The sequence below is a fragment of the Manis javanica genome, chromosome 11, assembly GCF_040802235.1.
Source record: "Manis javanica isolate MJ-LG chromosome 11, MJ_LKY, whole genome shotgun sequence".
Lineage (NCBI taxonomy): Eukaryota > Metazoa > Chordata > Mammalia > Pholidota > Manidae > Manis > Manis javanica.
This window is the reverse complement of record NC_133166.1, coordinates 107,522,272-107,810,629: the sequence shown is the minus strand read 5'-3', so window position 1 is coordinate 107,810,629 and position 288,358 is coordinate 107,522,272. Positions and strand designations below refer to the sequence as shown.

Below are 288,358 nucleotides of genomic sequence, written 5' to 3'. Positions count from 1 at the left end.
GGCTGAAGGGCATTTGTATCAGTCATGCCTGTTAAAAGCTATGAAGCCTTAATTCACAGAGCAGACGGCCTTTTTCTCCTCTGCCTTGCAGGCTGGGACACCTGGATTTAAGCAAGGCTAGTGTGAAAGGACGAACAGAGCCTGTTGGAGTTTCAGTCAGATAGCCAACTTCTCCAACCTGGATTTTGCCACGACAAGGAGGCGGACACCCAGGAAAGGGGTTCCCCGGCGGAGCTCCAGAGTCCAAAGGTGGTCGGTGGCAGCCGTCTGGCAGGAAGACCGCGCAGGCACGCGAGGGCCTCTCCCTTCTCCCCCTGCTCTGTTCCACTCATCCTTCCTTCGGGCACTGCCTCCTGCACATCCGTGTGGACTGGGTGCCTGTCCGGAACAGTGAGCAGAACAGAGGTGCCCTCGTGGGGCTTGCACCCCGGTCGGGACGGTGTATTAAGGGACCACGGCCAGATAAACACAGAGCTGTGGCCGTGGCAGGTGCTGTGAGGAGGACGGTGCAGCGCCGGGCAGGTGCTGCACAGGTGGGGAGGGCTGCCAGCGGGCCTGCCCACGGGGTGCCCCGTCCGCCAGGAGTGGCCCTGGCATAGGGGAGGCACGTGCCCCCCAGTCCCTGTGGAGGCGCCCCTGCCGCTCTCAGGGAATCGGCTCGCTTTCTGCCTCATGTTTGACCCCTAATCTCTGTCTATTTTGAAACAAATGTGATGAAAAAAACAAATTCCCTGCTGGAAACCCTCCCTTTCCGAGACAGTGTGATTACAAGGTAGCCGTTATCTGGTCAGTGTGATCAGTGGTGAAAAACAGACATTTTACAGAAGTTACAAATAATTCTAAATTAGGACCAAATAAGGGCTTAGGAAACCTAATTTATTCAGCTAATCTCAACTATTGTCTATACTTTGGGTTAAGTAGACGCAATTCCAATAGGCTGTGTTTTTAGGATGTGTATTAATCTTTCCTTAGTACTCAGAAAAGGTAGAAGAGAAGATTTCCTGACGTCACCCTGGTAAGACTGGCTTCTTCACGGCCCACGTGAGCGCGCTTCGCCTGGCGGTGGTCGGGGCGCTCTGTGTGGGAGACGGAGGTCCCGGGGGACCTGCGCGCACACGGCTCAGCCTCGGGTCGCTCTCCGGGGGTGTGTAAATGACCGTTTGCAAGATCTATTCATTTATGTAACAAATTATTGGCCATCTTGTTTGTGCCAAGCATAGTCCTCTATTCTGGAGACACAGCAGTGAACAAAAGACAAGACCTCTGCCATCATGTAGTTTATATTTGAGTTAGACCATAAACAAGGTCAATAAATAATAAGATGTACAATGTGTTCAATGTTGAGAGTTGGGAAACAACACCCCATGAATATTTTTCCCATTTCTGAACAGTCAGGGCATTCTCTGCAAAGATTCCTGGCAGCCTGGGTTGAAGCAGGATGGAACAGCTCCTCTAGAGAGAGATGCTTCTCTCCCCAGAGCTGCCGACTTACATCGTAGGGGCCATGAAACCAGCCTGGACCCGCTTGCTTACACTGAAGGGCAGTGGAAACTCAAGGATTCTCCCTCTTGCTGCCCAGAGAGGGTTTGTTTAGATTCCAGTACTTGTTTTAAGTTAACAAGTCTATGGTAATTTGTCATGGAGGCTCTGAAGCAGGCGGGTCACAGGTCTGAGGAGGTGGCACAGAGACCTGGAGGTGGCACGGACTCCCACCAGCCGGCAAGTGCCGTGTCTCTTTGACACCAGAGCACATTTGTCCCAATCCTGGCCTCATGCCAGCAGTTTCAGGGCTCCTGTCTCCTCTCTCCTTTGTCTCCAGATGTGTGGTGCTGTGAGCAAATACCATTTTCTAAATTTTTCAGAAGTGGAGATAATGCACTCAAATTTTAACTGCCGGCAGAAGGTAAGCTGTCATTGAAGGTGGGCAATAACTAAGACATTGTACTTCCCAGTGTCGAGTGTGACCGATATAATTACTACTCCTAAGGGGTGACACGTGAAATAGCATCAAGCATGGAATGAAATAATTGGTGAAATTTCTTTCATTTATATCAGAAAATTAATTGAAGGATTGCAATAAAGCATCAGGTCTGATATTGGGAGAACGGGGCAGGATATGCCAGGAGCATACAGTAGGGGGTGGAGAGGGAGCCAGGGACTCAGCGTGTGGGTGGGACAGCAGAAGCCCCTGGGCTGGGAAGGGGTGACTCCACAGCAGGAAGGAAACTTCGGGAGAGGATGATGTCAGAGCTGCTTATTTCACACAGCTGTGATCTGAGTACGTTCTGGGTCATTACTACCACACCAGGATCAGTAAAGGTAGTCTCTGTTTTTCTGGGGGCCTGTTGAATAAGGAACTTCTGGACTTGCCTGGATTCTCAGCCATATTATTAGTAATTGATAGTATTACTAGCAAGACTGTCAGCCGTGAATGCTAAGGACTGGGGATTGGAAACGTGCTTCCCTGGGAGACTTGGAGAGAAAATTTCTGTGAATCCAGGCTCGTGACTGAGGGGAGCCCGTGCAGTTCTAAGACATTGGGAACAATTACACTTGGGGGTGACTATTGCGTCCTTTCTGCCCTTATAATCTGGTCTGACAATCAGGTTGAAATTACTTCATTTATGTATAAATTATCCCGCACGGTCTCTGATCCCTCTAAGCATGTCTTCAAACCTCCCCCCACCCACACTGCTCACCCCCACTAAAGGTGAGGCCTGCGGCCGAGACCTTTCACACGTGGTGGGAACAAGGCCTTACGATCAGTCAGCAGCCTTGAGTCCCTCGTCTGTGAAGCTGGTAGGTACTCTGCTAAGCTGCCTTGGCACAGCTTGTATGCGGCCCTCCCAGGGCCCCGGCCACACCACGAGGGCGTGCGTGGAGTGCTGCGTGGTCCACGGCCACCCGGCGAAGCCTGAGCTCTCAGGACTCCAGCCTGGTGCCCACAGCTCTGATGAACGTGGGCTTTGGAGTGCTTCTGGAAATGCAGTTTCTCTGGGCTGAGGGTGGAGTGCTCCAGACAGCTTAGGGGGGGCACTTTTCCAGGGAAGAAAAAGGGGAGACACCTGGGATTCACCAAAAATCACTCCTTATGCTTCTGTAACATAAAGAGATGATTTTTGAAATAAAAGTGTGATAAACGTCTACCCTGGGGCTGATGATAATGTCAGGTTCCTTGAAGGAGCACCTTGCCTGCTGCCGCTCACCACCTTCCCCGCCTTTACGAGGTTCTGCTCGCCTCGGGTTCCCGCTTTAACAGCGCAGGGGGTGCACCTGGCCCTCGGTCACAGCCCTGTCAGGGTGGGAGCTCGTGAGCAGGAAGCCTCCCCTTCTCTGCATTAGTCCAAGCCCCCCACTTAGCAGCTCACTTGTCCTTACAGAAGCCCGAGGGGCCACAGGTGGCCGCCGTGCCGATGAGGGGCCGGGGCATGGGGAGGCTGGGCGGCTTGCCCGAGGCCGTGCGGCCTGGTGGCCGGGAGTCCGGTGCATGGATGAGCTCTCGTGCTGAGTGTTTCGGTTTCTTTTAGGCCTGGCCTTTATCCAACACTCTTACCATAGTTCCTTAAGCAGGAGTGCACGTTAGGCATTGTGGTAAAAAGCAAACTGTTAGGAATTTCAAAGTTGGGGTGTAAATAATACAGCTGAATTTTGAAGGCAAATAAGTTTATGCATGCTATTTTCTTTCCGAAGTTAAAATGTTAACACCAAATAATTCTCTCCTATTTAGAATTTAATGCTATAGTAGTTTGATTCATTCTGCTTGTGAAATAAATATGTAGAACCAGGGGAATTCAATTTCTTATTTTATTTATGTCTTTTCAAACATCCTATAATGCATGATTAGAAGCAATTTATATTTTTAAGGAGAATCTGCTTGTCTTAACATTAGGTGGAGGGGAACTGTTTGTTTTATATATATGCGATATTCAATAGTTTTTACCTGGTATTCTGGTACTCACAATCAATTATTCCCTTATTAGGATTTTATTTAAAAATGAGGCAGAGAAGAGAAAGCTATATCGCATCTATTTCCCAAGTGGCAGCAAGAAATGACGGCTGTGCTCTGTTCTGCATCATCAGATTTCTCGCCGCCCCCGACCTTCAGTGGCATAAACAGGTGACGTTGCTTCGCACTGTTACTTGGATTCTGTATCATCTCTATATTCAGAGTCTCTTTATCAGAGGTGGGTTCTGGGCGTCTTGCTCTCCCACTGCTCCATTTCCTCTCCTTACTCTGTCTCCTCATTTCACAAGTCCCTCGGTGGTGGCAGGAAATGATTCACAAGGGAGAGAAGCTCTTCTGTTCATTGAGCAAACGCAAAAAAAAAAAAAAGAAAAAGTTTTCTTGATGCCTCAGACAACAAAATTTCATTCAGCCTTCGGTAAATAAAAATTGAATCTCATAACCTAATGTTATGTTTTAAATTTAGAGCTTTGAATCTTCACACTAAAGGACTCAGTTCCCTAATTTTTAAGGGCTACAAAATCGGGTGAAAATAAGTGTTTCTTAATAAACATGTCCACACGTGGGGACTGGAAGCTTCTCTTGGGTTGAGTGTGCTGTGCTCACACTTACGGCATTTTTAAAAAGCATTGTGAACAGACAACACGACGTGCATACAGCCACTCGAGAGCTTTTCTAAAGAAAGAAAGAAAAGGGTGTGTTCTTCTGAAGGCCGGCAAACAGCGTTAAATTGGATTGTGCTCCAGCTGAGGCCTGAATAATGAAATGGAAATAAACGGCCACCACCGGAGTGAGGTGCCCCTAGAAATGTCACCACATTTTGTTAGAACACAGGGAAGACGGCGGGTTGGATGGGTGACTCGCCCACCTCTGCAGGCACTCGAACTGCCCAGGGCCCCTTGCGTGGTTTGTCAGCCTTTTCTGCTCAGTATCCCATCTGGCAACTAAGCCCAAGGAAGGAAGTCTCAGAGGTTGGCTGTGAAAGTCCCAGGAGCCTGGAGAGCCCGAGCCGAGGCCCCGCCGCGGAGCCCGAGATGGGCCGCACACTCCAGGTCCGGCTGGGCCCCGAGCACCCTGGGGACCACTCATCCGGGGTCTCTCTCTCAACCCCAAATTTTGAAAAAGAAAACAATGACGTATTAAACGCTAGCGCCTGTGAAGAAGCTCAGTGGGTCCGGTCTGGCCCTGTGACTCCCGCCTGTGCGTGGAGTCCCCCAGCCTCTGTGCTCCTGCCCGGGCACCCTCACTGCCTGCCTCTCCCGCCCCCTCACGTGCTGCCTGGCTTCTTCTGCAAACAGTGCCTCCCAGCCATCTTGGGATCTTTCCAAAATGAAAGCTGACATAAAAATGAGTCAATAAGAACAAATCCTGCCACACAAATCATGATTCCCCTTTCTGACAGGGTCTAAGTTACACTTAAGAATAGGAAAATACTTTAGATGTTATGTTTTTATGTTTAGATAATATGTTTAGATATTTTGGGGAATAAGTTGGAGAAATACGGACTAAAAGAAAGTGTAGTCATTTAAGCTCACAATTTGTTGAACCCTGTCCCAGGAGGATTGTTGATGAACAGATCTATTCAAACTGGGCAGTCTCTCCTAACATCAATAATTAGTCCTCATTTAGTTTTGGTCAATATTTTTAGTAATGACTTGAATAAAGATAGAATACTTCTTACAATATATAAAGCACCTGCTGTGTGTTCCAAGCACTTGACTTCTATTAACTCAATTAATTGTCATTCAATACTGAGGGTTAGATATTCTTAATGGACATTATTATTCTGTCCATTCATAGGTAAATTTTATCCATTTATAGACGCTTTTAACTTCTTAGTCGTGCATCCTTTAGAAGTCCCCATTCTGTAAGGAGGAAGCCTGCTGGGTTGTCGGTGTACAGGGGGCTTGGCAGGGGGCCCTCCTCCCTGACTAGTAGCTAAAATTCAGCTCCTCTGGCTGGCTGTGCACGGGAACACTTTCTCTTTGCTTATTGCACATGTGTCTCTAGAAAGCATATGCGTGATTGACATGTCGAATGCTGGTTTCCCAAAACACCAGCAAAACCATCTGTGATACCACAAAGCTGCATTTATTTTCATCAGTAAGAAAGAACCCTGTTAGATACTAGAACATCAGGACTGTCTCAGAGAAGGGATGGGAAATCGGGGCATTTATCCAGATGTTGAAGTCTGGTTTGAGGCAGGTCTTTCTGCACAGAGGCTTAGGAGTATGGAGGGACCATGACATGATGGCTTATGATTGGTGTGTGTGGCTGGACAAGAATTTTGAGTAAGGGTTAAAGGGTTTAGGATGTAAACTGTCATTTTATGCCTTCTCTGGAAAAGTTGACGAATCCTCAGGGAGCTTGTGGAATGCGCAACGAAGTGGTCTGCAACTTCTCTCTGTGAGCAAGAGACTCCTGGAGTGTTAAAGTGGTGCTGGTGTCGGCAGAGGGACAGTCAGGCCTCGCTGTGTAGACAGCACGTGTGCAGACGGCCTTTGTTCTTTCGATCAGCTTCTTGTGACATATTAAGTGAAGGAATGAAGACATTAAAAAACTCTTAGGCTTGCATGAAAGCTATAAAATGAAATTTAACCAGTCAACTGCAAAGTCCAGTAAGCCACACAAGTAAGTGTGGAATGAGGCTGATCTGACCCCATACTGGCTCCTTTGCTGGTGTTTGGAAGGGAGAATCCACACGAACACCTTGGCTGGAACTTGCATCAGCAGCGTGGGGCAGCGTCCTAGAGCCTGCTGGGTTTGGGGTGCGCTGCTGAGGCGCCTACAGAACACAGTCATAGTGCAGTGCTCGGCCCTGAGCTCAGCTCGTGGTCATGCATCCGCCCATCGGTCCAGCCAGCCATCCAATAACTAATCAAACTGATTGATCACGTGAGCAAACTGTGTCCTGGGAAGCTAGTTCTCTGGAACTAGATGGGAGGGAAGGGAGACGGAACTAGTCTAGGACCCTTGAATCTTCATTCTAGTTGCCAAAAGGCACGTGAGGCTAGAGGCCACAGGCATGTCTTTCTCCCTGGGGGAGAGACAATGTAAAATGGTACTTAGAGTGGGCTGGAAGGTAATGTGGTGGTAAGGAGACATTTAAAAGAAAGAAAGAAACAAGTAGGGTCTCTTTTTATGTTTGAGCATCATTGGTGATCATTTAACCACCGACAGGAGATTTGGGTCCTGCCTTCAGTCAGGCTGTGAACTCCCTGGGGACAAGGGCTGTGTCTCATTTAAGTTGTCGTGAGATCATAACTTGTACAGTTTTAACACACGTCAGGTGTTCAATAAATAGTCTTTGGTTGACTGGAACTGGGATGTACCTTGGGTTTATTGTGGTAAGCTGAGCATGATCCTTCTGGTGATAAGTATTTTTCTGAGGCAGAGAGGTTTGTGCACAGCGCAGTCATGCAGCGCGATGGAACAGGGAGCGGTGGTGCTTGGGCCGGGCAGCAGGTGTCTCTGCTCAGGGTGGGGAGGGCTCAGCACGGCAAGGGAAGTCCATGGGGTCAGCACACACTACCCGAAAACACGGCCTCTCGGCATAGTGAATATCATAAGATGAAGGAATGTGAAAAACTGGCAGCTGCAGGCAGGTCACTCTGACCTCATCCCCTCCCATGTGAGAGGCATCCTCCCTGAGGCAGGCGGAGGGGAGACATTCGTTATCACCAGAGATGGAGAATCTGAGACCAAGAAATCCCAGCAAACAAACCCCGTCCAGCTCATGCTTAACTTCCTGGTCGCATCTTCACCATTGGTCGCCCCCGCCCAGGACCCTGCGTCTCCCCAGCGCCTCACACGCATGTTGTTTCTCTGTCTGAAGCACAGAGCTTCCTCGGGTCTTCATTCCCCCAAGGAGGCTCCCACATGCATGGGAAATCTAATAAGATTTATGTGCTTTTCTCCTGTTGATCTGTCCTTGTCAGTTTAATTTTCAGACCCAGCCAGGGACCCTAAGAGGGTCAAGGAAAACTTCTCCTCCCCTATAAGGTTTCCAGACCACGAAGCCGAGGAACAAAATGGGAAAAGTGGGAGCCTCAGAACTGGGCAGCACGGCCGGCCTCACAGTGCCTCAGCCGGACACAGGCTGGTGGAGCCACGCGGCCGGGGGGCCCAGGCACCTAGACGGGGAGCTGTGGATGCCATAGGAAGGAGCTTGGACTCAATCCACGCTTGTTCTGGGGCACTTTTTAAGCAAAGGAGTTAAAATTTTATTTTAAAAAATGGTAAAACCATGACTTTTACAGGTAAAAAATGAGCACATTTTAAGAATTCATTTAACTCATGAGGGAACCAGGCAGGTGTCGAAACTGATTCATAACAGAAATCAAGAGGCACAAATTCATGTGGAGCAAAGGAATGTTGAAATGAATGTGTAACAGAGAAAAAACTGGTTTTTCCACAGCAGGAGAAGGGAAATCAAGAAGCCACTACTGGACAGGCCAGAATTTGCATATCAGTTATCTATAAATTGCTATTACTTAAAAGTCATTCAAAGAAAATGAAAAAATAGAATTAGGTTATCTAGAGGGGTGTCTCTAGGTAATTTGTAGTTTTTCAATGGAATAAGAATCGTTTTTTTGACAGTGACTTCTCCAGTTTGTGTTTCTACGTGGGCTGCTACATAAATTGTGATGCTAAGATCCAGTGAAGGAAAAAATATTTAGAGTAGGTGTGAAGGGAATAATAATAGGCTTAGTTTTAGGGTGCATGGAATTTGATGTGACTTTGAAACATCCGGTTGGAGATGCTCTCCTTTCATTTGGCAAGAAACAGATCTGCACTAGGATCTACATTTGGGGATCATGTGAATCGGTGATCAAAGACTTGTATCAACAGGGACTTCCAGAAATAGTAAGAAGAGATGTCTGAGACAATGCTTCTGTTGAATGTCAACATTTAAATAATGGCCAGAGGAAGAGGACCACCGCACAGGCTGAGACGGAGCTCACAGAGGCGAGCGGAGGAGAAGGAGGCGCTATGTCATGGTCGCTGCTTCAGTCATCTATGGCTGGGTGAAAGTCACCCCAAAATTAGCAGCTTAAAACAATAAACATCTGCCACGGTTTCTGGTAATTGGGAGCCCAGAGGCCATTTATCTGGGTGGTTTCGGCTCATGGTCTCCCACAGGTGGAGTCGTTCCGGCACACAGACCTCAGTTCCTCGCTGGCCCCCGCGTGCGCCTCTGCAGGCGTGGTCTGAATGACCTCACGGTGCGGCAGCTGGGTTCCCCTGGAGTGTGTGTGATCACAGAGAGATGCAGAGACAGAGACAGAACCCCGAAGTGAGACAGCCCAGCTCTGAAGCTGGAGTCTTTTAAAACCTAAACTCTGTAGTAGTTTATCATTTGCTTCTGTCATAGGCTCTGTGTCATACAAAACTCCCCAGTGTATGTAGGTGAGCTTGCCGAAGAGCGTGAACACCACCAGGACCTGCGCCCCGGGGTGCCCTGGGGGCTGGCCACTGAAGCCGTGGAAGGTGTGTTGCAAGAAGGAAGCACTCAGTGAGTATTTAAAAGAATGATCCCATCATACTCTGCATTTTAAGAACGAAAAGCTGCTCAGCGTCACTAATCGTCAGGGAGACGCTAATCCGAAGCACAGTGGGCGATCACTCATACCTGCAGGTATCGAGACAAGAAATAACAATGACTGATGTACATCCTCACACTGTTGGTGGGAATGTAAATGACTGGAGCCATTATTGGAAGCAGTGTGGAGGTTTCTCAAAAAACTAAAAACAGAGATATTATATAACCTAGTAATTCCACTTCTGGGAACTTGCCCAAAGAAAACAAAATCACTGATTCAAAAATGCACACATATGCACCCCCATGTTCACTGTAGCATTGTTTACAATAGCCAAGATATGGACGCAACCTAGGTGTCTGACTGATAGGTGAATATAGAAGATGTTGTACATATTTGCAATGGAATATTACTCACACATGAAAAAGAAAGCGATCTTGCCACTTGTGACATGAGTAGACCTAGAGAGCATTAAGCTAAGCAAAATAAGTCAGAGAGAGAAAGACAATTACCATGTGATTTCATTTATATGAAGAATCTAAAAAACAAATGAACGAACTAACAAAACAGAAATAGCCCCATGAATACAGAGAACAGATTGGTAGTTGCCACAGAGAAGGGGGCTTGAGGATGGGTAAAATAGGTGAAGGGCAAAAAAACAAGTGAGAAGGTTTGATATCTTGATCTGGGAGAGGTTACATGAGTGTATACGTGTCAAAATTCACTGAGCTGTACACTAAGATATGTGCCTTTTATTGTATGTACGTCAATAAAAAAGAAGAATGACAGTCACAAGTTAGAGCACAACTGGATGGTGGAGATGCTATAAATCTGGTTCTACAAAGAGCAAATCAAGGATATATGGATGTTTCAGGTGGAAAATAGATTTAAGAAGTGCATGCTAGCTATATTCAAATACCTGCAGGACTCTTTTGTAAGAAAATTTTGCTTTTAAAGCTATGTTTTTTAAGTTCTTCAAGTTTCAAGGAATAGAGATATACTCAGGCAATGAAAATGGCTGATGAGACATGAGATTCATGAGATTAGGAAACAGTCCTAAAAACCACAGATTTCTAAGCCTCCCAGGTAATTAAAGGAACATTCTGGCTACAGTCATAATTGCACAGTCAAGTTTCATGGAGGACTGGAACTTTGTTCTATATACACCATCACGTCATGACATAATCTGGCCATTTCTAAGCATCAAGAGATGATTAATACTAATCATTATGTTGGTTTAGAAAATCTTAGTCTGTACCCTACCACCTCTATCCCCCGACTGAATCCTCTCCTATTTTTGTTTAGTCATTGTATCCACCACCTCAGAACTTTTGCTTATTCTTGACCTGTCCTGTTAGGTTTTTCCCTGTGGCCTCCTGTCAGTGTATCTATGTGGCTCTGCCCACCACACCCTCCGGATGTCTCTCCCTCTCTCAACTGTTTCCTCCCCTGTGTGGCTCTCTATCCTCTTGTCCTACTTTATTCCTCTTTCTAGCAGTCATTTCCACCTGACATGGCACTTATCCATCCATCCATCCATCCATCCATCCATCCACCCTCCCGTCCGTCCATCCATCCATCCATCCACCCTCCCATCCATCCATCCATCCATCCATCCATCCATCCATCCATCCATCCATCCATCCATCCATCCATCCATCCATCCATCCATCCACCCTCCCATCCATCCATCCATCCATCCATCCATCCATCCATCCATCCATCCATCCATCCATCCATCCATCCACCCATCCATCCATCCATCCATCCACCCACCCACCCATCCACCCATCCATCCATCCATCCATCCATCCATCCATCCATCCATCCATCCATCCATCCATCCATCCATCCACCCATCCACCCACCCACCCATCCATCCATCCATCCATCCATCCATCCATCCATCCATCCATCCATCCATCCATCCATCCATCCACTCTTATCTATCTGTTTGTTTAATTCTACTCTCTTTTGGAATGTAACCCCATGAGATCAGGTTTTGAGTTTTATTTACAGCTGAATCCTGGCACATGAGTTATGCAATAACTATTCGTGAAATTAAATAATGTCACTGAGATGTTATGAGCATTGTGCCAACCTGCTTATCTGTAGGTAGCTTCCATGGGGAAGTCAGGCTCCCCTACCTGTTCTCGTGCCACAGGTTGTCTGAACTTTATCATGGGAGTTACGGTAATTACAGAATGTGACCCTTTTTAATGGAAACACATTATTTGCTTTCAGAAGAGTTTACTATTTAAAGAAAAAATTATTAGAACTAAAAGTTAGAAATGTAGAATACTGATACATCTTTAATCATGAAACTTCAATAATTTTAACTTGTAGTGAAGGATAAAATACCTATTATTTTATGTGTACTAAGTCAAAGAAGGTAATAACTTGTTTAATTTAGTGTTTATAGAACTTCAGTTTGAATAAATTGCTTTCTTGAAATTCACACTAAAAAACAGCCAGTAAATAATGACTGTGTCATGAAACAATAGCTGAATATTGTCTGTCACATTCATACTAAACTCCACTTCTCTTAGGAAACTTCTGTGACTATTCTAGGACAGTGCAAGGTATTGCTTTTCTAATTCTATATTTTTTCCAGTTTTATTGAGAAATAATTGACATACATTACTGTGTAAGTTTAAGGCATGCAGTGCAACGGTTTGATTTGCTTATATTGTGACATGAGTACAGAAGGCTCAGCTGACATGCATCTTCTCAGATGGAAACAATAAGAAAAGAAGCAAGGAAAATAATTTCTCCTTGTGATGAGCACCCTTAGGATTTATTCTCTCAATAGCTTCCTTAGATACCATACAGCACCGTTAGCTGGAATCACACTGCACGTTACACCCCTAGTGCTTATTTACCTTACAACTGGAAGTTTGTACCGTCTGACCACTTCCCTCCGATTCTGCCTCCCCCACCCCTGGTAATCACGTCTGATCTTTTTTCTGTTTATTTATTTTTTAGTTCCACATATAAGTGAGACAGTACAATATTTCTCTTTCTCTAGCTGACTTATTTCATTAGCATAGTACCTCCAAAGTCTATCCATGTTTTCCAAATGGTATGATTAACGGTTTTTTACAGCTGAGTCATATTACATTGTATATATACCTCAACTTCATCCCTTCACCCATTGATGGACACTTGGGTTGTTTCTGTATCTCAGCTATTGTCAGTAGTGCTGCTATGAACATGGGGGGCAGTTATCTTTTCAAGTTAGTGTTTTTGTTACCTTGTATAAATTCTCAGAAGTGGAATTGCTGGATCATATGTCAGTTCTATTTTTAATTTTGTGAGGTTCCTCCATACAGTAGTTAGTGGGTCAGAAGCATCCTTAAATACCATACATGCAGCATGATGTATTATCGACACCATAGGGTGTCAGGGAACTCAACTCAGTTCTGACGCTCTCTGCCTGGAAACAGCACCAGATCCCCAGGTTAGGGGCTCCGTCCTACAGGACGGCCCCCACACCCCACCCCAGTGCTGCTCATGAACCCCAGGCAGTTAGTTCCCTGTGCTTCTGATGCCCTGGCTACAGAATAGAGGCTCCCACGACCTCCCCTTAGGTTCAATTAATTTGCTAGGGTGGCTCACAGGACTTGGAAAAGCATTTAGGTTTACCAGTTTAATAAAGGATGCCATAAAGGATACAAGTTCACAGCCAGATGAAGAGAGACACAGGGCAGGGCCCCAAATAAAGGAGCTTCTGCCCTTGTGGAGCTGGGGGACCAGCTCCGTGGCACATGGGGGGTGCTCTGGTTCACCAAGGATAGGAGCTCTCTCCCCAACAGAGAAGCAGGATCCCAGAGAGCAGGGAGTGGTAAACTCTTCCCAGGGGTTTTTGTGAAGCCTTCAGTGCATGGTCATAATGGACTGAATCATTGGCCACTGGCTGATTCAGCAGCCAGCCCTGCCCTTGGGTGGGGTCCAAAGTCTCTCATTAGCACGACAAGACACCTACTTCACCTTAAAGACTCTGCAGTGTTTCCAGGAACTGGCTGAAGACCAAATATACCTGGGAAATACATATTTGGTCATCTGACTGACCAAATATATATTTCTTATAACTCATTATATCACAATCTTCCTTGCTTTCTTTCACCAGTGTCCTACAATTATCAGCATAGAGATCTTTCACCAACTTAGTTAAATTTATTCCTGAGTAATTTATTGTTTTGATGCTATTGTAAATGGGTTTGATTGTTTCTTTTTCAGAAATTTTATTTTTAGTGTATAAAAATGCTACTGATTTTTGTATGTCAAATTTGTATCCTGCAACTTTACTTAATTCACCCATTAGATCTAGCAGTGTATTGGTTGAGTCTGTAGGATTTTCTGTATATAAAGTCATGTCATCTGCAAATAGAGACATTTTTACTTCTTCCATTCTAATTATGATGCCTTTTTTCCTTGCCTGATTGCTGTAGTAGGATTTCCAGGATTGCATTGTAAAGGGGCGGTGAGAGTGGGCGACCTTTTGTTCCTGATCTCAGAGAAAAAGCTTTTATCCTCTCACCACTGAATATGAGTTAGCTGTGAGCTTGTCACCTATGTCCTTTATTATGTTGATATGTTTCTTCTATACTTAATTTTTAAGTTTTTATCATGAATGGATATAAATTTTGTCAATTGTATTTTCTGCATCTACTGATGAGACCATATAATTCTTTTCTTTCATTCTATTAATGTGATGTATTATATTGATTGATTTGCATATATTGGGCCACCCTGTATCCCAGGGATGAATACTGCTTGATCACAGCAAATATACTTTAAATGTGCAGCTGAATTTGGTTTGCTGGTATTTTATTGACAATTTTTGCTTATATATTCATCAGGGATATTGGACTGTTTTATTCTTTTCTAGTAGTCTTTTCAGATTTTGGTATCAGGATATGGCATTAGGATGCTGGCTTTGTAAAATGAGTCTGGGAGATTTTTGAAAGAGTTTGAGAAGGACTGGTGTTAATTCTTCTTTAAATGTTTGGTAAAATTCACCGGTGAAGCCATCTGGTCCTGGTTTTTCCTCCACTGGGTGATTTTTCATTACTGATTCAAAATCCTTATAGTTACTTATCCATTCAGGTTTTCTATTTCTTTCTGATTCCATTTTGGTTAGTTGTATGCTCCTAAGAATTTTCCATTTCTCCTAGGCTGCCCGGATTGTTGGTGTATAGTGGTCATAGTGGTGTCTTATGATTCTTTGAGTTTCTGTGGTATCAGTTGTAATGTTCCCTTTTTCACTTATAATTTTGTTGATTTGGGTACCTTCTCTTTTTCCCTTGATCAGCTGGCTAAAGCTTGTCCATTTTGTTTATCTTTTCAAAGAACCAACTCTTCATCTGGATAATCTTTCCTATTGTTTTTCTGTTCTCTATTTCATTTATTTCTGATCAAACCTTTATTGTTTCCTTTCTTCTGCTAACTTCAGGCTCAGTTTGTCTTCTTTTTCTACTTCCTTAAGGCACAGAGTTAGGTTGTTTATTGGGATCTTTCTTGCTTCTTAACGTAAGTATTTATTTCATGAGTTGTCTATTAGGACTGCTTTTGCTGCATCCCATAAGTTCTGGTAAGTTGTATTTCCATTTTCATTTGTCTCAATAAGTTTTTTAAGATTTCACCTTTAATTTCTTCCTTGATCTATTGGTTGTTCAGGAAAATATTGTGAAATTTCCATGTGTTTGTGAATGTTTCAGTTTTCCTCTTGTTATTGATTTCTAGTTTCATGCCATTTTGATCAGAAAAGATACTTGCTATGATATCATTCTTGTTGAATTTGCTAAGAGTTGTTTGTGGCTTAGCATATGGTCTATCCTAGAATAAGTTCCATGTGTGCCTGAAAGTTCTTCTGCTGCTGGAGAGAATGCTCTGTTTATGTCTGTTAAATACGTTTGGCCTGTGGCATTGTTGAAATCCACTGTTTCCTTTTTGATTCTCTGGATGATCTATCCATTGTCATGACTGGGGTAGTAGAGTCCACAACTATTATTATGTTACTGTTTATTTCTCCTTTGGCTCTGTTAGTTTTTCTGTTATATATTTAGATGCTCAAATGTTGGGCACATCAGTATTTACAATTGTCATATCTTTGATGTATCAACCCATTTATCATTATATACTGACCTTTTTGTTTCTTTTTATAATTTTAATTTAAAGTTTATTTTCTTTGATGTAAGTATAGCTACCTCTGCTTATTTTTAGTTACTATTTGCATGAAATGTCTTTTTCCATCCTTTCACTCCCAGTCTATGTATGTTTTTAAGGCTAAAGTGAGTATTTTATAGGTAGCATGGTGTTAGAGTTTTTTTAATCCATTCAACCATTGTAGTCTTTTGATTAGAGAATTTAATCTGTTTACATTTAAAATCATTATTGATAGATAAGGGCTTAGTATTGCCATTTTGTTAGTTGCTTTCTGGTTGTTTTATAGCTCCATTTTTCCTTATTTCTTACCTGCTGTCTTTTTTTTTTTTTGGTATCAGTATGCTTGACTTCTTTATTGGGTTCTTTTGCATAATTACTATAAGATTTTCCCTTATGGTTACCATGAGACATACATAGAATATATAAACTTAAAACACTCTATTTTAAACTGATTACCACTTAACTTCAGTAGAATCTGTATACTTTACACCTTTATTTCTTCTCCTCGCATTCTGTGTTATTGCTGTTACAATTTACATGTTTTTTACATTGTGTGATTAATAACAGTTGATTGCATTTGTTATTTTTTTTATAAGTTCATATTTTTAAACTTTTAAACTACAGTTGTAAGTGAGCTATGCACCACAATGACCATATTTTAGAATCTAGCTATGGTTATATATTTACTGTTAGCAGTGAAATTTGTACTACCTTTTTTGTGTTTTTGTGATGTAAATTTTTACTTTTTTACTTTTGTTCAAAGAATTACCTTTAGCATTTCCTCTAAGGCAGGTCTGGTGGTAATGAACTCGTCCAGCTTTGTTTGCTGAAGAAAGCTTCTCTCCCTCCTTTGTTTCTGAAGGACAGCTTTGCTAGGTAGAGAATTCTTGGTTGAATTATTTTCTTTTGATATTTTAAATATAGCACACCATTCTCTCCTGGCCTAAAAAGTTTCTGTTGAGAAATCTGCTGATATAGGATCTCTCTTATATGTAACTTCTCTCTTTTCTCTTGCTGCTCTTAAAATTCTTTCTTTGCCTTTGATTTTTGACAATTTTATTATAATGTGTTTTAGTATATATATATATATATATATATATATATATATATATATAGCTCTATTTTGGTTCAACTGATTTAGAGTCCTTTGGGACTCATGGATCCAGATGTCCATTTCTTTCCCAGGTTCAGGAAATTTTCACTCATTATTGCTTTAAATACATTTTCTGTCTCTTTCTTTTTCTCTTCCTTTTCTGAAATTCCCATAATGCACATATAGTTTCTTCTCATTGTGTTTCATTATTCCCATAGGCTTTCTCCACTCTTTTTTGTTCTTTTTATCTTTTTGCTCCTCTGACTGGGTAGTTTCCAATTTTGTTTTCTACATGGTTCAGTTCACTTTTTGAAATTCTCAATGGAATTCTTCAGTTCAGTTATCATATTTTTCAACTTTAGTATTTGTTTGTTTGGGTTTTTTTTTTGACGGTTGCTATTTCCTTGTCAGACTTCCCATTTTGTTTATGCATTGTTTTCCTAATTTTGTTTGGTTGTCTTTATGTGTTTTCTTGTAAGTCACTGAACTCCTTTAAGAGGATTATTAAGAATTCTTTGTCTGACAGGTCATAGATCTTCATTCCTTTAGAGCCATTCATTGGTGCTTTATTAGTTTCCCTTGGTGGTACCATATTGACCTGGTTCTTTGTGTTGAAATCTGCATTCATACGATGTGTCTCCTCTTCCAAACTTTACAAGTCTGCTCTGGCCTAGGTAGTTCTTACACTGGTCAACTCAGTTTGAGTTTTGGGTGTGTCTGCTGGTGAAGTCTTTGGGCAGGTGGGGACTGCTGTTGGTCTATTTCTGAGAAGACAGCTGTTCAAACTCAGGACCAGGGTGGGTGGTGTGCTACTGGCTGAGACAGCTGAATAGGACTGCTGGCTGGCTCGCCCTACCCAGTGAGGCTGCAGTGAGCTTGTGGCTGCCTAAACTCTCGTCAGGCTTACAAGATATTTGGGTTGGGACACTGTATTTAGAAGTAGATGGGCCATGAGTTATCTTCCCTGCCCCGAAAGGAGATCAGGCCAGGTACCAGGCCTGGACAGTCCATTGCTGGGGACCCTGAATCAGACATGGATGTGCACCGAGGCCGCTGGCCGTGCTCTGCAGATGGAAGAGCGCAGACTGTGCTCTGTTCAGGCGCCACAGGCTATAGGGTCGATGAACAGGCTTCAGAGCTTCCCGCGTGCTCTGGTTTGGTTCCTTGGTGGAGAGGCTGAAGGCCGTATTCCGTGATCAGCAGAGCTGTAAATAAGATTCCCTGCCTGGGTGCAGGGGGAGAAGCTGCTCCATAACTGGTGAAGCTTTTGTTTTATTGACTCAAGCTGACAGGCCACCCAAGTTCCCTGGCCAAACATCCCATTGACTTTACTGCAGATGATTGGCTGTCTGCCCTTCTCTCAGCTACAGCCCTGCTGGGTCATTCAGGTTTCTGGGGCTGTTGCCACACACCTTCTGGTCAGATGGGGCTGGAAGCCACCCTCTACACTGGGTGGGGCTGTGTTTCAGCCCCCTGCCTTGGCCGGATGGGGAAGGGATGCCTCAGGCTGCTCTCAAGTTCCCACACAGGCTGTCCAGTTGGGGGAGGGTGCCAGGAGCTGACATCAGGCTTGGCTGTGAATTACGCCCCCCTGCCTGGGAGTGGTGTGGGAGGCTTCCCTGCCCAGTACTGTCTCTGCCCTGGGAGCCATCAGCTCTGCTTGCCCACATCTCAGCTTGACAGCCGCTGGGCGGCACAGCTTCCAGTCAGGTGGGACGGGAGGTACTTCTCCATGGCAGGCTGGGGCTCGGCACCTTGCCTGTGTGTGAGCAAAGCAGGCCCAGGTAGGCCTGGCAAAACTCCTGTTTGATGATCCAGATTAGGCAGGTCTGTGTCCCCCCGAGTTGCCCGGTCAAGCGTGCCCCTGACTTGGCCCTGCAGACCAGTGGAGCTGCTGCTCGGGTTGTCACTCAGCCGCTGCCGGTGGGAATGCCACCTGCCAGGGTCCATGTGCTGACGGTTCAAGCCCCGCCCACAGTCAGATTCCCAGTAGCTGAGCCCCACAGGTTTCCCTGCCGTCCCTGTGGTGGGAGGTCAGCACAGGGGCTCCCACAAGCGGACCCCAGTGCTGGGAGGATGGTTGTCCCCTTGGGCCCTCTGGACTGCTCAGCAGAGACCTCTCCACATGGGGCATTTGGTCAGCATGCTTCTCAGACCCTCTAAGGCAGCCTGTCTTGGTCTCTGGGGTGCAGGGCAGCTTCAGCCTCACCCTCATGTCCTGGGACTCTCTTGGTGCCGTCTTGCTCTTGAATGGTTGCTTGTTGTCCTTCTTGTGGTGGGTGTGGAGTCAGGAAAGACCCATGTCACCATCTTGGTCACTCTCTAAACCTATATTTCTAGAGTCCAAATTTGTCGAGATAAAATACCATTAACTTAGATGTATTAATTTTAAAAAATCAAAAATCTCATCTTCCTGGATAAGCCTAATGGGATTTATTTTTTCTGGTGTTATTTTTTTCCAAGTCAAGGACCATGATTTATACTGTTCTGGCTGTTAAACCTCAGTGTCTAGAGCATAACTGATGCCTAAAATGGAATAATAATGATAATAGCAACTACCGGTACTGACACTGTTTAAAAGGCTATGAATTTATTGGCCTCTAATGGAAATCCCATGAATTTTAATCTCATTTTAGAAATGAGGAAATTGGGCCAGAGACGTTAGGGAAAAGGCTTCTAAGAGCCCAAGTGGGACCTGGAACTATCATCAAGCTTGTGGATTGATACCCAGGATTGGGTGATGCTTATTCTTCGGGAGGGAATACTCCTATCCCCTCTCCTAGCGGATGGGAGGAGCTGTTCTGACTTAATTTTGATAATACAGTTGCTGTTGGTGTTTTTTTCTAAAACACATACACATTTTAGAATATTTCTTGGTTGTTTTGGAGAGAAAAATATTGTATTTCAGAATGGACCCCATTAGCTGAGCACATTGTAACAGTTTGTTCTTGAGTAACATTTTTATTCTTCAGGTAATTTCTACTTTAAGTACCTTGCCTTTTTCTTGAAATAGGTTGAAATGGTTTATGGATTAAGTCACAGTTTGGGATGAATAGTTTTACTAAGAAATAGGACAGAGTTCACCAAGAATGTGCCTCACCTAAAAGCTTTTAAGAACCATGGTGGAGAGTCTAAGTTTTTAGCCACTAAGGCAAAAGGGGAAATCTACTGAGTCACTTGATTTTCATTTTTGAGCAACAAAAGAAACAACAAGGAATGTTTGTAAAAGTGGTTAATTTCCGCCTGTGGCTTAAATATCTCCCTTATAAGATAAAGACATTAGACAAAGTAATCTCTTAGTTTCCCTCTTGCTCCGTGATTTTATGATCTTCAACTACGATATTACAAAAAAAAAATGAAAAGGCATTTCTTACTGTAACCCTCTCTAAGGCACAGAACAGGGAAGAGTGAAGATCTTTGAAGGAATAATATAAGCCTGCCCACATACTCTGAATTCTGATGGTCTCTAAATGCACAGTGAAACAATCACAAATAAATGGGGGCTTTAATAAATTCAACCAAGGTTTTCATTACAACCGCTGACATTTAAAAATAATCAGCAGGTTGATAATTTTTTTTTGAGTTAAAGATCAGCTGCAAATACTGTGTGTGCATGTAGCTTGAATCAGCTATTATTTCAGAAGGCAAGCTTCTATGCTGCATATTTAGTTTCGTCTCTATCTTTGTTAATCTGGACTTTTGTTTTTTTATAGCAGTAAAATAAAACGTGACCGTGAGGAACAAAACATTTTCCTTCACTTCCCCTTCAGCAACGTTTCCGCAAACACTTACTCGATGTTTGCTGACCCTGTGGAGGAGACGTCTCCCGGACCTGCACCGAGGCTCCGACCCTGACCTCTTTGTGGCCCCAAACAGCTCTTACAGCAACTTGCAGGGCTTCTCCGCTTGGCTGTGCTGTTTCATCTCAAATTCTACATGCCCCCAATTAGGCTTTTCCTAATTCTTCTTCTGAAATGTGCCCCCATATTCTTGTTTCCTGTCATAGTCAATCCATTACTTTGTCTGACATATACTGATTTAGCTCCTTCCACAGGACAGGTGGTTGGTGAGGTGCTGGGGACTGAATAGAGAACAAGGGTGCAAAGCTCCTGCTGGTATGAAACCTTCAGACGAGGAATGAACAAGAAAATGTAAAGCATGCATAAGGGTTTGACATGTGACATGTGCCCTGGGAAGGACGCTTTAGGGATACCAGGGAATAACTGGGACCTGAGAGGTGCTCAAGGCCTCCCATTCCCCAAGTAACTCAGGGTAGCAGCTATGGAGTCCACCTCACTTTTCCATTTACTTATGCATTCCCTCTTTCACTAGTTAGTATTCATTTCAAATCTATTTATGGAACGCCCACTAAATACTAAGGATGGTGAAAATGCTCAAGATGCACAGATGGATGAAATGCATCCTTCACTTTCCTTGGATGTTACAGTTTAGTGAGAAGGCAGATCAATAAGCAAATAAAGTCCATGAAGTGTCATAGCTTATTGATAGGTATTTATATGGGGCTCAGCAGGGGTGAGCGGCATGAAGGGGCTTGCTATAGAATCAGCTGAAGGACGGAAAATGTATTTCATGCCTTTTAATATCTGCAGCACAGGATCTTGAACTAGGCACTCATAGGAATGTGATTAATGGGTGTATGAATTCATTGCACCGCTATGTATGCTGAAGTTGAGGCCAGAGAAGACCCAATTGGTCTGCTATATTTAGCCATGATTCTGTTTTCCCAGATATGGTGTATTTCTCTCAGTATCAATCTCTAAGTATTTCATTATTCATAATCCCATATCTCCCATTCTTGAACTCTTCCTTCTCTGGAGATTTCTTTCATTTTCCTACCAGTTCCCTCATGAAAAGTGTTTACAGATATGCCTCTGAAGCAGTGTCTAAACACAGCCCCCTGCAGTGTTATACGGCGCATGTCTGATCCAGAATCCCAGTTTCCTGAAGAATGTCCTGGTGTTTCCTCCGATCTTCAACAAAGAGCCAACTAGCTCTGGGGAAAGTCTTAAGATTTTAATCCCAGGACATACGAAAGCTTCGGTGGTACAGGAAGTAAAACACTGCATCACGTCTCCACGCACCGACTCAGGCAAAGATCGCAAAACAAAAATCCAAATGAAGTTAACTCGTCTGTTTCATTTCTCCGTCATCCCTTCAGCACACACATGATCTACGTTGCCCCTCGCAACAGCCAGATGTTCTGTTTCCAAGACGAAGAATCTGAGCCTCAAAGAAATGGGGTGATTCCCTCAAATGACAGCGTGGGCAATGGGGACACTGGCCGATGAGGGACTTGCAAAGATGATTCTTGCTTTCGCCTCCACATGTGACATTTTGCAGAAAGTGAAAACCCTGTCATAGCGTCCTTCCAGCCCTGTAAATGCTGATCCTGTTTGTTCCTGTTAGCACATCCGCCACTGTTCTCACTTTTGCTCCTCGTTACTGAGGGCGCTGGAAGCACTTCTGTCTTGCCCAGCTTTGCTCTAAGAGCTGCCGGGTACCTTTCATTCGTAAGAGCTGTTCACGGCAGGGAAGGTGAACTTGTCTTTCAAATATCTCTTCAAACAGTTAAATAATCCTTTTTGATGTGTTTAGTTCAGTTTTCTTTTTAGCTCTCTCTTTCATTTTGCAGGTTAATTATTTCTTGTTGAAACAAATGCTCGTCACCTAAATCTTGTGCTGGTGACATGATTCTAAACAGAAACCGTCTCCTCAAATGTACTCATTCACTAGAAAACTATTGCTGATGATATTCCTATGTTTATTTCTTTATATTTCAATTTTTATAATGATGGGGAATTCAGTAAAATTAGATTATATAAAGATATGAATGCTTAAGGCAGTGCTTTCTATAATCCATGTTATTTTCTATAACCATCTATACATTTTCAGAATGTCGTCTCCCTGATAAAATATATCTGATATGGAAGTTGATAGTCTTCTTTTTAAATCTACTCTTTAAAAATTCAAACATCTGCCTGATTTATCATATTCATTGTAGACCCTGTAAATTTGATGGCAAGGGGAATCCAAGAACTTTCCAGAAATCTTAACACTTCCATCGCTAAGAATATTTTTTAATGGGGTTTGTGAGCAAGAAAAAGAAATTTGGTAGACAGCAAGTTTATAGGCAGTTGATAACTGTGACTAGAAATATTGATTTTTTTAAATATAGCAAATTGTAAAGCTCTATTAAAAATGACAGCTAGTCAGCCTGTCACTCTTGAGAACTGGAACTAAGTTGCTTGTTAAACATGACTCCTGAGGGGCAAAAAGATAACTTTTGCAGAACTGGACCTGAAAAGCAGTGTAGGATCCACTTTTTCTTTTCATCTCTTCCTTAAACCCGAGATAACGAAGTTTGCGGCCGGTCAGGGTTGTAATGCTCTCCCGACAGCTGTTAGACAGAGTGCAGCAGAAAGAAGGAAGAAGATACCAAATTGGAAATAATGATAGAGGAAAAGCCACAGCCAGAGAATCCCGGAATGGGAAGCAGAAGCCTGATTGCAAGGCCTACAGCCACCGGCTCACACAGAAGCACCCCAGGTCCGAAGTCCTCTGGATAAACCTTCGGTGATAATGACACAGTCCAGAACAGGGATATTTTATATTTACGGTTTATTCTTCATTACTGCCAGAGGCCTCAAATCCCGCAGAGTCAAAATCCCCGTTCACTGCTGCCTGCCGGGCATTTGACAAGGGCTCTTGTAACGGGACACAGATAAGCATGCACGTGAGTAAGAAGTGCAGGGGCCAGCCAGGCGCCACAGGCCACCGGGCCGCCAAGGGGAGGGCGCGAGGGACACAGGGAAGGCATGCAGTGACCCTCGGTGCCTCGAGGCATGGCTTCAAAGGTGTCAACACCAATTAAATTGTAAAAGCTCTGTCAGCCTCTGAGGAGTCATCCAGACAGCAAGGAGACGGTACACAACAAAGGCCGGGACGTGATTCCGCATGGCCCACCCTGGACCCAGTGCACACGGGCAGGCCTGGCAACGTGCGACCCACGTGCGCATCCTTGAATGTGAGAAACCCCTGCCTCTGCAGCTCCAGGTTTATGCTGGGGATCCTGAAAGCCTCTTTTAGCAGGCAGATATGGTGGCTCCCACGGGAGAATCGCCCGAGCCTGGCTGTAACTGAACAGGCACCGTCGGGTATGCCCACAGAGGAGCTGAAGTGAACTACCTGGGTCCTGGGCTGGAGCTAAGCAGCAGCAGGTAAGCATTCCAGAAGCAGCGTTCCGGGGGGCTTTCTCTGCCTGGGAAAGGCTGCACGGAATGTACCCTATGGGCACAGGGCATTCAGAGGGCAGTGATCCTGCAGGGGGCTTGTGTCACATAGCAACGGCAGGAGGCGGGTCACTCAGCACTCCCTGGGCCTCGGAGTGTGCTCATGCGGCTTCAGAGGAGGCACTGGTTCTCGGCAGACACCCGCATCTCAGTTCATGAAATGATGTCTGTCTGTTTGTCTGTCTGTCTGTCTCTTTCTCTCTCTTTCTCTCTTTTCCTCTTTCTTGCCGGTGGGTAACTACAGTAGGTATGACTGATTTGCTGGGTGGTTTCAAAGGGACAGCAGAGTCGGGGAAGAGGAGAAATGGTTCTGCATCTGGGGGAAAGGCAGGGAGGGTGTCAAGGTGTTTGTCACACATTTCATTGTGATTTTCTTGGTCAACAGAACTTTTTCACCCACCAGATCAAGAAAAATGCCTGGGGTTTGAGCTGGATTCACACTGAAAAGCAGATTCTCATGACGTTAAAGTTCCACGCATGGTCATTCTTTAAAAAACAACTCAAAAAGAGTACTTGTCTTTTTCTTTTTTTGAGAAGAAATACCACTTAATACAAGAATTTAGAATATAATACATTTTTTTCTGAATCTATCTGAATGCTCTGAACAGAATTAAAATTATTCTTTTATGTTGAAGGAAGCATAACCTGACATAATAATGTAGCATATTATTATGAGCTTGAACCTATAATTAGTTAGATTGCCTATCGTTCAGTTTCTTTTACAATGTAATAGCTCTTTAGAAAATAAATTCAATAGCCACAGGAGAGGGAAAATTGGGGAACACATTTATTCAGATTTTAGTATTGATCCTGGTTAGTCAAGATGGGCTAAGACAGGCTACAGTACCGAAGGAGGAAATCTGAGGGGCTTCAAATGGAAACAGTGTTTCACTTATAAAAATCTTCTCTGGGTCTCAAAGCCCCCCCAGAGCGGTGTTTCCCCTGCCCGTGGCCTCCCGTGGCCCCCTCACCAGCGTGGCTGTCATGGCCGTTACTGGCAGGTCCTGCGCTGAATGGGGGGACGCAGTTCTCTCGTGAACCCCAGGGGAGGGGTCGGCGCTAGGAAGCAGCATTCACCCCATCTATAGCCCGCTCTTGTGATAACCAAGTATTTGCTCTTCTCCCTCCAGCCCACATTCAGCTCCTCCACAGAGACCATGAAACACTTCATCCACACCAAGTCCAGGATCTTAGATAAAACTGTGGCTTCTCTTGGGGTGGTGACATAGAAACCTGAAAGTCATTTTCTCCATAGACTCTGCAAGGGTAAGAAAGATGCTGAAATTCAGCCTGGAGCTGGAGCTGAAATTCAGCCCTCTGCTAAGCCCTCTGTCTGCCCTGAGAGAAGATGGCCCGTTTCCTGCCCTGGGGGACCCCTGGCTCCACACAGGCAGGCCCCATTCCGCCTTCATCGTCCCTGCACATCTGCAGGGAGTGCTGGGGAAAGTCCTTCTCGAGGGACAGGCAACCTTCCTAGCCTGTCACCTGCTGAGATGGCTCGGGCACCTGGTGTGACTTCAGCCACCGACAGCCCCAGTCCCTCTGAGGATGGTCCCCGGCTTGCATGGACAGTGAGGCTCTCTCAAAGGTTTTATAGCTTCTTATCTATTTGATTCTGCACAGCTCCATGTATCAGCTCTATGCCCACAGAGTTCTCTGAGATCTGCCTCCTGGACTATTTCTGTGTCATTTCTCTCCGCCTCCCTCTCCCCACATCCACGGTCGCTCTTCCATCACGTCTGTTGTGCTTGACGGGGAGGGTCACCCACTCAGTCTCTTTGCCTTGGCTGATTTTGGCCAGTTGCAGGGACGCTGGGGTGACCTCATTTGGATCATATCTTCATTCTGAGATACCTTAATCCATTCTCAGACCTTCACATGGTGTGGTAGCCATACGCCTGGCCTGATTTGTGCCTAAATACTTGGATTTCATTTTTCTGTTTTGCACAAAGCAGTCTGAGCGGTTGCTTTTTCCAATCCTAATAATCCCCAAATTTCTGTCTTCAGTTTATTTTTATTCCTGATTGCTGACTCGTGTATTCTTTTCTGAGATGATCTCTTTTTCTTTTTTATGATACATTGACAATCGCTGCTGACAGCAATCTGCAGACACTTGAATTCTCTATTTAATCTTTCTTGTAGAACAACAGGTTTATTTTGCTTAATATCTGTCTTATAAATGATCAGAGGTGATAATATTGCCAGATGATTTGCTACTGCACCCGATGATTGGCGTCTTCTCACCTCTGCAGGAGGTGGCCATCCACAGCCACTGTCCCGTGTAAGATCAACATCAAGCCTATGCCACAAATTTTAGAGATTTTGTCATGGTGGCATCTAATTCTAGGATAAATAACTTGTCAGCATGGCTTTGTTTAGGTTGTACCAACCAATAACCCTGACTTCCAGTAGTTTACAACACAAAGATTCATTCCTCTCTCATGCCAAGTGCACTGTGAGCTCCGATGATGCTCAGGGCATCTGAGCAGTTCTTCCTATGGCGGCTCAGCATGTACATCCTCAGCAGTGTGTCTCCCAGCAGCCGTGGCAGGGCAGAAGGAGGGCACAGACATGAGCACCAGTGATTGAAATGCTCCTTCCTGGAAGTTGTGGATATAATTTCTGCCACTTCATAACTTCTGAGAGGCAGGGATATATATTCTTCTTTTGTGTCGGCAAGAAGAACTGAGATCAGGAACAGAGGGTGTATCTACGGAACATCCTGACTCTGTGCCTTGATGAATGGGAACCCCATTTTAAGTAACAGTTCCTGAGCCCCTATTCCTATGAGCATTTTTATTCCTACTCTTTTAGAATCATTACAATAGTCCTATGACAATCAGCGCATATTTATTAACTTGTAAAATTACCTAAATGTTTCAGTATAATTTTTGTGAGTGGTGTGTATCTTCTACTTTTTCAGATTCCAACTTACTTTACAAATGGGTGCTATAAAATCTTACTCAAACTTTTCCAGTAACAATGATCAGGTATGGTACAGGAACGCTCACTACCTGTCCTTTCTTAATTTAGTGATATTCTGCAATTGTGACATTATTTGGAAAAAGGTCTTTGCAGATATAAGATTCAGAGAGGAGGACAGCATCCCAGATGAACATGGGTCCTGGCTCCAATGGCCAGTAGTGAGAGAAGAGTAGGGGGGAAGATACCCAGAGCACCTTGATTTTGGACGTCGGAAGATGAACGGATGTGTCTTATGGCATCAGGTTTGCGGTGATTTGTTACTTCAGCCCTAGGAAATTAATGCAGTGGCCACCTGAGCTTTAGGCTTTTAAGAATAAAGGATGGAATGGTGTGCTTGAATATTACAGTTACTGACCTAAAGGCACAGTGGAGAATGAAGTGGACATGACACAGTATAGTGGGTCCTAGGTTTCAATGCAGATGATCTCAGTTCCAGGTTTAACATTTGAAGTGGTTAGTTATTTAACCATAAAAACGAATGTTTCTTCATCCATAAAAGGAATACTGTAATAAACCCTCCCCTGCCAACCTGGGGGATTGCTACAAGGTTATATTTCTACTTCTCACGGGGCTCTCCCAAGTCCTCTGCTCTAGTAGATTTGAAATCAACTCTTGTTGGGGGCAAAAGTTTTTTGTTTTCTGCTTTTTGTTATTTTTTTTCTTCTTACTCCCAGAACCCCCCCACTCCCCCATCAGACAGAAAGGCAACAAAAAATGCCTGAGGTAAAATATAACAACACTTTCTTTACAAATCCATTCTTGTGTTCTGCATAGGTTTTACTTAATTCAAAAACACAGGTATTATAATAGAAATGTAATAGCTCTACTGTATATATAAAGCCATCTTCCTGTTGTGGTTGTGGGTTCTGTTTAAAAGGAAGCTGACACCATACAACGATGCAGTTTCTCATTTGAAACCAGTATTTCCTATACTGAGAACTGCCAGGGCATAAAATAATGTGTAATGGTTGGAAGCACACTGTTTCCATAGTAAAAAAGAGCACAGCTCTTAAAATGTTAAAAAGTTAGCACTTTAAAATTCACTTTAAATTTTTCAAAATGAAATTTCACATCAATACCTGTCAAAGAACAGGATAATACAACGTAACATTCTCAGTGGAAGAAAAGTCTGAGAGTTAAATGGACTCATTGCCTATCATTCTGTCTCCACTGGCTCACTTCCTGTTTCTTCCTCCTCCCTGACCAAAGATGCCCTTTTTTATTTGACCTCATCTATGTGCATTTTAATATGCACAGCAACACAGCCAGACAAGAACCAAGTTAATTTAACACAAAAGTAGTGAAATTGCCGTAACTGGATTTCTTAGAAACAAAATGTGAATGTGAAATGCCATCTCCTGGAGCACCAGATATTTGCATCAAGACTGTGTGAACCACTGATTGGTTTATATTTTTATTTTCTAGCTCAAATCTGATGTAAATAAATAAAGTGTAGACTAGTCTTGCAGGTTATTAAATAAACACAACTAATCCACGAAAAAATTGATGTGGCTTACAAAATTTTATTGGTTAACCTCCTCAGAAATCTACCAAGATGTACTCAACTTCCTTATGACCATCCACGCAGTTATACCTAGAAGATATAAGCATCTGTTAGTAAAAGTCCACATTGTCCACTGAGTTAATAATCAGGGTTATCTTACCTTCCATTTCTGTTTCCAGTGCTTATGTTCAAAGGGCCTTTTCAGTTTTGAGTGACAGAAAACCAACTCAGATACCTGTTAACAGAAAAGGTCATTTGTCATGTCCTGTAACTGAAAAATGCAAACATAGGTTCAGGTATGGTTTGATCCAGGAGCTCAGGCTACATAACTCTCTCTTTCTCTTTGTCTTTACTCTTCAGTTCCCTCCTTGTCACTGCTCTTGCCATTTGTTAACATTCTCTCTACTTCTCTTTGGCTTCCTTCACGGGAAGTGTATTGACCGCATGAGGTTTAGAAGGCCTGGGTTTATATCATCTTAAGGTTGGCAATCTGATTAGAAAGTTCTGTTAACTTTTCAGACAGTTAACAGAAATCTTAGGGTTGATTTTGATTCATAGTGCCTGGGTCACATGCTTATCCATGAAGTGACCACTGTGGCCAGGTGATACAATATTCTCATTAGCAAGGCCTGGGTTATAGGCCCCTCTTAGAGCCAGGGGACTAGGTTCAAATTCTCCCTGAGTCACAAGGACCAAGAATAGAAGAGAGTAGTTTCCTGATGACAAATCTGGATGCAATCATTAAAAAGGAAAGGTTAGGGAAGGCAGGTGGCCGCAGGGTGCACTAGGGAACTGTGGTAGACAGCAGTAGAACCGTTATGGCTGTAGAGCTGTACACCCTTATTTATGGTAAGAATGCTTGATTCACTGGTCCCACCGCCCTGAATAGTGGTGGAAACTGCACAATTGCTCAGTGTACGTGCTGCGCTCGAGTGGGCATAAGTTTTGTTTACAGAAGTTCAGTTTCAAGTAAGAAGATGGTAAGAAAATAAAACAGAAGAAAGACTCTTCAAATTGGGATTTTACTGGATAAAAGAAATAGTGCTGTTGGTAGATAGGGTCAAGGTTGAAACAGAATGATTTTCGAGTGACTCTGAGCACCTACCTAATCATTGACTTCTTTTTTCCCCCACTTCCAAATCCTTGAGAATTTTGTGTAGACAGCATTTCTCCACAAACACCTAATAAAAAAGGGAATAGGAAGGAGAGGAAGAGAAGTTTAAATAGACTTTTGAGCTGCCGCCTGGTTTTTATCAAACTCACACTCTGATATTCATTAGCCTGCCTTGATGTCTATTAGTTCCCGTGAACATAAGATAGTGCTTATTTTAATGACTGCTGAAGACAGGCTTGTTTTTGAAGCCAGGAATAATTTTGAACCATTTAAACTTAATCTGTGTCGTCTCTGAAACAGTTAAAGGACTTGCTCAGTTCAGTTTCCCATTGGCTGTTTGTTTGAACTTGAGGATCATGAAAAGACCTAGAAATAACACATTGAAGCAAAGTTTTTAGATCTCTTCCATGCATGCAAAAGAACAATTTTAATTCTTCAGCATACATTTTCAGTATGTAATTACTGATTTCACAAACTATATTGAACGAAAATGTATGTGGTAAACATCCTTGGTATAGCTAATATTTGAGTGAGATAATATAACAATTATTTTGTGAAGGTATGCCTAAATGCTTCACAAAGGGATTCAGTCTTTCTGTGGGCAAAATGTATTTGCTTATATAAACAAGTTAAACACTAAAACATAAGATTTTAAAAAGAATTCCAGAACCTACTGTTGTAATGGGACATTAAATAATCAGAATATATTTGTTGAACTAATACATTTTTTGTAGAATTCGATTGAGTAGGATTGGAGTTGAGGCCTGGTCAGCGGTGGGAAGGAGAGAGGGAGAGGGCCCGTCGGGGGGGCGCCTGCGGGGCCAGTTGGAGGGCCGGCTGGGCAAGAAGGCGGGCGCAGGGGAGGCAGCGGGTGTTCCAGCAGGAGTGCCACAGACAAGGGCGGCCGAACCACCAGGGCCCGGGATGCCTGAGCCCTGGGAGGAGGGGCTGTAGAGCTGGGCCGGGAGCAGGCAGCCGCGGAGGGCACTGCCCCCGCAGGCCGGGCGGACCGGGCAGGGTGCCTGAAGGCCCTACAGTTCTCGCTTTACATCATTTTTTCTTCCTGCAGAGATTAATAACAAGAGGGGTGTGTTCACTGTCCACCTCTGGATTCCGTGGTCGTGTCTCCTCACTCCTACAGGCCTCCGGTTCGGACAAAGTGAAGTCCAGCCCTTCTGCCCGCTGACGCCTCTGTCCTGCACACCGTCTGATGTTGGCTCCTCAGACCGCGCTTATTGCGCTGTGCCTGGAACCCCCTCCCTCCACGCTAGCGATCAGACCCGCAGCCGGTTGTAAAGGCGACTCACACATCCACCCCTTCCACAAAGGCTTCGCTGATCCCAACTGCCTCTGTATCTTGCTCTCAGGGAAAACATACCCTTTTTCACTCATGGTTTTAAAAAACACTTCCCTTTTTCTGTCTTTCTCATAGCTTTTCTCACTTCTATCTTGAATTTTGATTATATATATGTGTGTGTATATAGATTTGTAGACATCCATGATATATAATGTGTATGGGTGTAGACATGCATGTATGTATGTATTTAAATCTCATTACTGACTTTTAAGAACTAGACAATAGGGATTGTCTATATATTTTATTAATTTCTTCTTCTAGTGCCTTCTAGCACAGTGGTCTGGACTCAGAGAGAGTATACTGTATTGTTGAAAGTATAGACATATACTATCTGCAAACAGGTATTTTCAGGGAGTTAATCCATTTAAAAGAACCATTTTAGGCTTTTCAGAATGGCAGTCAATTAGTGAGGCAATTTTATATTTGCTGCTGAGTAGTGATCAGAACAGAACAGTAGACCTCTATAAACTACTTCCCAAACTGCATACCCTTAAGAGTTTACTTTAAAGAAAGGTCTTGCATTTAAGTAAGAATTTGTTTGGCCACATGTGGTGGAAAAAAGTCTATAATAGATCTAACTTATTTTCAGTAACTGTTACCTCACCTTTAAAAAGCTTGGTGAATCTAATGTGATTATTTCTGGATGAATTCATAAAATTAAGTCTACTCAAATGTGGATACATCTCAAATTTTATTATACATCACCCACATAGTCTTGGATTACTAAAGTTCATCATATTTCATTTTTCAGACCTATAGTCATATTTCAGTCTTTCTGCTGGTGCCAGAAGAGAAAGAGCTTTGGCAGTAATGGTCAGTGGAAAAATCCATTCTTGGATATGTGAGGACACAGGACACGTGTGACTTTAACAGACAGGTTTAGTGGGCAGTTCCGCAGCAGAGAGATTAAGAAGCTGAACTCAGTAGTTGCACAGACACTGACGTTATTCAACTTCTGGTAAAAAGCATTGCATGGGTTTAAAATCTGGTCCACTTTCCAGCATGCTACAGTAATTCCAGCAGTGCATTTCAGCTTGTAGAATCATAACCATATTCTGTGAGGACTTGGAAAAATTTATCAGAAGAAAAACATGATCTAATATGTTTAGGTATTTTCACATTACAGAACAATGTTATAAAGTCTATTACTTGCAATCTGAAAGGGAGTGAACCATTTACCAGATTGCTTTTAAAGTATACTGTTACTTGAACTGATTTTTGAAAAGAAATGTTATTGGGCAACTTTTGGAGGAGAATTATCCGCGGCTGTATTATCTTTAGGAGTTGTTACTGGTCCTGCTGGCTAGTGGCACCAGCACCTGTGAGTTTTCCAGAACATTCCACAGCCTGCCCCCTTTCCTTTGTCTTCCTTCCTGCTTCCCAGTTTCCCTTCAGCCTCTCATGCTGTTCTGGTTCCCGTCCGACTCCCTTCTGAATCAATGAGCCTGGACTACTACTAAATATTCTGCCAGAGATACAGAAAAGAGAAGCTGTTGTTTTGACAGTTCCATCTTTGTTTTTCTATCCTTCCCTTTCTCTTTCTCTGTTGCCATCTCTTCTTTTTTTCTTTATTTTTAGGGGAATCTGGTAATTTTCTTCATAGCTATGATTTCTTCAGGCTTTGGGGTAATTTATTGTGTTAAAAACACTCATTTTTTAAATCATAAAGAGCTGGGTTTAATCCTAGTTAAAATAACATAATCGGCATTTGTTTTGAAACCATTATTTATAGTGTGTGTGTATATATGTATGTGTCTGAACATTTTAATTTCCATAGAGCTTTGGGCTCAGTTTCCACCCCATGTTGGAATCCCCTTGCGCAAGGCTCCCCCTTTCCCTGGCAGCCGGCCACTCCGAGCATCTGAGCGTCTCCGCGTGAGGGTTTCTCCTTCTCCTTGTCTTCCTCTTACACGGCGGCTCTCTTTGCATTTGCATTTGACAACTGCCTCCCCACCACCCTTTCTCTACTCTTCCCCTTTGCAGCCATTTGGAAAAGGCAAATTTTTGTTTTTTAATAGGAAAGCACTTCATATGTTATAAATATGTTTATCATCAAATACTCTAGGAGAATGCACAAAGCCATTAAAAATGACTACTTTGATAAAGTGGGACTGCGGATGGAAGATGAGGGAGAGAATTCTAGAAATTAAAACTCGCTGGATTTAAAGCATGTATATTCACATATTAATTTAATTCAGCAATTGTAATAATAATTATTGTTTAAAAAACTTTATGAATCTCTTTTCAAAAAATGTAGTCATGGACTTTTCAGCTTTTTCTCATATAATAATTATTTTTAGACGCTGCTTTTTCCTTTTTCTTTTCTTTGTTTATGCTTCTTTCTCTGGAAAGGTACCTGACTGTGGCCGCCAGAATGGAATGAAGTGGTGAGTTTATTTTATGGAGATTTAGTTGTGAGTGTATTTATAGATCTCTATGCATTTATTCCATATGTGCAGATTAGACGGCATGCGTCGCGCAGTGGGGCCTCTCCAACCTCAATAGACGCACAAGAGAAAGGATGCCAACCACTAAAAATTGAACAAGAGAGAATGTTAGTAGAAAAAGTTGTCTTAGGCAACAACATAATAATAATTTTCTACACAGAATGGACATAGGATCTTGACTTTTATATTGTGGGTTTTCTGACCTAATCGTCTTGACTGAATGGAGAAAAAAATCTAGCATATTATTCTTCTAAAAATAACAGGACAAAAAAAATAAAACACGCTTTTTAGGATTCTTAGTATTTTTTTAATACACCAACCAGATTCTTATTGGTTTGTAATAAAAAAAAATTGGTTTGTATTTTTCTTGAGAAACATCTTGCTTATTTAAAATTTTAAATTTCACTAATTAAAAAAGACGTTCCCTTCAGTGATGTTGAAACATCTAAAATAGTAGCACTAAGAGGGTCAAGAAAGTGTTTTCTCCATCCCCCCAAGACCAGTGTTTCAGGGTGAGATACTGCAGGTGCTGTCTGAGACTGTCACGGTTTCACAAAGGTAAGGAACAATGTCGCCATGTCACCTCAGGTTAAGAATTCAACATCTTCCCAGGTTCAAGACGGAAGCGAGAAGGTCTTGGAAGTGGTCCGAGGGTGTTGCCAGGCAGGGTGCTGTAAGGCAGGGCCCTGTGCTGTTGCCCACTCAGTGAGTCAGCCCCCGGCAAGGCCACACGGAGTCTCACGCCAGGTCCGGTGGCCTGGAGCCAGCCTGGGGGGCTGGTTGAGGAAGGGGTGCTGGACCTTGAGTCTCGGTCCAGTTCTAGCCTGAACCCAATTGGCTGTGTGTCAGTCAGCCTCTCTGTGCCTTTCTTCATCTGTAAAAGGAGGAGATTCAAGTATATCAATAGGAGGCCTTATGCTTCTGACCTTTGGTGACTCTGGGGACTTCCTGGGAAACCTGAAAGACAACATCCCAGGAGAACCAGCAAGAAGTCCCGTGGTGGGGCACAAACACACCTCTGGGTTATCGTGTTTTCTTAAAAATGCTAGTAATTGTTGTTACTAGCTTTCTTCTCTGTTGCATAGAAGGGAAGAGATAGTCGTGAAGCAAGAAGATATAAAGTGATTGCATTAGAGACCGGCTATGCCGGCAGATCAGAACACGACCCTCCTGCCCCCCTTTACTGGTATAGATGGTGATATAAAGGGGTTCTCTACTTGCAGAAATTTTTTTCACTTCAGTATCTGTGGAAAAATATAGGCAGAGAGCTAAAAATGAGTCTGTGAGTATTCATGATTGAAAATAGATGAAAATGGTTCTAAATATCGAATAATTCAATGTTTGTATTTTGAAAAGTTGGAAATTGTCATGAAATTCATCAGCATTCCAAATCCATCCAGTATTATTGGGCATTGATTCTTAGTGGACTTGCTTTAAAACATGCAGTGTTTTCTGTTCAATTCAGTATTTCTACAGACTTGATTTTACCATTAGAATTACATGCATTACACTGTGCGTGGAAGGGCTGAATCTGGAACCAACAGTTACTTCCCGCCGCTGTCGTTCAAGCACAGTGTACTTTAACACAAAATGGTTCGAAATAGAGTTGTTCTTAATATATACTCAATGAGAAAGGGTCTTACCCTTGTCAACAGAATTCTGTTGGTTAAAGAAGAATTTCAATTTTGAGATTGTTGGGACATCATCTTTGTTTTTTCAAATTACAGTCTGTAACAATCAGCAAGTTAAATTTATTGAGGCCAGATTTACGAAACTTGAGAGGGCAATCTATTTTCTGGAAAATTCTTATGGAGAATTTGCAAGCTGAGAAATGCTTATCAAGAAAGAGCATTCAAATAAATAGAGAATTCAGAGTGATTTGATGGACAATGGCCAGCACCCACCTACTGTGGGGACAGTCTTTTGGAATTAAAATGTGTTCCCTCTTTCAACCCATACCTTAGAAGGAAAAGCCTAATCTTCAGAATATGAACCAAATACGAATACGACTACAGAATAATACAGCTCATTTTATCACTCTTTAGTGAATTCTTCTCATGGAAGAGATTATTCTGAAATAATAGTTAAAGAATTTAGTGTGGCTTGGTTTGCACCCTTCCCCACTGGAAACAGGCCGGCAGGCTCATGGGGCCAGGTGCTCCCCTAAGACCAAGAGCTTCCTGGTTTTATGCTGGCCAGAAATAACAGCACGGAGTGTTTTTATAATATTCCTGCTTTTGGGTAAAAACAGGAAAGGGAGAGGCTTGTGAAAATTAAATATTTTATATGAACAGAAACAAAAGAAAATAGACAAGTTTCCTTTCAGTTTGGGGAAATTAAATGGACTCTACTTATCCAAATTATTTACTTACCTGTTTTTAAATAGGAAAACTATCCTCGTGTGCTCTTAAAATATAAAATTTCTGCTCATTTTTCTCTCTGAATCTAGGATCCCACGCTGAGGTGACAACACTTGATGCACCACTCTGCCCTACTTAGAATATTCACTTTGTGAGAGAGACACCGTTGCCTGCTGACATCAATTCTCAAGTTCAGATCTAGTGTCTGTGTACTCAGGGGATTTTTCCAATATTTCTAAGGATTGAAATAGGTTAACTTTTAATTTTTTTAGTATATCTTTCATCATCAGCAATCAAGATTTATCAGATAAGTATTATTCAGCATTAAGTGCATATTTTTTCCTAAAGCCCTAATTCTAATATCTTCTAAATGACAAAATAACCTCCTATTGTTAATAAATACAGCATTATTTCTCACATTCTGAACACGAGAGCGTTATCATCTCAGTGGACTCTCAGATGGCCCTTTTCCTTTCCGTGTTTTCCTCTGGGGTGCCCTTTCGTGGGGAGGACAGTCCACACCTCTCCTGCATCTGACTATCGTGGTGTTTTCGTCTATTCCTTTTGAAATGGCACCAGATTTTCTTCTGACACAGCTCTCATTCCCCCCTGCATGCCCACCCTGGGCTAACCGCACACACCAGTAAATGCTATGCTTTTTCTTTAAGGCTTTTCTAATTTTTAATTAAAAAGAAAAGCTGGACTCTCGCTGATCACCTACAGGAGTGTGGCTCTCCATGGTTACCTGTCACTCAGAGCGCTCCAGCTCCGAGGAATGCCAATTAGCCGGGCGAACGCACAGTGACTGAACTGGAGAGACGCCTGCGGAGGGGGCAGGTCCGCCTTCATTCAGCGCAGTCCTGCCACCTGAATGGAGGCGGCATCCTGACAACGTCGGGGAATAAAGGGAGACGCAGAGGGGAAGGAAAAACAAGATTCCATATGCCATTTTTTACTCTCCATTCTAAAGTGATTATCAAGATGTAACCTGGATACCGCATCACTACTTTAAAAAAGGGGCTTTCGTAGTCATTAGAGACAGAGCGGAAGCCTCTGCCTGACAGCGACCGCTATGGTGGCTAATCTGTCTGAACTGTATAAAAGTAAACCAGCCGGGACACCAGTGCAGAGGATCGTAATGAGGGTAATAGGTGTATGTTTGGGGAAAATAGTCTTCCGCTTAAATAAGGTTGTATTGAAACCAGACAACTGACCCCCATAGAAATGTTTCCCGGTAGTTTTTTGGAAGATCAGAGGGAAAGTTCTTCATATTGTAAATTCCACCAAACACACACAAATAATACTTGACATTTAGATAGTTTTTTGTGGATAAAATCTTAGACCATCAATTGTAGTGAAATTAAAAAATGAAAATAATTGTGTCCCAAACAGCTTTCATCTTCTCTTCGACTCAATTCTAAATATTAATGCGGGAAATAAATAGTTGTGAAAAGATAATATATTTGACATAACAGGGCAGGAAACCCACGCCTATCGAAGTGTGAAGGTTCTTAGTGCGAGCGTTCTAACCTCAGGTTTTTTCCTTGCACCCCAGGTAGTGTTCTGCATAGTCATGGATCATAGTGTTTTGGGGCCCTGGGGCCGTCAGAGAGAACGATGTGCAGCCTGGAGGTAAGGCTGGGAGACGCTGTGCCCGCCCCAACCACACGGTGGAGGGCGGGCAGAGCAAAGAAGGGGGGGCCACGCCGCTGACCCTGAGCCCGTCATTTGGGTCAGAGAATTCACGGATCGGCACCCTCACTGGCTCTAGGGTGGGGCGGCGGGCGGGGTGCGCCCCACAGGCCAGGGGGCTTGGGCCTCATCCTTTGGTGCGATTCTGCGTCCTCACTGCAGCGCTTGGATCTACTCCCAGACACCTACACGTGTTTGCAGAATGAATAAATTCATTCTTAGATTATTTTTGCACAGTTTGAATATCTCAAACTGCACTCAGATACTTACAGTGCCGGCCCACCCAGTGAGATGAGGCTGCAGCTTTTTCCTTTTTGTTCGTGTGCATGTGACTCAGTCTGGATGTTAAACTGGGTGTGGGGACTTTGACAAAGGTCTGTTATTCGAATAACTGGGAGCCACTCTTATCCTAACTTACTTAGTCATGTGTTATAGGCTGGTTACTTTTTCCTTCATAGAAGTACTAACAGCATACTTAAGCTACACACGCACGTGCACGCGCGCACACACACACACACACACACACACACACACACACAGTCAGAGAGAAAGGGTCACATGTGAAAATGGGAGAAACAAATGGAAACAAAATTCCAGCCCTGTTAAGTGCGGCAGCTACCGTATCCGTGGGACATAGGTGGTGTAATTCTTACAACAAATGCATACGTTTGATTTTTTTTCTGGATGGTTTATAGAAACGTATTCGACTTGGAGTCCGCTCTGTCCCCTGGCTGTCCACCCAGCTGCCTTTCCGTGGGAGAGCTGGATGACTGCTGCTGCCACAAACACCCTTGAAATCTTCAGGGTGACATGGCTGCTTCTGCCTAAAACTCCTCTCTCCACGCCTCGTGGTCAGCGCAACTCCTGAAACCTTTACATGAAAAAGTCTGCAAAATCTGTACCCCAAGCAAGCCATCCGCAGCTTTACAACATGTACTGGTAGCAAACAAAGTAAGTCGGTCTAGACATGTGAGATCCAAGTCCCCCACCCCTGCAACTTGCAGCTGATTGTATCTAGCGCCTGTTTGCCCACAGCCACAGTGTGCAGCACGCCTGTCAGGACCCTGGAAGCTGGTCTCATCTCTCTGGCACTATGTCTGATACTTTATACACATTTCACAGATGAGGAAGCCAAGTTTCAGAACGTGTTAAGTGATTTTCTCAAGGTCACATAGTAAATGAAAGAGCTGGGACTTAAATGCATACGGCTCCACTCCAGACCTCTGCTCTTTCCCAACACTGAGCTTCATCACAATTCCTAGCTACCATCTCCTAGCCTGCTCAACGCACAAACCCACACGGCACAAAATCACTTCTCTTTGGTGTTCTGATAGTGTTCTGTTAATTTGTATCACAGTGTGGGCAACATTACCTATAAGTGTGATTCTTCTAACCCTTGGCCATCTACTGTGCCTGGGACAGTCAGGGAAGACTTCCCGAGACGGAGACCGCACAGCTGACCCTTGGGGAAAGGACTTTGGGTAGCAGAAACAGGGGCACATTCCCCATGAAAAAGATAAGCTTTATGTGTTTGGAGAATACGTGGAGGCCCCAGGCACCTGAAGCAAACTGAATGGGGTGAAGGGCAGGAAAAGATAAGGTCAGAGAGACGGGAGCCCTTGCGGGATCTTGTGGGCCAAGTGAGGAGTTCGTTTTATTCCAATAGCAGAGATACAAGCAGGGATGGGCAATGATGCCGTTCATGCTTTAGAAAGACCGCTGAAAGGGCGACAGTAAACAGGCTCTGTTTCGGACAAGGGACCCGAAAGTCAGCAGTGGGGAGGGTGGGAGGCGTCAGGTTAGGACACGTGTCAGAGGTGGTGCTGAGCTGACCTGTGGATGAGCAGCCGCGGCGTGAGAGCAAGAGGGGAGGGACACCGCTGTCTAATGGTTTCGCCCTGAGTGTGGGTGGGGGGATCCGTACCAGCGATAACTGAGGTAGGGTCAGTTTGAGGGACATTATTAAAGTGGTGCTTTTTGCATAACATATTCTCAGTACACATTTCTTTTTTAAAGAATTAAGGAGGGCTGGAGATTTAGGCTGTTTGATTTGTAGACATTCAGTGAATATTTCCCTGTGACAGGAAAACAATGATATGACCTAATGTGAAATATGGCTACTGTTTTAAGCTGATACAAAGTAAAACAAACCAGACCCAACAAAAACCAGTCATAATTAATGGTAAGGTATGTATCATTGTGCCGCTTGGCGAGCAACATCTATTCAGAAAATAAACGATAAGCAGTTGTGACATTTCTTCTCAAGATCATTTGGACAGGCTTCAGGAAATAAACAGAGAAAGAGCGAATCAGCAGCCCAGGCTTCCCCACCGCCCGCCCCACCTGGGGAGTAAGGAGTCGCCCCTTGTCAGGTCTGTATTGTTCAGGGGAGTGGAGACCAACCCTTCTCCACGCCCTTAACCTTTCTCTTCCACTCAAAGAAAAAATACATACAAAGTTTGGCTTTTGGTCAAAAAAAGAACTGACTACAGAATAAGAGCCTGAAAGACAATCACTATTAAAAATGCTCTGATTTTCCTCATCCTATATACAGTTGGTGTGTGAGAGCATTTGTGTGTTTGTAAAAAGAAATTCTTTGCCTCCAACAATGGCTTCTATTATTTTTATTAGGCACAGCAGGATTTTTAACCTCTTTATTGACCATGAGCATTAATAACCAAAAGTACCATAACTTTAAGTTTGTTCTGAAATTGGCGGAATGCCTTTGGCTGAATTTACTTACTGAGGATATTTTCATCAGCACCGGAGTTGTCCTCCTGGTATTTTGCCAGAGAATTGCACAGCTGGGTCCCCAGTCGGCCCCCTCATCTGGCGATTCTTTCCTTCGTCTTGCCTTGAAAACTTAGATATTTAACCTCACTTGTATTCATCTTTCCTTCTTTGCTTTGCTTGTAAGTATTCTTTAGACGTGTCTCTACCTTTCTTCAAGGCCCCTCCGAGCGCGTCCAGGTGTGTGTTTGGTGCCAAGGCGGGGGATGAAGGAAGAGATTTCTCTGGCAGAAGTGGGTCTGAATAAATGCCACTGGAACACGCTCGGTTTCCCTCCTTCTGAGCCGAGAGGCGGAGACCCAGAGCCGGGTGCAGCCACAGACGGCTTCTAGTTTCCCGGGGGCGAGGTGGCCGGAGCATCGGGTGGGAGGGAGCAGCAGATGGTTCTACGTTCAAGGTGATACAGTGGGTAGGTCCGTCATTTATTTTTAATTTATTAACATGTTGAATGTGCCTAATCTCTTCCCTTTCATATCTCTAACTGCCATGAATGATTTTTCTGATCTTCCCTATTATAAAGGCAATTGGGATCCAGTGAAGTGAGTGGTGCTTGGATGGCCGGGGAGGTTGAGAAGCGCAAGTGACCCCAAGAAGTCACCCCGGAGCTGCTGAGAGCAAAGGACGAACAATCCTGGTTTCTGAGCTCAGCGACGTTCAGTCTAAGCGCTTACAATCTCCATGCATCCCATTCTCACTTGCGCTTGAAATCAAGGTGAGGTAAGATCGCCACTTACCTTCGGTGCTTCGCACGGCAGTAAGGCTGAGTGGCGGGCACGGGGCCTGTCCCGCGACGCCCTCTGGGTGACGGTAAGGATTGCATTTCCAGCTTCCCTGGGGATCAGTGACGAGGCACTGGTCAGCGAGATGGGAACACATGGAACGGGTAAACCTCCAGGTGATGCTTTAAGGAGATGAGGCGCACTGTTCCCCGCTCCACACCTTCCTGCCGGAGGGACGGGGCCTGGCGGTGAGTCGTCCCGGGCCACACGGCCGGAGCCGGCTCCCTGGGGACGGCAGGTATCATGAGGGAAAAGGGCCTGGGCTTCTCACGACTGTGGAACAAAGACTCGCTTGAGGGACAAATAACCCATTCACATTGCACATTATAGAATTAGCAAGGTTTTGACGTCAGTGTATTAAAATAAAAAAGTATTCTAGGGGAGAGCACTCCCATCAGAATCACATATTCCAGCATTAGACGTCGGAAGTGTTTTTGAAACAGTGTTTTATAAAATTCCTCACCTTTTGGAATATGAAATGTAGTGGATATTCGATATTGTCGATGAATATTTCCCGGGCCTTCTTGAATCTCCTAATTGAGAGATGTAGTTTCTACGTAAAGTGTAGAAACTAGAGTAGCTAACACCATGCAGCCTCTTTAGACCTGTAATGAGAATGAGCAGATGTGCGTGTGGGGATGCAGAGAACAAGAGAGCCGGGAGGCGCTGCGGCTGCTGCCAGGGCCCCTGCTAGTTAAGCACCTCATTCCCACGAGCCGTACTCAGAGCACCGGACTCATCAAATCTGCGCAGTCAGACAGTCACGAGCTGCCTCCCGACCATGACGTCAGAGGCTCCCTGAGAGCTGAAGCCTGAATCTTAGATGTGTGAGCGCCAAGGGTGGGCTCCACGGCCTTCAGTGTTTTGTTCTGCTTGATGCTCCGGGGAGTGTTTCACGGCAGGTGCTACCTAAGGACCCTCCAGTGATTAAGCCAGGCACCCCTCAGAACCACTCTGGGCCAGAAACAGCTCTGCCGATATGATGAAACAACCATGGTCCTAGCTGGGTGCGGGTACTGAGCAGAGCCGACAGCGACTTGGGTGATTTCCCAGGCTGCTCACGGCCCAAGTACTGCTTGAGGAGCATTAAATGCTAACGACTTAATTACACAAAACTGAAAAGCTCTAGGTAAGCAGTGTGCTTCCACACACAACATCTCAGGAAGCTCTGGCAATGTCCTGCCTGGTTTCAGCTACTAATCGGAATCCTCAGGTACTAACCAGAAAATCACCATCGGTAAGGGTTGTGGTGGGGATCCTGCAGCAACCGTGACTGCAGGGACTTAGACTGAGGGCGGTTATATGCCCACCCAAGGGCCCCAAGCAGAGCTGGGGGGGAAAGAAGCCTTTCTGGGGACCGGCAGGGGCTCCCTGCTGTTGCCATCATTCACCGAGTGCTTGTCAAGGTTCAAAAATGTGCCGAGTAAGCACTTTATATGGGTTACTAAGAGCGACTGGGTAGTTCCTCTTACTGGTTCAGAAAGGAAACCGAGATGTGGAGAATCGAAATACGTTGTGTTAGATCATCTAATCAATACCCCATAACACCAGGATACAAGCCCAGGTTGTTTGATTCCAAGGTTTATGCATTATTATACGAAGTATCAGTCTGTTTGTTAACAGACCCAATACCCATATTCCATTTATTATAAGAAACTGAGTCAGTGTGACATACATATCTAAGACCGAGCAGACCGACATCTTGCTCTGCAAAGATCCCTTCCAAAGAAGCAGTTGACTCTGTTCAACATAGACGGCCTCTCTCGGAACCTCCTTTCTGAAAGGCCATGCTCTTGTTATGAGGGTTTCTGGCAAAATGCACTTGGTCTTCCAGACGTGTTCCTCGGGGTTCCTGTGTGCTTTTCTGGTTCCATGGGGATCCTTGCCCACTGATTTCACTCCGTGAAGCAGCAGGAGACCCTCTGGGGCCTTCACAGCTTTGTTATGTCACTGAGTGACTGCAGGTGTCTAAAACGAAGAAAATGGAACCGGTTTCATCTTGTCTCCTAATTGGACCAACATACAACTCTCGGGAGTTATATCCATGTTCAAGAAATAGTTAGAACTTGGAATTGAAATCTTATCTCTGGAGGTTGGATTGATGCAGCTTATTTTTAGCATAGGATTTATTTGTGGGGTAGAAAAGTTTAGAAAAGACACAGAGTTGGAGAAAGAGAAGAGGAATCCTCACCAGGCAGGGTGTATGACACATATAAATGGTTTTGAGAAACCAGGTGGAAAGGGCTTGACAGTTTGAATTTCTGTGATGAACTGCCTTCAACGGCAAGTCATTTAAATCACAGTCAAAATGGTATTCATATATTATATTGTTGTCTCTCTCAGCCGTTTCTAACAAATCCAAATTTGTCTGTGTACTGGATCCTAACACTTTGTGTCTAAAAAGTGATGGTGTGGAAAATTTTAGAATTGATTGCACAGAAAAGTTGTAAACGGAATTGAGATAATAGGTATAAAATGAATTGAGCTTCACCAGAAGAAAATCTTATAAAATTAAATGTAAGTCATACCTAATTATTAAAAAGATTTCATTTGTTTTATAACATTTAAAATGTAAAGTTTTTCATCTCCAACACAGGGTCATTTTAAGCACCATTAAGTACTTGATGATTTCTGAACAACATAAGAATTTGGACATTTTTGAGCTTATTATAATGATTGGGGTCTGCGTTATTCACATCTGTTGCTGCTGTGGGGAGCACGGTCCCCGCGCACAGGTAGAGCGGCCGTCCCCGCTCCCCGAAGCCAGCGTTTGCTCCCTACCGAAGCCGGCGATCACGTACTAGGGAGCAATACTCTCCTTCCCACTTGCTCATGCTCTCGGCGAGCTTTCAAATGCAGCAAGAACGAAACGCAAAGCAAAAGTCTCTACTGAAAACGAACCGGCGAACAAAAATGCTCGAGCGCCGTGCAGGGGGACCGAGGCGCGTTACCATCGCTCGTTAACTGGTAAGATGTTCGGTGTCACTCGGAGGGCTGCTGGGTGGGATCATGTGCACTTAGTGCAGAGAAACTGATGCGCAAAATTCAGATTATTTTTCTTTAGTCTCTCCCTGAGTTAGTACAACAAAAACCAGATCACCGTTTTCCAGCCCAACCTCTGGGAGGCCCGTCCTCGCCCTGCCAGGCGGCCTCCATCGGAGTGAGAGCACCCCGCGGCGCGGGCATCCCCTCGGTGACTCAGGCGCCGGGCGGCTGCGACCCCGGGAGGCTCAGCGGCGCCTAGACCTGCATTCGGCTGAGAGCCCGCGTGGGCGACGGGGATCTGGGGCTTCTTGCCTCTTGGCCATCACTAGGTTCATGAGCACACATTCCCCCAGTACTTAGCCATCTCTAGCCTGACCCTTGTTAATTTCGTTTTAAAAAAAACCTTCCGTGCAGGTCTGTAGGGAAATTCTCCATAATCACACTGTGTTGCAAACCTGGCCTCGCTAAATGCATTATGGTATGTGGTATAATGAAGAATAATGTTCAGCTAATCAAGTTCCTCCCTGTATAATGCACATATTAACTCACAGATTGAAAGACATTATTCTGGTTTAAAAAACAGGAGACAGTCTCAGAAAACATTTGTTGACACTAAGAGTCACAGTTTCTCCAACATCTGTATCTAACGAATGACGTCTACTAGCTCAGCCGCTTGGGGATCTGGAGGAACAGCTTCCGTAATTCCAAATATTGCTTATGATTTTTATGCCAGCACCCAGCACAATATTGTTAAGACTATATTTAGCATTTAGCTCTGGATTATTAGCTTACAACTTTTATTTACATGGGGTATATATGTATATATATGCACACATACACATGAAAAAATATAGAAATACATAGAAATAGAACCCAATTTTTTTGTTACTTATTTTTAAAAATTGTATGCACTTAGATTGTACATGTTATGGTTTAGAAGTCCAAATGTTAATCAGTAATGATGCCTTTCAAAGGAAAAATAAATCTTATTCGGGATTGAATGTGTGTTATTCTAACACTGATAAAAATTTCATCTTAAAGTAATTATCATTCTGAGAATCCTTTAAGATTCTTCATATTTCAAATCACAATGTGACTACAGTTTTCTCTAGGTGCAAAATTAATGTAGATGTGGAAATGAATTCAGTTGTAACTATGATGATGAATGTCAAGGGTGGATTCCCACTGGAAAAGAGTGAGGTTAGAAACACACCCACACACCCAGCCGTGGTGCTGTGAAGCCGGAGGCCTCGACCCCTTGCCTCCCGACCCTGGCAGAACTGGGGTCCTGGAGCCAGCAGGGCGGCTGCACGAGACGTCACGGCCGGACGGTGGGCCCCACTGAGGGTGAGCAGAGGACCCCACCGCCTGACAGTGACGGGGGGCTGCTGCCTCAGCCACGGTGGCGCAGAGGCTGAGCGACCTGGCAGGTTTGTGTCCCAAAGGACGTTATGGATGTCACTGTCATTTAAACCACGCGTTTGTATGTAGCAACGGCAGTGGGAAAGAACAGCAAACAGAAAGGTAAGTGATGAGACGTCTTCTACAGGGTGGAGAAAAAGACAAATGTTGGTGAATTCTATAGGCTTTATTTTCTGGAAGTTAAGGAGAGGCTTCCTTCCAAAGTCATTCCGTCTCCACTCTGAATCCTCCTTTGTTCTATGCGTTTCAATACATCTTGGACATGCATCACACATGCAGTTAATGATATATGTATGGCTTTGTTACAACTCTTGGAAATGATTATATTTATGACTGGACTTTTGTGTTGTTACTTAACTTTTCATCATCTGTGCTGACCTAGCCCCTCGGATTGGTTGCAGAGTTTTCTACTTAGAGGCTCTGTCCTAAAATTTCCTTTCCTGAAGCGCCTTCCAAGTGAAGAGAAATTTGGAAGAGCAATTCAGGTAAGTATCTTTTCATTTAGGAGATGATGTTTTATAATGGCTGAAGAGTTTGATTTAATTAAAATATATTCATAAAGTTGTAGGTATGATACTGAAACTAGCATGTTTCACAGGTGTTTGAGATTAGATATGTAGGGAACACACGCATGACAGGGTGTTTGAGATCTTCACGTATTAGGAAAACAATTTTTAATTAAAACTAAAATCCTATTTAAGCATATTGGGAAGTATTGGGAAACAGGACTAATATAATATGCCTAAAGAATGGAAACAGAAGAAGAGGATTTGATCCACCAAATACTGAATATACCTTACAGAATTATTTTAGTTTCTTTATGGAATCTTTGGTAGAACCGTATAGATTACTTATTGTTTCATTTGCATAACTGCATCTCAATGTCAGTGGATTTGCGACAGATTCATAAGACTATCACACATTGTTGAAAAATATGTAAGGAATTACACATCATAAGGAAATAATCATGATAGTAATGTTTATAGTGGAATATTAGACATGCTCTCAATGTCCAAATTTTTTATATAGATTAAATTAATATGGGAATAATATGCAGTCACTAAAATAATACCATAAGACAATATTTTATTAGTATAAAAATGTAGGAGGTATTATTAAGGGGTAAAGGTTATAAGATATTACTTAATAATACGGTCATATAATCCCATTCATGACACCTCTCCATCTATCAAGAATCATATGGGAAAAACATTTGTATTCACTATACACTAAAATACAGCATGTGATTTGGGAAAGTGTTTTCCAAATTTTGCAAATTTCTTCAATAAACACTTGACCCCCATCTCTTAACAGAAACATTTTATAAAACTAAAATTAAAACAAAAATTTTCCAAGTAAATAATAACATGAGATGGTGGAGAAGGCACCTGTCCCTTTGCAGGAAGCAGTGAGGCTGAGGACCAATGAGGTGTGGGGTTGAGGGGACAGCGGTGGGGCTGGAATCAAGCAGGTGGCTGGGCTTGGTTTGGAGACTGTCACACACTGAGGGATGAGCACCCAGGCAAATCTACTGGATCTTCGTAATGACTGTGTTCACCTTCTACGCCTTTGGCAGGAATGAAACAGAAATAACACTGTGTTCTGCTCATCACACCCATCTGGGGGCTCACAGCAGCAGGCCTCTCATTAATGGTGCTGTCCACTCTGACACTTGATTAAAGGGGGTCTTTCAGCCTTCTTCATAGAAAAGTTATATTTTCCTTTTTGTAAGTAAAAAGGATTTTGTGGTGTGATACTCTGAGACTCTGCAAACATCCTATAATTAACCACCAGTGTGAGTTCATGAATTCTGTATTTATCCAATGGGTTGAACTATTTATGACTGTTGTGTCTTTAGGTTCAAATCATCTGAGATTTTGCCAGTGGGAATCTCCTTGAGCTGATTCCTGTGTCCACACAGAATGTTCCCACTTTTCTCTGAGCACTTCCTGACATTTTGGCAACACCAGTGTTCAGGCTCCTCTGCTAATGTCATTGCCCCAACCCTGGAACCAGCCTTTCCTGCAGGAAGCCCTGGAGGATCATGGTGTTTAGAAACCCGGATCTGGGGCTGTTTGTGCTCATTGCTGCAGGGGTGCTGCTGATCTCATTGCATTCTCAGTGGGCAGAGCAAGGGAGTCTATGTAGGTGTAGATACACAAGCATTCATACATTTTCACACATTTATATTTATATTTCCAAATTTCTAAATAAAACCCCACAAGTTCACACCAGTATTTACAGTTTTAATCCAACAGCACAGTGTTCATTTCCATATTTCTAACTCCTCCAACATTTTCCCCATTATTCTTAATATGTTTATTTGTTTAACCAAGTCCCTATATGTGACCAGCCTCCAGTGGCCAGCCCTCACCCTGGCTGGATAGCCTCCCCATTTTCTCAGGTGTAACACACATGGTCCCACATCAGACACACAATCTGCAAACGTTTCCTCCCAATCTGTAGGCTTCACTTCTGTTTTGTTGCTGATTTCCTTTGCTGTATAGAAGCTACTGAGTTTGATGTTGCCCCACCTGTTTATTTTTGCTTTAGTTGCCTTTGTTTTTGGTGTCAAATCCAAAACATCATTGCCAAGACCAATGTCTAGGAGCTTATCCCCTATGTTGCCTCCCAGGAGTTTTATGGGCTCAAGTCTCATGTTCAAATCTTTAATCCATTTTGAGTTGAGTTTTGTGTGTCGTGTGAGGGAGGAGTCTCGTTTCACTCTTTTGCATGTGGCTGTCAGTTTTCCAAACACCATTTATTGAAGAGACTGTTCTTTCTCCATTATATATTCTTGGCTCCTTTGTCATAAATTAATTGACCACATAGATGTGGGTTTACAGGGAACAGATTGGTGGTTTCCAGGGGCAGAGGGTGGCAGTGGTCCAAAGGGTGGAGGTGGTTCAGAGGTGCAGACTTCCAGTTATAAGACAAATAAACTCCGGGAATGTCATGCACAGCGTGGGGACTCTGGTTAATAATACTGGATTGTACATTTGAAAGTTGATGAGAGGTTGAATCTTAAAATTCCCATCACAAGAAAAAGAATTTGTGATAGTTGTGAACCAGACTTATTCTGATAATCATTCGCAATATATGCGTATATCAAATCGTTATCGTATATGCTTAAAACCAATAGAGTCAATTATATCTCAATAAAGTACTATGAGAAAAATATTGGAAAACCCCTCCGATGTCCATTTCTGGGGTGCTAGTCCCCCCATCATGATGACTTCCACCTCTCACTCGAGCTTTTGCACCATCTCTGGGCTTCTGCACTCCCTGCAGCCCTGTCCGCCTGTGCAGATGTCTGTCTTCTGGGCCCCTTGGTATTCAGGAAGGAAAGGGGAATGGAGGGAAGAAAATCTAAGAAAAAGAGAGGAGAAGGGAAAATAGGGGAGAAGAGAGGACAGAAAAAGAAGAGGAAGAGGAAAATTTAGACATTCTTATCTTGAGAGTAAGAAGCATGTATTTATGGAATTTCCATCTAAAAGTTAAATCAAGTTTACATTGACAAAAAGAATTTATATAACTTTAATTTATAATTATTTAATGTATTAATTTATTTAATTATTGTATTTAAATGTAATAATATATTTAATGTTTACTTACATAACATCTGTTTAGAGGCACTGAAAAGCTCCTCAAATTATTTTACACCGTATTTCTAAAAAGGCTACGGTAAACAGGATTCATGGCATTCAGGCAATTTTCCAGAAATCAAGATTAATAGAAATGTATTTTATCTAGTCTATGATCTATATTGTATACTATATATATATATATATGTATACAAGTCATCATATTTATATACACATATAACTTTTACTGATGGTATATTTAATGTGTTTTTTTTAAATAAAGCAAAGTCAGTGCCTAAGGCATGTTAAAATCACTCGGTTGGCTATTATAGCAAATGACCCACATACTTAAATTAGAAAGTTAAACCATTTATTTAGTTCAATAAAAATGAATTGAGTCTAAATATACACCTGACATTGTTTTAGTATGACACCCAATATATAAAAGATTTAAAAAATCATTTTAGCTTAGTAATATTATGGATGTATTTTGTGAATTAGTATTCAAGGTAACATTCTTTAAACTATAAGTCATGATATGAGATCAGTGGGTCTTAGGTAGAATTTAATAAATAGATGGGAATAGTAAATAGAAAATAATGTATGAGTGATTGCACAAAGGAAACGTACATATTGTTTTGTGAAATTTCTGTTGTAGTTAAATTATGTGTATGCCTGTGTGAGCTTATTGGGTCACTATATAAAATATATCTTACTGTTGCTCGGTGTTAAAATAATTCAAAGCCACTGATTCAAAAGGTAATCGATTTTTTGTACAAAGTGTCTTAGATGAAAGAAGTTTTTCAGTGTAAAAGTAAATGATATCCATCAAGTAGATAGACAAATTTAATACCATAATGTATTGAGAGCTATAATAAAAGGTAGTCGGACTTTTTCTCTGTACGGAAGGTCTCACACTCAGTATTCCTGTTGGTGTTCTTTCCCCTCAACTGCCAACTAAGGGATACGCCGCGTTTTTTGCCCTTGGAGTGGTGCCGTGGCGGTATTTCTTTTTGCCAAGCCAAGCTGCAGAGTTAGCCAAAAAGAATCTAGAGTGAAATAACTGTTTTTTTGCAATAATAAAAATGTCCCTGGATGAGAAGTCCCTGTCCATTGTCCTTAATGAGAAACAAGTACACAGAACTAGAGCTCAGAAGACCTGGATTTGGGGCGACTTCCGCAATTCCACCCGGCTGTACTGTTCACGCAGAACACGATGTACAGAGAATACATTTTGCAAAACAGGCTTGAGACCACCGTTCTCCTGTCTCTGCAGCAGCCATGAGAGCAAGGATTCCGAGCCTTCATTTTCTCACCAGGAAATGGGTGGAGTAAGTTTATCCTGTCCAGTCACTGCTCTTTGAATGGGCTGTGTTAGCTCATGTGGAAGACAGAAGCCCTCCAGTTCTTTCCGTGATGGTCCTTGCCCAGCGCTCTTGCCTGATGAAGCTCACGCTTGGTATGCTGTCTAAGAATGACTTGCACCTTAGGTGGTATCCTTTGATTGTCTATATTTTAATAAGACTTCGGAGAACTTAAGTGTCTAACATGAATGCTACTGGTATGCTCAAAAATGGGAGGCATACAGTTCACCTTCTCTGGTATTACATGGACCTATTCCTCACCTTTGCCCATTGATCACGGTGTCGGCAGAAGCTCTTTTCCCTCAGTTATTTCACGATGATTTTATTGTGCTGTAAGGATGTGTTATGGGTCATTCACAATGTATAGATGTTTTGAAGCCAGAGTCTTGATCAATTTTGTCTCCTCCCTTTTGGAGGGTAGGTAGAGGTAGAAACTTAACACATTTAAAAACAATATTTGAAAAAATAATACAGTTTTATTCAAAATGATAGTTTGCTACTCAGATTTACTTTTTATTTTAGCATGGGAAAATTGCAAAGGTAGTATAGAGTTTTTATTGTGTTTCACCAGGTGTCTCCTGTTACTAAGTTAACGTCATGACAAGGTGTGATGCATTTATCCCAAAGAACCAACATCGCTACACTATTAAGTCAAGTCCATACTTTATTCATCTTTATTTGGTTTTGACCCACTGTCCTTCTGCTCCAAGACCCCGTCCAGGCTACGGTAGCAGCTGTCATGTCTCCTTAGGCTTCTCTTGGCTGTGACAGTTTCTTTGTTTTGATGATGATGACAGTTTTGAGGAATGCCGGTCAGATATTTGTGTACAGCGTTCCTCATTTGGGGTCTGTCTGTTTTGGTTTGATTGGAGTAATGGGTTTTGGGAAGGATACAGTGATAAAGTGCCGTCAACATGACATTTATCACTGTTAATGTTGACCTCAGCGGCCCTGCTGAGGTCTGTCCATCAGGTTTTGCCATGGGGAGGTGGCTCCTTTTTCCTCTTTCTGCAGAGGAAGGACGTCACCAAGCTCAGACCCCACTCGCTGGAGGGGTGAGGCGGTGGGTTCCATGCTCTCGAGGAGGGTGTTATTTGCATAAATTATGCAGGATTCTTCTGGACAGGAGATTTATCTAGTCTCCTCCATTTACTTATTTATTCAATTGCTTATTCATTACAACCCCGAGGAGGACTCAGAGATATCTATTTTATGCTTTGGTTTTCATAGAATTTTTAGATTAAGGAAATCTGATGTAATTTCTACCCCCTGCCTTATCGGTTCAACTCCTCCACGCCCTGCTGCATACCCCCAATCCCAGGCATGGGAAACGAGGCCGCGCTCAAATGTGTCTTCTTTCAGGCACGTCTCGGTCTTCCCACGTTGTTTCTCCACCCGAATGCTCTTGTCCGCATTTCACAGCCGAGTGCACGTCGGCCCCCGAGGACGGAGCTCCTGTGATGGAAGGCAGACTCTCTTTCTGCTGTCTACTATGGCATTTGTCACATTATCTAATATTTTGTGCCTGTTCATTTTCCTAACGAGACCACGAGTCCTTGTGACGCGGCTGTGTCTCTCCCCTTCAGTGTCCAGCTCCCCGCCTGGCGCAGGTAGATTCTTAAAAACACATTTGCATGGACGGACAAGGAATGCAACTTCCCTTGTTAACGGGTTGATTTTAGAAGCGCCCTCCGAGCCCTTTCCAGGGGAAAATGACCCCGCAGACCTGCCCTGATCGGGGGTTCGTCATCTTTCATCTTCTTGACTTGATGTGTTTTCGGATCATCCGGATGTGGCCGCTCCTGGCCGAGCCCCGAGACGGCCGGTCGGACTGAGGGTTTGCAGAAAGGGGCGCAAGTTCCTCGCCAGAAGGGGGGCTTTCTGCGCCGAACGGGAGCGGGGCGGCCGCGGCCTCTTGCAGACCCACTTCCCGAGGAGCGCGGGCCAGACTGCGGACCCGCCGAGGGACATGCTCGCCCTTCTGCTCCGCGAAATCCCGGGGCCGGCGTGCCTGCCCGGTCGGCGGGTTCGCGGCGCCATCTAGTGGTCGCGGCGGGCGCCGCACCCCTGCGCAGGCGGAGGCAGGGGCCGCGCGCAAGGTCCTCACTTCTCCTTAAATGTAAGGCGCTTGGCTGATGCGGGCTAGCATTTTCTGGTTTTGAATTATTACTCACCGTATTGATGTTTGTCACACTTACAGGTGTCAGAAGTCATTGATTAAAGTACAGCTTGAAGAGAGTCCCCCAAACAACCAGATACGGAAGTTCCTTCTCTTTTACGAGGTTCAAGCATGACATGAACCCTTTGCCAAGCGCCAGACCAAACACTGCACAAGATACAGGAGGAAAATCGCCCCTTAGATAAGCCCTCTCTTCCCACCAAACAGAGGGAAGCAAGAGAGATCCGAGGGAAGATGTCATCTTATTCCACATACTTCCGAAAATGCACATTCTCTGAGTCCGTTTGGAACTGAATGCAGAGAAGAAAAGGTTCGCTGAAAACACCAGTTACTTAGCTTCTGCTTCAGGTAAACAAGCAAACTTCTATTTACCAAACAGTTTCTGCCTGCAATGACCTCCCTGCCCATAAAAAATTGCACTCATGTTTGCAGAACTTGATTTAAAGTTTAAGAGGGAAACATGCAAGAGTGAAGGCCCTTTTGATTTTGAGCCCTTCCTGGTCAAAGCTCAGAATGTGGCGTATCCACACTTTTTCCTTTGTCACTGAAACACCACGATATCGCCTATTTCTCTGCCCCTTATAATGTCAGAAGCACCTGTATGTGGCCTCTCACGTCCCAGCAGCACTCGACTGAAGAACCATCAGCCCCATTTTCCAGGGAGCAGCCGGTTTTTAGCGCCTGCCCCCGCACCCCACCACATTGCTGGGGCTGCTCGGGCCTTTGTTCCTTTCTCATAGTGGGGTTTTCAAAGCTTGGATGAGACGGGAAGAAAAGGGGCAGAAAGGGGAGGAAGAACTAAGTGCAGCGGACAGGGAGACAGGTGCGAGACAGTGAGCCTGAGAAAACTGCAGCATTTGCTACAAGGCTTTGCAACCTATAAAGTTACAGTTCTCTACACAATGGAAATGTAATTATGAGTAATCGTAAAAAATCCAATTTTAATAACATATCCCTAAGCAAAATATTAGTAGTTATCAGACAGTCAAAGAATTGATGAAAGTCCAGGAGGGAGATCGTCCGGCACTTTCATGCCCTCAGATCAATTAGGGCCAATCACAAACAATGAAGATTGTTTTTTCCTTGTCTTACCTACTCTGATTCATTTCAGAGAATTCCCTTTTTTTTCTTTAATATTCCTAAAGAAGCAAACTGGTATTTTAGAAAACTATTTCACAATGAAAAAATACTTGCATAATACAGGTTTTTAAAAAATTTTAAATAAAGCTTGATTTTACTGGTGCTTTTCTTAAATCATTGTAGATGAGCTGTTAAATGTATTCAATTAAAAATAGGTTTCTGATCATCACGAATTTTCTACTAGTCGCTCCCACGTCTCCCTAATTGCCTATCCTAGGGGAAAATCCTTGGCCCTGCAGTATCCTGTCACTGTGGATGAAAACAAGCTTCAGCGCTAAAATATTTATGACTGTCTACCTGCATTACCAGCTCGGGCCGGGTCAGGAGGCAATCGCAGTGCCTCTTGGTTGGAGAAGCGACCCTGAGCGGTGAGCTTGCAGACGCCCCCCGGCCCTTGGCACAGGTGTCAGTGAGGGAACAGAGACACACATTGTTGTGACGCAGTCAAATGCACCCAGTTTGCCAGTCTGCATACTTCTCTGCAGCAGCTGTGGGCAGGCTGTGTGGGTCCCCAACCTCTCTGGCTTTGAACAAAAGTGTTTTGTTTCAGGTCAATTTATCTATCGGGTTGTGGATATTTTGAGGAAGACCAGGGAGGAGATGTTTTCCTGTTTTGCCTTGTTTTTTTTTTTTAATAACAGCAATTCATGAATTAATTTACCCCACATAAACCTAAACAAAGGGGAAAACCTTTGGAAATCATCTCTGAAAGGAGCTGGCAGCCAGGAGGAAGAAAACGTTTGCCACAGCAGCTTGGAGAACGTGTTTGGTTGACTGCATAGATGGTTTATCATCTGCCGAAAGCCCTCACTTGACTTGGCTGTTGTGTTTTGTGGCACAAAGCGGGGTCTGTCCCCACCGCGGCGGCCAGCCCTCCCGCCTAGCACACAGCACAAACTTGAATTCCCAGGAAATCCCCAGAATGACTCGGCGGCGGTGCAGGCAGAACAAACGAGCTGATGCAAGGTGAGTCCCAAACACGAAAAATCATACAGGAAGACCTCACAAGTCAGTGCGGGTAGTAAGGTAATGGTTTTTCTATGCTTCTGGAGTAGAAAGTGGGAATTAGTCTCACTGTGTTTTCCTGCCTTCCTGAAAAGACCAACCTTCTACCTGGCCCAAACTTTCACAGTATGTTACCAAAAACCATCCTTGGCACTGAACATTTGAAACTGTTTTATATTTAAGTCCTCCTGGCCTCTGTGCTTGTTTCTGGAATGAGAAATCATTCTTCTCTCCATCAACCGGAGGCTAGCGGGTGACCTGCCCACAGTATCTGCTGAAAGGCTATTTGTTGAATGAATGCATTTACAAAATACCTCAGCAATATAGGAAAGAGAGTTTTTGAGATTAAATTAGGGTGAAGACAGTGAAGGACAATGTGATATACTGATCAACTATATTTTAAAAGTGACATAGTATAGGAAAATAGGTAATTTGTGTAAATACCAGCATGAACACCCAAGTTTTATGTTATGCTTGTCAGGCTAACTATTCTTCCTTAATCATATTTTAGTTTTTCTGCAAACCACCAGAAATGGCCAACTCTATTTTTTTAAAAAAGAGAGTATTCTATTGTTTCTTTTATTATGGAATCAAAATCTATTTCTAAAAGTAGATAATAAAATAAGTTTTTCAAAGGAAATCAAAGATCAACATTGGTTTAGTTCTAACTATGTTCAAGGAACAACTTAATTTGTGTGTGCTGGTATTGCCTGTAAAGAGCTGGCATGCAACAGTTGTGCAAATTCAATGAATTCATGCAGCCTGCATTAACCACACTGCTTTAGGTGTAAGAAACATTTCATGCTACGAAGCAGAAAATAATTTTCTCCCCTTCCTTCCTTCCTTCCTCTCAATCTCTCTTTCTTTCTCTTTTGTACTGAGGGATTTACAAAGAGAACATTATTCCAGAAGTTTTTCTCTTCCTATCAGAATTCAAGGCAGCATATAAAATCATGCTTAAAGTGGTGTGTGTGAAGAAAAATTCCAAGTGCTTGTTTGGAAGAATGCAACATTTTTTGAAGTTTCTATGTGTCCATGGACCTGAAACAGCTATGGAAAATACTAAAGTTATGGAAATGCCAATTGAACATTATAATTGCAGACTGAAAGACTGACAACATTCTGTAACAATACATCTGAGTAGATGTATTAATTAATGTCTGAGATGAAAAGTTGTTTACATAAAATACAGAAGAACAGAGCATGGCTGTAAACCTGTACACACACACACACACACACACACACACACACACACACACACACACACACACACACACACATGCAACAAGCCAAAGAGGAACTGGGCCAGGACCTAAACATTTCTCTTAAAGCCACCTGGCTAAGCATTTCACCTCACTGAGGAAGGACTGGCATCTAAGATGGGCACTATAATTATATCTGAACAGTTACTTGAAAAACAATTACTTTTTGGTGAGCACATGGACATACAGTGAAGTTTAAAACATTCCACTGTGTGAATTAAGTTGCTCTATACAATCCAGGTGTATTGTTAAGAAAGGGCCACCCATCCAATAGGATCCGATGGATAATTTAAGTCAAAACTCTTGCCACTCAGAGTGGGAAAGCGGTCAGCCCGCACCTGCTCCTGCGCCCTGGCACCCCTGACTCTCTCCTGTTTCCAGCCCGGGCACTGCCTCCACTCAGGTCCTCCTCTTCTTTCATTTGCTGCAATACAAAGCAAATCGCTGCACGTTTGCAGGTCTCTGACATCAATTTTATGCTTATGTAACATTATCTGCTTATGCCTGCGTAATATTTTCCTTTCCCCCTCATAGTATCCCATATTTCTGCTTGTTGTGGAAGTATCTTTTCTTTTCATCATGCAAGTCATGCTTCTCATTCATATTATTATTTCTCCTCCAGACATTCAGCTTTTCACTGAGGAGGAGGCAAGGAGCGCTTTGGTGTCGCACGTGAGTTCAGTGCTAACATGTTTACTAATTGTGATGCTGTGATGTGGTTCTTCAGTTATCTGGTCTGTAAAATGAAGATCGTAGTCGCTCCCCTGCGCGCTGGTTTCATTAAATTAGAAAGTGGGTCACGCAGCCATCTGGCACTGGTGCCGTATGAAGTTCCGTGTGAATGTTCCTTCCTGTCTTGCCAAAGCGCCCCTGCGCCCAAGGTGTTTTATTAACTCTTTGCGCAAAATCAGTTACATGAGCGACATTCATTATTCGCTATGGCGACTCATAATCGGTAAGACAGGAAAACAAACAGGACGGTGTGTCAGGCGGTCGTTCTCTGGTGCAGAGCGAGGTCTGCGGCGGATCAGGTCTGCGAAGCGCGGCCGGGGGGGTTCGGGAATCCCTGAAAAGGTGTCTTGCCTTCGCTGTGAGAGGAACTGCAGCCAACCGAGCAGATTCAAGGGAACATTAGCGACGTGTTAACACTGTACAGAAATATTTTCTATTCCCTGCGACACTGTGGGGGTGGACTTGCAGCAGGGAGTGGATATTTCAAAAATAGTGCAACATGAGGTTACGTTTTTATGAATTTTTGTTTTAGAGCTTGATAGGACCATCTCCCTTCCTCTTCCTGCGGTGTTATTGTGATTCACGGCAACAGGTGTGCCTGCTTGTGGCACAGAGCTCCTAAAACCTTTGCAATCCCCTCCGTGGTGAGGGTGACAGAAGCGTCTGTTCTGTTGATGGGGTGACTTGTGGAAAGCCCCTGGGCTGCCTGAGGATGGGGGCTGATGCCAGAGGAGCCGTCCATGCGGTTACAGGGCCGGAACTTCCAGTGCCCGCCCCCTGCCTCACCAGGGGCCAGTGGGGTAATCCGTCATGTCTATGTATTGAAGCCCCCAGAAAAACCCAAAGGGACTGGGGTTGGGAGGGCTTCCAGGCTGGTTGGTGGTCGCATGGACACCGGGAAGGGGGCACCTGGAGAGGGTGTGAGGCTCTGCGCCCTCCCCACACCTGCCCTGTGCATCTCTTCCATCTGGCTGTTCCTAAGTTATATCCTTTTATAATAAGCTGGTAGTTTAGTAAGTAAAATGTTTCCCTGGGTTCCGAGCTTCTCTAGCAAGTGAGTTCAGCACAAGCAGGGCTCGTGGGAGCCTCCAGTCCTACAGGCAGCCGCCCAGAAACACAGATGCTGACCTGGGCTTGTGACTGGCATCTGAGGTGTGTGGCCGAGGGGACGGTCCTGCAGCACCGAGCCCCTCACCTGTGGGGTCCAAAGCTGTCTCCAGGTACATGGTGTGAGACCTGAGCTGAATTGTGAGGCGTCCTGCTAGTGTCTGGATATCGCTTAGTGGCATGAACCCTCCCCACCCCCAGCTCACGTACACACATCAGAACTGAGATAAAATCTTTAAATCTAGGACAAAATAAATCAAAAAGTATCGCTGTGTCTACAAAGAGTAGACATTGGAAACACCGACACATCGTCTGGGATGTGTACATTCTTCGATGGTCCCTTTTGTGGGGATGGCTAACTGTGTCCTCTATTGTCACAATATAATATTTTAAAATATAAAGATTTTTTTCTCCAACATTTCCTTTTACTTTTGGCCGTTCATGGAGTCAGAGGCCATCCTGCTGCTGCTTCACGGGGAGAACGCCGCCACCCAGGCCTCCACCCATAGACGCTCCCCCGGCCACCCGCCTCTGGGTCCGTGGAGCAGAGAAGGCTGCAGAACAGGCTCAGGGACAGGCGGGCAGGGGGCTCAGGGACAGGGAGCAGGGTGAGGGCCCTGGTGTGCCCGGGGCTGGATGGGAGCCTTGGGGAGGGAAGAGGAGACTGGGATGGAGGCCCTGCCTGGTGCTGTGGGTCCTTGGGGCAGCAGGGGAGGGGGGTGCTCTGCACTCCCCCCAACCCCTGGCTGATTTCCCGGGTCTGGGGAAAGACTGCCCGACGGGATCTGGAGGTATCCAACCAAGCCGGTGCCATGTCTCCCTTCCAGGCAGAGCCCTGGAACCCAGGAAGGCCCGGCCCACAGGGGCCCACGGTGTTGGGCGCCTTAGGGGACACCCATGTCCCGAGTGCTGGCATCGGCGACGTGCCGTGTGTGTGTGTGTGTGTGTGTGTGTGTGTGTGTGTGTGTGAGCAGCGCCTCGGGCAGCGCCGTGCTGGTTAGCGTGGCCCCTCAGGTGCAATGAGCTGGCCGTGCCCATGCTTCCCTGTAGGAGATGTGAGTCAGGTCTGCAGCCACCAAGGGGGCCCTAACGGGGCACAGTCAGCAGGAATATGGCAGGCTGCCGAGAAACAGGTGGAAATGAAATTGTTTTGGGGGATGTCCTCCTGCTGCTGCAAAGGTTTAAAGTCACAAAAAGAAACATGGACATTATGTGAAAATATAAATAGGCAACAACTTTGTCCCTGATGTTTAAATAATGTTTGTGACTTATGAAGTGTTTTATGTTTACCCTGCTGGGCTTTCACATCGAAAAAGGGGGCTCCCCAAACTGGCAGAGGTCGAGATCATGATAGGAAGACAGGTGGCTGGAAGCAAATTCAAATGGGAGTGTAGAGAAATACAGATTTTACCCACTTTGAGGCCTGAACTTGGTATCTGCGGTTCTATTAGCCTGTATGGAAGGAGCTCCACCTGGCAAATACTTGTTTTAGATGGGCGAGTGTCATCTGTAGGTTCCGGTGGTGACCGACCTCACCTCTGGGCCATGCAGGGTCCAGGTGGGAGCGACCTCACCCAAAGTTGAAAGGATATGAGAGACGGTTGCTTGAATTCCAGTCCTGGGCACCTGGCTGGAGGCTGTGTGACCTCAGGCCAGTTGAGGAACCTTTTTGTGTCTTGGTTCCCTGATCCGCAAAATGGGAATGTATCAGCGATTTCTACTTCACAGGATTGTGGTGAAGAGGAAATGAGGTATGGTGCGAAGTGCGTACACAGTGCCTGGCTTATAATAAGAGCCCATTAAATGTTAGCCAAAATAAATGCCGTAAATATGAGTTTATGAATGCGACTGTAAAAGGAACCATTTGGAAAGAAACATGGCTTAGAGTTAAAGCCCAAGGAAGCCCCCTCGGGCCCAGGGCTGCATCCACTGACCCCCTTGCCTGATTCTGCAAGTGCATAGCACTTGGTATGAATGCTGTAGTCATGCGTATGGGGTCAGATCCAGGATCTTTGGTGTTTTCTCTTGTCTGAGGCTTTTCCAACATCTTGACTCACCATTAATCAGTATTCACAGCATTTTTTTCACATACAGTTCAATACTTGTTATGACTGTCATACAAATTAAGACAAAAGTCTTAACATGTCCCCAGCAGAGAGAATTTCCTTCTCTTTACTTCATGCTCATTTGCATTTAAGAAAAGTAACTGACAGCAGTGATGGATATCAAGTGTCGTCAGCCAATGATAATCTCTTCCTCCTGGGAGGGGGTCAGGGTCTGCAGGGGAAACCACTCTGAGGGGAGCAAGCCGGGTTTCGGGGCCACTGCTCGGTTCTGCTGGCCTGCTAACTGGACCCCTTCTAGAGAAAGAATCTCTCTCTGTGGAGCTGATTCCCCCCTGGGGCAGGTGACCCTGCCCGGTGGCTCCGCTCCGGGAATGTGCTGCTCTGGAAAGACCACCGAGGACCCTCGTGGAGCTCATCTGCATCTTGGCTCTGTGGCCACTGGGAAATCTGTTCCCCCACCCGTGCAGTGAGCGTGAAGATCCCCGTCCCGGGGCCGTCTGTGTCCTGTAGGCACGTATACGTGAAACACTTCATAAGTCACAAACATTATTTAAACATCAGGGGTGAAGTTGTTGCCTATTTATATTTTCACATCATGTCCATGTTCCTTTTTGTGACTTTAAACTTTGGCACAGAGCACAAACAGAGGGGCCACTTTGGTCAGGGGCAGGTGGGCACATTGTGGGCACATAGCGTTTTTGTCTGGGTTACTTGCGCTACTCATGGGTCTTCTGTCCTCGGGGAGGGAAACCATTTGGGGGCAGATACTCTGTGGGGGCCCTGAGGAAGCTGGCTGCACGTGGCCCGTGGCTTAAGTCTCAGCTGTGGAGTGAAACCGGTGCCTGGTCATTGTTTCATTCAGCTATATGCTCATCCGCTCCTTCATCTGTGTATTTTTTCATTCACTTAATCGTTCATTTATTTATCTAGTCATTCTTCATCAGATACCTGTTGAACACCAAACCAGATAGAAGGGATCTGAGATGCAGGAGTGAAATAATATGATCGTAATGCATCACTAGATTTGGGATAAAAAGCAGATCTGGTCTCAGCCCATCTTTCCACCATGCCCTTTTCTCTTGCTAGCTCTCTCTGTCTCCCCCGATCCAGGCACCCCAGTCCTGTTTCGTCACTTAATCACAGCACTGTCACTTCTGGCCCAGCACCTCTGCCCTGGCTCGCCATCCCCAGCTCTTCCCAGCTGGGCCCTCCCACCGTTCGGGCTGTCGATCCAGACTCACCTCCCGGGGGCTCCCTGCCTGACCAGGCGAGTGCAGTGTCTCCTCCCAGTTTCCCCCTCCTGCTGTTGCCTGTTGTACAGTCTTCACAGTTCTTATCAGTTGCAACTGCCCCATGTATGTGCTTGGTCTCCCCTATACCCCTGCTCACCCCAGAACTTCAGGATGTCAGGGATCCAGTTGCCCCAGTGTCCCCAGCAGTGCCTGCCTCAGGTCTTCACATGGCTTATACAGAATAGGGGCTCAAAAATATTCATTACAAAATTAAATGAAGCTGAAACCCATTATCCTTTTCAACTCTGGCTGAAAGGCACGACGCATTAGAAATGGTAGACTTTCAGTATCCACCATCCTTCAAAAAGTCCATTGTTGATATTAGAGGTAAAAAGAGAGATGCTGCCTTCCTCCGGGAAGCTGAAGAATAAGGGAACTGCGTCCTGGTGCCGGGAGGAGTCGGGTAAGGCATTGCCCACACTACACGCGCCAGCAGAACAGAGTTCCTACTGCACTCCGGGTAAGAGCAGGCGACGTCTGGGGCCCACGAGCAGGACTTCTTGGCATTTTTAAATAGTGGGCAAAGCTTTGTTCTGGAGGAGAAGGGAAAGAGCCAGAGCAGCTGAAGTGGCGCCTAGGACCCAGCAGCCGTCTGCCCCCACCCCCTTCCCACCCACACTGCAGTAACTGCCCCTCACCTGTTCTGCCACAGCGGGAATGTGTCTTTGGCTGTACCGCCCCCGTTGTACAGCAGAGCGGGCATTTTCTCTGCTGCATCCTTCCTAGACCCTCAGCTCTGTGTCTCCCATACCTTTGCTGTCCTTGCGTCAAACATGAGGCCTGAGCAAAGCAGGCAACTGGTCATTGTTTCTGGACTCTCCTTTCATGCGACAGAAAGAGAAGCTTCTGCGTAGGAGGCACCATGGCGGTTACAGAGAATAAAACTGTACAGAGAACGGACACGATTCCTGCCCTCATAGAATGAAGGGCGTCATGAACACAGGCCAAATCTGATGAGCAGTTATAGCAAAATATGGATAAAGATACTCTTTCTGTCTGATTGTTAGCAACAAATAGTTTGGCAAAGGAGCTGGAAGAGGATTAGAGGAAAGACCTTTATTTGACTGCAGAGGTTTGTGTGATGTGGGATGATGCACTCATTTCTGTGATTTTGATTAACCATAAGAGCAAATATTCTCAATAGGAATATGAATTCATAACATGGGGCTTCATATCTAACTATGTAACATCAAGTAAAACATTGCAACTAATGTTATTAGAAAATTATTCTCTTTAGATATTAATATTTACATTGCTGCTTTCTGAAAAGGATCTAAATACTTCCAGCAAAATATCTGACCTATGAAATAAAATCCCCCTAGAAATAAAAACCAGACCTACAGTATAATTTGAGACTTGCTTAAAGCCATGGAGCAGATTATTTCTGTTATTAGTCTGAGCTTAACACAGGGCTTTGCTTATATGTTAGAGTTTCCATTCAATTATTCATTAATTAATTCAACAAATATTTATGGGAAACCCACTGTGTGCTTAGCGCCCATCTATCTTGTAGGAAGCAGCGAGTAACAGAGAGGCAGGCGGTGCGAGTGGGCAGAGAGGTGACCGAAACCACTTTACATGATGAAGAGACACTGGGAAGTAGGAGAAGGTGGCTGGAGACCACTCGAAGGTCAGGGAAGGTCTTGACACGAGGGTTCAAGAAAGGAATAGTGTGTGTGGTGGAATAAGGAAGAAAACAGGAGAAAAATTGGTATGTATGTGATATGAGAGTGAGCCGCATATGGTGTAAGGTCAGCACTGATCTTCATAATTGAGTCTTAGCACATGTTTAACAAGAAAGAATGGGACCCCGCCCCCCCCAGTATGATGGCTGACCAGGTGGCACAGATTTCCACGTCCCCGTTCCTGTACTTGCTCACACATTATTAACAACGCCCCAAGGTCACGTCTGCTAGAATTTTGCAGTCCTGATGCTTGGACCCCATGTTCACAGTCGGTGTTGCTCTTTCTTAGGGATATTTCCTCTGTTTTGGGTTGCCTTCTACTGTTACAAAGGAAGAAAGGGACAGTGACTGAGGTTAAGTGTGACTGTTGCGCTGTGCATGGGACGGCGGCTTTGCTCTGCGTGAACATGATCACCGAGTGTGCACAAGGTCGACTACACAGTATTCTGAGCAAGCAGATAAGAATAAACTCACAATTTAGGAAACGCAAGGAGAGTTTCACCTACAAAGTAAAAATATTAAAGCAGATTAATCTCGAGGTTAATCAGCCTTACCTACAAATCTGGCCATTATAATTTTTAAATTGAATTGACTTCATAACACCTTTTATCCTAGTGGGTGTAGCAAATTCAGTGGGAAGACATACTATAGAATTCCTTAATAAAGGTAAATAAGAACACGGGAAATTTTTATAGCAGTTTGCCTGTGGGCAGTCTAGCTTCTGGAACACGGCACTTGAAAGAATATGTATTATTCTGACAAAGACAAAGAGCTTCAGATGGACGGGGACTCTGCCTTTTATTTCATTTGCAATCCATATTCCCCATGATAAGCACATGTCAAAGATATTAGTTATTAGGCCAAGAATTTGGTCTCTCAAAAATATTTATTGGTTCTATTTTCCAGGCAATGCAAAATCCTACGTACTGGGGATAACAGTGTGCCTTCAAGGACCCTACAGACTAACTGGAGTCTGGAACACACACACGAGTGCATGTGCACACGCACACACACCCACACGCCTTGCAGAGACACAGTGTGTGGTTTAATAAGGCATGAGCAGTGACTCCAGGGAAGGCGTAGGTGTGACACCTGACTCATTCACACGTGGGCTCATGCCATCAAAGCACCGTTCTGATAAAACATTACTTTCCTGGTCATCCTAATCTATGGACCAAACTCTTACTTAAATTGTAGTGGGTGAAGCTCATCTATTTCAGGGATCAGTCTTTAAATAGAGGAGTTAGTGTGAAGACAATCAAAAAGATTAGCTCAGAGTCTGGTGTTGCAAAATCAAATTTATACAGTTTACCAAACAACAAACTTAGCCAACAAATGCATGTATGCAGTGTGATCTTGAGGTTGACACACTTCATCATCTCCTCCCTGAAAAACCGGCGGAGCATGCGGCTGGCTGCTGTCAGGACGCCGTCTCCGTCCTGGTGTCGGTAGGGCGCTTCCTCTTGGCTGTCCAGCTCTGGTGGCTGCTGGCCAGTGTTCTATGCGGCTCCTGTGTCTGTGCGTCACCCCGCAGTGTCGTGCTCTGGACCACCGACCCCGGAGCCAAGCCGCCCGGGATTGCGGTACCTCTACCCAGTCTTCATGGTTGTGAGACTCCGGCAGGCAGCCAAGGCTCTCCAGGCTGCAGTTTGTGTTCTGCGAAATGAACATGCACCCAGCGTCGTAGTTGGATGGATGCTTGTCTCCAAAAAGATACCCCCCCCCAATGTCTGGCACCCATGAATGTGTCATTTTGGAAAAATGATCCTTTCAGATGTAAGTAAGTTACGCATCTTGAGACTAAATCATCCTGGCTCGCGCCCAGGCCAGTGTGTGCGCACGCGACGCAGGAGAGGGGAGGGGACACAGCGAGGGCAGGGGGTGAGGTGGGGGCAGCAGCAGAGGGCTGAGGTGGCGGCCACGGCCAGAGGGACGAGGAGGGCCTCGCGGGAGCCCCCGCCCTGCGGGCAGTGCCGGCGGCCGGGCCCTCACCTGCCCTCTGCGCGCTGGGGGTGTGGGAGCGCACAGGTCGGCCTCGGCCACCTGGTCAGCAGCCATTCGTTCTGCAGCCGCAGGAACCAGGGCGCTGCCTGGCTCGGGGTGGGCGCCCACTCACTCCCGTTGGCCGTCGTCACCGTGACCCGACCGCCCTGGGGACGCCGGCCCCGTGATTTCTCGACCCAGCTGTCATTCCCCCCACTTCTGAGCATCACCTGAATGTTCTTTGGGGAGCTTTAATCTTGAATGAATGTGGTGGTAGGTGGGCACAGAACGGCTGGCACCGTCCATCGGGGTGACCTAAAGGGCCTGGACACTCTCTCCCACCCTCGGCCCCCCAGGAGGCCCATGCCCCATCTCTCCTCCCGCGGGGGGCTGCCCCAGACTGGGTCCTGGGTGTGAGTTCCGCTGGGAGGTGCTTAGACAGCGGGAGCCGTGGGCCTTGTTCCCGGGGCTGCCCTCCAACTGCTTTGAATCTAGTTTTTAAATCACTTTTTAAATATTTCCACTTGGTTGTTGTAAGACAGTTTCACTCCTGCAATGTGTAAAATAAAACTGCTTATCTTCCTCAAAAGCTCCAGTTTTACATTCCCCTTTCCTGATAATTACATTAATTTTTTTTTGTATTCAAGTTTGGTTTTAGTCACCTTTAACTTATTTATATTTATCAAGATTAATAATAACCTATTTATATTTATCATGATTAATAACACACGAGTCAAAATTTCTCAACATCTGTTCTTTTTTCTCTAGGCTCAGCCTGGTTCTGATTCACAAGCTCATACTGAGGTGATTAAGATAAATATTTAGCTGAATGGAAGATTTTTCTCCACCCTTCATTTAAAATTCAGCCTCCTGAAGATAAGTCTTTCTTAAATACTGTTTTACTCATAATATTTTTCTACTAAAAATTACAATTCCACTTATCTAGTAATTGAAATGACAAAATAATCTAATAGTTTTATAGTGGAAAATGTATAGTTATTAACAATGTGTGGATAAATGAAATAAGAAAGCAGGATGCAAAACTGTAGACAACACAATCTCAGTTTTGTTAAGTACATGCATGTGTATGGAAAAGGTTGATGAAATTCAAACAAAAATAGCAATTATCTTTACATGATGTCACTGGAGTCATGTTCTTTTCTTTTTATATAGCTTTTCTCCTGATTTTTCTACCGTGGGTTGTAAACCTTTCATGATTAGAAACACTAAGAGTTGTAAATCTAAAACACATACCTAGTGGCTGTCCATGCCCCATAATAAAATGTGAATCTCCTCGGCTATCCTTCAAGACCTTTTATAATCTGACCAGCAGCTTACGCCTTCTTCTCCCCGAAGGCGATCTCGTAGCTTCTCACCTCTGCATCGTGTTCTCTCCAGGTCCGGCTCGGTGTGCACGGAGCCCTCCACCGAACTCCCGCTCACCAGACGGGCTCTCAGTCAACTCCACGTTTTGGCACAACAACAGGAGATTCTAAGGAATGTTGAAGTTCTACTTCAGGGAGATTCCTGTTGTGACGTTCATGAGAAGCAGTTTTCCTATCATCACACTAATTATCGGTGACTGTGACCGTTAAATCTGTCCATCAGTCATCAGACGACACAGTGTGCCCAGCACTGAGTCAGGCCCTAGGCGATAAGGGTGGGCAAGACGTGGCTTCTGCATGTGAAGAATCACAGTCCAGGGAGGAAACACACCGGACCGCATGTCACACGGCGTGGGAAGCGTTCCAACAGACCCATCAGTCACACGGGAGGTAACAGCCACCCTTCCTGGGGGGCTTGGGTAAGACTTCACAAATCAGACAAACCTATAAAGCCTACCTTGAAAAACTGGTAGGATTTGCCAGGTACAGAAAGAAAGAAGAGAAACTAGGCAAAGAGAATAGCCTGTTATCATATCACCAGCCCTGATACCGCTTCGTTCGCTCATGCTCCCGGTGACCTGGGGTCCTGCCTCTTGCCTTAGCGAGGCCCGACCTTGAGTTACCCGAGGCACTGCCTGATTTTGAGTAAACACACTCACTCATGTTGCAGCTGGGGTGGGGAGCCGCTTGGGGTTGGCATGCACCTGTTGCCCGGGGGTCCCTCGTTCCTGTCTGCATGGTCACGACGAACGGGACCCGTGCGCTCATGCTTGGGCTTCCGACCCTACTGGCCCTGTGTTGTCGGCGAGGGAAACATCTTGCCTCTGTGTTGACCGAAGTGTATGTAATGTCCGGTGCTGGTGGTTTTATGTGGGGTGTTTGGACGTACTTACATTTTTGCTTAGGAAAGCATCTTTTTGAACTGTGACTGCAAACTGAATTCCACTAGGAAACAGGTCGTGAGAACATGGCAAGTTTCTCGTGTTCTCTGCAAGCTCTGTTTAAATATCTTTGGCTTGTTTGTGGAGCACATATGTCCTTATAGATTGATTAATTAATAAAAATGATAAAGTAGCAATGTAGGTGCTTTTCAGTGGAAGTGCTGACATGATGTGAAGAAACAGGCCCCGTTCAACCTCTGGTCCATCGGGTTCTATTTAACTGAGGATGAACAGGTTAGACTTGCTTGAAATGAAGTAATGGTCTAGTTAAGCTGCCTGCAGCAATGAATCGCAGTGACTTTCTGCCATTCCTCAGCTCACCAACCCCATCCACACTCATTCTACCCTTAGATATGTTTATTTGGCATAACACTTTTTTCTACTATAATAATAATTGTCATTGTTATTATAAGCACATATATCTGTCACCGTGTGCCAGGGAATGTTCTGAGCATCTTATGGGTATCTAGTTACTTAACACCTATAATAATTCTTGGGTGCGCTGTTCTTCTTCCCTTTTAAAGGTGAGGGGACTAAACAGAGAGGTCGGCAATGTGCCCCGGATCACAGAGTGAGTGACAGAGGAGCCGGGGTATGGCCCAGAGTGTCCTGGCACGGATGGTGCCCTTAGACGCTGTCTGTACCCCCTTTAACAGCAGGCACAGTAAGGTGCTTCCGTTCAGTTGCAGCAGGGGTTCGGCTGATTTGAGGACACAGAGACCCGGTGCCCTCCAAGTGATCCTCTCCTTTTATGAAAGTGAGGACGTGGGCCACATGAGGCGGCAGGAGAAAGAACGTGGGGCTTGTGATGGCCACGGCTGTCGTTCTGTACCCATCTCACAGGCGTGGCAGGGCAGAATTCAACCACCTTGGTTGAATAGATGGGAGCGTGAACCATCAGTGAGCGATCAGTGCCGCACAGGATGTAAGATCTCCCAGTTGTGTCACTGGCAAGCTGCCCCATGAGGAGACTCCGTACCACAGCCGCTGCCCCTGCCCGCCCGGGCCGTCCCAGGAGGAAGGAGGCAGGGGAATGGGGAACAGGGCACAGCCTGGAAATGGCAGCAGGTCCGTTTCTTGCAGTTGATAAAGTAGAATCATTACATTTTTAATGACCTCTGGGCTCCCATCCCTATCTTTCTTTTTTCATGCTTTTCTTCTAATAATCTTGTTTGCTTTACATTTTGGGCCATTCTGAGAACAGTCAGCCCAGGTCGACTTCGGAGCTGCAGGCAGAAGAAGAGCTGCTCTCGGGCCCTGGCTGGGGGCCCGGCGGCGGCACAGGACTGCCTGCCCGCCTCCCCCCGCGTCCGAGCGGCTGGCCGCCGGCAGCGTGCACGCCCGGCCACATCTCGTTTCGCACACGACGGCGTCTGTCGTTTGCACACTCAGCACTCGGCAGCCCTGCTGTCGTTCCCTGACGTGGCCGCCCCCCCCTTCCCTGCGGCCAGGACCCCACACCTTTGCAACGGTTTCCTTCTGTTCTTCACAGAAGTATTTTCTTCTCCAGTGGAGTTTCAATCAGCCTGTGAATGTGCTCTGACATTTCTTATTCCAAACAAAACATGTGTGACCCCCTCTCCTCTCTTCTCTCTACAACCCCTTTTTTTGATGCCATTTACGGCTGTTTGGGATCTGGAGCTGGTGTCTCCTCACCGAGCGGCCCCCCGCAAGCTCCTCCTGCATATCTGGGTCTGACAGTCGCGTCTCCGCCTCGTTCAGCAGCCTTCTGCCCCCCCAGCGGCATCTGAGCCGGTTCCCCATCCTCTCTTTTCAAAGCAACACTTACTGAGTATCTCAGTTACCTGTTGCTTCAGTGGCTCAAAGTAACAGTTTGTTACCGCTCGAGAATCGGAGGGTCTTCTGGGGGCTTCCCGCTCTCCCCTTTTCTCTCTCAGGTATTCATGGGCAGCAACAGGGAATGAGGCTCTGGGGATCCGGGCTAGGTGCCGGTACGTAGGGATTGGCCAGTTCCGGGGTGGCCTTATCTGGGTATTTCAACCTGGCATCTTTCTGTGCTCCGGCCGACTCTGTCCTACGGGCTGTGCCCGCCTGGAGAGTGGTGGTGCTGGTGTGTCGACCTGTCGCTGCTGCTCTTGACTTTGTGCATGTGTGTGTGTGTGCACTACACAAAGGGGGAGAAGCCCCAAGACCTTTTTATTCCTCTACCTTTCTGTAAATTGGATGGTTTTGTTTTGTTCTCAGTTACAATGGAAATGCATAACGACTGAATGGAGTCATCTTTCATTTTGTAGTTTCTGTTTGTGCAAGGGATCAAAAAAGGTTAGAGAAGGACTAATGCCCCCAGGCCGTCCCATGTCTGTGTGACCATCTGTATGAACAGAAAAGGCACTTGACGATAAATGCGTGTGCAGAAGTCAACATTTTTTTGTGACTGACAGAGCTGTCATAGAAAAATAAGTTGTCTCTGGACTATGTAAAACTTTCTTTCACATGTAAATAAAGTTCAGCCTAGCAGCTCTGCCATCTGTGAGAGTTCTTGGAAAATGACTCATTCAGTAGGTGAGGATGTGAAACCATATTTGAATGTAAGACTATGTGAGCTACAGAGCCTCAGGGATGCTGGGGGCAGCCGGGCTCCTGCACCTCCTCCTGGGGCTGGGGAGGAACGATTCCTCCCTCCTCCCCGGCTCCTTGGCTTCTCTAACACTCAGACGAACACAGGACAGATTAGCAGGAGAAAAGCAGACTCACTTACGTGCGTGAGGCGGCCCCATAAGGCCACAGACGCGAGGACAGGTGGGCGGCTGTGGTTTGTGTCCTCTGAGCCTGGCAGTAGGACAGGGACTCGAGGTGGAGCAGGGTGACCCCAGGACAGAAGAAGGGCAGATGTTTGCTGATGAGATACTGTCCTGCCTGCAGATGGGTCACTTGGACCAAAAGTCGCCTCTTGGCCCTACCTCCCCTCCCGTCCTGCCGGGCCGCCATCTAAATTCCTCCGGGCAGTTAAAGGAGACATAAAAGTGTCTCTGGAGTCCGCTCGGCCTTACTGCCCTCAGCTCCAGTCCACATGCCGAAGTGACACCTTCTTGGGGGACCTGTTCTGACCCCGTAAGGTGTTTAGAATGAATGTGTGGTCATCGAAGCGATAACGAATACTCAGAGCTGGTGGGTGAGGGCTCCCTTTGAAACTGGTCCTGTTTAGTATGTAGAACTAAGTGCCCACGGGCCTGGGGGAACCATTTGCTGAATGCCATTTTGCGCATTAAAACATTAAAACAATCCGCGGCCCGGAGAGTATAGAGTGCAGAGCCCGGGTGCACCAGCTACCGTGCTGCTGACGCCCAGCCTTCACACCTGACTTCTGGGCCTCAGGCCACTTTACTGCTGAGAAAAACCCTGTGCTGATTTTCTTGTTTCTATAGTGGTTAAGGCCTAAACAATTACGCCGTCTCCTGTGTAGACTCAGGACTTTCTTCTTAACTTGGGTGTTCCGGGTAATATACTCAAGCATTTTACACCCAGAAAATTGACGTCTTGAAGGTTTCATGTGATAAGGTTTTTAAGACAAACAAGAGACTGTTTTTTAGAATTCTCTTTTCATGATAACTTTTTAAAATGTGCAGTTTTCCTAGGAAAGTAATAAAGTTCTCCAAACCTGTCCTCATTTTAGGGAGATAGCTTTACCTGAATGCCTTAACTCTCCCCCCAAAAATTGAGGGACAGTGTTTCTAAGAAATGTCTTTCTGATTATTAAGTGAGGAATCAGTTGTCTTTCTGATAAAAAGGGAAATCTATTACTTAAAACCAATAAACAAACCTGTCTGCTTTTTCCACACCCAAAAAGTGAACATGGAGAAATGAATGGAATGAAAATCTTCTCCCGTTTACCTAATATGAATGTGAAATTGAATATTTTTGATATTTAAAACTATGTGGTAAAAATCTTAACTTTGTTAAAGGTAAACTTAATCTAAAGCTAGGGTAATCTAAAGCAATGATCAGCTAGAGTAATTTCAGTTTATATTGAGAATATGTGAATAGTTTGGTAACAATTAAAATTTCCTAATTAAATTTTGTTTGGACTGGAGTTAAACTCTGCACATATTATTGGAAAATCCAAGTACCGAGATTCTTACTGGTGTAAATATAGAAACTTTTTAGGGAGGCAGCCCCGTAAATAGCAAAGCGTGGGGATGCTCAGTCATTCTGTGCCGTTCAGAGCCCGGCGCAGCCCGGCGCTGTCACTGTCACTCAAGCAAGTGTCTCACTCCTGTTTCTCACTTTGTAGAATGAGGATACTGAAAGTGCCCATCATAATAGGGCTGAGATAATTCGTACACTGGACTTACCAGTACTTAACAAGAATTTAGCCGTTACTGTCTAGGCCTGGTCTTACAGCACACTGCCTTGGTCGTTCGGAGGCTTTACAGCAAAGGCGCACAGGCAAGATGGCTTATAAATAACAGACACTTGTTTTTCACAGTCCCAAGGGCTAGAAGTCTGAGGTCAGGGTGCCAGCATGGCCGGGTTCTGGAGAGAGCCCCCTTCCACTGCAGACTGCTGACTTCTTCTGCACAGAGGGTGAGCGGGCTCTCCGGTCTCTTCTGGGCACGATTCCTATTGCCAGTGGCTCCACGGGGGACCCAGTCACCCCTCAAAGGCCCCCCTCCAAGTGCCATGATGTAGGGATTAGATCTCAGCATATGAATTTTGGGGGGATACATTCAGTTCATAACACATACTAACCTCTCATATCTCCTGTTTTTTTTTTAAGCCTAAACATCTATGCTAGCAACTCATTTAGTTATCATTTACTCTATTCTTTTAAAAAATTATACTTGATAGAGAAGAATATATGCTTAGTTGAGGTTAGGCAGAAAAGATGGTTATGTAACCCATTTCTCTTTCTCTATTATATCTATCTATCTATCTATCTATCTATCTATCTATCTATCTATCTATCTATCTATCTATCATCTGTCTATCTACCTACCTATCTATCATCTATCTCTGTCTGTCTATTATCTATCTATCTATCTATCTATCTATCTATCTATCTATCTATCTATCTATCTATCATCTATCATCTATCTATCTATCCACTCCTCTACCATCTGTCTGTCATTTCTCTTTCTATGAAGCCCTTAGTATTCTTCTTTGAAACAGTGGAGAGATCTTACTGGTTTCCTCATTGATTAAAGAGTGAAATGAATTCCTTGACATCTGTTCCTTTTATATCTATATGAAAGTCGATTAAATTCTCCTTTAAAACTGATATTTTAACAACTGCAACTAAGAACACATTTTCTAAACTGATTAAAAGGAGAATAAATTTTAAAAGAAACTCATACTCACTAAAGAGCCATTGGGTCCATGTTATTCTGTCAAGTGTCAAAAAATATGTTATGCTGCATTCTTGAGTTGCTGCAACCTAAATGAAGAGGTCACCCCTGTTACCCAGAAAGATACAACTTTGTTGTTTATGTGATTTTAAATTCAGTGGTCAATGCAAATCATGTCACACTGAAGTCTGAGATTTTAAGTGAATTCAAAAGTTACATTTCCAACTTCTTAATCTAAACACAGAGCCATGAGTAGCCATGTGGAATGCATACACCACATGTCTAGTTGGTGGCTCGGTAATTCATACAGATTTCTGATTTCACATCACAGAAGATGCTCAAAAGCTGCACCACCACGCTTTCCACGTGGTTGCTGTAGTGCCCCTCCAGCTCCTTCATCCTTGCCAGCGTTTGCTCTTCTATTTCTTCTGAGATATTACTCTGAGACCCCATTATCTACCACAACACAACAGATAGAGTCATTACACTGTACTTCATAATAAAATTTAATTGTTTTTTAGGTTAAATTTATTTTAACCTATGTACGTGTATTATTTTTCCAGGATTTTCTCAGAGGGTGGATAAGATCCCCAATACCATGAGTGGTATAAACTCTCCTAAAAAAATGGAGAGTGGCCTCGGCTTCCCCTCCCGCCTCCAGGTGGACCTCAGCACAGAACAAAGTGAGCACATGTTCACAGTCACGATACCATGCACATGTTTTTTCATCACATCTGACATATATTTGTAGTAGTTTCCACTCCGTTCCTGTCCCTTTCCCTATTGCGTACTTTCTGAATTAAAAGTTTGGAAAGCAAAGGTGAGAAACATCATTAAATCCATTCTTGCTGGTTTTTAAAGAGCAAGTAACTAGGTTGTCAATTTTCTAAATACAGTACCCAAATTGAGCAAATCTTGTTTTTCAGGAAGATACAGCCACAGTATACCTAACATGATACTTTTACAGGCATGTGTTTATCTTTTTGGGTGATAAATATAATTTTGAAAATTTTAGTATAAACTGGATTTCTTTCAAATCAAGACATACTGGCCCGTTTTGTTACATTCTAATTTTGAACAGTTTGCGATACCTTTCTGATCGCCCTTTCATTGACGGTGACTCCCAGCATTTCCCAGTGAATCCTCTATCCTTTTAGCTTCTCTAGCAGGTAATGATGTGACCAAAATATAATTGCACCAGGAGAGTTACCGATTTAAAGGGATTCTGCAGTGAAACCCTTTGAAAAGTTATCTTTTGCGAAAACAAACACTCAACTCCTAATTTATCTCCTTTTTGTAAACTCAAAACAGGGCATCATGAAGGCAACACGGCTGGATTTTGTTTCTTTTTTTTCTTCTGTGAGTGTTTAGGGAGGGTTTGCATTTCATGTGACCCACAGACCCCACTAATGGTCGGCTCTACTTCAGGGCTACTACTTCAGCGCCAGAGTCTGCATAATCTTTCTTGGTTCTAACCTTGCAATCAAATTGAGGCACTCAGGTTCAAGTTGTTTTCTGTTTCTAGTCCAGCAACAGGGGCTTCCCAGTTCAAAGAAAATCATTTGGAGAAAATATAGCTTCTAAGACAGCAAATAAGTTTTATCAAACAACATTCTGGTGAGTATACAAGAAGCAAAGACATGTGGACCAAATTTCCCTTGTTCAGAAGTTTAAAAATAGAAGAAAATTACTTACCAACATTTCTCTACCAAAACCAATTTTTCTTCTCTAAATCCAAAGTGAAATTCTATCAAGCTCAAAGAATATATGTATTTTCCCTAAATTCAGAGTATTTAGTAGTGAGGTTTTAAAAAAACAAACTGATATGAAACTATCATCTATTTTCCTTTGGAGTAGTGTTAAAAGTTTTTATTATTGGGCTAGATTACTGCAACTATCCTGTACGACATTGGAAACCTTTGTTTCAGATGTGGGTTCTTTATTTTTAAAAGGGGGATAACATCACCCATTCAATGGGAGTGTTGTAAAAAGTCAACCACATTCACGAGTCCAAAGCGTACAGAGGGGTAGAAATGTAACAGGAATCACAAAATGGCTCTAGAAGTAATTGAACATTTTCTAGAGTCACATGAAAAAAGTAAAAATAAATAGGTTAAATTAATTTAAATAATACAGTTTATTTAACCCAACACATCCATAGTGTTACTATTTTAAAGTGCAATCAACATAAAGATTACCTCATTATTGATTTTCAGACTAAGTTTTTGTGATCTGGAATGCATTTTCCTTTTGCAGAACATCTTCATTGGGACTCGCTACACTTGGAGTGTTCAGTAGCTGTGTGTGAAGCGGCCCACATTTTTGATAGTGCAGGTTGGGGACAATGGGTGGCATTGCTAATAATAAGTGCTAATTACTGTATTCTCCAGGTTCTTTACTAAGGCAACACGATCATTTTCTGAAAGAGTTACTGTGAAGAGAATACACAGCACAGATGCTTAGCACTCACTGAGAAAGCAGTCAGAAAATGATTGGGGAGTATTAGTGATTCGTTAGTGGTAATACAATTTCTCACTGCTTGTGTTGCTTGGACGTTTTCATTTTTCTAATCCATTTTACACTTTCTGCTGGCATGTTCCTTTTAAATAGCCTGTAATCCTATGTCTCATCCTACCTCATTAAATATATTATTTCTCAATTTATTTGATAGGGGGTAATTCGAGTTTTACGGTGTTTCCTAGACAGTTTATACCAATAAGCAGGTGCTGTGTTATGGCCTTCCTTGGGAAGAATTCCATGCTTTTGTATCTGCAAACAATTGGTTTAATCCACGCAGGAGTTTAAATGAACGAATGTGAGCTCCGCAGATGATCGGTGTCGTCTCGTTCCCGGATGCGCTGTAAGTGCCTTAGACACTTCCTGGTGCATAGTTGATGCTCAATGCGTATTTGTGGAACTGAAAAGAACGAGCAGCCCTCTAGGTGTCAACAGAAAACTTATTCCTTGTACTCTGCTGCTCATGCTGGCAAGAAGCCTGCTGCCTGAATGTCTGGGGCACAACGTAAATTTGACATTGATAATTATGCGACATGAAATGGGAAATTTAGTCAAAAGGGTGCCATTTAAGGGTGTCTCCATATTAGTTTTCAAAACTTCAGTGTTGAGATGATGTGTGTACTTTACAGCATGATGACTAATGATGATGGCAAAATCTTTGAACATTCAGTGTGTTTCTTTATAAATCTGTTCAAATGTTCCAGTTTAAGGGAAAGCAGAGGTTCAGGTCCCACTATGCTAAGCAAACCACAGTTTTGCATTCTCAATCTGTGGTTGCTTCAAGGAAGTACAATGCTTTCTTGATAATGAATTCAGGAAGAAATATTAAATATACAAAAATCCTCAATATGCCCAAGGCAACCAGTTTCGTGTCTTCTGCTTAGAGCCATGGTCCATCTGATTTTACTTCCATTAACAATAGATTCAGTGTTTCCACTAGTCCAGATTTCCGTCTAACACTGTAATTTCTTCAGAAGAAGATGCTCTGTTGGGTAGCAATGATAAGCAAATCTTTAACAAAACAGTACTTTTTGCTATACAGTCCACACTGGGACACCTGCTTCTGTCGCAAAGTCAGGGGAATGAAATACACATACAGTAACAAGAGCTAAAAAGCAGCATAGAGGTGTAACACCCAGTGGGCAGAAACTGGCTTTTTGGGTCTCGGCCCAGACCTCCTACTTGCCCTGGGTTAATATGATGAGACTTCACTGGAATAGCATCACGTCTCACATACGGGGGTCACACCAGGGAAAGATCTGTGCTAATGACTTTACAATATGCTTGAAGTAACAGAAGCCTAAACATGTTGACCTTATACGCGAGCTTTGGTAGCTGTTAAAACCAGCTTCGAGCAGGAATGAAGAGAGGGATGAGTTTTAATTATTTTCTGAAGCAAAGGACAAATAATATTTCAAGAGATTTAACCCAAGAGCTTTCTAAAATCATGGACAACTTTGTTATTGCTTAGCAAATAGAAATAAATATATCAGAAATATCTTACATACATAGGATAATAAAAGCTAGCTGGTGTTTAGGATTATTTTCCCAGGTCCTATGTTATGGTCATGACTGGACACCATGGGAAAGATAAAGGCACAGAAGACACGTTCACTTGCCCCTTTCAGTGAATATTTACTGTGTACTTACTATAGAGCAGACACTAGTCCATTGTTGGGGGAAAATAACAGAGAACAAAGAGCCTGCCGTTCTGGTACTTACTATCTGAGGTAAAAAATGTAAATATATAATATATCCAGTAGTGGTAAATGCTATGGCAATAAGGGACAATTTCTTTCTTTTCGTTTTTCTTTTTTAATGAGAGACACAGTTTTAGGTATGCTGATCAGTAAGAAGACCTATCAGAGACCGAATAGAGATCAAAGAAAGATGAATATGTCTAAAAAAAGAGGATTCCAGGGAGCAGACAGGGAATGTGCAAAGGCCCTGTGGCAGTGAAATGCTTAGTTTGTTTGAGAAAGAACAGAAAGACAGATGTGGTTGGAAGAGGATGCATGGAGACAAAAGTAGTAGAAAATGTTATAAATGACCAAAGTAGGTATTATTGCAAATGGCAGGAAAGTCTTCTGGTATTTCTGTGTGATTTCCTTTTAACTGGCTTCTTTCCACGAATCTCACATGAAAATATAAAGACATGCTTTTCTCTATACTAGTATTTAAAAATCTTTGCAGTTTACGTGAAGAGTAAATAAAGGCTTGAAGTCTCAGAACTCACATTTTGGAGAGTTAGCCAGGGGCCAGTCACGGAGAACTGTAAACACGTGTATAGACAGGATTTTATGATTCCTCTTTCAAAGTCCTGGTAAGAATTTATTATTGCTGAGTGGTCCATTCTGTTCTAGGAAGAACTTTTTGTTCTAAAAAAGAGTTTCCTGGAAGTTTTTCCAATTTACCTGATCTTTTGAGTTCCACCTATACTCCCACTAAAATAAAATTTGTAAATAGAGAGATTTCCAAAATGCTTGTAGTTCATCTTGCAATGTCAGGCTTCTGCACAGAGCCTTATTTATATTTCTACTGAGAAAAAAGAAAATATCATACAAACTTTAGCTATAACACTTGCAATTTAATAATTTCTTTTAGTTCATGTTGCAACATAGAAAGAAGGATGTCAGTTCTGAAAACTGCATGCACTTATTTTTTTTAAACTGTAAACTGTAGTTATTTTTAAAATGCTGATTAGGAAAAAGCATTTTAAAAATACTTTTTCATGAAAGATTTGTTGAGTGAAGCCAGCCAGTTGAACAGGAAATGGTAAGGAAATACCAGACTTTCAGCAAATTGCAACAATATCTACTTTGGTCATTTTAAAGTCTTGACTTCACCAAAGGAAACTTGGTTTAACAAGCTCACTCAGTAACAGGGGACAACAGTTTTTATTGATTCTCCTAGTAAACATCAGTAGACAAAAAATATGTTTTCTGGAGGTTTTTTCATACTAAAATGTGTAAGTCAATAATCTGTGGTAGGAGTGACACTGTAAACCAACCCCTTCAATTTGAATGTTTGAAAATATGATTTGATATATACTATATATTTGATAACTATTGGTTGACACTTTATGTGGCAAATCAAAAAGCCCTGAAAGTGAAAATGTAAAATCAGTAGTTCTGTGATATTTAAAACTCAGTTCGATATCTTGGTTGAACTGTTATCTGCTCTGTCCACTCTGTTTTCCCCTGATTTCTGCATCACCCCTTATGAATATTAGTATCTTTCAATCTATGCTGCCCCAGAAAAGCAGTGCTGGCTGGCTTACCTTGGACCGTCTCCGTCGGAACTCCTCTCTCTGCATTCTGCACTGGTCGGCTTCTGCCACAGCTTCCTCCTTCACTGGCTTCAGTCGCTTCCAGTTCCCTGAAAATTAGCAGTGGCACAGAAGGAATGATTTATTTTAAGATACATGGAGTCTCAAATTTGATTGCTAACAAAAAACTGAGGTCTACATTATTTTCTTGATTCTTTTCCCTAGAATGGCAAACTTCATTAAAAAATGATATTGAAAACATCTAATTTTTTTCCATGGGGTCCTTTAGTAAAACATGGAAATGACAACTTCTATTCACACTTCCATGTTTATGTAAAATATCTGCCCACTGATTCACAGCAGTAACAGCCAGAGAACAGATTTTCGCTGTCATTTTCTTGAGAAGACATGATTTGGTCAGATTTTCTGTCCTGATTTGCTGCCAGGAATCCTCTGTCCACACCAACTGGATCCTATTTAACACTGGCAGGTCTCCAAAAGCAGTACAAGCCTACAACTCAGAGACTCTATCAAACTGACTTACAAATTTTTAAAGCATTTTTATTGGGAATTTTTTCTTAGCATTTTTGACTCTAGAATGTCTGATTAAGCTCATAGCACATCAAAGTAGACTTTTTTTGTAGTGGCTTTCTCTCAGGGGGACTTGAAAGTGGTTGTAAAACCAATTGTTTTTAATAGTTAAGAGATTTAGCTAAGAGCTCTCTTTTCTTTTATTAAGAGCAAAGGTGTAAGCCTTGAGCCAGCAGACAGTAATGTGGATGAAAGTCTCTAACACAGTGCTCTGGGGATCGTTAGCTAAGCACATGACTTTTGGGACAGCCAGAGTGAATTTGGGGGGTCATAGACCCATATTAATTCGCTGCTATGTCTGCACCACCCACCACCTTCAGGGGCTTAGGGACAAGCAGCTTGGTGATCATTAAAACTTTAAAGAAACTCTGAACTGTATTAAACTTCTTTTTTATCGGAATCTATTGTCTTTCAGTTTCAGTCAAATACCTTCATGTTTTTTTTTGCTGACTTGGCAGTTCCTTCTCGGTGATAACATCTCTTAAGCTTTTGAATTTGATTTTTGTCGACTGTTAGTTTGTGTCGACTTTGAACTAAATAGTGTGTGCTCACTAAGTAGCATAAAAGAAAATCAACATAGACATTTACTCTGATGTCCTCCGGATACATGTTTCTCTGTACTTCGGTAGCATTTGAACAGAGATGATTTCTAAGTTTCCCTCCCTGTCAGGTTTGAGTTGCATCGCTTGTCAGTATTTGTCTGGAGTAAAGACAGATTCGCTGAGTTCCAAATTCAGTGTCTCTCAGTGCACTGCCTGCTGGAACTGGCCCCGAGTGGGATGGGGAGAACTTCACCCAGAACAGGTACTCACTTCTGTCTCTGCGCCCTTTAAGGTCCAAGGTCTGGTGGAAATCAGCGCTCGTCCCATGGCTGAGGCTTCGCGGGACATTCACAGCAACGCCTGCCTTTTTCCTACTTAATGAATGTCCTTACCATTTTGTATATTTTACTTTTCTTTATTCTCCGCTGTTGTAACCATTTTGCAGCAACCAAACAGAAACTATTTGCAGAGCAAACAGATGATGTGATGGTAGGAAAACCCATCCCTCCATCCCCAGCCCACTGTCTTATCCCTGCTTGTCATTAACATTCAGACAAAAATAGGTTTAAGATGTATTAACATTTTCTTAGTAATAATGGGTTGTAGGAGGCATAATCATTTTATAAAATGAACCACATAAAACATCATTGCTCTCCATCTTAATCACACAATATGTAAAAATATTAGTTTCAAAGTCACAACTTCAGCACATCAAAAAAATATATATATATAATAATAGGAAAAGCTCTGTATGCCTGACCCCGAAGCAGAATCCAGGGCTCCACTGAAGAGGCCTTGCATTAGCTCTGTCACAGTGACAGGCTCAGAGTGTGTCTGTGGTCCCCTGGCACCAGTCACCTGCTGGTTCTCATTCAATTAAGCAGGAGAGCCACTGGGAAAGAGCTGCTGGCACAGCAGTGTCCCGGCAGTCAGCAGCTGCCGCGCTGTGAGCTCCTGCACAGCCTCCACCTGACTTAGTCCAGGGGCAGGAAGTGGGGCCTGAAGCCCACTGCGCCGCTGGAGGTGAAGGGATCGTGTGCGTCCCATCTGCCGATCCTAGGCCCCTGCTTGCTTCTCTGTCTGTGAATGAAGATACATTTTTAAGTGGTATCTCTTTCTTTTTAAGCATTAGAAACAGGGCTGCTGGGAACCAAAGGGTTTCATAGTTTTATTTCTCAATAATTTTTGTATCAAACTTAGGGGTGACTCTATGGTATAGTTCAGATCTTAAGTATGACAATCAAATGTTTGGCCCTGAATTTCCTACAAGGTCACACAGGTTTATCAGGCCAAATGTTCTGATTTCCAGTTTAGAAAATGTAGTTATCTTGTGCACCGTGATTTTAAAAACTGCCAGTGCAGGTGCCCCAGGGTGCAGGAAAGCATGATTCACTGGGCCACCCATTATTCACTCAATATTTACTGACGCCTGCCGGGTGTTATGCGTAAGGCTAGAAACGGAAGGCTATGGGCCTAAAGGCAGTATGTACCTTGCGAACGTGTCTGTGCTGCTCCAGCTTCCAAGTGGAAAACTATACATAAAATTGAGAATACAGGAAATCAACTCTGAAAACAATGAAACATAAATCCTGGTTCTGTCAGGGCTGCGGTAGTTGAAAAATCACGTTTGTGGAAAGTTCAACTACTTAAATCCCAGAGAATCTGTGCCTGCCCTGCCCCCACAGTCCTGTTCGGCCTCCTGATAATAGGGTGAGTTCAAAAGACCCGCAATGACACCCAGGTGTGGTGGGGGGGGCCAGAGAAGATGCCAGGGGAGGCGGGAGGAGCTTGGCAGGAGGAGACCACCCAGCTGACTGGGCTCCCGAGCCAGAGAGTGAAGGGCGTGTCCATTCTGGGGAGCAGAAAAGGACAAGACGCTCCTTTTTGAGCTATTTTTGGACACTTAACAGCTGATCCTGCTACGACCCTTCATTTTTGGACACGTGGCTTGTCCTTCCTTCAATATGCCACTATTGAGATTTATTTCATAGGATATTTTGTGGAAGGAAAAGGGGGAAGGAACATGTTTGGATTGATTTCCATCTGATTCATGGGGAAAGGATTAGAATATCAATTTGAGGCGGGTTAAAGCTGAGCTTCGCGTGGGGGGCAGAGGGCGGCGCTCGCCAGCCTCCTGACTGTGGGGCCCAGAGGCCATGGGGACGGGAGCACGTGCCCCCGGGACACAGCGAACTGTCTGTTGATGGGATTGTAAATTAGTCTGGGAATCTGTACCTGACGGGGAAGATGGCATTTGATTCACCAATTCAGCAAATAATCTGAATCCCACACCAGACTCCACTACAGTAAGACAGGAGTCCTGTCACGGTGAGTAAGTTAGGGTGGCTGAGCCTGAGTTTCCTCGGCTGCATGAGAGAGTCAGGGATCTACTGAAAAGGGTCCTTAGCGGGCTTAGGAAGAAAATGTATATGAAATGCTTGACAAAAAACAGCTGTTAATTATTTTTATCATCATTGGGAAAACAGGCCCAATTCCTGGGGACCTTTTGCTGAGAAGGAAGACAGTGAATACAACACGAATTTGAGGACAAGCCCTCGGGCGTCCACTAGAAACACCTCTGCCGTCTTCCCTGAGGACGTCCCAGGGGCTGGTGAGGGCACAGCTGCACAGACACGTTCGGAATCCTGAAGAAAGTGTGAAATGGTCTGTGTGTGCGCTCGCCACAGCAGTGGGTTTGGACTGAAGTTGGGGGAGTGCACGGAATGAGGAGAAAAGAGGGCTAAGGTCCCCATGTTGGGGCATGTCCACACTCAAGGGACGAGAAGAGGAAGAGGAGCCCGAGAGCAGTGGGGACTGAGAGACCGAGACACTCGGACAGGACGTGGCGGCAGAGGGGACATCGGACGGTCACTGAGCGCCCATCGTGTGCCCCCGCTGTCCTAGGTCTACAGACACAGCAGCGAAAAACATGACAGACGCAGTTTCTGCCCTCGCTGAGCTTGCATTCTTAATGTTGTGGGGGGATAGAAATAGAAACCGGACAGTGAGCATGTAGTGTGGCGGGGGGGTGAGAGAAAAGCCATCTGAGGGACAGAGGCACGGTGGTGGACCCTGACTGAGGCGGGTCGGGCCTCTTGAATGCAGTGATACACGAGGAAAGGGAAAATACAGTGTCTGAAGGGCAGGAGGCTTCCAGGCAGAGGGAGCGGCAGATGCAAAGGCCCCGAGGTGATGAGAGGGCAGTGGACACGCTCAACAAACAGCCAAGTCACTGTCACAGAACAGAAACAGGAGGCTGGATGCCAGGGGGGGAAGCAGGGACGCGGGGAGGGGAGCGGGCCACACAGAGCTCCCTGAGATGCTATGGCCATGAAGGGTGTTTAGCAAAGGTGGGTGTAGCACTGGTTTTGACTTAAAAGCGTTTCCTTGGTTGGTGTGGTGAGAAGGGGCAGAGGAGAAGCAGTAGTTCCGACAAATGGGAATGATTCCTGGAAACAGGAAGTGGCAGAGGGGTCGGCAAGAAGCTGTATGTACTTTGGAGGCAGAGTTGTGAATGCGCACGAGAGACAGAGTGGGGTCATTGGTGACCGGCATTTCATTTCTGAAGTGCACTCACGATCTGAGATGCCTGTTAACAAGCAGTGGTGATGGAGAGAAGGCAGATGTCTCTGTGAGTCTGGACATCAGGAAAGCAACTAGGGCTGGAAATCACGCATTTTGGGATCCCCGGCATGGAGCTTATGTTTAAAGTTTGGGATTATGGCTTCAAGTCACGCAGGAACTGTCTGCAGACACAGAAGAGAGCAGGTCCAAACCGGGGCCCCGGTTTTAGAGATCTGGAAGATGACAGAAAGCCGGCCATGGGACTGCTGTCCGCAAGCCAGATGAAGGAAGTGTCTCACAGGCAAAGAGGGGTCTGGTTGTGATGGAGGCATGTGGTCCGCCGATCACCATCAGCAGCATTGGGGGCTGGCAAGAAGAGCTTTGGGGGGGTCGTAGGGACAAAAGCTGGCTTAAAATAGGTTCAGGAGAAAATGCCATTAACAATGTAGACCAGGAACACAGGCTGCCTTTTTGAGATGTTTTCACTGACAAAGGGGAACAAAGAAGCCGAGGGCTTAGATGGGTCTGCCAGCCGGAGGGTCTGCGTGTTGAGCTGTGTTCTTCAAAAAGATGTGTTTAAATGCTGACCCTGGTACCTGTCCATGTGATGACCTTATTTGGAAATGAGGTGTTTGCAGAGACAATCAAGTTAAGATGAAGCCACGGGAATAAGGCCGCCTCACATCCCGTGAGTCGCGTCCTTATAAGTAGAGGAAGATTGGGTCACAGGGATGCAGACAGAGCGGCCCCCCAGTCGAGCGGGCCGCGGGACCGCAGAGGCAGAGACTGGAGCCAAGGAGCCCCAGGCCCCAGAACAAAACAGCCGCGGGCACACGGACCCGAAGTGGTGCCAAAACAAGGGCGCTCGGGCATGCTTGCAGGTTTCTGTTGCTGGCAACCGTTTTCACTAAGTCGCCAGGAAAACGGTCTCTCGTCAGGGCGCCGCACAACTTCTCTGCTCGCCTGGACTCATTTCACACCCCTGCCTCCTCGGCTCTGCTTTCCACTTCCACTTTCCTTATTAAAAAAAATATTATATGAAGCTTTGTTTAGGTCCTGGATTGAATATAACCGAACGCTATTAGCTGATGAAAATGTTGTGTGATTATTATTCTGATACGGCCCACTCGAAGCAATGAAAGTCTGATATAATTAAAAATGCCCCATTAGTCTGTGGGCTAGAGAGGAAGGAAGGAAAGCCCACAAAACTCACAGGACAGGGCCATGAAATTCTAGTGCAACAACTTTTACTTTATTACTTTATTAAGTCATGTCTTCGTGAACCAAAACATTCACTTGCATAATGAAGAACTTATTAGATCAAGGTGCCTGTTTGAATAATTTGGAATACCTGCATATTTGGAAACAAATAGGCCATTAGCTGATTTTTTAAAATATTGATGACTGGCATCTCAAATATAGCTCCACAAAAATGGACCTGCTCACTATATGTAGGAGCAGATGTATTATCTAAATAGAAAGGAGAAATATTTTCTTATTTTTATTTTGCACGAAAGTGGAATAGGGAGGTCAGGGCTCAGTGGCCCTACTGTTTTGCTGTGATGGTCAACAGGATTCTTTTTGTTAAGTAGTGAAAGAATATTCACAGCTAACATTTGTGGAGTGCCTCCTGTATAACAAGTGGTGTTTTAACTCCCTTCCAGGTCCTCGGTTCATCATGAGCAACTCCATGAGGTCTATACTGCTGTCTCCACTTTGACGCTGAGGAAACCGAGGCCAGGTAGATTCAGAGGTGACCTGCCCAAGGTTCACCCAGCTGGGAACAGGCAAAAGCCAAATTTGCATCCAGGCAGAGCAGCTACAGGGGGTGAGCACAGACCACTACCCGTTCTGGGGGTGTGTCCTTCACTTCTACTAAACTTTTCTATGGCTTTTAAAACCTTTTTAATATATCTGCTTGTTCGGTATTTCTCACATCCAGCCTCGAACATTTCCACTATTTACCATGTCTTTCAATCCACATCCTGTAATACAATATATAATTTTGAGTTAAACACAAAAGGCTATTTTCTGCAGCTGCCTAAGTGGACAGGTGAGTGTTTATTTGTGGGAGGGGCTGTGGTGTTGGTGCTTTTGGAAATAATTTGGGAATATGGGATCTTCATGTGATTTTGAGGCACATGCATTTGAGCATTTCAAAAGTGCAGTGTTAACGTAGACTACCTTAGAGTTTTCCAAGTTTGCAATGGGTGTAAATGACATAAATATTGCTTTCATAAGTGGTCATAAATTAAAAGTAAAAATACCACAAATTTCAGAGAAATGCAAGTCTTTAATCCTCTTGCTGATGGTGGCACCTTGAATTTCTAATCTAATCCTGATTGTAGATACAGTTAATTCTCCAAACCTGGAGCCCCAGGGCAGGTCTGACGTTCTGTTGTAAAAATGTAACTCGTCTTGGACCAACAACCCACTTTTATGTTCTGAGTAATGAACCTCTTTTTTTTTTTTTAGGAAAAGATGTTCTTTTCAGGTAAATAATTAAAAATGGTGCCACCCCACTGTGATTCCATCTAAATCCAACTAAATGGTATGGCTCTTTTGCACATAAAAAATTGTGTGAGTGTTATAACTAATACATATAATTTAATCCATAATCCGTGACTAGAGAAAATATCTGACCTTTCTTGTCATCTTACTGAAGCAGTCAGGTCTCCCCCATTACAGGACAAGTTGACCCAGAACTTGTGACACTTGTAAAAAGATGAAACAGACTATTCTGCTCTATTCTTCTATTTTTATTACTTATAATAATATACAAGTATATATATTATATAAGTTTAAAAAATAACTACTCTACTATCTTAAGTATATAGTCTTCTGATCTTTAAAGCATCTTGGCTATATATGCCTTATATTTTTGTCTAAAAAAAAGAAAAGATTGACACTTAAAGATGCTGAATGACTTATACAAAGAAACATAAGTTTATACAAAGATGCCTGAGAAAAGCCAGTGTTTTCCCCGCTCTGCTTGCTGCCCCACGTCCCAGCTTTCCAAGTCCGTTCACAGTCTGTTCACCTGCATCCCCTGTTCTGCCTCCCCAGCCTCAAAATGTCTCTGTCGATAGCTGGTGAGTGTCTTGAGAGTGGGCGCCTGCCTATTGCATTTCCGAGGACCTAACGGCCTTCAGGAGAACACCTGGCGCAGGAGGTTTGCAAACTCTTACCTGTACCCCTTAAGGCAACATTTACACCATTCATGGCATTATGTAACAACTTCACGGGACTCTACGGGGCTCTGGGACAGTCCTCCTGTATGGGATATATTAATATTTTTGCAGCATAATATGTAAGTATACCACCTTACTAATCTTGTGTTTTTTGAAAATGACTAACATGTGAATTGCCTTTTTCTCTCTGTCCCTTTCCCTCCCTCTTTCCCTCCCTCTCCTCTTTAAATATGTATTCAGGGGTCCTGCTCTAGCAGAGACTCTGTGCAAGTTCCTGAGAGCCTTTCAAGTAAATGGATTTAAGGAAGGGAAGTGATCATAGACCTTCTACAAGGTGTTCACTGTTGAGGGTTATTGGTTCCCATCCTGAATCTCTATTCTGCCTTCATACATCAGATTGCCAAATGAATCGCTTTATGGAAAAAAAAAACTAGAGTGAAATTATGGGTTTATAAAAATGATGGCTACCTGCACCTGTCAGGTCATTATTCCTTTGTCTTTTCTTCCTGCTCACGTCTGCGTTCACCTCGCTGGGGAAGTCTCTCAGGAAGGGCCTAGCCTACTCATCAGTGCGCACATCTGAGTGACTTGGACATAGTAGTAGGCACCCAATACTTACTGAATTAGATAAATGAATGAAATAAAAAGCTAGTGAAATATGGGAGAAGTTACAAAATACCAGATATAAAAGGTAATATTTTATTTCCACAGAATGCTTAGGAAATGAGTAGGATGGGTGCTTAATTGAAGTTGTAACTGTAAACTGCTGCTACCTGCTGACAACTATGCAAGGAGACGACCTCTCCGGGTGAGAGCCGGCTTCCAAGTCTGCTTCTGAGGCAGCGGACAGACCGACATTCTTTATAAATCTGAGGGCAGAGTTTGCGTTTTGAAATAACATTTGGAAAAATATTTTTCAAACTGTTTTTAAGGTCTGGATATTTCCCATAACTTTTTGGATATTTGCCTGAATTTTTACAAAGACCAAGGAAAAAAGTAAACCAGTGCTTTAAGTTACTGGCAAATAAACTTTTGTGTACAAACAACACAATATACGTTTTCCAATATCGTCTTCTGAGGAAAGATTGTCCAAGGAAAGCACGTTCACACATTCACTAGAGGAAGGGCAGGAAGTTGGCTTTTGTCTTTATTATAATATCTGAGGTTCAGTTGTTTTGACTGGTTCCCTCCTCCAGACAACACTGCAGAATTCCCAATACCTTTCTTCTCTAAATGACTTTGAAAAAGGAGAGATAGTCGATCAAAGTCATTTGAATCCGAAGATGGTACTGCTCGCCCGTGGGCGCCATGCTGCCCCTTGGTGTCTTCCGTGATGAGGAAGCAAAGGGAACATAAATAACATCTTAAAATAAGTTGGTCTTCTGTTCTGGAAGTTTTAAATGTGGTTAAAGAAATTTGACTAAAAGATAAGGAAGTTTTCTACACTGTTTCAACCAGCAGGTCCTGCACTGCTTTGTTTTTTAGAAAATTACATTCATACCATTTTGCAGTCATTTGCATGGTTTGTTGTAGAAAAAAAAATTGAGAAGTAGGTAAAGTCTGTCTTCTTCATTTTCTTCCCCCATCATTTCCTCTTCGAACACCTCCACATGAAGGCTTTTCCTTTCCTGTTCCTGGTGCGCACGCTGCCGGGTGTTCAGGACGTCAGTTTACTTAAGAAGGGAACATGTTTTCACCTGGGGTCAAAATCTCTGCGGGCTGAGTAGGGCCCCCCCTGCACTGCAGTGTGTGGATCCCGTCCCTGTCAGTGCGGTCACGTGAGCTGTGTCAAGCCTACTCTGTGCCCATCACCACATTCACGCGAATGACTGAGCATACCTATGAGCACCATTTTTAAGACATGGCCCCTGTCTTGCTGGATTTGAATCTAACTGCAGAGGCGGGACATATAATTAAGAAGAGGGTAAAAGACACAAAACACAGGTCTTGACCCAGGAAGCCAGAATTTGAGTTGTAGATCTTCAACCTAGTAGTTAATTCATTATAAAAGTAGAAGTCACGTAAATGCTGCGCGGTACAGCCGTTAAGATCTTGGCTTGGAGATCAGGCTCCATCCAGTTCCTGTCTCTACCATCCACCTTCTGTGTGGGACACTGGGCAGGTTTCATAATTGCTCTCTGTGTCACTTTCTCCCTTTGCAAAAAGGGCTGTGTGAGGAGTAAATGATAAGAACTGGGCATGGTACCTGGCACAACATTTTCTGTATTTTAAAATTGGCAAATTACGGACTCTCAGTTTCTACATACATAGAATGGGAATCGCAGTAGTATCTCATTCATATGGTTGTCGTGAATATCAAAGAGAAAAGGAAGGGGTTTATTGAGGACAGTCCACATGTAAATAGGTAGATGCAGGACTAAATAAGAAAAAGCCAGAGAATGAGAATAAAGTGATACTTTAAAATATCAGAAATTATAACTTTTGAGAGAGAGAGGAGAATGAGCTATTAACTGTTGTTATCACAGTTTTACAGAAGCTGAATCTAATGCTTACAAAGGATCAGTGACTCGCTCAAGCTCACTCCCTAGTAGGTCTGTTCTTGCTGGACGCCATCAGTGTCCTGACTGCCCCGCCGCCCCGAGGCACGTCAGCCCAAGGGAGGCGCAGAAACAAGGCTTCAGCCCGTGTCTCCACCGGGTCACTGTCTGATCACTTCAGGTGGCACATGGCCTCTCCAAACGCCCTGCTAGGGAACTTTGTTCCCGCTGCAGCAGGGAGGCCGTGGGACAGGCTGGTTCCATGGGCCGACCAAGGCCCCCGGGAAGCGGGTGGCCGGCCCCGGGTCCCCGCTCACGGCCACACCCGCCTCGCCCACTCTGACCCTCCCAGGGCAGGTGGGACGGACACCTGCTCTTCTTGGCATCTTCCAGCTTGTCCTTCGCCCTCTTCTCCGCCTGGAGGAGCTGCTGGGTCCCCTGAGACTGGCTGGGCATGGCAGTCGGCTCCGAGCCAGGCGGCGTCGGTGTGACCTGGACGGTGATGGTCCGTTTATCCTTTCAGAAATCGCCACATAACTCAGACTATTGTGGCAACAGGGAGTGTTAAACATTTACAGCCGTTCCAGAGTGGGCGGGTCGGGCCGGATGGCCGGGCTGCAAGGACAGCCCAGGTGTGGAATCCAGACAAACAGGGTAACGCAAGACGCGCGAGTGGAGAGCTGGACCGTTTCTCTCAGCCGTAGCTCATCTGTACGAAATGAGGCGCCTTTACTGAGGCTCTGAGTACTCACGAAGGATGAGCGAGCCATCTTCTGGAAGATCAGCTTCCCCCGTCTTCCAAGAAATGTTGACTTGTTGACTGAATTTTTCTTTCAAGTTACAAGGTCTTCCTTTGTCGTTTGCCCATGGAGTTCTAATTCTGGGTCTTTCCCTTTTTTTGTTTCTAGTGATTCGATGATCTGCTTGGGCAAATGCAGTAACTCTTTGCTGGGGAGGAGACCTGGCCTTGTGCACAGAAGCTAAGCCTGGACCTGTGCTTCTCCTGGGCCTCAGGGGACAGGAACGAAAGGGTCTCCCTGGGGTGCTGTGCTGTCTTCAGGGGGGCCGTGTGAGTTCCAGCGAGATCTTCCTGCGGTGACTGAGTCGGCATCAAGGGAAATGGTAACTGTAGGTTTTGAGGTTAAATTGAATTCACGTAAACATGCATTTTGCTTTCATCACTCTTCTACCGGATGTCGCCCTGAAATAGCAGAGTCGCGCATATCATTGCCTTCGTCAATTACACCTCCATTGCCTCATCGGTAAAAACCAGGCTCAGTTTTCTTTAAATAGGTGCCTGGATTCAAAGATAACTGTAGAGCAACCTGACAGCCAAACCATTGAAGGTTTTAGGGACAATTTTCCCCTAACAGAGCAGGGCTGCTCATTGTCCACACCGGCATGGCAGCGGCGTGCGTGTATCACTGTCAGCAAGCCTTTCTGAAAAGAACAGCTCTTTTTCACAGGAACCCCTTTCTTTCTTTCCGTGTTCATAGTTCATCCGTGTTTAGGGTCGCCTTTTTATTGCATAGTGACGATCATTAGCGGTACTGGAGGAAGCAGGTGCGAAGCAGCACGGGGAATGGACACTTGAAGGCCGCAGGCGCGGGAAGGCGACGCGGGGAGTGCCGGGCCCGTCCCAGGCTGGGCTGCCGGGGGTCAGCGGCTCCGATTCATGGACAGGGAGGGTGGAGGGAGATTACGGAGGCAGGAAGGCTGTTGTGAGAAACACTGACCTTCATGCTGGTCAGAGAAATACAGCGTCTCTTCCAGGCTTGAAAAGGCAGATGACAATTTTCCCCTAATAGCTTTCTTGTCATTATTTGAACAAAGTACTTAATAGATTTGGCATAATTTGACGTCATTATTTTATGTATTATTATTGCATATCTATATATTATATAGTATATATTATATACTATTCTTACTTTTATTTGTTGTTTATGTATCTGTTTGTCATAATCTGAACAAGGTACTTAATTAGATTCTCACCAGGAAAGCCTTGCCTTGCCCATGGCAAACACCTTCCGGGCCCAATTCTAATCTGTTTTTCATTCAAATCGCTTTGCATAATTAAAATATTAGAAGTGTGCATGTGTATTAAGTCATCTTAGAGAACATTATACTTTCAGACATTTGCTTATGACAGAACATGCACATCATGTGAAATATAGAAGATGCTCCACACCACATCCCGACCCTTCCCAAGGTGACTTACCTCATGTTCTCCCTGGGACCCCTTGTGCCATCGACAAATGCAGCAATCAGAGCTCAGCAATATCCCGATCCAGTTCTGGTTCTGACAGGTTTCTTAAGCCATCAGAATCCTGTGCATAAACTCTGATAGTAGAAATGACACCTTTTGAATCACCCAGATGTTTAACTGAGCCAGGAAGCATCCATTGTTATTTGCTACTAATGCGATAATATCGTTAGGCCCTTTCTAAATGTCTGTAAAGTGCAAGGACAGGTCAATGACAGAAAATTTTAATGTTTTCTTTAAGATCTCACATGTAATCTTTAATTTTATGACAGACATTTTTCTCCTCTTCGCTTATTTAATGGAAAGGTCTTTTCCTGGCACTAAAATACAGACCAGACTTTGCATGACCCTTCTTGACAAAAAGATGCAAAGCAGAATATCTGGGAGAAGTCTCTACCTCCACAGGAGGAAAAGGCCATGGACATAACTCAAAGTAGGGAGCCAGAATGGGTGCTGTCTTCTCTTGTGATCCAGTGATTACCCTCCTAGTGAAAAGGAGGGGTAGAAAAGCCCACCATAGGCAGAGGAAGATGGAAAGGAGGCCTCTCACGTCAGCCTGGACTCCGGATGAAAAAGTGTAACTATACGTCTCCACTTTGTGGGTTTGACACTGTATTACCAGGTCTTCTGTAGAGATAAAGTCACACTGGACAGGAGCCGACCACCTATAAACGAGGATGCTAAGTGGAGGAAAGGTGGGGGGTGTAGTGATAGGCAGAGGCGAAGTGTAGGAGGGGAACCTGGATTTTATTATATATGCAGTGGATAATTTTATCACAGTAATGGGTTATTTACTCTGACTTATTCTGTTTTTTTTTTAATCCAAGCTAACTCCTGATGTGACTTCTCACTTATAAAATCTAATGTTTTAAGGGTAATCATATACTTTAGAAAAAGGGTATGTGCTAATAAGCTAGATTTTGAATTTGAGCTTTAAATATTTTGTAACATTGGGACATCAGGGGACAAGCATTGCTTTTTCTATTCACTGATAAGATATCAACGCTTTGGGCCTAATACCTCAATTTTTATCATGCCTATTTCCATACATTAGCTCATTTGATTATCATAGCAGCGCTGAGCATGGGTATCATTTGCTAGTAGCACACTTGGTCTCGTCATTAAAGAGACCAGAGCGCCTATAAAATACAAGCAAAACTGTTGGTCGGGAACCTGCGACTCAGAAAACCTGAGTGACACACCAAGGTCACCCAAAAGGGGAGGCTCTTTAGTGGGAGGACTGAACCGATCTCTCTCTCTCTCTTCACAGGAACAATTTCCTTGTCTATTTCTTTTTCCTTGATGAAAGAAAATAAGGAATGTCAATTGGCATTTCCTTCTTTATAAAACACTATTAAAACATAGATCGATCACAGTTCTAGGTGCTCAAACAACTGATAACAAAAATAGCAAAACAACCCAAGGTTTGGCTTAACTTAAATCACTTTGATTATCAAAGATTCTTCCACAGGGATCCTCATTTTAAGGACTGGAGCTCTAATTCTATTAATTTGGGATGACTTTTATGGTTTTATGGCTTATTGTATTTTATCATTTGCTTTTATACCTGGAAATCAAACCAAATAATACAATTTTCTTTGAGTGGCATAAATCATTTTTGATTTCCATGTTAATGAAATGTTAACATTGATGATTTCTATGTGCAACCATGCAAGAAAAGCAATTTTCATTTTTTTCCAATATTTACTATTATTTGTATTATTACATTTATCGGATGTAATTTTATTGTTCATTATTATTTTCAATGATAAATTGAATAGTTATACATTTTAATAAAAATTACAAGAAGTAAAAGGGATTTTATTTTCTAGATGAAATAGAGAAATGGGTATATTACAGTAACTTTGTGAAAAGGAAATGTAGAAAACAGTGTAGCATGTCGTTAGGTCCCTCCTCTTTGATTCTCTGGTCTAAATATTATTATATTTATTTTTTGTTAGTGAAATTTTAACAAGAGTAACAAAATCTTAAAAGAAAAATCCATGCCTTTTGGAAGAGTTTCAGTTGTTAAATGGTAAGGATTACAGTAAAATGCCTCTTATTTTTACTTACACTCAACCTGAAAAAAATTTTACATTGAATGCTTTGAATAGCTATAATTATAAACTTAGCAAGTGTTCAGGTTTTTTTTTTTTGGTTTCTCTTTTTTCTCAAGTTTCATTTCTACTCAGACTTCCTCTTCTTATCTATTCCATCATCATCTCTGCATAGTTCAGCTGATCGCATGATCTTTCCTCCTTGGGCCCACATTCAGCCCTTGAATCTGAAAAGTAGAGAGAAGTAGATCAATTCCTGGTGTTCTGAAGTCCCGAGTCCTGCAGCCATTCCAAACTGCGAGCTTTAATCTTTAAGGAAAACTCTAAGACTCGGTCTGGGTGCCTCCACAGGGCACGGTCTCGTCAACCACTCGCTCAGTGTAGCGGAGCAACAGTACAGAAAACAAGGAAAGTCAAGCGCCCATCACGCCCCATTTTCTTAGGTCTGCTGCTCGACGGGGGTGCCCTCCCTGGCCCTGCACCTCGCCCTGAGTCCCTGCTCCCCTCTCTCCCTCCGGCTCGTCCACCGCCCACCGCTCGCTGTCTCTTCACTGCCAGAAACCATCCTCCGCATCTGTATTCAGGCTCTGCCTTCTGCCTGGAAGAGCTTTCTCTTCTTTGCCTAGAGAAAAAATGCTCCAGAGCCCATTTCCAGTGTCTACGTTAAAGGCTGGAACCTTCCAGGCCCCGTCAGACCCAATGATCCTTCTTCCTCTGTGACCATATAGCACTTTATGCATATCTGTTTGAGGGCATTTCCCAAGCTTCACTTTTTCTTACACAATGGGCTCTTCGAGGACAAAGATGGCGCTTTACGCTTTACTTACAGTTGTTCTTGGGGCTGTGCGTTGCACATGGAGGGCACCACTTTTTAAAACTTACATTAAAACTTTCAGATGAAGTACAGCAGAGAACTCTTACGTACTGTGAGAAACTCAAGCTGTATTTCAAACTGTCATTTTGGGAAGCAGGGCACATTTTATACCAAAGGAACAAACCTGCATTTAGCAATTATTGTAGCAAAAAGTAACAAAGGTGAAAGTATTTTAATTAAATATGGTAGTGCCTGAGAGTCGAAAGAATATTCCTAGCCTGGAGAGATTATGCAAATCGTTTTCAACATAGATTCTACCATTGCCTGCTCCCAGGCAGATTGAGCAGACCCTTCATTGTGCCCTCTGGTTTTCTTGAGGATTGCGTTACATCTCCTTCTGTCTGGTCTTTGCTCAGTGCTGGTGAAACCTGACGCTCATTTACACACTCATTAAGGTTTTGAGTACCTATGCTGTGCTAGCTTACCTGGCGGTGACCTGGGGCACAAATCCCACTCCTGCCTTCCACTTGGAAGTCTATAGAAATAACTGCAGTGGAAGGCAGACTACAAGGACCACAAGAGCAGTTCTGAGTGTGTGGGGTCAATGTCGGGCTGCTCAGGTGACAGACATTTATTTCCCTATAATTTCCAGACTTCCCTATAATTTCCAGAGTGGTGGGAGCGTGCAGTCTCTCTCAGTTTTGTCTCTTCGGCAGTAATTAATGACTTCCCCGTCCCGGGGGCAGCTGATGGTGCCTCGCCGATGGGTCTGGGGGAGCTCTGGGTAGCTCTTGTCAAAGGAGGTTGTCCTGAGATGGTTGTGTAACTGTGTACAGTCCCCTCTGCTCCCCGTTCTGCCACATACTGGTTCCCTGTGTGCCACCGAAGTGTCTGCTTGTTATTCATAGGATGGCAGACAGAGTCCTACATACCCCCATGGTGTTTGAAAAGGGGAGTGTGGCATCTCCGGAGCGTCTGGCTCCTTCCTGGTACCTGTAATTGAGTCACATGAGCCCCATTCACGTGCCTGGAAGGACATTAACAACCTTGATTTTCCTTCTGCCTCTCTGGCTGCCCCCTTTTGGTCTATTTTACTGGTTCCTTCCCATTTTCTTGCCTTACAAACTCTGGAGTTGCCCAGATTCAGTCTTTGGGCCACTTCCCTTTTTTATCTGTGCTCCCTCCCCGGGTGATCTCCTCCTGGCGCGTGGGGTAAAATGCCATCTCTTTTCTGACGACGCACACTTTAATCTCCTCTTCGCGTTTCTCTTCTGGATGCAGTTTTGTATTTCCTGGGGAGTTTAAAAGACATCCTGGAATTAATACATCTTCACCAGAGTTTCTGAACCCCAACAGGCCTGCACCTCATACACTTTCCCCCATTTAAGAAATTGGTATTCTGTTCCTATATTTGCTCAAAGCAGAAACATTCATTCTCTCATTTCCCACGTCTAGGCCTTCAGCAAATCTGTTGGTTTTCCTTCAAAATAAATTCAGATTCTTGGCTTCTCATCACCTCCCCACCAGCACCCTGGTCAGAGCCATGCTCATCTCCTGAGTAGATGACTTGCCAGAGTCCGTAGTCTGCAACCGCCTCGCACTTCTATCTCTGTTCTTGCCCCCCTGAAATCTGTTTTCAGTGCAGCGGTGAGAATAATGCTATTTAAACAAGCAGAGCGATGGCAGTTCTCTATTCAAGACCTTCTAAGGATTGCCCAGCCCAAAGAGGGTAAAAACTCGATCTTTTTCTAAGACATCTAAAGACTTCCAGCTCAAATGCTCCGACCCCCTGTCCCGGCTCACTGCCTCCCCTGAACCTGTGCACACGCTCTTCTCTGCCGTGCGCTCCCCCGCGTGTCCGCCTGGCTGCTTCCTCCCCCTTCACGTCCTGACTCAGGTGGCACTTCCCTAACCACCCATCTAAGTTTGCAGATGCTCCCCACCCCACCTACTATTTCAAGTTGGAATTTCGTTTTCAAGTCAACTTCAATTGTTAGAAGGAATTGCTTGTGGAACGGTGACTTGAAAAAGACACTTTATTTTGTGATCTTTTATAGCATAATAAAAAGTTCTTTCTTTTGGCCTGATTTTGTTGTTAGGCCCTCTATAGATGTCTGATTATGGAAAATTATGGTTTGCAATAGCTAAAATGCCTAGCTAAATTTTGTTCCTGAGTAGTCATTATTCCCACTATCAGATGAATAATTCAGACACGTGATGTGAAAGGATTTAAACCATAGTCCAGGGAGGGGCTGAAAGAAAAGCAAAACTTTTTTAAAGCTGTTTTGTAGTCCTCGGTGTTTGAAATGCATCCCACATCAAAGAAAAGGTTTTTGTGGTGTTCCCTGATTCAAGGATATGATTTATGCTTTGGCTTCAGAATCCCCTTCTAGAAAATTTGCGACCTGAAGTCATTACCCTCAGACAAGATAAACCGGAGGGTCTTCAGACATTTGTATTTCATCTGCCATCATTCCCAAAGGCAACCGTATGGCGCCTCAGCCTGGGATGTGTGGAACGGCTCAGTGCTGGCGTCAGCTCTCCCGCCCTCAGTGGGTGACCCTGGGCACGTCACTCGGCCTCATTTGTAACATGCTGTAGATGAAACAGGGCCTCGTCATGAGGGCATCATGAGGATCAAATTAGATCAAGTATGTAAAATGCCCACCGTGCAGTAAGCGCTCAGTAAACGTTCGCTGTTACCGTTGGCCTTTGGATAAAGCACAGATCCCATCGAAACCTATCCTGTGACCTTCCTGCCTTCTACACAGCGTCGGTTGTCACAGTGACCCCGTCTAGGACCCTCTGCACCGTGCAGTCTTTCTCTCCTGGGTCAGTGCCACATCGTCTCCAATGGTTTGCCTGACCTTGTGTTCTGCAGGCAGAAGAAAACCTTACAGAGCTGGGGAGGAGCGTGCATTCTAAACACTCCATCTGCTCGTGTGTTGGCCCTGTTGCTGGCCTGTCATCTCTGGCCAGCAGCCTGTGAGGACTGCCCCTGAGGCTTCCCGTTCCTTCTTAGTCAACGTCAGCATCACCACAAACACAGGCTTTCGGTGTGACCTCCTTAACTTGGCAAATAAGCAAAGCGACATGCCACATGGGCCACCTGGGTCTGCTGACCACGTTTTTCTTGAAGGTTTTACTCAAGCGATCATCCTTCCGGTACATCCTGGTGGACAGAGCCGCACACAGGGGAGACACATGGCTTGAGCTTGGCTACCCCGTCCCCCAGCCGTGTAACCTGCAGACTGTTGCTCACGCAGGCTGAGTCTCTTGTTTCTTCTGTGAATGGTTATAGTTACATCCCTTTTTCTGCTGCGGCCTCACAGGTAGCAAACAGAGGGTGCCTCTTGTATCCCTGGCCCCTAGGAAGCCCTCAGCCGGGCAGTGATCAGTACCAGCTGCTGGCGTGGCGTGGGTGCAGGAGATAACGGCAGCAGTAAGTAGCCTTATCATAGCAGGGGTCAGCCTGTGGTCTACAGCCATTCCAGGTCCTGAAGTCCGTGGCTTTCCCACGACTGAATGAAAACCCATAAAAGCTCTACACAGTCTGGCTTATTAGAATTTGTCTATAAAAACACCTTTGTATCCTCAGGTTTGAGAACCACTGACATACGCCGATGAAAGGAACAAAAGAAAAGGCATCTGGGTATTCCAGTTTTTCTGGTGTTCAGACAGCTATCATACGTCCAGTGGTGAGGGGCATGGCTTGGACCAGGGGGATGGGTTCCCGATCGCCTGGAATGTTGCTTTATTCTGTTTTACTATTATTCTATGAATACAATGTAGGCTGTTAGATTGGCTTGGTTTTGTGAAGATGAAACATGATAATGGAGTAGCAGGTCACTCAGAATTGGATTTTAATGTCAGCATAGTAGACTTATGTTGAGATTCATCTTAGAACTTTCAGGTGTAACTCTCTAGCAAAGGAAAATAAGCAGTAGGAAAATGCACTTTTTATTTGACATATTTTGATCAGCCTGGAGGTTGTAGGTTCTGGAAAATCAGTGTATCCTGTATAGTACTTTTTGCGGTACAAGTTAATTGACGTAAACCCCATAAATCTCACAGTGTTATCGGCCACTGCAGTGGTCTATGCAGCGAAGGGGGACACACTCATGGTGATCATGTTATGAAGCAGGACTGTGTACACCTGACACAATAGTCATTCATATGCACATGGAGCACCTTACATTTGCTTGGCACTTTCCTGTGTGGCACCTCATTTGAATCTTACAAAAATACCACAAAGCAGGGAACTAGGATAATTTTCTGGAGTCCTGAGGCTCTTAAAAGCTCCAGACAGGACCAGGACTGGATTTTACTCTGACTCTTAATATTCTTTCTACCTAACATTCTGTCTTCCTCTTAAGAGATTTAGGAATCCAACATTTGTGGATTTGCCTGGAAAGGACTGAGTGTTCTACAGATACGTGGGATCGTTGCAGTATGTCGGGGGTGGCTGGAGGCGGCCGTGTACCCGGGCTTCCCATGGGCATTTAGCACTGGCGGCCACTGGGCTTGTCTTCTCCTGCCCTTTTGCTGCCCCTCACCAGGGTGGGGAGAGCAGCAGGTCAGCCTGAGCTGGGGTCTGAAAATGTGGCACCTCCAGGGCGGTTCCGTGAGGGAAAACGAGATAGACACGCCCCAGCACTGGAGCCATTGCTAAGGTATTTATAAGGCTGACACTGGTGACCCCATGGTCTTCTGGGCTGGGGTAAAAATTGCCCCTGGTAACTTAGGACATCACAAGACTGGGGACAAGAGGGTGTTTCCCAGCGTGTCTCATAGAGAACTGAGATTGCTTTGCACGCTGCCTGCCCATGACCTTGCCAGGGAGGCGAGGAGGGGGCACTGTTCCTCTTTCCTTTCACCCTTCCCCCAGGTTGCCCTTTTTGAGCTCTTTTTTTATCTTCTAGGAACTACCCCCCAAATGCTCCTTTAACCTAGTTCCTCTTTATGGGCATATGGGAGAGGGAAAGAGGGAGCACCCTCTGAGCTACCCCTCGGTGACCCTTGATAATATTCAGGGAATCTCAACAACAGGGAGGGCAGGTGTCACAGAGGAAGTGCCAGCAGGCAGCCCGGCCTTCTCCCTGGCGTGAGCCCTGCGCCCGTGCTCTCTCTGCGCTCTGGGACCTTCCCAGTTCTTCCACATGCACTCCAGCGATGGCGTACACCCCCCTGGCTGAAGGAACAGCCGCCCGCAGTGGGGGTAAGAGGCCGTCAGGACGGGCGTGTTCAGAGAGGTCAGGGAGCCTGCAGGAGCGCCTGCCACTCGAGGGGGTCTGCACGCCAGGAGCTCACGCCAAGAAAGGCCGGCCGGGGGCAGGCGGCGCTGCAGCTGAGCTGGGGGAAGTGGGCGTAGCTGGGGAGGGAGGTGGGCGGAAGCAGGGGCCTGATGCTGCCGGGAGGGAGGGAGGCTCGAGGTGAGACGTGAGCAGAGTGGGGGGAGGCCGGGCTGAGCGGCGCGGAGCAGGACGTCCTCATGACACGCGGCAGGACTTAATTCTCAGCTTGTGCTGATCATGAACCCTCTGCGGTCAAAACAGACATAAATACTTGCATTATTATTTAGAAGCGTGAAAGAATGTAAAAACATTTCAGTCATTTTGTTATTAAGTGCATGTTGGAATCGTATTTTGGATGTACTGGGTGAAATAAAGTGTATAAGAATTAATTTAATCATTCTCCTCGCTTTTTTAAATGTAATTCCTAGAAAGTTCAAAATTACATATGTGCCTCCTGTTATATTTATATTAGACAGTGTGGCTCTTGGACCCCAATCCTGCCATTTTTTTTACTATGCATCCTTGGGGAATTTATTTAACTTCTCTGTACCTCTGATTGCTCAACTACAAAGTTATGAAGATGAAATGACTTGATACATGAAAAGTATTTAGAAAATATCTGAGATATGGAAAATCTTGCTATTATGTATCTACCTATGTCTATCTATCTATCAGCTGTAACATGCATGTATATATATTTATGTGTAGCACCAAGAAAACATAAAAAAAATAAACTGTAAGATGCTTTTATCATATAGTTTTCTTTTGGCACAGGTGAAAGAGTTCTGGTAAACTACAGTCACAAACCAGAAATGAGCCCCAAGAAAAGGTTGACTAGGAATGTGCTTCTGTATTTCCACCCACTGCTGTCCCAATACAAAGTATCTAAAGTGTTTTGCTGATAGTTGGAATAATGATGATTCAATCATTTTTTAAAATAGTTTCAAAATCTTTTAAAAATGGGAACGCCCATAGCGCACCGTTGTGTCATGGCAGCCACGACAAGACACGCACAGTGAGGGTCCGGCAGGTAGGCTGGGCACTGAGGATAAAGACGAATGGTTCTGGTTGTTTAGTGTAAAGAAGAAGAAACTACACGGGAATCAGGGTCTTGTTTGTTTTGAATCTGCAGCTCCTGTGGGTGCATTTGCTTTCGCTGGTTTATTCTCCTGAACGACTCCTAACTTACTCAGATGTGAAACTGAAACCTGGCATGTGTGGACATTTCTCAAGAGGGAAAATCCAAGAGCTGTCGTGGAACTGGAGGAGTGTGATTAAAAAGAGAAAGAGGAAATAGAAAGATTGTGCTGGTGCAGCTGAAGGGACTTCATAGGACCCCACAAATATGTTATGTTATTCAAGAACTTCTTGCACAAATAGAAATCTAGCCACAAAACCCTGGATGTATGAACAGCAGCGCAAGAGTAGGCGTGCTCTTCTCCCGGTCGCATGCGTCACTCTCCAGGGGCTTTTAGCGGGCTGATTCTGAGTTTTGGTTCCATGATTTAAAATGAATGTGATGGATATAGAGAACAGCAAAAATGATCAAAAGATCAGAAAATGAAATATCTCAGGACAGAGAATTATAACACAGGTTTTGACCCTTAAGTAAATGCCACAGTGTTTTTAACCTGGAAAAGGGATGAGTGGATACAAAACTGGAAATGAGAAATGTGACCGAGGCCGTGAATGGACACATGACTACAGACAGTGTCACGTGAGGGCCTCAGACGAATTTCTGCTTGAGAACCGCCAGCCTGCTTTCAGCCTTGTGCTGTCCAAATTCACATCGCTGGCTGGATTTTTCTGGAGGAAGGGGGATGTAGATCTCTGCGTGCCTGTAGCCATGCCCTGGCTGCCCCTCTGAAATGGTGCCCTGCTTCCAGATTTCAGATTGTCCACTTCTGCGTGGGCCTCTCCAGGTCCCTGGAACCCAGCCTTTGTCTGCACCACCCCAGAACCTGGTGATGTTCTTGGCCCAGAGCAGTAAGCGCTTCGTGAATGCTTGTTCCCCGAATGCATGAATAAACTTAGGAAAGTTGAATTTTCTTGAAAGAATATTTTAGAATGATTTGAGACAATCATTGTGTGGCCATTAAGGCCATTACCAAAGAGTTCCTTAATAATCATTGATTTTAAGAATGAGGATGAGATGAGATGATGGTGTGTAGCTACAGGAGTCTTAGAATCAGCATTAATTCTAGCTTGGGTAAGTTGTTTACTTTTTTTGAGGCTCGTCTTCTTGTCTGTAAAATGGGGAGAGTAATACTTAATGCCTTTTAGGGGAATTGTAAGCTTGTAAATCAAATGTGATGATGTACAAAAAGTAGTTAAGCTAAGTGTTTATCACAGTGGAAGCACTATAGTCATTCATTCATTCAACAAGTATCTATTACTACATGACAGGCACTATTCTAGGTGCTAAGAATGTAACAGAGAACAGGGTCAGTAGCATCATTATAAGATAAGGGAAAGTCGCCTGCCTCCCAGTGACGCTCTGTCTCCCATGACCAGAAGGCTAATTCACGGCGCTGCTGTGGGCTGGTGAACTCCTGTCTAAGGTAGAATGTCTGTGCCACAGGTGAGCCCTGACCAGCATGGCATTCTGACGGTTTCATGAGAACAGTGGTCTCCAGACTGGCCTGGGGACTTGGGTCCCTGCGTTAAAATTCTCCCATTGGCCCCAAGCTTCCAGTGTGGAAATGCCCACCCGATTCCGAGAGCTTCCAGACATTCTGCCTGAAATTACTAGCATTAGATTCAGGGGAGAAGCGCTCAAAAATGTGCCTAAGCTCTTTCTAGATATGCTATTGCTTTTTAGAATCAGATTTATGAAGAAAAGCTAAGTATTTAATAGAAGAAACAGGACTTGTCGGTACCAGCGTTGCGGCTTTTGCTTCCTCAGCCGTGGCTCCTTCCCAACCTCTGGGTCTGTTGCCAGATGGACCTTAATTTCTTCTTACCTTCTTTGGGTTTCTCCTCTCCTTACTGGGACCTCCTTAGGGACAAGGAGACAAATTAAAGCTCATGAAACCCCTTATCACTCAATCTGGAAAATTCAGTTGCATCCAAATTCAAAAACTAAGTCCTTAAAGAAACTGAGAAGTCCTCTAAACCCGCAAGTCAGAAAAAGTAGCGGATCCGAAGGCCAGATGGGCATATTCATTGTTTCCTTTGCCGTCCCTCCTTGAGTCTATCTGGAGGGCCATTTCCACAGTATTTTGTCTGATGAGATTTTACTTTCTTACATTACAGAAGAGAAGAGTTGAAGAAAGGAACTGTTGGGGATAGAAACGGAGATAACATTAAAAAAGTGATCAAACGCAGATCTGATTTTTTAGGTCAATTAGAAAGTTTAAGTTTGATAACTTTGAAAGACTACTGAAGTCTAAATTAAACAGTAGAAATTGTTTTGTGTCTACAGGTCAATGGTTTCTGTGGATGTTGGATGCAGGATCACAGGTGCCAGAGGGTGAGCATTAACAGAATCACATTTTTTTGGTCTCTGCTCTAAGGAATTCAGGTAGTTCTGTCTCCTTTTTTCTCTTATTTGTTTCCTTCTCCTGCGGGTCAGATCTAGGCTGGGAGTGACCCTAGGAGTCTCAGCTGGGACAGGCTTGCGAAGGACCAAGGAGGACCTTTCTTAGCCAAGAAAACCAGGTCGATCCAGCGTCAGGGGGGATTTGCATCTGCCTTTGCATCGACCTTCAATTATTTCCAAGAAATTCTGCTGTCCTTGGAATGCTGGCCACCCCTTGACCATAACCTGAATTCTTAGGCAGGAAAATGTTTTTGTGTCAAAAATTTGTGGTCTTGAGGTTTGTTCCTTTTAACTTAGGTTAAAGATGTGCTAATATTATCACTGACATCTGACAATTGAAAAGACAGTTCCAAATACAAGGCACAGGGGAAGGAGATAAACCCCAACGTATTATTGCCCATCACTGTGCAGGGAGCTGGGTGCACATTAGGCCCTTAAAACTTCCAAACAACCATATTAGCTCATTATAACCCCATTTTTAGTTGAGGAAATTAGGGTTCAAATAAATTAAGTGATTTTCTAAAGGTCACACGGCTAAAAAATGGCACTAGAGGAATTTGAACGGCTCTGCCTGACTCAGGGCGGGGATGGATCTGCAAATGCTGGTGCCCCAGCTCCCAGGACCTGCTCACACACTGCCTGGCTTCCTTTAAGGTCTCAGGCACTCTGAGTTCATGTGTGCTGGATTTTCCAGAATGAATGATGCAAGTCACTACAGAATTAAAGCTGAAATATTAGGAAAGCAGGCCTAAAGTTGTGTCCTAAAACATTTGTGTAGCAAATCCAGGAAATTCCATCTGGTTAGGTATACACCCTGCTCAACCCGAAACTGAAATTGGGATCCACAGCTGAAACAAAACCATCTGCCTTTTCAAGGACAAACGTGGGTCTGAAGGAAAAGCTTGAATGTGGTGGAATGTACCGGCCCGAAAGGAAGGGGCTCACAGAACCAGGATCCGAGGGGTAAAGGGGGATGAAAAAAGGTAGTTAAAAATGATGAAAGTGACCTATACCTGGTTTATACCTATTTCTACTTCCTTGAACTGAACTAAAAATAAAACCTTAAATAGCCAATCTCCTGTGCTAAGTTGTGATGGATATGCAACTGGAATTGGAGGTGACAGGGTTTGCCAGAGGGGTGCAGTCTATGGACTTGGTAAGATGGTCTTTTGGGGAGAACTTTCCAGTTGCCTGGACAGTGGCTTTGGGGAAATACTCAGAGAAGCATCCCTGGAATCTGGCTAGAGGACCTTCAGTTGTCCTTCCCCCACACCGCATCTCTAGGACTAGACTGGGCTGGGAACACGCTTATCTTTATCAGTATGTTTTGTGGGAAGCAGAGATGGGTGCAGAGAGATGGAGGCAGGGGAGGAAAACTGGAATTATTCACAGGACATTTTCTTGACCAATATATCAATGTGCCCCAAAGCCTACGTGGGACATCAGAGGGCGCAGCCACGCTGACTTCAGACCCAGATGTGCACTGGGTGTGGTCGCGCATGTCCACGGTGTCTGGGGCTTCCTGCCATCTTAAGAAAAAGGAAGTGCTGCAGTGAGTATGTGTGAGCTGGCGTGTGAATTTCTCACTGCCTGCGCGAGTTTTGATGTGTGTTTCCGGGTGAGAGAGGGAGGAGGGGTGTGGGGCGGAGAGGCGTAGGAAGTACAGTGAGTGGCCATCCCCCTCGGACCAGCTCGTGAGGTCCCACCATGCCCTGTGTCGCTCCAGGTCTGGGAGTGATTGTCCTTAATGACCTGTTCGGTTTCACTCCCCTAGTTCTGGGCTACCACATCTGTTTTTAATGTTCTTTCAATTACAAAAGCAATATATATTCAATGAAGAAAATTTGGAAAATATAGAAGACAGGGAAAATAAAATAAAACTGGCTCATAATTCTGTCACCCTGCAATAACCACTATTAGCATTTTGTTGTGTATGCGTCCAAGTCTCTGGCTTGCAAACTGGAATGACGCTCTGCACATGGCTTTGTGACCTGCTTTTTCCCTTTGACGTTTGGCTTGGTTTTTATGTGACAAACTTTCCTCGTTCTGTGTGCCTCAGCAGCTTACTGGGGCGATTCCCCATCCCCACCAGACCCCCTGTCTGCTGGCTTCATCACGGGCCCTCTTGCAGTGGCCTCCCCAACTTTCCCTTAGAATTCCTGATCCTTCCATAGGGTCACTTCTGGGCTTAGACCTTCAAATCTCCTTTTGAAATCACCTGGTAAAGTCTTGAACCTCAAAACAACAGAATTACCTTTCTATGCCACATGAAACTTTGCTGGAGAAAAACATACACTGTGTTGACTCCTGAAAATGCTACTGTTCAACAGGCTGACCCTCAACAGACGGCATGCACCCCCGCCTCCAGCCTCTTCGCGGCCCCTCTGCTCTGAGTTGTCTTCTGTGGCCCATTCACCTGCCATCAGGTCTTCCCTCAGATGTTGTCACTGAACTCAGAGGCGGCATCTAGCTTGGGCCTCTGTCCCGGCATTGGAGTACTGGCTGCCTGGCCGTCTCTTTGGTTTTAGACTGTAGGCTCCTTGAAGAGAAGCACCATGCCCAGTGGAGTTTTGTCATATAGTAACTGCTCAATAAATGTCTGCTAAATAAAAGAATAAGTAAATGAAAAAATCTACTTTTCCCTTTTTCTCCAGTTCACAAAGAGCTTTACCTACATTATCATAGTTTATTCCTTTAAACATCTCTGTGGTATTGCTCTGATGACAGTATTTTGCCGTTTATATGTGTTTTGAGCAGGACGGCCAGAGGCTCGGCGTTACCCTCTCTCCACCACACTTCTCACGCTTCCCCACCGACGTAGCTCCTGAAGCAGACGAGACTCAGCCTGGGGGTGCAGGATGTCGTAGGTGACCTGTCCTGCATGACATTTCTATTAAGTATCCAAAATCTATTACCTTAAAATTCTCTTAAAATGTATGCCAATTTAGCCTATTATTCCATTACATGTTTGCTTCAATATTATTTTTTAAATAAATTACTAGTCAATTTACTTTAAATCATTTGGCTCCTTGCCTCCCTCCCACAAATAAAACTGCCCCATATTCATCCTATGGATTCTAGGCCCTTCTCGCCTCCCGTCAGTGTCTGTGGAGGAATGAATCCAACCAATTCGGGACACATCGCGCTGTGCCACACAGCCGTCCCCAGGCCCGGGCTGAAGGCAGGGCTGGGTAATCCTGCTGCGTGAAACAAGAAGCGCCAGCTCAATGAAGCAGCATCTGCTTCCGGGGCAAACACGCTGAACGACACCTGGCTCCACGCGTTATCAGAGACAAACACGTCTGGACAAGGTTTCAAGACATTTTGCAACTTAAATCAAAAGAAACTCTTCCTGACTTTCCCAGGTATGTAACCACACTCTCCCCTCTCTTCCTCTGAGCAGGCAATGTACCTCTGTGGGTAACTATGACATGTATTGCACATATTTAAAGGATATAATGTTCCCGAGGGAGAAAAAAATTAATAAATGTTTTTAGGTCCAGAAATGAGATAAAGTAACTTGTGCGGACTGAGTCTCAGTCACTTGACTCTCAGGTACACCTGCTCAACCCTTCAGAGGTCTCACTCATAACGAAAGGATGAAAATTGCAATATGAGAAATATCAATGCATATTTTGATTGCATTACTAAGGGATTTCCATTTTACACAACAGAAAAAGACAGGAAATCTTCTATCATTTATGGCAGATTATGGCAGATTATTTATGGAGGATAGAATTCTCAAAAATCTGGCTTTCTGCTTTATAAAATTATCTCCAAATGCAATAATCATACATAAATCCTCTACTTCGTATTGCTACTCATAATGGCCTTTTTGATAAATATTTTCTTCTATCACCAAAAACCCCTGAATGACCTATTTTGATTTATTTGCTGAAAAATCAGTGTAAAATAGCAAGAATACTGTATTCTCGTGAGGCCATAAAATACAGATATGTGACAAGAAAGTTAGTTGTAAAGGCAGAGCTCAGAAACTACATACATGAGCTATTTTTGCACTTTATTTTAGTTTTAATCATCTTTTGTTTCCTTGGATTTTGATCTCAAAATTGGATTCTTCTTCACTGGAGACCTTGAACATGGCAAAGTTGCAAAGGTGTGCAGAATTCCAAAATTGTAAAATGCAGTAAAAATTAAAATCTGTAAACCAAGAGTTTAAAATTTAGTAAATCACCCTCTGGGTCTCTGAGCGTTTATGCTTAGGATGGACATGTGGGGAGATTCAAGATTTCAAGCAAGAGTTTAGTATCAGAATTGTCCTCTTTACACTAAAACCATATTCTGAGAGTTCTGACCCGGGGATCTAAATTTATAGCTTTCTTTTAAAATACTGATTGTATTGCAAAATATACAAATAAACAGACTCCAGGGAGGCAAAAAGCATTCCCTCCCTTCCTCCCAAATCCGCTTCCTTTACACGTCTCTGCTACGGTGGCTGCAAGCCAATTCCTGTGGCAAGACGTTTAAAAACAAGTGTGTGGCTCCGTATTGATTGGTAACGTGAAATTCGGCTCCATGAAGTCTGGAGAATGAATCGGGAGTGAAAGCTGTTACCTGCCTGACTTCAATGTATCTTTGTTTGCTTGCCACAGGAAAAACAATTTAATAACAGGCAGTTTACAGTCTCGATTATAGTGGACTGATGAGGCCCCCTCTTGATGTGCTGGCAGAACTCAGCCAACAGATGGGTAGTTGTATTTATTAATTTTTTATAAAAGTTAGCTTTCAATGGCCCATTTGTGATTGAATCCAGAATTCCATAGTCTCTACTACTGACCTCTCTTACAGCCGGCAGCCCTAAATTTTGCCAAGATTTTCTGGCTGTGTCTATAAGACACCAACATGAACAGATGGAATATGCAATACACTACAGTTATTTTTTTGTGTGTGTAACAATTCTCATGTTAATTTTCTGAGCTACCCAACCAATTTAACACAAATAGGGGGTGAACATAGACACAATGGGTAAGTGAAATATTGCACTGTGTAGTATGTCTGTGTGAAGGATTCTTTTTATATAGGCTCCATTGGGAAAAATGACTTGCTTGTATTAACTTGTAAGATCTACAACAGAGAGTAATAGTCCTCCCACTTAACTTGAAATTCCAGTATTAAGTTTAGTTGGAATAAGCAGGTTTATCAATGATTAATAAGATCACAATAATTAACAGTATCAATTTATACATCATCTAATACAATGTATTAGGCATTTACTACTGCCATAGGTCATTGTTGTTTATGTTCATATGTTTCTATTAAATTCAGAATGTGGCTGACTTTCTTGATGCTAATAGAGAAAAGCCATTTGTCTTAAGTGGGGGAACTTTGAAAGAAATTCGGGTCATCTTAAGCCATTTTGTTTCTTTGTTTTGATAATTTTTCATCCTAGTCAAAAGAGACAATGGCTATTTCTGATTCAGTGAAGAATTATTATTATTATTATTCTATTATTCTATGGAATAATAATAAATTATTATTCTGATAATCTAATTTGTACCAGGATTTAGGAGCATTTTTACACCACAATAGAAAATGAAATAGAAGCAAAGCAAAAAACAGGAACCTTCAAAAACCTCCCCCTTTGGTTTCCAAGAGCCTCGTGGCCCAGGCCCCTCACCAGCCTCTCCTCTCTGCATCTCTGTGACTCAACAGAGAGTTCTGGCTTCCTGCCCTTTCTTTCACACCGGCAGCATCCACATTTTAACACCAGCCTCTGGTGCTACTTACATTTTGCTGCCTTTTAAATGCCTTTTCATATTTTAAAAAAATGGAAGAAGAGAAAAGGTTGAGGAAGATATAATTACTTTCCACCTTTCCATGCCACCGCCTCCTTACCCCTCTACCCCAAGAAGAAAAACAGTTCAGATGCTTAGGATCGACATGGATTTTTAGCCTACATGTGATTCTGATTTTTCTACTCTGATTTGGGCCAGTGATAAGACATCTTTGTCTCCTCTGGGATCCAAGGAGGAAAGCTTTACTTATCTCTCCCAGAAATATAATGCTTGCTGTGTGTTATTTTTTAAATCCAATTAATGAAATTGCCTTTCATTCCCAGTTCAGTAAGTAGCTTTGAATAGATGTTGAATTTTGTCAAATGCATTTTCTGTAGCCATTGAAATGATAACATAATTTTATTCTATTCCTACATTAGTATGGTGAATTACTTTGGTCTCTGAATGTAAGTGCCCATCTGGAATAAATATTTTTAGTGATGACTTCTTTTTTATCCCCATTATTAGTAATTTTTACCTTTCTAACAAAATTTGTCAGTCAGTGTGTATTTAGCACTTGCGTAAGTCTTTTAAAAGAAACAAAATTTGGATTTGTTAATATATTCTGCAGAACATCCTTTTCTTTCCATTTCTGTTTGCTTTTATATTTATTATTTCCTTTGTCTGCTTTCGCAGGTTTAATTTGCTCTCCTTTGTCAGGAGTCTTAAAATGGATACTTAGGCCAATGAAAATAATTCTTAGCCTTGCTTCTTTTCTAATATATTCATCAATGCTATGAATTTTCCTCAAAGTGTGGCTTTAGCTGCTTCCCAATGTTTTGATATGCCACATTTTAATTCTCATGGATATCATTTACAGTTTAAATGTTTGCCCCGTTAATGTGATCCATGGATCCAAACTGAATCCACGACTACATATATAATTTGATTCCTAAACATTCAGGTATTTTTAGTAATCTTTTTGCTATTGATTTCTAGTTTGGCTCTGTAATCAAAGAACATCTTCTGTCTAATTTAAACCCTCCAATTTGTCCATCCTTCCCATGTGGTCACTGTGGGATATTTGCTTTGCAGCCAGCACTGTGCTATTATAGAACCAAAATGATCATTGCTATTTTTCTGCATTTTCTTGAATTATTAGTACAATTTTTCATTTTGGGGAATATTTGGCTTTTGTCAGAAATTTTGAAGTTTTAAACAGTCTGCATTAGCATTTTAATCTTTTTAATTGTTATCTTTTATTTCATGTTTCAGAAAATTATTACCTGTCTTAACATCCTAAAGATATTCTAATACATTTTATTTTTTTAGGTTCCTACAACAGTGAAAGAACATACTGATCAAATAAGACACCGAGAGAACAGTCATAAGCCAGGAGTGGTCTAAGCAGACTGATAAATACTGTCACCCCTTCCCAGGAAAATTCTTTTTTAAAAAAAATCTCTTATATCACTCATCTGTCCAGATTGAATTGGGACCTTTTAATAACAACAGCTAACATTAATTACTGATTATATGTTAGGAATTATCCTAGATGCTCTATAGATATGTTTAATTTCATTCTCCCCCAAGTCCTGTGTGTAGGAGTGACTATCACCCCTGTTTACAATGAGGACAGTGTCATGGCGACCGTTCTGGATCTGGTAAGCAAATAGAAGCAGCACTTGAATTCAGGCAGCCTCTTCCAGGATCTGACTATCAGCCAGTACCGAATGCTGGGATTATTAATAGCACACAAAGGATTATATATTTGTTCTCTGCCTCTGGGATTTCTCTTGGTTTTGCTCCTCTTGTTTCATCTAGTGTCTCTTACTTCCATTCTTAGCTTTTGACCCGGTCCTGGCTGTTCGCCTAGGCCCTCTGAGTGGACAGCCCTGCTTTAATGACCCGCCCAGCCCCCGTCTAACGCTGGCGCTCACTGCTGCTCTCTCCCCGGCTGCGAACTCCTGGCTGGCACTCCATCCAGGGTTCAGGGCTCAGTTTATTCTTGCCTGACGGGATATTGAAGGATGAATGTGCTCTTCTCTTCCTGTAACCCTGATAACAACTTGTGCCATATCCCGTGTCTCCCCTAAAGGCCCATTCCATTTGTTATCGCTTCATTTGATCAATCATTCTCTTTCTTTCTTCTTGAATTTGCCAGACATTTATCAGTGTGGAGCTGATGTGTTCTAAGCACTGGGCATATGAAGATGAATACGGTGTGTGCTTTGCCTTGAACGGTCATGACCCAGCTGAGCGGACAGGAGTGTAAACAGACTGATGATAACCAGGGAGAAAGCACTGAATGAACTATTCTGCATCCTTTCACAAAGGAGGCGACGGATGTGCTGAGTCTTCAAAGATAGGTTTTCAGGTGCATGATGAAGAGGTGCCCGGAATTAGGGCTTAAACGAGAATGCTGCATCTCCCTATATTCTTTCAACATTGAATGGAATTCGCTAGCAGGAAAGAGCTTCAGCGATCTTGGGAGGATTTATGATCTCAGAAAAATCACAGAAAATAAGATGTTTATTATGTTAAAATCTTTCATTTGGGTCTTCCTTTTCCTTACTCATTCCCTCCTTTTCTTTTCCATGTTTCCCAGGGCGGTTTTGGCAGCCACAAAGCTGGTGACCGTTGGTCTGTAGCCTCACGTTTCCAACACAGAACACCAGAGAAGCCCACTGCCCAGTGACCCCCCAAGAGGCCACAGTGCCCTGTGAGTGGGGGTGAGCGTTCAGGCCCAGGCCCCATGGGCAGCATCTGCCACCAGCGCAGAGCAACTCAGGGAGCCCCTGGAAGCATGTTTCTCTTCTGTCACGTTCTGGGGGCGTATCCTGGTACACTACCAAAGCATTAATGAGAGCAATTCTTTTAGAAAACTAAATTACTTTATCAAGGTTGAAAACAAGCCAGTGTCCAGGCCGTTTTTGTCAGTGCGCACGTCTTCCATAGAAAAATGGCATCAAGAGTAACTGCAGATTCTTAAAATTTTTTCCTTAATTATATGTAGTTAACCTATATGATATGGCCTAGTCAAAATATTGCAAATATTTTTCATTCACCATAAAGTTCTTTATGACCTTTTTGGGTTAAAGAGACTTTTAACTTCATATTTTTGAGACAGAGTCATCGCTACCAAAAAGGTCACATTTCTGCATATTACTAGCCTCTGTTGACCTTCATGAGGTTTGCAGCCCAGGGGTGTCTTTCCAGCTCCCCCAGAACTCATGGCGGTCGTAAGGGACCCCAAGTCACCCACCCTTTGCTCCATTTATTATTCTCTGAACTTGTTGGTTAACTTTTCAATCCCAAATGCAAAATGAAATGATTGTTTTTTTTATTCAAATACTTTACAAATGCATTCCTTTTTTTATAAGGTAGACAAATTAACAAGAAGAAAGAAAATGGAGAGCAGTCTCCTTTATCAAATTAAAAATGGCAAAACTATCTTTTAAAGAAAAGAACCTAGCAGTCACCTTCAAGTTCAGAGTTGTAGATAATTTTTTGGGTGGTTATGAGGGAATATGTTTAATCTGTAGTAGAAACAGTTGAATTAGATATTAAACAGCACTGCTGAATTATGTATTGTAAGAAAGGATAAAGTATTACTCATGTTACACTAAATTTTGTAGCAAAGGCAGTTTAAGAATAATTCTAGCCTGGGTCTACAAATTGAACTTTTTTTTCAAAAACAGGGCCTGTCTACCCCTCCAAAAGAAAGAATAGTTTTACCTGGGATAATATAGAATATTCTATATTATTAGAATTGCTGAAAATAATAAAAGAGAAGAAAGAAAGAAAAAACTTAGAGCTCAGTCACGATAAATCCCCAACTCCAATGAATTCCAGTTTCAGAATGTCTTCTAAATATCTCAGATAGATAATTGTACAAACGCTGAGTTTTTAGCACACCTTGTGGTGGAAATTTTTAAGTATTCACCTCTGATTTCTGAATATTACTTATTTAGAAATTTTATAGATTTTCAATGTACTCAAATATAACAAAACATTCACAAAACCTAAAAAATAAGTGAAGTAATCTCTTTTACTCTATTTGCAAATGATTCCAAACATTTTAATTTTCCTTGAAATTTTATTAACATGTAAACTTAAATATCAAAACTGCTTTGTTTTCATGAAGGTATATAAGAATATTTTCATATGTGAAAAATATGAAAGTTTCACTATTGTCAAAAAATTTTATGATAAATCAATTCTGATTCTTGGTGGTAACAGCTGTCATAACTGAAAAATATATGCTGTACTGATGTATAGGTCCAACAGCAGAAACTGTGCTTATTAAATTATGGTCCTAAGTTTCATCCACCAGTTGAGCAAAGGCTTTTGCTGAAATTTATCCGTTAAATTCCTTCCATCCCTAAAGTCCATGACTAGTTGTTGCACAATAATTAGGAAGATTTACAGTCTGGTATTTTTAAATATGAATTTAAAGTACAGAAATTGTGTGGGAAAATCTAAGTTTAGAAAATGATGCTTATACATTTTTCACAATGCCCTATCCTGTGTGGCAAAGTAAAGCACAAAAACCAGAAACATTTCATCCACTCACTTTCATAGTGCAGAGAATCAGCATGTGTGTTGTTGAACCCCTGCGTGGTGAGGCTGTCAGAGGTCTTCAGGACGCAGCCGCCTCCTGGCGGAGACAGAACTCCAGGCCCAATTCTTCTATGAAATAATAGTGTCACACTTCTTTCTTATTTACAAATGGAACGTTCTCGTGTTTCCTTTACCTTAGTGGGCTGCCTGGAGTGTCCCCTGCGTAGGCGCACCCCAATGGATAGACCTCTAGACTGCATGTGAGTCATGGGGCACTGACTAAATGAATCATACTTTGGGGGTACAATTCTGTTTAAATAGCAAATTTCTTCTTCTCCTGATTCAATATCTCCCATCTCTTAAACTCTACTCTTTGGTCTTGGTTCGATTTACTGGAAATGGTGAAACCACATCTAGACTGCGTATGCCAGGGTCAGATGCCACTTTAAAAATCATACAGTCAGTTTCCATTCAGTTAAGGTATCGTGTTGCCAGATTTAGAATGAAAACACAGGGCACCCCATTAAATTTGAATTTTGAATAAAATGTATTTTGAAGTATATGAATATGTCCTAACTATTTGCAAATGATCAGTGCCTTTATTTTATCTGGTGGCCTTATGCAGGTGACCAGTCTGCAAGGCTTCCGACCTGTGGGTAGCCGGTGTCTCCCTTCTCTAAACAGAAATATTTCTTGGTATATAGGGGAATAGTTGCTTATAAATCAAGGGTATGTGTATGTAAACATCAAAATTGGCTAAAGTGACACTTTAACTTTTTTCTTGCTCTTTGTTATCAAGTGTTTATCTAGTATCCTGACATGGTAGGTCCTCAGAAGCTTTGTGGACTGGGAGCGAAGATAATATGAAAAGTGGATTCAGATCCCGAAGGTCCAGACCTCACATGTCACCAAAGAGGAAGATGAGCTATTGTTTGAGTTGATTATGGGCACAAGACAGTGGTGGCTAAGCCGGACACACAGCATGTGCTTCTGGCCTTCTGGCCGGAGAAAGTCCGCCTCACTGAGCATGGAACAGTCTGTAAGCTCCTGAGTGGATCTAGCTGTCCGTCCAGGACCTCTGCAGCCCCACAGCTGGCTGCCCAGGACTCTGTTTGCTTGCATTCACTCTCAAAGTGGCCCCCGAATGCACCTGTCCACTCGATGCACAGGGAGAAACTCACCTTCAAGAGGCATTCTCGGCCTGTCATGGGGACGGCATACTGCCGTCCTAAGTCGTGAATGTGAGTTGGGGGAAGAAGAAAACCTCCTCTAAACTGAAATCATCATTGCAGCACAGCTACATATTCTATGTGACAGATTTGGAGACTAACAGAAATGGGCTATGGAGGCATGTTAAAACGTTATGACCCCAATAAAAATGTCCCATAGTTATCAGCATAATAAAGCCAGGACACCAGGGGAGAACCCTCCTGAAATCAGCCAGTGAGAAGAAACATAACCAGAGGTTCAGTTTTGCAAACAAAGCAGGCTCTGGAATCACAGTAGCCAACCCAGGCGGGAGATGGGGGCAGGGACAGATTCATGGTCCTGTGGCCTGTGCAGCTGCACAAAACCCAGGTCTTGGAAAGGCTCCAGGCTTGGTTTAATGCTCTACTGTTCTTGACTTGAAAATCCTAACGATTCGGATAAGGGGACCCCACATGTCCATTTATTTTGCAGTGGGTCCAGGAAATCATGTAACCTGTCCTGTGTGGAGGGGATCATGTGGTCAGAGCTGTGGTTCACGGTCAGAGAGCAGAGTTTTCCCATGCACTAGGTCTGCTCCGAGACTGCTCTGTGCACACACAGTTTCCCTCATCCAGTGGGAGAACCACATGCACATTAATATCCAAGTCAGATCTAAGCTCTGGCGCCTCGTTATCTCTTCTTCCAATCCAGTTGTCACTAGACCTGTAGTTTCTATCTCCTACTATATTGAAATCTATTCCCTCCTCTCTGTTTCCCCTGCTAATGGTTTCCTTCATCTTAGAAGAGATCAACAAAATTAAGACCTGGGCTTTTGAAAAGATATATAAAATTGAGAAACCTTTAGCTAAGTTTACCATAAAAAAAGAGAACTCAAAATTATAACTGAAAAGGAGAATCATTACAACTGATAACATAGAAATACAAATGATGAAAGAGACTATGAACAATTACATGCCAGCAAATTGGACAACCTTGGACAAATGGATAAATTCCCAGAAACATGCAACCTACTAAGGCTGAATACTGAAGAAAGAGAAAATTTGAATTGACCTGTAACTAGTAAGGATATTGAATCAATTATCAAAAATCTGCCAATAGAGAAAAAAAGTCCAGGACCAGATGGTTTCATGTGTGACTTCTACCAAATATTTAAAGAATTAATGCCAAGCCTCCTCAAACTCTTCCAAAAAATTCCCAAGCTCATTTTGTGAGGCCAGCATTACCCTGATACCAAAGCCAGAGACGGATACTACAAGAAAATAAAACTATTTTTACATCGTGCCTCATACATACAGATGTAAAAATTCTGTATGAAATACGAGCAAACTAAATTCAACAGCAAATTAAAAGGATCAGACATCATGATCAAAGTTTATTCCTTCGATGCAAGAATGTTTCAACATATACAAAGCAATAAATGTGATATACCACATTAATATAATAAAGATAAAAATCATATGATCAGCTCAGTAGGTAAAGAAAAATCTTTTGACAAAATTCAACATCTTTCCATGATAAAAACTCTCAGCAAGTGGTATAGAAGGAATATATCTCAACATAATCAAGTCCATTTATTATACAAGCCCACATACATAGTTAGAATCATATTCAACAGTGAAAGATTGAAAGCTTTGAAAGCTTTTGCTCTAAGATCAGGAATAAGACAAGGTGCCTATTCCCATCACTCTTGTTTAACACAGCACTGGAAGTCCTAGCCAGAGAAATGAAGCAAGAAAGAGAAGCAAAATGCATCCAAGTCAGAAGGAAGAAGTAAAACTGTCTCCGTTTGCTAATGACATGATCTGGCACATACAAAATTCTGAAGACTCCACCTGTTTTATAAAAACTGCAACAACTAATAAACACACTTCGTAAAGTTTCAGAATACAAAATCAACATTAAAAAATCAGTGGGCTCACTGAAAAAGAAATAAAGAAAACAATGCCATTCAGAATAGCATAAAAAAGATAAAAATAATTAGCAATTTAACCAAAAAAGTGAAAAATCCATATTTTGCAAACTGTAAGATACTGATGAAAGAAACGGAAGAAGATATAAATTAACAGAAAGACATCCCATGGTCGTGGATTGGGAATGTTAATATTGTTAAAATGTCTGTATTGCCCAAAACCATCTATAGATCCAATGCAATTCCTATCAGAATTCCAATGGGATTTTCATAGAAACAGAAAAAACATCCTAAAGTTCATATTGAACCAAAAAAGATCCCAAATAGCCAAAGAAATATTGAGAAAGAACAGAACTAGAGGCATTGCATCTCCCGATTTCAAACTACATTGCAAAGCTAGACTGATCAAGCAGACACATGGGCCTCTTGAACAGAGTGGGGAACTCAGAAATGAACCCACACATCTGTGGACAACTGATACTAGAGAGACAAGAAAACTCGACGGAGGAAGGATAGTCCCTTCAATAAGAGGTGATGGGAAAAGTACATGTTCACATGAGAACGAATGAAATTGGACCTCCAAGGTTACACCACTCACAAAAACTTACTCAGCATTGGTTAAGAACTTAAATTAAGACTTTGAAACCATAAAATTCCTAGGAGAAAACAAGGAAAATCTCTATGACATAAGTCTTGGCAATTATTTTTTTGGATATGACACCAAAAGCAAGCTAACAATCTCTGTACAGCAACAGAGATAATCAATAAATGAAAAGACAACCTATGGAAAGGGAGAAAATATTTGTGATTTATATATCTGATAGTGTTAATATCCAAAATATATAAGCAATTCAAACAGTCAATAGCAAAACAACTAAACAGAAAATAGGATTTTAAAAATGGGTAAAGGGCCTGAATAAACATTTTCCCAAAGAAGGCAAACAAATGGCTGATTAAAATGTGAAAAATTGTTCAACCTCATTTATCATCAGGGAAATGCAAATCAAAACCACACTGATTAATCACCTCACAATTGTTAGAATGCCTGTTATACAATGACAAGAGATAAGCCTTGGTGAAGATATAGAGAAAAAGGAACCCTTCTGCATATTGGTAAGAGCAAAAATCGGAGCAGCCACTATGTGAAACAACATGGAGGGTCTCCAGAAAATTAAGAATAGAACCAGCATATGACCCAACAATACAACTTCAGGCTTTATATCCAAAGGAAATGAAATCTCTATTCAAAGAATGTCTGCACTTCCATGTTCATTTCAGCAGCATTTGCAGTTGCCAAGATATGGAAACACCCTGTGTCTATCAATAGATGAATAGATATAGAAAGTGTGGTACATACAAAGTAATATTATTCAGCCATAAAAAAGAGGTGAAGGCTGTATTAACTAACACTATTGTAATAAGCATTTCTCGATATATAAGTGTATCAAATCATCACATTGTGTACCATAAATTTACACAGTTACGTCTCAATTATATCATAATGAATCCAGAAAAATGTGTATTAGGCTTCTTGAAGTTATTCCACATTCATAGATGCTATTTTTATTTTTTTAAATTACCTTTCACTGTGTGCTTCATTTTGGATAGCTTTCATTGGCCTGTGTTCTAGTTCATTAATGCCTAATCATCAGCTTACCATATCCAGTAAATTTCTATTGCACACAATAGAGTTTTCATCTCTGCACATTTGACTAGGGTCTTTTAAAATATAATCTGTATCTCTACTAAACTTTTTGAATGAATGGAATGCAATTTAATAACTATTTTAATGCTTTTGCCTGCTAATTCTATCATCTACATTAGTTCTGCATGGTGTTTTTCTCAGTATGCCATCTCTACTTTTATTTATTTATTTATTAAGGTATCATTGATATACAAACTTATAGATGTTTCACATGAGCAACGTTGTGGTTGCAACATTCACCCATATTATCAAGTCCCCCCCACACCCCACTGCAGTCACTGCCCATCAGCGTAGTAAGATGCCACAGAGTCACTACTTGTCTTCTCTGTGCTGTACTGCCTTCCCCGTGACCCATCTACAGTATGTGTGCTAATTATAATGCCCCTTAATCTCCTCTCCCTCCCTCCCCCACCCCTCCCCTTTGGTAACCACTAGGCCCTTCTTGGAGTCTGTGAGTCTGCTGCTGTTTGGTTCCTTCAGTTTTGCTTTCTTTTGCTCCACAGATGAGTGAAATCATCTGATACTTGTCTTTCCCCGCCTGGCTAATTTCACTGAGCATAATATCCTCCAGCTCCATCCATGTTGTTGCAAATAGTAGGATTTGTTTTCTTCTTATGGCTCAACAATATTCCATTGTGTATATGTACCACCTCTTCCTTATCCATTCATCTACTGATGAACACTTAAGTAGTTTTCATTGACTAACTTTTATTCTCATCATCAGCTGTATTTTTCTGCATTTTGTATATATAGTAAACTTCAGTTCAGTGCCAGACACTGAATTTGTCTTGTTGGTGCTGGGTATTTTTATTTCTGCAGCTTACTGAGATTTGTTTTAAGATTCAGTTTCTTAGAAATAATTTTGTATGTTTGAGTCTTGCTTTTCAGATTTGTTAGTTGGGACCAGACTAGTATTTAGTCTAGGGCTGATCATTCTTTTCAAGAAAAGGATCTTTTCTGCACACTCTAGGATGGCTGGTCCTGACCTGGAGATCTGAATTCTTGAGCTAGGGGGTGAGCTTCCTTAAGGAGAGTTTTTGTCTGGATAGGGTAGGTTATGCAGTGCATACCTATGCCTCAGCATCTCAGAAACAAGGTTCAGTTTCTTGCTCATACTGCGTGGGCGGCTGGGGGTCCATTTCTCTCTGCCCTTTGCAGCCACTCAGAGACCCACATGGATGGCCCCCAGCATCTGGGCAGGGAGGAGGTGACCTGGTGAAGCACACGCTGGCCCTTAACGCTGCCTCCCAGAGGCCACACATCCCTTGCACTCGTTTTATGGGCACAACTGTGTATGATGGTGGAACTCTTCAGGCTTGAGTAGAGAACAACAAAACCGCATCGTTACACAGATGGTGGTTCTCAGGGTTCATGGCTGGGTTACTGGGCCGTGGTTAGAAACATAGCTGCCGATATCTGGGGCTCTAACAGCTACAGGCTCAATGATCCGAGACCAGAAACACAGGTCAGGAAAGCACTCCGAGAGGGAGAACCCCAAGTGGGACTGAGCTGGGATAAGTTCAAATGCCTGAACTAGGACAAAATAGACGAAAGAGCAGATAGAGCCTCCCAAGGGTGTCTGGAAGCTTCCTGTGCTCATCTCCTCCTCCACCTGATATTTATTCAAATGTTAATTCCAGTGGACGAAGAAGGTCTAGGTAGTCAGAGCCCCTTGTATTCAAGTCCAGATCTGGACTTCAAAGAACTTTAAACCAATTCTGACACTTTCCAAATGGTTTCATCATATTGTAAAAATGGACATTTTATTTGACTGTAAATTTTATTTCCACCAGAAATTATTTATCAAGACAGTTATATTTCAGCATCTCCTAATGTTCTCATAATGTGGTTATTGTTCTAGCAATGGAGTGATGAGTATTTATGGAGAATTTTCTCTGTTAGACGTTTGATATGAATTATACCACTTGATCCTTGCATAAAGCCTGTGAATTCATCTTGAGCAGTTTGATGCTCAGAGGCCGCTCACCAACTACATACCACACTCCAGGCCCTGCACATTCCCTCTTTACGTGGCTTATTTCATTTACTTTCACAGCAACCTTAGACAGCTAGGTGACTACACACAGGTGAAGGCACAGAGGCACACCACTGCTTTTCCAGAAGTTACTAAGTTAAAAAACATAGTGGAGTGGCATTTTAGGTTAAGTTTGTCCATTTGGTAAACCCTATTATTTACTTCAAGCTTCCTTGTTTATTGGGAAAAGATATTAAACTAAGAATAACTAAAAGCAATCCAGTTCACCTCATCCTGTGCTGTCTGGTAAGAGCTCAGTCAGGCTGGGCACCTGCCGCATTATCCACGACTTAGCTGCTGTCCACTTATTTTCTTGCTTCAGTGGCCACTTGGATGGTCTGCTCTCTATCAGCAAGGGTTTATTTGTAACAGAAACCCCTACCAACTGTCATTTTAAACATGAAGGTATTTATTGCTTTCTTAACAAGAAGTCTGGAAGAGGTGATTTCAACTTTGATCCATCAAAATCCTGGGTTGGTAGCTTATAATTCTGCAGGGTTTCTTAAGGCCGCCACCCAGAAATGAGGCATCGGCTCACTCACAGTTTACAGACCCAAGTGAGAATAATGGCCGGCCAGTAGTTTGAGTAAAGACAGACTAAACCACATTACTGAACCAGATGGTGGCTCCGGGCTCACCCCTCAGAGGCCATGGGCAGAAAGCAACGGGGCATCTAAGAAGGGGCACTGGGAGGAGGAGGCGGCTCTTCCGGCTCTTCTACCAGGTAAGAAACACGTTTTCTAGAAGCCCATGCGGAGGAGCATGCTTTCACTTGCCTCTTGTTGGTGACGACGAGTCCACATTGTGATCCCCACCTGTAAAGGAGGCTGCGAAAGGTAGAACTGGACTGTTTTAAAACTTGCTGTGGGTGGTGGAAAAGGGGGAAGGCTTAGGGAACCACTCGTGCAGAGCTTAACCAGTTACAACTACCACACGCCTCCCACCCAGTGTCACACCTTTCAGAATGAGTTTATGTTGTTCAGTCCCGGAATACACCCCATTACCTAATTTCAGTATCATAACTATCCTTCAGTTCAAACTTCAAAACATTTTGTCATCCAGTTTACCAACAAGTGCTTCCAGTTCTAGTATTTTCTTTTGGTTCCTGAGGTCCTAACGTGCCATGAAATTAACTTTTAATTTCAGTGCAAAAGACTTCCAATTTGAACTTGTCTACCCACAAATCTCACCCCACCCTATCTCTACCATCACATTCCAAGTGGCAGTGTCAAGTCCTGTCAGTCCAACCCAAAATCACATTTACGTCCTGTCTGTTTCCCTCCCCCAGCTCGGCCATTCGTACTTCCAGGCACCACCATTTCTTGCTCTGACCACTGTGGTTGCCTCCGCGCTGATGTCCTGTTTCTGTTCAGGGCTTTTCACTGCAGAGCAGTTAAAGGAGATTCGAAAATGTAAGTTGCTCTTTGCTTAAAACTCTCAATGACCTTCCCACAGTTGGAGTTTCATTCCTTACCGTGGACTGCACCCCTCCTGGACCGAGCATTTCTTGAGGAAAGATATGGGGACTCTTTTTGTTCACATCCTATACTTAACAAAAAGGACAGTGCCAACGATGCATATGTGTATGTGTGTTAGATGAAAGAATGAGCGAAAAAATTGTTGAGTTATTATTATGATAGTGTAAGATTTGTACGAGGAGCTATGAACAAGTTCTTTCTTGTCATAGAAAAGATATTTCAAAAAATATTGCAAAGGCCCGTTTGCAATATCGTTTGGATAACGGGGTTATATAGCCAAGGAGACAAAACGGTGTTGACTGACTTAGGCCACGTTAACATTGAGATAATAATGTATATGAGAGCATAACATATCTAAGTAACAGGCTATCTTCAGTTCTGTTATTTTAAAAGACCTTCCTACTTTAAGCATTGAAATCTAAAAATATTAGTTGAACCCACCATTTTACTATTTTAAAATGATACTTCAAAGTTATTCTTTCAACTTTTGATGGAATAAAGCCAATAAGTAACTCGTCGGGCCGAAAGAAACCTCTACTGTGAAATTCTACTGTCTAGTTGATGAAACAGTTTTGCCTGGAATGAACATGCTTTTACTATCTACATAATATAAAAGTTTAACAACAATGGCTTCTGTATTGGTTTCCATTCATTCTCACTAGATTATGGGTAAAAAACTTAGAAGCAATTAATGCAACTTTTTGTTCACAGCCTGTGATTTTCTTCTTGACGTCAATCGTTTGTCTTTTGCGCTGTCCTCTGATCTACAACCCATATGAACCCAGCACGACTCACATGGACGGAGATTTACCTCGGAATCAGTACAAGAATTAAAGGTGATTCTTTGTCTCTCCGCACTTACTCCCAAGTCAGTCCTTTAAAATGCAGCGTCTTCATAAACCCTGAACTCTCCTGTTATTACCCTGCTTCTCTGCTCTGTTTGGTGCCCTCCAGGCCAGGGAATAGAATCTCCAGCTGCAGCTGCCGGGCACGGAGAGCCTGTGAGCGAAGCGCATCCTTCTTACATCTGCAAAAGAGGTTTTACTGAGACCAACATTCATTCCGGCTGCTGTCTGGGGCGCCCCTCCAGTTCTCACCCTAGTTCATCTCACCTGTTGCTGACAAAGCTCATTCTCTCCATGCTGCTCCTGCCCTCATAACAGGCACAGTAATTAAAAACTACCTGTTTGTAGTTTGTAGTTTGCTGGGATCTGACTATTCAATTTTCTGTCCTTTGTCATATGGTGACAAAAGTGTCCTCTAAGATGCAAAGCTATCACGTGTGGAATGTCGTTGTGGTTGGGAGTGTCACTATTTCTTTTGATTCCTTCTTTTCCCGTTTTTGTGATTATTCTGCTTGTTATGTCACCCTCATCTTCTCCACCATAGTTTTTCTTATGGATTATATAGCAAACCCCCTTCTTTAAAGTTTATGGGTCAAGGATAGTGCTTGCAAAATGCAATAGGTAAGCTCTATTTTAATTCCTTACTTGAATTAAATCAGAAATTACTCAGTTGCATTGACATCTGTACCATTTAAAAAAATTAAAATGCTCTAAGTAAAAAATATTTTTTAAAGCTGCACCATGTGTGCTAGAGATATAAGGTCTACATTAATCGATTTAATTTTGAAGGCTTCTCTGTGGTATAATTGCACGGCTGTTGCCATGGCAATATTTCCTTACTAAGATCCTACGTCACTTGGTTCCTTTTATTCCATCACAAATGAGCGATTGACCTTATCTCATAAAAAAAATCCACTTACTGATTAAACCCTCCCCAAAAATGAAAAACCCTGGCTTCCTACTGAATGGGTTTCTTCTAATTTCAAATCTATCAAGATATTTGGCAAAATTTAAAAATTTGGCCTACAAGAAATTTGGGAAAAAGAAAAACCACCTGATTTTGTGGCTATCATTGTTTCTTAGAGTACATGTACAAAAATCCTGAAGTTCTAGCCTGAAACTAGATGACAAGCACTTGCTTTGTGCTAAACTCCACCAAAGGCTCTCAGTCCGGGCAGGGGAGCGTGTAACAATGTCTGGAGACAGTTGGTTTGTGGCGCTGGGGATGGAGGGTGGGCGGTGCCCAGTGGCATCCAAGGGTAAAGACCAGGGGCCTTCCTGCACACCCCAGGTGCCCAGGAAAGAGTCCCCAGCACAGACTCAGCCAACCGAAACATAAACGATGAGAAAACCTGTACTCGACTGGGCAAAACTACCACTTAAAGTCATCAGAATGTGAGATTTCTGTGGAAATAGTTTGTTCCAAACAAAAGTCTTTTTTTTTCTTTCCTAGAGTACTTGGTCGAAATCCAGGTTAAAAGCTGCTCAGAATGTCTGAGTCTGATAAATAGGAAACAAATTGGAGGAGGTGACATCGCAGGGGGTGTTTGTGGTGACCGCAGAGCGACACAGGGCGCCCTGGGGGCAGCCTTTTGAAGAAGGAAAAACCTGCATCTCAAGCAGGGTGAGTGTGGCTCATTAGTTAGCTGGCTGGACCCTGCTCTTTACAGGAGGAACTTCCTCTGGGGGTGGGAATGGGGGAAGGGGCGCCCTGGGATGGTGTGGGGGGGGGTCAGTCTGCAGGTCTGAGGAATACAAATCTTTGAGGTGACTAAATTAAAAACATGTTCTAAAGCTATAAACTCACTGCCCGACCCTGTGGCCTTGGGTCAGAATCCCTGCAGGAGAGCCAGGTCCTCAATGCCTGCGCTTGTTAACATTTTCTGGAAGGAGCTGCCCAGGGCTAAGTCAGCTCTGAGCAGGACTCGGCAAGCCCGCCTCCCAACAGGACAGCAGGCAGGCCTGTGATGGGGCCTCGGTGGGAGGCGCCCCGGGCACGAGGGTCCTGCCTGGCGCAGTGCGCACAGTCTCAGGGACAAATGGGGATGTTCCGTCTCACTGAAATCACCTTGGGTTCACAAAGCCTATTCTCTTTCACTCGAAAAGCAACCAGTTTCTTCCTATGTGTAGGAAGTGGAGATTTTCGTGGGCCACAGAACAACCCAGTCACAATTCCTGTGCATGTGGCGCCAGTTGGCAGTGCGCCATCCCCCGGGCCCGGTAGCTCAGTGTCCCTTTCCGTTTCTCCTGTGACTATGCTTCAGAGCTTTGCAGAAAGAGGAGACAGAATTCCATTGTTGCCCTATGTGAATAGAAAGTAGTTTTAAACTTATGCTAGGGAAAAGACAGCACTCTGTTTCTACTGTGTTTGTTTTTTTAAAAGTCCTAATGCCCAGTCCAGTGGTTTCAGCTGGGGGCAGTTTTACCTCACTCTCTCCCTTATCTGGAGACATTTTGAGTTATTGCAACTGGAAAATCTTACTGGCATCAAGTGGAAAGAGGCCAGGAATTTGCTACAATGCTCAGGACGGCCCTGTACCACAGTTACCCAACCACAAGGTCTGCGGTATGGGGACTAAGAAACCCTGGCCTAACCCAGTATTAAAACATGAATGGAGTTCAGTGCTTGTCAGTCACCGAATTATTAATATATCAAGTACATATCCCATCTACCTAAGGAAACTTGGTAATAATGCTGAGGTCAAAAGATTTTGCTCCAAACTTCCTGGGCCTTTCAAACATAATTATGTTATAGATCTTGAATATGAAATTAGTTGAGAACTATTTGCAATTCACACTTTTTCAGGAACAGCGCTTCAAGAACACCACTCAGTCAAAACCAGAAAATTAGTTTAAGTTTGTAATAAAGTTATAATAAAGAAAGCTCTGGAACACCAACTTCCATATGCAAACAAAGTCATCACTGAGCCCATGAGTAAGTTATCTTGTGTGAACTGGAAACGGCAGTTTTAACTACAATGCCAGCAATGCCATATTTAAATCCCTTTGGGTCATCATTATTGTGTTCAACTCGAAAGTCTCAGATGCTTCAAATAAACCTAGACTACTATTATTTCAGGACACCCAGTTCAAACCTCAAAAGAATAAATGCTAACTTAAAAATGTAAGTGAACATCCTGTGAGCTTGTTCTTATTTTCTGGTTGCTTCCTTTTGAAATATCTGTCTGCATTTTCATAGAGAAAACTGAATGTAAAAGCACAGAAACCTTGAGAAGAACATTCTTTAGGAAAATACGTACTCTAAATCATTTTGAGTAAAGGTTTGTGCACCGTTTTCTTGAACCAAATTGAAGGTCGTGATCCTATACACTATAAAACTCAGCTGGCATGGCTGGATTAATTATGAATTCCATCAGTGCCCTCTGATGGCTGTGCCTTAGGTGGCAGGCTGGCACTGGTTACATGACATCGCGATCAAAAATATGTACTTTGTGCAATTCATCATGCTTTTGGCATTTTCTTACCATTGAGTGTTTATCTTTGCTTTTATATTTGGAAGTGCTGAAGTACACGACACACATTTTTTTTTGCCAGATTTAGCAAAAGCTCTCCATTAATAGCTTCTTTTACACTATATAAATAAAGTCTTTGTGCTGATGGGAAGTGTTCTTAGCAACTTTCAGATCTCCACAGGTGGAAGCACATTACTTAGTATGATACTGAAATCATCACCTGTCAAGTGGGCACATGCCATGCCCTGTAACGTCAGGATAGCACTGGCTGTGTAAACTGAACAGTCATTTGTAACATTGTTCTTACTGGCAGACCTACTTATTAGAGCCTTTCAAGATACTTTGTTTTATGAAATGTTCCCTCCGCCTGTGAGCTCTGAGAATCCGCTGTCTCTATTTCCTGCCTGGTGGGTGGGCACTGTAAGCATCTCCCCCAGCCCGAGTGTTCTGATCATCCCTGAAGAAACAACGGTCTCTTCAGTTATGTCAGATTAAAGGAAAAGGAGAAGTCTAAAATGTTTGCTTTAGATTAGTAGCTAGAAATGGCACAGAAATGTGATTCTACTTCAGACCTGACAGTGATAAACCATTAGCCATGTACCTTTGGGGGAGACCATTGTTGGGTGTCAGTGCCTCCTATGTAAAATGAAATAGCTACACAAACCTGTCAGCCCGTGTCATTAAGCATATGCCTTAGAAAACAGTTGAGTGTTTGGGAAGAGTTATTTTAAATATGGTGGAACTATTGTATTCTTGCTGTCATTATGTATCTATGCACAATCAATATCTAACAGTTAATTGTGACACTTAAAACTCTCATAATGGCTAGCTTTTTTAAAAAAACTGTTATAATTTTGAAATTTTTGGGCTTCTGGCATACTTTTAAGAGATCGACAAAATATTTTATATGTACCATGTAGACATTATTTGTGCTCATTTCTAAAGAGTTTTTCATTGATTGCTTTACTCATACAATGTAAGCAACTAATTTATCAGCCTTTGGTATTTAAACCTGACCTGCCCAAAATAATAATTAAATGTGAATAATGAGAGAACTTTCCACTTAGGCTTTTGAATGAGAAATGTTATGACTGTTATTTCCCAATACTATTAATTCGTGATGAATTACCTGGTGCCATCAAAAACACAGCTCTGCTACCTGAGAATCACTATATGCTACCGCCTCAGAAACGGAGCCAAAGATTAAAAAGCTGAAAACAACAGCAAAGGAAGAGGCTTCCAGCTTTCAGTGTGGCTGGAAAGAGGTCCTGTTGTAATAGGCCCTGGACTCTGTGTGACACTGAGGTTCATCTTAGGGACAGACGGGCATAAAACTGAAACGCCTGGAGTGCTGAGGTCCCTTCCCTCCACCTCATGCCCCCTGAACCTCCCCCTCTGCACACTTGCCCAGAGGAATTGTCAGCAAACCTGAACCAGCCTCCCTGGCCTGCTCGCACACCTCTGTCCAAGCGCTGTCCTTGCGCGGGGGGCCCAGCCTTTCTGTTTGCAGAGGGCGATCATCTGTTATCTCCGCTCCTTGGAATTCCAGGCGGTGGACTGGGTACGGCCTAGTACCTTCTCAACTGGAGCCTGAAGAACACGGTGGGGAGAGGGCTTCCTTCTCCTCCATTCCCTGTTGTTTCAGCTTCCGTGGTGCCTTTATTTTGTGAGGCACGGGAAATCACAGGGGGAATTTGCGTGAAGACAGAGATTAAAGTCCAGGCCGACACCAATGACTGCCAGGCCTCGTAGAGCAGGTTTCTGAAACGCTGCGGGCTTGCAGGGCGTACTGGGGGGATGATGGGGAGTGAGCCCAGGGCACCGGCCCCGTCCATGCCTTACACTCCCCCATCTAGGCCTCTCCACCCTCTGGGTCTGAATCCTACTTGCTCTTTCTCCGTCAGGAAAACGCTCTACCTGCACAGAGGAAGGGTTCTCATCTTCGTTCCTTCAGGATCCAAGCACACGGGAGGCTTGTGTGCTGTACGCATCTAAGTCAGCTGGTGGATCTCACTGGCTGCTCTGTGCCTCCCCCCTACGCCAGCCCCTCGGAACTGTGCTTCATGGATGTGGTTGTTATTTTAACTCAGAGTCTTTTAGTAATAAGGATGTTTGGGGTTGTCATTACCCTCTGCCACACAGCCTAATATATTTATGATGCATGAATGAATTGCATGTAAATAGTGATTCGTGCATTTTTGCTGAAATACTCTTGGTATATGAAAGCAAGAAGAATATGTACCTATTGTTTCATAATTTAAACTCCTAAAATTTGCCGTTTTCAAAATATTGTACCATTGTAATGTGCTATTTTCTTTTTAGCTGGCACTATCTAAATGTGTGAAGTAAATGTACACGGAAGAAAAGCAGGTGCATCGGTGAGCTATTTCCTGACAGTCTTTTCAGTTGGGTGTCAAGAATTCAGGTCATTTGGGTAACTGAATTTCCTATTTCAAGGCAGGAATTTGAAAAGTAATTCTCTCCTAAGAGACTATAGTAGCTATTTTCGGAAAGTGCCTACTTTCTGATGAAAATCCTGTCTCTGGAGCATGAATCCAGGGTCCCCTCTCTCTTTTTCTCTCTCGCTGTTTCTCTGTGTCCTTTCACAGGAGACGCCTCAAGCTTTTATGATTTGGTGGGTCCTGTTGATCAAAAGGAATACAGAAAGATCTTACTTTTGCAAATTTTACAGAAGAAAACTGCCACGTAAACACCCTCCTGGGATCACGGAAGGGGCCTGTGCAGGCCAAGGGCGCGAAGCCCCGACCTGAGCAGCCGCAGAGCGCCTCCGCCTCTGACGTGAACAGAGGGGTCAATCGTTGCCTGTATTTCCTCCAGGTGAGGGCGTGCGCCTATATGGGACACTGTCTGGCCCCACAAAGTGACTGGGAGGTAGACAAAAGGGCCCCGGGGTAAGGGGCTTCCCCAGTGTCCGGAGGGTGGCCTTGACCCGGCCGTCCCCCTTTCCTGGCAGCAGAACCCGCCTCTGCGGCGCTGCACTTGCCCCTCTGGGACCGGACTCGGGTGAGCCGGGCTGGGTGAGAAGGTTCTCTGCCTCGGGATGTGCTGTCCAGTCCCAGCCAGTGTGGCTCTGGACTCAGACCTGGTATGTGTTTGGGAAATACAAATAAAAACAAAGACATCTCCAAACCCCAAACCCTCTCCACACAGGCAGTGGGGGAAGCAGGCGTGTTTATGATGGCAAAGGCCTTACACCACAGTGTCCCAGGCAGTCCCCGCCATCGCAGGACGCAGAGCCAGCTCCCTCCGGGGACAGCCGTGCAGGTACAGCGCATCACCTACACACCTTTAAGAGTCAAGACAAAGGATAACTAGTCTTTAACAGAACTTAGCAGTTACACAGAGTGCCTTCTAACTTTACCGTGATGATTGGAGCCACTGTCTATGGTGCCTGAGTGGCCTTATCCAGAGAAGAGGGAAATCTCTAGCATCTCCATCGTAGGAGGTAGCTTTGCAACTTGGACACCCACCAGTCAGGCCCCTGCCCTCCACAGAGACGGGGGTACAATCTCCCTGGATGTTTACATTTCAACAGGGTCATAAAGCTGACAAGGATCTACCTACTTTCAAAAGGATACATAGACACATTTTAAAGAGGAGACAAAGGATTTAAAATCACAAGTTTTCAAGGTAGATATTCTAAGGAAAAAGTTGGTGAGGGAAACTCCCCTTCCTTTTGACAGGGAGAATTAAGCCTCTTATTTTTAATCTGCATTTGCCTTACAACGTCACGGATGAAAACCCTAGGTCAGTGAGAGAGGTCTGTCATAACTGCCTCCTGAATTGTCTTTGGGCCGGGACCTGTCCTATTGAGCTTGCCTTGTCTACATAAGATGTTTATCTTAGATTTTTTTTTTTTTAACACCACTTCTTTCCAGGTACTCTTTTGATGTTAAAAGCCAAATTACTTATCTTTTTTTTTTTTGCCATGGAATTATATAACCTGTCTCTTAAAATGTATTTTAATCGTCCTTTATTTTGATGGACATTTCTAGTGACTCTCACATTACTCCTATAACAGGATCACATCTAACATAGGGTAGATGCTCAATCCAAACTTGTGACTTAAATACGTGTGGATTGATCGATTAATAATGTCCTATATTTCTACACTGCAGAGTGTCAGCCTTCTTGATGTATTATCTCGATGGCATGTACTGTGTCATGGAATACTGTATTAACATTAGGATTCTGTAGATCATGGAAAATTTAGAGGCTAATTATAGATGATTTAGGCGGGTTATAGATGAAGTACAGGCAGGCGGAGTTAAATAAGTGTGTTGTGAAAATGCACGTGAAGTGTGTTTCCTGTTCCATCTGAAGCAGATGGTCAGAGACACAGGCCCCTTGTACCTGTGAACTCAGCCAGCCTTCCGGTGCTCCTTCCAAATGGTCCTGAGTGTCACCAAGGGGCAGAGGCTCCCTCTGCCCTTGACTTGGGCTCATAGCCCCCCCGCCCCCAGGCACCTTCGGTTTTCCTTCTTTTCAGCTCTGATGTCATCTCTCCTTCATTCTCAGCCTTGTTGAAGATTCCAGTGTCAGTGGTACCTGCCCCTGCTGCTGAAATCCACGGTGTGCACCCAAGGTGGCTGATGTACACTGTTGAGGATGTTGACGTGTGTATCAAGGAACCTGCGTGTCATCAGAGCTGGAACTACAGGCACCATATCCTCTTGCAGGGGCAGCAACGGGCAGTGGGGCTGCGACACCGTGTATCACACCCTTGCGGGCGTCGGTAGTGTGTTCACGTGTAACCCTTTCACCATTTACAGGAACCCAAGAGATCTAAGCTGAGCTAGATAGTATGCAGGGGACAGGATGACGGCCAGGGGAGATGCAGGGGAAAACGATATAGGAGCCCTGGAAACAAGGACGGATGGAAAGACCTCATTAGCTGCAGGGACGCAGAATGGCCTCCAGAGGAAATTGAAATCACACTGTCATGTGCTGACTGCAAGCATGTGGGTCGGCCGCAAACAACCACAGAGAAGAGATCCTTGTAGGAGGGACTCAGACCTCTGTCATCCTGGTACTATTACAGAAGAGCTGATGGCATCAGAGGAACTGATGTATTCGCCAGGCCCCCAGGCCCCAGCCCTTGGGCCCCAGGCTCCCCATTCAGGGAGATGGGCCCTTCCGTTCACCAGTTCTCCGGAGCTGAACAATGGCTCTTAGACACCTGCCAAGTCAGAATCCCATGTTTTGCCAGTAACAAAATCCACACTTAGGTAAATTAAATAATGTGTAGAACTCACTCAACTAATTAATAGCAGAAATAAGGTATTTTAGATCTTTGATTTTTCATTGAGGACCCCACCCACCATATCACCAAATAGGGAGCTTTCTTGAAAATGGGTTTGCTCAGAAGGATGACTGGAGCACATCTAAAGGAAAGGCAGGAGTAATGGGGCCATTTCCCTATTTTTTGTGTGAACGACCTGGAGTAACATCAGATGTGCATTTCAATCCACCGAAGAAGCAGCCTGCAAACGTCACCACCTGCTCCAGAAACAGCCATGAGCTCACTGCGCTCGCTGATGGTCGCTGATTTGTGAAATATTTAAGTGTACTCCTTTGTAAGTGGGGTTCAAGTCTAGCCATGGTGAGCACCCAGTACCTATGGCTGCAGATGTCAAAAATTAAGACGAATTCTATCACTTTAGTAAACATGATGAGGACAAGTATCAGCTACAATAACATGTTTTTGAGCTCACTGCTTTTCATAATTACTTTCACCTATATGGAATGATGCGCGTGCAGTTCACGAGGTGAGAACGAAAGCCGAGGACGTCTCTCTGGTTATGCAGGGCTTGCCTTGCCAATGATGCTTCAAATGAGTGCAGAGAGACTCTCACTAAAAATGTAATAGTTTGACTTATTTCTCTGGCTTACTCTGCCTACAGTAAGTGAATAATTCTTTCCATAGACATGGAGGAAAATACAGTGTAAGGGGAAGTTGTTTATCTTGAATTTCATATTCTTTGAAACAAAACCTCATACTCAAATGCTGTCCTACGTGGAAAAGAAACACGAATTTAAACATAACCTAAGAAGAGCTTAATGCCAGTGCATTTTTCTTGAGAAAGTCAGTATCATGTGTGTGTACTGTGTACATAAGACATATTTCTGGCCAACAAGTTCATGTATCTCTCAAATGGGACAGGACTACAGTCAGTGTGCCTATTGTTTACTGTAATATACTTTTGTGTTTTAAAGTGATTTAACACTCTTGATTAAGAAATACAAGACAAAAATGTACAGAAAATAAATCACCTGACGGTCCAACACCGCGGATCATCACTGTTTTTTCTCTTGTCGAACCCATTTCCGGACAGCTCTGTGTGTGCGTCTGTGTTCATGCACACACCAGATACCCACACCTTCACAAAATGTGCTCTATGGAACCTCCTTTTTCCATCCATCACTAAACTTGCCTATTTCACAGGAAGATGGAGAAGTTCATTGCAGCCGTACGTGCTTTTAACCTAGTGGCAAAGTGAGTGATACTGGAAAATATAATACTGAAAAACAATATTTTGAAGGACAAATGTCAAACAGTACCGATAAGATGCCATTAACTGGAAAGCCCAACCTGACAGGTAAATTTGCATGTTTGTTACACTTACTCTTTCCTTACGATTTATACTGTGAACCTGCCCGACACACACACCGGTTTTCCTCTTCCGTCATCTCGTTTACCATCGGGGAGTCAATCAGCGCCCCGGCACAGGGGAGGTGCCCTCCCGTCCTCGCCTGTTTCCGCCGCGGCGCGCTGGGATCGCAGGGGTCCCCTCCTCGCCTGAAGGGGGGGGCCCGGGCTCCGCGGCGCGCAGTAGCCGGGGCTCCGGGGGGGGGAGCGGCAGGGGCGGCGCGGAGGGAGCGGGGTGGGGCGCCCCAGGCGCTGCACCGGGGGCGCCGGGGTTCAGCCCCTGCCGCGCACCCCCAACCCTGCCCGGGCCGGGCAGCCCACCTCCCACCCCTCGGGGCCTCCGCGGTCGCGGTGCCGGGTGCACCCGAGGGCCTGGAAGGCCGGGATTGGAGACGGGGGAGAGCCTGACGTCAGGAAGGTGGCGTCTAAACACGGGGTGCCCCCGAGTCGCACGTCCTCTCTGGGCGGGGATGGAACGCGCTGGCAGCAGAGAGGGGGCCCGGGCGGGGGAGGTGCACGGCCGCGGCGGAGGCTGGGACCCCGCGGGGGGAGGCGGCCTGGGCCTCGCCCGCCTCCCGCGCCCCTCGGGCCTAACCGGCGCGGGGCCCTAGTGTCACCCCCTCCCGTGGGCCCGGGGTCCTCGCTGCGCCCCCCGCCGTGCGCCCCGCGGCCTTTCCTCGGGCCCCGCCCCCGCCCCCACGGCTCCCGGCCCTGCACCGGCTCCCGGCGGCCCCCAGGGCGGTGCGCGCCTCCGAGCCGAGCGGAGCCCTCCCCGCCCGCGGCCACCCCCCGCCGCCACCCGAGCCCCGGCGTCGCTTCCTCCTTCAGGCCGCAGTGTGGCCGCGCTTCCATCGCGCGGCGTTTTGATTGTTTGTTTCTAAGCCTGTTTTCACTGCTGGGCGGTGAGCCGCTGGTCGGCAGGGACGTTGTTCCTGCCCATTTTTGTGCTCTGATGCCCCCTTACCAGGTCTGGCATATGCTTGATAGAACTCTAAAAACATTTGTCAAAAGAGTAAATAAGAAAAATGCCCATTGCTGGGACGTCTTTTCCCACGTGGTGACTCAGGGCACGGTCCGCCGCGACTGCCACAGACTATGACCGTCTCATTTAAAGCAAAGATGTCAATTGCTGGCTTACACAAGATAAAAGATTTCGGGGTGTCACCGGAGTAGATCTAAGGGGACTGGGCGCTCAGCGGGATCGCGTTCTCCCTCCTCCCTCCGTTCCCGCTCCTGCGGGCGCACCGAGGCTGCCTCGGCCGTCGATCAGAGCTGGTACAGGGGCAGGAGGGGGTCCCCCCACCCCGGGGGCCCTGTAGCTTCAGTTTTCCATTCAGCAGACAGAGAACAAGCCAAGAGTTCTTTGCCAGCAACACCAGTTAGAGCTGCCCAGGCGGACGGGCCCAGAGCGGGTCACACGCCGTGTGGAGCCCATTTCTCGGGCCGAGAGCGGGCTCCGCTCGGGTGGACATGCCCAGCAGCAAGCATGTGCAGAGCCACGGGGCTGCGAACGGAGGAAGAATTAAAGCTGGGTGACAAAAACAGTAGGTCATATAGGGGAATGAAGGGAACGCTGTTTTTAAACCTAGATTTGGGAAGTGAGGGGCTTCATTAGTTCTCTTAATTTTTAATGTCAGTATCAGAAAACTCATCTCCTATTTGGTTTTAGCATAACCTATACCTTTTTTCCAAAGGAAAACTTCACTCACTTTGCTAATGGAGCTGTATCTATGGCACAAACAAAATGAATTATTTTGATCAATACAGTAAAAATTGTTGGTTCTTATGGCCTGATGAGAAGGGGCATTTTTAAGGGAAAAGAGTGAGGTAGGACAGTGTTTTCAAAAAGTTAAATCTGCGTTTCAATATTTTGTAATTAGTTATTTCTGCTATCTATGGCTGTTCAACCAACTATCCCCAAAATTAGGGCTTCAGACTCTTTATTATCATCATATTGTGATTCTGGGGACCAAGAATTTGGATGGGGCGCCGTGCAGATGGCTCATCCTGCCCTCACGTGGGGGCCTCGGTGGGGCAGCACGAGTGTCTGAGGGCTGGAACACGGAGCACCGGCTGGACCACTCTCTCCTGCCCCGTCTCCTTCTGCCCAGTCCAGTCTGAAGCCTGTTATTGTCCAGCCATTGAACTAAGAAAGATTTTTATATTTGTTGATGTTTGAAAAAAATCTGAAGAAGAAAAATGCCCCATGAGGTCTGAAACTTACATGCAATTCACATTTGTACCCATAAATAAAGCTTTATTGGAACGCAGTGACAAATACCTGTTTAGATATTACCTGCTCTTCATGTCTCACAAAACCTAAAATACTTACTCTCTGGTTCTTTGCAGAAAAAGTTGCTGATCTCTGCTTTAAATGACTTCTACACGTGGCTACCTTAGGCTCAAGGCTTCACGAGGGAGTATTCAAGAGATGGGTAATGGAAACTGCCTCTTTCTTTAGGCTTTTTGTATTGTTCAAGTCCTATGAAAGACTGTACGGCCATCTTTAATCTCTCACACTTGACCTACAGCCTCTTTCTAAAAGGTGAATATTTTGTAAGGCAGAGGGTATTTGCTGAGTAACTTTTTCTAAGTCAGTGAACATTTTCACCATTATCCTTAGATTATTTAAGTGATGATATCTCTTTCAGATTTCAGACTTGGAAAGAAAAATCTAGTATTATCTTACTTTCCCCTTTAGTTTGGAAATGGCCAAATGTAAAATGGCAGATTTTAGAATTCTAATAAATCTTATAAACTTTAAAACCTTCTGTTTCATCTTACCATACAATATGTTCATTATTTATCCAGATGTTTCCAAACAAGGATAACAGCTTCCTTTTTAATGAAGAAGTTATTGATTATTAAATACTGTCCCCTTGATTTTCATGCCAAATCACAATGAAATGGAATTTTATTACCTGGTTACCCTTTCGTGTTTTCAGACTGGAAATGATGTCTCGGGATGATTCCTTTAACCATTTTCCCCAAACATAATGCTTCCCTCCAAAGTTACAAAAGTCAAAACCCCTAACAGTCCATCTGAGCCAACAGATTATATCTGAAAACAAAGTCCACTGGTCAAAAACACAGGTGCCGTCCACAGACATGGCGGCCGGTTCTCCAGGTCAGCGGTTCTCCAGAACTCACACACGGTTATGAAGTTGTTAAGTAAGAAGTTGGAGAAGATGGGCTTGCAGATGTTTGAAACCCATGTTTAAAGATGGTTACAAATTATGGATGGAAATATTTTGGAAATTGAACTAGAATCTTATTTGGAAAAAGCATTTTAGTTTTTGCCCTTTTAGCCACTATTAAGGTTCAGTAAGAAACTATCCTCATCTTTTTCCGATTGAGGTAATGATGGATTGTCCAATCATTAGCTGAGGAAGCTGATGTGTCAGAGAGAATCTTACAGGTAAAGAGGTGGAGAGTTTCCCTTAAACAGGATAAGAGTGGCTAAGTGGTCAGAGAGCCGTAAGTGAGAGAACAGGAGGAAGGTCTTCTGGGTCCTGGATTGGGGTCCAGATCACAGGCTATATTTTCTAAGGAACTAGCATTTCTTGATCCCCTTCCATGTATAAGTCGTTGCCTGGATGCCTGACAAATCATCTCATTTAGTTTATTTTGAATTCTGTAACATAGTATCCACCCTTTTGAACTGAGGAAACTGCTTAGGAAAGGTGCCAGTAAATGTAGGTAACAAAATAACAATTTGTTTTGACCTCAAAACTTAGTGGCAGCAGTTAAAAGTTTTAGAAAGTCGACTCAAAGGTGTAAGCAGTCTACATGTTATGCTGTATCTCTAACAAAATTATTTGAATCTTAAAGTTTCCTCATAGGGGAAAAATAAATGCACATCTTTCATTTATTCATTTACTCATCTATTTGTCCATTTATATCATCATTCTCTCCTTTACTAACAGATATGTGCCGGGTGACTTCTAGAACACAGACCTGCTCCTCCCCAGCCACTCAGTGGTGGACAGGCAAGCAGGGCCTTACATTCAAGATGAAAGGCTGGTAACAGACCAATAAAATGTCACAACTATTGAAAAGTGTTACAAAGGAAACAGGAGGGGGCGATGGCCAACGTGGGTCACACACACGTATTCCCAGAAAGGAGGAAACAAGGCTAATTAACACGGAAACTTCCCTCTTGGAACTTTAAATGGTATGTTGTCCTGTGGAATCGTACAGGTAGGTGGTGCTTTTCCATTTTAAGTCCGGTTCATTCCTTACTACAGTGTCTTGTTATATGGCTTGGTTCATAATTATCTCTTTTTTTAACCACAAATATTTACTGCTTTACATATTAAATATATCAGCTAGCCATAAAAAACTTAACATGTCAGGATTATTTGACAGGGAATAAGGTAGCACAAATGTTACGTTTCTCCTATAAAAGACGTTAATTTTTAAGGTAATATTCCTTTTGGCACCAAAAACCCCAGTACTTGGTAATCATCTCAAAGGGAACTAAGATAAATTCTTAAGACCTAATCATGAGGGTTTCAACAATCTTATATTCATCAAAAAACTCAACACAGACACAGACGCATGAGTACACACATGTATGTTTGTCCCTGCATATATCCCACACATTGTTTCACAGTCACCTGCATTGCCATTCGCCCCCGGCCCAAACTCCTAGGCGCATGGATGACACCCTACTTCTTTCGTGTGCACTGCACTCTACACAGGGCTGAATGTTTGCACAGTCTCTTGTTTCAACTGCCCAGTTCTCATGGACGTTGCTTCTCTTATCCAAATCCGGGGTATTTGGGGCAGAAATGTCTAGTTGTCTCCCGACATGTACACTGATTCTCTGTCCCATCATGTCATTGCACCTGGCTGGTAGATGCCCACCTAGAGCCCACATTTCCCATGTGAAGCTGGGTCTGACAAGGTGACAAGGTGCTGTCAGTGGATGGTGGCAGTGACGTGTCACTTCCAGGCCTAGGCCTGTAAGAACTGTGTGTGCCTTATCCACCCTCTTTCCCCTTCTGCCGTTAAATGCAGACCCCAGAAAGGGCAGAGAGTGGTGACGCCTCCAGACAGAAAGGACTTGGTCCCGAGTCCCTGTGTGGAGAAAGTCAGTTGCCAGCTCTTTGGGAAAAGAAGCTTCCACTGAGCGGGAGCCTTTATAAATGTGAGGGTCTATTTGTCCCAACAAGCAGTGTTAACCCCACTTAACACAGTGCTTCCAAGAGCATCGGCTAGAGCAGAGCTGTGTGTCTGCAAGATAACTTTTGTTTTCTTTCTCACTGTGTTTCCTCCTGCACGCACTGCAGTGACTGTGTCTGTGTAAACAGGAAGAGTAAGGTTGCCATACTAAGTGAGCAAAGGAGATCTGACTTTGTGACCATAATCCAGGTGTCCAAGATTGTCACACTTCGTTTTAGTCTGTAACTCAAATCAGAGCTAACCTTCTGCCCATTTTATGCAGGAAAGGCAGGCAACAATCCTTATCTCAGGGTTTCAAAAAGGGCCCAAGAATCTTAGGCCTCAAGAAACGTCAGGAAGGGTGCTGTGGTTATGCACACATTTAACAGCTGATCACAGCTCACCTCTGCCCGTGGCTGGAGGAGCAGGCCTCACGGAACACGCAGCTTGGTGGGGGAGGCGGAAATTAATCAAAGAACACCCAAGCCGTGGGACAGGCGCCATGAAAAAGAAGAAGCCGCACTGGGAGAACAATGGGGGCTGTCCGGTCTAATTGGAGTCTGGGACGGTCGATGCCGCCTGGGCCATTAGAGGGATGTTGCTAGACAGGGGGAGGCGACATTGTGCGAAGTCCCCTGCTTCAGGAAGGCTGCGGTGAATGGGGTTCTGAGGCCAGGCTTTGCAGCTGAGACGAAGTGATGCTGAAGACGGGCTGGAGGCAGACGAGCCTTGGCCTCTGGGAGCCTTGGCGGCCCTCTTGAATGTGTCTCTTTTCATCCTAAACTTGGTGGGAGAATATTGACAGGCTGGGGTCAGTGCAGTGGATACAACGTCGTTTAGAAAAGACCTCCGTGATTGAAGGGTGAAAAAAGGCCTGGCGAGTGAGAAATCACGTTAAAGCTGGTACAGGGAAGACTGTTAGAAGGCCGTTCTAGTGGTTTATTGGAAAAAATGCTGGTAGTTTGGACCGAGGTGATGTAGATGGTGAGAAATTGATGGAATTTCAGAAATACTTAGAAGTGGCGTGGAGAGAGGTCGGCAATGCCTTGAGGAGGGGAGTTAGGAGCATCCTCCCAGGGTCTCTGTTCTCACGGCCACGAGGCTGCGGTGTCCCAGCTGCGGGAAGAGACACCGGGACAGAATCATATTTGGGGAGAAAGACGGCACATTTATCTTCGTCTTTTCCCCGCTGGTTGCGCCCCTTGTGGGCACGGGGCCCATTTCTAAGCCCGTAAGTCCCTTGAGTCAAGCTGTGTGGCCCGAGGACCAGTCATTGTACCAGGCACTTTCATGACACCTCGGGGCGCTCCTGTTTTAACCACGCCGGGCAGAGTAAATCAGAATCGGGGTAAGAAGTAAACATCCCAAAAGGCCAGACCTCAGGGAAAGAACGGTGTGGGCTCCCCCACAGGTGACTCACAAAGCCATGAACCCACACAGTGCTCCCCACTCTCCAAAGGAAGCTGGCTTCTCAGAAACCGCATGCGCACCAGGAAGCTCCTTGGCCCGACTCCGCGGCCCGAGCGGGTGTTACCACCCTGTTCATTCTCAGAAGCAGCCTGACCTCAGAGTGAGGTCGTGAAGCTGCTACAACTCCCTGCTGGCCACTCTGTCAGACCACGTGTGGCACTTACACGTGGCATCGTCCTAGTTCCTGTGGGTGAAGTAACCCGTGCAGTGTTTGGCATGAAGCGCTTCCTCTTGGTGTGGCCTCAGGCATGATATGACTAAAATACCGCAAAGAGTGGCTGTAGGGAGAGGGTGGGGTGACAGGGATGCCCCAGAGGTGGTGGCATTAGATCTCTGCACAAGTGGGCCTTGGAGAAGCAAAGAAAATGGGGAATTTATGAGAAATTTATGTTTTCCTAATTGGTTTTTTTAAAATACAGGATTCCTTGCCACACACACACCAGCGTATCCCATTTTGTCAACCTAAAGACAGACACAGGGTTGAATATAACTAAAGCCAGCATACAGCAGAGCTTCTGTGTTAAGGACTTTGGACAGAGTAGGAAATGAGTTTTATAAATGTGGTTTAGGGATTGGCCAAAGCAATATGCAAAGACTCTAAGATGCTGGAACATGGACGTTGAGACATGAGCACACTGAGGTCCTGGGGACCATCCCATCAAATTCATACGTTCTCTCCGTGTCTGATTTCCTTCAGTTTCACCTAAGTCAGCTGAGTGGGGTCTGATCGGTAGCTTGTCTAACACAGTTTACTATGTGACTTGGTCTTTTAACCTTGGGATGCCTGCATGCCTATATTCTTTGAAGTTTTGAGATTCGATGTTAGGTTTTTTGAAAAAATTTTTCTGTATTTTTGTCATTTTTTATTTGGAATAGTTTCAAACTGCACTCAGAAATTTTAGATGGAAGTGTATATTTTGCAATATTTGCCCCACAGGAGGCCAGGCCCAGTGGAATACTGACTTGGTTTGTTCCAAGCTGGGAGACTGTCCCGGTGAGGTGGGTTGGGAAACTGGTATGAGAACTCATTCCCTGTATCGTAGTTCTTTACAGCTATTCCTGGTTATTAAACAGTCTGAACTTATTGAGATGCAAACATAAAATAATTATACTTTTCTCTTGCCTCTGGTCAGATATATGACTGTATTGCATCCATTGTAAGATAACGCATTTTATAAAACGTATTTTAACATCCCTGAAATCAGGATGTATTCTGCAATTGACAGCACTTTTAAGTCAACTAAGGAAAACCCAAAGCTGAATTTCCCTTTTCTTAAAAATGTACAGGGCAGGTCCCCAAACTCCCAAGTTATTCTTGGATAAGAAATAAAATATTCATGCCAGTCAAGTTAAATTCTCCAATTTCATATTCAGTGTAACCCCTTAACCTCTGCTCTTCCTTCTAGATCTTTCCTGGGTGCTTTACGAAAGGGAGTCAGTACGGTCAGACCCTAGGGGAGTCCCTCTCTTCTTCACTGGGGCTGGAAGGAGCAATAGGATTGGATACTTTATTGTATGTGCTTTTAATTATGACCCAGTGTGCTGGCACAGCCCCGTTAGTTGAGTGCATGTTTCATTAATCCTAGGCATACCCCTCCTAACAATGCTTCACTTTATTGCACTTCATAGATAAAAATTGAAGGTTGGGCAACCCTGCACAAAGCAAGCCCATTGGCATTATTTTTCCAACGGAGTTTGCTCACTTGGTGCGTCTGTGTCACATTTAGGTAGTTCTCACAATATTCCCCATTTTTTCTTTGTGATTATTATATTTGCTCTGGTGACCAGTGCTATCTGATGTTACTATTGTAACTGTTTTGGACGCCACTGGCCGCTCCTATGTAAGCTGAGGACCTGAATGGAGACGTGTATGCGCCGACGGCTCCACTGCTGGCTGTGCCCCCTCCCTCTCCTCCGACCTCCCTATAACCTGAGAAACAACGATCCTGAAATCAGGCCAAACAATAACCCAGAGATAGCCTCTCAGTGTTCAAACGGAAGAAGAATTTCACGTCTCTCACTTCAAATCAAAACTAGAAATGGTGAAGCTAAATGAGGTGTGTGATCAGTGATGAAGAGTCACTGAAACTTCAGATGATGGTCAGCAGCTTTTAGCAATAAAGTGTTTTTCAATTAAGGTGTATACATGGTTTTGTTTTTAGGCAGCATAGTATTGCACACTTAATAGTCTACAGTGTATTATAAACATAACTTTTATATGCACTGGGAAACTGAACAGCTCCTGCGGCTCGCTTTCCTGGGATATCACTGTGATATTCACTTTGCTATGAGACTTGCGTTTTTATGGTGGCCTCACACCAACACTGCAATATCTCCGAGGTAAGCTTGTAGGTTAGTTCTTACAGCAACCCCAAGGTAATGCAGTTAGCTCCGTATCTCAGAGATGAAATAACTGCTAGGGTTAGATTTTAGCCCTGTTTCTTGGCCACTAGGCAAAATGTCTTTTTCTTTTTCACATGAGTGCTGTGTTTTTTAACCAGTCGGCATTGATGTGTAGGAACACAGGGGCCAGGACCACCTGAGGCCACTAGGATGTTAAGGGCCTGCTGCCGAATGGGAACATCTGTCGAAGCAGCCTTGCCGCCCAGCCCATGCAGCTTGAAGCTGGTGAGACTTCTTTTTGTCTGAATTTGCATTTTACACAAGACAGAGGCGCCGATTTAGTAAGTAACACCGATTTTTTGCTTGGTACCTCAGTTTTCAAAAGGCAATATGACAGAAGGCAAGCATGCATTTAGAGCAAATCATAAAATTGTAGGAATAGCCCCTCATTTGTACTCTTAGAATATTTTGCTCCTTGACAGCCGTGTGTCTCAGCTTTTATAACTGCTGGTGTTAACGTCTTCTGTCATTTATTTGGCTGGTGAACATACCCTCCCTCACGTGTTTCACAGAGTGAGCTTCCTGGCCTGTCTGCCAGCTCCTGTCCTTGGCCTTCCCCAGTATGGGCCACACCGCAGCCATGTGTGTAGGTCTTTTCATTCCTTCATTCATTCAACAAATATTATGTGTGGTGACAAGGTGTGAAGTGCTCCTTAGGCCTCATGGTTGACCGTCCTGAATACACGTTTCGTTCCAGTGAGGCAGGTGCATGTGAGTAAACAAATGCACCCCTAGATTTGGAGAAAACACACAAAATTCTGAAATAGAAAGGAACAGAGGGGCATCTTTTAAGTGGAATTGTCAGGAAACGTCAGTGATAAAGGGGCATCTAAGCTGCTCCCTGCAGGAAGCTATGTAAGGAGTGGACAGTGGGGTGGGTCAGGAAGTGTCCTGGACAGAATGAAGGGAGGCCCTGCAGTGGGACAGAGAGTGGCATTCAAAGAACAAGAAGACCCTATGGCCAGAGTAGAGTGCGGATGGGGTGGAGAGGAGCATTCAGTGGCTTGAGGAATGTGTGTGGCGATCAGATTCTATTCAACATGTAAAGTAGAAGAATAGTGAGAGGTCTTAAGTCTCTATCACAGCCTGATTTGTGTTGAGAGAAGATCACGGTGATCGGAAATACTGGGGGGAGATCAGTTGCAATCACCCGCACCGTATCAGGAGTGGTCTTGAGTGATTCACTGTAAATGTAGCACGAGAACGTGTGGAGAGAGAATGAATGGGACTACTCAGTCAGTCGCATGGACTCGCCACGGTAAGGGAGAGATGAGAACAAAGCACAGGCTTCGGCATGAGGAGCCGGCTGCATGCTGGTGTACTGCAGATATGGGCGAGATCGGGAGCTGGGGCAGGTTTAAGGAGGGGCTGGGTCAAGGCTGAGGCAATCCAGTGTATGCATCAGGGGTGGAGGAGCAAATGTGAGTCCAGAGACATGAACCATAGACGGACTGGAGGTAAATATGTGTGAGCCTCAGCAGGAGGGCGCTCCCCAGGGGCAGTGCAGTGGACCCGGGCCTGGGCCTTCTCGCCTCGCAGTTCTTAGAGGCCGGAGCACTAGGACCCCGCACGGCAGCCCCTGAGGTCAAGGGAAATGAGAAGATAACGGTGTTTCGAAGCTGACAAAGATCAAGGCTGGAGAAGGAGAGGTTTAGATGCTGCTGGGAAATAATCTAAGATGAGAGCAGAGAAGTAAGTGATGGCACAGAATCCGGCAATCTGGGTGACTCGGCAAGAAGATTCAAGACCAGTGCCTGAAATCCCTCCATAGCTCCCCATTTCTTAGGATGAACATGAATCTATCAGACCCAATCAGCCCCGGGAAGTCTGGTCCCCAGCCCCTTCTGAGGCCTCACCCTTTTTTCTTTTTTATGTCTGATTTCTTTTTTGTAATTGAGATATAATTGGCATATAACATTGTGTAAGTTTAAGGTGTGCATTGTGTTGATTTGAAGTGTTCTATGTTGGAATATTCCAGGACCTGCTTCTCTGTCTGCCCACCAAACACATCTCCCCTTTAAATACATCATCCTTTCTCCCGGTTCTGTTCCTCATGTCTCCTCATGCCCGCTTAACTTCTGTTACTTTTTTCAGGTTTTGCTTCACTGTTCTCTATTTCAGGCAAATTTTCCTGGCGTCACGACGAGACCAGCTCCCCTGTTAGATGCGTAAATCATCACATCAAGGTCTTCCTGGGCGCTGGACTAGTAGTCATGGTGATTAGTTAATTAGTTATTGTCTTTTCCACTAAAATATATTCTGCCAGGGCAGGGATCATGTCTGATTTTGCTCAGCATTTTTTCTTCATATCAGGAAAAATGATTGTCTTATATTAGGAGATGACTATGTATTTATTGAATGAATGACACATAACATCTGATTCTGCAGTTAATCTCATGCAATCTGTTCCTATCTTTATGTAACTTTTACTCCGCGTAACAAAATATCTCAGAAATGGCTAATTTACATAAAATATTTGAAACTTAACATTACAGCTTTAAATAATCTATTGCAAGTCAATCAGCTATGGGTGTGTTGGAATCGTATTGCTCAGACTTTGAGATTTTTTCGGTGGTACTGTTTCAACCATTCAAAAGGTGCCACATGGTTACTATAGATAAGTTCTAATGTTTCTTCTCAGTCCTTTCCCGGCTTCAGGTGTTCGCAGCCTGACCCCCTGTCTCAGAATCAGTGAGAGCGGGTCACATCGGTGGGGTGCAGTCATTCCTTCGGTTTCTGTGAGTGTTTCCTGCTTCTGGGCGCCGAGGCCCCGAGGCTCATGGGGATGCGACAGAGCAGGGCGGTGTCCTCGGAGGCCCCGTGGAAGAGCCGGCTGCTCACCAGGCCTAGACATCCAGTCCGGTCCCCTGTGAAAGGCGGGGTGTGCTCTGTCCCCTGGCAAGCTGCTAGGGCCTCCCTGCTGGCCTACCTCCTGACAGCTTGCATCTGAAATGCAGACTTGAATCTCAAACCTCTGGCTCCCCCTTGCCTCCATTCTGGGAGCATCTGAACTGCGTGCACATCTGTCCACTGCTGTCTCACATTTGCCCCTATTTCTTCACACCTTTATAATATACAATATAACATTTCCTAATATTTCCTGTAGACACTCAACTCAATTTTGACACATTAAAATAAAACACATACTCCGATCCGTTTGTTGCTGTTTCATGCTTGGGTAGCCTCCCTCCCTACCTGCTTGCAATGGAGTTAAATCTCCTAAGTTACTATTTCTTCAAAGCCTTGATTTGCAAAGCCCTGTTTAGAATGTCTCTTTAGGGCTTCTAAACCCCTGTCTTTAGCTTGTTACAGTGTGTTTTATATACTTAACTCCTTTTTAAAGATTGTATGTCACACACTTTCCCCCTGGCTTCTTGTTTTACCAAACATGCTTCTGTAACAGCAACTTAGCAGAACACCTGTATCTGCTTAAATATATCGAGAGCTAAGCCCCAGACAGGGTTCCATTGTGAGTATATTTTCGGAAACACGCTGTGGAGCCGAGAGCTTACATCTGTGACCTTGGACACGTACTCTTCCTTCGGCCTTCCCACTGAAGAGTAGTGACTCCGTTCACAGCTGTTTCATTTAAACACACATTTGTCAAAACAAGAGCAACACCAATTTTGTGGAATTAGTGTGTGATCTTTTGGAGATGAAAAGTTATAAAAATACATAGGAAACAAGACTGGGGAGAGAGGTGAGAAAAAGGAAGGAAGATGGGAAGTCAGGAAAGGAAGACGATCTTGGAGGCGGCGTCCGCCCCAGCTGCGAGGCTTTGGACCAGTCCCCGGCCCCCTGAACTCCACTGGCCCAGTGAGGGGCAGAGGCGGGCTGCACCTCAAGCATTGTTACACGAATTAGATTGTGCAGTAAAAGTGCTCAGCATATTCCCCACCGTGGTAACAGCCCCGTGAACCACCTATGGTAATAAACCATAATCACAGCAAAAAATCTTACTATCCTGTCATTATGCAGGATTTAAGATGTGGGATTCATTTCCATCTGCCCTAAGGGGCGGTGTGCCAGTCAGGCCCTCCTAGCAAACAAAGGGAGAGTGAAACAAGTAAATTTGTAAATATCAAAAGACTTATTTACTTAAATAGAAGACACCTACAGTCTTGTTTCCTACCTGGGGTCTGTAGGGTCACTGCATGGGCTCTGTAGGTCCCCTAAGCGTCACCTGTGGTTCAAACAGTGATGCCTCGTGTATGTGCGCACTGTTATTGTTCAGTGGATGAGATACTGTGATGATGATACCAGTTCATTTCACGGCATTGCTAAATTCACGGTACCTGTAGCCGGTCTGCATTTCCTTAATTAACGGGCTTACAAAGAATGCCATCAGAATTATGAAGAGCATTATAATTTGTTATCTTTTAATCAAAAAGGATAGGAAAGTATTGCTGGGGGAAAAAAAGGTTAACTTTTGTAAAAGACAGCTCTGGGTTTTCACTGCTCTTCTTTGCTACCCACAGCGCTCCATCCATCCCAAGCCACAGACGCATCACCCTTTGGAAGCAGGATCCGCGCCCCTAGAAGGGACTTGCTGCTCGCAGTCACCCGCCACACGGCTCCCTGCGCAGGTCTGGGGCAAATTGGCTAAGTTCTCTGAGGGCACTTTGCATAGGAAATAGGTTTGCCTGCTAACACAGCCGCATTGCTGGGCTCTGATGCCCTCGCGGCGAACGGTACTAGCTGCCAAAAGTAGCCAGACATGTAGCTGCTTATTTGTTCATTAGGTCATTTTAAATCAAACGCAGATATTTTCTACTACCTCAGTGTGTTATCTTGCCCACCCTCCATTTGTTGTACCCATGCTGAACCTGTTTTATCATCTCTTCAGGAAGAAAGTTATTGATTATTTTGAGAGGATACTATATTTTTTAAAAGTTGTATGAATATCGTTAACAGTGTTGTTTGGATACTTAAGAAACATCTACCTTGAAGGGGAAAAATGTTACAGGCCTCCTAACTTAGTCTAATTACTGAATTAAGGAAGTCAGATGCCTTCACACTGAGTGTGAACAACTTTCTTGACTTCCTGCAAAGAGGACCCTTTACAGTATTTTTGGAGAAGTTACTAAAACCGAACCTGACATCACTACCTAGTGGTGCTGCTGGCAAGTGGTTTGTTCTTAGGGTGACAGAGGAGGAAATTGCTCCCCTTCTGATAAGATAACAGAGAAGAGTATGCGTTCATTTCTTTTATTTTGGATTCAGTTTCACAGAAAAAAACTTTTACAGAGATAACCATTTTTCTGCCTTTCAGAAGAACGCATGCTGGTTCCTGGGAATACGGCTGATTTCCAGATATGACCATGTATTTGTGGCTTAAACTTCTGGCATTTGGCTTTGCATTTCTGGACATAAGAGAGTTCATTGCGGGTAAGTACAAGAATATTAATGTTTCCTTCGATATTTTTTACCTTGTAGAGGGACATTGGTTTGCAACAGATGTAAAGTAAGTGGAGTGTTGGGGACGAGAAGAGAGGAAGTCCACAGAAAAACGGCCACGGCTGCCGTAGCTCGGAAAGACATGGCTTGTTAGGTGAAGAAACAATTGCTTCTGTTTAAAGAGGCACAAATGTTTGGGGGTGGAGATTGCAATTTAAAAGGAAAACAGTCTGTCTGTACCTTTGTTTAAAAACTGTTCAGTGTTACAACAGCACTTACTTAACCCTCAACGTGCATGTACATTAAGTTTAGGAAAGTCTGAGGAAAGTTAAGTCATGATAAAGTAAGTGAGTTTTTATCCTTTTAACAAAAAATGATTTTTTAAAAAAGTCGTAAAATGGCTTTGGTTGCGTGGCGCCACCCCCTCTTTCGGACCAGGAGTTTGCTTCCTCAAATTTTGATTGTCACTGAAATGTTTTATGAAATAATTGACTATATGATACTTGAAAATAATCTTGGTATTTAATAAACTTTTAACTTTTTGCATATTTTTTATCACAGAACGTATTTTTAAATCAAGTTTTTTTGTTCCTGACTATAAGTTTCAATGACAATTTGCTTTAGAAATTCTGTGGGGCCACCGCCCTTCCTGGGTGATGTGTAAATAGTACAGCCCTAACAAGATAAAAATGCCCAACTGTCAGGAATCATGCAAATGCTGCATTCTATAGGAAAATGTGGCAGTTGGACCTCAGGTGCCTATTTAAGCTTGAGATCTTTGTATCTTACAGTCTATTTGATGGACATTTTTTGAACAGTTTCAGTTTGGGTCCTGAGCACATTTCAGATGCTTATTACATGTAACGAATAAATTGGTATTTTATATTATTACTTATGATGTGGTACCCCAAACCTGCTTTTTATTACTGAAAGGACACTGAAATTGGCATTTTTGTAGAAATTCCAAATAAGTAAAAATTAAAATGAAAAGAGAAAAATTAATTTTTAAAATGTTGCTTATTGGAATTCACTTTGAGACCTTTTTTGAATTTTTCTGCCAATCTCCTTTCCTCTAAAAGGTGAGTCAGTAGTTACCTCCTTATCATGTCACATTGTCAACTTATATTTTGTGTAACCGAAGAGAGTAGAAAGCAGCATAAGATAGTGTTTCTTTTTTACTGGCAAAGATGAATTTTTACTTATGAATTTTATTATGAATTTATGTATCTACAGTGTTTTGTCTTAGCACAGAAAATGTTTACCAAGTTACCATCCCTGAAGGTTATAATCAAAAGAAAGTCATAAAGAAAAAATATTAATAAGGTCATAATATGTGCATTAACATAAATAAGAGTGAATTTCCATTAAAAATTCCCATTCAAAAACTTGTGCAAAGCACTTCAGAATGAGAATAAAGAAATACTGAAATATTTTGTAGATTGCAGTAAACCACTAAAAATTCAAGTCAGTCTATTAAGGATTTTTACAAAAAGACACATGTTTGAATTTATAATCAAAAAAGTATAAAGACATCGAGAAACCTTTAAGTCAATTCTGCTGAATATTCACAGTATAAATAAATGGATAGATAAAAAGAGATTTATTTAGAAAGTTTAGGTTTAATTTAAATTGTTCACATAAATATTGAGAGCAAACACTTCTCCAAAAGGCACTGATGGTCTTCCTGGAATACATCATACTTATTTTTTGGGGAAAATTACAGATATAATTATCTGTGTCTGCAAATCTTATCCTTTTAAGTTCCAAGACACATTTTGTGATTCAGTGCATAATTTGGGAAGTTATTAATGCTTTCAATATGTATTTTTCTTTAGCAGCAACAAGTGTATCAGATCATTTTATTTTAATGTATTAAAACTGAGTTTAGTGTTTATAGGGAATATTAGACTTTTGGACATCAAATTTGTGCACTCTAAAGGAATAAAGAAATAGAGCCACATGTATAGAGCGACATCAATGCATAAAACGGGCACAATCTAGATGTGTTATTTCAGAAACACAAATAAGGGCAAGGCCGACGCTAGACTTCTCAACAGCAGTGATGGGTTGAGTTTTACACAGAAGTTTGTGGTCACTTTGCTCTGTGCCTCTTTGCCGTGATAACTGGGAACCAAAGCATTGCGCAGATCTTCTAATTCTGGAGGACAGAGTGGTTTTGAGAAAAGGTAGAGATGAATGTTCTCAGGCATCACAAAAGGTGTAACACCAGGTGAATCTATTGTCCGTAATGCAACAGTGATGAGAATGTGAGCTGTGTTGTGAGTTACGAGCCATAACGGTTGAGATTCATTTCCTGGACACAGTTCTTCATTTTTCCACCTACATTAAAAAGAAAGAGCTCCTGTAAGAAATACATACTACGCCTTGCACATCGCAAGTGTTTGAAACAAATCGTAAATTTGATTTGATAAGCAATTGTGTTAAGTTCCAAATACTTTACAATTTAGAGATTTTTGGGGTGTGACTATGATTATTTATTGATTGTTTAAAAGTATTTTTCTTATAAAAATCTGCCTGTGGCCCTTATCATTGCTAGAATTTGCAATGCATTTAGTTAGAAAAAGGGTAGGGTGAAGTGCGGGGCCTGTGTCTCCTCTTCCTCGCGTGCTCTGGGTGACTGAGCTCGGGTCAGGGCGGCTGCCCTGGTCTTTTCTCTGTTCTGGGCTCCGTGAGAACCTTCACTGTGACAATAAGCTAGTGTAGGAGTAGAGATATTTCTATGCTGTTCCTATACATAAACATACACATAAATACTCACACTCGTTATAGAGGTGTGACTTGTATACAATAGTTATGAAATGCAGCCCCACAAATGTGTACATGGGTCCACCTCTTTGTCATCCATTTACTGCTTCTCCATATGTATCTGCTTTTAAGTATTGGGGTTCTATGGGCTTTATCCTGGGCCAGTTTTATTCTTGTTTTCCACACTCGCAGGCCCTCGTCAGTGCCGACTATTTGTTGATCCTTCTCCATCTCCACACCATCCCTCAGTGGCCTGGAAACTACCTCCTTCCCTAAACTACATCTTGGGTTTTTTTCTTTTTTCTTGCAAAAAATAAAAATAAATAAAAGGCACTCTCTGAATGATATATTGAAAAGCTCCCCAAATCCTGTCATTTTACTTTTTAAAAACCTTTAAAATCTTTCCTCCTTCGTCTCCATTGCTGTCATTTGAATCTGCACCTTTTCCGTTTTTCACCTGGAGCATTGTAGCATTGTAGCTCATTTCCTGTTACGTTTGCAGTTCCATCCCTTTCTTTCCACACTCCACAGCTTAAAAATACACAGTGAAAGGGGGAAAAACCCTCTGATGCCTTCCCTGGGCCCTTGGTACACATTCCCAGAGCCCTGGGCCCACCCGGGCGCGGGGAGCCGGGCCCAGAGCTGAGACGCGGGCTTTGCTTTCCTTTCATGAAGACAGAAGAGCAGAAGGCAGTTGGGGCATCGGCTCCCACCGTCCTCAAGGCCTCTGGTCTCTGCAAATCCTGTTTCCTCTCTCCTGGTCTCTTTCATCACTCTTGCCGCAAAATAGCTCCACTGAAACTGTCCACTTTTTTTCCTTTCTTGGCATTTTTCATGTATTGTTTCAGCTTGTTGTTCTTTGGGGCATCATCATTATTTTTATTATTATTTACCAGTCAGTGCATCAATTACCACTGTAGCCAACATGAAAGGGGAAATTGTATCTTACGCCTCTCTTGCGTCATCTGTGCCTGACTTCTTACCAGGCACCCAGTAAGTAATGGGTATTTCTTGGCAAAACTGCAGATTATAATAATGGAGGAGAACGAGGAGGCAGACAGGGAACATTTCAGAAAGAGAAGACAGGAGGAGAAACATGGGACCACAAAATGCAGAGGCCGCGTGGGAGGAGGGAGGCAGCCGGGCAGTTTCAGTATGATGTAATAATTCTGCATTTGACCTCTCTTTGCAGGCTTTGCTTCTTTTTGCTGTTTCCTTCTTTCAGCTCCTTATTTTATGTCTTACCTGGAAAGAGCCTCCTGAGTCCTTAAAACTCCTAAATTTTCCTTGACTTACTCCTCGGACATTCGTGCTAACAGCACGTCACTTGACGGGGCACTCTCAGTCTTGCACACAAGTGCCCCACAGGAAGAGAAGGCAGGAGCCCCCGTCGGGGGACCATCTGTGCAGGTGCTGGTGCAGAGCCGGTCAAGGTCCACAGAGCGTCCCCGAGGGAAGAGGGATGAGGCTCACCCTGCGCTGTGGGCTGTGTGCACAAGGGAAGTTTGTAGCTTCTGGGCATCGTTTCTTACTCGATAACGTGATAATGAATTTCAGTCTGAGCAGGTAAAGAGCAGAGGTTTGCCATCAGTTTGGTTGATTCTCTTGGCGAGAGAACAGCATTAATGTAGACAAGGTTTTGCGTTCAGACCATGGGTATAAGGTCACCTTGGTGCAGACCAAGAAATTTGTCATCATCACAGACCTTTGATCTTTTTCAGTCATAAGTTTATGGGGAATATTTACGCAGGAGAAAGTTGGAGTGGAAATTTAACTTCATCCCAGTTTAAGCTAATTTCAATCTAGTCTAAATAGTTTCATCAGGACTAGATGCCCAAGCGTATACTAGTTGCCTACTACCACAGGATTATGACTTTGTGAACATAAAGATAACACTCTTTAGGGAAGTACAAAGAAAAAAATAAAATACTGCAGGCTCTTCTTAGTAATAGGATGTGGTATCTATTTCTACATAATACTGAAATAATCAGAAGTAAAAATAATAGTTATCATTAGAGTTTATGTATATCACCCTAATGTTAGGTTAGAAAATAGCTAACTGCTGCCTAACATCTTTAATATGCATTTCTCTTTAATCTTTAGTATCTTTAATATCAACATTTATATGTTGATATACTATTTCAGTTTCTATCTGTGAAGCTGTTGTAAGCAGTGTTCTGTGTGTTCAGAAACAGTACCAAGTACAAGAAAAAAATAAAGATGCAAAAATCTTTTTCCTCTTTTACCAAGACACATATAAGTATACGTAAAATCAATGTTAGTGTAATACATATGCTTCTTCTATGTTCATTCATAGTATCTGCATTTGATTCAGTTCTGTAAAGATAATCAGTAAGATTATTGGTGCTTTTATTGGATTCTTACTACAGACCCAAACTCAAACAGACCTTAACATCTTCTATGATGCTTAGCTCTAGTCTTTAAATATGAAACATTCATTTCCTGCTAGAAATGAGACTTCAGTGTCCAAAGGGAACAAGTTACTTTACTAAAACTTCAATTTCTCCTGTATATTTATATTGCATGTGTGATAAAATTAGGCATAAATGCAATAATTTTCAAGTAAAAATGATCACAATTTATGTATTTACAAATACTTCCAATCAAAATGTGAGCAATGGGAGGAAAATGATCAGCCTTCCAAAAAAGTGATCTGCTCACCCTGGAGCAGAAGTCAGGGCCCAGAGCAACTCTGTGTCACACTCACACTAGGGAGTGAACAGCTGGTAAAGTGAACTTCATGCAAGGCTCTGATAGACAATAAGACACTTTGCTTGTTGTACATTTTAGAAAGTACAACATTTTAGAAAGGACATCTGTCCTGATGTCATGAAAATACATGAGAAAAATTTATATAAATAACGATGTTAAGAGATGATATTAAAAGGATGACATGGCAAAAAGTGCAGTCATCAAATTTTAAATATCTCCACTTACAGGTAAAAAAAGCAAGCACTCTTTTTTACAATCAAAGAAACAGAAAGCATGAAGGAAATCAGTCAGAAGCCAATTTCAAGTCGGAGAATACCATGCCATTTGGGATGGGAAATAATTTGGAAATCAAATCCTATGAATTATGTAATAGCTTGATTCTAATCATTTTCTATCGTTGATATACACTTGCCTTATCTATAACATACTGTAAGCATCAAAAGTGATGATATTTGTGAGCATGCTTGGAAAGCTGTGAGATGCTCAGCAAAGTTGTGAATTTTATTATGTGAGCCTGTGGCATCACAGCAGAGAGCCCTTCACTGGAAGCAGGGTTCCAAACCACGTCTGCTGCTTCGAGAGGCTGGCGAGGAACTGTTTAAAGCCATGGGGCAGAGGGGCAGCCCTTACAGGTCTTAGAACTTCTTTCAACTTTGTGTCCCCTGTTTTAGAGCTGTCCAGGCTACCCCAGATCCTGCCTTTCAAATAGTCTGCAAGTCCATCCGCTTTCTCTGGTAGAGATTCTTATCATTTCTTAATGAGCAATAGTCTGAGATCTTGCTTCCCCTCAAACCCTGCTGGGTCCCACCTACCCCTACCAGAATAATCTCTGCAAATGGCAAAACTCACTTTTGTTCCTTTTTCCTTCAGTGGTTCTCCATGGGATACAGAATATACTGACCTTATGATTTTTTTAAATTGAAGTATCACTGCTATAGAATCTTCTATTAGTTTCAAGTATACAACACAGTGGTTCACCAGGTGCCCACATTATTAAATCCTCGCCCCCTTAGTGTGGTTCCTGTCTGTCAACACAGGAAGATGTCACAGAATCATTGGCTGCATTCTCCATGTGGCACTGCCATCCCTGTGACCAACTTCTATTGTGGTTGAGCATTTCAGTGCCCCTTTAACCCCCTTACCATCCCCTGACCCACCTCACCCCACCCCCACCATGGTGACCACCAGTCACTTCTCAGCATGATTTTGATCCCAAGGATATTTTGACTCAACTTTTATTAAAATAAACACTTACTTAGAATATGTCAACATTCTTTAGTTTTCCTTGAGGATTGATTTCATGCAAAAACCCTAGTAAACCAACTTAATTCTCTGAGTATTTTTATACAGCTTGATTAAATCATCACCACATTTTTGTTTATATTTTACTGAATTAATGTTCACCAGCAACCATTTTCATTTAATTTTTACAATTAGTATAAAATTCATGAATCAATTTTTATCCAGTCAACTTCTACTGATTATAGTTTATGCCCCTGGGGATTTTCTTTCGTGGTTATTACTTTTCTGGGTGTAATTTTCCTTATAAACAGTACCAATCAAAGTTTTCCAAAAGGGTTTTAATTCTTCTATTTAGCCAGAAGCATTATTTCCTCATGTGGAGTTTCTTCCTTCCTTCCTTCCATTTTAATGTTAACATAGCATATAATTTATGTAATGTAACTTTTCACTTTCATCAAATTTTAGATTGGGTGGTATCAACCATTCTCAGATTTATTTTGTGTTGCCATCAGTAACATTCACTTTGCAATCGAGAGCTCTCTCAGCAAGATTCATCTTGAGATCTTAAGGGTTCTGGTTATTTGTCAGCCAGCCAATGGAGACTTCAGAAATACTCCACTGCTGTGCGATCTAGAATTGTTATGTTTAATTTTCATTCATTTGTATGGCATTACTTTATATGCTTGTGCCAATTTCTTATGAATTATTTGAGCAAAAAGTAAAGAGAATAATCAACGCAGGAAGTTTACGATGTTCTCAGTGTCTGATGATGGGCAAGATCAAAAGAAGGTGTTAGATCATCCGACTCTGAGCTCTGTACATTTGGGGAAAAATGAAAGTATTAGCATGGCACACACAGTTCTCATTCAGTCCCTGTAGATTTCTCCAGCTTTATGTAGCCACAGGGGACAGACAGTATGTACTTCGTTGTAACTTGCACTTTCCTAAAAATATAATGTTTCCTGTTGCTAAACTGTCAGCCATGCTGTTTTTTTCTTCCCTTCACGAATTTTATAAACTAGGAAAATTATAGTTGCTCTTCAAAGTTTAGTTTAAAGGCCATTTCCTGTGGGCGGCCCACCTGTACCTCGTGTTCTTCCATCCCCCCCACACCTGGACAGGTGCTCTGCTGCGGGGGTGCCATGCATGGTCCCACCCATCACCCTCTTGGAGATCTTTTCGCTCTGCTGTTTTTCACAGTAGCTGGTAGGCTTGCGTTGGTGATCCTCGGGTCTCTGCTCTTTACCAGCGAGTCCAATCAGGTTCTTGCAACTTGTTTGTTGAATGAATGGGTGGTTTGTCAGTGTGACCCGGCCCTGTAGGCAGACAGTACTTAAAAATAATGTTAATTCTTTCCTTTTGTTGTTATTTAAGTGAACCATTCATGGTCGTTTAAATGAACCATTTCTACATGATAGGAAATAGAGGAAGGAGAAAAATTGCTTGAAATCCTTGCTAACGTTCTGTTTTTCTTTCTCTCCCCCACTCTCTCCTCCTCTCCTTCGACCACATGCCATCTATAAAATTGCATATCCCATCTTTTTCCTAAGTAAACCAAGATTATCCCAGACAGTATGTGAACTACAGAAATGGATAAATAGGCAAATAAAAATCTCACAGATTTGAAATACCCATAGCCTAAAAACTTTTTGAGTATTTCATTTCACCAAGAGAGCTGCATCTATTTATTTATCCATTAATTAAATAAATTGGCCCACCAGCTGGGGACACTGCAATGCCACGCAGTCCTTGTGAAGTCTGTAAGCTCACCGTGACAGTGGGTGTTTGGAGATGGGGTTTTAAATCTTCCAAATTCTTCATGAGCTTCCTCCTCAAAATAATAATATACCTCTCAACCAACAATTATTTGTGTTCTCAGTCTTTTATAGGTTATAAATAAAAAGTTTATCATTTTAAAATCTTCATTCAAAATACTAGTTAATTAAAACCTCTGTTCTATCCAGACTACATCCAAGCTCCTGTTCCAACCAGATTTATTCTGCAGTCTTTCAGTGATAGAGATCTGGAGCCTCCGCTGAGGTGTATAAATCACCAGGTATTTAGTAAATTAGAGTACTAGGCGTGAGGAGGAACCAGCCAATTGTCCCAGTTCGTTTCAGTTTGTTTGTTTTGTGATTTAAGCTAAGCATAAAAGATTTATTTGGAAAAGTACATTAAAGTAAACACACCTACTCACCACACAAACAAATCCTTCACCTTTCTGGTGTTTTTTCAAAGTAGTTTTCCAAGCTTACCAGCTAGGAGGGAGTGGGAGTTGAGGGGTCAGGTCTAAGATTTCGTCTGGGTCTATCTGATTTAGGCCTATTCTTTTTCCACTGGGTTAGTTCGCCTTTTATTCAAGTAACTGAAGACACGACTGCATGATGTGACAGGCGAGTCACACGAGACTGAGGGCCGTAAGTGTGAAGCACGTGTGTGAGCCCCGTCCACCTGACAGCCCTATAGGTAACCGTTGTGCACTGAGCCACTTCCTTATCTTTAGCAAGATCTAAATCAGCTAAGACTACGGGCCTGTCATAAAAAGCAAGAAGACATCTTTGATGAGCTTGTCTTTACTTTGAATGCTGAGGCCATATTAATAATACAGAAGTGCTATGGCCCCATCATCTTGAAAAGAAGGTTAACGAACCACAGCATGAGTCTGTCTCGGGGTCAGTGATACGATGGAAAGAATGGATTTTCCCCCACCTAATTTGTTTTGTTTGATATTATATAAAGTGAAAGCTGTTGAATAATTTACCAAAGTATCTAGACTTTTTTTTGTTGTTTCTGAAGTGCAAGGGAAGTGACTTGACCTTTGTCAAACACTTTGATCATGGAAAACACACGAGGTTCTCATCTTATTCCAGGAAGTGTAGACACTGGATAATCTTTTTCACGGTCATGCATATGAAATGACTCAGGTAGATCGGTCTTGCAGCTCACCACAGGGACAGGTCGGCTATAACTTAAGCAAACATACAGGAAAAATGTGTTTATTGTTTGGTTACTGTGATAAATGGGAGCTGCTGAGGGCTTGTAGTCTACTTTAACTTCTAAGACTCAGATTTCCAAATACTCTTTTGGTTTCCAAACTGATATTTTAACATAGGCCTAATAAATCCTGAGTCTTTCTACTTTGCAGTGATCCATGTTTTTATTTTCTAAATTTACTTACTGATATTTTTGCTATGATCAAGACGTACAATGGCTAAGGAAAAATAAATGAAGCAGGAGATGTCAGTTACAGTTTTGGCTACGAGAAGTGGTGATAAGAGGAAGCAGATAAGCGAGGGAAAAGGGCCAGGAAGCCGGTAAAATCACTTAAATCCTAGGTAGCACTAGAAATGTTGGTTTCAAAGAAGCTCTATTTTCTTCAGTGCTTCAGAAGTTAGTCTTTGAAATTTAGCCTGGACTCCATTCTGAGCTTTCCAATCGTGAGACTTTGGGGAAGTTACCTTTCAGGTCCTCAGTTTCTTTATCTGTACAATGGGAATAACAGCAATTGCTCTTGAATGAGCTAGTTCACTCCTTGATGCGACCATTCTTTAAGAGCCTCTAATATGTGCGAGGAGCATTCTAAGTGCTGACATAGTGGAAACAAAGCAGGAAAGGCACCAACTTTCGTGAAGCCTCCATCTTAGCAAGAGAGACAGCGAAGAAAAATATGTAACAGAGGAAATATGAGATACTGATAAATGCTGTGAACTGACATGGTGTGATATGATAGGGACCGTCCAGACTGGATGGGAGGGTGGCCCTTTAGCCGGAGTGAGCAAGGAAGGCCTCTTTGAGGAAGTGGCACTGTGCTGTGCCAGGAATGTAAAGACTCTTGTGAGAGGGCCTGACTGGTACAAGGGCTCTTCATAAAAGCAAAAGCGGGGCAGGCTCAGGGGCAGAAGGAGGGCACGAGCTTGCCGTGTGGTGTATAAACGCTGAGCGGTGTAGGGAAGCAGAAGGGCCAGGCCCTGGAGGGCCTTGTTGGAAATGGGAGGAATTTGGGTTTCACTCGCAGTGTAGTGGGAAGGATGCCTTTGGAATTTCAGAGCAGAGAATAACCTAATCTTATTTTGGTATGAAAGGTGCTCCCCTGGCTGCTGTGAGGAGAATAGATCAGAAATGGGGCAGAAGCCTGGGGACCGATTAGGAGCCCTTGAGCCGGTGGGGGGGCAAGAGGTGGAGGTGACCGGGACCGGGCGCTGGCTGTGGGAATGCAGGGAAGGGCGGGTTTACGGAGGATCGAGAGGAACTGCTGTGTGGAAGAGAAACAGGAAGTTAGATGGAATGATTCATTTTTTTTCCCCATGAGCAAGCAGAATGGGAAACACCCAGGTAGGGGTGGGCAATCCAGCGTCCTGTTTCGTCCATAGTATTGCTTGAGTTCTCATTAGACATTAACTAGAAATGCCCAGAATTCAACTGGAGTCAAGACTGTGGGGCTTATGAGGTCTTGATTGGAGACATAAATTTGGAAGTCAGTGTGTACAGATGGACTGAAAACCAAGGACTGAGTAGGATAGTGTAAGAAAAATGCTCAGATGGAGAAGTACAGAGGACCCAATTCTGAGCCCTGGGACCATTCGGGGGGTGGGGGTGGGGTTGGAAGGAGGGGCTAGGAAAAGAAAGTGAAACGAGGTAGACAGTGAGGAAAAGAAAAAAAAATACTTTGCTTTGGGTGGTGAAATAAAAAGAGCTGATGATTGCAAAGCGCTTAGGATGCTTAGGGCATGTAACAAGAATCCAGAAATTCCACATAAAAACTCAAATTCATGCCTCCTCTTGAAAGGCTGATTAAACAGTGATTGTGAACATCCTAATTATCACCAATATCCCTATTTAACTGTAATATTATTACACAACTATGAAGGAATTTATGACAATATTTGGAAAAATAATCAACATATAAAAAACTGGTAGCAACATAAGAAATTTTGTTTGTATAATTGAGCTAATATATCTGAAAATGGATTATTTAGGGTAGTTGGCTTAAAAAACAGGTACAACTTAAAACAACTTTTTAATAAAAACTGTGTAAAAATCTTGAGAGGCTAATGAACTAGAAATTTAACTGAAAACAACTTGAAAAGATAATGAACTGTTGAGTCTCTGTGTTGTATATCTGCTTTTGCTACATATCGATAAAAATACTTTAAAATACTTTTTAAGCCAATACTTGGACCAGTTGGGAGATTTGTTGAGAATTAGTTATGTAAAAGGTCTTATTTCTAAATAGAATTAAAAATTTTTCATTTCTTTGAGAAATTTGAAAAGCAATTGGTTATCACTAGGCTTTTGTTAGGCAGGACCTATTAACCCTGATAATTATACAGTATACAAATTGAGATTTTTCCTTTTGGGAACATATGTGTGTAAGATTTTAATTTCGAGTGTGGAAGATTTTCTTAAAAGAGATATATGTTTTACAGCAACTTATTTTTGTACTAACTAGTAGTCAAGAATAAAAATAGTTAGCTAGTAAGAAAATAGTGTTTACTGTGTGCCAGGCACTATTCTCAACATTTTTTATAAATATGACCTCATTTTGCTAAAGTATACAAATCGTATGAAGTCTAGTTTCTACTTGTCTAGAACGTAAGTTAATTTGTTAATTTATATTTCATGATACCATAACATTTACTGATTATCATATCTTAAAAAGGAAGTTAAATTTAATTTTCCTTTTCCAATTTTAAGTATTAAAATTGAGAAGGGCTGAGGCAAGGGAGGTGGTAACACCGAGCCCCTCCCGTGCGCCTGGCACTGTGCAAGATGCTTCTCTGCACTGTGCTGTTCAACCTTGGATTGTTTCTACACTTGTTTCAGCAGATACTCTAAAAAGAGTCAATAAATGTTCAGACAATCCTTGCTCACTAGTCTCAACAGAGGAAAATGAAATTATGGTTAAACCAAAGGCATAAGGAATCTAACTATTATTGATATTTAGTTTTGTATTACGGTATTTTGCTGAAGTTGAAGAATGGACATGTGAGATGTCCGGGCAGTTTACTAGGATCTCAACAATGAAATCATATTGGAAAGGCCCCGCAGAGGAGAAAGTGGGGCAGTTCTCTATTCCAGGCCTGCTTCGTTTTCATAAGGATATATAGCAACAGTTCAAGCACATCTGCTTCAGTGAGACAGAGAGGGAGGGAGGGAGGGAGGGCAGGAGAGCTGCAAACAGCACGTCGGCGTGCGGGAAGCGGCTCATCACACGCGTAGAGGGCCACAGTCAGAAAGCATCATTTGCTGTCATGCAGAAAATCTAGCTGTAAACAAAGTGGTAGGAAAATAAAAAGCCTAGTAAACCCTAGTAATCCATTTTCAGATGTGTTAGCTCTGCTCTGCAAGAAATACCACTTTTGTTCCATTGCCCCTTGTTTCAAGGATAAAAGTCTGAATGGCAGAAATAACTTCCCATCTAAGTAAAACAGGAGCTGGCACCATGCAGACGTGAGGATGCTGATGCCTCCTCGCTGCAGGGCATCTTCAGAACGAATGGAACCCACAGGTCCATCTACAGGTTCAAGAAGAGAGAGGTTCTCACACAGAGAAGGATGAAAGGTACTCGCAGGTGACCTGCGCAGAGAATCATCAAAGCCAGCGAAGTTAAGGCTTACCCCTGTTCCAAGAATAGAAGGTGTGTGGTGGTGAGGGGGCTGGGGGGCGCCGAGGGGGGAGCCCTGGGGAAGGGCCAGGGGGAGATCAAAGGCGAGGAGCGCCTCCCCACTCTGGAAGGGGAACGAGTCAGACACACTAGGAGGGGCACTTCAAAGGCAGGGAAATAAGAATAATAAAAATATCATTAGTTGTCAAATGTAAGATTTCTGCCAGTTCTGTCACATTTTGTTTTTCAGGAGCTCTATAAAACTCAAGATATTTTCTATTAACATCAACTTAACGATACATATTTTTCTCATCTACCCTAAAGAGTCAGTTTTCTAAAAGGAAAAAAAGAAAGACATTATACAAAGAATCCAAAATGACACTGTTTTGTTATGCTTAATAGAATGCCTTCTGTGAAAACTTACTATTAATACTTGCATTTCCAAGTGCCGGGTTGTGCTGGAGGTGACTGAACGCGGTCCAGAAGTGCGGTGAGATGGGGTGGTGCGGGGCTGCTATGTCCTCTGAGCCTGTGGGGCACTAACGGGGTGCAGAACCCTGGTATCACCATTGTAGTCAGCCTCTCTTTGGGTGTTTCACCTTAAGAGTTAGAATAAAATTGAAATCTTGATTTAAATAATAAGAAATAGTTCACATATTCAGCTGTGAATCCAGACACCGAACTCTGGAATGTTCGGCCACTCTCAGTGGACTCCTGTTTGTCACTGAAGCCTTCTACACACGTGTGCGAGCTTGCAGAGGGAGGGAAAGAGAGATTCCATGAGCCAGGATTTTGTGGAATTTTGCCCCAGTTTATGTTTTGTCAGTTTATGAAAGAAAAAGCTTATCATGGATCTGTTTTTCTCTGAAGAGTAACCTTTATATTTTAAATCAAAATATTTGTAGAATGGTGTTTCTGGGAAACAAAAAAGCATGTGTCTTTTATCTTAGAATACCCACTACTCCATTCCACATTTAATTTAGAAAATATTGCTATAATTCCTTTAAAACCAAAGGAAAACCATTCTTTAATAAATCTATTTTGGCTTTTCTTGTCCATGAATTTTCTCTGAAGTAACACTTCTTAAGGATATCAGATGCCATCGCTTGCCTTTACGTCCAGGCCTCCGTTTTATGGGCTGAACATCTGGATTTGATGGGCAAGAAAGATTTCCTTCCGCTGACTTCCCTAATAATCCTCTCTGACAGATACACATGCTTCATGTTTGTTACTAAAATTGACATGACTTTAGTATCTACTGTTTTAATACACAATGACTTATGGAATTTTCAATGGCTATTTTTTAAAACACATCTTAAGTTCCTTAAAATACAGTATTAAGAGCCACTCTAAAAAGTGTTAGAACCACAGATGTTTTCCTTTGTAGTGTTAATTGATTTAAGATCCATCAAAACGTTGTTAAAATATCCAGAGGTTAACAATAATGATGGCACATGGGTCAGATTAAAATTCTTTCTATGCAAAAAAAAAAAAAAAAAAAATTGAAATGATAGCTTATTTTCTTCTGATTGAAAAAAGGTTAGTGGAATGAAACAACTGGACAGCTGACACTCCGTTCTCTACTTTTATAATGAAAGGGGATTTAAAACTAGGACTTAGGGGTTACATGGTACCCCTGATATTTATGCACACAGGTTGTAAGTACTAGTATGGATTTAGTGATGAGAAGACAACTATGCATTTTCTTTTATCACCTATCGTCCAATTTTCAATTGTAGCACTCGATATACTGAAATATAATATATGAAATACAGTACATAACAAGCAATTCTGGTTCTTGGCTTGCTCTAAATGCACAAGTATTAAGATGAAAAATGTAAAAATGGATCAGTTTTTCTTGCTACAATATTAAAATTACTGAGAATGAATTACAGGTTCATGAATACTTTGGGGAACTTTTATCTCAGGAAATATATCAATGGGTTGTATCTGTCAAACCAATTAAATTAATTCAGTAATGGCACTTGGCTGTTTACATAGCTGATTTTCTTTCATTTTTAGTCTTTACTTTGAATGTGTATAGTCAAAAAAGTTAATGTGCACACTAGATATAAAAGGGCCACAAGAACTTGTCTCCCCATTAAAATAATAGACAATGAGGATGACTTTCATTCTAGTCACTTTGTTTTTAGACAACACGTTTGAATTTTATTATGTTATTTGTTACTGAGAGTCAAGTATTGTTCAAGACACTCAGTTTTTGCTTTTGTTCTGTTTTTTTTTTTAATTAGCAGCAATATCTCCTACCTTTACGTAGGTCAGGATTCCTAGAGAAGAGTTTAAGAAGAAAAAGTAAGGGAATTTTGGAAATTTGGAGATTACTATAATGGAAGGCATTATTATTTATACCACAATACAATTTTAGAGGAAAAAGGGACCTTAGGAATCATCTATTAAACTGAAACTCAGAAACACGTAAGACTCCCCCTAAGTTATGCCAAAAGCGAAGGCGACTCGGTCAGAATTCCTCTAGTACGTCCTGCGGTGCTGACCCGTTTGCCTGGTAGAATGAAATGTGCATCCGATCAGATGCTCAGGACGGGTTTTGGGCCCAAACTCCGTCACTAACCGCACTCGCTTAGACGGAGGCATTTGGCCCGGGACAGTTCACATCACTCCGTTGGGCCTTGGTTCCTTTCCAGGGAAACGGGTTGTTTGCTCCAGTTTCTCGGCGTTGGCCTGACTGACGCTTGGGGCTGACGCCCGGCTGTCCTGGGCCCTGCGGGGCCATTAGCAGCATCCCTGCTCTTTACCAACTTTACCAACTAGATGCAAGACTCGCCCACCGTCCCCTTCTCTCCTCCACAATCCCAGGGGCCAGAAATGCCTCTAGGTCGAGCGTCCCTGGCCACGCCGCCGGCTGCCACTGCCCTTGACACCTGTAGGCTTCGTCCCCGTCGTTCCCCCAGGACTCACCCAGAAGCGGCGGTGCCTGCTCCCGGGTGCACGGTCAGCCAGCGCCCAGCTGCCCCCTGGCAGCACCCTCTGAGAGGTTGGTTGGGTGCTATTTACAGCGACAGTAAAAGCCCAGGAATAGTCACTGGCGGGAACCTTACAGTAGCAAGGAGATACGAAATACTAGCAAGGTTTAAGAAGGCTTCATGAAACAACATACAAAACATTCACTGTAAGTGACATAATTTTTTTCATATGAAAATCATCCATGTATCTATGTATCTAGGGGTATGACAATTGAGTGATTGCTTCATAGATTAACAGGGACTCAGCCCCAATCACTGGTGTTCTGTGCGGGTTTCTAAGGCCATTTTAAGGTGTAGAGCCCATGTTGGTAACGAGATCAGCTGGAGCAAACATTAAGTGCCTAATAGTTAAAAGGGTCACAGATGTATTTTCATCCTTTGCACATGGAAGAAATAGACTCCTATTATCTCCATTTTGAAATTAAAATATATCCTTCCTTCCCTTTCCTTTACATCTCCACCCTGGCTCCCCACCCCCACCCCCCCTGGATCCGGGCACCTGCCGGTGGGTGAGCCAGTATCAGGGTGGCTGTGCAGGAGCTGCCAGGGGTCGCCAGATGCTCCTGTGGAGCGATCAGTGCGGGGCTGGAGCGCTCGGCCCTGCATGTGCAGCTCCCCGCAGGGCTACTGTGCCGCACATGGCTGCAAATTCCCTGGGGAAGCTTACTGACTGGTGTGGTTCCGGGAGACGAGCTCCTCGTGGAGGTGGGGTGCGTGGTGAGAGCACAAGGAAAGTGTAGTTGCTACAGACTGGAAGCTGAGGGCTCACATGAAAGAGCTGTGTTCTGCCAGATAGAGATAAGAATCGAGGCAGGCGTATCCGGTGACCTGAAATTGTTCAAATAGGCAGATAGTTCAGGGAGTAATAGTGAAGTGCTGTCGACAAGGGCATTCAATTAGAGGGAAAATCAATTTCGTTAAATTGGAAGAACTGTTTCTTGTCTTTATAGAACATTTTGTCTCCAACAGATGATGGAATGAAGATCATTTTACACTTATTGTGTGTATGTATATTAATGTCTAGATTAAGTATTTTGATTTATCTTTTCCAGTAGAGCAAAGTTCGGACTGATATCTAAAATATTTGGTTGCTAGAGCAGAGCGGATCAGCTGGGTCTTTTTCCTAATCAGTGTTGAAAATGAGTGTTTCAGAAAATTAATTTTCCCAAGCTTACCAGTTCATAAATGTTAATGGAGAGAAGAATCTTTTCTGATACTGAATACTGTCATTAGATATTTTTTTTCCAGTAAAGAAACCCAATTTCTATAAGCCATCCTATTTTCTGTTTTTATTGGAGTCAGACAGTGGAAATTATATTTCTCCCCAAGCTAAGATAAAGTATGTCAGGAATAAACTACTATTTCATTTTAAATAAAGATAGATTCATGATAGATAGTCACCTAAAACCCCAAACATACCTGAATGAAATACGGTCAGTTTTGTAGGTAAAAATCAATCGTCATTAAAAGAAAATTTCATATTTAACTTTCTTGCTACTTCCGAGTTCTGAGTCCGGAAGCAGAAGTTGCAAAATATTGTGAGAAAGCCTTTGCTCTTGTTTTCTTTAAATCTCCACCCACATGGAAATACCAGAGCTCCGGGAGGAAAGTCCGTTCTTGTTAAATGATGCCGGTTTGGTGCTGCAGCCCCAGGCGAGTCTTCAGTCACCCCCCTGCAGCTGCCGTCTCCCCATTCACAGCTGCTGACATCCCGGTGCTCGTCCTGGAGGAATTCTTCTAGCTTTCTAGTTACCATGGACTTCCTCCGCAAAATGCGTTAACCCAGACTGTATCCAAGAAGCCAGTTTTGTGGGGTAGCGCAGCTCTCTCCCCTTTCCCGGGAGGAGGTGGTGGGGGGTGCAGACCGCCACGGGTCAGCCTTCCGGTCCCCGTCTAGGTGGCATGCCCTTCCTTATCTAACCCCAGGGGCTCCATACAACACCAGAAACCACCCCCCACCCCAAAGGAGGGTCTCTTCCTGACTCGCTCTTGTGTCCTCAGGGTGTGACCTTAGAAAGGGCCCTTTTAACATGCTTTTTGAACTAATAGTGAAGTGAATGAAAGGCCTCTATGATTCTTTGAGGTAACTTGGTATCATGGGGATATTTTAGACTGTTTCGTATAGATAAGCTGATATGGATGACTGATATTCTGATAGAAAATTAGCAAACTACTGAGCCTGGGTATTATTTTATTGAGTTACTTTCTTATGTATGGAGGGAATAAAATAATAATGGTACTCATTAAAGAAATGCAGCACGCATGCTTTACTCCTTGAGACAGAACGACATGGGTGGCCTGGAATGTGCGCCTAGACTTCCATCTCTGGTCTATGAGAACAGTATTTTTTCCGTGTGAAGTGGTACATGTTGTGAAGTTTTTGCTTGACCTTTTTCAGACTGAGTTAACAAGTCTCTGTGCCTCTTTCCTGTCCCTCTCCTGTCCCTCTCACCCCCAAAACGGTGGCTAACACTGTGGTATTGTGACCTGGGATACTAATGGAACATGTGTCACACACACACACACACACACACACACACACACACACACACACACACACACACACACATGCATACTTACATGACAAGACCTGGTAGAATTGCTCTTCTGTTTTTCTTACACTAGTTTCTGGAAAATTACGAAAGTTCAGGCCCCCTTAAAAGTTTTCCGGTTGCTTTTCATAATCATCAGCAAAGGAACCCAGTTTCCCCTTCCCTCTGGAGTAAAAGTCTTTAGAAGGAAACAGTACTTTTTACTCCGACTATCTGGGGACATTCAGGTGTGTAGCTGGCACCTCATTGGCAGGCAGGGTCCTGCCTTTGGGAAACAGTGAGAAAATGAGAAAAACAACTTTCATCCTAGACAAGATATTTCAAAATAATACTTAAAACAAGTCTTAATGATGAACTTAAAATTAAGGGCCAAGTTACTCCAAGTAGAATTAACACTTTTGGGGATGTAAGGCTCTATTTCCTTAAGGTTAGAAGTTCAGAGGCTGCTATTACGCTGGACCAGTGGCGATACCCGGCCCGTGGCAGTGCCCACATGGGGGCTGAGTCTCTGGGAAGGAGGTACCAGCTTCCTCCTGTTCTGACCTCTGCCTTGTTCTCCTGCCTGTCACCACTGGCCACATACTATGTCATGGTGATTGTTTGCTTATTTTATAGGAAAGAGACACATTTTTCCTACAAATACTCAACACGTGTAAGTGTCACTCTAGGCCCGGGAACAGAGACAAAGCAGTGACTAGAGACGCGTGCCCCCCAGCCCCCAGGTGGGACTTCCCATCTGGGCTCATGTCACGGAGGTACCCCGCTGTGTAGAACCGCAGGGGACCGATGCTCAGGGAGTGGGTAATCCATGCTTGATGACAAGCCAATTTGGTCCTGAAGGATATTTTACTTAGTTTTTCTGTGCAGCTAGTTCATTAGTTTGCAGTTGAAGAAGAATATTTGGGCAGCTTTTTAAAAACATGCACATGATTATACAGAAACCCTTGTCCGTAGATATATAACCATTTCTTTAAGATCCTAGACCTGGAATTTCTGTGTCAAAACCTAGGAACATCTTAACTTTCTTCCTGCATATTAACAAATGGCTTTTCAAAGAAAAACTAAAAACAGAAAACGTCGCCTCTGCTCCTCCTGGCGGCGGGTGACAGTTTCCTTTCACATAGTTCAATTTCATCATTTTCACACAGGTGTTAATATTATAGGTACAACTGGTATTTCTTAAAATTTCTATTTTGCACTTAATTTGATTTTTGTGTTTTTTTTTCTTTTCATTTGCTTATCCTCATTTGAGTTTTCTGTGAATTGTACTCACGTGGTTTGTACGTGTGTATTTTGTGCAGCTGTGTCTAAATGTTGATACAAGTCACAGGGAAGAGGAGAGGAATATACATAACATGACACAAATGTTTGACCTAGGACCTTGAGGAGAGGGAACCAGGTCATCAGCTGTGAGAGTCTAGAAAAGCAACCATACGTGCTTCTGTCAATCTTCCTCTTAAAAAAACTCTCAACTATTAGTTTCTGAATGTTCAGGGGAGACTAGTGCAGCCCTCATGGCAACCCGTCTCCATCCTCAAGAAATACGTCTGGCTGAGAGACTGTGGTGTCTGGCGGGAAGCTCTTGAACTTTATCCTCTTCATCAGAACCTGCCCCCAGCCCAGCGACTGGAAGTGTGGCGTATCTGCACTTCAAGTGCGGCTGTAAGGTTGCTGGGATTCTTACTCTCTCCTCCATCCCCAGACTTCCGCCCCCAACCACGTGCAAGCTGCACACCTTCACAGCAGCCTTAAGAGAGCACGGTCCTCAGAAAGCTCTCGCCAATTCCTTTCACAAGGGAATTGCTCATTCTGAGTTGAAAGACATCTTAGAGGCCATTAAGGTCAATGCATGAATCCCTTTTACCGCATGCTCTTCCTGTTGAGTATTTTCCAAAAACAACTTTTTTTAAAAAAAGAAAAGCCTAAGCTAGTAGTAAATAGTTCAAACTACTTGAAATGGGTGGTTTCCAGATTTCCTGCACTATGACTGAAAGTGTGCTCCTCAAACATCCTTAAAAATAAGATAAACTCCATTCTTGAACATAATTATGGGCTCTGAAGTGTTTGTCCTTATGGGGTTACATCTATAGCTATCATAACAAAAACTAAAACTGAGAATTTGAAAGTATTAATTTAATAATACTAAACCCAGTATGTGTTAATATAGACACATGTCTTTATGAAAAATGACTGTATCTTATAAAACAAGGATTTAACAAGAATAGTGGCATTGTCTTACACTTTTATAAATCTCTCTAATGTCTGTCTTAGAGGAAGATAGCTGGATTCTGATATCTGACTTTAAGTCCTATCTGTTACAGTTTGCCATATAACCTTTGGAAACATTCATTTTCCTGCCAATGAGAGAATGGAAGTGGTTTTGACCTAGAGGGCGTGTTGAAAGGTCCCTGGGGACCCACTGTGCCTCCAGAACACACTTTGAAAACCATTGCTCCAAGCCAACTGGATACAGTTATTTTCCTTACAGCATCATAGAATAGGATCATGCCTTCTTCCATGTGATAATATTTCAAGTGTTTGAGTGTTTTTCTTGTTTTCTCACACTATTTCTTCTTAGGGAAAAATATCATATTTTCTTAAGTTTTCTATATTTGGAATGCTGTGGACTCTTCTGACCCTCTGTCTTCAGGTTAGCCTCGTCCAAGTGCTCCTGAAATTCAGTTCCATTTTTTAATGTGTGGTTTCCCAGACTGAACACAGCAACTCAGGGTCACGGCAGGTACATATCTTCCAAAAAGCTATTGACAAGCTACCACGTCCAACTTGTTTCTCATATTGTATCAAACACCAGCAATCTCAGCATCTCAACCTAACCAGGTTCAGGTAATGCATTTCCTCCATGCTAGGCTGATTATTTTTATAATAATATCAATAAAAATAACCATTACATTGCTGACAATGGTCAGCCCCTGAAATATGTTTATGTTAAGATTAATGCATATATTCATTCACTCATCTATGCTCATAATAATCCTATGTGTGCATATATTTAATATCCCCATTTTATAGGTAAAGATAGGAGGTGCAGAGAAATTACATAAGTTACTTAAAGTTACACAGCTGACAGGATATGGAGATATGTTCCCAAACAAGTTGATTCCGGAGCCATTTTGACTAGGAATTTCTGGGAGCTGTGTGCTTAGATAAATATATAAAAATATAAATAGAAGCCTACATATACATATACATAAGTATAAACGTAAATACCAGTATGTATTTTAAACTGGTTGGTCATAAGTACATGTTGCTTATTCGATAGTGGGAGGAAGGGAAGAGGATGGAGAGAAGAGTGAAACACCTCAAAAATAGTCCTCTTCTTATTCTGGGCTTTCTGGCCGTTTTCTAGCCGTAAACCTACCAGCGGCTCTCCGCATAGCAGCCGGACTCGCTTTCTCCTCTTCCCACGGAGACCGCAGACCTTCCTAGCTATGTGATAGCTACGTTTGTGGGCTGTTAGCTCGCCTGCCTCCGTTAACCACCTCATCTGGATGTTTTCATAGAAATTATGAAAATTACGGCTTCTCGTTTAACTTCGAGGACTTGATATCAAGCCCTCATTCGGGGCTGATATTCCCTTTGTGCAGTTCCTGTAACTGTGGCGTGTGACCATTGCACAAATGTGGAGGAAGGGCCTGAATTACCAGGGTCCCAGCACAAACGGAGCATCTGTGCCTTACTCCCCAGGCCCCTGCCCCTAGGAATGCTACAGACTCCTAAGTGTGCTCTCTGAATAAAGACATTCTTCAGACACAATGGCGCTGCTGGCAGGGTTGCACTTCTGATGGCTTCTTGCCTGTGATTCTGAATCCCCAGCCCTGAGCCCTGCTGAGTACACCTGCTCTCCTGCATACCTTGCTGAATTTCATTCTTCTCGGTCCATGAACGGGGAGCCAGCCGAACCAAGCTGGCTGTGGTAACAATTTGAATAACAATGGTTTTTAACTTTTTATCTTTTATTAAAAAGCAGAATTCTGAGGGGTGCTTTTAGCTCTAAGATTCCTTTTATCTCATTAAGGAAACTCAAACTTCTTGTGAGTGTGAAAGGGCACTGGGGGGGAGGGGGTGCTTGCAGAAGAAGGAAACGACCCTGGATCGGAGCAATCTGAGGTACTGGCCAGCTTCTGGAAGCAGTGGAAGGTGACTTCGGTTAGGAGAGGCCTAGCCTGACAGGTTTCACCCTGACCTGGACGCTGGCCACCTGTCGCCTCCCTCCGGATGCGCAGCTGACCGGCGGCCTTGGGAGGGAGGATCCGTTACAAGGCAGTTCTGGGGTTGGTTAAAATGGGGGACTTTAATTCCTAGACCTCCTGGAGGTAAATCACAGCTCCCCCACTTCCTGTGTCTCTTGGGAAAGTTGCTTGACTTCTGTATACCTCGGTTTCCCCGGTAAAACCGTGATGATTTGAGTACCTACCTTGCAGGAAGTAAAGGATAAGTGATTGGCATATAGAAAGTACTGAATACATGCTAGTAATTACGTCATCAGTACTATGCTATTATTCTCCTTATTGCTGTTCTTGTTTACATGGTATCATGTTACCTGCCTGGCCAGCAGAGCAGAACACAAACAAAAGCATTTTTCCACATAAACAATAGGGATAAACACTTGCGATGCTCTGGGGCTGCACCTTTTCCACCCCCAACAGCCTTTAGGTCACCCGAGGAGTAGATCAAGGGGCAAGAATATACGGAGGTGAAGAAAAGGGAAATTATACAATTTAAGGCAGTGTCTCCGTCAATTTTTATATATCCATATAAGTCTTTAATATATTGATATATTTTATATATTTTAAAAAATCAATATAAAATATATGGATTATGTATATATTATTACATATTATATATTAACATATATTATGTATTATGTAAATGTATGTGTCTATATATGTTTTTATATATCATTGGTCCAAGAAAGTTGCTTGGTGACAGGGACAGAAGAGCTGCTTTGCATTCGGCCTCCTGCAGGCCTGCTCTGCGCGGTCAGGGACAGGCCTTCCCCCAACATTTGAGAGGGAACTGCACAAAAATGGGAAACTATTTGTTCAACACGTGCGGCAGAATCCTGCTGCGACGGCAGAGGGCTTTGACAGAGGAAGGAATGGTTTGGTCCCAGGAAGAGGCGGAAAGGGGCTCAGCGCAGGAATATCAGGTGCCCACCCCCCGGGAACGGCTCTCAGACCACATGGGGTTCCCTCGTCCCCTTACTGCTGTTCCCCCAGCGCCCGCACAGGAACTGTTTCCCTGTAGAAAACAGCTGGTTTTTCCTTGGTCGGCTAACAATTTTTAACAGTCCTGGACTTGGTGACCGAGTCAGGCAGCATGGTCTCGAGTGATCTCTGGGTGCTCTTTGAAAGTTAGAAAATTCCAAGTCAGATACACCAACAACCACTTTCATTTCCGTCAGCTGTTCCCTTGAGGCTCGTGTGTGTGTGAGGTTCCGGAGGCCCTCTGGGAAAGGGCACGCAGTGCCCTGGGCCTCCCCATGGCCCTGGCCGTCGCCAGATTCAAGTCAAGGACTGGCCGTCCCACAGCCCCGGTGGCCCTGTGTCCCTCACAGGCCCAAGTCCGGCAAGAAACGCTTGAGCAGCTCTTTCCTTTCGACCTTGAGATGCTCACATACCGACAGTGGTGTGTGATAAGAGAAAGAAAAATGTTATCTTTTTTCTCTTAAGGCTGATGTTCTGGGGGACCTAGCATAAAAAATCCAGGTTTCCCAATTTGGAAAGTACCTTTTGAATATGAACGGGCTTGGAGCCAGTTACCGAAGGGGACACTGTCAGAACCTCCCTGTAGTCTTGCAGAGCAGTTAATAAATCGTCTGAATATGATTTATCATAAGCTAATATATTTTATTATTTGTGATAAATTGGATGGGTGGGTTTTGACATCAAAATTGGCCAAAGGAGTCAAATAAGACACCAGGGGAAGAGCAGGCTGGAGGTAGGCAGGGTGAGGCGGGGTAAAGGGAGCTTCCCAGCTCGCGGCGGCATCTGCACGGGCAGCAGGCCTGGCGGTGAGCCAGATTCCTGCCCGCAGGTCAGCGGGCATCCACACAGCACGGCCATCTACTCTGTCCGCTCACTGACGTGTCTCCCAGGACAGGTCGGCTCTGCGCACAGATGAGCGTGGTGCCTGTGCCCCTCTTCCCCGGTTCCTTGCCCTCCGGCTGGTCAACACAAGGAAAACATTCAAGCACATTCAGTGCCATGCAGGGCGATAGACACCACGGTGCGGATGGAGGAGGCTGTCTGGCAAACTGCTGGCAAATCCGTTCTGCCTGGCACAGGAAAGGTAAAACGAGAATATGGAGAAATGTGAGTGAGTCTCTCCCCCATCCTGGAAAGACAACCCCCATGCTGTCATCAGTGTATCCTTACCTACAGGCACAGCTCTTTATCTTTCATTCTGCCCAAATACTCACTTAAGCAAGTAGGGAGAGTGGTGGATGGAAACTCCCAGAGGCGAGGGTATCAGAAGCAGGCCACTGTGTGTGTCTGGAATTGTGTGATTGTTTCACTTGCACAGAAAAGAGAGGGCAGGAGCCAGGGAGGGGTTCTGCTGGACATCATAGTGGTCCCAAAACAGATTATTCAGATTTAATAGATCTTTTCTCAGTCAAACATTTTTAGGAACTATTTGTAAGACTGGTTGATCTTGTAAAGAAAAGGAAATAATGAACATTTGCTAAGCATGTGTCAATGCTGAGGTGGATGTAAAACTAAAGGGTCTGTTACTCTATTAACTGAGTGTAAAAGATGATAAAAGAGTGGCCTTTAAACACAGAGGGCTGTAACAGAGACAGACAGATTTTATCCAGGCCTATAGGACCAGACACAGAAGTTAGGGGCATAAAATAGTCCATAAGCAAAGTGATTTTAGTATAACACTATTTTCAAGGTAGTCTGTAAATGTTTCAGCCATGGATGTACTTTTTAAAGCAATAGATTGATTTTCAATTGTCTTTATAAGCTGAATACAACCTGGCTTGGATACAGATGATTGCAAGAAACCTTAGTAATGATCTCACAGGTTACTGACTGTATCAGTCAGTTTTGTATCCAACTAGCAAACAAAATAAAAAATAACTACTAGTGGTTCAAATGAGGAGGATCTATGCAACCAGAGATCTAGAGGCATTTAGTCCATGACTGGCGCAGTCATAAGGATCCTTAAGCAATCCAACCTTCTCTCGTGTTTCTTTTCTATCATCCTGTTCTACAGGCTTTTGTCCTCATTCTTGCCTTCTCACATGTCATGATGGCTGCTGTGCATCCACCCCTTTCATCTGCATTCCAGGCAAGAATAAAGGGAAGGGCAAAATGGCAAGACATATTTTCCTAGTGAGCCTTTTCCTTTTTATTCAAGGCTTGAAACCTTCCCCCAGAGAATTTGTCTACATTTATTGGACAGAAATACATTGCATGGCCACTCAGGACCAGACCAGACTGGGTGGGAGGGAGGCACTGAGAAACAGACTTTCAGCTCTCCAGCCTCTGTTGTAAGGTTAGACAGGGCAGAATGGGGCTATGCAGGGCCTTTGGGTGCCTACTGTGCCTGCTGGCTCCCATGGTGGTAGTCACGTCACATGAGTGAATCTCTATTAGGCCATTTTAACCCAAGCTTCCCAACATACAAAGATCACAGAAGAATAGTGAGCTCACCTCAGCTGGGCATCATGCCATCAGTGGCGATGTGAGATGCCCACTTCTCTGGCCCTGTGAGTCTGGAAAGCCGAGACCCTGGCTGGCTTGCTTTACTGACTGGCAGCAAGTGGGGGGGTGCTGCCGCCCATCCATCATCCCCACTGTGTCACCAAACTCTCGCTTGCCACAGGCAGTCACCTCAACCCGGCGAGAGCACAGAATACCCAAGTCATGGTCTCCACCCTGAAAGCACATTTCCTCCATTTGTGGGATGAGCATGCGTGGATGCAAAGCCACGAGCCACAGCGTGCCACGGGAACAGAGGAGGAAGGTGGCAGTGAGGACTACGGCGCTCAGAGAAATGCTTGGGCAGTTCCTAGAACTGAAATCCCTAGGTCCGGATGAGAGGTTTCTGGGTCACAGATGTTCTAGGCAGTGCCCAGCACGAAGGGATACGGTGACAGGGACAGACGGGAGGGTGGGGCAGTGGGGCCTGGGTCTGCTTGTGGAGGAAGTGAGGGAAGGAGAGCAGAGGCTGGTGAACCCTGGTGCCGGGTCCGGGTTCCGGCGAGCTCTCGTGACCGTAGGACGTGGACTGTGAGCGTGGTCAGCATGGCCTCACAGAGGGGACATTCAGCAAAGAGCAGAAATGAGAGCATTAGCCACAGGGCTCTCTGGGGGAAGAGCATGCGAGGTACACAGATCCAAGGTGAGAATACTGTGTACTCTGTGTTGCCTAAACATGTGCACAGACTGGCCTGGTAGCAAAAGATAACGTCAGCTAGCTTAGAGTTTTAAGTCCCACTTAGCTAGGTGACAGGAGGGGTTCCCCAGCACACATTGGGAATAGAAGGTGTGAAGACATTCAAGGGGTGGGCCCTCGCACACGCTGAGTACTCAGCTCCCGACCACTCCTGTGAGTGCACAGTACTCAGAGGTAAGGGGGCCTGCAGACTTACAGAAAGGCCCTTGCATTTGGCAGTAAATACCAAATGAGGATAGTAATTCCAACTACGTGGTTTGGAGGAAAGATCAAGGGTAAGGTGAGAATGGGCGAGAAGGTGTTAAGTATAGGTTCTGTATCAGGAAAAGTGATTTTTAAAAGGGACAAGAGAAACATGGCACCAGTGAAAATGTATTCCAGGACAAATCAAAGACTTTTTTCAGATTGTTTGAAAGCAAAAGTAAAGGAACAGAGAAGACCAAAACCTGCATCTAAGTTCTGGAGAAAGAGATAAACATGGGGCCACAGAGGTTTCAGACCCAAAGGGCATAGGCAGATGCTTCAGCCTTCTAGGATTAGGGCGCCCGTTTCTCCCTATGGAATAATTAGAGCCCTTTGGTGAGCACACAGGTATTGAAGGGAGAATAGGAGAGATTAACAAAAGCCTGCCACCTGCACATACTGCAAGCAGCAGCAAGACCAGCTGACGGCTATGGTACATTTAGCTAGAAGGCATTCTCATATGTGCAGTAGGTGACATGTCACATACAGGCTGAAACATGTGAGGCTGATGATATTGGGTCGTGGTTAATGACCTACAAAAGAAATTATTTTATATGATTCAGCCTCATGGCAGTCGCTTCAAAGGAGTGACTTCTGTGCAAATAACATAGTGGAAATAGTACCCACAACTAGCACATGGGGCAGAAATTAGAAAGAAGTCTCTAAATCTTTGCATAGCAACCACAAAAAAATGAACACACTTATTTTCAGAATTCAAATTGTGGTAGATTTTAGGGTATGGTTGGAAATGACTAATTCTTTGTGCTGTTTCCTCTGCCGCCAAATTTCTGTGCAAGGTCCTTTGTCTCTGACTGGTCACGCTCGCATCGGTGGTCTGCCAGCTCTTGTGGCGCTCACATGTGCCCACCTGCACCCAACATCCGCCTTTTATGCTTTCTGCCCCCCTTGCTTGCACTACGTGGGCCGCGCTACCACCTACGCTGCTTTGTGCACATAAAACTAGATTTCTTTGTAAACTTTGACAGTCTTCATTCTTTACCTTCATGAGTCTTGTGTATTGTACATTTAGCCAATTGTTAGAGAATTGCTCTGTTTAGCAGATGAAGACTGTGTGTGAGTTTGTGTCTGTTCATGGAGAAAAAGATAGATTGCATGTGTGTTTCTGACACTGGAAGTAGTTAAGCTGTTACACACTTAAAAAAATTAACTCCTTCGATTCACTGTGAAATAATCTGATATGTAGAAGGTCTGTCTCTAGGATTCACATGCAGGGAGTTGTAAGATAATTGAATTGTTTGATTTTTTTGGTAATCATTTTTTGGTAATTGATATATAAAAAAATAAGATAATTGAATCAAGATTTTTTCCAAGTATAAAGCCTAAGACATAAACTGCCTTACTACTTTTGAAAGAAATTATGTAATCAGATTGAGAAGTAAAGTATTTCTTTTAAAATATTTTCCTTTATTTTTAAAGTTTTCACATTATTTTCATACCACATTTCAACCTTTGCCGAACATCCCACTGCTGAATCCTCCAGATACACAGAAGCCAAGGGTGTGACAGCTATTTTATTTGCCCCTTCTGTGAAAGGCAGGGCCAGAATCTAACCCAGGACTCGTGCCAGGTGCTCCAGAAACCTGGGCAAATGGAAAACTTATTTCTTCTTGGAAGAGATACAATTGGGAAATTTTTAAACATCAGGTTCTATTTTAACTAAATGAAGAACCTTGTCTTTGAGCTGTAAAGTGCACTGAATGGTGGAGTCATTTTTTCCAAATCACACCCTTCTTCTCCAGTTTTCTTCACACTCAATCAGACATTTCTTTGGCATCACTCAAAGGGCCTTAATAAAGAAAAACAAAAATATGTCTCCCTTTTATTTTTTTCCTTTGTATCTAAATTCAGACCTGTAAGAACAAATGCTACATTTCTTTTTCATGCTAAATGATGCCTGAAAGTATTATTAGTTTTTGCTGTGAGTTCATTTTTATGCTTATCTTGAGAGTTTTGACAGACATTTTGTAAATTACGTCACTAGTGAAATCACCCCTGGAGAGCTTGTCTAGGGAACCACATGGCAGACTTCGCCTTAAATACTAATTATGAATGTTTCTATTGTTGACTTTCCTTAGCGTTTTTAAGGAAAGACACTGGAAGCCAAAAATCTTTGTGACATTTTTATGATAATTTATTATTGTTATATGACCCTATTAAGTATAAAAATTCAACTTCCTACATATGAAACCTGATCCATTTTGGGTTTAAAGATTGGTTCAAAAGGAACAAACACCATTGAAGAAATACAGAGAAAAAGGGACACATCCACTATGTAAAATTAAAGACTTAAAAAAAGTTCCCTAATGGATTTAGGATACAGTAATCTGCAGAAATGCTTAACATTGTTTAAAATCTAGAGGTTTCCTTCCGTAGATCCCAAACTGCCTATAATCAAAACACAGTTTTGAGAGAAGTAGTTTTAATGACAGCACAATTAGCAAATAAATAGGGACCCCCCTCCCCCCACTCTAAGCTTCTCTCTGACTTCTCTTCAGCTCTTTCTTCCCCTTCACGGACTCTTACAGGTGCTTCCCGGCCTCTGGTCTGCTGCCCCCACTCCCGCTCACCCACCCTGCTACTTTCTGGCATCTTCTCCCGGCTCGCCCGGCTTCACCCACTTCCATGGCCCCAGCTTTGATTCAGACGCCCTGGCCTCCTGCAATAGCCTCTGGGGTGGTTACTCGCCTTGGGTGGTGTTTTTCTTGCTCTTGAAGGCTTCATTTTTTTTGAAAGAAATGTGCTTTGTATTCATTTAATTATGTAGCTCACCAGGCCCCTCCATGTGACTTCAAGTTCAGTGGGTGCGGCCTCTGTCCAAAACCTCCGTCCTGACCGGTCGGGGCGGCTCCCCCGGACCCTCCTCCCTCTGACGTTGACCCTGTTTAGGCCAAGGAAACACAGAGGGGCTTTGGGAACCTCGTTATCAGTCTTAAAAAGAAACGAGAGGAAGGCGAGCCCCCTCTCCCGTCCCGGCTGGCACTCCGTGAGGCTGGCACTCCGTGAGGCTGGCACTCGGTGAGGCTGCGACCCACCGAGAGCCGGGTCCCTGCGTGTCCGAAAGAACAGCACGAAGGGGCCTGGGGTCTGATGCCGTCACTGAGCTGCTAAAGTAACCTCTCTTTATGGAATAATCAATTCCTTGTGTTTATTCTGTTTGAATTTTTTTTTTCCTGTTAGTTGCAGCTGAAAATATTTTAACAGCATTTTAGAAGCACTTTAGAGCCTCCTCCCCATCACCTGGCCTCACCCCTGAGTCCAGTCTGCACACCCGCAAGGGGCCCCAGTGCCCTGGCATCATCCGTGAGGCCCGGGGGTGACATTCCCACTTCTCCGTCTGGACGAGGATGCCCTTCATCGGCAGCGGCACAGCCCCCCAGAACCGTCCCTGCCCCTTCTGCCTAGGTCTTGCCTTCCAATCATGAGCAATGTCACCTCTGGAGATGTGCTGGGTGGTCAGCTCTGCGCCACACTGCTGCCCTCTGTCTCCAGAAGGCTCATCTCCCTGTCTTACCTTCTGCGAGTCCTTCCCCACTTCTCCGCTCTCCCTCCCCCTTACTGCCCAACAAGGAGTCAGCGCTCAGCTGGCACATGCTCGGTGCCCCCTCCACTTGGCACATTGCACACTCAGTGTGCTGATAGCTGGTGATGAGGAGACCTGGCATGGAGCCACACTGTCGGCACCCAAAGGCCATCTCTGCCACACACAAGCTGAGTCACCTTGGACAGGTGACTTGATGCTCCGTAGCGTGCTTTCCTCACCTCTAAAATAACCTAATAATTCAAACATACGCCTGTGATCAGAGTGACTGAGGAAGCTCACACATGCAGTCCACCTACACAGGAATCAATAATCGGCTACAGCGACCGACGCACGGAAGTGCTCTGACACGTGGGTCACTAGGACTGTACTCGGGCAGCTTGCTGACTCCATTTGGCTCTAAGTTGCTTGAAGCTAAAGACTGTGTACCCTTAGCACCAAATGGGTGTCCTATGCACAACAGGGATTTGAAACTGTTCAAGTGAGTGAATAAAGAATGAAGTGTTTGTTTTAAATAAACGACCAGACGCTGGTCTGGCTGTTTGTGTTACAGAGACGTAGCCCCACCATCCCCCTCCGTCTGCTGTGCAGAAAAATGAGAGGTTTTTTTCTTTTTAATCACTCATCCAGTGATATTAAGGAAAAAAAAAATCTCTTGGAAAAATAAAGTATGAAGACAGACTACAGAATAATATACTCTCAAGTGCAAACAGAATTTCCCCAGGAATGCAGTAAAATAAGCCATTTGGTTTGCAATTTTTTAAAAAGATTTTGCTGGTACTTTTTAAAAAACAATCCCAGATTTAAGAACTTTGAAGTTGTGAAGTGTCACAGTGTATGTCTCTCCAAACGCTTTTTAATTTAATGATTCTTACACCATGGAAAATTTATGTAGTACATAGATGGGGGCTGAAAACCCCCAAAATAGGCTTCTTTAATTGATTTGTAGACTTCTGTGTATTCATATGATAGACCATAAAGTAGCAATCAAAACTCTTTTGAAAACAATTATATTTATACACTCTCAACTTAATCCAGATTTGTCTTCTTGAAACAAAGCCCTTTATTTCCCTGCATCTACTTAGTCCTTCTATGCAGTAGAAATGACGTTGCGTCTTTGGCCTAAAAATCATGCCCCCTTTCCTGTGCACCTGGTGCAGCGTCTCAGGCCGGTTACCATGTCAGTTAGATGACAAATGCCCTACATCCATAATAAGCTGTGAGTGAGTTTTCAATAGAGATGTTTAAGGATGAACTTACACCTGGTGAGTAGAGATTCTATAAAGGAGGTTCATGTGTTAGTAGATGGTTGGGTGAGCTTTATTGTGTCTTTCCATTGTGACACTTATGAATCCTTAAAGATGACACAATGTATAATGTGTTCTCAGTGCAGGCAGACTTGAAGGCCCTGCAGGCTGGCTCCCCAACCATCACAATAAAGCAAATGAATGTTTTTGTTCCCCAGTGCATATGAAAGCTATGTTTACACTATACTGTGAGTGTGCAATAGCATTATGTCTAAAAAAAGACAACAAACATACCTTAATCAAAAATAGTTTATTGCTAAAAATATGCTAACCATCACCTGAGCTGTCAGTTGAGTCACAATCACTGATCACAGATCATCACAACAAACAAAATAAAAAGGAAAAACTCTCGAAATATTGTGAGAGTCACCAAAACATGGCAGAGACAAGCAGTGAACCAATGGTGTTGGAAAAATGGTACCTGTAGACTTGTTCAACTCAGTGTTGCCACAAACCTTCAATTGGTAAAAAAAAAATGCTGTCTCTGCAACGTGCCACAGAGGGAAGCACAATGAAGGAGACGTGCCTGGGATGGTCATTCAGGGCTCTGGGTCAAGGCCGCATGCCGGCTGGGCCGCGACGCCAAACACTCACCAGAGCGGCTGTGACAGGGCTCCAATCTCAGACACCTACTCTTTAAAAATGAAAGAATAGTAGCTTCATCTTTCTCTGAACTTCAGAAACAAAAACTGTACAAATAACTTTTGATTTGGGAATAATTTTAGATTTTATAGAAAAGTTTCCAAGAGTTCTCACTGACTTTTTACTCAGCTCCCTCTGTTGTTAACGTCTTCCACAACCACAGCACATTTGTCAAAACTAAGGAAGAATCTCTCTGATTTCACCAGCTTCCCCATCAGTGTCCTTTTCCTGCTACAGGCTCAGACCCAGGCAGCCACGTCAGACAGACTCACGTGTCTCCTTTTGTTGTGTGCAGACAGGGGACCGTCTTTCAGGCTTTCCTTGTTTTTCATGATCTGGAAACTTTTGAAGACATTTTGGACAGATATTTGGTAGAACATCTTTGAATTGGGGTTTGTCTTTTGTACAAACTGAATGTGGAAGCTCTTTTTTGAACATAGATGCTAATCATAAGTAATTTTCTCAAGAATTTTGTCATTAAAACTTTTTTTAGGACTGAGTAATTTACAAGATTATTGCTGGGAGTGTAATTTAGTGTTCACAGTGGCTGAAGCGTGGAGGGCTGTGACCCTCAGTCACCTGCTGCCCACTCCGCATGGGGTTTCTCCTTCTCTCCTTGGCATTTGCCTCCCCTCTTGAACCTCATGTAGTTGAACATAATACTGATTCCCTTCCATGGATATGAGGGAATATAGATTTCCTTATGGAAACTTCCAACCAATATTCGCTATAATCTTTCTGTACTTGGTCATTTCCGACTTCAAATTTGTGTGAATTTCAAAATTTAAACAAAGAAAAATGCTAGATTGATAACAATGTTAGTAGTTAATAATACATAATAGTTAATGTTAATGTAATGATGCATATGCTTCTAGATACCCTTCCTCATGCACAGACCAAACTGTTTGTGATGAGTTTACCAAAAACCAGGATATCATTCCTGCCTCAGCAAATGGAATCATACCATAAGCTGAAAAACTATTCCACCAGAATTTCCAGTCGACTCTTGGAGACTAATCATCACCCGCACTCGTTTGCACAACCCTTTAAAAAAGTTATTAACAGTCATACAGCAGGTGAATTTCACCTATTTCTCTGATCTAAAGACCTGACTTCAAGGGTTTGAAGTAATTGTGATTTTTTGACATGGAGTTATTATTTGTGAGGAGCAAACATCTATTTTATAAAGAAATGTAATTTTGTTGAGGTAGGTGGCAGATGAACAAAGTATTTACTATAAAAAAAACCCCAAAGCTTTCTTACTAAATGTGCCTCGAATTTACATTTATTTCATTGTCAACATTCAGCATTTAGCTTTTATTCTTTGACAAAGTGCATGCCACAGATAATATCCCGTCTACACTAAGAACCTAACTCTTACAGCCTCACCTTCTCCCTCACTAGGGTTAACCAGAATTGATTATCTGAGCTTCTCATAATAATTACTTCAGCCCAAATGTACTTTGTTTTGTGACATGAAATTACACACTATATCAAGATCTGGATTTCTTTGTCATAGGTCATAGATTAAAAAAATCTTTTTCTATCTCTATAAATTAGGTATAAATTATGACTATATGTTAATGGATCGATAATTCAAAACCATGGGTCCCTCTTCCCTGGAAGATCATATCACTCCAAAGGAAGGCAGACATCCCATAATGTCCAGCTTCATCCGACCAGTGGCTACATTCCTGTATCTGAAATGGGTGGGCTAATTTCTGTTGAAACTTCTGGGGTCATTTAAAAGGGTGACTAGAAAAGAGTAGAAGCATTATTCCAGAACTGTGAAATGACCAGGATATCATTCCTGCCTCAAAACTGAGGCTATAGATGCCATGAGATTAAAATTGCACTTTAAGGACCAAAGTAAGTAAGAGAAACGGTTGAAATGTGGGATAGCCCAGTAATGAGTAATTTCACTGAGGCCACTGCACGCCTACCCTGCAAATGTTGCTGAAGGATTTCCAGTTGCTGCTAAGTTGTTTGTCCTGCTTTACTATCTCAATTCAGTCCAAGTAGTTTGAGTGCAGTGCATGGGGCGTGGATGGGCGTGTGAGTGCCAGGCCTGTGCGGACCCTGTATGGACCCGGGCTCCGCTGGGGGGACTACATCAGCACAGGTCTAAGCCCAAGGTGACCTTCTGACTGGGGAATGTCTCAGCCAGTCAGTAAGGAGGAGCCGCACACAGAGCAGAAAGCCGGAAAGAGGCATCTTTTCCCGTCCAGCTGTGAAAACTTTGTGTACAGTTGTTAAGCTCCAGAAACAGCAGGCGGGTCCCCTCAGCAGTGGGTGTCCCAGGCAATCCTCTGGACAGGTACCGGGAACCTGGTCCTGGGGGCTGCTTGGCACCCGCTTCTGAGCTCCTGGGGGCGGGAGGCTGGCATGCAGAACCGTGAGAAGCAGCCGTTTGCATTGTTTACACAGAGCTGGAATCACAGATGACAGGGCACTGGAAAATGCTGTGTTTTTGAGGGCAGGCATTTTTACTGTCTCTCACAAACCTTGCTTTTGATACAGTTTCTTCAAAGCCCACCAAGGGGCGAGGGGAAATGCAAAAGAAATAAAATATAGCGCTGGTCATAATGAGCACATTCAAGCCCAGGGCACACTGAATAGTATAATCTGGGGCTGTCACTCAGATTCTCTTCTTCCTTGCCCAGCACAAATTGCATAATCAGAGAAAAGTTATGCAAAAGTCTGGTATTCTAGACAGTAGGCAGATATAGATCCTTACTAACTCATATAAGTAAAACTAAAATGAGATTTTGTAGGCCAATTACATGAATAGCAGCAGGTTTAGCACCCGCAGCCTCTTAAAACAGCTTTAACTATCACTGGATTCCCGAATCTCACTTGAAAATTATTACTATTGATGACCAGCAAGTAGAAAAGACAGAGACTGGTGCCAACTGTAAGGAACAGTTACTCAAGCTGCCTGCATACTGCTGCCCCGTTTGGGAGGCCCTTTCCTGTAACCCTCGCATCACCCTGTACATACACCAAGTGCGGCAATTCTACCCCTACAGACAAGGGGAATAAAACTCAGAGAATCATTTAACCTGCACAAGCTCCTAACTGGCTGAGCTAGAATTCAAAACTAGGTCGGCGTGATGCAATGCCGAGGCCAGCTCTTTCTGGCTGCAAGTCGCATTCTGCTCTTCACTGCGTGACATAAATACAGATATATAGGAAAACTGGAAAGCATATGACAATACCAAGAGGAAATGCAATGCCCCCTTATGAAATGAGAAATTACACATGCCACATCTTACAATGAGTTTCAAAATTATATTGCTCAACATTTTGTCACCATGGGACCATAGACACAACCTCAAGATGAAAACTAAATACATTTCATATTTACCTTCCATAAACTAGCCCTTCTGTAGGATACAAAGGATGTTGATTTCAACAGTGCCTTTAAGAAACACAGAGCTGACAAGCCAAATGCCGGAAGGTGGTAAACACTATGACGATTTGGCAGTTACAATGTTTACTACCATTTACTGAGCTCCTAAGTTAGGAAGTGTTCAGTGTTTACTCACTTATTAAGTGCTTCACAAACATTGTCCGAGTCAATAGCCACATAACAGAGGTGAGTAGATATGATAGATTAACTAAAGAGGAACTGATGTTTGTAGAGGGTACGTCAATTTTCCAAGGTCACATAGCTAGAGAGAAGCAAGGGAGAGATTCAAACCCTTCTGTGCTGTTTCCAAAATATATGATCTCCATGGGGCGCTCTGTATAAAGGGAACTAATCAGGTAATTCTGTTTATAATACACATCCCCAGGAGTGGGACACCTGATCATGATTCTAAATGTTAGAAGCCCTCAGTGGCCTGGGAAGGAGGAAATGGTCATGACACTGAACTTTGAACCAAGTCTTGAGAATGATTATGATTCAGGTGCATTGAAAGAAGGAAAGATACTCTGGACTAGGGTAAGATTAAATGAAAGGGAAAGAGGGGACGTGCTGACAGTTTATGGGGTTATAGGAAGTTGCATTTGAACTGAATTTGAAATGAAATTAAGTGACTTCACTTAAGCACGTTTATAATGTTACAGTAAAGGCAAATCGGAGATGGGTTGCGAAGGGCTTTCGATAATACTAATAAAGATTTTGGAATTTCCTACTAAAATATTTTAATAAGGAAGAGACATGTTAGTGCATTTTTAAAAGCAGACTGGTATGGCAGGCTGTATCTAGCATGCATGGGGGGGAGGGGAGGGGGAAGTTGCAGAAACTGAGTGTAAAGGTTGCTGAAATAGGGCATGGTAAGTGTTTGGGTGAGGGTAAAATCGGTGGAAAGGGAGAGGATGTCCAGCCCCCAGACACGAGATATCCAAGGACTGTGAACCGACATTGTAGAAACTGATATGAAATGATCAGAAATCTCTACTCCCAGGAGGTAGAATCTTGTGGCTCACAGAAGAGCCAGGCGCTCTGGCATCTGGAAGACCTGGGATTGAGTTTTTATACACTCATCACGCTGTATTGGAGCAATTTATTTAAATTGTCAGTGTCTTTGTTTCCTAATTTACAAATAAGAGTGATAACCCTTATCACAAAGAGACTTATTATAAAGACAGTAGGTTCCTTTTTTACTCAAGAGAGAGGAAAACTTTTCTGCCTGAAAAAGCATGAAAAATTGTTCCAATGTGAATTTTTTCTCAATGAAATAAAAAGTTATTTCATGACCTTTTCCAGGATTTATTATTTATGGATATTAATATATTATCAATATTTTCTATGCCATGAAGCAATCGTTTTTAGTTAAAACATAAGACAATTGGTAGAAATACTCAGTGTGGAGAATTTGTTACCAGCCAGGACTGAAACACATCAGATCATGTGGCATTGGGGCAGGGCGAGGTGTTCTAGGCATCTCTGTGTTTTCAGGTGTATTACCTTCCATGAGATTTCAAGGGTGCTATTAAGGAAGCCACTCAGCTTATGCAGCTCAGTCCATTTGCTTGCAAAGGGTGTGATGTGGGACGACTGGCTGGTAGGGTCATGTTCCTTCGCAACGTGAAATATCCTTGCCTCGACTCTGGTCATTTCATACCCTTGAGGTAAGAGGAATGTGAATTCTATTTACAAATAAGCAGCTTTGTCCTGTGATTTTTCTTTGTAACCTACTTGCTCCAACTTTCATTATGTAATGAATCAGTCAAATGTAATCGCTAGTCCAGGAGAGGATGACTTCTTTTGTTACTGAAAATAAGATTGGATTTAACTTTTTTTCTCATTAAAATATAATTTGCCAGTGCTTTTCAAAATGAACTGCTTCTGAAGGGACACAAGTCACCATCCTAATAATCAACCTTATCTTTAAAAATCTTTTCATTGAAACAAATGAACCCGAAACTACGTTTTTTTTTTTTTTTTGTAGCAGTTCAGTGTAGGATTAGATGGCTTGGACTTAAACTGGAGAAGTTGTGGTTTAACCCCGAGATAGGGCTGATTATGCCGGTGCTATGGCAACCATTGCACCATTCGGAAGAGCTTGTGCGCCTAACCACAGGAGCTGCGCCTCTTCCTTTCCTATAAAGACTCAGAAAAAGAAAAACAGAAGTGCGCCGAGGAGCCCAAACCACAGGGCTGTGAAGACACTGCTGTCGGCGCTCAGCTCTGCAAACAGCAGGCTTGTGAGAACAAGTCGAAAACCTCTTCTGTTTGAAAGGGTAGCTTTTCCCATTATGGCTGAGTTCTTTTAATGATGCTGAAGGTAAATCAAGTGTTTCTGCTCAGTTTTCATTAAGGGGAAACGAGAAGTTAGTGGCGCATTCATCAGCCCTGCTTTTATTACCCTTCCCTTCAGGAGAGGAGGGTTTCATGCGGCTTCAACGGACATCTGATCCTGTTTGTGAGCTGGGGGGGAGGGCTTGTTAGGCAGACTCCCTCCAACCTAGCATTTATTTGCTGTTTATTTCTTATTATCTTGTATTTAGTTCATAAAAAAATAGTCGAATTTAGATTTCACTCAGGGATCATTTCAGAACATTTAAAGATGTTTGTGGCTGGTGCTGTAATTAACTACAGAGCTAAGCTAAATGCACGGGCCCCCCCACTCCCCGCACCACTTGGGCCAGCTGGGCGCCGCCCCCACCCTCACTTCTGCACCCCACTTCTTTTACAAGATAGAGGTTTGATCAGCTCAAGATTTCTGTTTTTGTTTCAAAGCAGGGACATAATAAAAGTAAACCATGTTCTGTGTTTTCTTTCCTTGAGGATTTGGGTAGAAATACTGAAGGACAAGTCCATTCCACGGTTTCTGCCACAGGCCTGCTCACATTCCCCCTTCTTTTTTTCTAAACAATAAGAATCATGGTTCAGCAAGTTGTGCTTTCCAAAAAATAAATTTTAATGTATGACTTACCTGAATCCCATTTTGTTGGTTTGTACATGACAGTTCACTCATTGTCGGTCTCTGACAGGTCTTTAGCACAACTACTATTTAATACTAGCATTAAATATTTTTCCTTTAGAGTATGCTCAAATAAGCATAGGGCTTTTTAGAGTCACACAGATCTGCATTTAACACCAATCCCTTTTTGCTATGAGCTTTTAGCCTTTAGCATAAATTTATTTTCTGAGTCTTCATCTGTAAAAAGAGGATAATGTTATTTTCTTTGTAGGGTTTGTGTAATGATTAAATAAATATGTAAAATTATTTAGTGTAGCACCATCTACATAGTAGCTGGTTATTGAATTGTAAATACTGGTAGTACTAAAGACACTAATAAAATGATTCTACCACTTGTGCAAGCAGGCTTTGGTGAGTTTTCATATTTGACTATGATCTTACCCTTCCTAGGAAAGCAAAGAGCTATAAAAACCTACCTGCTAAGGGATTAATATAATTAAAAAGTTTTTGCTATTTGAAGTATATTTTATAAACTAGGTATTATTCCCTGGATTTAGATTAATGAAAACGAACATTCATAAGAAACAAAAAGACCCTTGCTATGAGAATAAATGTACTCTGGGAAATATTTTTAGAGAGGAGGTGCATAGGAAGTGTCTTCCCCAATCCCCCCCTCTCCCCGTTGTAATCACCCTCAGGGCTTTATGGAAATGCCAGAATCCAGATTGCTTCACACCTCAGATCTACTGAATCAGGTTTTGCAGAGGTGGAGCTCAGAATTTTTAATCTAATTTAATCTGTATTTTAAGATGAAGCATAGCTCGGACCAAACAAATCCTGATTTTGTATTAATCAGAATTGTAAAACTATGTGTAGAATATACACAAACCGGAGTCATAGCTGTGCTCTCAGGACCACTGGGTCTCCACGGCGCCCCTGCTCCGCAGTGTCTGCCGTGTGCTGGTAGGAAAAACGGGTTTGTGGCAAAAACGTTTGGGAGATCTCAGTGAAATAAAGCTACATAAATTCCTCTTTGCCTTTAACACGTTAGCACTTGTTAAATGTCCCTGAGGGATGTGCAGCGTGAAATCCTTCCTGGGCAGCCTTGACTCTGGGGCATCTTAAGACACGTGACTCTAAGTCAAAGACCTCAGGTCGGCCATCATTGCGCAGGAAGGGAAAATCTGTTTTTTGTTCTCTACGATTTACAGATAAGTATTTTAAGACAGAAAATAAGGCGAAGCAACCAATTTTTTATAGATGGTCATCTTGCATTTATTAGTTTTAGTTGATCAACATGCCTGAAATTGATAACATAATGTTCTTTGTCAAATATAAGGAAGATATAAATGCATGCCTACTTTTAGAGGGGTGTGTGTGTGCGTGTGTGTGTGTGTGTGTGCACGTGTGTGTGTGCACGTGTGTGTGTGCGCGCGCATGCAAACACTCATCTGTCTGCACACGTGAGCAAGAATATTTGTGGCGCTGCATGTTACGGCTCTTTGGAAGATGACTATCTATATAGCTCTCATAGGAGACAGATCTGTGGTTACCATATTCAAAAATAATGAATTCTTTGATTTTATTTCCCCCCAAAGCTCTATGCCTTTGCCCTCTTTATCCTTACCTCAGTTTTACATACCAATACTTTTTTATTTGTATTTCCATTCAAGTGTGTGTGTGTGTGCGTGTAGTCTGAGAGTTTAAATAATACTGCAGTGCTGCGGTTTATAGGAAATGAGATCAGCCCTCTGCCGCCCTCCCACTCTCCTTCCTGATTCCTGCTTTCCAGAAGCAAATGAAAACACGTTTAGATATGTTGCCATCTTTAAATGGTATTTGCTGTTGTACTGCTGTTTCTTCATTCTTTTATCTTTTGTCGAAGATTTTAGCCAGGATCCGCTAACTTCTTTTCTTGATGTTGGAGTGTCGCCTCATTTCATCCCCTGCCCTTTGTGAATGGAAGCCGAGCTCTCCAATTTCTGAGAATATGAATTCTGGGAGGTCTCGGGGCTTCTTCTGCTCCCTGCGTCGTCTCTGTTTCTCCCAAACCTCTCTTCGGTTTGTTTTGGTCCTGATCTTGCTGGAGGCTTCGGTCTGGTGTTCCTCGGGGGTCTGTATTGGAGAGGGCGACCCCACAATAGGCAGGGTGAGATTTTGTCCTCAGTGGTAGAGCCTGTAAATTACGGGCCTTTTTAAACTGCAGGCAATCAGAAGGCATTTAAGGTCACTGAGCCTTAGTCTCCTTACCTATCACACAATTACCTGTCACTAGATACTGAAACCCTATGTTCCTGTGAGAGTAGAACCTGTTCTCTGTTGGTAAACAGCAACTGTTTTATTTGTGGGATTCCAGGCTTATTAACAATATAACCATAAAGGCTGAGTGAAAAATAAGAATATTACCATGAGACACACTTTCCTTCCAATCTACCACCCGAAGGTAAATGCCTTAAGGCCTCAGTTTCATTCCTTAGAAAATAGGAAAAAGAAATGCTAACTCACTGGCTTGCTTAGATGATTAAATGAGGTTTGCAAAATGTCTGCCACTGTGCAATACTGTGTTACTATGTTTCTGAAATAGTAATATTTTAGTAAACTGTTGCTATCGTTATATTTACTGATAAGCTAATGGAGGGAAAATATTTTTTTTCTCTGTTTCTCTGAAATCTAGATAATTCCATGCTTTTTGCTTGCGCAGGGTGCATATTCCGAAGATGCTCAGTAATTTCATGTGATTTGTCAGATCTGCTGTCTGTATCAGGTTTGAAGAGTAAGTCAGTGTAGAATCCTACTATTTTTATTTACGTGCTTTATTATCATCATACCTTATGAAGCAAGGGAAATTGCGTATCTGTTTTAGCTGACCCTTATGTTTTTGTCTTGATTGGCTTATTCCACTTTTCTGTGGCCTTTATGTTTATGGGTGTCGGCCATGCATTCTCCAAAGCCTGAAACCTCGCCACTGTTTGCTGTAAGGCAGAAGCTCAGAGTAAGTGTTCATTTCATCTATTCCATTTCACCCTTCCCTTCTGTCCTTGTACTTTTCTTAGATTTGCTGAACCAGGCAGGTTTAAAACCCTTTGGAAGGACATCCCATTTCTCTTTTTTTGGGTGTGTGTGTGTGTGTGCCTGAGGGTGGGTAGGAGGTGTCATTTCACTCAATTGATTCTAGTTTTTGCTAGGATTTCTGATCAGGGACTTAGAGGTATGAATTCAAGGTAACTTTGATTTGTGATCACTTAGACATTTTCATTTGTGAAGGAAACACATTGGGAAACGTAAATCCAGTAACAATGCATGTGTTAGAATAACACAGCTTTGAAGATCAAGTGCTCTGTTATCTACATTTTCATCTGTTTAATGTATCTAGTCAATTCCACTGGTGATTCCCAAGATGAGAACGGGGAACCGGAAGAGAACAGGAGGTAAATGATTTTCAGGTTTCTGGTGCGATGGTGCCCCCTACTGGAATAGTTCTCACGATTCCTTTGTCTAAATAATGAAAAGATAGGCAGGCACTTGAGTGTTAAAAAAAAAAAATGTAGAAAATGTGGTCCCTGAAGAGTAAAGTGAAAAGATAGTGTACAGAAACACTAAGTATATTACTGTGGTCTATTTTATTGTATTTGATGTGTTTATAGAATTTAAAAGAGCTCAATGGAGTTCCTACTTTCAGAAACACGGATACCTTCGGTTTGCTGTCCACACCTATGCATGTGATCTTATTTCGCAGGGTTTTGTTTGGCTGCTTCCCACACCCTCCGAGCATTGCCATGTATGACATTTACATATGTTGCAGTGCTATTTATAGTCATACGATCTTCTAGTTTATCAAACGGGTATTATTGTGCCCTAGCTACTGAGTACTTTATGCAGATGATTTATTTGCTTTTTCCAGGTCTCTTTGACTAACAGTATATTCTTGCTCTTAAGCAATACATGAACTACGGTATAAAGAGTACAGAGCTGCTTTTAATGTCTAACAAGTGAAATAACTACATTCATTCTTTTGCTTTTCATTGGTCAGGTGGGCCACCCTGTGACCATGTAGTGCAGCAAATGGGGAGGTCATGGCATAATTAAATATTGCCCCCCACCAGGCTTTTTATTTAGCAATGAGAATTCAGGTCTTGCTCAGTGATAAGGATTTGGTACAGTCCCTTCTACCTGTGATTTCGGTGATGTTCTGGAATTGTCTGCATACATGAAATGTGACAATTGAAGTCATTGCTCACGTAATGTGAGAAGAGACAGGGACAAATTACTGCACACATTTGGTAGTGCAGTCTCCTGTAAATATTAAAGTAACTTCAGCTATCTTCTCTTTATGTCACATACAGAGACAGCCTCCCTGGGAATATTTGTTAGTGTACTGCTCACACATATGCAAAAGCCATTAGATGATTTATGTGTTAGGGGGGATATGTCCTATAGATAGTAGTTAGATTTTTAATTAGGCTATTTCATGTAGGTTGCCTTAAACGTATTCCTGCTTTGATACTGGTAGTTAAATTTTTTTGAAATTTTAAAAAATAGTTGAAATAGTGTTACAAATTTATGTAATCTAGTGGATCTAGCTTATTGAAATTAGTTTTACTTCAAGTGTATTGCTAAAGTACCTGGACATTTTCTCAAGGACATCAGCTTAAATTTGGGAGTGACTTGGATTCTTAAAATTTTATTTTAGGGTCACAGACTTTTCTGAGAGCCCAGAAATTTTCCTGTGATTTATCATGTTGAGTGAAAGTGCTCCTGTGGCCGCAAATCTGCTAATAGGGATTTTGTGACCATGAGGACAAGAAATTTTAGTCTTAACACTGAGTCTAAGCTGTGATGACGAAGGCTTGAAATTTTCTTTCAAAAAGATAAAAGGTTGTGTGTGTGTGTGTGTAATTCTGAATAAAGAAAATGAAATAAAACTTGAGATATACTACAGTATTTTAATGTAGCCTAAAACTAAGTGGGAGAATTTAGAATCAGATTCTGAGATAAAAAGTTGCAAAAGAAAATGCATATTCAACTTGAGAAGCCTTAATGGGATGTAAGCATGAACATAGAAGAAAATTTGTTCGATCTTTAGTTATTGTGTTGTTTTCCATAGATCTTAAATTTTCTTGCATTGAAGATTAAGGGACTTGGGGGAATGCTGAACAAGGCCATGTTTAGACCAGAAATATATAGAAATATTGATACAGATATATAAATATATAGATTCATTTATTATTATTATTTTATTGATTGATATTTTAAAAATAAGTGCTTATTTTTATTTATTTATATATTATATTATTTTATTTTTTATTTTTGTTATTATTGCTACTATTCTATTCTTGAGCCCCAGACACCTCTTCACAGACAAACTAGAGGTCTGTGAGTGGTATCACTTTTGTTTGATGTTATTGTAGTTTATTTGACTTAATGTCAAAATGATACTCTATTTCATTAAACTGATGGACCTCGGATTTTCTGCATTATTAGTACCATACATAGAGCATTCACTCAGCAGTCTATAGTTTCTTTTAGCATTTGTAACACTATTAACCATTTACTTTGTAGTCCAATTCTGATTAAGATTTTTTACCTACTTTATGAGCTTTTAATAAACAACGTTTATGGAACCTAAAACATCTGCTAAGAGAATTTCTACGCTGAAAGCACAGGGGTTAGAGGAGAGGCGGTAGGACAGGTAATGAGAAAAGCAGGTGCAGGTCAAGAGCATGACTCGCAGAGTGTAACAGGCGCAGGGTCAAGCCTGGACGAGCAGGTACTGGCCTCGGGAGCAGAGCCACAGCGCCGGGCTTCTCTGGGCTTCACAGGCTCTCCGTGATGCCTAAGAGAGAAAACAAAAGCCAAGCACTTAGTATAGTGCCTGGCACCCAGTCCTTCTCAATACATATTAGCAATTCATAATAATAAAATATCACGTCTGAATTATTCTTTTAAAAAGATACATCTCTAGAAACTGTCTCCTCCACTTTGGTAATTTACCATGCTTTCCTTCTCAAAGCTTACATTAAAATACTGTATATCACCTATTTCCTTAAAGAAAAACCCAGTTGCTTTTGAACCAGCTGTAATTGAAGTGGTATCTCCGAGACACCGTGTTTGTGTGTGGTCTGAGGGCCGGTCCGCCAGCTGGAAACATCTCTAGCTCAGTTTCTCTCGTCTTCCTGGTCCTGTGTCACAAAAGAAATAGCTGGCTGACTATCCCAGCATTGCTGTTCTTGTTTGCATAATAAGTATGTGATGAATTGTAGTTCCTTTTTATGAAGTGTTCTGTACAATTTGTAGCCACTATTTTGGGGACAATGAACTGATGAATCAGGACAGTAGGGCTCAGTGGTGGTGGCGTCAGTGACGGAGCTGGCGCAGGCGACACCAGGATTCCTCTTTTCTCTGCCTCTCTTTTATCCTCATTGGTGGGTCGGCTTCCGTCCCTCCTGGGAGACATGCGGTCTCTGCCCCATGGGTTGCTACACTTGCTTTTGGCTTTTCGACCAAAGCTGTTGTTTGGGGACCTGTCTGATTTCTCCCTCGCACCGTTGGTCCCCCAAATCAGTCAACAATCATTCCCGCCCACTTACTACATGCAGGACTCTGAGATGCGCAGCTGTGGCTGCCTCCCTCCCTCCCTGCTGATGAGGCAGAAGGCATTTTCATTGTCAGCTGCAATCTAGTACATCTATGACCAAATATCTGTAAATTACCGGATTAAAAGTTTTTCCGGGACAAAAGACCAGGTTTTTTGACACTTGAACCCAGCACCTAATAGCATGCCAGCAGAACCATAAATATTTTCTGAACCCTACTGAATGAGAATTAACTTGTTCAAAGTTCCAGTGAATCAGGCGTTTATATGGAGAAGGGGAATATCAAAATAGTTTCAGGTATTTAAAAGCTCATATATTTCTCAGATAAAGAGGAGAGGTATATTATATGAAATGTGTTCACACACTCAAACTAACTTGCATATTTTGAATGTAGCAATATGCTAATTCTTTACAAACAATTACCATGAAGGTTATTTTTCCTTTCACTTAAAACACAAGAGCAGTTATTTACTGCTATACTGATATCTAACTGTTCATATTCTTTTGCAATTCAAAACAATTCCAAGAACTTAACTTACAAGGAAAGAAAAATATATGGCAGGAGAGGGAAAACTATTAACAGGAAAAACAAATAAAATAAAAATATAAAAATGGTATTTTATATGGATAGAAAGATGAAAGCTGAGCAAAAGAGAGAACAAAATACAAATAATGTAAATCAAAAACAATACTTAATATGAATGATTAAGAAAAATTGGAGAACTATAATGACAAAATAAGAAAATATGTATTTTAATAATTACACACATTCTACATACTATACACAATATATATACAATACAAAAATACGTTTTATTTCAAGAGAAAACCAGGGAATGTCATGGAAGAATATTGGGTCACACCTCTCTGCTGGTAAGAAAATATTTTCAGACCAGTTTGTCTTTGGAAAATAAATTCTCAAGGCTGGAAGGTGATCAGCGCTGCAGATGCGTCCACCCACCTGACGCCGGTCCTTGTCATCAGCGGCCTGTCACTCGGGGGGGGACTTGACCGTGCCTTTAAAGGTCATCCGCTAAGAGTGGATGAGCACACGTCCCACCCACTGCAGACTGACCCTTCCCTCTCGGGGACACCGGCCTCCCCACCTTCCTGCCGAGCCCGGGGACAGTCCGAGGACCCGGGCGGGCCTCATCTCCCTGGATTCCAACCATTTTCTTCTAGAAACACGTGGCCCTCTCCACCCTGCTGACTCCGGTGTCCCTCCTGCAGAGAGGATGAGGTCGCTTCAGTACTTGCCAGTGTCGGGGTTCTAGCCTGGGCCCCCCTATCGTGTAAGCTGGGGGTCCGCCGCCCCGACGGCTGGCCTGTCGCCAGTGCCCAGACGCATGTCCCGAGCCACCCGCCCCCGCGCCCAACACCGCCGCCGGTTCCCGCGGAGCCCAGGGCGCACCCCCGAGTCTGCAGCCCTGCCTGCTGGGCCCCCAGGTTCGCTGACCATTCCCTTTTCACTCCTTCTCCACCTTCCTCGCCTCAAAAGGCTGCGATGCCGTCGTGCCTGCTTCCCATGCGTTTCCTGGGTCATTGGTTCACCCCTGCCTTTTTTCTTTCTTTGGTACATTTTCTTCATGTGGGACATCATCTCTTCCTTTCCCCTGGAGCCTCCTGACTTCCCTGCGCCCAGCTTCCCCTCTGACGGCTTCTTCTTCATCCCGCAGCGCGGCCAGGCCGAGGCCGAGATCCCCTCCCAAGTGGCTGCCCGAAGCTCATGAGATGAACCCCGACTTCCTACTCTGCTAGGACTAGGCTAGCTGCCCTGAATCCTTTAGGTCACCGCTTAAACCTTTCCAAGCAGCACCTCACACCCCCACCAGCCAGCCACCAACCCTGAAGTCCACATTCTGTGACCTCCTATGTGCCTTTATAGCACATTTTGTCTCATGGACCACCACGCTCTAAGGCTTTTTATTTTATTTTATCTGTATCTCACGCTGAACTGAGCTCACAGGGGGTGGGGAATTTCTGTGTTTTGTTCATACTATGTCTCTAAGATGTGACATGATGCTTACCCCATAGTATGTACTCAGTAAATAATCATTACCTAAATAGATGAATGCATTTGGGAAAAAAATTTTCCAAAAGTCCTTCCAAAGTCTTTTGCAAGCTTGAAATTTATTCCAGTAGCTTTATTATTTTTATTTTACCAGAGAATTCAAAACTAATAACATTGTTTTGACACACATGGGCTTTGTAAACATGACATTAAGAGAAGGACTGTAAATTTCATTGAGGTAAAAAGCATTGAAATTTGCCACTTTGTGAATGTCAGCTAACATAGAGATGTGTGTATTTATATATATAAATCTAACTCTTATGTACATGCATATGTATGAAATATGAAGCATTCTAAAAGATGTTTGTTTCCGTTTTTGCAGGGCAAACTACACATGTGTCCAGTACTGGTAAGAATTAATATTTGCATTTTACTTACTTTATTTTTGTTGCAAAGTTTGTATATTTAATGTTGTTAGAATTTTCTATTATTATCTAATGGAATGGTTTCATAAGGAGAAACAATAATTATGGATGATTCTTGACATTCTCTTGTTTTTAATATTCCTGCTTATAAGATATAGTTTGATTACTACCTAAACATACTATTTATATATGTATTGTTGTGTATAAATTATAGATTTTCTTAAACTTGACAGTAAATGACATGGTAGGATTCCATCTCTTTTTAAATGTTAACACTACAAATAAGTTATATCACAAAATTTTATAGGTCAAGAATGGGTTAAGGAATTATCTGAGAAATTGTCATTCTAAATATATATATATATACACGCAGACATATATTCTTTCAAAAGAAAATCTTCGAGCCTATTAAGATATTTTGTAATAATCATTTCCCAATTCTGCTCTCTCACTGAATAGTCTTAAGAAATGTCCTAATCCTGAGATAAATTAAATTTAAGCAATGAATAAATAAATTCTTATATCTACCATATAAAATGAGAGGGACAAGTCAGATTGTATCTCTTAAAAATTAACTACATCACTTAAATGTAATTGAAAATGTATTTTGATTTCCTGATCAATCATACGGCTGGCGGTTATGCATCAAGGCAAGTCTGATTTCATGACTGCAGGGCTCAGTTGTCACTTGAAATGCACATTTAAAATGTTCTGAGAACTGGGTTATTAAAGGAATTATTTTTATAGTTAAATGAAAATTCATTCCGAAGTATGGAAACTAAGAACTATGCAAACAGTAACAGAAAGCACCTGAATCTGCAAAGGAGTGTATTCTCTTATGTTTTAAAAGATATGGTATTAGAATTGTATAGTTTTGTAATATGGCAGTGAGGTCTTATAAACCGTACGGAAGTCAATAATGCCTCGCGGACTAGGGTGGGTTTATGCCACGTCTTCACGTGGGACTTAGCATCTCTACCTTTCATAGGAAAGTTCATCTCAACCCTACAACCTGCTTCTTTTTACAGGAGGGGAATGGGACTGGGGTGGAATGGGGAGTGAATGTTTAAAATGGTAACTGACTCATCACCTTGTCGAGAGCGTGTCCACATCTCTGCACTGACTCTCTTATAAGGAGCCTCCAAATGATGAAACCAGGTAAGTCCAGACAGTGACCCTCACTGAGGACACAAACGTCTCTCCCAGACATGGGGCCAGCGAGAGCGTCATCAATGGAAACTCAAAGCACCTCTGCGGCAAGAGCGCGAGGACAGTGCATGTCAGCACCTGAAGCATGTTTTCTAATCCTAAATAAAATATTACTTATTAAACTAGGGAACGTGCGCTGAGCTTAAGATGTATGCAAGGATATTAAGGCTTCTAGACAGGAGGGTGATCCTCCCAACACCTGTTCTCCGCACGCCCTGGACTGAAGTCGTTTGACTCCAGGTCACCCCCAGGAACGCCCCTCCGCAGGCGGGACAGGGCTGTCCTGGCGGGAGCTCAGAGTGATTTTCCTCCAGTCTCTTTGTAATTCGAGTCTAACAAAAGACTGGGGGTGCTGATAAAGGAAAGATGCTTCAAGATTTCTTTCAGAGCAAAAGGGGTCATTGAAAATCTGCCAACACCAAACTTCAGTTTTTTTTAGTTAACCTGAAAACAGCAAGCTAATGATTGGCCATCTGTAACAGTGAAAGTGAATTAATGCTACTGGACAGAACTTTAAGCGCCTCCCTCCTCCCTCCCTGCCTGTCGTCCTTCCTTGCTCTGGCGCTGCTCCCCTCCCCCTGCCCTGTTTCCTGCAGCATCGAGCAGGTGAGAGAAGGTGAAGGTAGAGGATGGTTTCACGCAGAAGACGGAAAGCGGCTCCTTGCCTTTTACGTGGTTGGGTGTGTTTCTATGTAATTATCAGTTGGTTAGTAAACATATTTATTTGTGAGTTATTAGGTTATGAAATTCCAGAGGTTGAAGTTCTTCCTTGGAAAATAACACAGAACAACCGCACTATCACCTTGGATTTCTGCAGTCACGTAGCAGTCGGGCAGTGTTCCATGTGCCCTGCACGGGGCATCTCCCCATGGCTTGCTTAGATGGTTTTTATCTGTATTTAGTGAAAGTTGGTTTCCATTTACCTTTGGCACAAATGAATGAAGCTGGGACTGTGTCACTCCTGCCCCCTTTCTAGGTCCTTACATTCTCGCCTTCGCCATTTTCATGCTGTTCCTTCTTACCCAGTCCGGTCGGACTGAATTTGTAAAATACGCCTACAATGTAACACAATTTTTCGCTAAGTATTGAAAACACAAATTTTGCTATTGACAGAAATGAATCACGTTAAATATAGAAAATGGAGACATTTTCAATTTCTGGATAATCCCAATATCCAGAGACCACAGTGGGGTGTTTTTTTTTTTTTAAGATACAAATTTGGTGTATTCTCCCCATTCTTTTGTAAAGAATTACAGTTTCTCAGTAGGAGAGCACAAAAAACCCTGAAAGTCCTTTAATACGTGGTGGTGCTCCACCTCGCAGGAGGCGTTCGCCCTTTGTGAGCTCCTGTCAGCTCGGCATGTTCCTGTTTCACCAGCACCTTGTCCCATTTTTCTTCTCTAAAGTGAATTCAAACTGTGGAAAATGATATTTCAGTGTATCTCAAATCGTGTTTCTTTTGAAAACACATTTTTGTAGACTGGGTCATTTTTGAAATTTGTTTTCCAGTCTTTGCTTTGCTTGGATTTGAGTTATTAAAAGAAAAATTCAGTGTATATCTAGAACTTTAATCTTTTTTTACTGTTGGAACCCTAGCCTTCCTAGCAATCTACTCCCAACTTCATCTACCTCTATTTTTTTCTTCATTGATAAGTCTTTTACAATCTCTTTTAATCCTCTTTATACATTGTGCTTCATTCTTCTGAACCCATTTGCTTTGGGTGGTTGAGAACCCAGCAGGCAGAGGGCAGGGAATAGCTGTTTTCAACTTCGTTTCTCTATTTTTATCTTTAGTCACAATTCTACAGCTTGTTTTATAACTAAGTCTAGACAGTATGTCTACACGTCTATAGGCATCTGTATTTTATCCATGCATGGGTATGTACATAATATGTCTGTATGTATATGCACTTACAAATATTCACATACACACTATATACAGGCAAATACTATCCATCATATCTGTATGGTGTGTATAGGGAGTTAATAAACTCAGATGAGTATACGTTTCAGGAGATGATTCACATATTTATGTTTTCCTTCTGTCTCCCATGAATGTAACAGGGCTGAATGGAAAAGAAAAGTCCAGTACTGCACCTCCAGATGGCCCCTTACCTGCTCACACCACTGCATCCTCACCCACAAGCACCTCTGAAAGAGGAAATGACTCCTCAGAGACCACGTCTCCTCTTACCCCAGACATTACTTCCACCGAAGTGTCCCTGAGCTCTTTGGAAAACGCTAGTATTGCTGATGCAACAGGTTGGCACAGAGAGGTTCACTGATGTGGGGTTGGGGAAATGTGTCTCTCTTTTGTTTTGAATTCTTAAGTTACCAGAACAATTTTTCTTTATACTTTGTTAGAGTTTCTGTATATGTGATTGCATCCTGGCATATGAAACATAGGACAGCTAGGTGCTGTGAAATACTGGGCGACTGACGTCATGGATGCTGGTTGTCAGGGAGATGGGGTGGGGAGAAGGGGCGCCCCCTAACTAACGCCAGGGAGCCCGTCTCCCCACTCCCCTCTGGTGGGCACACTCTGCCCCCTTTTGCGGCTCCGGCCACCGTGCTGCTCTGCGGCCCTGACAGGTCAGATCGCCCTGCTGCAGGACTCCGCCCCGCTGGCCCCCCCTGGCTGTCCCCCCAAAGTGCTCTTCCTTCGTTTCATTCCAGATTCTCAATATCAGAAGGTTATTGGAGACACAGACAATTTATGTTTTAGAAAAGCCACACTGAAGAGTGATGATCCAGCTTTGCTATCTGGACTTCCTCCAGGGATATTCGCGGGGTTTTTCTCAGTTGGGTAGTCAAGGCTGTGAGCGCTGGTGGTAGAATTCAAGGTCGCGGGGCCTTCGCAGCAAACCATCAGAGTGACGTGGGGGCTGCTTTTCCCAAAAGAAGACCACCAGGGCTCCTCAGAATCCCAGCACATCACTGACTCACTCACCCTGTTGAACATTAGTTCAGGACTCGGCACATGAGTTGCAAAACATCGATATGCAAGTGTGTGTGTGTATAATGTACTTTATATACACTTTACACACACACAATGAAATTATTATCTCCCCAAATCCTACTCTCTAAAGATGGAATTTTAACCATGGTGGTAGATCGTCCAGACTCCGGGCATTTGACTCGGCGAGCGGGTGAGGGCATGCAAACATGTCCCCACTTATTTCTCAACACTAGGTATTTTCAGTCTTTTTAAATGTTGCCAGTATAATAGTTAAAAATATTTCATTCTGATTTCCATTTTCTAAGATTTGCCATAATGCAGATCCCATTTGCATATACCTTCGGGCCCTCGTATGACTTGGGTAGGTGTCTGTGACTGTCTAGCCCATTTTGCTGTTTCTCCCTGTCTGTGTGGTTTGTAAGAGACCCTTGCAGACTGGGGGATCCTCTCCCTGCCCTGCCTCCCGAGGGAGGTCCGGCCTTCAGTGTGCGGGGCTGATGCGGAATCGGAGGCTCAGAGGGGCCGGAGGGCCCCGCGCAGAGGGCAGGTGGAGAGGGCGCGGCACGCAGCCCCCACGGCGGGGAGGGCGCCGAGGAATCGTGACCACAGTTACATTGCATTTTCAAAAACTGGAAAAAATACTTGATGCTCATATTCCCAAACGCCAAGACTCACTCTCTCCAGCGTCTCTGTCCATCATTCCAGCGCAAAACGTCCCTCCCCTGCCTTCCGAGGTCAGCGGCTGCATCACGTCCCGACGCCGTTTTCAGCCGGGGAGGGACGCGTGTTCCCGGCCGGGGAACCGCATGCCCGCGCCGACCGAGCGGGAGCAGGCAGCGTGCAGGTCGGACGGGCAGCTGGACTCGCTGCTGCGTGCAGGTGCTCAGACCGTTCCTGGGCGTCAGATGACAGCAGGCGAGCCACAGACCAGACCCCACACGCGGCCCGAGGACCGCCCCGCCCCCCCCGCCGTCCGTCCCTGCTGCCTGGGAACCTTGTGCGGAGATCTGGAGATTCCAAGCTGTGGACGGCCGGGGCTGTAAAGGGACCGAGGGCGGCAGGCCTGCGGGGCCCATCGCTGCCTGAACCCGTCTGCTTTGCTCCGCCACTGGATTCTTCCTCTCAGTGCGGCTAATTCCACCGATTAAAATCTATTAGGATTAATTCATCTGATTATGATCGGAGATGCCACTGCCAAGCCGTCGCTGAGGTCACCCACACGAGGGGAAAGTAGTTTTCGTAGGAGGAGAAGGTTGGGAATTTGGAGAGGGTGGGGGGACCTCGGCGGAGCGAGAGCACGAGGGGCTCTGGGACAGGCGAGGAGGACAGGCCCGTGGAAGGGGGAGCAGAAGAGAACGCAGGAGAAGGCCAGAGACAGGCCTCACTGGGCTCAAGGCTTCGCAGAGGCCGGTTCTGTCCTCTACATGCTTTTTAAAGGAAAAGGATAAACCTTGCGGCTCCCTCCTTGTTCTGTCGGACCCCTCCTCTGACGATCTGGTACTAAGACCTGGGGTTCATGTCATTCATTCTGTTCTATGGTTCAGTTCAATTTGAGCTGAGAACCTCAGAATTTTGGAAGATGCAGCTTCACTTCTAAGGGATGCGTGTGAAGTTCGGATGGTACCCAGTTGGTAACTGGAGGATGCTGGCATCAAAGCTGTATCCGGAGTGTGCATGCGTGTTGTCACCAGGCTGAACCACCAAGGATCTCTCTGCAAACAGAAGATGTATCTCATATCACCAAACCGATGACCCCAGGGACCCCCACAGACAAGCTCAAACGGGGCCAGTGTGTATTTCTCTTGCTTTGGCCATGGCAACGAGCATAGTGCTAGTGGTCTAGTAGGCACCCAGTTAAGACACCTTGATTGCTCGTGCTGTGATTCTGGGTGGGACCTCTGGGGGAAGTGGTAACATGCATTAGATGCTTTGGAGCTTGACAATGAAAAGTCCCAACCAAACCTGATGTGTGCAGTTTCTTCAGCTACCACGCTTGATTCTGTACCACTTAGTCCCGATGTGATTGTAAAGTAAGGGAATGATGTCGGTGTCACATGGAAGTGCTTCGGTTCTAAATCAGTTTGATTTTTCCTGGCAAGCAGATTCTACACAGTGAAAGTAGAATTGGAAAAAACTTCAGCTGGAAAGGAAGAAGAATGCTGAGCCCAGCAGCTGTGCCAGCAGGAGCCCATTCAGCTCTATTTTAAGAAAACTAGAACTAAGCAGCTGCCCCCAGGGTTTTCTCCCCAGAGAGGCCCACCGCATGGGACACTCAGCACGTGGCAGGTCGCACTTCCTCCTGTGCCAAGAACGCTGCCTGTACACGCAGAGCTCTGCTTCCACCCGCGCGGGCAGTCTCAGCACCGCAAACCAGCTCCCCGCGGTATCACCTTGGGCATTCCCAGTACCACCCGAGGCGGCCCTCGGCAAGGAGGCCCAGCCACCCTGGGCTGTCGGGGCTATCTTCTCAGGTCTCAAATGCTTTTTAAGTCTGTGCTCTGATTACAAAGCTGCATAGGTTTTGAGCTGTCTGCCTTAAACCAATCTCTCCGTGAACCTTGCTGTGTTCTGTCTGGCTTGGCAGAGCACACGCATGGTGGAACAGCAGAGGTGTGGAGCAGCAACCTTAGCTCGCTCCCCTGTGCATGCTGGCTGGCTGGTCGTTGCCCTCGCGTGCACCGGTGGGTGACGGCGCTGATGGCTTTTCTGGTTGCAGGTGTTCCGGAAGAGAGGACTCCACTCAGCACCTTGCTCGCAGACACAGCTTCCACACCGGTAGCCCCCCTCAGCCCTGCACACACCAGCTCTGCTGCTTCACCTTCACGCACCCCCAGCACCCCCAGCACCGCCAACTCCTCAGGTTTGACTATGAAGCTTCAGGCGCCTCGGGTTACAGATAAGGAAATGGAAACTGAAAGTTCAAGGCAGCAATTTTATTTCACACCAACTATTATTTGCACATTTCCTGTTTTACACATTTTCACAGATTGATACTAAGTTATGCAAAAGAAACGTACCAGTGAGCTTTTTCTGGGCATATTTCATTGTAGCATGCAGATTGCAGAAGTTCATGGCGAAGGGGAAAGGTAATAGACGTTGACGTCATATAGCCCTGGGATCGAATCCAGCCTCCTTAGCTTTCTAGCTGACATTCGCACAAGTCACTCATAACTGCTGTGCATCTGTTTCCCTTCTGTAAAAATGGAATAATCATTTCACGGGACTGATCTGAGTGTTAAAAAGAGTAAGTAGCATCCTTTCCACAGTTAAAGTGAGGAGACTTGTAGTTGGAAGAGAAGGAGCAGGCTGGGGGTGACTGCACAGTGGGTAAGGATTCCACCGAGGAATGCACAGTTTTCTCTGAACTTGTACAACACCAAGCTCAGACCATTTGAACTGTTAGTCATCTTTGTAGATCATTAGTTTATTTGTAGATAAATCTTTGATTCTTATTTTAAAAACAAGCAAGTGTCAATTCAAATGAGGGCTCCTACTGCAAAGGCTGGGTCAGGGAATCACCGTTGCTCAGGGGTGTTCCCTGGCCTTTCAGTATGAGGAGGTCATTAACTTCTACTCTTCTGTTCATTTCTTTGCAGATCTGAGCCTTCCCACCCCTGCATCACCCACTCTGAGCCTTGCAGCCGGCACTCTCCTCACAGACACCCCCACAACAATAGGTGACAACCTTACCCCCAGTCATGCAGCCACACCAGCGCCCCGAGCCAGGGCTGTGCTCACAGAAGGGTCTCTGTTCACTTCATCCCGGGCTCCTTTCTTTGAGGGGTTCGATGGCGTGTTCTAGCCGTGAAGGCCATGGAACGGCCGTCAGCCAAAAAGGCTGAGACAGGCAGCGCAGCAGCTGGGATGAGGGCCCAGCGCTGGGGCGGTGGCCTGTCGTGTCGCTGCAGTCACATGCCCCAGGAGTCGTGTGCTGCAGGGAGACACGTAGAGAAATGATCAAATATACTAGAACATATTCCTCTAAGAGCGGGTTTAGGTCTCAGTATGAAGAACAACAGTTGTGCCAAGTGGACTATGCATTCCGAGGGGTGAGAGGCAGACAGGTGCTCCCAGGGATCCCGTTCTTCAGGGAGACAGGCTCACTGAGATACACCTCAGTTTGTGCAGAGAGTGACCTGTCACCCCGGGTCTAGAATGTGTGCGAAGAGCTTACAGGTGCCACAGGAGAGTGAAGTGGCCCTTGCCATGTTCTGTTTTTGTTTTAAACAGAACTCTAAAGGGTATAATCATTTCAACTACTTTGAGAGGAATCGAGGGCATATGGGCCTTTAAAATGTTTTTGGCTTCATAACCAGATGTGTGCCCCAAAAGTCCTAATATGATTATGATCACAATCATGTTTATTGGATAAATTCATGAAAGTGGCTTGAAGCACTAGCTCATTAGTGTATAATATTTGGAGTTTTGCGATTAAAACACTGTACTAGGTACTGTACATCCTGCATTATCTGATAACCCAACTCTATGAATATTACAGTTTCTGAAATTGAAACATTGTAAACTCCCATTCCTAAAGTGACTATCGCAGAGATACTCTAAAATGAAGTTTTTTTAATTTGCATACTCTTTTCTTCCTTTACAGCTCCTACTACACCTAAGCAATCGTGTGGTAAGTCTGTTTATACCTACAGGCCGCACATATCATTGTAGAATAGCGCTTAATTATTTCTGAGCTGCCATCACCCACCACCGAGCTAAAGTTACTAGTTTTATTTTCTCACCAATGATAAGCTCCAAAATCTGAAGAGCCTGTGTCCTTCAGGGCCAAGGAGCTTCGATATCATATTCAGACCCAGTTTTGAGTGCCCAGATCAATGGTTGCTAGCTGAACAACTTTGGTGAGACCACTTAAGTTTGGGTATTTATGAAATGGAATAATAGCAAGTTCATTTGGGGTGGGGGCAGAGGCAGGGATTCTGTGAAATGACGAATGTAAATGTGGATAAGACCTCAAGGCTTCTCAAGAAGAAAATGATCTGCTTCTGTCCCTCTTGTTCTCTGTCTGTCTCTGTCTGTCTCTGTCTCTCTGTCTCGCCAAGTTCAGCTCAAAGCAGAAGCTTGAGACAGTTTGCAGCCATCCCGCCCCCATCTTCCTCCTGCCCTGTGGGGGGAGCAGAGTCCCTGCTCACGCCCGGGCTCTCTATCCGGATGTTTCTGATCCTCACGGCTGAAGTGCCTGCCTTCAGAGGCTCTCTGTATGTTTTCTGTGAAGATGCGAGTCCGAACGTCTCCTTGGTCGGTGTGACTCCTTGGGATCAGGTTCCTGCCTTGTCGCTTCTTCGTGCTCTTTCCTTAAGGAACACGGAGCCACTCCGTCTCTCCAGCGCGCCGTGTTTCCTCCCGTCCTGCGCTCCTTCTGCTCGCCTGGAAGCGTCCTCTGACCGAAGCTCCGCCCCATCTGCACCCACTCCCATCTGCCGCGCCCATGTTTGTCTGTCCTGCTCAGTTTTAAAGTGCGCACTGAGCCACCTCCTCCGGGAAGCCTCTCCTATCCCTGCAGTCTGAGTGGATTTCTCTCCCTCTTTACTCCCGTATTATTTTGTGCATAATCTTCTTTTAGGTGTTTACATGTCTTCTGATATTCGTGCCAGTATCTGGCTCCACTTCCCACTTCTAAAAGCTGATCATTTGTATTCCTAGGCTTGGGACAGTGTCTTAAACATAAAAAGGGCTTAATGATTTTTGTTGGGTTAAAAGATGAGTGATTAATATTTCTTGAAAAGATATTATTACCAATCAACGGGATTTGTTTAAACAAATGTGAAACTGTGAGATGATGCTAAGAAAAGAGCTTAGGATAGTAATAAAATCACTGTCAATGATTCTATATAAGTAAAGGAATAATGAGGCCTGTGGTCTCTACATGATTAATGTGTCATGAATTTGCAGAAACACATAATCAAGAACTACATTTTAGAAAGCAAGGGAAGTTCTAGACCAAGAAGAAGAAATTTCAGGGGTGTCCTTCGTTTGTACATCCATTCAACAAATGGCTCAGACTAGGGAGCGTCCACTAGGGACGAGCTGTGTGCAGAGACCTGGAGTTGTGGCGATGAGCAGAGGAGACTGGACTGTTTTCACAGGACACGTACGCAGTCCAGTTAGGGAGACAGACATTAACCCAGTGATCACCCAGATATGAGCATCTGCACTGCAGACCTGAGCAGGGAGAGGAGATAAAGGGAATCGGGAAAGAGTGATCTGGCGGCACCTTCTCTCCACGCTCCTGTGGATATCTTGTTAATGATCGGATGTTTTTGAAAGTTTATTCATTCTGAAAAATAAAAATGAGAAACCTCACTGTTCTGTTATTTTCTTTCAGCTGACAAATTCACAGAAATCTCTGTGGACTATGAGTATGACTATGAAGATAAGTCCTATAGAGCCAGACTGAATGCCAAGGACAACGTGAACTGCACAAACGCCGCATGTGTGAAGAATGTGCTCCGCAACCTGACAGAATGCGAACATAAGCACATTACTATATACAACAACTTATGTGCTGAACCATACAAGAATGTGATGTTGGATGTACCACCAGGTAAGGGCAGTTTGATTTCTAGTTGTATATTCACAAAAACGGTACACTACCCAAGGGTGGGCTGTTCTAGGTCCCAGATGTCCGTCAGGTGCGAGAGCCCGGCTGAGGGGAAGGCGGCGTGTGAGGAGGGGCAGGGGGCGGCCTTCCGCCCTCCCAACTCGCTGAGAACCGTAAACTCGCCTGAACCTTCTGGTTTTAGCCCTCTGCCCTCTCTCCACCTCTTTTGCAGGGTGGTTCGTGAAGATCATGTACAGTTTATCCTGCGGAGACATAATTATCCACGAGCTTTCTTACTTCTTCTCTACTTAAGTCATTAGCTATATATGTGCACATGTTTATCCTTTTAAATACAAGTATGTCTGGAATATACTGGGGAAAATCACAAAGTCAAGGTGTGATGTCTGTGGAAAGAACATTTTTTCATAAAAAAAATAAAAAAGACAGTTGTAGTTACATTAATGGGATCTGGGTGGTTTTGCCAGCTCAGCAACTACCTGGGGAGAGGTGGGGCCAGGGCAGCGCGCGACGCCACAGAAACATGTCCTCCTGGGTGCCCTTTGGGAAAGGGACTCAGGGACTGTGAATTTGTCAACTCTCTCACATAATTTAATCATTAAAGATCATTGATCAATTTATTTATTAACATTTAACTAGGTTAAAATCTGATGTTTTTTTGAAAAATGCCATTTAGTTTATTCATTTTCTCAAAAAATTACAGAAACAAATTATCTATTAGAAAAGGAAAATGACAGTATAAAAAATTGCATTCCCTAAGAAAGAAGCTCCCATATTCTGTGTCATAATCATTCAATGAAAAATTAAAGAACGAATGAAAACATTGAAGATAGGAATAAGAAAACAAATGGGAGTGCTTTAAAATATGCAAAGAAAAATGCAATTTTATTTAGACATTTGCTTGGGTGCCATTTTTTAAAAGATAAATTCTAAATGAAATGCTACTCAAATATGATGTTAAAAAAAGAATGAACCAAATAATCAAGAAATGCAAAACCCTTATTAGACTCATTCAAGAGGAATCTAAGTCTGAATCGTGAATCATTTCAGTGACTGTAATTGAGCACACGGTACACAATATAAAATGGTGATCATCTGTTTCTGTATCTTCTTCTTGACAGATCCTAACAAATTTCGGTTGACTAACTGTACACTGGATGAAAAAGCAAATACTTCTATTTGTTTAAAGTGGGTGGAAGAGGGCTTCAGTTGTAAAAGGAGTAAAATCACATACAAGTTTAAATGTGGTAAGTAGATAGCATCAGCGAGAGACTTTGGGAGGTGGAAAGTTGTCCTAGACACCATCTAATTCCGTCACACACACACCCCTTTCTCTGTCTGTACCTTGCCTCCCAGGCTTCCCCCAGGACCCCCGCCCCCCTTTCTTTCCTTCTCTCTCTCTCTGGTCTGTGACACGATTGGAGTCGAACCATCGCGTTCCCTATGCCACTCAAATTCACAGGAGACAAATACTCCCCTTGAAGAATCATCTTTGAAATATTAAAAGTGATTTTACGAGAATTTTCTTGGCGACTGTTATACACAAGGCTTGTTGAAGAGATTATCTGAGAAGGGTGTCACACACGTAGTATGAGGGTGAAAGAAAAACAGATGTAAGATGGAGTGATTCAGAATGTCCGCGGTCAGCTCTCCACCAACACAATTCATAAACAACTCTGAGAACAATTTAGGTGGGAGAAAAGTAGAAATCAAGTAGTAAGTCCTGCTAGGAATATGTTTGGGTTCCTAGGGCAGGAGGCTTTCTTTTAAGCATTAGTGAGTTAATGATTTCTTACTTCTTTTTATTTGAATTACTGAGGTGGAATCGCCCTCCTGGCATGAAGCCATCTGCTAGGCCATACTTGGCAAGACAGACAGACAGACAGACACACACACACACACGCACACAGGACAGAGCACAGCACCTTTTCCTCCTTATGGGAAAGATGCACGGCTGTGATATGAACAGTATGAGGGGCACAAGAGCAAGCCCATGATGGACTGGTGACCAGACAGAGATGTGTCCAGAATATCTGTGAGGCAGAGGCCGACTCAGGTGCACCCTCTGCTTCTGGACAGAGAGCAGTAACTGACGCCTCATTCCCTCAGTCAAAGGCACTCTCAAATTTAGTATCCTCCCTAATTCTTTCTTTAAAATTGACTGTTTCAAAATCATGCATTATTATAGCAGTTTTCAAGATCTTTTGCTTATTATTTTGACTATTTGCCTAAGTTTTTAATCTAATATGTATGTTAAATACATATAGACATGAATTCTAAAAAGATTAAGTATGATATCCTGTATTAACATACTCACATGTGATGCTCCTTTCAGGTAATATGAGCACTAATTCCTCTGATGCCGGAAAGGTTGAATTTGAAAACCTTCATCCCAAAACTAATTACAGTTGTGTTTCAGAAATACTTTATAACCACCATAGATTTAATAGCCAAGAAATAATTATTGAAACAGATTTTGGAGGTAAGTGTGTTATTTTACATCTATATGTAAAATTTCTCCTCTTTTCATATTCTTATGATTCTTTAAGAATCACAGAAAAATGTTAGGGATTTGTAGAAAGGGTTTCAGATAATGGATTGGTATCAGTTTTTAAAGTAGAATTCTGAAATAAATGACAGAGGATCCAAGCCTTGCACAAATGTGTGTGTGTGTGTGTGTGTGTGTGTGAACTAGAGGCTGCTGTGAGGTTGTGGTGTACACAAAACTCTGAGATTCATGACCCGTTTTGTTCTCTCATGTCCCATTCCCTCCTGTAGCATTGTTCCCTTGGTGGTGTCCTGATGCACCTTCCCCGTATCAAATCCTGCCTCTGACAGAAGTGAGCACATAAGCCAATAAAAATACAGTGTTAAATCTAAGCATTGGTAACAAATGATTATTATTATTAAATTACTATTACTAAAACACTGGCATTATAAATAATAGAAAGACTATAATAACTAATAACAAATTGGAAAATAAAATTCTGGAAAATAATAGCATTTGGGAGAAGGAACAGAGTAGGAAGGCGGAAAGCACCAAGATTCCACTCTGATTCAGGGCAGGTACAGAGGTTCCAGCTGGATTTAAGGTTCTGCTAGAAAAATATTGTTATTATATGTAATAATTTATGAGTAGCCACTGAAAAAATAAGAAAGAGATAGATGGGATTGCCTGTAAGCAATGCCTATAAGTAATAAAAGCAAGTTATAGAATTAAAAAAATCCACATGTTAGAGGAGGAAGATGAGAAAGAGGAAGGAGAGGAGGTGTGGGGGAGGGAGAGGGACAGAGAGAAAGGAAGTTAGAAGCGGGAGAGGAGGAGGCAGGGGCACAGGGGTGGGCAGGAGGGGAGACGAGATGCCAGGCAGAAACAGTAGGTAAGACAGCAGAGACACACAAAAGCCGCTATAAATATGAACGGCCTAAATTCGCCTTTGAAACACAGCTACTCAGATTTCAATAAAGTATAGATGTATTTGGGGGAATTTGGTAGCCTTAAGGAAGATCCACGATATTGTAGGGGAAAATTTATCACTTTCCTATACATCAAATGAAAATCAGTGGAGAGTGCTTATCAAAAAACAAGAAACAAACGCAAAAGTAACAGAAGGGAGAAAAATAAAAATTCAGAGTAAAAATTATTGAAAGAGAACAAACAAAAATACTAAGAATTTATTAACACATTTAAATAATTGTTTTTGAAAGGAATAAAAATTAGGCCTCTGACAAGACAATCCTTCCCCATGGATGAAAATCAAAACTACAAATACAGTATAAACTTTACAGGTTATAAAGCAACTTTGCATCAAATATGAGAAATCAGATAAAATGGATGATTTTCTAGGGCATATGAATTGCAGATGTTTATCTAGGTAGTATTATAAAATAGGAACTAAAATATGGTACAATGTCTGTCAATACACTTTACACTCACTGTCTACTTATCTTACCTGCCCAACAATGCGATACCACCGCACACATAGTAGAATGTCCAGAACGCAGAACAGTCGCAATACCAAACATTGGCAAAGATGTGGGGCAACGGCAACTCCACTCACTGCTGGTAGGAATGCAAAATGGTGCAGCCACTGTGGAAGACACGGTGACAGTCCCTACAAGTCTAAACGTACTTTTGCCATAGAACACATCCCTCACACTCCTTGCATGATTTACTCAAAAGAGTCAAAAACTTACATCCAACAAAAACTTGCACACGCATGCTTATGGCAGCTTTATTCATAACGGCCAAAACTTGGAAGCAACTGAGATGTCCTTCCACAGGCGAACGGATAAACAGTAGTATATCCACATAATGGAACATTATTCAACACTAAAAAGAAATGAGCTACCAAGCCATGAAAAGACATGGACAAACCTTAAATAGATATTACTAAGTCAAAGAATAGCCCATATGAAAAGGCTACGAACTGCATGGTTCCAACTATATGATATTCTGGAAAAGGCAAAACTCTGCAAACAGTGAAAAGATCAATGGTTGCCAGGGTTGGAGGGGAGGAAGGGATGGATAGGAAGAACACAGAGGATTTTTAGGGCTGTGAAAGTATTCTGTATGATAATGTAATAATGGATACATGTCATATGATATATTTGCCCAAACCCATAGAATGTATAACACCAGGAGTGAATCCCGGTGTGAACTATGAAGACTGGGTGATAATGACGTGTGAATGTAGGTTCATCACTTGTAACAAACGGACCATTCTGGTGCAGATGGTGGTCATTGGGGCAGCTATATGTGTGTGAGGGCAGGAGCTGTACCAGATATCTCTTTACCTTCCCCTCAATTTTGCAGGGAACCTAAAAAGTGCTCTAAAAATGTAAGGTTTTGATTAAAAAATATATTAAGATTTATCCCAGTAATGCATAATCCTTCAGACTTAGAAAAATAACAATTGAAGCATTTTACATATTATTTCATTCAGGAAAGAGGGAGGATTTTTGCAAGACCATTGTGAGATAAACCATGTTGCTAAAAAAAAAATGTTTAAATTCACCTACTAAATGATTCTCATTTAAATTGTACAATTCAGTGGTTTTTAATATTTGAGTTGTACAATCATCACCAGAACCAACTTTAGAACATTTCATTACACCAGAAGAAACCCCTTGTTTGTTAGCAGAAACTTCCCACTTCCTTCCTACCCCTTATACCTAGGCAATCACCAGTCTCCTTTCTGATTTGATGAATTTGCCCATTCTGGGCATTTCATATAAATGGAATCATAACTATGTGACTGGCTTGTTTCACTGAGCCGAATGTTTTCATGTCGCATCCCTATTGAAACATGTATCAATACTTGTTTCTTTATGGCCTAATAATATTCCACTTTATGGATACACCTTTTTTGTTTGTTCCTTCATCATTTAAGTGATATTAAGGTTGTTTCCACTTTTTGGCTATTATGAATAATACTGCTATGAACATTCAGGTATAGGTTTTTAAGTGGGCATATGTTTTCATATCTCTTGTGTTTACACCTATGATTGGAATTTTGGGGTCATATGACAACTTTATGTTTTGCATTTTAAATAATTGCCTATCTGTTGTCCAAAGTGGATTTCATCATTTTACAGTCCCAACAGCCATGTGTGGGAGTTCAAATTTCTCCACATCTTCACCAATTCTCATTATTGTCTGTCTTTTTTATTAGTCATCTCACTGGGTGCGATGTGGCATCTCATTGTGATCTGGGTTAATGAGTAATGATTTGGGGCATAGCTTCAGATGTTTTCATCATTTGTATATTTTTATCTGTTAACATTACTATGATGTGCTATGGGGCTCCAACTTCATTCTTTTGATACAGCTATCCAGTCGTTCTAGAACCATTCACTGAAAAGACGATTACTTCCTCATTGAATGTTCTTGCCACCTTGTCAAAACTTAATTAACCATAAATATGGGCCTATTTCTGTACTCTTGGTTCAGCTCCCGTTAGTCTGCATTACCTATCTGTATGCCAATACCACACCGTTAATTATTTTTGCTTTGTATGAGTTTTGAAATCAGAAAGTGAGTCATCCTTCAACTGTCTTCTTCTTCAAGATTGTATTGGACATCTGATAGGTCCCTTGAAATTCCATGTGAATTTTAGGATTGACTTGTCAATTTCTACAAAGTCAACTAGGATTCTGACAGGGGTTGTGCTGAATCTGTAGATCCATTAGTTTAGGTCTTCTTTAATTTGTTTAGAAAACATTTTCTAGTTTTCAATGCACAAGTCTTGCATGTCTTTTGTAAAATTTATGCCTGAGTTTAACTTTATTCCTGTTTATAATGATAGTGTTTTCTTAACTTTATATTCAGATTGTTTATTGCTAGCATAGAGACATACAAATGATCTTCTGTATTGGTCTTGCAAACTGCCACATTGCTGAACTTGTTTATAAATTGCAATAGTACAGAATTTTTGACAAAATATACTAAAGGTGTTTCTAAATTTCATGTGGAAGGGGTAGCAGGGGACTCAGGGAGCCACCTGAAGCTATGTCACCTGATAACCCCCTAAAACAATGCGAGACTGCACAGAGAAAAATCAAGCTGCATAAAAACTACATCCACAGCATAACTAGAAAATTTTAATACTCTTTGGATATTAAATGTTAAATTTATCAGTCCTTATAAATCAATGTTACCAAATAGGAATCCCAGGAAAAAAAAATAATTTTTAAAAATTAAAGTGTGAAGGCAATTCAATAGGGGAGAAGAGAATTTTTTCACCAAATGGTCCAAGTTTCCCTAGGAAAAAATGAACAGTCCTTATCTCTTAACAGGCACAAAAATGAACTCAAAATGGATTTCAGATCGAAATACTAAACCTAAAACTATAAAATGTCTAAACAAAGATGTTAGAGAAAATTTTTTGCTACTTTAGTCAAAGATTTCTTCAGACATTAAAAGCAAGATTCATTAAATAAAAAGAAATTAAAAATTGGACTTTATCAAAATTAAACATTCCTGCCCTTTGAATAAAGCCATTAAGGGAAAAAAATACCAAACCATACACGGTGAAAAAACATTCAGTTAATGTTTTCCACAAAGAAGTTCTTTCTAGAATACATAGAGAATACTTCCAAATACGAAACAAAATGTTAACTAATCCAATTAAAAATGAGCAAACATTTTCAACATATGCTTTACAAAAGAAAATATGCAAATGGCCAATAAGCACATAAAAAGATCCTCAACCTCATTAGTCAAAGCAGAGATGCAATGATGAGGTGAGGTGATGGCTTGTAGTAGCTTGTCACCAGAGCTTGAAATGAGGGGTGTGATAAATGCTTACATCAAATTTATGAGGTGCAATATGAATATTCAACAACAAAGCAACAATGACATGTTGATGACATTACACATGCACTAAAATGGCTAAAATTAAAAAGACTGACAATACTATTAGCACAAATGCAAAGTAACAACCCAGAAATTTCACTCTAGGCATGTATCAAGGAGGAAAGAACATGTCCACACAAAGACTTCTGCACAAATATATTCACAGATTCACTCATAGTAGCCAAAAGCCTGAAAACGACCCTAATTTCTGTCAGTTGAATGAACAGATAAAATGGGGGACATCCTTGCAATGGAACACTATCCACATATACAAAGAACTGACTGCTGACACATGCATCCGTCGGAATGAGTCTCTAGAACATAATGTTGAGTGCAAGGGGCTAGACATAAAAAGGTGCTCGCTGTTTGATTTTATCAAATGGAAGAAAAGACACATTTAATCTGTAGTAACAGAGGCTGTCTGCAGGGGTGAAGGAGGTGAGTTGACCAAGTGGCACAGAAGGACTTTTTTGGAATGGTGAAAATGTTTCTATTGCTTGATTGTGAGGGAGGTTACATAGAAGCGTATGTTTGTCAAAACTCCAACTGTACCTCAAATGGGTGTGTTTTAATGTAAATTGCTCCTCATCAACTTGATGTGAGCATTCATTACATCCTTCATCTCACGCTATGGTGACTAATTATTAGAATTCCTGCCAAGTGCTACTCCCAATAATGACCATTACATTTACCAGTGCTACCAGGGCAGATCTGCAGCACAGTGATGTCTAAAAATCCCAAGACAGCTGGACAATGGTCCTTAGAGAGGAAGAGGGGTTCTTAGATATCTTCAAGTCAGTGGAATGTTCAGGCTCCACAGTGGGCTCTGGAGTGACATTTACTCTGCTAGGTGGCAAAGCAAATTTAATAAGACCCACTGTCTTTTGATTTCATTATTAATTCATAATTAATCAAACATGGCAATTAAGAATTATGCTCATAATGTGAGGAAGTTTTCTCCATTTCTCCACATCTTACTCTTTATGTTCTTATTCTTCCCACAGTTCCAGGACAGCCCCAGAATCTCAGGTGTAATGAGAGCACCGCAGAGAGTGTGATGATCACCTGGGACCCCCCTAAAAACATCACAGATCAAGGAGTGATGGTTACCTGGGACCCTCCTTTTGATGCATACTCTCTTTATTATCAGAATTCATCAGGTAATTTGTATAGAATTTCATACATATCAGGAAAGAAAACTCAAGAAATAGAAAGTACTAGAAATGTGGACAGAGCAGGAGAACGAGGCAGTTCTCTGCGCAGCCACAGTGAGGGCACCCCGGATGCCGTGATTTTTCCAGCTGCACTGCTCACTGTGGACTCTCTGGCCTCTTGCACGGCTAAAGCCCAAAACACCCCCAATATTTGCCTATCTTTCTTGATCTTTGTTCCAATCTTTACACTCCAAAGCCTGGAGAAAGACAGTCCTTGGAAGACAGTACTTATTACTATCTTGCAAATATCACATAAATGAATTGCACTGGTTTGAACTCATTCAGGCCCACAAACAGAAACACACCTTTCAAAGCCTGCTCCTGCTGATTCACACTGGAATAATTGGGTGTATTAATTGGGTGACTGTAAGCGATTATATACACACTTAGCCACAGAGGCCAGTTTGATGGGAGGTGGAATGTTGGAACATGGTTCTAGTTAGAATTAGACTTCTTCGGAAATAAATATACTTCCAAAAATGTGCTATGACTAGGTCCACCATAAGTCCTCCACATGAGAGGCTATTTAAGAGAACACACATCTTCTAGACAGCTTAAAGTGATCTAAAATGCTTGTGAGCATCAGCGGACCACCTCAGAGTGGACTCAGCAGGCAGGAGCGCCCACCTGCCCGTCCTTGATCTATGGCTCGAGGTCGGGTGGGGCCGACCATCTCACAGATGCCATGTCTGCTTTTGGTGGGAAAGAACCAGACATTCATTTAAAATTTTGAAAAGTAGCGAACCATTTCTCTTTGTTGTTTTAAAGTTTGAAGACATGTTGCTTCTCCTGGTTCTTTGAATCTTAATAATCGAACTCCTAAAGGAAACTTAAGCATGTGTAATTTTCAAATATAAGAAGATTCAAAAGCTACGGAGAAGAAATATGTGTCCTGTATGCGAAGTTAAGGTCATTTTCGTGGTTAGGTGTGGGAGAAAGGAGAAATGGAACCTGCGTGAAGATAGTCCAGCCGGACAATCAGACACTCCGCCTCACCGGGCGCCTCTCGCGCGCACTCTGCCTGGCTTCGGCACGGAACCCACGTGTGGTTTTCATTCCTCTTCTCTGGTTATTCATCACCGTATTTCTCAGTTTCTGTGTTTCCTCTACTGCAGAGTATTTTGCACGCTACAGGACACAGTAGAAGTGCAGGGTGGTGTTCACCGCTCCTTATATTCTGTACAGATTTTTGAAAGCCCGTGTTTGCGTAATCAGGTCAAGGAGGATGAGATGTAAATTTTGAATATTGGAGTTTATTTATAATCACTGAATTTGAATCATTGTTCAACACACGTGCTAATTAATTATATGTGTTTCTGAGCACCAAGGATGTGTTTATTTCTCAATCCCTCAGGTTAGAGTTGGCCTGGAGTGAGTGTTTTAATGTAGAGACCAAATTAAATATGTGGTGTCCTGACTTTTAACATCTTAATAAATGTTTCCACTTTTTCCTGAGGTCACATACAATACTTCACTGTGAAGAAAGACAAAACCACATACAATTTGCAATCACTGAAACCATTTACAAATTATAGCGTGTCAGTACTCGCCAACATCACCGGGAAGGTGCCCCGTGAGGGCCCTGCAGCGACGTGTAAATTCCAAACACAAGCGGCAGGTAAGTCCTGCGTATCGGCGCTTCCTCCTGAGACGGGCAAGGAGTAAGTGTGGGCCCGCCAGACCAGGGCATCTCTCTAGGCTTCATTTGGGGACCCATCAACCTGGCACAGGGGTTAGCATCTAGGGTTTTACGAATTTAGAATACAATAACTTAAAAATTATTATCCTGGGTTCTCAATATTCTTCAGGTGAATCATAGAAGTGTAAGACTGACGCAGGAGGGTATACTAACTGGTACAATTTATAAGATTTTAGGCAATTAAGTACTTAAGCAACTTAGATAAAAATGCGCCATTTTCTGTTTTCTTGAAGTATTCACTGCAGTCAGACACCCAGTGAGGTTTCACTCATAAGGAATGAGACAAACGCCTGCTTACCTGACCAACACCTCATAAAACATCATCTCTTGCTAGTGTTTTCTTCTCTTTTACACCAAACTACCTACTCCTTTACTTTCTGTCCCATTTTCCATTTGAGGATTCCTTTTGATGGCACTTGGCTCTTTCCACCCGCACGGCATCCCCAGTTTCTGGGCCCAAAACTAGATCTGTGTCTGAGGTGAATGCTGGCCCAGGGAGGTCGGGGGGTGGGGGGGAGCCTCGCTCTGTGTCAGGCGGCCTCCAGAGATCCTACCTGGCACTGTGTGCATGAAGGATGATTGTCTTACTCAGGGCCAGACAGAAATGCTCTTATTGTCATTTATTTTGGTTTAAAAAGTCCAGGTTTATGCTCCTGTTACTTTCCTGAATTTCTGTGATATCACAGAAAACAAATTCGTTGCTGCTCTGTGAGAAGGGAGCCCCGGGATCGTCTGTAGGCCTCGGGCCCCTCTTCCTCTCCACTTCTCCGCACCCATCTCTGCTTTTCTCTCATCCTGCACACGCTCCTTGGGGCACCGCACACACACACACACACACACACACACACACACACACACACACACACACACACACACACACACACACACACGCTGGTACCTACGGACCAAATAGAGGATTTACCGCGGGAGCTTTTCCATGTCTGTTCTGCGGCAACTTCATCCAGAAACCCCAAATGCACACTTAATATTGCTTATATGTTACACACATACATCGTCAAGCGATTGAAATATGCATTTACCAAAGGATTGAAGTAACAAAGTTTCCTCCTCCCGATAGCCCCAAGCAAGGTCAAGGACATCACTGTTTGGATGAAGTCTGATAACAGTGTGCGCGTGACGTGTACTGCTCCCCAGTTCTTAAACGGCCCAGAGACACTCTACAAATTGCAAGTCAAAATTGGAGAGCGTGCGGTTCACAACGACACAAAAAAGGAGTGCAAATTCTTTGTGAAAAATCTTCAGTATTTAACAAAATATAGGTTTGAGGTAAGATCATAATTTCTGTAATGACTAAGGTGCTGATACGCACTATGACGATCATTATGTGTTCCTTCATCAGTCCCCAAACCAGCGCTCGCCTGAGCTTGAGAAGCTCCCATGTCTAATGCCGTCACACTTTGAAAGTCTTGAGAGTTTGACTCCAAACTCTTTATCCCAAGTACAGAGAAACAGTGGTTTAAGGCAAATTTTTGTTAGAATACTTTTGACCTTCATTGTGATTTACTTGTCATTAAATCACTGCTCCTGTGTCCAGGGGCACAACATTTTATGCCCCATCGATGAGCACTTGGCCAAGTCTTTTATTTACCTTAGCTTTTTGTCTTTCTAATGTGACTTTTTTAATGACAAAATTGTGTTCAAGTACACTGAAGTTAGGAAATAGATATAAATATTAGGAAATGCCAGTGGGGAAAGAGAATTCAGAGGCTCACCCATAAGCTCCCTGTCTGCTGAGTTCGTCCCGTGTCTGTCCTCACACGGGAGCGCTCGGCTCGGGCTTTCTGTGCTGCTGTCGGGAGAGCCCTCGACCCCGGCCGCCTGCCGCCTGGGATTCTTGCCTGTGAGTCTCTTTCCTGGTCACATGGATCATTTTACTTCTGTCACTTCTGGCCACCAAATGTGGGGAGGTTTTCCCCCACCTCTGGCAAGTCTCTGTGACACCAGTTGCATGTCCTACAACTTATTTCAAATCTGACACCTCTGGCCGGAGAGAGCATCAGATCCCACAGGTTAAGGGTTCGGATCCACAAGACTGTTCCAGATGCCAGTTGTAAATAGTAGGTCCCGAGGTTACCCAAACTTCTGACTAACTTGCCTACAAACTGGGGTTCCCACAACCCCCTCTTCGGGTTCCATTAGTTTGCCAAAACGGCTCGCTGGACTTAGGGAAACACCTTTACGGTTTATTAAAGGATACGATAAGGGAGACAGGTGAGCAGCCGCATGAAGAGACGCACAGGGTGAGTTCCGGGGGGTCTTGAGCTCAGGAGCTTCTGTCACTGTGAAGCTGGGGTGCATCACCTTCCCGGTGTGTGTGTCAGCCGACTGGAAGCCTTCTGAAATCTCCCTGTAAACCGGGGACTTTATGGGGGTGTCACCATACAGGCACGATCTCATTAACTCTATTTTCTGTTCCCCCTTCTCATGAGAATGGGGCTCGGGCTGAGAATTCCAGCCTACTGATCACGGCCTGGCCTTTCTGGCGACCAGCCCCCTCCAGGAGTCCCCCCAGAGCACCTGGGTAGAACGACAGACGCTCCTGTCACCCAGAAAATACAAGGGTTTTCAGCAGACCAGGGCCAGGAGCCGGGGGCAGGGAGCCACTGGGTATCTTCCCTGATCTCACGACTGCCATGATATGTGACACACACTTACACACATCAACGTTCTGAGTATGCAGTTTGATCAACTGCACTTTTTATAACATGAACCAACGTTCAAAACAGACATTTTTCTGTGTTGAATATTCTCTATGTAATTTTTAATGGTTGGATACGATTCTATCACATTCCTTTGTCACATCTACTAACTGTGCTTTTTCTGATCTCTGTTATAAAGAACAATCAGTAAACAAAATTATTGATAAGTAGTAAAATCTTTGACTATGTCTCTAATCAGGTCTGTTTGAAAAAATCCTGGAAATGGAGTTATTGGATTAAAAGAAATTCCAGGTATTTTAAGTTGATTTTTGGTAACTTTTTTTCCTGTAAAGTTTACCAAATTACCCTTCCCCGGGCAGTGTGTGTACGTCATGCTCTCGGGAGTCTCACCAGCCTTGGTCACGCCGTTTCTCTTTGATGCTTCATAGGGGAGATACCGCATTAGATCGCCTTTTGTTTTAATAGTTTCTTCACTTACTGTCAGGATATAATTTTTGTTGTTACTCTTGAGGTAACATACTCTATGTCCAGTGCTCTTTGGGGAAGCCTTTTGAATATCAAAACCTTTGTTATATGAGTTGCAAATTCTGTTTCCAGTATATAGTTTGCCATCTTTTTATAGCGCTTGAAGTCATATGCAATTTTCCCTTTTATTTTTATTTTTTTATTCAGTCAAATCATCACTTTTCTTTCTGGTTTAATGGAATTTCCATAGTTGACTGTTGAATACGATGTTGACAACTGGCTTTATATCCATTATCACTTAAAGTATTTATGTATATATATATAAGCTTTCTTATTTTTTTAACCGGAAGGTTGGCCTCTAGCAAATGTGTTTATGGTCCTATATTCGATGATGAAATGATGTGATTTGTGATATGGTGAATTATAGTGATCGGTTTTCTAATTGCTAAACTATTGTCACAGTCTAAGACAAAAATCCTCCGTTGCTGTGTATTATTCTTTTAAAGTATTATCGAAATCAACAGCTTAGTACTTTATGAAGTCTTTATGAATTGCCATTATAAATGAGCTCAGGTTCAGTAAGGGGTAAAGGTGGTGGTAGAACGGTCTTCTTTTTTTTCACCGAAGTTCCCATAATTTGTTTTTAATCCTTCTTTTAGTCTCCATTATTACATTTACCTCCATGAGGAATAATCATTTTAGCCTTATTCATCGTTGTGATTTCGGGTTAATAAATTAATAGCTGTTTTTATTATTGCTAACTTTTTATATTTCTTCTTTGTAGGTTTATTTTGATGTTCTTCTGGTAGTTTTGGGATTGGAATTTTAAAAAAATTTCTCTCATTTTGTAAACTGAAAAATAATTAAAATTATGAATTGTCCTGTGGTAAAATATTCACTGTATCCCATGTCTATATCATTTATCATTAATTTTTCAAGGACTGACATAAAGTGTAATGAGTGGATCTGTAGAATAGAATGTTATTATTTGATGATTTCTAAAGAGTTGGTGATTACAATTTGGAAGAGTTAAAAAAATTTTTTTTTAAGAGAGTGCCTCTACACTTCTGGTTCTTGAACTTCTTGTTGGTATTTGTTATTAGTCTAGCGACACTAATTAGCCTTTACAACCTCTGCCTTTTAGAATTTATAGGGCATTTTTTTTACAGTTCACTGTATGATGAATGTTTATGAGTATTCTGTGAGTACTGGAGAAATTACATATCCTCCATAGGCTCATATATTTTCCAGATTTGTATTTATCATTAGTTCCTTTTAATGAAATAATTCAGATCTACATTTATTTAAATTTGATTTTTGTCAAAGACTCCTACTGGTTTCTTTAGCTCCTTCCAGTTTTCCCTTATATGCCTCAATTGTTTCAGCTTTATTTCTACTCAGTATTATTAAATGCAGGTATTCATGCTAGTTATGTCTATACTGTAGATTTTAGCCTGAACCACTTCAGGGCATCAACCTGTATCATTTTAACCTTTGTGAGCTAAATATCACTTTAATATAAATACTGTGATTTTGTACATCATGTTGTTTCCATTTACCCTTAAAAATGTTTATGTGCATTTGGGTATAACTTATAAACCGCATATGTGGTAGAATATCCTTTTTAAATACAATGTGGAGGTATAAAGCCCATCAAGAAGGATTTTTAACTTTAAATCATTAATATTTTGGTGTCTTGGATTTTATTCCTTCAGTTGCACTCATTCTTGCTCATATGATTTATTGTCATCATTATTATTGTAACTAAGTGAACTAGGTTTCTTTCTACCTTTTCACTGCTAAGTATTTTCTCTTAAAAAATGTTTGACAACAGAATACTGACATAACCTTGAAGTTCAACTTGAAAACTAATTTTCTAATTTTTCAATTAGAAAAACTATTTTTTTCTTTTCTTTTTTTTCCTAATGCTGAAATTCAGGTCCTTTTTAACAATGGGAAGTTTTCTGGGCCTCCAGATGGCGTTTTTCAATCAACATCTTGTAAGTTGTTACTTGGCTATTTATTATATTTTTATTAAAATATATGTGAATACTTGCACAGCTTTATTTTACAGTCATGGTCATATTTAATTATTACATGATTAAATTATATATTTCCCATTAGTATAATACTTTAAAGTTGCCTGAAAATCCATATGTAGAGGTAAACATCATATTAAAATACAGAATCTTAAATTTAATTCAGTTATTAAAAGATTGTTGGTTTCATAAAATAATTCATAAGAGGATTGATCTGCCTAGACTGTTATGATGATGTTTATGATATTTCTTCATGTAGTAACAAACCCATTTGTTCTGTGGACTGTTTAAGGGATTGTGACCTGTTTTATTCTGTCTCTCAGAGGCATGATTGGCAACAGCAGGTGTAAGACACAAATCTGAATCACCTAAAGGGAGCTAAGAAAAGCATCCCTTAAAAAAAGATGGCTATTTAACATTTTATTATTCATGTTTAAAAATATTTTAACCAAATACAGGTGCATATAGGAAAAATCACTTAAAGGGAAATGGCACTATAACAATGAAAACAGCAGCTCCGGGCCCCACCCCCAGCTGCTGGCGTGCTGGCCAGGACCACCGCTTGTCCCCTCTTGGGTTCTCAGCTCTCCTACAGTTTCCCCCATGTATGTACAATACTGCCTGCTGCTCTTTCTAGGGTTGTAGCTTTGCCGATAGCCCCCCATGGAAGGACATCTTATGCTGGTTTAAGCCTTCTCTACATGTTAGCTTTGTAAATTAAATTAAATGATTTAAAGGTAACTGAGGGGCACTAATCAATTTAGGTAATGACAGGTGCTTTAACAGATGAACCCTCCAGTCCCAGTGACTTGACAGAATAGACAGGTATTTCACACTCCACACGGATCGGTGGTGGGTGTGTGCATGTAGAGTACGTGTGGAGGGTGGGCTCTGTTCCGCACACTCGTTCAACACACCAGGCTGACAGAGGGACGCCCGCTGCCTCATGTGGCTTCTGAACCTGCTGTCATGACCGACACCCAGCCCCCAGAGCAGAGAGGACCACTCCAGAGGGTCCCCAGAAGTCTAAGCACCAGCCCGGAAGTGGCATGTGTCACTTCTGTCTATATCTCGTTCCATGGCTGCACTTAACACAAGGAAATTGGTCCAGAGGGAAAGAAACGGTGTGGGGCTGGGGGTGTGAGAGTGAACCCGTCCTGACACGGGCAGGAGGGTGAGGGGGGGCGGGAGGGCAGGAGGCCTGGTGGTCTCAGATACACTGAACTATACTGACCGACCCCAGGCAAAACCGCGGGGTGGGCAATGTTCCGTGTTAGTTTTCCATTGCAGCCTAACAGGTCCCCACAAGTCTAGTGACCTCACGCAGTGCCCGTTTACTAGCTCACAGCTCTGCAGGTCAGGGGGCGACACCGTGATCTGCCCAGGGCATCACAGAGCCGAGCCGATCTGGAAGCTCTGCCAAAAAATGCCTCCTTCTCATTCAGGCTGACAGAGGCCACTTCCTTTCTGTCTGGGACTGAGGACCCCACTTGCGTGGGGGCTGCTAACGAGAGGCCACACTTAGCTCCGAGGGGCTGTTCACAGATCCCGCCCACAGGGCCTTCTCGCTCTCAGAGCCAGCAAAGCACGTCGACTCATTCTGCTGCTCTGAGTCTCTGGCGAACCTTTGCTTTTAAAGGACTCACGATTAGGTCAGGCCTACGCAGAGCGATCTCCATATGCTAAAATCCCAACTGAGTTAGACTTTAATACTCTCTGCAGATCTCTTCACGGCGGTACCTAGATTGGTGTTTGATTGCATTTCCAGGACCGAGACATGATGGGTCCGTTTTACAATTCCACTCACCACATGTTTTCTTCAGAAAACTCAGTGTTCTCAGCCTTCCCCTGCTTCGCTTCACATGCACTCAGTTCTGTCTTGGAAACATGGTTTAAAATGATTGCTTTTCAGTTTCCTCATCTGAAATACTGAGAACCCCAGTTCCCCCCCTGCTGGCATTAACCGCAGCAGCCTTCTCAGCGCTGAGGCTGAGCTCTCCGCTCCCTCCAGGCACAAGTTCACAGCCAGGGTTCTGATCGCTCACGGGACCCCTTGACCCCATCAGCCTGCCAGGCGCACTGATGCCGCAGCCTTCTCCTGTCTCCTGCGTCATTGTTTCTGCCCCTGCCGGGGCCTCACGGGTGCCCAGCTGTTAAACACAAAGGGCAATACCCACAGTGGTGCTTGGGGCCTATGTCCTCTCCGGCTACCACCCTATTCCTTCACCCCCCGCCCCTCCCGACAGTGAGGAACTATGAGAAACGACATCCTGGCTGCTGTGGCTCTGCTTTCCCTCGGCCTGACACCCACCCCACTGACCCTGCTCTTGTCGGGCCGGGCGACGGTGCCCCTGACTGGAGTCGGGCCAGTGCCCGGTCCTCGGCGAGCCAGGCCTGCAGCCCCGCGGGCCACCGCTGCTCGCCTGTGGATGGTCCCTCCTCCTTGACACGCTTGCTTTCTGGCTGCCAGGGCCTTCTCCCTGCCCCACTCGGTCCCCTTGGCCAGTCTGCGTTCCCTCTCCACCCTTTCAGTGCGGGAGTCCCAGGACTCAGTCTTGGGGTTTCTCTCCTCTCATCTAATTTAAATTTCCTGGTGAATCATTCAATCCTATAGCTTTAAATAACAGCTCTATGTTGAAGACTCTCAGACATATGTCCAGTGCTAGACCCTTTCTCATAAGATTTATGGTCCAAGTGTCCAGATCTGCACATCCAGCCTCCTGCTTGGCATCTCCACTTGGGTGTCTAATTCTTCTTTCAAACCATCAAATCCAAACCTCAGCTCTGGTTCTCCCCTGGAGCCCTGGTGCCCCCACAGCTGCCCTGATGGCCACTGTGACGCCACAAGACTATTTCTGCTAACTTCATAGCTACCAACCTGGCCTGAACTGGTCATATTTTGCCTTGGAGGATGGCACCCTCCACAGTGCCGTTAAAATCTGTATAAGGCATAAGTTGGGGCATGTTTCTCCTCTATTCAAGATTCTGCAGGTGCTTTAACTAACACATTTAACTCAAAATGCAAGGTGTCCTTAAAACGGCTTACAAGGCCCTGAGATCTGGCCCTTGCCCTCGCCCACTCCCTGCCCCCCTCTCAGGTGGCATCTTGCACTGCCCCCTCGCTGGCTCCACTCCAGGGACACTGGCAGTCTTGCCCACCTTCACACCTGCCGGGCCTGCTTCAGCTTGCAGGTACTCACTGCACCATCCCCTGCCTGGAACACACATCCGCAGATACCCGCTCACTGAGTGCCTTTCCACCGTCTCTATCATCTTCACCGTCTGCTTGTTTATTGCATATATTGCTCACTGTCTGATTTTCCTCCCAGAAGATGAGCTCCCGGAGGAAAAGAATCTTTGCATTCTCCCTAATCTCTTAAGTACCTAAGCCAGGGTTTGACACACAGAAAGACCCAAAATATTTCTGTGTGCATCATGAACAACTAGTACAGACTATTTCCAGGCACTCTGTTCACTGTGAATCAACCCATTTCACCTCATTTTAGGAGTTTGGGAACAGAGACACAAAAATAATGATTCCGGCCAAGGCCCCAACTAGGCAGTGGTGGGGCCTGGGACCTAAGCTGTCCGGCTCCAGAACTCAGGCTCCAGGGTCGCTGCCCTGTGTTCTTGCACTTTCACTGTATAGGAAAAGCGTGCTACACCGATTCAAGGCCAGGGCTGTTTCCGAGACACTCTCTGCCCTTTCTCCAGGGAAGGGCATGGTTTCACTTAGACCGCAGTGAGACTTTATGTCAGGGTCAGTCTGACCTTAACTGGAATGAAGCAGGTTTCATCCCTTTGTTGATTGGTTTTATGCTACAATGAACAGGCGAGAAAGTTTATCTTTGGGGAGTGGAGTTCTTTCTGGTCCTCTTAGGAGGCTCCCCACTTCTGAAAAACAATTACATCTAAACGATAGTATCTCATAAAAGGCCATCATTTAATGGAAGAGAATTTCTCTTCTATATTCCATTTGTCCCTTAAGATACAAAGTGTTTTCATTGGTTCTGAAAAATAGAGGCAAAATCCACAAAACCAGAAATTTATTGTATTTGGTCTTGTTCTAAAGATTTTGATTTTGAAAACCTCTGAAGAAAATCAAGATATTAAAATGTGAGTTCTTTAAAGGTGATTAGTCAAAGACCTAGTAATAATGGCATTGGACATAATAAGCTCTCTTCCCGTGTTGTTTTTCTAGATAATTCTAAAGCACTGATCATATTCCTGGTGTTTCTGATTATCGTGACATCAATAGCCCTGCTGGTTGTCCTCTATAAAATCTATGACCTGCACAAAAAAAGATCCAGGTAAGAGGTGATTTCAACGTGAAAAAATAATAATAGTGAAGTAATAGCCATGAAGGCAGCTATTTCCACGAGGCGTGTGGAACCAGTCGGTGCAGGAGGAGATGGCGTCAGGCGTCCAGCTCGCAGAGGGCCGGGGTCGTGCTGAAGGTCATGGTCTCTATGTCCACTGATAACGTCCCGGGTGTCTTCAGCGGTGACCAGGGACAGGAATGTGGAGGGGGTGGGACAGTGGGCCAGGGTGCCTGTTCCTTTAGTGCAATGTGGACCGGACAGATCTAGGGGCAGCAAAGGCAGAAGAAAAAGGGGCATCCCTGGGGAAACACCGTATGCTTTTGACTGTATTTTATGGAAAAGAAGAGTTTTGCAATTATTTAGTCACTTATCTGAGTTTAGCAAACAACCCTTGGCTGCTTCCTCCCTCCCTCACCTTCTTACTCCCCTCCTCCTCCCCTCCCCTTCCCTCCCATCAATCCCTCCCTCCCCCTTCCCTTTCCCCTCCCCCCTCCGCCTCCCCTCCCCTCCCATCATTCCCTCCCCCCTCCCTCCCCTTCCCTCCCATCAATCCCTCCCTCCCCTTCCTTTCCCTTCCCCCCTCCCCTCCCCTTCCCTCCCATCAATCCCTCCCTCCCCCTTCCCTTTCCCCTCCCCCCTCCGCCTCCCCTCCCCTCCCATCATTCCCTCCCCCCTCCCTCCCCTTCCCTCCCATCAATCCCTCCCTCCCCTTCCTTTCCCTTCCCCCCTCCCCTCCCCTTCCCTCCCATCAATCCCTCCCTCCCCCTTCCCTTTCCCCTCCCCCCTCCGCCTCCCCTCCCCTCCCATCATTCCCTCCCCCCTCCCTCCCCTTCCCTCCCATCAATCCCTCCCTCCCCCTTCCTTTTCCCCTCCCCCTCCCCTCCCTTCCCATCAATCCCTCCCCCTCCCCTCCCCTCCCATCAATCCCCCTCCCCTCCCCTCCCATCAATCCCTCCCCCCTTCCCCTCCCCTCCACTCCCCTCCCCTCCCATCAATCCCTCCCTCCCCCTCCCCTCCACTCCCCTCCCCTCCTATCAATCCCCTCCTCTCTCCCCTTTTTATCCTCCTGCTTCTATCCCCTCCTTCCTGCAACACATTTACTGAATATAAATCGAACGCCCACTGAAATCTGTTTCTTAGGAGTATAAAACTTTGATTTCTTATTTTTGCAGCAATTTAGATGAACAACAGGAACTAGTTGAAAGGGGTGAGTACGCTTGCTGTTTGCTGGTGACTGTCCCCCACATGTGAATGCATCCATCTTAAGTAAGGATTCAGTATTTACTCTCTAACCAGGGCTTCCTCTGTTGAAACAGTAATGACACTTGGATCCATTTTTTATTTATTCAGTTGGCGGGTATCTGTGCATTCCCCAGTGTGTGCCCAGCACTGTACCAGCCTTGAGAATACAGGGGTGACAGGCCACGGGCTCTGCTCCTAAGAGGGATTAGAACCTAACAAACACAGAAATATCGACAAATATGACAGCAGTTCAATGTGGTTCTATGGAAAAACAGGAGAAGACAGAAACCTGTGTGTGGGGAAGGCAGGAATCTGGGTCTTTAAGATTTTGGGGACGAGTAGACGGGAAGCCCCTCAGCTGGGCAGCAGCGGCCCCAGCCCCTGCAGAGGCTTACGGGCATTATGAAAAGATTGCAGTTTGACTTAGGAGACAAAAACAAACTCCCTTTTCTCTCTTTTTTTCAACTTTTATATTATTTAATTTCTTTTAAAAACTGTGCGTAAAGGGGGATGGCATTAAAGAATTAAAACAACTTACAATAAAGAAAATGATTTGTTTTCTCACGCTCAAGGCAGGAAACCTTAAGCTCGCCACCTTGTTTTAGCGCGTCTTTGCAGGGCTCCCTGGGCAGGAGCAGGTGCCCGCTCGGAAGCAGGGACCTGAGTGTCCTGGGAGCACCGCGCAGGCGCAGGCCGTACTTGCCCAGGCAGCCTCGGCCCCTGCTGGCTTGTGCTGTGCTGTTCCTTTGTCTGCTGCCCCCCTCCCCCAACCATGATGGAAGCTTTGGGAAGGCAGGGCGGGCGGGCGGGGGGCGACGGGCTCTGTCTCTTTGCTTTATCTGCATGAAATCAGTGTCAGTGGAAAATAAATGACCTGAAGTGTCCTGAGGATTCGTTCTGATAGGCTGCAGGAAGAAGGCAGGTGCAGGCGCCAGGTGACGAATCCCCAGACACTGAAGGGAAACCCATCTTAGGGCGTCAAGGCAGACGGGGAGGGTCAGAGACGCGTCTGACCGGCGGGGGTTGCTGATCTCCCCTGGGAACGCACTAGAACTTACTCGAACCCTGTAAAATCCCAAAGATAGTCCTGAGTTAAGAATGAATGAACACCAGAGATCTCCAGCTACCCAAAGAGCACTGGACATGGCCAGTCTGACACTTGTGATTGGATAGGAAGTCTCTGTGGGCAGTGGGACAAACTGCAACCCTATGGGACATCTTCCTTCATCTAAGAACCAGGGGACATTACCGTGAATCCTGAAGGAAATACTGCCAACAGTAGGCGAAACAGCAGGAGGAACATACTTTTATATGTTTAACCACTTAGTCTTTTCTTCTTTTGAAACTGTTGGTTTTCAGGATCCATATGTAACTGTAGCTATTTATGGGTGATGTGTACTTTTATTCGTTAGTAGGTTATCTTACAGGCATAGCATTCAATGTGTTTCATACTCTGGAAGCATAACATATTAATATTACCTATTCACAGTCTAGTAAAAGAAATTATCAAATAAAGCTGAGTCCTGGGTGTAAGGGTATCAATCATATTCTTATTTGTAAGTTTACAATATTTTACAAGTTAAAAATGAAAATAATAAAAATAAAAAATAACTTTGATACAGAAACGTAAGTATGGTAATTGCTATAAAATGCATGTAATAAAAAAATGTGGATATCCATACAATGAGGATATTTGGTCTGGAATCTGTTCTCTAGACAAAAACGTAAGGAGGGACATTGTGGGTAGAGAAAAGAACATGTGCAGAGACGCGTGGGCAGGACCGAGTGTGGGGCCCCGGAGAGTGTTGGTGCACCAGGTGTAAAGGAGAAGGTCAGCGAGCAGCCTGCCTGAGCTCTGTCCCGGGAGGTCAAGGGGGAGGTCCTGGAGGAGCTGCTCACCACGTCAGACATTCACACTTCAGCTTCAGGCAGGGGGCGCGGACAGGAGTGTTGGAGTCTTTTTTATTTTTATTTTCTAACAGGTAACGTTCTATGCTCACATTTGCATTTCAGAAAGACTAATTTGTGGCAGTTCCAAAGCCAAACCAGGGCAGGAAAGACTGGAGACAGGGAGAGGAGGTGGGAAGGTGTAGTGACGTGGCCCAGGAGGAGGGTGCGGACCTGACCAGGGATAGAAAACCCCTGGTGACCTGCTGGGTATCAGGAGACAGAGGCAGAAATCTTGGATAACTTGGAAGTTTCTGTCTTCAATGGCTTTGTTAATGGTGATCTTGTTTCCTGAGATTTTGAAGTGCTAGAATAAAGGAAAATGATTTTTACTTTGAACATCTTGACTTTGAGGTGCCTATGAGATAATTGTGCAGAAGATCTCAAAGTCAGAAAGCTTAATATGAAGCCCAGAAGAGGGCTGGAGCCCAGCATTTAGAAGTCATGGGTTTATAGTTGAATCTTTCTATGGGAGTGAGATTTTCCAGGTGGGATGTATCTGAGGAGGAAAGAAGGAAAACACTGAATCCAAAATAGAAATTTAACAAAACTTGCACAAACATTTGAAAGATACACACACACACACACACACACACACACACACACACACATATATATATATATATACACATAATATCTATATAACACTGGTTATGAATCCTTACTATGTTTAAAGATGATGAGAAGCAACTGATGACTGTGGAGCCGATCCACGCAGACAATTTGTTGGAAACTTACAAGAGGAAAATTGCTGATGAAGGAAGACTTTTTCTGGCTGAATTTCAGGTGCGTGCTCTTCTTGATATACGATGAGACATTTTTTACTCAATTATCAAGAACATTTTAAATGTTTAACCATTTACCTTTATAATTTACCCCTCATAATACTGCAATGTGGTGAAAGCGAAGTATTTATTAACAGATATTTACAGACTGGAAGAGAGACTCAGAGTTGGGGACCTTGTAAATATTTCAAAGCTGTGCTTTACTGTATGAAGTTGTGTCATAAGACATATTTGGCTGATTTTGTACTCTAGGTATTATCCAAGTATGTATTTTAAATGAGTTTTAAACTGGAAGGCCAATGAATTATTTTCTCACTCACGGGATTCATTTTCAAAGTAGTCCATCATTCATTTTTTTTTTTTTTTAAAGTGGCTTTGGCATAATTCCTAGTCGTGTTGATTTCAAGTTAACACAGTACAGGGCATCTCATTTGCTAAAATGGTGAGCAAAGGGGAAAAGATTTCCTCTTGAAGCCTCTGGGACCCAAAGAACGCTTGTGTCTTGCAGAGCATTCCACGAGTGTTCAGCAAGTTTGCTATCAAGGATGCTCGGAAGAGCTTTAACCAGAACAAGAACCGTTATGTCGACATTCTGCCTTGTAAGTCACGTCGAGAACTGGATATCCATGTATTCAGGCTACTTGGCTATTGAATAATGAATTATCAATAATGATATGAATAATAAATAATCACCTCACTTATTATATTTCTTTTCTTTGAACAGATGATTATAACCGTGTTGAACTCTCTGATGTGAATGGAGATGCAGGGTCAAACTATATAAATGCCAGCTATATTGATGTGAGTGAAATGCACAACTGACGTTTTACGTCTTCATTGCTTGGTCACTGATCGTTTTCATTTCTCTTGTATCTGAGCATTCCATTCAGTTCTTTCTTTGTCATGGCAAAAAAAAATTTAGAAATATTACTAGAAACAGTATGAAGTAAGCTCATGTCATTGATATTAGCAAGAAAATCACTGATATTTGCAAGAATAATTATTTGTTATTTGCTATCATTACCAAGTTACAATATAAGATTTTTCTTTACAAACAAAATGATACTAAGAATTGAAATACTCTGGTGCCTATTATGTGCTGGACATTAGGTTAAGTAATCTGTGTGTGCATTTCTCATAAGCACCCCATGTTTGCCCTGGCCACGGGCACTGTACTTACTGGAGTGGTGAGGACTGGGGGGCTTCGTTAACTAGTTACCTTGCCCTTGTTCATTTAGTAAAGGTCTGAGGTGGGATTTAACCCAAGTCTGCCTGACTCCAGGCTCTTGCACTTAACGACATAACATTGCATTTCAGCAGGAATGCTGCTCATCGACCCAAATCACCGGTTCGTTGGATTTACCAAAACCAAATATCATGCATAGTTAATTTGCCCACAATATTTTAAAATATAATTTATCATAGGATTAAATAAGTAATGCATCACACAAATTTAAAAAATTTAAAAAAGTATAAAAACATAAAGAGACTGAAAAAATCTTCCTCCCGCCCAACCCACTCCTTGCCCAGGGTCCCACCAACTGGACAGGTGGCCTGTACACGGTTTCTTGTTTATCTAGCCAGAGTTTCTTTTAAGCAAAGAAACACCCACATTGGTTATGCCCCCTTTATCCAAAAACGTTAACATAACGTTCACACTGGGCTGTGCCACGCCTTTTTACCTAAAACATATATGCTGGATATACACAGTGTCCCTATAAAGAACAGGGACAAGCAAACTTTTCCTGTAAGGGACCACGTAACAAATATTTCGGGTTTGTAGGACATGCCGTCCGAGGACACAGCTACTTGTCTCTGAAGTTAAGTGCCTTCACTTCTAAGGACTGTAATCAAAAAACTCTACAAAATCAGGCTGAATTTGGCTCACAGGCTGTGGTTTGCTGACCCTGGACATAAAGCATTTCTCTATATTTCTTTCATATTTTTAAGAGTAATTCATAGCATAGCTGCATTGTGATTCAGTTTCTATATTAATGGGCATTAACTGTGTCTTCTTATCTATCACAAACAATGACTTAATGAATAATCTTGATTCACATTACTTCACAGTGGGTAACAGTATACCTAGAGATAAATTCCCAAAAGAAGAATTGCCAGGTCAAAGATAATATGCATTTGTAATTTTAAGACATTTCCAAATGGTCTTCCACTGGGGCTGACCGTTTACATTCCTGCACAAAGTATGAGAGTCCTTATTTCCACACAGACTGTGGAAAGAGCAGGTATCAAAAAATTTTTTGACAATCAAGTAGTTGACAAAGTGTGTATTAGCTGGTTTATAAGGTAATTCTCAACATTTTCTTAAAGAAAAAAACAGCTGAATTGGAGGTTTCATTTGTTTTGATCTACATGAATATATAAAGTTTCAGTGGAGTAGTTGAAATGGTCAAATTATAACTATTTATTTAGACAGCATAATAATTTCCTAGGGATGACATATCTAAGCACCACAAACTGAATGATGTGAAAGAATAGAAATTCGTTCTCTCACAGTTCTCGAGGCCAGAAGGGTGAGATCAAGATGTCGGCGTAGCCAGGCTCCCCCTGGAGGGTCAGGGGTACCCCCCTCGCCTCTTCCTAGTCCCTGGCGGCTCCTGGCGGCCCCTGGCTTTTCCTGGCTTATAGCTGGATGGTTCTTGTCTGTGCCCCTGTCATTGCAGGACCTCCCTCTCAATCTCTACGTCACTGTCTCCTTCCTCTTATAAGGTCACCAATCACTGGATTTAGGACCTGTACCTCTCCAGTGTGGCCTCATCTTCCACAAAGACCCCTTTTCCAAATAAGGTCATTCTGAGATTCCGAGTGGACGTGAGTTCTGGGGGAACACTACTCAATGCACTACACACAGTTTGTGTCTTCTTATCTATAAGAAAGAAATGAAAAAATTATTTTTACTAGCAGCAAATATGTCTTCTCCTAATGTGTGTTTGTGACACTCACAATTCAATTTCTTATTCTGTTCTTTATTTCCTGTGATCCTCAAAAGCCTTGTTAACCATGACAGGCAGTACTTACAAATGTGAGAGCATAGTCATTGTCCAAAAAAATTAGTAATACTTTGTCATAATTCTCTATTTTAACTGATTCTGTAGATCCTCTCAATTAGCACTGATCAACTTTAAGTATATAGTGTTTTTTTCAAATAATAATTTGTTCTTCAAAGTGAAGTATTTGAGAACATATTTTTAAGGTTTTTAGGTAACCTCTGGGGAAGAATGTAACTCACATTTTTTGTCCAAGTATACACGGTGATCATGGTACGGAGTTACACATTTCTCCAGCAAGGCTGGAAGCTCCTAGGAAGCTGTGTCTCAGCTTTTAGGTATATACTTGACATACTGAAGCTACTTGATAGATACTTGTTGAATAAATGAATGCATGAATAGTACTAGTAATGAAATAAAAGTTTTAAGAAGTTACTGGAATTTATCATGAATTCTTGTAGCACAAGGAACTGAATTTCAGCTAATGGCAAAGGTTCTCTCTCTGAAAGGCTTCTCTGAATGCTGAGGTGAATTTAAGGAATATGAGATAATTTGGAGAAATTAGCATAATATCTTATCTGCCTCTGCCCCATTTACCTTGGTAACAGGAGTGGGGTTAACAGACATTTCGTAGGTCATGAAATGAGTTGTTTCTCTTATCTAGAATGGCAGGGAAGTTGTCTAGGGAATCAGTGGTTTATCACTAGTTAAAAGATAAAGTGTGGGGGGTAATCTTCGGAGGATTCACCCAAAGACATTGCGTGAAAATCCAGAAAGGAGCTTTATAGCTGATAAGGACTTTAAATTGTGGCATTTGGTGCTGTAAGGGTTGACAGGATTTAAAATATAGGAATGCCTGGCTTACTCTTGTAAATTGCTGCACCATCCCAGGTGAAAATGAAGTCCAGTTTTTCAAATCGTTTTGGATACACAGCAAAGACAATGGAAGTCCTGAATATTGTTTGTAAACGGTAGCTAACGTGGTTCTCACAGTTAAATGCCTGATTAAGAAAGAGTGAATAAAATCCCCTTGTAACTTGAAAATAACCAAGGACATCTGCAACCAAGAAATGGTGGATCTAAAGCAACTTCCTCTAGCTCACAATTTTGTGTGTAAACCAGTCGAGTGTTCTGTGAATGACATGCCTTTGTGTGTGTTTTGAACAGGGTTTCAAAGAACCCAGGAAATACATTGCTGCACAAGGTAATTTATGTGATAGTCCAATATTCTTTTTGAAACATTGTTTCATAGCACTTTTAAGAAGATGTTTCTTACCAGTTTGTGTTTATTTACTGCCTAGGTCCCAGGGACGAAACTGTTGATGATTTTTGGAGGATGATCTGGGAACAGAAAGCCACAGTTATTGTCATGGTCACTCGATGTGAAGAAGGAAACAGGGTAAGGACCCAAAGATTTACAGGGTGAAGGTCAGGGATTCATAGGGTAGAGCTTGCGGTTAAGAAAAGAGAGTGCTGAGTTGCACTTTGAAAAGCCACACATGTGCTTGATGACAAAAAAAGACAGTTGTTCAGTAACGTTTGATTTAAATTTTTTTCATACACATAGAAAAATAAAATTTGTACATATATTGATATATGTATATATGAATAAAATGTAATTGTTTCTACTTAATTGCTGGACTTGTATTTGATTCCTATATCTTTGCAATATTGTTACAATTTCAGAACATTCATATGTTCGGATTTCACAAGCACTTGTGAATAATTGAAGCAAAACTGACATTGGGCAGATAGATGGTAATTCATGTAATGTGACTTCAGGAAGTGTGAAATCCTCCCCATCCTCGAGCCTGAAATTAACCACGTGCAACCACACGATTTCTGCTCACCCTGAAGCATATCCTCTTTTGACAATGCAGCTAAGCTGGGGACAATCTGCTAGGCAGTATGAAGGGAATTCTTCTGGACACAGTGGGAAATAGAATATATTTCAAATATCACAACTTAAGGTGTATATGTGTGTAAAGGAGAATACACAAATGTTTTGAGGATTTCAGATGAATAACTTTTCATTTTTTTAAGAGAATGTGTAATAAACACGTTTATTTAAATGAAAAATGGAACCTTTAATGGTTTTTTAAAATACAGAACAAGTGTGCGGAGTACTGGCCATCAGTGGAGCAGGGCACCCGGGCTTTTGGAGACATTATTGTGAAGGTCACTGAGTACAAAAGATGTCCAGATTATATCATTCAGAAGCTGAACATCACAAACGTGAGTTTGTTTTATTACACAATTTTTATTTTCATACTTTTGCTCTAAAAATACAATTATGGAATTTTAAATGTGAGAAAATACAACTGGGAAGGATTTTTTAAATGATAACAGGAGGAACAGGTGGGTTAGAATAATAACCCAGCCAACAGAGTCAAGTTAAGTCAATAGTGAAAATAGTATTTGTCCACATCACACCAAAAGTATTTATCATGCTGTGACCCTTGAAGTATAAAAAGCCTATTAACTGTATTGAATAAATGATTAAATTATTAAATGAGTGATACAATGGTCTGTATTTTCAATGGGTTTATTGCCATTATGGAAATAATATTTATACCAGTGGCACAGCTAGAGACTGCAATGAGAAGTACAAAGTCCTAATAATGTAGTAGAAATAAAATAAATTTAATTCAGGAAAGGAAACTATCAGTGTGGCCTTAAGTAATAGCTGAAATGGAGGTCTTCACACATGTAACAGGATTCCATTCATAGGAAAAGTCCAGAATAGGTAAATGTATAAAGACAGAAGGTCAAATATTGATTGCTTGGGACTGAGGAGGGTGGGACAGGGTTGGGGATGACTGCTTATCAGTGGGGCTTTCTTTTCCAGGTAATGACAATGTCCTATAATTTGAGAGTGGTGACTATTTAACAAGTCTGTGAATATAATAAAAATTTATACTTTAAATGAATGAATTTTATGGCATGTGAAACATACCTTAATACAAAAATGTAGGGAAGAAACACTGTGTATTTCTCCCAAGGCTTTCTAAGACTCCCACAACACATTAACTGTGTGCTCATGGAGGGCTGCAGAAGGGTCCCAACAAGGGTCATGGCTAACATGACGGACAAAGACACAAAGCCCCCCAGCCCGTAGGAATGGGGGAAACGCAGATGTCAGTGCCCGTCTGGTTATGTTGATCAGCCTCCCATTATTCTGCTTGATGAATTCAGTTATATTCCATCAGAAAGCCACGACCAAACAAGTCATGTGGTTTCCTCTGTTATCTAAATGCAGATGATCATTCTTCGCACTTGGTCCGATAATTGTGAATTCGCATCTTGTCGTACTTGCCTTGAAACTGGGACAGATGTGCGCTGTAGTCCAGCGCCGACCTTTCTCAGCTCTCTGTCTCCAGTCTGAGCTGACATTTCTCACATGAGAGGGTGTAACAAATACAGCGTCAACCACATAACAAATCAGACTTTCTTCACAAGACAAATAGTCCTGTGTGCAGGCCTGCCACGCAGAAGTATTTCCAGCAGCTGTGAGAATGGCCCTCACGTCTTGTCACCCCCACCCACCGCCTCGCATTTCTGTGTGTGTGTTTGGTTTGGCTTCGTTTGTTCTTGTCCTGGTGGCATGGGCCTTCCTGCAGTGGCCCGCCGCTGCATACCTCACTCACCTCCTGGCCAGCCATGGCCTCCTGGCCAGCTTGCAGCCCTGCACGACGTCCCAGTGACTGGTCATCCGCCAGAAAGGAAGACGTCCTCTCGGGGAGGGCTTGTGCCTGTCCTCCTCCCAGCGAGGGGCGTCAGTGCGAGAAAAGAAATGACCTCCGTGAAAATATGCTCTCTTAACTAGAAAAGAGAAAAGGCCACCGGAAGGGAGGTGACTCACGTCCAGTTCACCAGCTGGCCGGACCACGGGGTGCCCGAGGACCCGCACCTGCTCCTCAAGCTGCGGAGGCGAGTGAACGCTTTCAGCAACTTCTTCAGCGGCCCCGTCGTGGTGCACTGCAGGTACCCGGGCCCCCCCAGCGCGGGCTCGGAGCGGCAGCCTCCCCTTCGGCAATTGCTACTGCGGCTAACGGCCTGCGGGGAGGCACTCAGAGGCCTTCCTCTGCCTCGCCTCTGTTGGCCTTTGCGCTCATCTGCCTCCCATGACCTGCCTCCACTCTGTTTGTAGTGCTGGTGTCGGACGCACAGGCACCTACATTGGGATCGACGCCATGCTCGAAGGCCTGGAGGCGGAGAACAAAGTGGACGTCTACGGCTACGTGGTCAAGCTCCGGAGACAAAGATGCCTGATGGTTCAGGTGGAGGTGCGTCCTCATCTCCAGCCGCTTCTCACTTCTGCTTTGTCATGCAGCCCTTTCCCGGGGGAGGGGTGGTTTATTCACCCCACAGAGTTATGGCAGAAAGGATTTAGTCCAAGTAAAGCCTCTAGATAAGTCTCCGGCACACGTGTGTAGTCAGTTCACCTGACTTAACGACTCCCCGCATATGTATATCCTCAAGAGAAGCCCTTGCAAATGGGCACAACCAGAAACGTGCAAGAATGTTCACTGCATTCAGCAGCGTTAGAACAGCAAAAAAAAATGGAAACACCCAGTTATATGTTTAATATATTACGTGTTTAAGATAGCAATAGGAGAATGGGAAGACCAAATGCGGGCATGGGAACTCCGTAGGGCACACGCTCCGCTGCAGCTGCAGGAACGCGCGGGGTCTAAACCTGCCTCTGTGGTTAGATGTTCGGAGAAAACCGCGAGTGAGTAAAGCCACCCAATGGAACACACAGGCCACAATTTACGTAGTTTTTAAGAAAGCACACCAAAATGTACAATGTTTATAGATACATAGTGCAGAAGTATAAAAACAGAATGTCAACCAGAAAATAAAAAGTTATTTCCTGTGAAAAAATAAAAGGTTATTTCCTGTGAAAAAATAACTCAGGGGATAGAGGTAGTGGTGAAAGAGGCTTGAACTCTGTCAGAAATCCATCATTAAAAAAAAGTTGATTCAAATATGATAAAGGTTAGTTGTTAAATCTCAATTTGGCATATTGAGCTTTTTAAAAATAACTTTCTCATTTTGAAAAGTTCTAGAAAACTCTTTTAAAGAATGTGTTCTATGGAATATCAACTTGCTTTATTTCCTATCAGACATAGTGAGGAATTTATTATGATTTTATAGATTAGTAATTTGACAACTGATTCAACTGATTAAGTCACTAAAGTAACAAATTTTTTTTTTAATTTTAGGAAAAAAATAAAAACTATGCACTACATAATAGATGCCTAATGTATTTAGCAAGCTATTTTTTTCTGAAAAAACAATCTGAGATGGAATTGGTTCATATTCCAAAGAACTGTGACAGCCAGCTTCCAGAATATTAAAGTTTTCTTTTCCATTCATTGTTCCAATATGAGCAAAATCATGGGAATACGTGATTCCTTTACATGCGATTTATGGGACTGTAAGTTTTCAGTTAATTATCCATATTTCTCTTTGGACCTGTAGGCACAGTACATCCTGATTCATCAGGCCTTGGTGGAATACAACCAGTTTGGGGAAACAGAAGTGAACTTGTCTGAATTACATCCATATCTACATAACATAAAGAAAAGAGATCCACCCAGTGAGCCGTCTCCACTAGAGGCTGAATTCCAGGTAATCAATCATAATCACAGGTAGCTTTGGTTGAGAGCTGCTCTTTCCCAGGGCTGTGCTGCAGACTCGACCTGGTGGCCAGGCGGGCACAGCGGAAGAAGCCAGGGCGGGCACGGACATTCTTGGGAAATGCCCGCAAGTGCACAACCATCATGTGGGAGACTTGTTTAAACCTGGCGATTTAATGCTACAGCTGGCACTCCTCCCAGTCACTCATTAAGCTGGTATAAAATAAAGTGTCAAAGAATAGTATATAGCCACAAAATTGGTCCGCCAAATGCCAAGTCACATTTCACCTTTAAAAACTACATCTGCTTTTGGTTTGTAAGGGAAATAATTAGAGGAGTTTATGGCTGCTTCGGAAGCTGAACCGGTGGGAGCTGGTGGACAGGAACAAAAGGATACATGCATGTGCCCCCACCGACTTATTAGGCAACTGCCCTGATGCTATCTTAGGATGCCATTCCCTGCGATTTCAGAGAATTGGCATAGCCATCTCCACATTGCCCAAATGTCTAAAACATGTTTTATAAGTTTTCTCTTTCACCTGTGATTTCCAGTTTACTGAAACTTTCATAAACTACTGAAGTGGTCAATTCAGATAGTTTCACAAGAAAACCAGAAACGTGCTTTTAATCAGATGCAGAACCATTTGTTTTGAATCAAAGTGGGGTGGAGGTGGGAGTGGGCAGGAAATAATCACCAGGTAACACAATCTTTCGGAAGGTCTGGACTCCAGAAAGAGTAGGCCATCCATGCGGGCTTGATAAGGGGTGTTTATTGCTCTTTTAGCTGATAAATCAACCACGTTCAATGTGCTCGGCCAGCTAAACTGTATATACACACATGCTGTGTGGGAACACATTGGATTTAAACATTGATATGTAAAGTCCCTAAAAGAAAGTGAATTCTTTACTGAACAAATATGATTGAGTCTTTGTCCTGAGTACAATTCTAGGCTCAAAAGTCAAAGTGATTTTCAAGAAGACAGGGGGATAAAATGTCATCCAGAGCACAGATAGTGACCGTAATATTGATAGAAACACTAGAGGTTTTCCGCTGAAGCACTGAGATAGACAGAAGGTGAGAGTAGACATTGGCTGATAAATTTGGGGATGGAAAGTGAAGCATTTCTTGTCTTTCTCGGGAAAACATGAAATAAGATCATTGTTGGGAGTTTAGGGGGACAGGAGTGAGGAGAGCAAAGATGAGCTTATGCTTCCAGGAGAAAAAGCGTGAAATCGTCACGTCAAAGTAGGAGAGCAGGCTCCCTGCACAGAGGATGTGGGATCCCCAGGCATTAGTGCTGGACCGTTTGGAATGTATGGACATGAAGTTACAGAGAGTCAGTCACTTGTTTGTTTGTTTTTTTGCCTTCTGCACCAACACTGGAAGGGGCTGGATAAGCAGATGGTTGGGTTAAACCCACCCAAATTTTAAAAAAATGACTATCTGAAAGTCAAGACGTAAATGAGTTGAGTTGAGGGTGTTTGCAAACGAGTGAAAGAATGGTGGGCCCTAGAGAGCAGACCAGTCAGAGGACAGGAGGCACACAGAGAACTTGATAAGGACAGTTTGATGATAGTTTTGATAGGATTTTAGGTTGTAGATTGAAGATACAAGAGTGAATGGCCAGGAGGAATAACGGTGATTTTCAATAACAGGGATGGTTGCATTCACAATTCTTAAAGTGACACAATGTTTGCCATAAACCTACAAAGGGGCAGAGGCAGGTGGCTAGGGAGGGGGAGAAAGGTCGCAGGAAGGAGTACCCGAGGGCTGCCGTGCTGCAGTCGTCTGGTCGCTGCTGGATAAGCAGAGATGCCGACGGGCCTGGAGGGGAACACACCTGAATGCGGGGAGCAGTCAGAAATCATCACCGGGCGCCTCTACCTGAAGGTCAGAGGGGAAGCAGGGAAATCAGAGGAGTTCGGTTTTGTAACGAAGAAATGAGTAGAAATGGTTTGGGGGCAAAGAGAATGCACGTCTTTTCTTCAGGTGAGGTGAACAGGGAGCGAGGAGGGAGATCGGCCTCTGACGGAGTCATTACGTTCTTGGTGGTGCCAAGGGACCCCCAGGCTTCCCTTGGTGTCCCCCTCCCACCTCCAAATATAAAAGGAGCAGAGGATTAAGGTGGATGAGATTTCCTGGTGACAGGCCGGGGCAGGGAGGGAGGTGCTGATGGGTGAGATGGGTGGGACGGGCTGTGCTTGGGCTGTGAGACTCAGGACATGGCACCCTGGGAGGCCCGGGCGCGGAGCGACTGCTCAAACAGGCAGGGATGGCAGTGTGGACACCCCTCTGCGTCCTAGAGGGAAGTGAGCCGTTAGTTCCACCCACAGGCCTGGGCAGGGCCCGCTGGTGACCCTCCTGACAAGGGCAGAAGGTGCCGCGATGTGTCCCAAGGCGCCTGCCTCCAGGCAGCTCACCGGGGGTGCCCGTGGCCTGGCAGGGGGTGAGGGCTGTGTTCATTCAGTTACACAGTAATAAACGGGGTTTGAAAGAGGGCACTGTGTCCACACACACACACACACACACACACACACACACACACACACACACCCGTGTAACATCCTGGGTCGTACGTGATGAGCTCTGTCAGTTTGGAATATTCACCCACGGGACAAATATTTCTTTAAGGACCCCTGGGAGGAGAGGCCTGCAGGCAGGGAGACCTCCCAGGAGAAGCTGCCGCTCAAACTGACCCCCAAAGGGCATGAGGAGGTCAGCGGAGTGACGGGAAGGGGAGAAGAGGGGCCCTGGCAGAGAAGATGGGCGGGCACGCGCCAAGCGCGAGGGGCTCAGCCCCCTCCAGGGCGGGGGGAGTGGGTTGGCCGGGCACCGGCGGCCCAGCAGGACCTGAGGCTGGGCAGACAGTGCGGGCGACCCCGGGGATCTTGTGAGGGACTCAGATGTGTCCTGAGGATGATGAGAAGCCGCTCAGGAGTCCGGGGGGGGCGGGCTCTGGTCTGTTCCGGGAGGATCAGAGCAGGTGAGAAGGAAGAGGACGACGCCAGTTAAGGAACGGTGGCTGTTTTCAAGGGAGAAATGAAAGTGGACTGGACTCCACAGAATGAGTGAAAGTCACAGGATTCAGCAGCTTCCCCGGGGGGACCAGCCGGCCCTGCTGGTGGTGGGCTGCGGGGGGCAGGGGGGCAGCCTGGGCGGCATTACAAGGGACGGAGCCTCTCTTGGGGCCTGAGCCGCGTGCTCTGTGCGGGCTGTGCCTGGAGAGTGTATTTCCGATCTTTCGAAATAATTCACCATATTATCCAATATGGACGAGGGTCAGCATCTGTGTGGTGCTTTCACCTTCCACAAGAGCAAACCGCGTGCTGTTACACACTTGGGTGCATCTAGTTCACACTCACCGTGTGTTTAAAGACCAGAGCAATTAAAGGAAACATTCAGAGGCAAACTTAAAAACCGCGACCTTTAAGGAATGTATGCAAATTTCACATTTGATGAAATGCCTTTCTTCAGGGAGCAACTTCTGCCACAAAAATAAAGTCAGCACTGCTTCCACTTTTAAAGGAGTTTTCTGTTTTCTGTTTCCCCCTCAGAGACTTCCCTCCTATAGGAGCTGGAGGACACAGCACATTGGGAATCAAGAGGAAAATAGAAGGAAAAACAGGAATTCTCACATCATTCCATGTATGTAGCTTAGTTTTCATATCAAAGTTAAGATCTCTGTTAGAGTGTTTTAAATGTAAGACATATACACACAAATGATCTTGAAGCACGTTTTCAGCCAACACTGGGCTGACTACAGCAGAGAATGCTTAGTAGGCTATTTAAATTTTAGATACAGCAAGTAATACTTTGGATCCCAATCATTCATAATGGACTTCGGAGGACAGACCGTATTTAGTGTTTTCTTTCTACCAGTTATTTCAGAAATGGGTGTCACAAAGACGTAACCTCTGAAGCTGGGGGAAAAAGGTCAAGTCCTCATCTCCAGTTCTTTCTCATCTTTAGTTTATTCCAGTTGTTTACTCCAGGGCAGCTACCAAGTGGCAGCAATTACTGCCTTCTGTCACCTACTTGTTTTCTCTTCATCTGTTCCCTATATGTGGGGGACAGAAAGTAGGGGAACAGTACTCCATACTCTGAATCATCAAACTTAATAGACCAGAATACGCAGTTTTCCATACGTGAATTCTGCTACTGAAGAATATCGATAGGGCCACATCTGGTCCAAATGTATTTGATTCAGTTTTATACTAAAAGTAGCATGGAGAAAGTATGAGCCAAGCGAACAAATTAGATAACCAGATAAATCGGATCAGTGCCCAGGAAATTGCTGAGGAAGCCCTTACGGACATAGTTTAAAACATGGAATTGATGGTGAGGTAGCTAGTGAGACCAGTTTATCAGGATATGATAAGTTAAAGAAATTGAGGAACAGTGAGAAATTAGAGATTAATTTTCTTGATTAAATGTCATCTATGATACCAATTTAATTAAGATGGCTAATTTCATATTAATGGATATAATTGAGAAAAGAGGTTTTTACCAAAGTTTGTTTTTTTTGACTTACATAAATATTTCTTTTAATTTCTATAAAGCAGAATGATGATCCACCGTGTGTCAAAGACTGAATAATCATACGGAATGTTATGATACTATTTGTTGTTTAACATAGAGTTAAGTCTCATTTTTTTCCTGAAATCCTTTTGAGAAGTTCTTATTCTTGTACTTGTTTTTTATAATTTGTTCATCAATAAAAACTGAGTTTCATGTCATGTCGATCAATACGTTTACATAACGCTGTCACTTCTAAATTACTTTCTAATTTCCACATGACAATCAAAGCAGATTTGACTTTTTTAAGGAAAGACTTACTGCTCCTTTGTTTTGCACAGATGACTTTAACAGAGTGCCGCTCAAACACGAGCTGGAAGTGAGCAAAGAGAGTGAGCAGGCTTCCGACGAATCTTCCGACGAAGACAGTGACTCCGAGGAGACAAGCAGATACATCAACGCGTCTTTCATAATGGTAGGTACTCGAGTTTCCAAGCCCAGGACCTAACCTTTTGAAAACGTAGCTCCATTATTGTCATTCATTATGCGATTTTATAAAAGAATGAGCTTGATGATAACTCTACATGGATGCCATGAAAGTGTCAATCTTCAATATAATTGTTCAAAATGAAAAATAACATTTGAGAAATACAAGTATTTGTAAACACATTTTACAAATACACTATTGGATGTACTTCTTTTCCAAATTCTCCCAAGGCACTTATGCATAGAATATTAGTTTAATTATGAGCTATTGTAAGACTTTATAGATATCAAGTAGAGATGTGATAAACAAAATTAGAAATGCTTATGAAATTTCTTTTTACAATCACATTAACCTTTCTGGAGGGAAAGAAAATAATTTTGGAAGGGAAAATTGTTGGCATTGTAAGATAGTATGTTCTAAAGTAGACTTCACATGAGTAGCTAAGTATTATCATTAAGTAAATAAGTACATAGAGATCACATTGTTTCTTGGACCTAAGAATCTTCATGTTTTTATGTAACAGCATTGATAGCAAATTAAGTGACTGAATTTCCAAAGGAAGTTACAGGAGTAACAGAATCCCACCTATTTTTTTCTTTCAAGAGTTACTGGAAACCCCAATTGATGATTGCTGCTCAGGGGCCACTGAAGGGGACCATCGGTGACTTCTGGCAGTTGGTATTCCAAAGGAAAGTCGAAGTCATTGTCATGCTGACAGAGCTACAGAATGGAGACCAGGTTTGCATTTGCAAGACTCTTTTTAAAAAAAGTCTTTCTGTCATAAAATACTGTTCTGCATTCTTGGATTACTGACTTGATCCTATACCCAAGTCTTTCTGGTTCCCCGTCACATGCGTTCTTACATCTTCCTTCCACATGTTGGCCCCCCACACCTGGTGTCTGGGTTCCGACAGCCTCCCGTGTCTGCCCCTCCCCAGCCCCACCCACCGCTCACAGAGCACCTCAGGCACAGCGATCCTGGTGACACCCTTCGCTAAAAACAACAGACAGCCACATGTTCCTATTTTCTTCAAGATAAAATCCCAACTCCTCAGGCTGATACTCGAGACACTCAAAAACGGGCCCTTGCGTATCTTTCCATTTTCTGTACATTTTTATGTTTTTCATACTTTCATTGCCGTACACATAACTTTTCTGACTGAATCCTAACATGCCGTTTGCATTTCCATCACTGAGTCTTAATTCGCTGACATTCCACGTGTCTGACTGAGCTCTCTCACATTCTGAACCTACTTGTCTAGCAAGACAAAACTCCTCATGCGAGGTTCATCTAAATCCTGCCTTCTTTATGTCCATGTAATATTTATTATAAAATTCTATAGGTGGAGATGAGCCTAAGATCTAATATGATCCTCTGTTTAAGGCCTGTGACATAGATTTGATTCTTTCCTTAATACCTTAACTTATCAAAATGTGCCTGGCAATAGGTCTTTCTTAGTTTTAGCACCTAATGCATTAATGCATTATCTGACATATGTTAAAGCTTATCTAATGAATACCCTCAGAGGCATGCAATTACATGTCTTCTCTTTCTCCTTTTCTGTGGTCCCCTGCCCATGGACATGAAAAACTTTTTCTTGTTTTCTTTTTTAAGAAATAAATATCTGTTCATATTTCTAGCATGGAATGCTAGCTCTCTTTTCCCTCATCTAGGCTGTGAAAGCTAGGAATGGGGAGGGGCACTCAGGCAGCAGTGCCCAGTGTCGCCAGCAACTGTGGGACTGTGGGCGGCGGAGAGCCATCCGCAGGGAGAGGACACGGCTCTGTGACTCACGGCTCTTCAGTCTGACCCTTTACTCGGATATTCAGTCACCTTACATAGAGCTGCTCATGGTGTTACGTCACCAAGATACAAAGTTCTACAAGATGACACCTCCTTCAAGGACAGGAAAGGAACAGTGAGACCCACGTTACTTCAGGGTGACCACTGACCTCAGCACAATCCATATGTTCCAAAAAGGTGGTGATATGAATACAGAGGGAGGAACGCGTCCCAATGACCTCCAGCAGGGGTGACAGGGCTGTCCCGCCATGGCCATGGCTATTCCTAGGTTCTCTTGATTTGCACCAGGAAATGCCATGTATTTGTTGAATGAATGCCCAACATACTTAAAATAGACTTTAGATTTTTATGGGCAGGTTTCAATTTTAGGGCACAATGAATAATTTCAATTTAGTAAAACAAAGGGAAAGAGGAGAGAGACAGAGAGACAGAGACAGAGAAGTGCTCTCATACTTTGAAGAGCAAAGGGAATCCTGATGGACAAGTCACTGAATTGTGCTCTTTTTTATCCAGGAAGCTTGTGCCCAGTACTGGGGAGAAGAGAAACAGACGTTCGGAGACATAGAGGTGGACATGACGGACGCCAGGAAATCTTCAGCCTACACCCTCCGGGTATTTGAACTGAGACATTCCAAGGTATAGAAACAATTTCAGGAGTAGGTATCTTTGATGTCATAGATGTGAAATCCAAGCAACTAAATCTATATAATGTTTTCAGAATAAAAATTTTAAATGATTTATATATGAAAATAACAGTGAAGAAAACATGACTGTCCAATCATTAAAGGGACAGAACTGCAGTTGAATTGATGGTCCCTTCACTTCTGTTTCAGAGGAAAGATCTTCGAACTGTGCACCAGTACCAATATCATAACTGGAGTGGGGAAGAGCTTCCTGCAGAACCCAAAGAATTAATCTCCATGATTCAGACGCTCAAGCAAAAGCTTCCCAAGAAGAACCCCACCGAAAGGAATAAGCATCACAAGAGTGCGTCTCTCCTCATCCACTGCAGGTGGGTGGGGTTTGATCAGATCTGCTCTGAACGTCATCATCATGCCTGGCTTCTTGGTTCACATTTCCTGTGAAATTCTATCTATCCTGATGCATAAAATGCATGACCACTGTGAGAGCCTCTGAGATGATCAGTCATTCTCTCTGTTATGTTCTGACAGCCTGATGACTATGAAATTAATGGAAAGGATTATATTATACCCTTAATACCAGTGTTAGGTCATCTTTGATTCCCTGACCCCTGACATTGAACCTGGAAAGTCACATATCCTAAATGAACTAATGAATGAGTAGAAGGGTGCATGAGCAGATGAATGAATATTACATTTTATTTATGCTTATATGCATTGATCCACCCTATTAGGTATTAAAAGAATCTAATGGATTGAACAATAAGCATATTGCCTTCCATATCTCTCTTGAGTTATATATTAACTGAAACCTCAATGCTTAGCAACTTGGATTTGAAATCCATCATTTGACTTTCTAAACTGACTCGAGGCAGATTTTATTAATGTGTATAATAATACTTGATTTTATTAATTTCTGTTATGCAGACCCTTAACTTTCATCTGTGATGAGATGACTGCATATCTAATATAAATAAAAGATATTGAAATAAGGATGCATAACATAAAATATTCACATAAAAACATTAAAGTATACATATACACAGTGGAATATTATTCAGCCATAAGAAGAAAACAAATCCTACCATTTGCAACAGCATGGATGGAGCTAGAGGGTGTTATGCTCAGTGAAATAAGCCAGGTGGAGAAAGACAAGTACCAAATGATTTCACTCACATGTGGAGCATAAGAACAAAGCAAAAACTGAAGGAACAAAACAGCAGCAGACTCGCAGAACCCAAGAATGGACTAACAGTCACCAAAGGGAAAGGGACTGTTAAGGGTGGGTGGGAAGGGAGGGATAAGGGGGAATAAGGGGCATTACGATTAGCAGACATAATGTAGGGGGGTGGGGCACGGGGAAGGCTGTACAGCACAGAGAAGACAAGTAGCGACTCTATAGCATCTTACTACGCTGATGGACAGTGACTGTGATGGGGTGTGTGGGGGAGACTTGATGATGGAGGGAATCTAGTAACCACAATGTTGCCCATGTGATTGTATATTAATTATACCAAAGTAAAAAAAACATTAAAATAAGTGAAATAATGATAAATAGCAAAGTAAAATGAGAAATGTAAATCTAGTGAAATGCTTTTAGAATTTTTGGGAAAGCCTTATTATTGTTATTGGAACTGCAAATACTAGAATCAAGTCCTTAGAGCTATACTACTTTTTAGTATTTATTTGTGCTTTCAAAGGTGAGACCTAAGTGGGAAAAAAAAGCTAGAGAAAGGAAATTCAGGCTCTAAAACTGTATGTGTCTCTTAAGATATTGTTGAATACCTACTATGTGTTCCTTAATTATGTAATACATAATCCCTATTAAAAACATATTCTTTGATTGAATCTTTATAATAACAATGTTATTGTTATTATACCACATACCACACATGGTATGGCAAACCTTTTTTTTTGACTTCTTTTTAGTGAATAATTCCATTAGACATCATTTTTCTATTTACACACAGTGTAAACATTTGTAAAAAGCATTGGAAACACAGAAGAGAGAAGAAAAAGCAGGTAGTCTAGTAACTTCCAATATCAGGTCCAGTATTCTGGCCATACCTTTATCTTCCCTAAATTTCCACACCCTCATCCATCAGGTTGGCCTGATATTTGTCTTAACGACTTCAGATACAGACAAAAATGCACTGAAATCTGTAAACTAACAGAGAAAAGTATATTTTTAAAGCCTAAGACAAATGCTTTTTAAACTGTTGAACAATTATTTCCTTTGACAATTATTATAGTCCCAAATTTTAAGTTTAAAATTCAAACTTTACATTTAAAGTTTGAAAGTCCAAAAATGCATTTAGCAGAAATGTTTTTCTCTTAAAAGATGGGAATAAGATAATTACATAAACATGAAGTGAAGACTATATTCCGTATCTGCCTTTCAATTTGTATTCTAATACTTTCTCCATAAAATGTAAATTTGGTTTTTTATCTTTTCTTTCATTTACAGAGATGGGTCTCAGCAAACAGGAGTGTTCTGTGCTTTGCTAAATCTCTTGGAAAGTGCAGAAACAGAAGAGGTGATAGATGTTTTCCAAGTAGTAAAATCTATACGCAAAGCTAGGCCGGGGATGGTTCCCACATTTGTAAGTATATCTCACTATTGCTTTTAATGTGTTTTGCATTTTTACTTCAACAATTTTTTCTTCCCTTTCCTTCTCTCCTTTGATTCTCTCCTTTTTCCTTCTGTCCTATTCACGTTTCTATTCCTTCTTATCTACCATTATGACATGATAATTCCTATTGCATCATCACCAATACAAATACGAGACCTGAACAGACTTTGCCAGCAGTTCGGTGGGCGGTTCATCAGGAACATTCCTTTAAATATTCACGAGTGCCCTAAATTTCCCCACCTTTAATCTTGTATCAATCTGTGTTTCTGTGTAACAAACAACCACAAAAATGAGTGACTGAAGAAAGTAACACTTATTATATTTATTAATTCATAGACTACTAATATGTGCATATAATATTACGGATTATTAAGTAACCTGTTTGATTAGCTGACTAGTTCTGCTGGTCACATCGGGCTGGACCAGGCTCCCACACGTGCCTGCTGCGTCTGGTGAGCTCCGCCTTTGGTGGTTTGGACGGACCAAAGGGTCCTTACCTGCCAGCAGGCAGGTGGTTGGCTGGCATTTAGCTGCGGCAGCAGGGTGAGTGGATCACACGCCTGCTCATCCAGGAGGCTAGCCCAGGCACACGCAGACAAAGGCAGCCGCATCCTGAGAGTGAGGGCAGCAGAGCAAGGCCTCGTGAAGCCCAGGCTAAGAACTGGCACAACATGTCTCCCTCTGCATTTTATTCCCAGCAAGTCACAAGGCCAGCTCAGAGGCAAGGGTGGGGAAATAGACGGCCGGCAATGTCATGTTGCAGAGGTGTGGAAACGGGGTAGTAAGGATGGCAGCTTTGTAATCAATCTAACATGCATCCTCTGAAGTGGTAGTAACCACAGCCCAGGAGTTAGTAACTAGTCACAGTGTAAACTTAACTACTCACTTAAGTATGCAGCTTTCAACTGTATCTGGCACTGAACTTGCATATGTAGATTTTGAAACTGCTAAGTGCCCACTGTGTGCTCTTGCCATTAAGAGACTTACTGTGTGTGGGCAAGGCAGATATTCATGAAACACTATGTTAAGGGAAATGACAGGAATTACAAGAAGAGCACGAAGGAGGGCACCTCCCTTAACCTCTGGGGATCAGGTGACTCGCGCTCAGATCCTAAGCCAAGGGGAAAAGCCCATAAAGGGTCAAGGGGCAGAGGCTCGGGAATGAGGCGCCCCAGGGCCTGGGGGGCGGATGGTTTGGTGCTGGGAGAAGGTAAGTTTTGCAGCCTCCCCTGCGACCAGTCCTCTGGAACTGTGGGGAGACAAAGCCATGTAAAAAGGTTCTTTTTGTGAAAACATATGAGCAGTTTTCTGTTTGCCAGGACTTCCACAAGCAAATGATTAGTTCTTCCGATTTTCATCTAATGTAAAAATAGTTATAAAAACTTTATGTAATTTTGTGCTTCTCTCCTTTTCTAGGAGCAATACCAGTTCCTATATGACATCATTGTGAGCACCTATCCAGCCCAGAATGGACAAGTGAAGAAAAACAATTCAGAAGATAAGATTGAATTTGATCATGAATTGGACAGAGCCAAACAGGATGCTAACTGCGTCTGTCCGCCCGGAGCCCAGCAGGCCGACGGGGGCAGCGGAGAGGGCGAAGGGCCCAAACCCACGAGCGGCCACGAGGGGCCAGAACACGCCGCCAATGGCCCAGCGAGCCCAGCTCCAACTCAAAGCGCGTAGGAGACACAGACGGGACAGCTCAAAACCGCACGTTAGCTGTTGTTTCTATTTTTCTAAGAGCAGGATAGATAACTGGATTAATGAAGCGCACTGGACCAATATTTGTGGGAGCTTCTATGTTAACTACTGTAGAAAAATATTTAAGACAGTCAAGCGAAAATGTTTTGTACAGTCTTATGCTTACTTTAAAATTTCATCTACTGTTCAGTAGAGTAACTTCTTTGTAGTCTGTGCATGTGTGTGTGTGTGTGTGTGTTGTGTGTGTGTGAGAGAGAGAGAGAGAGAGACAGAGAGAAAAGATGCTTTCAGGTGAATCTAAATGCTCTTGAAAACTTTGCCTTTTTATTTTTTTGAAGAAAAAACACATTTTATAGTGGAAGTATTAGCTTAGCTTAAAGGCTCTATTTTTTAAATCATAAGTCCTGTGTGGCTCTAAGAACAGCATGTGCATTTCCTAGAATGACCTCAAGGTGTCGTCCGTGTTCTATTCATAAATATCCTGTAGCTTTTAGGACTTCTGCAAATAGACGTAGTGGCATGTGTGTGTATGGTGACCAGACAGTTAGCTAAATTAGCATTTGGAAACCTTATATTCCATATGTTAGCATATAGTCCAGTATCTTTTCAAGCTTATTTAATCTAATTTAAAATTTTCGAGTGAGCCTATCTTGTTACAGTCACATGGTATTTACAATTTTGCAGCATGTACCATTCTCTGTATAATATGTGAAATTCATTGCTTGATACTTCTGACCAAAACTTACACTTGTTATAGTTGAACTTAAATAAACATCTTTAAACAAATGCAACATATATTACTATCTTTAGGATAAAAATGGGGTCATGCAAATGTGTTTCTGCTAAATATTTACATATGGAACCTAACAGTGCTATTTTTATGGAATACAACATTGATATGGAAAGAATAATACCGCATATGTGTATTTTCCATGGCAAAGCTCACCCTTGAATTTATCAAATACTTAGACTGCTTTTACCAGGAATTATATCAATAATCATAATAAAATTTGATCACCTTTTCTTACACATAATATATTAAATGTGTTACATGTTTGTATATGAATTGTGTAAGCACAAATTAAAATAAATGCTTAATGCAATTGGCATTTGTAGGAAAATTTCACAGGTCTCAATTTAAAAAAAGAAATCTATAGTTTAATAATTGTTTAGAATATACAAAAAAAGAAAAATGGTTATTTTCCAAAAAGTATTAAGCAAACTCATTCCAGTGAATTCTGCATTAGCTTATTAAATATAATAACATTACATACTACCTTTTCATTCTCTTTGTCTTCGCTCTCCTGATCTTAAATAACTAGACAGCATCAAATGCTTTCCATTATTCAACTCGTATTTATCTTGCGTTCATCCTCCTCTTTTATTTTACACAGGAAGTTAATAATTAATTCTTGATTATTGTGTAGCATTTTGTCATTAATGTATGAAAAGGAGTGGATTTTAGAAGGAAGCAAGAGTTTCTAATTTACATTAGGTTTACTTAATATCTGTACTTATTAATGAGCAAAGGGGATTGGGAATCATCAATTATGGGCAGTGGAAAGTTTGCGTATCCTTTTCTCATTAGTCCCTGAGGTTTTAGTGCCTGAGTCTGTCCAGTTGGAACCTGATCAGTCACCATTTACTAGACACTTGTTAAAATTTACAGTTCTCATGTTCAGGAGACTAGTGTGGTTATGTGTCTATTTTATCTGTGAGCTGCTTCAAAATACAAGCACTAAAATTCTAAGTTTAAAAAATTCTCCAAGTCAAGTGTTTTTTCTCAGAGGTTCCAGCAGCGAGTGACATTTCCAAATGTAGGTGTTGTGTGTTTTAAATGTGTATTATGTACTAGAGTCTATCCTCTCAAAACAAATACTTAGAAAATAAAACTATGGTAATTTCTATTAGTTGAAGAAGCAAGCCGAAACAGTTTTTTCCTTCTGCAAATGAGGAACGGTAAAGGGAGAGACAGGGCAGTGGGGCCGGCAGGCCCATCGCTCCTGAGGATACGTATCGACCAGAAGGTGGGGCCTGCACACTAACGCAGGGGATCAGAGGTCTACACCTCTTATGTTAAAAAAGAAAATAATATGGAATTATAGACCTACGCCTGTGACTGTGTGTTGCATGCCTAGGGAATCTGCCATGAGATGCCTGGCATTTATTTCCTAGTTTGGCACTGTCATTAGTAATTCTAAGACCTAGTCAGAAAAATTATGCAAAAAGTTTTAAGTTTTAGAGGTAAGGCTCTGGGTACCATTGTGTATATATTGGACAGAAAGAAACTATGTTATGTTTCTTCTGATGTTTGTTCATTTCTAATAATTCCAGAATTCATTGGGAATAAAGTATGCATTCAGTATTCTTAAAATTTAGCTTCCAGTCCATTAATTTTTTTTGCAGCGACAAATATTTGCACAAATGGTATATACGTTTTAATATTTCCTTGCAGTGATTAGCTGAAGGGCTTTTCGGTGATAATCCGCAAGCGTGAGCCTCTGCTCGGAACTCGAACACATATACAGTGACATTGCCCTATCTAAGTTTGCTCCTTTCCCCCTAAAACATCAAATATAAAGTCTATTATTTCTCATAACTAATTGATCTTAATTTTTAATTTACACCAGAGATTTGTTATGAAGTGTTCTCATTGTTCTGTATTAAGTCGACATAAGTGGGTGGTAATTGCCCCGGCTAATTGCAACACATTTCTTGATAAAAAAAAAAACGTCAAATGCACAACTTCAAAGGGAAAGAGTTTGTGTTGAAATGAACAGAAAAGGCTGTGCTTTGAATCTCATACAAATTCTACAACTGGAACCACTGGAAGTTTCTTCAAAGAGATCTTGGGCTTTTTTCTTATTTCGGGCGATAAGAGTTATTCTGCTGAGGGTCCAATTTTCCATAATTATTTGTTTGTAAACCTCTTTACCCTTCTCTTTACATATTTTTGGTTCAATAGTAACCAAAATCACAGGCTACGCATCTGTGTCATGACTTACAAATCAAAATAATAATAATTTGTGTAATAGCTTGATGTTTACTGGACATAATACATGCCTGGCATTTTACTGTTGTACCTGCCTCCGTGTCTCAAGAGAACTTCCACGCGGCACCTGCCCTTAGATGCCCGGCGTGCGGATGGGGACCTGGGGCTTGGAAGTCCAGCACCTGGCCTGTGGGAGCGCACCCCGCGGGCGACAGAGCCAGGATGTGAAGCCGCTCTTGTCGGCACCGTCGCTGCGTTCACGACCTGCTCTCCTGCCTTCCTGAGTATCAACCTGCTCCTGTGTTTTGAAAAATCAGTAGAGAAAACAACCTGAATTAATTGTCTTTTCTTTATCCCACGATTAAAACAAAAACAAAAACAAAACTGTGTGTGACACACGCCCAGCATAGTAAGTGCACAGCACTGAAGCTATTCTACAAAAATAATCACTTACACGAGCGCGGGAAAGAATGTTCTCAGGATGCACATGAACAGCGACTGCCTCACCGCCGCAGGGAGGGCCCGGAAATGAAGCCCAGCAATAGAGCGCGAATGCCATTGTCCCACTGTCCCTCAGATGGCCATCAGAACCAGTTCCTACTGTTCGGGTCACATTTCAGTACAGGACCCATGGATCAGAATCTGAAACGAGCTAACAGCACCGCGCAACGAAATCAATTCATGGAGAGCATGACTCCCTCTCTCTGGTGAGTGAGGCCAGGGAGTGTGGTTTTCTGACCTAACTGTCCCCAAATTTGGAATGCCAGGGGCTGGAAAAGGACTCTTTACGTAAAATAACATTGCACTTCCCCTAGAAAAACCGCTGCTTTCTTGATTTCCCTTTATAAAGGAGTTTCCATTTATACTTAATTATTTGCTTTCATTGCGTTCCTAAAGACAAGGATGGTGAATAAAGAATATTCAGAATATTTAAAATGAAAAGTTTGGATATTTTTTTGTCAAAGTTTACAGAAATAAAAAGCTAAACTGACTCAATGGTCACCTGGCATCTGCTTTGCGTTACTGTGAATTGACTTGGCCAGTAAATCTCCCATCATTTCTCAGTTGGCTATTTAAGGTAACACTAAGGTAATTAGCAACGATTATTTTGACATAACCTTTTTAAAACATACTTTTCCCTGCACACTATTCTTTTCTCACAGGGATGTGCTCTGGTTAAGTGACAGGTCTTTAATGACTCGTCAGATCTTTGTCCTAAAAGCTGATCCTGACTTTGAGCCCCACACTATTGTGGAATATCCAGTAATCCTAAAAAAACTCTGCATTTCTCTTGAAGGACACAATAAAGCGCTAAAGAATCACACTCAGTGTGATCAGCATACAAATAGCACTTTTTTTACAATAGCTGTAAGTCATGTGAATTATGTGAGAAAATATATACGAGTGATGTAAGTGCAGAAAATTTTAGTCTGGCTGTTTCTGTGTGTGTGCATGAGTGTGTTTTTCCCTGAAGATAGTCTGATGTTTCTGACCTGGGCTCACAGTCAGTTTTAGTTTTATAAAATGACTTTTTAAATGAAACACGTTATTTTTTTTAAACTGTATTTGTTCTTTCAAGAGGCAGCAAAATATTTGTTCACAATTTAAATGCAGCAAGTTGAAAAAGGTCAAAATCAGTCAACCCAATAACAAGTTTAGTTAAATTACTAAAACCCTCTAAGTTTCTCTCTACAGATTTTTACATTTCAATTCAATGTTCTGTAGTCATTTGAATAACATATGAATTTCAGAAATAAAACCAAACCTATATTTATACAGTATCCAAAGAAGAGATTAATTTTATTTATGTATGAGATGACATACTTTGCAGGCTATTCATTATTTAACATAATTCTATAGAGATTTATAGTTGTCTTTCTAGGGATATTACCTGAGATTTGTGTTTTGTGATTTTATGCAGCGGCTGTACCTATTGGAAGTGTAAGACATGTTTTAGAATTAATTTTCACAAAAGAAAACAAAACAGAAGGAATAACTGTCTGGAACGTCTAGTGGCGTCGTGGAGAACCCTCGTACCCCATCCTGCCCTGATTCTTCTCTTTTCTATGCCGACTTCAAGAGCTCGTGTGGAAGCATCTTCAGTCCCTGCCACCACCTGGGCCACCAGCACGCCCGCTTGGCTGACTGGCGAGGGGCCCGCGTCCGTCAGATCTCTCCTGGCTCCATCCCCACTTCCACTCCTGCAGCTTCTCTGCTTAGAACTACTACTGTTTTTAATGACTTATTTACTTACTGTCACCATTAGATACAGATAATCCCAGAACCGATTGAAGGCCACAGTGTGGTGAGTGGATCATCTCCGTTCCAAACTGATCCCCCTGGGGATCTTCCAAATCTGAGCCGTCGCCATGGCCACTACCTTGGTCAGATCACACTGCCTCTTTCGCTAAAAGCAGCAGGAGAATCAGCTGCTTGCCTGAATTCCCTCCTATCCATTAAAAAATATGTCCCCAACCTTGCCACGCTCCCCTGTCCCCTCCTGCCTCAGGAGAAGGTTCCCTTTATTCTATTTAACTCTCCTTCGGTGGTATCTATACTTTCTAGAATAAGTATTGTTTTGTAAAACTCATACATTCTTATCTAAAAACAAGCAATACAAAAAAGGCACCAATAGAGTAAAAATCATCCGAAATCCTATTGAAAATTGGTCAGAGGAGACTAGAGTTCACAGAACAAGAATTATGAAAGGCCCTAAACCTATGAAGAGATTCTCAACCTCTCCTGTAAGAGGGACGCAAATTAAAAAACATTGAGACAGCAGTTCATAGCGGCGAATGTACAAAAGCTTGAACGCCTCCTGTAGCCAGGGCTTGGGGGGGGGGGGGGGGGCACGGGCTCTTGTGACGTCACCAGCACAAAGAAATGTGCCGCAGGCAACGAGCCAGCCGAAGCCATCAAACTTACAGATGCATTTCCACTTTTACCTAGAAACCCCACATCTTGTGATTTACCTTCCCAAAATCTCTCTATGGTTACAAAATGCCTCACGTACAAATGATTACATCTTTCTTTGGAACTGGAAATTATTGGAAACAATCCAAGTCTGCCTACAGGTACCTGGATGAATAAACTAAGGGTGTCCCCTTGGACGGGATACTACACACGTACCCACAGGGGCTGGAGGGGCTGCTGACATGCGTCAGCCTGGACACCTCAGCATATTGTTTGAAGGTTAGACTCTTCTATCACCTATGTCAAAAACAATTTTTAAAAAATTTCCAGACATATTTTCAGATATAAACACCATTACATTTTGGTGTATATTATTTCATTTCTCCATACATATAGAAGTTGGGAAAGAAGGAAGGATGGACTAAGGGCAGGAGGAAGGCCTAAATTAGTAAGAATTTTTGGTCAGAAAAAAAAGTGTAGAATAATAAAGATAACATAAAAATTTGAAAACATAGATCAAATATGGATTTTTGTTTCATTTTTCAAAAAAGGTTTATGGTTAATCCCATCGAACTAATTGAAGAAAAAGGAATTTTAATGGGTTGAAAACAATTTTGAACTTGAAATTTTTTTTACAATATATAGTAAATTTAAATGACTTCACATTGAACTTAAGGTAAAGCTTATAAAAAGTCAAAGGCATTTTAACTTCACTTATTTATCTTCCTGCTCTTAAAGATAAAGAATCATCACGCCCACATTTCATCACCGTGCCTCTCTCCCTCTTGATATTTTCCTATTTTTATTGCAAGTTTCGTAATATTGAAATGACTGGTGCTGCGTTAGGCCTACATCTCGTTTGAGTCCCTCCACAGTCCTCTCTGGGGCTTCTGAATCCCTGACTTCTGTACCTTTGCTCATCACTAGTTAGTTCAATTTCATTGTCGAGCGTGTCTTACCAGATACTCACTAATCACGCTGTTTCCCTCTGATCTGATGGTCGAGAACATGCTGTTGTCCTGATACTCAAAGGATCGCATGCAGGAGATAGAAAACCTAGCAGTTGCATTTTTGACCCCAAAGACTTTTGTAGACATTGTTTCACTGAATTCTGTCTTTGATTGATTGAGCCAATCCAAATGTTTCTCCTTCTAAGCATTAACTTGTATTTTCTTTCTAGATAATTTCATGATTCTTTCTTGATCTTTGAAAGGCATCCTGCCCAGTCTCGGCATCGATCTACATGAGAAGTCTTTTTGGGATACAGCATACACTTTCAATCTTTAGATTTTATCGTTTTTGTGATTTTTCTCATTTATTGTGTCTTTGAATTTCTCTTTAATGTAATAGTTGGTGTCCTTCTGGGAAACTTGTTCAGCTTTCTACATCCATCAGATTTTTTACATTAAGGCACCTCTCTTTCATTTTCCAGCTTGACTGTTGCTTCTAAGAAGTCTGATGCCACTTGGTTCCCTTTACCCGGTTTCTACCCTCTTTTTTGTTTTTATTCCTGAGATCTTTAAGATCTATTCTTTGTCATCAATGTTTGAATATTTCACAATAAAGTCAATGTTGTGGGCAGGTTTGTTTGTTTGTTTATGTTTCACTCATTTGGCAGCCAGTTCATATGGGAATGAATGTTGTTTGGTCTGGAGAAATTTCCCTAAACGACTTCCTGAGAGATTCCTTTCCTTCTCCCTTTCGGGTCTCTGCCCCTCAAGCTCTCTCTCTCCCTCCCACAACCATCCTGGCCTTCTTTGTTGTTGCAGGGGGTCACTGAGGAGACACGACTGCCAGCTGACTGTGAGCGGGACCCCAGCAACCAGAGGCCCCCCAGCCGCCACCCCGTCCCGGCATGCGGCTCTGCCCACCTGCCCACGCCACAGGCCGCCCCAGGGCACTGCCCGGAGAGGGTGATGTGGAGCTGAGACCTCGGGCTGGGGTACTGAGCGCAGTTAAGACTTTATATAAACTTAAGATTCGACTGGTGGGTGTGGAGACCTACTCACCTCGCAGACGAGCAGCCTCGGATCAGGTTCCGTTGCTTTGTCAAACCTGCCGCCTGCCGGCCTGGAGCCGCCTGCCTGGTCCCTCCCGACCCACCCTCCTCTCATCTGGGAGATCCCAGGAGCCTGGGGACCAACACTGCCATGTGTTTGTTTCTGGGTTGGGAGGGGGTGATGATTATCCTTGTTTTTGTATCAAACCTCCAAATTATCTTATTTTCTTCTATTTATGTTGTCATGTTTTTAAACTCATTAACTTTTTTGTCTCCTTTCTGAGAGTCTTCAATTTTTTCTGCTTTAAATGGACTTATTCCCTCTAAAATATCATTTTATTTTTTTTATGTTTTATTTATAAAATAAATGATTCTTATATATTTACTGTCAGGATCTTCATTTTTATGATCTCATGTTGACACTTTATGATGGGAATAGTTTTCTGGGTTTATCACAGCTGACCCTGGACAATGCAGGGGCTGGGGTGCAGATCCCCGACACAGCTGAGATCCCATCTATAACTTATGACTCCCCCCAGATTCAACTGCTGATATCCTACTGTGGGCTGGAAGCCTTAATGATCACACTCAGTTAACACATATTTTATATATTACATGTGTTATATACTGTTGTGTTAGAATAAAGTTAGAGAAAATTTCCAAATTGTCACAAATCTCTGAAACACTTTCCAATATATTTACTGAAAAAACTCCACACACACAAGTGAGCCCACGCAGTCCAAACCCATGTTGTTCAAGGGTCAACTGTAGTCACTGTTTTTTCCTATTCCCGGTATTAGCCCTGTTTTCGCCTGTTCCCCTTGTCCAGCTCCAGGAGGTAACTTGGGCTCTTTTCACGGACCTGTAAACATTACGACACAGGCCAAACATCACTAAACCTATAAATACCTGCCTGCTGCCTCCGCCTGAGTCGATTGTTCCCTGTACCTTGCAGCGCAGTGACTGTGACTCCCCCACAGGTCACGTCGTCTTCTGCCGTGACCGTCTCTCCCAGGAAACACAGCTCCTCGACACCGGGAACCCCCTCTGTCCCATCCGTGCCTCCTTGGAGCAGTAAGAACACCGGAGCCGTCAACAGCGCGTTATAAGACTAAGTCCTCTTCTGTTTCAGTCACGAGATAGCTTTTCTAAAAAGTAAAAATTTCTATCAGCCTTAAGTGAACTATTTACTACTGTTGATCCTCAACTTCATTACCTTGTTTTCCCAGCCACACCACCTGCATTTAAGGTCTATGTTTTAGAACAAAAGCTGTGCTGTTTCCCCAGGTTCCAAAATTCTTAACTGTCTGTCCTCTGCCACCGCAGAGCATTTCCAACACCGCCTCCTTTCACATGTTCCCCGGTGCCTGCTCCTCGCTGGGACTCACCAAACAGTGCTCTGACCTCAGGGAGCTTGCCGCCTGTATTTCAAGCACCTGACACCTGGTAGGCTCTGGGGACATTTTAATGACGTGTTATTAAGTGGAAGGAAGCAAGCTTGTGGGGGACTCTGTGGTGTGCCACAAACCCCATGCAGAGAGCAGAGATAAACTATTCCTATAAAACTGTGCAAACGGCCCCCAGAGATCTTCCCACCATCCGACAGGGAGGGGAGGGCTGAGGGAAGGCGATTCAGAGAAGCACTCGGAAGAGGGACTACATGGAGCTGAGTGTACTGACCACTGACCTTCTGAGGCCTCGTCTGTTAGAGGGAAGCATCTGCCTAGTTTTCTCACCTCACCTAAAAATAGTTTCACATTCTACTACCAAATTTTAAGCTAAGAAATGGAGATTGCTTTAGAGCAGCTGCTAAAATACAGTGCCTCACAGATCACAATTTGAGTTTTCTTCCATCAGACATGTGTAAAAATAAATATATGCTTAACTTCCATTCCAGGGCAGATTCAGCAATTCCATGTTTCCTAATAAACAGGTACTACCACCATAGTACAATATACTGGACAGACAATGTAATGATTCATGAATTTTGCATGGCTGTGGTGATATATTTTACTACTTAACAGGAATTTTAAACATGGGTGATTTTTTAAATGGGTATTTTCGATTAATGAAACTTTTATCAATACAAAATATCTTATTTTCACTAGGAGCTTCAATGCCCAAAAGTGAATTTTGCCAAGGGAAAGTAAGGTTTCTTTGTCATATTAAAAAGAGAAGTGTAATTTTTTTCCAGTGTGTAAAGCTCTTCAACATGGGCTGGGCCATTATAGAGAGCTGAGTACATATTCCATTCCAATTTCAGCAGATTTCAGTTACTGAAACAGTCAGATTCAGTAGTAATTATTGCTAACTTATTAATTTAGAAATTAAACTGGCATTTACCCTCTAAGAATCATACCATCTTAAAGACAATATGGACAGGACCAAAGAGGGTTGCCTCTGGGCTCATAATAAATGTGGGAACTCTGGCCCTTGCTTATACACTTGCTTGATAAAAATTTCCTTCAGAACCTATTTAAAAATCTTGGAAGAAGAGTCAAAATTCTTAGACTTAAACAGTTCTGACCCCAATAATTTAAAATCTTAAATGTCAGGGGAAATAAGCTTCCGACTGCCTCCTGGAAAGTAAATCTGAGCTGAGATGACAGACTGACCCCAGCTCAGGCATCTTGGCTATTCTGTCCCTTGTTTATGAGAAAGAGAAAACTCGTTTTTATAATTTTTAAAATTCACACACAATAAAAATGAATTCAGTGGGGTTCATATACTAGTGTGAGAAAACCAGACAAATAAGTTAAACATTGACTTTATACTTTTTTATGACTCTAAATGGAATATTCATCTATTAGTGAGAGAAAAATACATCAGTGTTTAAAAGTGTACTTTTAAGACTTTCTCTTTATATAAACAAATTATATCATTAATTATTTTTTAACTCCAACGTCTTTCTTTGACTAAGACCAAATTATTAACTTTTAAAGTTATTTAAAAATTAATTCTAGGGAATTATTAAATAACCATTATTCAATAATAATAATTATTAAAATTATTAGCTAACTGAGCAAAAGAAAAAGACTACTTTTTCATTCAGATGTATTTCCTTTGTGAGGGCTGAATAAAAACAAATTTGAGAAAATGTATGTTTCATAATGTATGCGCTCATATTTGATTATTAGGTAACAAATTAATAAGTTTCATGGGAGTGATTCGGTTAGTGTCTGGGATAATTTTGCTATACCTGTATTTTTACATGGGTGTATTTGAATGTTTATCACCACCTTGTTGCAGGATATGGAATGACCACCAGGTTGTGCTAAAACCTTGGCAATGATTTTATTCAGCTGAAGGCAGGACGGGGCTTGGGGGTGGGGGTGGAGGGCCTTCTAAACGCTACAGCTTGTATGTGTGTTATGTCGATAAACTACATCTTTCATCTGTAGATCTTCATGTGCAAGCTGATATTTTATATCCTTGAGCTTGCTCAAACTTAGCAACGAATGTTCCTACTAGGATAAATCTATCATATTCTTTCTGTGGAAAATGATGGTTTTCTAGACTATATTCCAAATAATCACCCCTAAGCAGACCAGCCTGCTATCTCCCCTTACCCATTACGGAAATGTACTCCCACCTCACTGCTCTGACAGCGGGAACCCCTGGGAAGCGAGCGTCGTGTAGGTCAGCAGTGCCACAGGAACGTTTAACACTCTGATTTTTACTGACATATCCCTCTATCCATCCCACACAGCACTAACTTCTAAGTCAAAAAATATTTCAGGTTCTCCAGGCCTAGTCCTCTTTTTCTTTGCCCTAAATCAGAACAATGCTGCAAAGGCCTCTGTTATCTGACAGATATAGAAACACCTCCCCTGAAGCCCATTTGTGTGGAGCATTTGGAGTCACTTGGAGACTCAGCCACGGCCCTTCCGGCCAGAGCAGTGAGGCGTTTACCAGACGGCAGCTTGAATCCAGGGGAGTGTAGGTACCACAGTCTCAGCATCCTGTTTGGATACCTTTTGAACAAGAGTTAACTGAAGAGAACTAAACAACAAAATACGATGGTAAATTAGAGATGTGTTTCTTAAAGATAGTTTAGGAAGTACACCTTTTAGAAAAATATGTATACGCACGTCTACATGTGTCTTAATTACAGACATTCTGAAGCCGTCACAGCAGCCCGTGGTGCCAGCGTTTCCTCACTGGGATCGGCTCTGTCCTCACCCGGTTCTGTCTGCTCTTTCCCTTTGGCCCCCAGCTTCTCTCTGCAGGGCTGGTCGTCCTCAGATGCTGGCTTCAGGTTCTTCCCAGAACTGCTTAATAAAGTTTGATAACTCAAATATCTTCAAAGATTAGGAAAATAACCAAAAATAATGAAATTGGTTGAAAAAATATTAAGTGGTGGCAGCTTTGAAAACCGGGAAACGCACACCCTGCTTGAAAGCACCCAAACTCAGGGATCTGTCAGGCTCCGCCTTGCAACCCCCCCGCAGCCTGAACACCCGCCGGGGAGGGTCTGCCCTTCACCACGGGCGGGAGGCACTGCCTCTCATGGACAGGGGAGGCCATGGACCGACCACTCTAGGTACTCACCCATCCCTCTTGGCATCTTTTCCCAGAATGCACACAGAAAAGCCCGTGGGGGGTGGAAGGGAGCAAAATCACAATTTTATTTTAATGAGATTCTGAGGAGGAGTGGCTAGGGCGGTTCCTAGTCTTACTCGATGGCGCCCATGTCGGCACCAGGTCAGGACGGGCTTGGCCCCGGTCCCCGTAAGCAGGCAGCTGGCTCCCTCTGAAGCCCTGCTGCCCGCACGTGGGTGCCCCACCCTCCGGGAGCCCCCCTGGGCCCCGACCTGGGCAGGCTGGGCAGGTTTTCCCCTGGACTTCACCCTTCCCTCCCTGGCTGCCCATGTCCGTCTTTCCACCTGACGCTCCCACGTGGGCAGCTGCTGTCTTGGGCTTCATCTCCTGTCGGCACCTGTGCCCGGTTGGTTCTGCAGCTGAAGAGGAGGCCCCGGGGCAGGACGAAGACGGGAGGAGGAGGAGACGAGGCTGGCTTCTCCCTTGCCACTCAGAGAGACAACGACTTCCTTTGCTACATTATGTCTTGCACTTGAGACATCACTTCGATCTGTGCTGGGCTCAGTTGTCCTATGCAACAGTTTTCAGGGCTTTCTGTTGAATTTTAATGTTTGTGTGTATCCATTTCTTTTCTGTGTGGCTGTCCACCCCTCGGGGCCATGATCGCAGGAGCTCCCAGACCACCCCGAGGAGGAGCCTCAGGCCGGGGCTGCTGCACGTGCCTTCGCATCGCGTGGATCCCCACCGTCCTCATGTGCCCTGGAGGCCGCAAGGACCCGAGGCTGGTCATGTGCACGGATAAGGAGCCTCATCTAGGAACTACAACTTTTCCAGCTTGTGATTTTCTCCAGAGGGCCTTTTAGCTATTTTCATGTATTCTGTGCTTATGAAGTGAACAAGTCTGGGAAGCTCATGCGAGAACGCGGCTCCTCAGCCATGTGGTCAGTTGTTACTTGGGTCCAGTGTCCGCCGTGCTCTGCAGAGCATCCGGCAAGTTCGGCCGTCTGACCGTATGGCCCGCACCGACCCGGCATCACCACGGCAGATGGGTGGCCGCTCTGATGTTTGGATCCCGGCAGTGTGGCCTCTGGGCGTTAGAGCACGTGCTGTCCAGTCTGCGCCGAGGACCACGTCCACCTCGGCACCGGAGAAGGGAGAGGCCGCCGGGAGGAGCGTGCCGAGAGGGAGGCCATCTCGAAGGTCCTCCTCTCCTTCCACAAGCAGGCGTGCGCGCTCCCTTTTCCCGTAGCTTCGGGCCAAGGCACGATGGCCTTGCTGGTTGTACAGACGCATCGTCTCTGACAAACCGCCGCAGACCCAGGAGGGGGAGTTGTTTGCAGCGGGCGTAGGTACTACAGTTTTCCTTGATGCGCTTCCTGTGGCTGCCGCTTTGGACCAATTGATTTCACAGCTTGGACTTGGGGCCTTTCACTGCTTCTGTGTTGGTGACTTTTCTGCCCCTTCATTTCGGGCTTTATTGATCCCTTGCCTGCCTCCCTCTTCAGGAAACCGCTTTACTCCTGACTGCACACGCTGACATCTTGCCGATCAGATGCCCAAGCGTCTGCTTTCATGCTCGGTCCCTGCTCTCATTTGCAGCTGTTGCCTTGACTTCCTGGGGCGCCTCCTTCGGCCTCCCCGCCCCTCCCTGATGGATGCACTCTCGCTACCTTCTGGCTTTCTAGGAAGCCTCAGCATGTGCCTGAAACTCCACCCAAGTTCCTCCAAAAAGTATTCCTGAGGCATTGAATGAATGCATGTAGGGGAGGTCCACGCTCTCGCCCATGCGAGTTTTCTTCTGGAGAAAGAAGAGTTTGCCTAAAGGTAAAATGTCAAATGCTCTCCTACTTTATGGCCAACCCTCCCCCGTTTCAGTTTTGAGGAAGCAGGGCTTGCCGGACCCCAGTTCACCTCCTTGCCAACAGGGAGACCTGGGGGCAGGGAGCTTCTGCCTCCAGCTTGTGCTGCTCGGAGACCCTCATTTACAGTGACGCCCTTGGAGGTGGGGAACCCGGTCAGGTGGCAAGGAATTCATTAAGTCGTATAAAACCTAAGGGGATTCTACCTTATTACTGATATGTTTTTAGAAGAGGGTAGAACTTCAGTTTCAGAAAGTATTATATAGAAACAATAGACTTTTTTAAATGGAGGCAAACATCTTGCGTGTAATGGTAATTTTTAACTGTATTGATTTTTCCCCTTCCCTGCTCACCCTCTTTGCTCCCTATTATTACTGCTCTGCACAGCCACTGATTCACAGTGAAACTGCTTAACTGTACCTTTTACCTTTGGCTAAAAATATAAGTAAATAAAGAGTTACTTAACTCTACATAGATTTTTCTTGTATCCTGAGTAAGTGCACTGATTAGCTTTTTACCCAAAAGAAAGTCACAAGAAGACTCCGAAGGGGAAACAGCCTCTTGTTTTTGTCTGCTTTTAGAACCCAAACTAATTAATAGATGGGATAAAGTTCTATGTATTAATCTAACAAACTAAACATACTGCATACAGACTAGTCTTAGACATCTCCCACCAAGTTTATTTAAGGTTCCTTGGCAGGAACTCGTGCTGGGACAGGCAGCTTCTTGGACGGTTTCTGCTTGAAATTTGACACCTAATGGTTTTCCTCTTGGTTGAGAAACTCCAAAAACAGAAGTGAGGAGAGATCATGTGACCCAAGTCCCCCAGGCAGCTGGGGTCTGTGGGAAGGAGGGGCAGGTGGAACTGTGGAGACTCCCCTTGGCTGCTGTGTTTAGGATGCATGAACCACAAAAGTGTCCTGTCCTCAGGGCAAGGCCGTGTCCTCAAGAACTCGTGCTTCCCCTTGACCTCTGACAGCCGGCTGACCACGGCTACTCAATCCTGTGTGAAGTGCCTGCTTGCAAACTGCTGGATGCCTTCGGGGGTGAGGCAGAATTCCGGGGAAGGTAGATCCTTTGGGGCAGGGGGCTGGGGGCTTTTCCTCCCAAAACACTCAAGTTGGGAAAGTTACTTAGCTCTTAGTCTCCATTTTTTTTCATCTCTAAATAGGTATATTTTTAAAATTACCACTTACTCAAGGTAATAACCCCCACACCCTGTTCAGCGCTGTATCTTTTCTCACTTAATCCTAAATGGAAAGGCAACCAAGCCCTGGAGTTTAATGCTGGGTGCATTTTTGGACAGCTTCCAGCCCCAGTTTTCTCATCTGTAACCTGGAAATCCTGAGAGTTCTTATCTCTTGGGGTTTTTCTGCAGATTACTTGAGATAATGTGCAGCAACGTTTGCAAGACTAATTGACACATAATAAGAGCTCAGTACATGATGGCTATTATTAATGGTCCTCAGAAGGTAGCTATTATCCCTACTTCAAATATGTGGAAACTGGTACCATAACATTTCTAAGCGGTAGATCTGGAATTCAAGCTTAGACCCACTGGATATAAAAACTTAGCTCAAACCACCAGGCTAATAAAAGTTCCTGTTGGCAGAAGCCTCTGATTCCCTCCACCTCCCCTCCCACCCGCCCTGGTCCCTGGGAGTCACCGTGACCTCCAGCTCTGCTCTTCTAGTTCCCAGACCAACACTGGCTTGAGGGAGGAAGTCCCAAACCAGACTCAACCCCTCCATCCTTTGAAGCTGGATTCTGAGTCACCCTTCCTGTCGCTGTGAATTCAGGACAAAGAGTTCCAGCCCCGACCATGGAGTCCAGTCTTGGTCATGAAGGAAATCCCCACAGTGTTCTCACGGGGCGGGGGACAGCCTTCCAATGTGGCCCTGCTGCTTAGTCCCACCCGGCAGCAGCTTCTCCTCCCCTCCTGCCCCGCCCTCCCCACTCGCCAGGTGTGCTGTGCTGTTGACAATAGTGACAGCGCCGATGGGCACGTCGTGTTCATCCTTCTAATATTTACTGCCTCCCGCAGGGCAACTATTAATATCTCAAATTTAAATGGAGGGAATAAACTTAGAACGATTAAATACATGGACCCAAGATCACACAAGCACGAGCATTCATAATATTCACAATGGTTGCATTCATAGTCACAGATGAGTTGTAAGCGCCTGGAATGGTTCCTCAGCCCGGGCTGCTGCCCACTGTAGCTGCATCCTGGCGGGAAGTGGACAGGAAGCCCCACGGCCCTTGCATGGAGTGGCAGAGACCACTCGTCTGGGCTCCAGCGCGTCTTACAGCTCCACTCTCACCCCTCCAGCCAGAACGTAGCTCTAAGGGCGCACGTAGCTGCAGGGAAGGCTGAGGTGGGTGGTCTATTATTTTACACCCATATAAGAGCCGGTGATCCTAATGGTTAATCTTATGTGCCAACCTGTCCGAGCTGAGGGTGCCCAGGCAGCTGGCGGATGTCATCGCTGGGCATGTCTGCAAGAGGCTAGCATTTTGGTTCAGTCGACTGAGTCAGAGATCCCCCTCAGCAATGTGGGAAGGTATCCTGTCCATCAGGGGCCCACGTGGAACAAAAGAGAAGAGGGTGAACTGTCTCTTCTTGAGCTGGAAGGTCCATCCCTTCCTGTCCTCAGACTTCAGGATTCCTGGCTCTTGGCCCTCAGCCCGGGGCTGAACTACACCACCAGCTTCCCTGCTTCTGCAGCCTGATCTCCCACAGCCGCGTGGGCCAATCCCTGTAATTCTCATATCCGCATCTCTATGTATCCCGTATCTGTCCGTCTGCATCATCTCTATCTGTATCTATTCTATATCCTATGGGTTCTGTTTTCCTGAGGAATGCTGACTAACATAGGAATTTCACGGCCATAGAAAAGGAAAGTAGAGACTGGAGACCACCCACAGGGTCTGCCGCAGCCCCTTCCTGGGTTCCCATGAGTATCAGGTACCTGCAAATCCAAGCGTGCTTTGTGGACCTCACAAAGCTCCGTGTGCAGATGCTTCTAAAGAAACCCTTGCACCACAAACCTTGAAATTTTACCAGATAACTCTGAGTATGATGGTGCAACAATGACATCAAGTTTCCCTGGAACACAGAGCTTGGTTTCAGCTGGAAACTGTAGCCGAGGCCGGAGCCTGCGCTCCGAGTGAAGGACACCGTGCTCAGGGGAATGGCGAAGTCAGAAGGCTCTCCCGCTCACTAAGCTGCAGCATTTTGATTTCTGTGCCTGCCCTCTTTTCCAGGTTAGGGCAAAAAGCCCTCTCATGGCCTCTTGTTCTCCTCATGTGGCCAGCCACGCGAAGGAGGGTGCTGATGGCACAGTTTGTCCGACTGTCACCTCGGGAGCAGGCTGCTGGTACGGTGCCCATCCGCTTTAGCTACGCCCAGCTGTGTCTCTGAGCCTCACTTTTCTTCTCTGCATAACCGAAGGAAAGGAGGCCGTGAACTTTTGCAGTCCACTGAAGCAGCAGGATTCTGTGAACCAAGGCCTCCATCGCCATTACATAGAAGTCAGCATGGAAGGGTGTCGGGGGAGGGCTCCCCCTTGGTGGTCTGAGTGCTCTAGTGTGGATCGCACGCCCGTCATTGCCCCACTGGCACGCTCAGCTCAGCCGAGGTCCAGGCATAACAGGCCCGCCCTGCTGCCCCTGACCAAGGTGTGTGGACAGAGGCACGTGTGGCTGTTTACACAGGGCCTGTGAGCCGGGCCTGGCTCATGCTGGTCTGAGGCTCTCATTTCTCTGAGAACTGGAATTCCCCAAATTTTCCCCCAAATTAAAAGAACTAACAAACTGTATTACAAAAACAAACAGAATTTGTTTTTCTTTTAACAAATAAAAAATAATTTACGCTAAAGCTTTGTTGCTTTGAATCAAGCAGACCACATGATTTACTGCCAACACTTCTCTGTATTAGCTTCTCAAGTTCGTCAAGCTTATAGCCCTTGCTGGAGAAAGTATAGAGTTTGCAAGCCACTAATTGGCCTAAAATGCTCCTCTATTTTATAAAACCACACAGCATAGTATTAAAAATAGAGTTGCATTCATTAGCCTAAAAATCCTGCTTCCCATGTGAAACCTTTTTTTATACCCCTCAAAACATAGGTCTGCCTTAGAGTTAAGGGAAAATTTGTGTTTTAAACATGTACTCTGTAATTTCTCATAAGAAAGAGAGGGTTTTGCTTTCTATTTTTGCCTACTAGCATATTCTATGAGCAGTGAGGCAGAAACCTCAGCCATCCAGCGCTAATATTATTAGGAAGGAGAATCTGAAGTCATGCAATAACAGCAAACAACAACAATAATAGCACAAGAGCAATAGACGTGCTCCTGCAGGCGCCGCACAGATTGCTGACGACATCGCCGTCATGCTCTGTACGACTCCCGTCTGCAGCCCTGTGTGGCGTTGTGGTCAGTCGTCCCGCCCGCCCCGCACTAAGCGGGCGGTTCCTCCTGCCTCCCCGAGAGCAAGAAGGCCGGGCGTCTCCTGGGCCAGCCTCGTCCTGACTCAGATTCCTCCGTGCCCCAGTCCTTCAGGCCTTCCTCTGCCAGTCGAGGGGTTGCTCCCACCCCTCCTTGACAGGAGGCCTCTTTACCTGTGTTCTCGGTCCCTTTGCTTCGCATCCCCTCTGCAATTTTGTCAGCCTCTATTTCAAATTGGTTTCTTTTGCTTGTTTCGAATGGCAAACAAGTTTCCCCTTCTAAAAACAATGCTCTGTTTTGCCATCTGCCCAGCTCATCCTCGTGTGGCGTCTCACATTCTCAGGGCAGTCCTGCAGGTCAGCTTCTACATGTCCTCATTCCTCAATCGCTTCTCAGATCTTTGAAATTTAGCACTGACCCTTAAGCCCTCTCCTGACAGTGGTCTTCCTAAACGCAGTGATGACCTCTGGGTGGTCACCCTGAGTGAATCCTTGTGGCCCTCATGCTACTTGATCTGCGTAGTGAGGGCACCATGCGCGTGGATTTCTGCGCCCCAATCGAGGGGGGGGAGGAGAAGGACAAGGATCTGCGAGGAGGGAAGAGAGAATGTTGGGAGGGGGGGAGGGAAGGGGAGAGGGAGGGAGGTGAGAGAAGAGTAAGCTGGGGGTGGAGGGGAGAAAGAGGGGGGCCCCACGGAAGGAGGAGGCAGAGCATATGTGCAAAGGCTAAAGAACAAGATACAAAACATATTTAAAAGTGACTCAGTTTAAGACAGGTGGCAGCGAGCCAGGATGGAGTGACGGAACAGGTGTGTGGCTACGTAGGGAACGGAGCTCGTGGCAAAGCTGGTGACACAGATCAAAGGGACAGGCCCTGAGGAAATCAGCCACGGGAGAAAGAATGGAATTGGATTCCTGTCTCATAGCCTATACCGACATTAATTCCATTTAGCTTATGGATTTAAACATAAAATGAAAAGTTTAAACCTTTACGTAAACAAACAGAATAACTTTCTTAGGTAGGCTAGAGAAAGCTTTTATAAACAAGATACAAATTTCATCATCCATAAAGGAAAAAGAAAAGACATTTCATTACATTAGAACTAAGAACTTCTTTTCATTGAAATATACCACATTCAGAGTGAAAGAGTAAGTCACACACAAGGACTATATACTTGTAACCATATACGTCCAATGCAGAATTGATATTTACATACATGTACACTTTCAAACACAGAATTTGTAAGTCCTATGAAAAACGAAAAAATAATAAATGAGTTGGGAGTTGGGTAGGTTATGTACAGTAGTGAATGGGAAAAAATGGCTTGTAAACACGTGAGAGACTGTTTAGCCTCAGAACTAACAAGGAAAACAAGAATTAAAGGTGGACCCGAAATGCTGGTGAGGAGCGAGAGCTCTGACCTGCCTTTGGGATGCACCTGCTTTAACCACTCAGACAGACACTTAGGCTTAAATGTGTAAATTTGAAGATGTACGTGCCTTATAACCCTCTGATTTCATATAGACTCGGGAAACCTGCATTGTTATAAAGTGAATGAAAGTGAGTGAATGACAGCTGCAGGTATGATAAAGACAGCAAAGGAAAGGCAGCCCAAGAGGAGTGCTTACAATTCATTTCGTTTTTATACCAGTCCCAAGCAGGTCGGAGTGAATACACAGTTTATGGTTATATACACATATGTCTCGAGGCATGTATGCAAACATGTAGTTTATAAAGAAAAGCAAAGGAATGATACAGCCTTCAGGGCACACTGTGGACAGGGTCGGGTATGAAGCCGCAGGGCCACCGAAGGCCATGACTGTTCTGTTCCTTAAGCAGATGTTGGACACCAGGTATGTGTTTTACTATTCTTTGAATTATGTGCATGCATTTTGTGCCCCTTTTGTTTGCATTATATATTTAGTGTATGTGTGTGTGTATATGACACTCTATTTATAATATATAAGTATACATGTAATATACATGTAAATGTATATATAATATATATGTATATATGCAAATACAGACATTCTTTGGAGATAGTGTGGGTTTGTCTCCAGATCACTGCATTAAAGCAAAAAGTGCAATAAAACAAGTCAAATGAGGCCTTTGGTTTCCCAGGGCATACACATGTTGCATTTATTCTGGACTACACTCTATTAAGTGTACCAGAGCATCAGGTTTAAAAAAATATATGTACCTAATTAAAAAATACTTTATTGCTAAACAATGTCAGCCATCATCTGAGCTCTCAGCCAGTTATACTCACTGATTACAGACACCAGAACAAACATGCTAATGATGAAAAACTCTGAAATATGGGAGAATCATCAAAATGTGACACAGAGATGTGAAGCAAGTGAACGCTGGCGGGAAAATGGTGCCGACAGATGTGCCGGACGCGGGTGTCCACAGACCAGAGACCTTCAATTTGTAAAAAGCAGAGTATCTGTGAAGCACAGAAAAACAAGGGAGACTGTGTGTGTATATTTGAATATGGAAGAGAGTAGAACTATTATTTTGTGGCTGCAATTTACAATATTTTAGAGGAGTAGTTGGAGCTTTAAAGAAGTATTGATGCCCGTGGTAACAGAAGAGATTGGATGCTCGGTACCTATGAAGACAACCCGGGTAGGTGGAAACCCCGTGAGACGTCACATGGAAGAAAAAGATGGGAAAGCGCACATTGCTCCAAGCATATTGCATGTTCTAAGGGACACAGCCGCGGATTTAACGTTTTGATGGCGATATTGGAGCACGTTGGGGCCTGTGGAAAAGGCCTGAGGGTAGAGAAGGAAGCCGAGGCGGGTGGAGCAGGCAGAGGGGGCGGGAGGGCGTAGGTGCGCCTCTTGAGCTGCCCAGGGGCTTGGTGGAGACTATGGGGCTTGTAAGCCGCAAGCAGTGGCTGAAGTTTATCAGCTGAAAGTACAGGAAAGGTTAAATGAAGTATGAGATACACAGATACAAGGCCCTGAATTAGACAATATTCAATGGCGCACAAAGGAAATTTCCTGGTGCCCTGACTCTTCTTTCACAATGTTCTTCCAAAAATTTGACGGTCCATTCAAATATGCAAAATGGAACCACACAGGATGTGCACATAAATGGTACCCAAGGAAGGGAGGGAGGCATAGCAAAGGAAAGGGCCACTGGAGAGCACAGATGTGAAAAATGTCACCGCTGAGGAATAGGTGGATAATAAGTCCCAGGACAGCCCCCAAGAACTCAAAGGGGTTTATGGAAATGCCGACTTGAAATACTGTTTGAAGTCATTTAAAGTAGGGCTTGAAGAAGGAAATGACATTTACAATGTTGAAACGGCAGGTGCCAGAAAATAAATGAAGGATGAAAATAAAGTCATCCAGGAGCACAGAGGGATTCTGGGAAGACGGCGGAGCAGAGAGAGCCAGAGCCCACCCCCGACCTGCCCGCCGAGTCCGACCGCACTGGTGTCGGAGGACGACTGAACAACGAAGCAAGTCTAAGCAAGAATGGAAGGAAATTGAGGGAAAGACCTTGGCACTGATCTGGGGGCACATGACGACACCCGATGTGGCCTTCGGTCATGGGGTCTAGACCAGGGCGCACGATACTGCTGCCGAGTCAGGGCTCCACGATCAGAGCAGAGCCTCAGATGGGGCAAAGAACGCACACATTCCCTACAGAAGAAGGAAACCTCAACGTTTACCCTCAAGATTCATACAGATGGAGCTTGTCCTAACATGGGTTTGCATTTATTTGAAAAAAGAACCGAAAATAAAACTTCAGTAACTTGCTAAACTCTTTTTCTTTGCTCCCACTTTGGACATATGCATTTCAATGATACCCATTTACCTCTCAATCCTTAAAATAATTAATTGATTTCCTCTAGGGAAAATTATAGATATATATAACTTACATCTATATATCTTATATATCTCTATCTATATCACCAGTATATCTATGTATATATATAATTTCCAGGTTATATGTCTATTTTCAGAGAATAATCAAGCCTAGTTATTATTTCGTGGTTCAGACATTCACCAGGTTACTGGCTATGCCCAGCCTGAGTCATCATACCACTCATGTTGATAATACCATTTACTCAATAAATAAGCATTGAGTGCCTGCCATATGCCGATATATCTATGCAGAAAGCTGGGGATAAACGGCAAACTATGGCAATATGATCTCTGTTGTAGTAGTCAGGCTAAGCTGCTGCAACAAAGGGACCCCAAAGTATAGAGAAATGAGTAAGAAAAGGTTTATTTCTATCCTGTACTAGTCTGTAGACCGGTGGAGCCATCCTCAGCACCTATAGACCCAAGAAGTCTGCTCCAGTTTTTGCAATATTTCCATCAGTTTGAAGGGAGAGTTAGTGGGGAGAGACTGGTGAAGTTCATGGACAATCATATATGAGGGAAAGACCCAAGCATACATATATCTATTCATATGCCTCTGATGAGAATGCAGACACCACCCCGTCTAGCGTGGCCCCACAGAGCTGCAAGAGAGCTGGAAAATGTAGTCTTTAACCCATGGCTGTGAGGTCCCTAGAGGTCTATTGTATGTAGGTGGGGAAGAGTGGATATTGGGTGCCCAGCAGAAGTCTGTCATACTTCTTGTCAGCCATCCTATAATCCCCACTATAGCTTCGGTGATGTGATGTGTAGTGATCTGTGCCTTTAACACTTTCTTCAAGGTCATGGACGTTTACCTGGATGAAACCTGGTGAAGATACTTAGGCATTAGTCAGATAAAGGTAGAGTGGAGAAGCACTGCAGGCAGAAGGGGGGGCGTGCAAAGATCAAGAGACGCGGGCAAGGACGGCAACTCATGGGAAGTCAGTCCTGAAGCCCTCCCGTGCCTGACAGTCCCTGGAACATACAGACACTCAACACCTAAGTACAGAATGACCAAGTGAATAACCCACTGAGTTAAAAATCAGCCCTTCTACAGTATTGCTGACTGGGTGTCCCCAATCCCTGGACACTTCCAGGGAAAGAGAATTGTTATTAAAAGATATTATACATTTATTTATTCAGCCAATCAGTGAGTAAGTCAGCCGAGTAGCATTTTTGAGTACTTGCTGTTTAAGTCTCAGGACATAAAACAACGGATCAAAAGAGAGCCTCTGGTCAAGTTATGGTCTATGGGGGAAGGGGACAAAAATTAGTCACAAAATATAAAACAATACTCTAACAAAAAACAGTAAATGATGCCCTGAGAACCTGAGCTAGAATTCCACCTAACAAAGGAAGCCTAAGAAGGCTTTTCTGAAGGTGTAATTAAATGGCACTCTGAAGAGTATGAGGAATTATCCACCGATAAAGGGAGGAAAAGCAGCGTGATACAGCCCCGGAGAGTGGGGTCCTGCCATCATGCATAGGGGCAGGGGAAGGGCGACTTGGATGGGCCAGGGCTGGAGGGTGATGGAAAATCAGCCAAGCCCTGGATTACAGCCTGTTAGGGAGCTTGCTGAAGACCGTGGGTCTCTGCACACCTGCACAGGCCCTTCTCCCACATGCCCGTGAAAGAGGCATCTGCGGCCTCCCTACCCTGCCCGACGGACCCACAGGGCACTCCGCCTCCCTTCCAGCCTCACGCCCAGAGGACCAGGTCTCCCTCTTTTTGGGCCGCGTGGCTGAATCAGCCTGGCACCCCCAGCGCTGCCCATGGGGAGACACCGATGCCCACCCTGGCTCACCTGCTCGCCCTCGGCCGGGGACTCACCGTCTCGTGTTCCCATCCATTCTCTCCTGTTGGACATTTACCTCCATGGCTCTGCAGGGTCGCTGGCTCCAGACCTCATCCTAGCATCCTCCCCGGACCCCAAAGGCCAGTGACGGCAATGGCCCCACGGGACTCAGTGTCACGGCCCCACGGGCCTCGGTGTCACGGCCCCCACTTGTCACGTTCAGCCAGGAACAACAGCCTTTCTAGGTCTCGGCTGCCTCGTCTGGAAAATGTCAATAATAAAAATACTTAGTTTTGTGCTTGATATGGGGATTAAATGAACTTTTATATGTATATATAATACAAAGCACATACAGATTGTAACCTCCAGCAGGTATCTGGCAAATTGTAAGCTTTCAGCGAATGGTAGCTACTGATCTTATTTTTCTTATAAATAAAACAATAATAACACAACTAAAATAAACAAGGAGACAAAAAACTCGGCCTTATGGCTGAAGATACCGTCTGCTTTCTGATGCGGTCAAGATTCCTCCTGTTCTTTGATGTGCAGGAACCAACCTTCTTGGGGCGGCTACTGGGCTTCTTGGAAGGCGCGGCCTCTAGGTCAGGCCGCCCTTGATTGGCAGGAATCCCCCGCTCGGGTTACTTAGTCTGTTTGCGGCCGAGTCTCCCACCCGCAGCCAGTCTTCGGGAGGCCCGGCCTCTGCTTCCCACCGTCTCCCCTCACGTCCCTGGGGCCGGCGCTCTGGCCGGAACTGCATGGGTTTTGCCCCAGCCTCGCTTTCAGGAAGAACAGACGGCCGCTTGAGTGAAGGACATAAAGATGCCACAGACTTGAGTCTGTGACGTTGCCACCCTAGTGCGGGTGCCTTGCTTCCCGCTGGCCTTCGGGGTGAGGCCGGAGCCGCAGGGCCCGGAATGGGAAGCCTGCTTCCTGGACGGCGAGGCCGCAGGGTGCGGGCAAATGGGAGGGAGCAGCAGCATCTGAGATAGGAACAGAAACTTCTCGGGAAGACAGGGCGGAGCTCCCTAGACCAAGGTAACTAGGTGCCCGCCCACCTCAGTGGCTGTGGCGCCCCCCGCCCCTTTGGCCACCTGGATAGTGGCCGCAAGGTGCGCTGGCCGGCATCTCAGGGAACTTTACTGGCCCATGAGGTGCGCTGGTAATGCGGAAGCAGGCGGTGCCGCGTCTGCGGCTCTTCACAAAGGAACCACTTCTGTGCAAGTTCACAGGGGTCAAGGGGCTGCCCCACACTGCGAAGGTGGCCGTCCTTCCTTCCCAGGCCAGCCATGCCCTGAGGTAACCACGGAAACCTCCTCACAGCCAGCCGGGTGGCCCTCTCTGCAGAGAAGGGACAAGCCTGCAGCCAACCTTAGCTCCCCGTCAGGGTCAGCACCTCATGGGGTCCTGGGGAACGACAGCCGAGCAGAAGCGATCCTTGGTCTTCACTGAGTCCTGTTTCTTTCTTTTCATTCACTCGCTTCTCTGGTACATGTAAGACACACGTCTGAATGTACTATTTTCCCATGTATAAGAGAAGGCTTAAGATGAAGTGATACAAATCTAATGTATTCAAATAAATATAAATATGCAATATGTGAATAGTCTGAACTACGTTTGCCATCTAGCTACAAGGAAAAGTTAAGAAAACATTTCAAACTTATTTCCCAAGTTTGTCTCTCTGCTTGTTTCCCCTCTCCTGCTCAGCTGTTTTCAGATGTGCTGTGCAAAGCCCTCTGGGTTCCCGGAAGCCCCTTGGCCTGTTGGGGGCACGTGAGGGGGTAGGAGAATGCCAGGGGGAAACTGACAACCCAGCAATTATGCAAGTGAAAACGTCTGCAGAGACAGGCGATCAGTAAATGGAGAAAACCCTCTGCGTCCCATACGCAGGAGTTGTTTCAGGTTCCCTAGCTCCCTGCTCACCATGAAGCTGAACGTCGTCTGAAGAAAACGCAAGGCTCCTGGACGGTGGTTTCCCGCTAAGTCAACTATGGAACTTTCTATCTCCTTCCCTATGAATAGGACTGATTCGCACTTATCTTGCACCTTTTCAGCTAAACCCTTATTGTGTCACTTGCAAATCATCTACCATCCTAGCCACCAGGTTTGTAAACAGAGAGATAAATAAAAATTAGATAAAATAAAAGAAAAACTCAGCACCTCTAGGAGAATCAAAGCATAAATAATACTATGAAAAAGCACATCCCAAATAAATACTTTCTCTATTCAAGAAAGAAGTATTATTTATTTTACAAACAACCACTCTTTAGGATAAGAGGAGAATATATTAGAGACTAGATACCCTTCCTTCAATCTCAACAGACTATATAGCACATCTCTAGTGAAAAAAAGCTGTCTTCCAAGAGAAACAAAACCAGCCTGGTAACCTGTCTTCCTCTCCCCTCCCTCTATTTTCCTGACTTCTCATGTTTGTTTCTGAATGTGTTGTGAACTTACTTTTCATAGTCATGCAATAAGTCTCCTCAGTTCACTCGCCTACCAGTACATCTTCCTATGTCATTTATGTCACTATTAGCTGAATACGCGGCACAGGCGCAATCCTGTCATGTTCATGGTCTCAGAGGGCACTTCATGTACTTCTGACTCCTAACCGCCATCTTCAAGGGCGGCCAGGACCAGTCAGTTGCTCATCAGTCTTGTTTCCTGGAGTCACAGCTGGAATACGCATTTCCCCACCTTCCTTGCAGTGAGATGTGACCAAACGATTGTATTCTCCCTCCTGAGCAGGGGCGCCAGTGACGTGCATGTCTTCCGGCTGGCCACACCCGTCCTGCACCCGCATCCTACACACCCGTCCTCCACTCTGTCCTCCACGCCTGTCCTCCACTCTGTCCTCCACGCCCATCCTCCACGCCCATCCTATGTCCTCTCCTGCAGTTCGAGGTTGATGAGCCAACTGATGGGAGAGGTCTTTGGTGACGTGTTATCAAGATTACCTGTTTGGGACTTTGCCTACATGAAAAATAAATGCCTGCACATTAAGGCACTCACATTTGGGAGTTTGTCTCAAGGTAGCATGTGTTGCCTTAACCAATAACCTATCCTGACTCCTGTCTTAAGCTCCAGACTCACTTCTCTAAATATGTACGAGGCTACTATTCACTTACGTCAAGTACAACATACCCCGAACCGAAGCAGTCATCTTGGTCTCCAGACACACCTTTCTCCTCTGCAGTCACTGCACTCTACTTACTAAGCTGGGAGTCGGGCTCACCCTCCAAACCAGTGCTTCTGCCACCGTGGCAGGCATACAGCTCACCCGGCAGACTTATCACAGCACTGAGGCTGGCTCCCCCACCCCTCCGACCCCAGCGACTGATTCAGGGAGTCTGGGGTGGGGGCTGAGACCGGCAGGTGGTGCAGAGGCTATCGGTCCAGGGACCGCGTTCTGAGTAGCCCTGTGGTCTGGCACCACCTCCAAACCATCTTACCTTCTAATCTGCTACTGAGTCTCCCTCTGATCGATCCCACAAACCTGTCGTCTTTTGTTCACTTCCACCTATTTTATTTTCAGCTTCTGTCGCCTCTCCTGTTACCTCTCACACTGACTTCTCCAGGGGTCTGTCTTCCTCAAGCCCATTTTTCGTGCATTTGTCAGCACGGCTTTAAAAGCTGACCAGCCAGCTGAGCGTTGTGGATCTGTTGTTTCCCCGCTTCAACGTGTGTCATACGATGATTTTTGAACCTTCTTTCACTTATTTACTTTTACTTGCACAGCAGAACCCTCTCTTCAATAACATTTCACGGGTGAATAAGGCTCATATCTGGCTGAAATCTGAACAGGGACTGGGTCTTGTAACTCATTCCCCATCTCAGTCCACCCGCCTGGCAGTCTCTCGTGGATCCTGCTAAATCCAAACTCAGAGCAGAGTTTGAAAGTGATTTATTCAGATGGCGTCTCAATGTTTGTTTTTAAAACGTTACCCACAGGAGAGCAAGGGCATCGACGGCCGTTCACAGCCCAGCTCCAATTCAGGTGTTCGGTTTCCTGCCCTCACTGTCCCTTTCTTTCCCTGGACACGTGTGACACCCTGGGGCCACTCTGGATTCTCTCAGTTATCCATCTTGCCTCTTGTGCATGTTCCTTTCCTGACGGTGGCCTTGCACACGAATATCCCATAACTGGCAAAGCTCCTTCAGCTTCTCATGCCACCGTTTCCCACCACTCCAAGAAGGAAGTCACTATTTTCTCTTAACTCCCATTTGCATCCTGGTTGCAATTATTCTATGACAGAATTCTAGGAAAGCAAAGTGCATGTCCTTATATACTTCTGTGTGACATCATTTTCAAATATGGAATATGAACAAATGTATCTGCAATAAATGTCACCTCTAGAGCAGGATATGATGGCAGTTATAACTATCCTTATTAATCGTATAGGATATAATTTAGAATCATTACAAGAATTTCCTGTTATAACAAAGAAATTGAATGCCACATTCATGCTGTATCTATTCTGTACCTCGTATTTGTAAGAAATAAGGGGAAGACAAATGAGTTCTTTGGTCACTTAAGGGGAATTCTTTCCGACTGGAAATCTATGTCTTCAAAGGGAATTCAGTTGCAATTTATTTTACCATCACATGCAAACATTACCACCATCACAGTCTCAATGGACATGACCCTGGAGGAAACACACACATTCTACACACTCCTGGGGGTAATAAATAGAGTTGCTTTGCCTGAGAGAGTCGCGTGTAAATTTAATTCTCTCGCCGGCTTCTTGGACGCCAGCGACGCCTCTGTGATCCGCTTTAGTAGCAAATATTAGGTGAGTTAAGAAATAATCCCGTGCTGAAAGTAAGCACCTTCTTCCCCTTCATCAGGAACCACATACCCTCTTGAATGCAAGAAGTTTTGGTGTGTTATCATCACATCTCAGCACCAAAAGGTAAAGGCTCAACCCTCACCGGTTGCCTCCAAGAAAGCTTGACGTTAATTCCGATCCACGTAAAACCGCCCCACGACCCAGTGCTCTTCCTCCCACGCGGACTGTTTGCTTCCAAGCCTGAGTGGGAGTTACACGGACCTGGGGGGCGGGGGCTCCGGACGCGGAGCGCCGGTTCTGTCCCGTGATTCAAGTGCGGGGCGCTTCTGTGTCTTCCTGCCTTGTGACGAATGTGAAGATTTTTTTTCCTTCCGTATGGTTCATATGGCATCTACTGCATCAGCTTGAATACACAGCACAACCTGCGTTGTCTTCTTCAGGCTGGCAAACATGTGGGACCGTTTACGCATTCAGAGCACAGCACTTTACACACCAACAGTGCTTACAGGGCTTGGTAAAGTTCTGTCTCTGCATTTTGCACTGGTTGCCAGCCCCGAGCTGGTGCATGCTAAGCAATGACTTTCCATCAGCAGATCCAACGGCATTCTTTCTCCCTTTTGAAAATCATGGCTGATGAGAAGTTTAATGCAACAGCTGTCAGTGATCATATGATTGATATGTTTTTAAAGACAGATGTGGAGTATTAAAAGCAGAGCCCTTCAGATTTCTCGGCAGTCCGTGAATATTTTTGAATGGCTGCTGCTTTTCTCTTCTTTTCTTGGTTGTTTCCACCTAATGTTTCCTTCTTTTTCTTTTCCTTGTCTTATCCTTCTTTTTCTTATTATTCTTGAGTACAAACAGTGTTAATAACACAAATTATTTAGAAATATATGCAGTACCCTTCATTCCCCAAAGTAAGTTACTAAAATAAAATCCATCTTGGATAGTAAAGAGTGTAATAAATTCTCTTTTGAGAAATCAAAGAACATGTCTTTAGGTTCTAAGAACACAGATACAGTGGAATTCAGTAACCATGTACTCCTCCAGCTGGGGGATTTCTAGATGTCCTAGAACAGAGTACATGTTAGTTAGAAACCAGATTTCTAACTCACTGCAGTTTTCAATGTTACACTTCTCTTAACATGTTCTTTCACAAATTAACCCTCATGTTAGGGACATTTTTACGACATAAGAAACGCATTACGTTGAACTCTCTCTGAAAGCTTAGAGACCAAGCTTCTGCGGCTTCCACACTCTCCTTTGCCACTCGGATCCCCAGCCCGTGGCGTCCACCCTCAAGGTCCTGCCACTGCATATGGAACAGGGGGATGATCTCTATGATGACGCTGATATCTCAGGAAGTGGTTCCTGGATGGAAGAAACAGTGCTGTGAAAAAGAAACAATATCACTTGTAAAGAAACTCAGCATTTTACAACCGCAAAGAGCTTTAGAAATAATTTCAGAAAGAAAGTGTTTCAGACACTTGGTATTAAATGTAAAGGCTTAGGAGCAAAAAGAGATTGATCAGCAGAAAGCACAGGGCGAGCAGAGGATCTAGGACAGCACACTCACCGGAGTGGCTGGAAACCTAGGTGCCTCCAGGTGGGGTGGTCCTGTAGGGTCCTGCCCGGCAAGGCACTGGCCACCCAAGAATGGAAAAGCCATTAGCTAAGCTCAAATGAAATCACCGAGAAGTTATAAGGCCCAGTCTTGTGATAAATACTATGCATTTCTGCAGCCCCATTCACCCTTAAATTACCTGGGAAAGCCACAGTATTATTCCCACATCACATATAGAGAGTGAAACAGTAATTTACCAAACTGACTGAACAGCCCAACAGTTCTTAAATAAAATATATATTACTGAAAGCAAGTTTTCAACTTATCCTAGTCCTCAAAACACAACTCCTCAGAGGAAAAAGCACAGATGTACACATTCAGCCCAGGGGGAAAACATCAGTACATCTTGCTCTGCTCTCTCCTCATCAGCATTCATAAGCTGTGTGTAATTTACACGGACTTTGCATCTCTATTCATGTCATCACCGTTATCCTCAGCATCAAAATTAGTTTTTACCCCGTCTGCATGAATTTAGAGCAGTTTCCAAAAATTTCTACAACCTTTTCAAGTCCATTGGTTTCGTTTTGACATGGACTGTGTTTGGTCTGGGACTAGCAACTTACTGTTTCTCTTAAGACACAAGCAACGTAATTGTCAGTAACACCATTTTCGCCAACAAACGTTGATTAAGATGTAGCACCAGGCACATTATTAAAGAAAATGGTGACAGTGACATCGAAGCAGAGTCCAGACTTTGCAAGAAACCATGTCCAATCTGATCAGTGAGTATACTTCATTTTGAGCACTGGTTAATCTACAGCAATTTCCCAACACTTTCTAGTAAGACTGTGGTCCCTGGAATCATGTTAACTAGGAAAGCCAATGCACAAGAACATGATTTATATTTAGAGATCATACTAAAGAGCACATCCGATTTTTCTGAAATCTTAAGTGAACTTAATTTAAATACAATCCTAATCTTTGGCTCCTGGACCATAGCTAACACCCTATCATATTGTTTCTATTCAAATGCCCCTTGGAGTTCAACTAAGGAAGAGTCCAAAATACCTAATCTCTGTACCATGTCTGATAATGTTTTCAAAAATCACCAGCAAAGAAGTCATAGAAATTCCCTCTTTCCACAAAAGATTTTATTTACATGCTAATAGGTTTATCTCAATGCTTTAAAAAAATAGGTTATGGCTACCATTAGAACGAGTTTACCTCAGCCTTCGGCAGTATGACAGTTTGGGCTGGGTGAGTCTTCTTGTAGAGGGTTTTCCTGTGCATAGTAGGGGGTTAGCAGCACCCCTGGCATCTACCCACCAAACGCCAGGTACCTTCTGTTAAAAGATGAGGAACGTTAAAAATTTTAAGAGTTTTATTTGAGCAAAAATCGATTTGAATTGAGCAGCATCTGATATAGCAGATAGAAAGGAGCATCACGGAATCGTACACAATGAAATACTTTTCTAAGAAAAGGAGAACAGGTGCGAGGCAGTTATTCTAGGCGAGAAAGCGGGCTGGTGCATGCAACGTCGGCGGGGGCAGGTTCCTGCCCTGGGTGAGAACCACTGGCCCGGGACGCGGCACTCTGCTGTCGGTGCCCACGCCCGGCGTCCTCCCTGAACGCTGATGACCCCTCTGTTGCTGGGGTAGTTCAAGGCCACTGGCTCAATGGATGCAAAGCAAAAGATATGACTTCGATTTCTGTCATAGCATCACTAATTCCAAGGAGCAGTTATGCAAGTTTCTTCACAGATTATTTTAGAAACAGTGATTGGTTTTATGTTACCAGACTTAAGCCTCAGGGATTTTTTGTTTGTTTGTTAAATTTTAGGGCTGAATGCTGAAGTAATATACAATAGCTTCCAGAAGTTAGGATTTCTTGTCATTTAATGTATGTATGTATATTCTAGAAATCTTAAAATCTGCAAATCTTGGTAAAGAACTCCAAATTAGAAAATATTTTTTTCACTGTAGTATATAATATAATTTTACATTTTTAGTGTGAGATGTGATATATACAAGACTGTGCATAAGATATACGTGCAGTCTGAAGACTAGTAACATGAACACTCATTTACCCACTACTTAGCTCAAGAAATACAACACTGTAAGTCCATTTAAAAACCCTCTGTGTGCCTTTGATCCTGTGTTCTGTCCATCCATCAAATACTAGCCGAATTCTGAGTGTATCATTCCCTTGCTTTTCTTTTATAGTTTTCACACACACACACACACACACACACACATTATAAAAGTCTGATAAATTTAGGAATATGTCACAATAAAGTAGGCAAACTGGTGCTTTTTAATAATAAATACAAGTTATTTGATTTCTATGCAGTTTTACTTTCATTATTCTGTTATTGAAAAATATCACACTATTTTATAACATTATAAGCAATGTCCCACCCCAACTCCTATCACTGCATTAAATAAAATATCAATAAACTTCTCTAACTTTTCTCAAGTTTCATGCCCCATTATGGCAAAATCTACTTGATACGTTTGCCAGAATGAAGCTTGTACACAACGAGCCCTTTGCTTTTCTGAAATTCTCCAACAACAGATGCATGGAAGCCTTGAATAAAAAGCAGCTTTCTTGGAAATCTAAACTCAAGCAGCTGCTTTCCTGAGAGCCAGTACATTATGAGCAGGATCTGAGGAATCTGGATTTTATTACTTCATGCAAAATTAATCTCAGTTTTTCCATCTGTAAAATGGTAAATATATCTGCTTTGAAAATCTTTAGGGAGAATTATATGTTCACTGGGATGTGTGAACTATGCTTTCAACTCTTCCAGGGAAAAAGCGGGCCACTGTGTCCCTTTGATGCTCGTACCCGCAGAGCAATACAGCAAATGACTCTGACCTGTTGAACTTACCTGCTTAGTAAATGCTATAAGAATTTTAATCGGTTCAAAATGTCAGCATGTTTGTGTTGCTATAAAGTTGGCATTGTGTTAAAATACAAGTTTATATTTCTCCTTTTACGACCTCACACTGCTTGGAAAAGGCTTGCTTTTTCACGACCTGGAACAGTAATAGTGAAATCAGATACAGGTAATATTCACACAAGATACAGCGCCGGGTCTCCCCACCATGGCCGCGGGCGGTTCCCCTGCTGTCACAGCTGCAGTTCTCCTCTCGTCTTCACTACGGCCGATTCCATTGCTGTTGGGAACAGGTTCAAACTGGAATGTAGGAAGGTGGCCTCTCAGAGAAACTGGCAGGTGGTGGATAAAAATGAATGAGGACAAGGCAGATGCCAGAGAGGTAATTTAGATATTTAATATTTGCTACATAATATATGTTCCATACTTAAAAATACTTATATGTTATATATGATTTTTAAAATATATTTACGTATTTTATATATTATGTTTAAAAATATAGTCATGGCTTACCATGGTGTCCTGATCTATACAATAGAAGATTTGCAAATACTTGTTGGATTGTTTATCAAATGAATCAAAAGTAAAGAAAGTATATGCAAACGTAAGTACTATGAATAAGTGAGGGGTTCTGCTAAGACTCAGAACCTTGTCTGACTCTGGTTCTGGGCTCCATCCTTTACTCTGGTGAGTCGTCTTTATTCTTTAGGTGTAGTTTTTCCAGGGTCTCAACTGGACGCCCACGTGCTCAGCGAAGCTTGCTCCCCAGGCCTGGGATCCCGTTCCCCAGCTCTGCTCATGCCCGGAGTCCTCAGCCAGCCCCACCGGTGCGGAGCCTGCAGCGCCCCGGGTGCGTGTGGCCCGGCTCCAGCCGAGAACCTGAGAGGGAATCCCGTGACGAGCCCAGGGACCTCTCACTCTGCGCCGGTCCCTCATCTGGTATCTTGCCCTACAAATTCCAGCTGTTTCTCTGACCCTGACTCCAATCTGAACCTCTTTCCTCAGAATAAACTACTGTTCTTCACCGGGCTTCCCCTCCCTGCACTGCAGGCTGGGACATCCCTCCAGGCGGAAACCTGGGTTGAACATGGGGTTCATTTTACGTGTTCCTTTTCTTAAGGATCATACTCCCCTGCATTCTGTTGTCCCATATTTAAATTAAAGTGTTGCTTTGCATAGTTTATTCAGTTTTAAGATTATTTTCTGTGGTAAGGAGTGACTAACTGGTTAAGTTCAATAGCAATACTTCCTGGTGTCCAGAAGGAGACGTTGAAACACGTATGTTGCTGAATGTCACGTCTGATATCAGGGCCACTACAATTCCCATTTACTTGACAGTCTCAGTGAGGATATAGCTGAAGAGTCTGTACCCCCCCTTTTGGTAAGAACCTCACTCTTACCTCTTTTAAAAATTAGGGCACAGTCGATGCCACCACATCCTGGTAAGTGGCTGAGCGCTGTGTGTGTGTCCACATCGCTTCTTTGTTCCAGTTCGTGCAAGGTGATCTTTTCTTGTTTATTTGAGATGATAATTGAGCATGGCTTTCGAGCATAAAAACAGCAAGAACAAGGCATAAAAATAAATGTGAATTAAAGAAAATAACGTTCTCATGAAAGACCTGATTCTTCAAAAACAAATAACACAATCTCTCCGTAACCAATAGAAGCAGAATATACAGTTGCAATAAAATAGTTCACAGGGAATTCTGGTTTCTTTCTGAATTAAACATCAGCCTGCAAAAGGCAACAGGTGGTATTCGAATGGTAAGTTACATGAGAAGATGTGTTCCAATGTGGGTATTATATTTATTTATTGACTTATTTAGTCACAAGTTCAGTTTGAGAATAAACTCAAGAGTGACAAGTGAAGTTTACGTATAAATTCAGAGACTGCAGGCCTGTTTCAGATTTAGGAAAGAAGATCCCACACTTAGGACTGATAGAACTGAAAAGACATAGCTTTTTTGAGAGTGAGTTGTTTCTACCCAGGGATTACTAATAAGATTCGGATAAGGAAATCAGGCTACCATGTCGCCCTTAGTAGAGCACCTATCTTTATCTGCTTCCCAGGATTTGAAATAGATTGAAATTAATTCACCCACACTTGTATTTCAAGGAATCCTGATGGGTTAAGGATTTAACCAAGGCTATGGAACACAAAACTGACTGGCTCACAGCGTGATCACCTGTCAAATGGATTTAGCCAATGTGAACCCCTTTGTACTACTATTCGTACTATTTTTGATAAGATGAAATGAGAGTCTTATTACTTCTTCAAATGTAGGAGATAAATACTATTGTCACCTTCAGTAGATAGTGAAGAAACTGAAGCTCAGAAACACTAAAAGAAATGCTCAACATGCCGAGTTCACATCCAAGGCTGGGTCCCCTCCCCGAGCCCTTACTCTTCGTCCATGTTTGAAAGGTGCCTGGTGGGTTTGTCCCCGAAGTCCCATGCTGAAGCAGCCCCGTTGCTATTTCTCCTGTGAAAGAAATTGTTCTCTGTCCTGCTCAGACTCGTCCACACCGTGTCCTGCATGCGGAAAGGGGGACAGCAGGGAATTCCAAGATCACACTGCAGCATTTTCTCTCTTAGGCCAAGGTCCTCGCTGTCCGAAGCTACGCCCCAAATTGCTGTATAGCGTAGTGGTTACTCAAGGTCAAGGCCAAGTCCAGTATCCACCACTCACTGACAGGCCGCCTTGGGAAGTTGTTTGACCTCCCTTTCTCTGGTTTTAAATGGAGATGATGATAATAATACTCAATTCACAGGTGGTTATGGGGTTAACTTTGGTCACCTGCGGGATCAGAAGCGACGGGGCCAGGCAGCATGATGAACGTGGCTGTTGTTGCTGCGTTCCTGCACCGAACCCAGGAGAGGGGAAAGCCTGTGACAGGCAGCCCGCGTGGTAAATCGGGAAGGCCACCTGCTGATGTTTTCTTCTTGACAACGAGTGGCTCTTCAGAGTGTCCCCCTTCCTGCACGTTACACAGCACAACCCATGTGCCTGGTAGCAGGAAGGTGGAAGGTGCTAAAGGTTCAGTTCACGGAAAGATACCTGTAGGATCGATCTCCCGTGGCTGTTACACACGATTTCCTGACTTTTCACATAAATCAGCAAAGACAAGAAACTTGGAGAGTAAGTATTACTAATACATCAGAAGCTCTGACATATAAAACTCTCTCCCTTGGACTGTCTGACAAATTAATGACTCTGATTGATCATGCTCCTTGGAAAATGCATTTTCTGACTGGTCCTTCAGACCCCAGCCTTTTCATGGTACAGATGACGGTGGTAATTTTAGCACATAGTAACTCACCAGCCACATTCACTTTTAATATATTCTATTTGTGTTTTCACATTCACCCAGAAGGACTCACGGTTTCTGAGCACAGCCTGGAACACATGTCTCTAATAACAGCTCTGGCTGTGCCAATTTTTCTTTTCTTTTAACGTAACGATACATGGGTTGTTGAGTAGCTTGGATATTCTAAGATTAAACTGATGAGATCAGGCAAGTCTGGCTGCTTTTTCTACCAGTCAGACAGACTGCAAACTTATAGGATATAAGCAGTTCAGTTAGACAGCGAGGCACCACTGGGGAGATAAATGCTTATTAAGTTCATGGATTAAGGCAGAAGCCGCGTGTAGGGCGAGGGCTCAGGCCTGCAGCAGCACGGTTGGCACATCACCGCTGTGACAGTGTCGGCTGCCGGCCGGCCCACACAGAGCAGTTCCAGGGAAGTTCATAAAAACCCTACAAATGAGTTTTGTTTTTATTTGCCTATTGATAGATTGTTTTACGTAAGATTTTTTTAGATGAATTTCATGAGTTGTTTCGGATTAAGATTTTCATAATGAAAAAAAAAGATTTCAATGAGATTCTAAAGTAACAAGTGAGGTTTTGAGTTAATCATAAAGACTGTGACTGTGTCGTGGCTAAAGCTACCTTTTCCCCAAATCCGTAGATTACTGGTATGTAATAACCTTCTTTTCCTGTTGCATGAAGTTAGCCCTCGGATAAAAAGAATATTCTCAAGGCATAGGGTCAATTACTTTCCTAGTAAGGCTTTTTCTTCCTTTATGCCATCTTCTTTTCCTTCTGTTCACTTTATAGTTTTTCTTCCTCTACGTTTTTATTTTGAATTTGATTTCTTTATCTCTATTCCTATGCCTTGTTTTGCTAAATGTGCACCACGCATGCCCCCTACTTCCAGGATAAAGTGTATTTTGATGGGAAAGAGATGAACCCAATAACCACAGAGATCTGCTCCTATGTGTGACCCTGACATGAGAGGCTGGTATTATGGGCTGAATAGTCCCTCCTGCAAAGTTCCTATGTTAACTCCTGACCCCTGAATACCTCACAATGCAATCAAATTTAAAGACAGGGCATTTAAGGAGTGATTAAACTTAACATGAGGTCTTTAGGGTGGACCCTAATCCAATATGACTGATGTCCTTATAGGAAGAGATGAGGACACAGACACATACAGAGGGACAACCCTGCGAGGACCCAGGGAG

General features: G+C 43.5%; 2 protein-coding genes and 5 long non-coding RNA genes across 16 annotated transcripts; 3 read left to right on the top strand and 4 right to left on the bottom strand.

The window, feature by feature from the left end:
- Window positions 1-72,737: 72,737 nt before the first annotated feature.
- ATP6V1G3 (ATPase H+ transporting V1 subunit G3) lies at window positions 72,738-90,306 on the bottom strand. Of its 2 annotated transcripts, XM_037004712.2 has the most exons (4): window positions 89,083-90,306; window positions 82,013-82,037; window positions 78,339-78,425; window positions 72,738-72,997 (listed from the first exon to the last, which is right to left on the bottom strand). In XM_037004712.2, the coding sequence occupies exons 1-4, from the start codon at window positions 89,166-89,168 to the stop codon at window positions 72,824-72,826; spliced, it is 372 nt and encodes a 123-aa protein (XP_036860607.2). In that variant the 5' UTR covers window positions 89,169-90,306; the 3' UTR covers window positions 72,738-72,823. The 2 variants fall into 2 exon arrangements, 1 of the variants encoding a protein (XP_036860607.2); XR_005057673.2 differs by lacking the exons at window positions 72,738-72,997; window positions 82,013-82,037; window positions 89,083-90,306 and adding an exon at window positions 74,292-76,043 and having other exon boundaries at window positions 78,339-78,665.
- Window positions 90,307-100,135: 9,829 nt separating this feature from the next.
- LOC118969820 (uncharacterized) lies at window positions 100,136-117,809 on the top strand. Of its 4 annotated transcripts, XR_012123007.1 has the most exons (8): window positions 100,136-101,126; window positions 102,565-102,612; window positions 105,439-105,548; window positions 105,763-106,046; window positions 110,581-110,793; window positions 111,025-111,138; window positions 113,179-113,239; window positions 113,779-117,809. It is a non-coding gene; the product is annotated as an uncharacterized lncRNA (long non-coding RNA). The 4 variants fall into 4 exon arrangements; XR_012123006.1 differs by lacking the exon at window positions 113,779-117,809 and having other exon boundaries at window positions 111,025-113,640; XR_012123005.1 differs by lacking the exons at window positions 111,025-111,138; window positions 113,179-113,239; window positions 113,779-117,809 and having other exon boundaries at window positions 110,581-111,017.
- A 4,332-nt stretch (window positions 117,810-122,141) lies between these two features.
- Window positions 122,142-128,977, bottom strand: LOC140844527 (uncharacterized). 2 transcript variants are annotated; one of them, XR_012123003.1, is made up of 3 exons: window positions 128,848-128,977; window positions 127,062-128,275; window positions 122,142-122,342 (listed from the first exon to the last, which is right to left on the bottom strand). It is a non-coding gene; the product is annotated as an uncharacterized lncRNA (long non-coding RNA). The 2 variants fall into 2 exon arrangements; XR_012123004.1 differs by having other exon boundaries at window positions 127,093-128,275.
- On the top strand, window positions 127,955-145,922 carry LOC118969835 (uncharacterized). Its single transcript, XR_012123002.1, has 7 exons — window positions 127,955-128,011; window positions 128,326-128,471; window positions 128,805-132,253; window positions 134,653-134,848; window positions 136,230-136,503; window positions 141,458-141,567; window positions 143,464-145,922. It is a non-coding gene; the product is annotated as an uncharacterized lncRNA (long non-coding RNA).
- Window positions 145,923-146,379: 457 nt separating this feature from the next.
- Window positions 146,380-250,941, top strand: PTPRC (protein tyrosine phosphatase receptor type C). 5 transcript variants are annotated; one of them, XM_073217197.1, is made up of 32 exons: window positions 146,380-146,533; window positions 146,618-146,730; window positions 195,177-195,203; window positions 198,493-198,690; window positions 202,104-202,247; window positions 202,984-203,064; window positions 203,991-204,017; window positions 205,731-205,949; window positions 207,086-207,211; window positions 208,300-208,446; window positions 214,326-214,481; window positions 215,992-216,153; window positions 217,313-217,521; window positions 221,320-221,380; window positions 225,621-225,729; window positions 226,914-226,948; window positions 229,607-229,716; window positions 230,224-230,314; window positions 230,440-230,516; window positions 233,888-233,924; window positions 234,022-234,119; window positions 234,830-234,955; window positions 236,547-236,704; window positions 236,871-237,006; window positions 238,208-238,357; window positions 241,921-242,011; window positions 243,223-243,356; window positions 243,972-244,106; window positions 245,686-245,808; window positions 246,006-246,184; window positions 248,281-248,416; window positions 249,863-250,941. In XM_073217197.1, exons 2-32 carry the CDS (start codon window positions 146,658-146,660, stop codon window positions 250,130-250,132), a joined length of 3,825 nt encoding a protein of 1,274 aa, XP_073073298.1. In that variant the 5' UTR covers window positions 146,380-146,533; window positions 146,618-146,657; the 3' UTR covers window positions 250,133-250,941. The 5 variants fall into 5 exon arrangements, with proteins under 5 accessions (XP_073073298.1, XP_073073297.1, XP_073073299.1 ...); XM_073217196.1 differs by having other exon boundaries at window positions 146,615-146,730; XM_073217198.1 differs by lacking the exon at window positions 198,493-198,690 and having other exon boundaries at window positions 146,615-146,730.
- On the bottom strand, window positions 146,737-169,630 carry LOC140844526 (uncharacterized). Its single transcript, XR_012123001.1, has 3 exons — window positions 164,506-169,630; window positions 160,509-160,683; window positions 146,737-156,448 (listed from the first exon to the last, which is right to left on the bottom strand). It is a non-coding gene; the product is annotated as an uncharacterized lncRNA (long non-coding RNA).
- Window positions 250,942-258,825: 7,884 nt separating the features above from the next.
- LOC140844525 (uncharacterized) lies at window positions 258,826-274,774 on the bottom strand. Its single transcript, XR_012123000.1, has 4 exons — window positions 274,591-274,774; window positions 262,146-262,325; window positions 259,003-259,202; window positions 258,826-258,916 (listed from the first exon to the last, which is right to left on the bottom strand). It is a non-coding gene; the product is annotated as an uncharacterized lncRNA (long non-coding RNA).
- Between the last annotated feature and the right edge of the window lie 13,584 nt (window positions 274,775-288,358).

Coding starts and splice junctions, on each gene's coding strand:
- ATP6V1G3 (XM_037004712.2), bottom strand. CDS start 89,168: ATGCCCAGCCAGTCTCAGGGGACCCAGCAGCTCCTCCAGGCGGAGAAG. Junction 82,038..89,082: donor GAAGATGCCAAGAAGAGCAG/GTGTCCGTCCCA, acceptor GGAAGACGGCAG/AGGTGTTTCTAGTGGACGCC. Junction 72,998..78,338: donor TCCGACGGAGACGGTCCAAG/GTAAGCCAGCCA, acceptor GTGTTGTGGTAG/ATAATGGGGTCTCAGAGTAA.
- PTPRC (XM_073217197.1), top strand. CDS start 146,658: ATGACCATGTATTTGTGGCTTAAACTTCTGGCATTTGGCTTTGCATTT. Junction 216,154..217,312: donor ATTCCAAACACAAGCGGCAG/GTAAGTCCTGCG, acceptor TCCTCCCGATAG/CCCCAAGCAAGGTCAAGGAC. Junction 244,107..245,685: donor AGCTACAGAATGGAGACCAG/GTTTGCATTTGC, acceptor TTTTTTATCCAG/GAAGCTTGTGCCCAGTACTG.